Source organism: Pararge aegeria, chromosome 25, assembly GCF_905163445.1.
Source record: "Pararge aegeria chromosome 25, ilParAegt1.1, whole genome shotgun sequence".
Lineage (NCBI taxonomy): Eukaryota > Metazoa > Arthropoda > Insecta > Lepidoptera > Nymphalidae > Pararge > Pararge aegeria.
Genome location: NC_053204.1, coordinates 9,357,724 through 9,646,081, shown reverse-complemented (window position 1 = coordinate 9,646,081; position 288,358 = coordinate 9,357,724). Strand labels below are relative to the sequence as shown.

Below are 288,358 nucleotides of genomic sequence, written 5' to 3'. Positions count from 1 at the left end.
CAGGTTTTTATTTTGTGTCCTTCTTTCTGACTTCACACAGAATAGCGAATGTCAAATTTCTGATATAGAATTTCCTATGTTAAATAAAAGGCTATAATATTAAAAACTATTCAGATAGGAGTTTTTAAAGCCATTGTCTATGAAAAGCAAGTAATGTCCGTCCAACATTTAAACCCTACATAAATGTAGAATGTAGAATGTTAGTCCTTTTGCGTTGGCTGTTAAAAAAATATGGTTACTCAATTTTAAAATACGTTATTTGTACAAATTTCTACTTGGAAAAAAAAACAAACTATGGCCGAAACGGGTTAACGTACTCTTCAGAGCACGGAAGCAAGCTTTTAATTTCCCGTACTTATATTGTTGCTAGTGTTTAAAATGAAGGCATTTTAAATAATTCCGAGCACCGGGAAATAATTAAAAACGGGATAAAACCTGGATAAAAGAGCCTTGATTCGCCTTTGTGCAAACACATTTATGCCCTCAAAAATATCAGGTCAAAAGTTAATCAATGTTTTATATACGAAAATCCATGTTTGTCTGTCGCTACCGAGATTATGTATGGTATAAGGCGTAAGAACTAGCGGATTTTATTTATAGTAAATGTAGCGGTCTCCACATTACTAAACTAGATGGCGCTATAAAGATCCTGCATTGCGCTAACGAAGTGTTCACAAAAATTAACCTCGGTCCCCGAGCACGATCACCCGCTCGGATCCTCTGGTTGCATTATGTGCTTCCCCAAAAGAGTGCTGCGTTTATGCATCAGCGCGGGGCAGGAACAGATCAAATGCAGCGGCCTCTCCGCAGCCTCCTTACAGAGTCTACATAGATCTGTGTCCTGCAGCTGAACATGTGTCTGTTAAGCCCACAGTGCCCCGTAAGCGCTCGCACTAGGAAACAGAGTAATACTTCGTAGGGAATGCAAGGAATACGTCCTACAAATTGCAGACCTCTGTCCGGCAGCCTGAGGAATAGGTTTTAAGACCCTTCAAACCGTAACACAGCATTGCAAAAAAAATGCTGCTTAGCGGCTGAAATAAGCATGGCGGTATTACTTCTTCGGACGAGCCCATAAAAGGCTTTAAAGTAAAAATCAAAGTCAAATTTTTCTATATTCAAACAGGCACATAGATGACACTTATGATGCGTACATTACATGTAAAATATGACATAGAAGTGAGGTGATGGATACTTTTACTGTACTCAACAAATTTTATTGTGACAAACAATGATACCCTACAATGAACAAAAAGTACCGAATCAAGGGAGGGGGCTCTGATTCGGTACTTTTTGTTCATTGTAGGGGGGCTTGATTCGACCCATATATCCGCTAGGTTGCTGGGGCCATGAGAGATGGTGGATTGTGGCTTGTGCCCTCCAATGGTGAATTGAAACTGAATGACTATAGTATTTCAGGGCTGTTCCTTAATATTCTGTATTCATTGCTTTATAAGTTGCACTGCGACTCGCCAATGAGTATACAAACACTGGCACCCGCTTCAGTCTTTAGCTGGTACCACGCGCCATGTCAAACGGCGCATTACTTTAATCTGTGCCCGCCATCCGCCGTCCCGCTCGCACACCTGTAATAATGACGTCACGCAACGCTGGGCAAAGCGTGTTTTGCACGTAAAGCCGCCTTTACTCCGGGATTATTAACATTTCGGTATGAGTTTACCTATCGCACTATAATATCATAGTGAATTGTTAGTGGTTATTTTAAGTGGAAATGCTATCGGTGAACTTCAAAGGTGAAACAAACTCAGTTGCCGTCACGCCGAATGGCATGACGTGCTTTTATACCGTCATGCCCTGTCTGCATTTTCAAGTTATTAATTTTCAATACTTATTTTGTTTTAATCCTTACTAATATAATGAATGTGACTGTGTGTTTGATTGTTTGACCTTAGCCTTACCTTAGTTGAAAGGACGGATCTGAGAAAAACGCGTGCAACAACTAGTATTTAATAATTAATAGTATTATTATTAATTAAATACAACAATTTTTATTACAAAACTGTTATTTATTTTATTTTTCTCAGTTTTTTTTTCATCGCAAGTTCTATCTACTATTAAGTTTACTAATGTTAACGTCCAACTTTATAATTCTATATATTACTAAGTTTAGTTTGCTATAAACAACCGGAGCATCCTCAGGAGATGTTGACTTTACAATTGCGAAGTGATTTTTAAGTCTTTGCGCAGCACACAATTATAAAGTGAATTTTTGAGCAACGTTTTATACTAGGCGAATATAACGCGTAATATTTGCTTAATATACAAAAAATAATAACACAGGAGTATTAAAAACATTCTACTTTTTGGGCCCGCAAAGTTATTTTTAGAGTACTTTGCGTTGAGAAGTCAGCGCACAATTACAAAGTCGTTTTTAGAGCACTTTGCGTTTAGATGTCAACGTACTATTACGAATAATTTCATAGTTATTTTTATAACATCTGTTTACATTCGGCGGATTAAACGCGTAACGTTTACAAACAATAATACAGACGTATTGAGAAAATTCTCCTTCTTGTGTCCGCAAAAAAACAAAGCAATATCAACTAAAAGTTCGGCGAAAGTAATCTTTACAGGTAAGTGGGTCCCCGGCAGGCGGTACCTCATTCGGGGACTCAAATATTTATACGAAATCGCAAGAGACCGTCCCGCGGGACGATAATAAAGGATACCTTCGCGTTGACGACCCTTGACGAATATCGACGTAGTCTGCGAGCCCAACTTACAAAGCTCTATGTAAGAGGTTCCCAATATTTTTTTCTAGTAGACCACTTTTAATTGGTTTCGGTAGATGCTACGTTTCTTTCATATTCCCAAAATCCAAACCTCGTACGCATTGAATTTAATAACAATTTCACAAATCTGTCAAATAAGTGATGTTATGTTAGCCCCAAAATTCAAAGAGACAAATTAACTTTATATTTTAAACTTGGTAGATTTGCGCTTGACTTGCCTTGGCTTTGGCTTATCTATCGGGAGGATAGAGTTCGACCGATATGTGCGTTTTAAGTAATTAAATATTACTTGCTTCAACGGTGAAGGGAAACCTCGAGAGGAAACCTGCATGTTTGAGAGTTTTCCATAATGTTCGCAAGCGGTTGTGAACCAACCCGCACATAGCCAGCTTTGTGGACCTGCGGCCTAAGCTTTTGTATGTAAATAGTTGATGTTGGAAAAGAGCAACAGCTGAGTTTCTTGCCTGCTTCTTCTCAGTAGAATGTGCCTTCCGAACAAGTGGTAGAGTCACTACAAACAGGGAGAGTTGACGTTTTAAAAGTGCTTATATTAAGCCTACTTGAAATAAATGAATTTTGAATTTTTTATGATTATGATTATAAAGGATGTCGATCAACACCGTAAATACAGTTTAGAATTCATTTTGATAGTTCTAAGCGCTCGTACAGTTGTGGCAGTGGTCTCTCGGCCTTCAAAGGGGCCCAGCGCTGACGCGTCCACATTTATACGAGAGTATAAAAGAAAGGCACGTCCCGCCCTGTGATGGCGCATGAAAACTTGATGCTTCCGACCTGCAATAATGGGATATGTATTAAAAGGATCCTGAAACTTACTTAGCTACTTCGTTGGTACACCCTTTGTATGCGTAATCCAAAATTGTTTTTTTTTTAATAATAATTGACGTACCGAGCTGATGGCCCACCTGATTTTAATTTTTTTTTTTTTTTTATATTTATACATATAAACAAGGTTTACTATGATCCACAAATATTTGAATACATTAAGGTATAGAGTCCTCATTAGGCCATGTTTGGGGGTGAATATCTGACTCCTAACTTATGAAAATTAAGCTTAATTTGCTATACTCCGCAAACAGCAGCAGAATCTGGTGTAATTTATAATTACATACTTCAATCCTTATACTCCACACCAAACAGATCTTCGGCGATGTACCCTCTACGCACGTTTCGCTCCGAAACTGGAGCATCCTCAGGAGATGTTGACTTTACAATGAATAATTGTTGACTTAACAATTATTTTCATAATATATTATGGATTTCCGCAAAGTAACGCCTGCTGCTATCCAATGACTCCTACTTAGTTTTTTTTTTTTTTTTTTTTTTTATTTATTTCTCAAATAAAGCAATTACAATAAAATGGTTAGTATAAAAACACCGAAAAAACCGCAGAGGTTTGTCCTCAGTGCCTATCTGCAACGATTACCTAAGGTGTTAATTAGAAGAATAAAACCAGCTGTGGGAAAAACATACTGCTACATTGTAGAACGATAGGAACCAAGTAAGACTGTCAATTTTAATTTTTAATAGTAGTAAGTACCAAAATAATATAAACTATACGAGATACAAAAGAGTCAGCCAACTAACTTCGCTAACTAGTTATAACTGTATTTAAGATATCACATATTCTACTGCGGAATAGTGGCATGAACAGGATTCATATTATGATTGTAATGATTTAGTATCAAGTGATCGTAATTTCGAACTCGGCATCACGCAATGTCTATCCTCCATAGTACAGGCTCGTATTCTCACGTTCTTTGGTCACGTATCCAGAAGAGACAACGACTCCATTGAACGTCTGGTTGTCCAGGGAAGAATCGAGGGCACCAGATCACGTGGAAGATCGCCCATGAGATGGGCTGACCAAATAAAGGTGGCCGTCCCCCAGTGGCGTTTACAGGGTTTTCGACCAGGGTATGCATAAAGCAGGTACATGGCATAAAATGCTATGCATAATTCCCCTCTAATACGAGTTATATAAAATAATTTAGGTATGCAGTGCTTTTGTGCATGTATGAAGTGCACGCCACTGCTGTCCCCTTACATGAGTGTGCTAGAAAGGCAGCTGCCAGAGAGGACTGGCGACGAATAGTCAAGCGTGCCACAACCCTTAAGTAACGACCACGACCGCTCTGACAAGAGCGAACTGATTGAGAAGAAGAAGAATCGTAATTTTGACGTTTTTAACAACTGGATAAATATTTTTTTTAAATCAAATTGTTAAGCACTACTCCACATACGTTTAAGGAAATTATATATATATTTTTTTTAATTGTTTTTATTTTGAGGCGTAGGTGTTAAGTCTAATGTGCCTGTTTTTACACCGGCAACCACGTCCCTTCAGACAGGAACACAGCATTGCAACAATGCTGTTTAGCGGCAAAACAATCATGGCGGCGGAATTTCCCTTAACGAGCTCTGTCACAAAAGCCAGAATTACTCGTCCTTGACCTTTCTTATGAAAGAGAATTTGTAGCAATTCTTATTTAAGTTAAAAAAAAAGAGATTTTCTCTAGACAAGCAATTTCTTTAGACAGCCCGTTGGCGCAGTGGGCAGCGACCCTGCTTTCAGAGTCGTTCAAGGCCGTGGGTTCGAATCCCACTACTGGAAAATGTTTGTGTGATGATCATGAATGTTTTTCTGTATATTATAAGTATTTATGTATTATATTCATAAAAATATTCATCAGTCATCTTAGTACCTATAACACAAGCTTCGCTTACTTTGGGGCAAGATGGCGATGCGTGTATTGTAGTAGTATATTTATTTATTATTTGTTTAATCTAATTCCAGCTTACGAAGCCAGCTTTGTCTGGTGGGAGGCTTTGGCCGGGGCTAGTTACCGACAAAGACGTACCGCTAAGCGATTTAGTGTTCAGGTGCGATGTCGCGTACAAACCGATTAGAGGTATGGCTACCATACTCCCTAACAGGTTAGCCCGCTGCCATCTTAGACTGCATCATCACTTACCACCAGGTGAGATTGCAGTCAAGGGCTTACTTTTAGAAGAACAAAAAAAGAGGACTCTTACAGCATTTAAAGAAGAAATTTACTTACAATTTATTTCGGTAAACAATTTTTTCCCCCATTTTTCCATTAAGAGCGGTTATTTTCCACTAAACCAAAATAAACAAAGTTATTCAAAGTTAGCAAAAGTCTGAGTGGCTGGTTTTAGTGAAATCTCCATGGTTTTAATGTTTTTGGGTATAATTTTTACCACGTCTTTATTTCACTCCCCCACCCCTAAGTGAGATTGGATACGGTGGATTTAGAAAATATGGTTTTGAGGTGAAACACAAACGGAAATTAATATTGAGTATTTATTTTAACGTGTGTTACAGTAATTTTATAAAGTGGCTATATAAGTAAACTTTTGATAACTATAAATTCATATTTTCTATATATTTTGCTAAATTCATTTATAATTAAAATACCCATCGGTACAATGTCATGAACATGGGCTGTGAATCAGATAATTTTAATCATTTCTTCTTTACGGCCGACTGCCGCACTGGGCAGCGACCAGAGACGTGCATAGAGTTTTTGACCAGGTTTTATGCATAAAGCAGGTACGTGACATAAAATGGAAAAATTCCCCTCCAATACGAGTGATATAAAAAAATTTGGGTGTGCAGTGCTTTTGTGCATGTATGAAGTGCACGCCACTTGCAGCTACCCTGCTTTCTGAGTCCATGGCCATAGGTTCGATCCACATAACTGGAAAATGTTTGTGTGATGAAGATAAATGTTTATCAGTGTCAGGGTTTTTATCTGTATATTATAAATATTTATGTAAATTATTCAAAAAAATATTCATCAGTTACCTTAGTACCCATAACACAAGCTACGCTTACTTCGTGGCTAGATGACGATGTGTGTATCGTCGTAGTATATTTATTTATATTTTATTTTATTCTTGAAAAGGTTTCATTCATTCATTCATTCATTAAATAAGGATTCGTTTCATTAATTCATTAATTAAATAAGGATTCGTTTAAATGAAGAATTCATTCCCTTTCAATATAGTGTACATTACTCTACTAGGCAAGGTGGTTGTACCGTTTATAGTACGACTATTAGTAACAAATTACTGCACACATGTTACGAGTCGTTATTTTGCATTTACAGATGTCGTTTCCGTAGTGTAGCGGTTATCACGTGTGCTTCACACGCACAAGGTCCCCGGTTCGATCCCGGGCGGAAACATATATTTCGTTTTGTGTTTTGGGAGCTTTTTTTTAAAACACTTTTATAATTTTTTAATATTTATTTTTAGCCCTATTTCACAATAATTTCAGTCCAGTTTACACAAATGTTACAGTATTTTTTTAAAGTTTTAACTATTAAATTGATATGTGCCAGATATTTTCATCCCCCGACGCAAAAACGAAGGTATTATATGTATGGGTGTGTTTGTGTATGTGTGTGTGAGTGTGTGTGTGTGTGTGTGTGTGTGTGTGTGTGTGTGTGTGTGTGGCATCGTAGCTACCGAACGGCTGAAGCTATTTCGATTTCGTTTTACTGATCTAAAGGTGAATTAGTCGAGAGTGTTCAACATCAAATGAAAGGGAATTATTTTATCCGAGGTTTTTACTAAATTCATTAGACTTTTAATGGAATCGTTAAAAAAACTGTAATTTCGCGGTCGCGGATATGTGACTGAGCAAAAAAAATAGATAAAAACAATCCTTGATGCGGATTATATATCATGCTAAAATTTCAGCTCGATCGGTGCAGAACTTTTTGAGTTTTTGAAGCGTACACAAACCATCATAACATTTTTATATATATATAGATAATTTAGCAAGCTTAGTTGTTTTTTTTTTAAGTTTATAGTTAAGTGTTACTATTTCAAACTATTATATTCCCTATGCTAGAAACATTATTGTTAACAAATAGTTTTTTCAACATAATTCTATAATATTAAGAAGAGTTGGATAGATAGCAGTAGTCTTTTGTTTTTATATTAATAAAAAGCCCAATTGTAAAATAGAAATGCATGAAGAAAATGTTATGGTAACACTGAATCTTTTTTTTTTATATTAATAGCAGGCAAACGAGCAAGTGGGTCACCTGATGTTAAGAAATCACCACCGCCCAAAAGCATGAGCAGCACCAGAGCAGCTACCGATGCGTTGCTGGCGTTCAAGGAATTTCTGAACTGTCATATTGAAGATTGACATTGTCATAGAGTGTCATTTTAAAGTTTGAAAGACGCATAAAATAAAGGTACCTACATGTTATTATCTTAAACTACAAAACTAGTTATAATATGATGTATGGGTTTTCGAAATAGTTCTTTTCTCCTATAGTGTAGGCATCTGGCTTAGTTACTTTGCATGCGATTATTTTGATACCTCCTCCATTTTGCATCTACATCCGCGTAAGTAATAAATTCGTTAAGTTTAAATGGACGGGACTCTGCGATATCTCAATTAGGCACTAACGGGTGGATGTAGGCCTTAATCTAGCCAAGATCTAGGTCTGAATCTAGGTTATTGTGACAAATCGTGGCAGTTTCTAATGTATGTCATTTATCATCAATCTGAAGTATCTGGATTGGAGAACTAGAGTGCCTGAAGACAAAAATGATACAGTATGTAAAAAAACAACCGATTTTTAATATAGTTAACACTAGTTTCTGCCCGCGAGGTCGTTCGCGTGGACTTCAGAATTGGGTCTAAAGCTTAGCTCGTTAACAATTTTTAATCCTACCGCGGGAACTATTTGAGAGATTGGTATAGAAAGTAAATGTCCTTTAACATAGCGTAGGTGACATGCATAACTAATTTCAAAGCTGTCTGCACGCGGTTTAGCTCGTAAACTATTTTCAATTTTCTCTCGGGAACTACTTTTCCTAAGTCTAAAATCAGGATAAAATGTAGCATATGTTCTTTTACGTGTCAAAGGCTACTTGCATGTCAAATTTCATCTAAATCCGTTCAGCCGTTTTTGTGTAATTAAGTAACAAACATCAACACTTTCACATTTTATAAAATTATTAGGATAACTCTACTCTGCATTTTATACGGGTACATCTTGGGTTCTATTCCCGGATCGGATAAAGATTTTTGACGAATTAGATTCCTCATGTTAAAAATTCCGAGCGTCAAAAAATTGGCGATGTCCACCTTTGTGCTTTGTGTAAGCCGTCAGTCCCGATTATTATCACTAGCATATAATAATAATAATCCAAGCCCACCAGCCCGCATTGAAGCAGCGTGGTGGGTCTACGCTCTAAATATCTCTCCTAAGAGAAAGCAAGCAGTGGGACATAAAAGAGGATGTAGATGATCTATTTTCCTGAGCAATGTACTAGGCGTGCATAAAACGTAGTAGATAGTTTTGTTATTTTCGAAACGAAGAAAGAATCAGCTCAAATGTTGCTCATAACCCCGTAAAGTGAAAAAAACAAACGCAACTACCCCTACATTCATTTCTCACCCCTCACTAACCACAAAGTATCACTTACGACGTCCTTAAAACCATCTTAAAACCCTTATCTGTTTTTTTCAAATCGAATTAAATCGCCTTGTCTGGCCGTTCGGACATCGGCGACCGTAATATATTACCGAGCCATTGCTACAGTGAAACCGGATTTTAGAGTTCCGTAGTCGAACATGGTTGCCTTAATTTCGTCGATCAATATAATCTTTTTTCGGGAACATATACCTACAATACCGCTTCAGCTCCAAGAGCAAATTGAAATGTTATTAGAGAATAGGTAATCTATGATATAATATGTTTGGATGTGTTGTTTTTTTTAATGTGAAACACGTATTGGCGGGGGGGGTAAAACTGATTTTTGGCGTGGCGACACAGGCCGTGGCGACGCATCGCCTGATAGAATATATGTACTATACGTTGAAAATATAATTTTTATTAATACATAACTATAACCCAAAATAAACTATTTAAAAAATATACGTTGATGAAAAAAAATTGGTTGTCTGTAAAGTCGGCTTTCTGACGATAGTTGAACGTGACAACGTCGTAAGAAAATACTGATGGAATGGTTGCATTTTTCAAAAGAAAATTTTAATTTTATACGTTTGATTGATATTATCGTTGCTATAAACAATTGACACCAGATTCACTTTTCACTGCCCTTCATCCTTGCCGGAAACATGTAAATGTATTATTGTATAGAAGCTGTCTACGCGGACGCATCGCTCACTCAAGTAGGAGAGAGACAGATGTCGAACGCGGAGGCCGACTGTGCCTCTTTGTCGCTCGTTCCGCGCTCTCGCTTGCACTTCAAGCCTTGAATGGAACGCCTCAGAGCGAGGTAACGCCGCATACGTCATCGCCGGCTCCATCGAATTATAAGACGTTGTCACGTCAATACTTGAGTTGTCACTTTTTAAAAGAAAAGAAAAAAAAAACAAATTAAAACATTTTGTATATCAAGAATACCATTATATATCATTTTCTGGAGAAAATTCGTAATATTGTATTTTTTTATCATGTCATATTTAGTTCCTGTCATAATCTGTACTTTTGTGTCTATTAATTTTACAAAATAATTTCTATTATTATTGAATTTTTGGTTATTGTTATTATTATTTATTAATTCTTAATTTTATATAGCTTATTTTTATTGTTTTAATTTAATTTAATTTTTCGTAATTATTACTTGTTGTTACATTCTTTACAGCCCGGCGAATTGGGCAACTGTAATGTCTTCACGAGGTGCGTAGCTAAATAAATAAATAAATAAATTTCGAAGCAGTAATAGCCCAGTGGGTAGGACGTCGACTTTACTTTGGAAGGGCCGAATTCGTATCCCAGCACGCACTTCTTACTTTTCTAAGTTATGTGTGTTTTAAGCAATTAATATATCGCTTTCTTTAACGGTGACTATTGGAATGTACACACCGTGAGGAAACAAGCATACCTGAGAGTTCTCTATAACGTTCTCAAAAGTGTGTGAAGTCCACCAATCCGCACTGGGCCGGCGTGGTGGACTGCGGCCTTAACCCCTTCTCATCGTGGGAGGAGACCCGTGCCCTGTAACGGGCCGGTATCGCGATTTTAACAAAATTTTAATCTATGTATAAAGAAGACTGACTGACAGACAACCGAGTACAGGCGAATCTTGGCGACCTTCCTGACGCAGTGGTGAGCAGTGCGGTCATATAAGTAAGAGGTCCCGGATTCTATCCGGCCGGGGGAAATTATGTAAATACTTTAGAATTTTCCCTGGTCTGATCTGGTTCGGCCTTGCCTAGTTACCACCCTGCCAACCAAGGCGTGCTGCCAAGCGATGTAGCCTTTGGATACGATGCTAAGTGGATACCCTACTGTCTTAGACTGCATCATCACACATACCAGCAGGTGATATAGTAGTCAAGGGCTATCTTGAAATCATGATGATTTATTATTTTATATTTATTTATCATATTTTTCTTATTTATGCAATTTTGTTTATGTATTTGTATTTAGCTATTTGAATTTAGGTTTATAACAATTTAACACCACCTGTCCGCTCTCGCTCATCTTGTTCTAATCCAAAGATTGCCTGGCAGAGATCGCTACTAAGCGATATGGCCGCCTTTTGTATTCTACTTCTGTCTTTGTATTTCTATTGTTTTTTTATTTTCCAAACTTCTAAGTGCTGTACAAATAAAGAGTTAAATAAATAAATAAATAAATGATTGATTGATCACCATCATCGTCTAATGATGATGATTCAGTCATCTTGAGAATATAACACATCATTGTTTCAAGTACACAAGTCATCGAAATCATTTAAACATCTCGTCTACCCATTCGGACATCGCTGGCCCTAATATATTACCGACCGATCGCTACCGGCTCAGGCCGGATAAAACCGGATTTTTCCGCTATAAAACCAGATTTTAGCGCCTCGTGTGCATTAATCTGTCTACTTAGACCTTACGAGACGTTTTAAAACTGTTATATTTACATTTTAATTCCAATTCAACCTTAATCGCTTGGCGGTTCTTTCCTGGTTATTTAGCTATAACTAAACCGAGGTATTAGGGGTCCAGTTAGGATCATGCACCTCTAACTTTTCTAAGTTATGTGCGTTTTAAGTAATTAAAATATCACTTGCTTCAGCGGTGAAGGAAAACATCGAGAAGAAACCTGGATGCCTGAGAGTTATCCATTATGTTCTCAAAGGCGTGCAAAGTTCACCAATCCGCACAGGGCCAGCATGGTGGACTACGCCCTAAAACCCCTCTCATTGTGGGAGGAGATCCATGCCCTGTAGTGGGCCGGTAATGGGTTAATATGATGATGATGGCGACCGCAGGAAATTCATAAATTATAATTCCAATTTGCCCCTGCCAGGGATCGAAAACGAGACCTCCCATTTAAAATCTCAGCGTTCACCGCCGCGCCACGGAGGTCGTCCAAAATATGTATAAAGTATAAAATAATCCACTTAAATGCTACACGTTTTAGGTGGATTGTCACGAAAAGTCAAGTAGTCAGATTACGGCGTACAAGGCGCTTAGAACTGGTTCAACACCGGATATATTCGGTTACATCCTGTCTGATCCGGTCGGGAAGGAAGATTTATAAAACTTACTAGATTTGCGAGCGGTTTCGCTTAAGTATATCTACTTTTCTCCAGTACTGTATTTCATTTATATTAATAATTTTGCAGACCATATGGATGGCTCAATGAATCATCATCATTCACTGACTTCGTGATTAAAACATCATCATATCAACCGATAGACGTCCACTGCTGGACATAGGTCTATTGTAGGGAGTTCCAAATTCCACGGTTCTGAGCCGCTTGGATCCAGCGGCTAGCTGCGACTCGCTTAATGTCGTCTGTTGGGGGTCGACCAACGCTGCGCTCACCAGTTCGGGGCTGCCATTCCAGCACCTTGGGACCCCAAGGTCCATCTTTTTTCAGAACTATTCGCCCATTGCCACTTCAGCTTCGCTGAGCTATGTCGGTAACTCTGGTTCTGCTACGAATCTCCACATTTCTGATTTGATCGCGTAGAGATACTCCAAGCATAGCTCTCTCTGTGTGACTCTGAGCCTTCTTATCAGGCCCATAGTTAACGACCATGTTTCAGAGCCATAGGTCATCACTGGCAACACGCACTGTTCGGAGACTATCGTCTTCAGACACTGAGGGATTTTTGACGAAAAGATGTCACGAAGTTCCCGAACAAACGTGAAAATTAAAACATACTTTACACTAAAGAGATGGAAAGATTGTCTACATACTAATAAGACAAATTAGAAAATATAAGAGCTACTACCTCAAAGCTGAATAACGAAAAAACAAAGAACCACATTATAAATCGTCGATAAAGGAAATATTCCCAAATTGTTTCCACGTAAATTTAGGATGTTCGGGAAAGGTTACCGTCTTTTCATCTTCCCGGTAAAACGTTACAAAGTCAAAATTCCTTGACTTTACGGTTAGGGTTGGCAAATTTAAGAAAACGTAACTTAACAAAAACATGACTTTGGAAGTTAAACAGCACAAAGCAAACAGTAAAGAGATATAAAATCAAAAAGATATGATGATATCAACCCATTACGTACATACCCAAGTGGTTTTTGCGTGAAAACGTAACAAACAAACTTGCATTGACATGTATAATATTAGTAGGGATATAGATAAATAAAATAATTATTAAAACCCGTTTGAATAGACTGATCCTACGTAAATCTATAAAAACCTAAGCAAACGCGGACGACAAAACTAAAATCTGTAGCGAGCAGTCAGCCCTAGCAAAGGGTAGTTTGAAGGGTGAGGATGGTATTACGTAGGTTTTTACCTAACAGTACATTTTAATCTTTAAAATATACTATCGGATAAAAACCTTTCTGCCACCATCATCATGGTATAAACCCATTTTCGGCCCACTACGAGGCACGGGTCTTCTCCAATAACGAGGATTGGTTAAGGCCGTAGTCTGGCACATTGCGGATTGGTGGACCCCACACACCTTTGAGAACATTTTGAAGACCTCGTAGGCGTGCAGGTTTCCTCACGATGTTTTCCTTCTACGTACGCACGTTTCGCATCGACACCGGAGCACCCACAGGCGATGTAGAACAATTCATTGTAAAGTCATACAATAATTAATTGTTCTGCAATTAATAGTGCGTAGAGTTCGATTCCCGGTAAGGCCAATTTGGGAATCTCTCAATCTCTCTCTCTCTCTCTCTCTCTCTCTGGTCTGGTCTGGTGGCAGGCTTTGGCCGTGGCTAGTTACCACTGTACCACAGTACCCACAAAGACGTAAGCGATTTAGTGTTCCGGTGCGATGTCGCGTAGAAACCGATTAGGGGTATGACTACCACACTCTCTTATAGGTTAGCCCGCTACCATCTTTAACTGTATCAGAACTTACCACCAGGTTAGATAGCAGTTAAGTGTTAACTTTAGTAAAAAAATAATTTAAGAAATTAATTAAATTAAATTAATATACTACGACAATACACACACTGCCATCTAGCCCCAAAGTAAGCGTAGCTTGTATTATGGGTGCTAAGATAACTGATGTTTTTTTTTTATATGAATAATATAGATGAATACTTTTAAAATACATACAAACACCCAGATTAAAAAACATTCCTGTTCATCACAAACATTTTCCAGTCGTGGGAATCAAACCCACAGCCTTTGACCCAGAAAGCGAGTCGCTGCCCACTGCGCCGATCGGTCCTCATATTATAAATTACATAATACAGATTCTCCTGCTTTTAGTGGAGTTATAGTAAATTCACCTTCATTTTCATAATGCTATGTGTGCCTTTTTTTTAATTGGATCATTAACCTGGTAATAATCAGTGACATTTCACCTAAAAGCCAAAAAAAAGCAAAAGAAGAAGACTCAATGACGTCACCATTAGAATAACAAAAATTGAAGATTGGATAGAAGCAGGCGTTACTTTGCGGAAACCCATGATATATTATGAAAATCAAGCTTAATTTGCTATAGTCCGCGAAATTTTCTTTAATCCTTATACTCCACACCAAACAGATTAAAGACTTAACAATTATTAATTGTAAAGCCAACATCTCCTGAGGATGCTCCGATTTCGGAGCGAAACGTTTGTAGAGGGTACATTGCCGAAGATCTGTTTGGTGTGGAGTATAAGGATTGAAGAAATTATAAATTACACCATACAGACTCTCCTGTTTTTCGCATGTTAGCAACTACTATAGCAAACTAAGCTTAATTTTCATAATTCATAATATAAAAATAAAAGAGAAAGACATGAGATTGAAACCTTCTAGAAATTACCACAGCATGCTTCATTAAAATAATCTAAAATTTAATCAACTTACAAAGCAAAACTTAAAATGGAATACCTGCAATAATGTATACTTATATGCAATATTATACCAAGAAAAGGGATGATAAAAAAGTAAAGCGGAAAATAAATAAATAAATTGTCGTAGTCGTATAGTTATTCATTTTTAAGTGAAACTGTGTCTAAATCTGAGCTCATAGTTACGGGGCGTCCACAGCGAGGAAAGGTGATGTATATTATTGACAATAACTGAACGGCACGTAGCCCTTTCGAGTCGACGAACAGCAAATGAGAAGAGTCGACATAACATTGAAACTTTCAAAGTGAAACTGCTAAAGCTATTCGATATTTTAATTGAAATGAAACTTCTTTACAATCATTGTTATATAAAACTCGATAGAACGAAAATGCGTCACGATAAAAAAACGAACACATAAATGCATAGGATTAAGTTGGCGAGAGAATGCGGTGTATTAAACTAGCTGATACTAGGTTTTTTATCCCCGCAGGAGCCAAATCGGTTCAATCGAATCCGACAAACCTCGACCCTTACAAAGAAGGTGGTGCACCGGCTCAAAGTGGCTCAGCGTGCAATAGAAAGAGAAATGTTAGGATTGTCTCTATTAGATAGGGTTCCCAACGTAGATATCAGAAACCGAACTGGAATCACTGACATCGTTCAAAGAGCAGTGGCCCTGAAATCGAGCTGGGCGGGCCACATGTCGAAGGGGGGACGGGCGTTGGAGCCAAGTGATTCTGGATTGGCAACCGCGCACTGGACACAGAAGCATCGGCCGACCACCAGCTCGATGTAGGGATGATAACGTAAAGACAGCAGTAAAGAACTGGATGCAGCTAACCAGCAATAGACCGAGATGGCATGCAAATGAATAGGCCTGAGTCCAGCAGTGGACTGAGATAGGCTGATGATGATGACGGTTCAATCGTTGCTACGTGATTGAGAAACAAACATCCACACTTTCAGATTTATTATTGTAGTAGGATTACACATTTTCATCAATAGCCTATAAAACTCTTTGGACTAAAGGCCTCGTAGTAGACGGTAGTAGTAGCACAAATGACGCTACCATGCGTTCTCCGTTATATTCCCTTAATCAAGGGATGTCTGGAGGATGTCGCAAGACCATTTTTTGTTCTTTATCTTTTAGTTAAATAAATAAATATACTACGACACTACACACATCGCCAGCTAGCCCCAAAGTAAGCGTAGCTTGTGTTATGGGTACTAAGATGACTGATGAATATTTCTATAAATAATATAACATCAATACTAATAATATACAGATAAACACCCAGACACTGATAAACATTCATGTTCATCACATAAATATTTTCCAGTTGTGGGAATCGAACCCACGGCCTTGGACTCAGAAAGCAGGGTCGCTGCCAACTGCGCCAGACGGCCGTCAAAGTTATTTATTAATTCCTTTGTTTACCCTTCGACTTGACTTTATCAATCTATCTATCAAATCGTGCTTCATTCTACATCACTTCAATACGTAACTCATAATATTACGTGATTTAAAACAATAAAAAAACATAGGAAGCGTCTCCACGCATTCCACTGTTCCGCATTCAGCCACGCGCCGGACACCAATACGCCAATAAAATGGACATTAGGCGTACCAGTGTACAGCGCACCGCACGTAAAAAGATCAAACAAAATAGCCCTTGTTGTCTACGCAATAAACAGTACAATGTCACGCACATGTCACCCTCCGTACGGGTAACTCCATTATAAACAAACAAATGCATCATCAGGTACAAATGGTTTTACGTTATAGTCCAAGAGCCGAATGAACTTAGCCACCTGTCTAAAACACCTGTCATATTGAAACGACAAAAGACACCGAACTCAACTGCTATTATAATTGTGGTCGATCAATGTCACAAAATAATTACGAAATACAATAACAATAAAAATATTATGTTCAACAAAATGTTAAATAAGTTAATTTGCAAAAACAAGTTTTGAAATTTCTTTCATTTTTTTATCCCCGTTTTACCTTACGTTTGTTTTTAAAATCATGTTTTGTACACACTTATCAAAAAAACGTTGTCCTAGTTAACGTTGGGCGTTTTATGTCAGTCAATTATGGCAAGTTCTTTTGCTGGAAGTAGACAAGAAGAACTACCATATTATGAAAATTAAGCTTATTCATTGATAAGTGAACATCTCCTGAGGATGCTCCGGTTTCGGAGCGAAACGTGCGTAGAGGGTACATTGCCGAAGATCTATTTGGTGTGGAGTGTAAGTATTGAAGATATTATAAATTACAACATACAGATTCTCATGCTTTTCGTGGAGTATAGCGAATGAAGCTTTATTTTCATAATATAACATGTAATTCCGAATGTATTAATATGACATTTAATTTTACGACTGTCTCTCCGACTAGCGGTTTTACTTTATTTACTGTTATTGTAGGTATAAATAAGACGTACGCACACCCGGACAGTTTATATTGTGTGCAATGAATCTTATTTACCGCGGTGATAAGAAAGTACCGAAACTACCTCGATAACGGCAGGGGCGTATTATTTATATGTTATGATTTATTTTTCCTTCCATTATTATGGGGCTATTAGTCAAACAAGAAAGCTTACTACAGCTTTGTCATGTCTGTCTGGTGGGGGGCTTCGGCTGTGGCTAGTTACCACCCTGTGGACTATGGCGTTGTAGGGGCCAGGGCAAGTGAAAACACAGGGTTTTTTAAGTGACTTGGCTGACAGAACGTGTGTAGCGGTTGGCAAAGTTTAAACGATGCGGCTGCGGTCGGTTGCGGTGAACGTCTTCAATTTGAACCGCCGCGGTTGTCAGAATAACGGTTTTGCCGCCCCCGCCACCTACGTTCCGTTTTGCACACAGTTTATTACAAAACCATAGACAAGCATTTATTGCAGCGAAAATTATATAATATTAATTATTTATATTTTATTAATTAATAATTACAAAAACAATTGCATCGCGGGGTGAGACAAGGAGATATCCTGTCTCCAAAGCTATTTTCAAATGCTTTGGAAGATGTCTTCAAAACGCTAGATAGGAAAGGACATGGCATAAATATAAATGGTGAGCTTATTTCACATCTTCGATTTGCAGATGATATCGTTATCATCGCGGGTTCGCTGCAGGAGCTTCAACAAATGATCGATGGCCTTCATGCTGCCTCGCAAAATGTCGGCCTCCGGATGAACTTGGACAAGACCAAGATTATGCTTAATAATCTGATCGTTCCGGGGCAAGTCACTGTCGATGGGTCTATTCTCGAAACTGTTAAAGAATATACATATCTTGGACAAATCGTTCAGTTGGATAGAAACAGTTTCGAGAAGGAGATCGATAGAAGAATACAGCTGGGCTGGGGAGCGTTCGGCAAACTCCGCCGAGTCTTCTCGTCACCCATACCGCAATGCCTGAAGACAAAAGTTTTCGATCAGTGCGTCCTGCCGGTCATGACTTACGGTGCCGAAACGTGGACACTGACAGCGAGGCTAATTCACAAACTTCAAGTCGCTCAGCGTGCTATGGAAAGAGCTATGCTTGGTATTTCTTTGAGGGATAAGATCCGTAACGAAGTGATTCGCCAAAGAACTAAAGTAACTGACATAGCCTTTCGTGTTAGCGTACTAAAGTGGCAGTGGGCTGGTCACGTTTGTCGGAGGACCGATGGACGTTGGAGTCGAAAGGTTCTCGAGTGGAGACCGCGTGTCGGTAAACGGAGTGTCGGACGCCCCCCTACTAGATGGAGCGACGACCTCCGAAAAGTGGCAGGCATCGACTGGATGAGGAAAGCCGAAAATAGGAAAAGTTGGCGCTGCTTGAAAGAGGCCTATGTTCAGCAGTGGACGCACAATGGCTGATGATGATGATGATGATGAATTAATAATTAACTAGAGGGCTGTTTGCGTCGCTAACAGGCGTGTCCTACGCGATTGAGTTTTACGATGTCACGTAAAACCAATTAGGAAGGAGTATGTGTTTAATATAACTGCCATACCCCTAAAAGTTTAGCCCATTACCATCTTAGACTGCATCATCACTTAAAAGCAGGTGAGATTGCAGTCAAGGTCTAACTTAAAGTGGTGTAAAAAACTTGTACCAGGTACTGATAACTTTGGATACTGAGAATTATTTATTTACAGAAAAAACCTAATTTTTACACCTAACCTAACAACTAGACCAACCAAGTCAGTTTACAAACGTTGTAGATTAACTTAACTACAGCTTTCTGTTTGTTAACTTCAAAACTTGTACCAGGCACTCATAACTATGAAGGTGTACAGTATAATTACAGTGAGTGGGCATATTAAGCGAGTAATTTGGAAGGTATACAGTTTCGATGCGCCACTATAACTCGTTAGGTGTATTTAGCAAGACGCATGGCGCAATAATGTAGCCCGGCCGAGTTATTGTGTTGCGTACTGCTGCTATACAGCTTATATATAGCGGGGGTAATATTGATTGGTTTGGTTTGGGTCAGTTGGCTGAATACTTACAGGATTTAAAACCGACTGAATATTAAAAAAAAACAAAAGAATCGGTCAAGCAGTTTCGGAGAATTGTGTCCCCTCACACTATGACACGATAACTTCATACATTAGATTAACTCTGGATACTGAGAATTATTAATTTACAGAAAAAAACAATTTTTTACACCACCCAAAATTCAAACCTAGTACCTTGAGATCCGTTATCGATTATGCTAACCGTTAGTCCAACCAAGTCAGTTTACAAACGTTGTAGATTAACTTAACTACAGCTTTCAGTTTGTTAACTTCAAAACTTGTACCAGGCTCTCATAACTATGAAGGTGTACAGTACAATTACAGTGAGTGGGCACATTAAGCGAGTAATTTGGAAGGTATACAGTTTCGATGCGCCACTATAACTCGTTAGGTGTATTTAGCAAGACGCATGGCGCAATAATGGAGTCCGGCCGAGTTATTGTGTTGCGTACTGCTGCTATACAGCTTATATATAGCGGGGGTTGTATAGATTGGTTTGGAATGGGTCAGTTGGTTGTTCAAAAAAGTGTGGGCGTGTAACCTTTACGCGCGATTGAAGTAAAACTTTTATTATTATTTATTGATGAAAGAGTAAAATTTTCCTTGGACTCCTTAATTTCATTTTATATTCTATTTAAAATTCATTAATATTACTTTCACATTTTATAAATATTTTCATCTGGTAAATAGAATAATTCAGAGTGGCAAATTGAAGGTTAGATCAGCACATGTCAATATAACCTTGTCATTGAATATTATAGAATGATTTATTAATCGTCAGAAAAATTTATTAATTATTTATTTATTACAAAAATAATAAATACACAAGTCTATTTTTATTACGAGATTTTCAAAAAACTGTTTAATTTTTATTCACTTTGCTATTCACAATTGATCCGTTTGAAAATATTGGAAATAAATAATTCTAATTTTATGGCGTATAAGTCAAGAAGTGTGGAGTATATGACATATACTTACGACCAATCCAAATTATTGTTTTTAAATAGCGGAAACTACACAGACGTCTGACGTAAGCGTTACTTCCGTCAGAAAAAAAAATCTGACTTACTCCCTAGCTGCCCCTCTCGATGCAACCCGTGGTGAATAAGACTGTACACGTATTTTTTAACTTTCAATTCATCATATCAACCCATTACCGGCCCACTACGGGGCACGTGTCTTATCCCACAATAAGAAAAGGGTCCACCACGCTGGCTCAGTGCGGATCGGTCGACAATTACGTGTACAATACGTGTGTAATTTTTTTTTTTAATCAGATAAAACAATTACATTAAAATGGTTAGTATAAAAGCACCGAAAAAACCGCAGAGGTTTGTCCTCGGTATCTGCAACCTTACCTTAACCTTAGGGGTTAATTAGAAGAATAAAACCAGATGTGGGAAAAACATACTGCTACATTGTAGAACGATAGGAACTAAGTAAGCCTGAAAATTTTAATTTTTAATAGTAGTTAGTACCAAAATAAATGAATGTAAACCATACGAGATACCAAAGAGTCAGCCAACTAATTCTAAACGCGTAATTACAATTACGCGTATAGAATTATTCATAACTGGGAACATCGCAGAGAGCAGCTAGTATAAATCTAATTTAGAGGCAGTTGTCTATTTATTTATTATTAAGAGACATGAATATTACACGTTTTTTAATATATACACACAAAAACATAGACTGATATGCAAGTCCGTTACAAGTGCACATAGCATTGACAAAGCGTCATGTAAACAGAATTTGACAAAAAAAATTAACTCACTGATAAGTGCTCGGTGAGTTTTTTCCTAAAAGCTGTAAGTGAGTCATGGCTATGGCTAAAGCCTCATCAGTGCATATATTTTTTACAAATATAAATTGCGATGCGAACCGTTTGGTTTCCTGAAATAAAAAGTAGCCCCCCGTTAACTCCCCGTTAAACTAACACTATTTATTAAAACTCTTTATTTGTACACCACTACACAGTTAGGAAAATAAAGGACGAATTGAGAGAAACACAAAGACTGGAGTAGAATACAAAGGGCGACCTTATCGCTTCAAAGCGATCTCTGCCAGGCAAACTTAGAATTAGGACAACAAAGCGAGAACAAATAGGTGGTTTAAAATTATTATTAACCTACATTCAAATAACTACATGCGAACAACAACAAAAATTACACAATTAAATAAAATATATATCTATATTCAGAAATGTTTTATTGATGTAGACCTTATTACAGGCACTCATGAAGCGTTCATACATTTATCATGTTAACACTAATATTAGTGAAGGTGATAACTGCATTCGTTAACTTAAAACTAAAGCTAGGAGGATTCCAAACGCGCTCTGGTCTAAGAGCCCACAACAAACCTAGCCAGGTTTTTTTTGTTATCATTATTTTACGGTGTAGTTAATGTTGAGCTATCAAGTAAGATCAATTCATACCTAAGCTTTTTTATCATACATGTAATCCTTAATATTATAATAGGATTTTTCTATAAGCTTATGTTTTATATAAACTTTGAACTTATTGAAAGTGCTTATAAAGTAGGCCTACTTGAAATAAATGAGTTTTGAATTTTGAATTAAATGAATTTTGAATTTCAATTTGAGTTAATTTGTAGCTTCGTCAATGAGTTAAGGCCAAACAAACAAATTTATAAGGGAGCTTATCCCCAACTGTCTGGATCGTGAGTTAGAAGCTACCCTTCAAAAAATATTTCTAAAGCCTCGCTAACATCTAAGTATAATTTCCTCAAAGACAGACTTTGTGAGGAATCGCAGATAAAATACAATTTGTTGCAAATACGGCTTGGGGTGTTCGTACGGTTTGCAGAAAAACTGTTTATGAGCAAATTTACAATTTAAAATTTAAAATACCTCATACATTATTTTAATACTCGTATTGACGGTGTTCTGAGAAAAATATATAATTCGCTATTTGGCGGCCATCTAGGATGAAATTTGTCATAGTGTATAGTATTTTACTAGTCTCTTTCCGTTAGATAATTCTACACGATATTGATTCGACGCTATAAACTTAGATTGAACACCACGGAGAAAACTTTACAAAACTGAAAATAGTGTGTTATTTTTAATTTTTATGAGTGTTATTACGTGTACTAGGAGAAAATATCAATTTTATAAATTTTAAAAATGCATATTATATGAATTTCGGAACCGACAGGATTTCAACCTGGAACTCCCTGGCAGTCGCCTAAGCGCTTCGCCACCAAGCTACGCTACAGTCTTATAGCGACTATAGCGCTAACTAGAAGGAAACATTGCAGTTTCAATTCAAAGTCAAAGTCACAGTTTTTTCTTTCCTGCACTTTACCTTTTACTCATTTTCACTTTAATTTTTTGAAATAAAGTCCGTCAGTTTGTCCTTCTATAGCGCAGCAACTGTAACGTATACTAATAACTAATGGAACTGGAATTTAAATATTTTGTTATCTTTGACATTTACACATTCGTCATGTACCTATATTTTTTGCCAACGGTACCTTTGACCTTACTCGTTACCGCTGTATATTGTTGTAAGATTTTCTTTTATGCTTCTTTATCGACCTTCCTTGCACATTAGTGTTGGGCAAAACGATATCGATAAGCCGGTTAAAATTAATAAAGTTAAACTTTATTAATGAAACAAAGTTATTTTAACTTTAAAAGTAGACTTGCCACTTTAGTGATGCTAACTGATTTTTTTAGAAAATAAATTCAACCATTTAACAAATGTTTTTATAAACCCTTAAAAAAAACATAAAATATTTAATTTAAAAATGCATATAAATAATATATTCGCTAGTTCTGAAATTTTTATATGCTATCTCAAAGTTAAGCTTAATTTGCTATACTCCGCGAAAAGAAGGAGAATCTGTGTGGTGTCATTTATAATTTCTTCAATCCTTATACTCCACACCAAACAGATCCTCGGCAATACACCCTCTACGCACGTTTCGCTCCGAAACCGGAGCATCATCAGGAGATGTTTTCTTTACAATGAATAATTGTTAAGTCACTTAACAATTATTCATTGTAAAGTCAACATCTCCTGATTTAACAATTATTCATTGTAAAGTCAATTGCTAGAAAAATGCTTTTCGCGGAGTATAGCAAATTAAGCTTAATTTTGATAATATATCATGGATTTCCGCAAAGTAACGCCTGCTTCTATGCAATATTCTATACAATTTTTATATGCGTTTTAAAATTAAAAATTTTCTTAACATTTTTATTCTAATACAAAGAAAAATGGTGGGTTTAGGCTCTCATGATTATCTCAAACTCGTAACCAGCCCACTACAGGGTATCTACTCTTATCAGAATGAGAAGGACCTGGTAGCCTTTAGAATATTACGGAGAACTCTCAGGAATGCCAGTTTCCTCACGATGTTTTCCTTCACCGTTAAAGAATTTTATTTTAAAATTAAAAAACAAAATGTTAGACATGCGTGCAGCGGATCGAACTTGGTCCCACCTAAAGAGAGACCAAAGCTCTAACCGCGGTTCACCGCTTCCACCAAATTCCACCATAAGAATCGGGTGGAAACGGTGCAACCAATTGTATTTTATCTGCGATTCCTCACAAAGTATGTCTTTGATGAAATGATACTTAGATGTTAGTGAAGTTTTAGAAATATTTTTTGAAGTATAGCTTCTAAACTCACGATCCAGATGGTTGGGGATAAACTCCGTTATAAATTGTAAATCTGAAATGTTAGACATGCGTGCTGGGGATAAAACTCGATCCCACCTAAAGAGAGGCAAAAGCCCTAACCACCCTTCTCAGTTTCCCCCAAATTCCACCATTAAAATGTTTTTTTAGTCAATCAGTACGGTTAACACAATTAAATTATACAAAATGAAAAGAGAACATAAGAAAAATAAAACATAAACCATTGATAATATCGCATACAAAGTCTGAAGACTTGGAGCAAGCCTTAGTAACGCTTTGCATAGTGACAGAAAGAAGTTAACCATATTATTTAGTAGACACAAAGTGCATACACTTGCCACCAAAATAGCAGTTCTTGGCCGGTCCGGGATGTCGAGAGAGGTCGCCTGTAGCAGTGATCATAAAACCACTGCTACAGCATAACGCTGAGGCGATACTCTGTTTGGGAGGAACAACACCACAGATATGTCACTGCCAACAGGGAACTATATTTGTTTATTTTTAGCATATTTATTTGGTAACCTAATTTTAAGATCCTTTCTTTTATTTTTAAAAAGTTTAAGTTGTTAATGATAAGTTTTTTTGTGTAACTCGTACTTTATATATTAATTGCTATGTGTTTTTTTTATCCCAAATAAAAGATTTTATTTATTTATTTATTTATAACTACATTTATTACACTACTACATTTATTAAATTCAGCTAAATACTCAAAACAGAAAACCGGCTACCGGCTAGCGAAAAACACTTCATATATTAGTTGAATTAAAACTCATAAAGAATTATAAAACACAAAAGAATTGCGAGCGAAAAAAAAATTCAACCTTTTGAAATGTATTAAAAAACCGCCATATTTTCATAAATTCCCCGTAGTCCGTACGGCTGTTTACAAACGGGCGTGGGGCGATCAAACCACGCGAAGTGATATTTGTCGTGCAAATAGCCGGTTTAAAATATAACGTGTGAAAATGGTCTAATAATCTTTTGAGGATTTCGGTAAATAGAGCTTTAAAATATAAAAAGCTAGGTTTAATAAAAAAACCTTTATTTCACCTTGTGAAGCCAAAGCCCCGACGGCTTTGGCTTCCGAAAGCCTTCCACCAGAAAAAATATGTGTTATCATTATCAACCGGTCCTCTACAGCGCACAGGTATCCGAATGAGAAGGATTAAGACAGTACATCACGCTGGCCAAGTGCGGATACGTAGACTTGATACTTGAAAACATAAGAAAGAAAGAAAAATTTATTTTTTACAGTGCGCCACACATTACAATATTCACGACACCACGTATGTTATGTGTGGCACAACGTAGAAAAAAGGTGCCAGCTCAGCATTGTGCTGCATGCGCCAGTGGGGTGCATACAGCGCTGATTTTCAATTGGCACCTTGGCATTGGCACCAGATAATACCACGGAAATACGTAGCCATCCACTGACCACATTTTAATATTTTAATTTAATAATTAACAAAAATCAATCGAAAAAAAAAACACAACAATAAAATGAATACAACTAAACTGAAAATTGCAGCGGTCTCCACATTACAGAACTAAATGGCGCCACAAAATCCAGCATCGCGCTAGCGAAGTGTTAACTAAGAGTGCCTATATATACAACTTCCAAAAATGAATGTTCGGACCTCGGTCCCCGAGCACGATCACCCGCTCGGAGGAAGATCTTCCTATTGTTACGGCCGAGCGTATCACCATAGCTGTATCGCGTATCACAAGTGCTTTACCATGGGCCCATTACTGGCCCACTACAGGGTACGGGTCTCCTCCCATAATGAGAAGGGGTTAAGGCCGTAGTCCACAACGCTGGCCCAGTGCGGATTGGTGGAATTCACACACCTTTGAGAACATTCTGGAGAACTCTCAGGTATGCAGGTTTTCCGTCACCGTTGAAGCAAGTGATATTTTAATTGCTTAAAACGCACATAGCTTCGAAACGTTACTGTGGATGCGGGTTGAACTCGCCCCCCCCAAACTTAACCGAGGTCCTTTCACACTGCTATTACCACTTGTCACGATAATTAAGTCGAAACAAAAAAGAACTATCGATAAAAAATCGACTACGTCCCATCACTAACTAGTCATATCGAATACAAAGCAAGTCCATTGTGCTACTTGTTCCATTGAGAAGGCTACGTCGACTAACTAAGTCATAATTACGACTGCGAACAATATAGTCTTTGAGCTGTATCCCACAAATTGTTATTGGAATTTTTTGGGTTAAATTTTAGCAAGTGATAAACGTCTAAGACACCGGGAGGTATCTTGGCATCGTTCGAGTCCATGTAGGACTGAAGTGTATCGATAAAGCGGTCGTATTTATTTCAAAAAAATCACCAACTCAATGTCATGAACATTGGTTATTAATCAAATATAATTTTAATTGTTTCTTGAAAACTATCTATTGACTAATTATTAATTATTAGGATATTTGTAAAATCCTAATCAATTTAATAACATATCTAGCAAATACGAATTTATAGTTATCAAAAGTTTGGTTATTTACCCACTCCATGAAATTACTGTAACACAAGTTAATTCAAGGTAATATATAAGTCGACACAAAACAAACTATCGATAAAAAATCGACTATGTCCCATCACTAACTAGTCATATCGAATACAAAGCAAGTCCATTGTACTACTTGTTCCATTGAGAAGGCTACGTCGACTAACTAAGTCATAATTACGACTGCGAACAATATAGTCTATGAGCTGTTTACCAGAAATTAGATGGATTTTATGGGTTCAATTATAGCAAGTTAATTTAAGGTATAATAGTGCTGAAGCGGTGATAGCCTAGTGGGTAGGACTACGACTTCACTTTCGGGGGTGAGAGTTTGAATCCCAGCACGCACCTCTAACTTTTCTAAGTTACGTGCGCATTTTAGTTTAATTAAAATATCACTTGCTTCAACAATGACGGAAAACATCGTGAGGAAACCTGCATACCTGAGAGTTCACCATAATGTTTTCAAAGGTGTGTGAAGTCCACCAATCAGCACTGGGCCAGCGTGGTGGACTACGGCCTTAACGTGTATGTAATTCACGTGTAAGTTTGAAAGGATGTTTGTTACGCTCTCTGCGTACGTCTGGTGGTAAAGATGTTTGTTACGCTCACACGCAAAAACTACTAAAGGGGTTTTGATAAAACATTAAAGTTATATCTTCTATCTATATTTAAAGTATTTTATTTTATTTTATTTTATTTGTTAAGGCCCAAACAGTATACTTAATACTTAAAATTAGTACAAAGAAAATAACACATACACCAATTAAGTAGCCGCTAATAAATCTAATCAGCCTGGCTTCCGATCAAATTTCTCAACCATAGATCATATCTTTACGATCCGGCAGCTTATAGAAAAGTGTGGGGAATACAACCGTCCTCTCTACCTCGCTTTTATAGACTTCGAGAAGGCATTTGATTCCGTAGAGCACTGGGCAATATTTCATGCCTTACAACGTTGCTTAGTGGACGACAGATATGTCCAAATAATTAGAGAAATTTACAGCGGTGCTACACTACAGGTTAAATTACACGAACTGACAAACCAAATAAAGATCCTTAGGGAGGTTCGCCAAGGCGACACAATTTCACCAAAGCTATTCTCTGCAGCGCTGGAAGATATCTTTCGCCTTTTAGACTGGTCTTCGAAAGGCATTAACGTCAATGGCAAAATACTCTCATCTGAGGTTCGCTAATGACATTGTCCTTACAGCAGAAAGCTTAAAACACCTGCAGGCGATGATGGAAGAGCTACATACAGTGTGCACAGCCGTAGGACTTAAAATGAACATCAACAAAACGAAAGTAATGTGTCGGGATAACATTGCCCATATTACTCTCCACGGCTGCCAGGTACAGTGTGTTTCCGAATATGTCTACCTCGGACAAACAATAACCTTAAGCAAGGAGGGACAGGAAAAAGAGATTAGCCGACGCATCCAACTCGGGTGGGTAGCCTTTAGGAAACTCTCAGACGTCCTTAAGGGAGACATTCCTTTATGTTTAAAGCGCAAAGTGTTCGACCAGTGTGTCCTACCCACTATGACATATGGAGCAGAGACATGGACCCTTACAAAGAAGGTTGTGCACCGGCTCAAAGTGGCTCAGCGGGCAATGGAAAGAGCGATGTTAGGTTTGTCTCTATTAGATAAGATTCCCAACGTAGAGATCAGAAACCGAACTGGAATCACTGACATCGTTCAAAGAGCAGCGGCCCTGAAATGGAACTGGGCGGGTCACATATGTCGAAGGGAGGACGGGCGGTGGAGCCAAGTGATTCTGGATTGGCAACCGCGTACTGGACACAGAAGCATTGGCCGACCACCAGCTCGATGGAGAGATGATATTGTAAAGGCAGTAGGGAAGAACTGGATGCAGCTAACCAGCAATAAACCGAGATGGCGTGCAAATGAAGAGGCCTTAGTCCAGCAGTGGACTGAGATAGGCTGATGATGATAATAAATCTAACGAAATACATTAAAATTGACAGCAAACTTATAACATAATTATGAAACTTTAGAATATGTATAAAACACATATTATTGACAGATAATGTAAATAAGGGAATACCCTTATTAACAATATCCATCCAATCCAAGTGGATATGTGAAAACATAAGTAGAACTTTTACGTAGAACAATTAGAAGTTAGAATTTAGAATAAAGATGTTTTTTTAACTGAGCAAGAGTAAGATTAAATAAATCTAAATCCGAGAAATTATTATTATAGCTTTGAGTAGCTCTATAAATATAACTATTAAGAGCGTATTTTGATCTGACTAAGGGCAAATAAAATGGAGGGGATTTTCGCCTATATATAATATTCTTTGGACAAATAAAACCAATTCTACTAAGTAGTTAGTAGAATTGGTAGTTAAGAGTATCAATTTCATTTCTTAAAATTTTAAACAAAAAAACAATATCACGAACCTGTCGACGAGCCTGGAGGGGTTTCAGACAGTCTGAAGTGAATGGATTCTGCCTGGATCCCGAAAAACGATACCTCAAGTGCTTAGACAATTTGTTTTGCAAGTTATCTAACATATTAATATAAATATTGTATCTCGGATTCCAAACAACAGAGCAATATTCCAATAATGGTCTAACCAAAGAATTGAAAAGAAGTATAAGAGTATTATAGTTTTCAAATTCTCTTCCAACTCTCATGACAAAACCTAATAGACGGTAAGCCTCTGAAACAATATCCTCAATATGGGTTTTAAATGTTAATTTAGAGTCAAGTGTTACCCCTAAATCTCTTATAAAATGTACTCTTTCTACTAATATATTATTAAGATAATAATTCCTTGTGATTAAATTCTTATTTTTACGTGAAAATGAAATAACGTTACATTTTCTTACATTTAGCTGTAAACGATTCAAGTGACAATATGCACACAATTTATCAAGATCATATTGTAGGGCATCACAATCATGTTCGTTGATAATTATTTTAAAAATTTTATTATCATCAGCGTATAGAAGACAACTAGAATTTGAAAAAATTTGGGCAACATCATTTATAAAGATATCAAAGAAGAGAGGACCAAGATGTGACCCTTGCGGGACACCTGATGTTATAGGCATGAATGATGAACAGAAACCTTTAACGGCGACTGCTTGGCTCCTATCACGCAAATAGGACTCAACCCAACGGAGTAGGTCACCATGAATACCAAACTTAAATAATTTGACTAAAAGCAACTCATGACTAATTTTGTCAAATGCTTTTGAATAATCAGTATAAATGCAATCCACTTGGTAACCACTATCCATAGCTAAAATAATTTGATCAATAAACTCACACAAGTTAGATTCAGTTGATTTTTTACTAACAAAGCCATGTTGCTCATCATATCTGGGTATGTTCCGTATAGGCTCCCAAACAGCTGGACCGATTTCAATGAAACTTTCAGGGAATCTCCGGATTGACCTGGCGAGTAATCCTATAAAGTTTGGTGACGATCGGAGCACTCCTATTTTTCAACTGTCAAACTGTCAATGCTTTTATTAAAAATTTAATGATGTAAGTTTATTGTTTAAATAAAATAAAGCAAAATCTAGCCCGGCGAAGCTGGCTGGGTACGCTAGTAGCTTATATAGCTTATATATAAGAATAACACATGTGCTATAATTTATAAAGAAAGTGTTTCATCATTATCATCATCGTCATCATATCGATCCATTACCGGCCAACTACAGAAAACGGGTCTCCTCCCACAATGTGGGCCACTGCCGTTAGAAATATAACAAGGTAATTAAATGTTAAGCGGGCAGTTACCTTGGCCAACCAATTAGTTTGGCCATCCAAAGGGGCAATGCTGCCAGCATCTTAGGAACTGTGCCTCGCTGCGGTGGTTTCGAGGACGTTTTAGATTTTATTTAGTTTATTTTAGGTTATAATTATTTCAAGTAGGTATATAAGCACTTTTGAAACATTAAGTATGTCTGTTTGCAGTGACTCTACCACTGGTTCGGAAGGCAGATTCTACCGAGAAGAAGCCGAGTATTTAGTTTTTAAATAGTTTATTTTAGGTTATATTTAAAGTCCTCTATAATCCTTTAAATATTATAAACGCGAAAGTCTGTGAGGATGTATGGATGTTTTGTTACGCTTTCACGTAGAAATTACTAAACGGATTTGATTCAAATTTGGAATGTAAATAAAAACTAAAAGTTCCAATATTACACTGGTTATTTTACTGATGTTCTCACTGCTTATTTGATCACGTAGAGATACTCTGAGCATAGTATGGAGAGAGCTATGCTCAAAGTATCTCCACTACTCTCAGTATATATTCAATCATCGGAGTGTTAGTGTCTTTGTTATCATGCCTCGCCTGCAGTCTGTTTTCCAGACGTTTTTCAAATCTTGTTCTGTTCTGTTTTTCTTCACTGCTTGAATTAAAAACGCTCATAACTCCGAAAAGCTAAAGCATGCATAGCATGGGCAGGAGACAATTATCTCCCCTTGGAATGGATAAAAATGTATCTTCTCCCAAAGCTTTATCGAATCTCAGAGTGGAAATAATATCCAAATAATATATGTGTAATAACAAAAGGGGGTAAACTTGTCCTATTATATGTTCCCGTGATTTAGCAGGTGGACACGTTAATTATCACATCGGGGGATATAATTTTTGTGCCCTGCAGCACGGCTAGCTTGGGCGGGAGATAAAAATTATATCCCCCGATTATATGCCCTGACGAGGGATATAATTAACGTGCCCACCTGCTGCTATGGATATTATTTCCACGTGTGCGCCAGTCAGGGTTGCCAGATCGATTCTTCCTGTTATCGGGATCAATAATTTTTCGGGATTTTAGGGCTTTGGTCGGTAGAAATAAAAAAATAACTTAATAATATTAATTATACATAATATGTTAAGTGAACAAACATATTTTCGCATTGCACTGTAGATATAAGAAAAAAAACATAGTAGGTATATGTGACATTTATATGTGATTTTTTTTATTTACATTTTTATTTTTTATGTGACATATGTATTTTTACAGAAATAAATTCAGTTTTATTTTATAATTTATTAAAAACCTCTTTCTAATATGTGACACATAAGATAAGAACCGAATGAGCATGTTTATTGTTTTTGTTCTTGCCATAAGTATTTGTAATTTTTTTTGTGCGTTGTTTGCAAGTTTCGTTTGACGAGAATGTGAACTTAAAATTATCGCACTTGTTTTTCGGGAGATTATTTGCTTTGTCGGGAGGACATACAAAAATTCGGGAGAATCCCGCCAATTCCCGACAAAATGGCAACCGTAGCGCCGGTGCTCTGAGAGTGAATAAAGCTGTGGGAGAAGATAAATTTATATCCTTTCCCCGGAGATATAATTGTCTCCTGCCCATGCTAGCCATGGTGGTACGTGCCGGGTTTCGAACTCGCCTCCCGAATAAAGCCAAATATCAAACCACTAAGCTATCGCCGCCTCAAAACCGTGTAAAGCAAAATCTCCCTATCCCTACTAATATTAAAAATGCCAATGTAAGTTTGTTTGTTACGCTTTCACGCAAAAACTACTTAACCGATCCTCATGAAACTTTGTACACATATTCTTGGAAGTGTTAGAAGTAATATAGGATACTTTTTATCCCGACATTAAGCTCAGTTCTATTGGGAGAGGGGATGAGTGTTTGACGATTTTACACCATAACTCCGACAAATTATAACCGATTTAAATAATTATTTTTGTACTATAGAGGTTATAATGTGTTTAATTTTGCCCAAACTGTGATTGGAGATAGAGGATAGAACTCTTCAGCGGACAGCAGCAACCCCCTCATTTAAGTCTTAGCGATACCGAATACTTAATATTTTTTTTAAAACTACAACTAAATTTAATGTCACATCAAAAAACAAACGCAGACGAAGTCGCGGGCAACATCTAATACTTTATAAAAAGAAATGGTACTTTTAAATGTACGCACTAAAATAAAAATTCTCGCCACTACAACCAAAGTTAACTGGAAGAAAATACCTCGAGGCTGAAGTTCTGCTTTGTACAATTTGTGTTAAAGAATTAAAACAGACATCCAGCCCGGAGCGCGTTCTGCGTTCGCCATATTTAACATTCTTTCTGTTCAAGAATATCAGATCATACACATAGGCCCAAAAAACCGGTCAACTTAGACTTTTCGAAATAACAAATCTTTATCTTTACAAAGTATTAAACTGTTTGTACGCTTAGATCTTTTAAACTTCCCAACGGATTTAAATGCAATTTCTGCAATAGATACAATGATTCAATAGAAAGGCTTATATTAAGTTAACAATTATATTATTATATAGAAAAGATAAAAAAGATTTGCTAATGTCATGTTATAACAAATATTTATGCGCTTAAATTGTGAACGCTAACTTAATCTTACGAGATAGATTAAATTAATTTATTTATTTATAAATATAACCTAAAATAAACTATTTAAAACTAAATAAAATCTAAAACGTCCTCGAAACCACCGCAGCGAGGCACAGTTCCTAAGATGCTGGCAGCATTGCCCCTTTGGATGGCCAAACTAATTCGTTGGCCAAGGTAACTGCCCGCTCTAAGATCACCGGTAGACTCGATAACCCTTTTCGATAGTTTTTTGAAAAGATTTATTTAAGATTTTATTTATTATTTATTTATTTATATTCTTATTGTAACATTATAATTACATAATACTTAAACCTAATGCGATAGTGTAAATTAAAAAAAAAAAAAAAAAAATCTTAACATCATAATATTTAATTACCTATAATTCCTGTAACAAATAACCCACATTGCGATCCTTGTGAATTCACTCAGAGCGCAACAATACAAATCACATTGCTCTGATATGACATTGAGGATGCGGTGGGCGCGCGTCATTGGTGCCTCTTTCCGCCCAATCGGTACTTCCATCGGTACCTCCAATGGGTTTAATGTAATATCATCATTATAATCATCTCCATATCAATCCATTACAGGGCACGGGTCTCCTCCCACAATGAGAAAGGGTTAAGGCCGTAGCCCACCACGCTGGCTCAGTGCGGATTGGTAGACTCCACACACACAATTCTGGAGAACTCTTTGGCATGCAGGTTACCTGACGATGTTTTCCTTCACCTTTGAAGCAAGTTCTTAAAACGCACATATCTAAGAAAAGTTTTAGGTGCTGGGATTTGAACTCGGCCCCACCGATAATAAAGTCGAAATCCTACCTACTGGTCTATCGGGTATCACCGTATATATATTAAGTATCCCTATTCCTACTAATATTATAAATGTGATTGTAAGTTAGTTTGTTGCGCTTTCACTCAAAAACTACTTAACCGATCCTCACGAAACTTTGTACACATATTCTTGGAAGTGTTAGAAGTAATATAGGATACTTTTTATCCCGACATTAAGCTCGGTTCATGTGGGAGAGGGGATGACTGTTTGACGATTTTACACCATAACTCCGACAAATTATAACTGATTTAAATAATTATTTTTGTACTATAGAGGTAATAATATGTGTTAAATTTTGCCCAAACTGTGGTTGGAGATAGAGGACAGAACTCCTCAGCGGACAGCAGCAAACCCCTCATTTAAGGCTTAGCGATACTGAATACTTTAGTTTTTTTAGATCTATAACTAAATTTAATGCCACATCAAAAAACAAAATCAAACGCAGCCGAAGTCGCAGGCAACAGCTAGTATTAAATACAAATTTAAAAAAAAATTATGTCATAATTTTTTTTTTAAACTAAGCAGAAGTATGTTAAATGAGCTAAGGAAATAAAACGCGTAGGTGATCGAATTTTCTGCAAATTAGTATACAAATATGGTATATTATATATTTTCTGACGGTGTATGCATAAACGTTAGCTGCAACCTTCGATATGCATAAATAATGTTTAACGATCGACCATTGTACTGCTACTGAAGTTGTTTGAATACAGATGGCGACAGATCAGGTCACTAGCGGGCAGGTTCTGTATCTCAGTTGGCACATCAAGCTTAGCTGTCTAGTGTGGAAAGTTGCCATCAAACAACGCCCAAACATTACGTAATTGTATCTGCTGTAGCGGTCTCCACATTACAAAACTCAATGGTGCCACAAAATCCTGCATCGCGCTAGCGAAGTGTTCACGAAGAATGCCTATATATACAACTTCCAAAAATGAAAGCTCGGACCCCGGTCCCCTAGCACGATCACCCGCTCGGAGGAAGATCTTCCGATTGATACAGTCGAGCGTATCACCATAGCTCCCGTACATCTGCCAAGCGAGTGGAAATTTTTCCCAAACCATTAAGAGTACAATTGACGGGACATGTGCAACGCATAGACTCCTCGAGAGCCTAGGACGATTTAGAGGTCGGTGGAGTGATGGAGTACAGAGGGACATGAGGGTTTTTGGAGTTCGGAGTTGGAAGGAAGCAGCTGACAACCTACGATGAGAAATTAGCTTGACCAAGCCAAAGCCCACCCAAGGCTGTCGAGCTTTAGTGATGTTGAAGCTAACTGATGTGAACTCAGTTGGAAACTTAGGTTTTCGGAGCCAATTATGGATTGAACAGATGAATAGGTGCCAACGTAGTCATAGTTATCATAATATCAAGCCATCACCGGCCCACTACAGGGCACGGGTCTCCCACAATGAGAAGGGGTTAAGGCCGTAGTCCAGCAAGCTGGCGAAGTGCGGATTGGTGGACTCTACACACCTAGGTGAACAAGTAAGGATAACTCTCAGGCATGCAGGTTTCCTCACGATGTTTTCCTTTAGCATTGAAGCAAGTGATATTTTAATTGGGCAGCGACCCTGCTTTCTGAGACCAAGGCCGTGGGTTCGATTCCCACAACTGGAAAAGTTTTGTGTGATGAACATAAATGTTTTTCAGTTGCTGGGTGTTTATATGTACCTATATTATAAGTATCTGTGTCTATCTGGGTCTATCTAGGTATTTATCTGTATTTTATAAATATTTACTCGTATGTGTAGTATTCATAAAAATATTCATCAGTCAACCGAGTTCGAATCCCTGCATATACCTCTAAATTTTCCAGTTATGTTCGTTTTAAGCAATTTTTTTACTTGACATAAATACTACAACAATACACACATCGACATCTAGCCCCGAAGTAAGCGTAGCTTGTGTTATGGGTACTAAGATGACTGAGGAATATTTTTATAAATAAGATACATAAATACTTAGAATATACATATAAACACCCAGACACTGAAAAACATTCATGCTCATCACACAAACATTTTCCAGTTGTGGGAATCGAACCCACGGCCTGTGACTCAGAAAGCAGGGTCACTGCAAACTGCGCCAATCGGCCGTCAGCATTGAATCGGTTCGGTTATCGGTTTAGCATTGAAGCAAGTGATATTTTAATTTGTCGGCCGATTGGCGCAGGAAGAGTTTGAACCCTAGGGCTCGAAGAAGCGAAGGGATCGGCCTGAGGGCGCCTCATGTGAGGCCGAACCTCGGCTCAGGCGACGATTGGAGTGAAAGGGTTACGGATGGTGATTAATCCGCACGCTTCCGAGAACGTGATGCGAGCCCACGTCCGGTTGACGTTAGAAGTCGGGGACCTCGTCTTCGTCGGCGAAGACGCTGTGCAGAGGTTGATTGTGTGTCCTAATAGGAAGCATTGTCAGTAGTAATCTGATCGTCAGGGTCGTGAAGGATATGTTTAGGCCTCCTCGTTTTGAGAGTGGCGCTAAGGTAGGGTGAGTAAAAAGAAGCCGCAACTATGAGAGGGTTGGGATGTCGGATAGACTTCTCAAAGTAAATTTTCGAGAGTTTTTTGAAATATTGAGCAATAGTGGGGATGTCTTTTCATCCTTTCTTCATTTGTTCTAATAATTTAAAACGTAACATGTAAGAGATGAATTAACAGGATCCGACTGCTTTCGTTCGTATAGACGAAAAAAAAAACATCCTTTAGAATCGGAACAGACCTGCGTACATGGATATTGGATTACTGGAAGAGATTTCCAACACTTCGTTGTTATTTGTATTTGACGGCCGATTAACGCAGTGGGCAGCCTGCTTTCTGAGAACAAGGCCATGGGTTCGATTCCCACAACTGGACTATACTTGTGTGATGAAAATGAATTTTTTTCAGTGTCTGGGTGTTTATCAATATATTCATCAGTTATCTTAGTACCCATAAAACAAGCTACGTTTACTTTGGGGCTGGATGGCGATGTGTAAATTGTCGTAGTATATTTATTTATTTATTCATCATCATCTTCATCACCTCAACCAATTGACGTCCACTGCTGGACAATAGGTCTTTTGTAGAGAGTTCCACAATACACGGTCCTGGGCCACTTTCCTCTAGCGGCTCCCAGCTACTCGCCTGATGTCATCTGTCCACCTCGTTGGGGGCCGACCTACGCTGCGTTTACCGGTGCGGGGTCGCCATTCCAGCACCTTAAGACCCCAACGTCCATCGGTTCTCCGAGCTGTGTGCCCCGCCCATTGCCACTTCAGCTTCGCCACTCGCTTAGCTATGCCGGTTTATTTATTAGTATATTTATTTTGTTGTTATTTTTTAACTGCGAAGCTTGAAGGTTATTTTGCTAGTCTATTTAAAAGCAGATTTTTAATGGTAGAGCTTTTTGTGACAGAGGTTATTTCTGCCGCGAAGCAGCATTGCTCAGAGGGCTGGCTGAAAACAAGTGCTGCACTTTTTTGTACACTATCCTGAGCCAGCTCCTTTGTCACACATCTTTATTTCATTTTAAACAAATTTACGAAACAAATGTAACATTTTACACGAATGTGTGATGGTAAAAGCGGTGATAGCGCAATGGTTAGGAGCTATCTTGACTTTCGGGGAGCCGTCGAATCCCAGTAACGCACATGTAACTTTTCTAAGTTATGTGCGTTTTAAGTGATTAAAAATATCACTTGCTTCAACGGTGAAGGAGAACGTCGTGAGGAAGCTTGCATGTATGAGAGTTCTACATAATGTTCTCAAAGGTATGTGGAGTCCACCAATCCGCGAGATAGATTTAATTAATGTACTATGATCATCATCATATCAACACATTACCGGCCAACTACGGCCAACGGGTCTCCTCCCACAATGAGAAAGGCAATACCTTACCTAGGCCGTAGTCCACCACGCTGGCCCAGTGCGGATTGGTGGACTCCACACACCTTTGAGAACATTATGTAGAACTCTCCGGCATGCAGGTATCCTCACAATGTTTTCATTCACCGTTGAAGCAAGTGATAAAAATAAAAATAAATAAAAATAAATATATTACGACAATACACACAACGCCATCTAGCCCCAAAGTAAGCGTAGCTTGTGTTATGGGTACTAAGGTGACTGATGAATATTTTTATGAATAACATACATAAATACTTATAATATACATATAAACACCCAGACACTGAAAAACATTCATGTTCATCACACAAACATTTTCCAGTTGTGGGAATCGAACCCACGGCCTTGGACTCAGATAGCAGGGTCGATATTTTAATATTTTAATTGTCTGTCAATTTCAAAATGGTATGTATCATAGTGACAAATATCTAGGAAAAACGTACTTCAAATTATCTGTTAAGGTAACTTTGATTTATTTTCTGACGAGAAAAAATTTACTTATTTATGTAAAGCGTCAGAGACTCGGTACGGAATAACATATCTTTTTTGTGTTGTAGTGGAGTTATTTTTAATAGTTTGAGTTCTTTCAACCATATTTAACATTTTCAGTGCTGACGCGTGCCAGACGCGTCAGGGCTTTATAAAATGCATCGCACTCTATTCATTATTGACGGAGAGATGTAAACGTAAAATTGATCTATTACCTAGAAATAAATATAGTCATGCAGTAAACGGATCCTCGTATAAAAAAATTGTGTCTTCCAGTTGACCTATTTCCCCGACCTAAACATAAAAAGGTGTCTGTGTCAGAGGTACAGTGCGCAAAAACATCTGCCGAGTTCTAACTGAAGTGAGGGCCAAGTAGGGATACCAAAAAAATTGTGAGAACGTTTTTTCGAACCTTTGCTTGAAGAAATTATATTCAGTTTGATATCTTAAATCGCGTTTCTTGCGCCTTAAAATAAAAACGCCTTTTATCATTCCCTGATTGAAGTACAGAAAAAATAAACAAAAAAAAAGACGGTTTGCACTCCGGGAGTGCCGGCAGAAGTGAAAACTTGATTATTAATTAACGTTGAGCATGTTTGATATTTTGGAATGGTTAGGGAATAATTTTGCACCAATTGCTTTATCAGTATAAAAGTACTATCATTTATGTGGTAGAATACAATATTCATTTATTGCGCTATCGTACACAAACATGACAATTTATATTACATTAAAAATTTAACACTTTAAAACTATTACAATTATTTTACATTAAAAAGTTTCATCATCATCATCACATCAACCGATAGACGTCCACTGCTGGACATAGGTCTTTTGTAGGGAGTTCCAAGTTCCACGATTCTGAGCCGCTTGGATCCAACGGCTACCTGCGACGCGCTTAATGTCGTCTGTCCACCTCGTTGGGGGTCGACCAACGCTGCGCTTACCAGTACGGGGCTGCCATTCCAGCACCTTGTGACCCCAACGTCCATCCTTTCTCCGAACTATGTGCCCGGCCCATTGCCACTTAAGCTTCGCGACTCGTTGAGCTATGTCGGTAACTTTGGTTCTTCTACGAATCTCCACATTTCTGATTCGATCGCGTAGAGATACTCCGAGCATAGCTCTCTCCATCGCCCGCTGAGTGACTCTAAGCCTTCTTATGAGGCCAATAGTTAACGACCATGTTTCAGAGCCATAGGTCATCACTGGCAACACGCACTGTTCGAAGACTTTCGTCTTCAGGCACTGAGGGATTTCTGACGAAAAGATGGCACGGAGTTTCCCGAACGCTGCCCATCCGAGTTGGATTCGGCGGTTCACCTCCTTCTCGAAATTGGACCTACCTAACTGGATCGTGTGTCCTAGGTATACGTATTCGTCAACAATTTCGAGTGCAGTGTTCTCAACGATTACTGGTTGAAGCGGAACATGAGCATTAGACATAATCTTCGTCTTGCTCATGTTCATTCGTAGGCCAACCTGTTGAGAAGCTCTGCTGAGGCCATCGAGCATCGTATTTAGGTCTCCCAGAGTCTCTGCCATTATGACTACATCGTCGGCAAACCGAAGTTGAGTGATGTACTCGCCGTTAATGTTGATGCCAAGTCCGTTCCATTCCAGAAGCTTAAAGACGTCCTCCAACGCAGCGGTAAATAGTTTCGGGGAGATAACATCTCCCTGTCGCACGCCTCGCTGCAATTGGATTGGTCTCGTAGTCTGATCCTGTATACGAACTGACATAGTGGCGTTTTTGTACAAACACTGCAACACTTGGATATACCGGTAGTCAATTCGGCATCTCTGCAGTGACCTAAACACAGCCCAAGTTTCCACCGAATCAAAGGCTTTTTCATAGTCCACAAACGCTAAGCAAAGTGGCCGGTTATACTCTTCAGTCTTCTGTATAACCTGCCGCAGCGTATGAATGTGGTCTATGGTACTAAAGCCCTTACGGAAACCGGCTTGTTCGGGAGGCTGGAAGTCATCAAACCTTCTTTGATGGTTTGATGACTTTTAAAAAGTTTATCTCTCCGAAAAATCAACTTTTATCCATAATTTCAACGACTTTTTCACCATCATCATTACCAGAACTATCATCGCCAATCTCTAAAACTGATAATAAAAATAAAAAATAAAAATAAAAATAAAAAAGCCTTTTAATTCTTGCTTACAACATACTGATAACATCAACAATACAAAATAAACAGAAAAAATAAAAAAAATAAAAATAAAATAACAAGTGATTCAATTAATAAGTGTTATCTGGTGTTATATAACTTCTAGCAGGAACCCCTCTCATGCGAGGGTAAAGGCCTCCTCCAGAGATGACCACCGGTCTCTATCCTTGGCTATTTGCATCCAGTTTATGCCGGCAACTTTAACGATATCGTCATCGGTTTATGGTAGCTGAAGTAAGAAACGAACAGTTTTGATTCGAACCTATTTAAATGTCTAATAAAGACCGCATCAATAGTAGTTTTGACAAATCCGTCTTACGCTTTTTCGATCAGGTCACGTGTCCTGACGCGAGTTTAAGATTTTATACCCATTGCAGAAAAAGTACTCAACGCCGCTAAAGAAGTTTTCACTTCAAAAACATAAAACATGGAAAAAAATAGAGAAAGAGAGAGATAAAATTTGTTAATTTTTTTTTTGTTTTGACAAATTGCGCTATGAAACCAATGACCCCTTGGGGGTAAAGGCCTTCTCATGCCTTTTCATCTGCCCATCGGTCTTTTGGTGGAACCCGTTTTCTAATTCCCTTTGGGCCTTCCCATAGAAATGTGCGTTTTCTGGCTTCTGCTATAGATTAACGCATCTATGAATTTGCTATTATTTATGTCTTACTTGAATCGTTTCTTCGAAGCTTTGCTTAAACCTCCTTGTTTGATTTCGGGAAAGAATTATATTCAGTTCGAAACCTTAAACTGGGTTTCTTGCGGTATGTTAACTAGATGCTACAGTGGGTGAGTATTTGAAAGCTTCCTACCATTTTATTAAGCCAATATTACTTTAAAATTACAGTTTAATAATTTAAAAAAAAATTGAATTAGGCCTACTTTATAAACATTTTATAAACGTCAAGCCTGTCTGTTTCAATAAAGATACCTGTCGTCCCTAAAGAAAGGAATGTAATTCGGTCTAGAGACATTTATTTCTTAGAAAGAACACAATAGTTCACTTACATCGAGAATAGCTACTGAGTTTCTTGCCGGCTCTTCTCGGTAGAATCTGCTTTCCGAACCGGTGGTAGAGTCACACAAACATGCATACTGGACGTTTCAAAAGTGCTTATAAAGTAGGCCTACTTGAAATAAATGAATTTGAATTTGAATTTGAATTTGAATTTGAATTTGAATACAATAATATTTTTAAATAAGTAAATTTAAACAAAAGTTCAAATTGCGTTACAAATGTACAATACAATGTAAAAGTAAACATATTGCTGGGGGTTATTGAAATTGTTAGCGAGCGACAATACAAATATTTTTATAATGGAGAGGTCACATTTACGGTATTTTGTACAGGTTCAGTAACATCTGATATAAAACACAATCTAGGGTTATTCGAGGCGCGGATAAATATCTGATGTTGCAGATGTGATGATTTTTTTATTTATTTATTTTTTAAAGTTTTTTTTTTTTTTTTTTTTTTATTTTTTTTTTTTTTTATTTATGGGCGGCGGTGATCACTCAACATCAGGTGACCCACTTGCTCGTTTCCCCGCTATAAGATTTTTAGTGTTAACTATTATCTCAAGTGCACTATTGTATAACAGCACACCCTCCAAGTGTAAATTCAAATTCAAATTCAAAATTTCTTTATTCATGTAGGCCTATCACAGGCACTTATGAAGCGTTCATACATAATTGTTTACATAATCGTAACGGGATGGTGATAACTTCGTTCGCCAACTTAAATCTAAAGCTACGAGGGTTCCAAACGCGCCCTGGTCTAAGAAGAGCCCACAACAAACTTAGCCGGGTAAATTTTTTTTTTTTTATATCACCATCTTCCAGTAAATTTAAATTAAGCTATGAAGCTAGAGCAATTCACACCCAAGCTTTTTTATCGTTTAAATAATCCTTAATGTTATAATAGGATTTTTCTGTAAGCTTACGTTTTATATAAAATGTATGCTTTTCTTTCTAAATTCTGAAACAAAACATCAAACAATATTAAAATAATATAGCTTAAAGCGATTGCTAATGATTCCCTTTATAAATAAAAAAATGGCACTAAATATGCATTACTCCTTAAAACATAAAAATTATACGTTGATTCGTATACTTCTTCATTTATGAAGACGGGGTGTTTTTTTTTTTTTTGCTATCCTTACGCCTAATAATTTGCGCCAAGCGAAGCGTCACTTTTAATCTCAATATTGAGATGAGCACAATATGAAACTACATTCCTTCGTCCCTTTCTCACATGAGATGACACCGTATTGATGTCTCCCTCTAACTTGATAGATGATAATACCTTCTATGACGGGGAATCCAAAGATACGTATGTAAATCCCTTTAGGGGAAAGGGGAAAATTAGGTTACTTTGCGCTTTAAGACGTAATACCGCGGAGATTTGCGTAAAGAATAGAGCGAGTTTAAGTCTATTACGTTTTTATATATACAAGGTAAGTAGTGGTCAGCTTTTTGTGCCAGAGCTCGTCCGGGGCACCATTGCTGTGTTCTGCTCTAAACGGCGTGGTTAAATTAAAAAATAAATTATACTACGACAATACACACATCGCCATCTAGTCCCAAAGTAAGCGTAGCTTTTGGTATAGGCAACAAACAAATTATAGTCTATGTTACTTTCTGATAATAAATTATCAGAAAGTAACATAGACTATAATTTGTTAATTTGGATTTTCCTTAGTAGTTTTTCTATACCTACTGAGGTATAGAAAAACTACTAAGGAAAATCCAAAAGATCCGCCACACTCATATAAGACAGAAAACTCAAGCCATTGACGCTCTCAATTATTCACAAAAGCTCAAATGGCGAATGGCTGGTCACGTAGCGAGGCTAAGCGATAACAGATGGACAAGAAAGACAACACAATGGACAGGCCTACTAGGACAGAGAAAGAGAGGAAGACCAAATGCACGCTGGGTAGACGATACCATAAAAGTGGCAGGTCCTCATTGGTTACGAGCGGCAGAGAATAGAGAGTACTGGTCTTCTCTGGAGGAGGCCTTTACCTTTCATGGAGAGGGTTCTTGCTAAAAAAACATTAAATTGATTACAGTGAAGATGTTATGCAAATTATAACACTAACTGAAATCGACAACTAATGAATTTACTTATACATTTTTAAATGAAACTACAAAAATAAAATGGATTTGAATATATTATTATTACATTGTAATTATTTGCTAATAATAATCACATTAATTTTAATTTATTTATTTCTAATCTATTCTATATGCACACTGTAAATGAAATTGTACTATGGAGTGCAAGAAATAAAAGGCTTTTTATTTTATTTATTTATTATACCTGAAGCGGTGAAAGCACATTGGGTAGGAGCTCGACTTCACTTTCGGGGGGCCGAGTTCGAATCCCAGCACGCACCTCTAACTTTTCAAAGTTATGTGCGTTATAAGTAATTAAAATATCACTTGCTTCAACGGTGAAGGAAAACATCGTGAGGAAACCTGCATGACTTTCTGTTCATTATGTTCTCCATAATGGTCTCAAAGTTGTGTGTGGAGTCCACCAATCCGCACTAGGCCAGCGTGTTGGACTACGGCTTTAACCCCTTCTCATTGTGGACGGAGACCCGTGCCCTGTAGAGGGCCGGTAATGGATTGATATGATGAAATTGGTTTACTATACTATACTATTGATGAATTTCTTAATGACAAGGTTGCCTGGAAGCAAGCCGATCCGCTTTCATCTCACACAAGATAGAACAAAGATATCTAAATTGTAAAACGATGTTGGAAAAGAGCAACTGCTGAGTTTCTTGCCGGCTTCTTCTGGGTAGAATCTGCCTTCCGAACCGGTGGTACAGTCACTACAAACAGACATACGTTTGACGTTTCCAAACTGCAGGTCTACTTGAAATAAATGAATTTTGAATTTTGAAAAAAAACATAAATGAAATCATGGCTTTATCGACTCTGTGACTAACATAGCATTAAATATCTTCGTTAAGGAGCTTAATATTTGAATATACTATGATCTAATTCAATTAGGTAAAGTGTTTTGGTTGAGAATATGTTGTTTTAATAAGGCCGGCTCACTCAATGGTATTCGTACCCGGCATCGACGTTTCGTGCTGACGAATTTGCTGCTCGAAGTATTCTGTTAGAGTTTTATAGTAATATAGACCAGGGTCGATAATTATTAAAATTGTAAAAAGTGAAAAAAATTATAGTAGGATGAGACCTGTTAAAAAAGGACGAGAATATAACAAAAATTGTTACAGTATCAACTTCAGACTTGGCTAAGTAACGAACTGACAGCAACACATTGGGGCTGGAAGCAACATCAACGTGGGATTATGCCCAAATTTACAACGGACTAATCACCGTCCGATCAGTCCTGCAAATTCCGACGTCCCCCTAAGCCGAGGTCCGAGTCTCGCAGGAGACGCGCCTAGGTAGACGTCACCCCGATATTCCTCGAGCCCTGGGGCTCAAAACCCTTCATCAGGCGACGCTACGCGCTCGCCCCGACCCACCGGTGACGCTGTTGAAACCCGTAAGGTTCACAGCTACTAACATTTCGAATCCACACACCAAATTTACAGAGAAGGATATGCAACGATATTTTTAAAGAATTCATATTTGATCTATTCTTTGCATTTTCTGAGAACATTTACCATAGTATTGTATATATTTTTTTACATTATCAGAAAGAAGAGATTTTAACGAACAAAAAACGCCCCAACTTTTTTTAAAAAGCTGATATTTTGAAACGAGAATTTTCGATTGAAAGTTAGGGTAACTTTTCGATATTAAGTCAAAATAAGGTGAAAAAATAAATATTTTAAATCAAAAAAATTACAGTGTCTTTAGAATTTAAAAAGGAAAGGTTTCACCAAATTTCGTGATTTTTTTTTTTCATAAGATAAAAGTAAAAAACCAAAAACCTGATTATTTGAATTATTTTGACCATGGTCTAATAAATTACGTACCACTTAGCTATTGGATATAACCAGGCTTTACTTGAAATCTATGATATACTATGAAAATTTAGCTTCATCTATATATAATATATATATATATATATATATATATAAGGCAAATGTGACTGACTGACTGACTGATCTATCAACGCACAGCTCTAACCACTTGACGGATCGGGCTGAAGTTTTGCACACAGATAGTTATAACAATGTAATTCCAACACTAAGAGGGTAATGGGGGATAAAAGTTTGTATAAAACCCTTCATTTATCCATTCATTTTTCAAGTTAATTGCATGAAACTTTTAGGTTTTCGATTAAAAATAAAGACATGCATGTTTCACATATTTTCAAAATTCCAACTTCAAAGGCATCCACGATTAGAGGATGAACATTTATATAATAGTTTATGATTTTTTAAGTAACTTAACGTGAGAGAAGCTGCGGGCAAAAGCTAGTTTGCTATAAATTGCGCTGTAATTTATAATTTCTTCAATCGTCATACTCAACTGCTGAGCTTCTTGCCGGCTTTTTCTCGGCGGACCTTCCGAACCGGTGGTAGAGTTACTACAAACAGACAGACTTGGCGTTTCGAAAGTGCTAATAAAAGTAAATAAAATAAATAATTATACTACGACGATACACACATCGCCACCTAGCCCCCAAGTAAGCGTAGCTTGTGTTATGGGTACTAAGATGACTGATGAATATTTTTATGAATAATATACATAAATAAATAGCAATATACATATAAACACACAGACACTGAAAAACATTAATGCTCATCACACATTTTCCAGTAGTGGGAATCGAACCCACGGTCTTGGACTCAGAAAGCAGGGTCGCCGCAAACTGCGCCAATCGGCAAAATAAAGTAGGTTTACTTGAAAAAATTAATTACGAATTTTGTATCTCAAAACATTACCGACCACTATGGTACGTGGTAGCCCAGAAGAGAAGGGTCCACTAGACTATCACGGCTTTACAATCCATGATGCTTATTTCTTGACACACCCACGTCTGGAGGTCACTACGTTCTTCAAGTTGAGAAGGTCAGACGGCGGTTGCTCTGAATCAAAACTACTAGACGCTCGAATACGTGATTTACATTTTTAACCACCAACGCAAAACCGACGACGATAAGTTTGTCGCTTGTTAGTATGTGTGTCTGTCTGTGACATCGTTTCGTTTTTTTTTTGTTTTAAAGGGGAATTCACCGGAATTTTTCCTAGCTATGTTTGATGAAAATCTATCCAAGATGGCCGCCAGTACAAAATGGTGAACTACATTTTTGTTCTCAACTACCTAAATATGGATATTAAAAAAAAGGCTTGGCTAGAAGAATACTACATTAAAAGTAGGGAGCTTTTTTAATTTTTCATATATATATATATATATATATATTATCATACATTTAAAAACGCGGTGAAAGCATATTATCTTGCTCGATAATGGCGACTTTTAGTACCTTGTTTATGTTTACTTTATTATCTATAATATGTTCTTAGGATATATGAGTATATATTAGTTTATTATTTTATATTTATTTAGTATATTTTTCTTGCAATTTTTTTATGTATTTGTATTTAGCTATTTTAATGTAGGTTTATAATAATTTTACACCACCGGTCCGCTCTCGCTCATCTTGTCCTAATACAAAGGTTGCCTGGCAGAGATCGCTACTAAGCGATAAGGCCGCCTTTTTTATTCTACTTCTGTCTTTGTATTTCTATTGTTGTTTTTTTTATTTTCCTCACTTCATAGTGGTGTACAAATAAAGAGTTAAATAATAATAAGTAATATAATAAGAGCGGGCAGTTACCTTGGACAACGAATAAGTTTGGCCATCCAAAGGGGCAATGCTGCCAGCATCTTAGGAACTGTGCCTCGCTGCGGTGGTTTCGAGGACGTTTTAGATTTTATTTAGTTTTAAATAGTTTATATTAGGTTATATTTATAAAACAATTATTTTAAAGAATAAATAATAATATGCACCGTTAGTATAGGATATACTTACATGCTAGTTCAGACGGTACGGCGTCTGGGATACTCGAACCACCCTACGTAAGCGATCTCAAGTGTTTTTCCACATTATGTTCAGTCTCTCATGAACTGGTTCAATATTTGTCTTACTAAGTAAAACGCTTGCTCGCGTACTTAGACCAGGTTCTACTTATTATATTATCGACGTCATCGGGTTACGGTAGGGTTAGCTTTGCAGATTTTTGGATGTTTCTTTTGCTTGGTTTTGATGTTTCTTTTGCTTGGTTTTGGTTCGTTTGCTGGTTCTTTGTTGTTTTCTATATATAGTTTGGTTGTTTTGTTTGTTTGTTGTTGTTCTCTGAGAGTTGACCTGCCAGGTTTCCCCGGCAGGTCAGCTCTTAGAGATGAGTGACGAGTTATCGTCCGAAAAAGGAGCTTCGTCTGCACGCAAAATGGTTCGCCAGTTGTAACCGTGCTGGACCCTGAGGAATGGTTCGAGACTGAAACTTCCAATAATGAGGATCCAGGCAATCTTAATTCAGAGGAGTTGAGAGCTGCTGCGGGACGCAGAGCGGCGGCGATTATTCATGTTGCTACTAAATCTGGTCATTTGAAAGGCACCTTCGTTAAATGCCTCAAAGAGTCGGCTTCGGCGCTGCAAAATTTTGTCGATACGCTTGTTAACAGAACAGAGTCAGAGGAATCCCGTCGGTTGAGGCTTGACAATACTCGCCTCCGCAATGAAGTGGATAGTCTTAAAGCGGAGCTGAAAGCCCATCGGCGGGAATTTGTAGAAATGAAAACTAGCATGGCGGCGGCTAATCGTACAACGGCACCAACTTTAAATGTAGACATAATTGAGGAGTTGAAGGCCTCAATTGTTGCATCGGTGGGTGTCATGCTTGACGCTAGATTCGCTGGTATTGAAGAGAGACTGCTGCCCGAAAGAGTGATTCGTCCGCCGTTAGCATCGGATAATAGAAGGCCGGAAGCCCCGCCGCCACGATCGGCAGCAGCTCCTCCGAAGTCTAAAAAGGTGCCAGAAAACCGAAATGGCGATGCACGATCGGCTTCTCCCGGGAACTCCGAGGCAGTCACGGGTTCAAGTCGCCCTGCTGTGAACGAGGTAGCGGGTTGGTCTACAGTTGTTAGAAGAGGAAAGAAGGGAAAGAAGGCCTCCTCTTCCTCAAATAATGCTTCCCCTGAGGCTACTTCTGCCCACACAAACAGACCTAGGGGCCCTCCGACGTTTATCCTTCCCAAGACTGCCGCGATTATTATTAATCTCGAGCCGGATGCCGTAAAAAAGGGAATCTCATACGCTGAGGTGCTAGAGCGGGCCGAACAAAATATAAACCTACAGGAGCTTGGTATTGGGGAGGGCATAAAAATTCGTAGGGCGGCCACTGGAGCAAGACTTCTTGAGCTTCCTAAGGAACAGACTCCGGAGCAGGTGGAGCTGCTAGTGAATAGACTGCGGGCGGCCCTAACTGGCATGGCCACTGTCGTTCGACCCACCAAGACTGCATCCGTCAGGCTTATGGACCTTGATGATACTGTCACAGGGGAAAAAGTCATTGCCGCTATCGCTAGAGTTGGAAATTGCCCTGTTAGCTGCATTAAGGTAGGAGAAATACAGTCTGGCCCCAGAGGAATGGGCGCGACTACAGTGCACTGTCCTGTCGAGGTTGTCAAAGTGATGTCCGATGCGGGGAAGCTTTTGGTAGGTTGGAGTTCCGCTAGAGTCCAGGTTCTCGATCAGCGCCCATTACGCTGTTATAAGTGTCTCTGTATCGGGCACACAAGGCCGCTGTGTCCTTCAATGGTCGACCGTAGCAACTTGTGCTTTCAATGTGGCGGCATCGGGCACAAGTCCTCAAAGTGCTCGAGCCCTATGCGTTGTGCGGTGTGTGTGGACGCAGGCCTTCCGTCGGGGCACATAATGGGGGGAAGGGACTGCAATCCACCCCCAACGAGGGGTACATTGGACACATCGGCTCAGTCCAGCGAAGGGCTACATCAGGATGAAGGGGAAGCTAACATGTCGTCATGAACCAGGGACGGCATTTTAACTTCCTCCAGACGAATATTAACCACTCCGCGGGTGCTCAAGATCTTCTTATGCAGTCCATAGCGGAGTGGGAGATAGATATAGCGGTAGTGTGTGAACCGTATTTTGTCCCCTCACAGCCTCATTGGGTTGGGGACACGGAAGGTCTGGTGGCGATAGTTTTGGGGGATAGCGCGGGTCCCCCTCTCGAGTCTATAGAGAGAGGGCCTGGATACGCGGTAGCAAAATGGCGGGATTATGTTGTCGTCGGAATATATTTTTCGCCCAACCGCAGTTTGGCAGAGTTCGAGATTTACCTGGACTCTGTCAGAGCGGCTGTTTTCCGATGGGCAGGAAATGTAGTCGTACTTGGCGATTTTAACGCGAAGTCCCAAGCATGGGGAAATCCTAGAACAGACGAACGGGGCAGAGCTGTGCAGGAGTGGGCTCTTACTCAAGACTTATCTCTCCTGAATCGAGGGACTGCCAGCACCTGCGTGCGACAACAAGGGGGGTCGATTGTAGACTTATCGTTTGCCACTGCCTCGGTCGCTGACAGGGTAGTTAATTGGAGAGTGGAGCAAGTGGAGACTCTCGCCGATCATAATTATATCCGTTTTGAGGTCTCCACTTCTTCAGCTATGGCAATGGCCCCCCGGATCGCTAGTCGATTCCCTCGCTGGTGCATAACCCGCCTTGATCGCGAACTGGCTAAAGAAGCTGCCATTCTGCGTCGGTGGACAACAGCTGGGTTCGCCGGCGATACAAGTGTGGACGAGCTTGCTGACTCCATGCATAATGCCCTAACTGTGGTTTGTGACGCATCTATGCCAAGAGCCCGCGGACGGTGGCGGCGGCGTCACGTTTACTGGTGGACTACCGAAATCGCTGACCTTCGCATTGCATGCAATCGTGCCCGGAGAGCCTTTGTTCGCAGTCGCAGAAGAAATGGCTTGAACCCGGCACTGGAAGCCATGCTGCATGAGGGGTATCGCGTTGCTAAAAATAATCTGCGGGTCGCTATTAGCCAGGCGAAAGAGCTTGCACACAAAGAGATGTTAGAGGGACTAAACAAGGACCCCTGGGGACGCCCTTATCGAGTTGCGCGGAATAAGCTGCGAACCCAAGGGGCGGCTGTCACTGAAACCCTGCAGCCAAACTTGTTAATACGGCTAGTGGGGGAGCTGTTCCCTGATACGCGGGGCTTTGCACCACCAATAATGTCCGCACACCGGGATGATGTGGTTGAAGAGGGCGTCCCTCCAATTACAGAGGAGGAATGGGACATAGCCCTTAACCGCCTTCGAAGGAGAAAGACGGCGCCAGGTCCAGATGGCGTTCCGGGAAGGGTGGTTTTTATAGCCCTCGAAAGTCTAGGTGAGCGAATGCGGAAATTGTTCGACAAATGTCTACACACCGGAAGGTTCCCAAAGCTGTGGAAGGAAGGGAAATTGTGCCTTATTAGAAAGGAGGGACGACCGTTGGACTCTGCTCCGGCGTATAGGCCAATAGTCTTACTCAGGGAGACGGGGAAACTCCTGGAAAAGATTATTGTCAACCGTCTCAATGAGCATATCGACTCAGTGGGTCCCGGGCTCTCAGACGCACAGTTTGGGTTTAGGGAAGGTCGATCGACATTGGATGCCTTGGAGACTCTAAAACATCTGTCCACGGAGGAAATAGAGAGAGGAAGGGCAGTTCTTGCTGCTTCGCTCGACGTGCGCAACGCTTTTAACAGCCTTCCCTTCGAGACTCTGTTGGAAGCTCTAAAATACCATCGGGTGCCCCTCTATCTCAGAAGGCTGTTAGAGGCGTATCTCCAGGACAGAGTAGTTGCGTGGGAGGGAAACAATGGTCAAATAACCCGGCATGGTGTTCATAGTGGTGTTCCACAGGGCTCAGTGCTGGGCCCAGTCTTATGGAACATTGGGTTTGACTGGCTTTTGCGTGGCCCGCTGCTTCCAGGGATGAGAGTCATTTGCTATGCGGATGACACCCTCATCACAGCCAGTGGGAATACTTATGAGGACGCAGCGCGTTTGGCGAGAGTTGGTTCTGAGTTGGTAGCAAACCGAATACGGGCATTGGGCCTACAAATATCAGCGTCGAAGACTGAGGCTATCCTCTTTCACGGTCCACGAAAAGGTCCACCTCGAGGTGCTCATATCTCCATCCATGGCGTAGCGGTTGAGGTCAGACGGCACATGAAGTACCTAGGTCTTGTGCTGGATGGACGTTGGAACTTCAATGAGCACTTCGAGCAGTTGGGCGGCAGACTGATCAAGGCTGCTTCTGCTCTTGGTAGATTGTTACCCAATATCAGGGGGCTGGCCTCGGCTTGTAGACGCCTCTATGCGGGTATTGTACGGAGTATGGCACTGTACGGAGCTCCAATCTGGATTCACGCACTTTCGCCGCAAAACAAAAGACTGCTGAGGAGGCCGCAAAGAGTTATAGCGGTGCGTGTTATCCGTGGATACCGTACAGTGTCATGGACTGCAGCGACTTTATTAGCAAGTGATCCACCATGGGAGCTACAAGCTGAAGTGCTGGCCGAGGTTTACCAGCATAAGCTGGACGTAAGGTCAAGAGGCGAGCAGATAACGTCGGAGGGAATCAGTAGAGCGAGATCCATCGCTCATTTGAGCCTGATTCAGAGATGGCATGAGGACCTTGAGTCCTCTACTGTGGGAAGCTGGACGCTACAAGGGATTCGCCCACATCTGGAGCGATGGCTTAGGAGACGTCATGGTCCACTGACATTCTACCTTGTGCAGGTACTTACAGATCATGGTTGCTTTGGCAAGTACCTGAACAAGATAGCGAGACGGGAGCCCACTCCAGGGTGCTGGGAGTGCGATGCACCAGAAGATTCGGCATATCACACATTAGCAGAGTGCGTGGCGTGGGCGCCGCAACGACACTCTCTGCTGGCGACTCTCTCTTTCGACGGCGACATTTCGCTAGTAAATATAATGGACTCGATGATAGGTACTGAGTCCAAATGGCAGGCAATGACGTCATACTGTGAAACAGTAATGAGGCTGAAGGAAGCGGCGGAGCGGGAACGGGAGTTGGCAGCGGACGCCCTGCCACTCCGCAGGAGAAGAACGGGTTGTAGAAGGCGGAGATTTATTTATTTCAAGTAGGCCTAATATAAGCACTTTTGAAAAGTCTGTCTGTCTGTACCAACGGTTCGTAAAGCCGGCAAGGAAATCAGCAGTTGCTCTTTTCCAACATCAACTATTTACATTTAACATTTTAACATTCAATTTTCTATCTTGTGAGAGATGAAACCAAGCAACCATGTCATTAAGAAATTCATCAATTGTACAGTAACCTCGCTGTAATAAATGTGTTTTAATATATTCTTTAAACTTATGCATTGCTAATCGGTTTCTATGCGAAATCGCACCGTAACACTAAATCGCTTAGCGGTACGTGTTCGTCGGTAGGGTGGTAACTAGCTACGGCCAAAGCCTCCCACCGGACCAGACCAGAGGAAATTCATAAATTATAAATTCTCAAATTGCCCCTGCCGGAAACTGAACCCGGGACCTGCTGCTTAAATTCACAGCGCTCACCGTTGCGCCAGGGAGGTCGTCAACATTTACGAATAATAATTACAATTATAATTTATTTAATATGAAAACCTTGATAGCAGTTTAATTTTTATAAATTTAAAATGCATATAAAAATTTTCGGAACCGACAGAATTTGAACCTGCCACTCTCTGGCAATCGCGACCTGAGCACTGTCTCCAATTAAGCTACGGCTCTCCTACCTTCGATGTCAAAATTAGTATATGCCTTTCACATCAGTCTTACAGCGACTGTAGCGTTATCTAGTATTAAACGTTGCAGTTTCGATCTACTTTTTCAAAGGTCCATATTACAATGAGACAAGTTTGAAACAAGAGATGACACATTGCTTTTTTATAAATTTTTATTCCAAGTGTTCTTAGCCACACTTGGAGGAATTATCAATTTTATAAATTTAAAATGCATATAAAAATGTTCGGAACGCACAGGATTTGAACCTGCGACTCTCTGCCAATCGCGGCCTAAGCGCTTTCTCCATTAGCAGTTTCATAATTGTGACTTCTGGTAACTCCAGAAGTCGTCTAACGTCCATTGAAATATTACATGAGATTTGCATTTAATAGAGGACGCATATTTTTTTTATTTATAAAGCTTAACCTCAAGTTTGTGAGGTCACCACCCTTGTCCCCCGGCCGCCATCTTGGAATAAGGGTTGAAAACATTTTTTTCGCGATATCTCGGAAACTATGCGTCCTACAAAAAATATTTAAAGTCATAATTCGTAGTAAATTCGGTCCTAAATTTAAAAATTAAAGAAGTTATAAGCAGAAAAGTGAGAATTTTTTTATGATAATCTTCTTTTTTGCTCTGCAACTGATTTTTATACCTTTTACAAAAAAAAATACCTCTGACCAATCTTGTAGGTGATATTTAGTGGAAAAATTTTCCCTACAATTTTTTAAGTAGACTTAGTGCTCACGCCCTTAATAAAGAAATTGGGTTTGATCACAGCTTTAACGGAGAGGTCGTCAAACTGTGACTTGACCTTTCACAAGTTGGCTCAGCAGGCTACTTTTGAAACGTCTACAACAAATAAAAACCATTTGTATTTAGACTTAATAGCAAGACTGTGTTCAATTAATCATCTGGAAACCTTTTTAGGGTTCCTACCAACCGAAACTTAGTCCGTCCGTCTGGCCGATTATTGTGGGGGGCAATTGTTTCAATGCTGTATTCGGTTGCCGGTAATAATAATAATAAATACACATTATTAAAATTAAGCTTAATTTGTTTGTTTGTTTGTTTTAAGTCTTTATTGCACACACACATTTTATATAAATTAAACACAAGTACAGAAGAAATAAACTAAAGCGATCTCTTCCAGACAACCTTTGACGTTAGGAAAAAAAAAACGAAGACGAACGAATAATTTGCTATACTTAACGTTAAATACTTAACCATTATTCATTGTAAAATCAACATCTCCTGAGGATGCTCCGGTTTCGGAGCGAAACGTGCGTAGAGGGTATATTGCCGAGGATCTGTTTGGTGTGGTGTATACGGATTGAAGTAATTATAAATCACACCATACAGATTCTGCTGCTGTTCGCGTATTATAGCAAATTAAGCTTAATTTCAATAATATAATATGGATTTCCGCAAAGTAACGCCTGCTTTTATCCAATATTTAATAAATACACTACGACAATACACACATCGCCATCTAGCCCCAAAGTAAGCGTAGCTTGTGTTATGGGTACTAAGATGACTGATGAATATTTTTATGAGTAATATACATAAATACTTATAATATACAGATTAACACCCAGGACACTGAAAAACCCTTATGCTCATCACACCCACGACCTTGGACTCAGAAAGCAGGGTCGCTGCCCACTGCGCCAGTCGGCCGTCATAACAATTACTTGATAGCCCAGTAGGTAGGAGCTCGACTTCAGCTTCGGGGGGCCGAGTTCGTATCCCGGCCCGCACCTCCAACTTTCCTTCATTACTTAAAACGCACATAGCGTTTTAAGTAACGCTGTACGCCTAGGGTTAAGGACACAGGGCGCACTTTACCGGACATGTCCCTCGCATACCCTGCGCAATACGCGATGGGTTTTCACAACTTAAAAAAAAATTACATTTACAAAAATTTCGGTTTTTTTTTTTTATTTAATAATCGCGTACTGCTGGACACAACTTCCTTTCTCCATAGGAAAGCGTTGTATACTCGTACTAGGAGTAGGTATAGAAATCGAACGAGAAAAATGATATCCCTATACGATATCAGACGATTACGCCAAAATAAATCGTTTTTGCTAAATCGTGGATTTGCCCGATCTGATCTGTCCCCTACTAATGGAAGCCTTTGATAAAAATAGAGAACGCCGTTTAGATCTAAGTGCCAAGAGTAAGATTTTACTACCTACGTTTACTATTCGATGGCGTGCAAAATTCTAAAATGCAAAACCTCATGAATGAATCAATGAATATTTATTTTGTATATTAAATAGGTTGTAGTTTATACAAACAACTAAATTTCTGTATAACATGCAGCGACGTGCAAAGACGGTATGCACAGGGTATGCAGATGATATAAAATGAAGAAAAACTCGAGTACGAGTTATAAATACTCAACAGTAGGCTTTTTATACCTCTTACAATGCCTATCCTTAAGTTTTTTTTAACCCGTACTGGAGATTTTCTTCATTTTATATCATCTGCATACCCTGTGCATACCCTCTATGCACGCCACTGATAACATGTCTATCCAATTGTAATGGAAGAGCGAAGTTTTCTGGCACAGGGGTAGTACTACTTTTAAAAAAACATTTCAGAAAATAAACTATATTTACATATAAAAAAAAATATATATATATATATGAATTTTACTAATACTTTTACTGCATACATAAAAAAGTAACTCAAAAAAACGTATATAATTTTGGTTATACAATTCAATTCTTTCAAGAAGGCCTAGTGAGCACTTTTGAAACGTCAAGTCAGTCTGTATATAGTGTCTCTACCACCGGTTCGGAAGGCAGTTTCTACCGAGAAGAGCCGGCAAGAACCTCAGATTGCTCTTTTTAAACATCATTTTACAGTTTACAATCTTTAAAATTTGCTATCTTGTGAGACAGTTTACTTTTAATAACTCAAACAATACGTATTTTTTTATTGTTAGTGTCGTTTTTTCTACAAGCGTAGAATACGGCGAAAGATAAAATTCTTGAAAAGATTTTTATCTTGTTACGACACAGCAGTATTACTTCTAACGCGTGTACACACACCCATGTTTTTTTATGTTTATAGACGAGCGCTGGACTGCAATCACACTTGATGGGAAGGTAGAGCGGGCTTGCCCAGAAGATGCCTATTCACTTTTGTGTTGGTACTCAACACAATACAATTAATGAAGGTATACCAGACGGTATGACTATAGTACCGTGGTCGATGGGGCGTGCGCAGAAGTGGGATGCGACTTGCGTTGATACGTTGGCAGCTTCTCATTTGCCGAGTACGTCCCAATAAGCGGCAGCAGCTGCCGAATCTGCTCAAATGCTTAAGCGCCGTAAATACTCCGTTATTTGTAATGACTACGTTTTTGCGGCGCTTGCGTTGGAGACTCTGGCCCCATGGTCTTCGGACACGAAAAGTTTTAGTAACATCGTGTCCCAAAAATTGGTCCTTAGGTCTGGTGACCCAAGAGCTGGCTTATGTAGCTCGACGGCTAAGTCTAGCAATTCAAAGGGGCAATAGCGCCAGCATTTTGTGTACCATGCCCATAAGTGAACAGTTAGACGGCTCATATTTTTTGTAACTATTAATTTTAGTTTGTAATTATTATTTCCCTAGTAAATAAAATAATTTATTTATTCTTTAAAATAATTGTTTTATAAATATAACCTAACCAAAATAAACTAAATAAAAATATAAAATCTAAAACGTCCTCGAAACCACCGCAGCGAGGCACAGTTCCTAATATGCTGGCAGCATTGCCCCTTTGGATGGCCAAACTAATTCGTTGGCCAAGGTAACTGCCCGCTCTAGGATCACCGGTAGACTCGAGAACCCTTTTCGATAATTCTTTGAAAAGAGCTCTTGCCTCCGGACCCCACGGTCCCAAAGTAAATAAATAAAAAAATCATTATCATCATTGATATTTGACATTTCATTGACATTTTCAAACATCTTCAATGTTTGAAAATGTCACTGGAGATAGACTGCGGTGGCCAAAATCGGTCAGGGAAACTGCGCAAGTGGTAGCGGCGGGTGGTAGTAACAATAACTCAACGTAGCGAACGGATAACCGTCCGGGTGATAGAAATGAACGATCGCTCAACTTACGGGGTCCGCCGGTCGCTGCACCGATGTTATATTTCTAACTGGTATTGATCTATCCAGTGGCGTGCATTTCATACATGCACAAAAGCACTGCATACCCAAATTATTTTTATAAGTCGTATTGGAGGGGAATTTTTCCATTTTATGCCATGCTTTAGGCATACCGTGGTCAAAAACTCTGTGCACGCCACTGGATCTATCTAGCTTTTAAATATTGGCGTTACTTTGCGGAATTCCATGATATTAAAAGCTAGATGTATTATGAATTTATATTATATATAATACTAGCTGTTGCCCGCGACTTCGTCTGCGTTTTTTTTTAAAGTATTCAGTATCGCTAAGCCTTAAATGAGTATAGTAGTATATAGATATATATATATATATACATATAACATGTGACTGTCAATTAATTAAAGACAAATAATTTGCAATAAAATAAAATTGCGACTATAATTAAAGATATAAGCTATCCTATCTCTTAAGTTGGACCAGACTGCTGACGGTATGCCAATTTAATTTAAAATCGGTTAAGTAGTTTAGGAGTCCATTGAGGACAAACATCGTGACAGGAGATTTATATATATTAAGATAATATAATAATAATATTACATATTATAATAAATAAATGGCGACCCCGCACCGGTAAGCGCAGCGTAGGTCGGCCCCCAACGCGGTGGACAGATGAAATCAGGCGAGTCGCTGGGAGCCGCTGGAGGCAAGCGGCCCAGAACCGTGTATTGTGGAACTCCCTACAAAAGACCTATGTCCAGCAGTGGACTTCAATTGGTTGAGATGATGTTGATGATTATGATGTATTATGAAAATAAGGCTTTTTTTTGGGGGGACTTTTATCCTCGAGGACATGCCAGCCCCATCGTAACCAGTGAGATCCTTAAGTTTATGCAACAAATATTACAACGAATACTTACATACTATTGTATGATTCAAGGATGAGGCTAAGCAACTAAGTTATAGAAGTCCATCGCAATCGACGATTTAGTACGATTTTTACCGATTTCGAAAATTAAGCTTTCTTTGCTGTACTCCGCGAAAAGCAGGAGAATCTGTATGGTGTAATTTTGGTTTCTTCAATAATAATACTCCACACCAAACAGATCTTCGGCTTCCCTCTACGCACGTTTCGATCCGAAACCGGAGCATCCTCAGGAGATGGTGACTTTACAATTGATAATTGGAAAAAGGGGGGGCGTTCATAAAATACGTGAGATGTTTAAGGGGGCGAGGGGGGCGAGTCAAATCTCATCTAATCTTACGTTGGAGAGAGAGAGAGGATCTCGGCAAATATCACTTAATTTTTTTTCTTATTGAAACAAAAAAAAATACTATTATATTTATTATTTAATTATACTTAGTATTAGAAAATTCAAAAAACACCTTAAGTAATTTATGGACGCCCCCAAATAGGCTTAGCTAAAAATAAAATGGCTCCCACATCATTGTCCACAAATTCCAAAACTTTTGTTGAATAAATAGGGCTAAACAAAATTTAAAAAAAAAAGTGTACAACTTACAAATATGCTTTCAGAACAAAAAGAAACGCGGACGAAGTCCGGACACCAATAATAAGTCTATATTGAATTAAAACTCCCCGTCCTGATAACACATCGAGTGCCTATTATGTATATATGGTTATCTCTGTAAACTCGTTAAAATCCATATTTATTATGATACCTACATTGTAAAACAAGCAACTGCCCGCGACTATCTTTTCTTTCTCTCTAAGTATATTATAAAAGAAAGTGTGTGGGTGGGTATGTTCCGTATAGGCTCCGAAACGGCTGGAGCGATTTCAATGGAAATTTCAGGAAATCTTCGGATTGACCTGGCGAGTAATCCTGTAAAGTTTGATGATGATCGGAGCACTCCTATTTTTGAACTGTCAAACTGTCAAATACAGGTTTTATTTACTATAATGATATTCTATTTTTGGGTGTACATGGGTGTAGATAATGATCTTCACCCGCTCGAGAAGAGAATAGAAGAGAATGAATACGGAGAGAAATAAATGATTTAGTTAAGTTATGAGACTTAAGCAAAATCTAGCACGGCGAAGCGGGCTGGGTACGCTTGTAGTCTACATTCTTGTCTCGGTTTAAGTTAAAATAATCTTTTCAATACATTTTTTTTGTTGCAATATTTATTGACGGAGCAATCAGATGTCCCGCCATCAGAACCCCTAGCATAAAATATGCTCGCTCGCAATCGAGGAGTGATTTTCGCAGCACTATTTCCGCAGGGGACGCATATCCCAGCGTAAAAAAAAACATTTGTTCGCTCGCAATCGAGAGTCGTTTTCGAGGATGGAAATACTCGAACATCGGTGTAAAATTGATCCTATCTGCATTGGACTAAAGCTCAAATTTGCCTTCAATTCTCTTGACAGGACTTTTGACAGACCGTTTGTTAAACAAGAATCAGAAATACAGGTTTTGCGACACTAAAACAAGAAACATTAGGTCCATTTTACCTTGCTAGCTTTAGTATAAGATTTGCTCGCTCGCAATCGAGGACTCGTTTTAGAGTACGGAAATACTTGATCATCGAAGTAAAATTATTCTTATATGCGAGACATTAACGCACAAATTTGCTTACAATTGTTTAACTCGGGCATTGACAGAACGTTTGTAAAACTAAAACCAGAATGACAGGATTGGCCACTCTAAACCGAATGGCAGTAGGTCCATTTTAGCTTGACTATAGACAGTACGATATGTGAAAACGTGACTAAAGTTTCAACGACGCATAAGTTAGGTACCTGTGATTCATAATAAGTACTTCAGTAGGAGTGTTTTGCATCCATATTATAATTATACTAGATACGTCAGCGTACGCCAAAAACTAAATAAGTGGCAAATTTCTTGCGAATGTATAATCTATACTAGACTGTGAGATGGTGATAAGAAAAAAAACCTGACTAAGTTTGTTGTGGTCTCTTCTTAGACCAGGGAGCGTTTGGAACCCTCCTAGCTTTAGTTTTAAGTTAACGAATGCAGTTATCACCATCACTAACATTAGTGTAACATGTTAAATGTATGAACGCTTCATAAGTGCCTGTAATAAGGTCTACATGAATAAAACATTTTTGAATTTGAATATGTTATAAAGAGGAATGGTTTTATTGTTTGTGTTTTTACCGAATAGGCTCAGAAAGTACACCGATTTTACCCATTGCTTTACCAATAGAAAGCTTAACTATCTCGAAGTGAAGAAGTATAATTTATCCTCAAAAACGTTCGAGATCCTTAAGAAAATTACAATAATGTAACCCAAAGTAGCAAAATGTTGCCTTTTAAATTCATTTCAAACATTACATTCTGTTATAGTTAATCACAGAAACAACATTTTTAATTGAAATTTTAATAAAAAAAGTAGGGTTATTTGCGATTCTATTTAAGTAATTGTATTCAGTATGGATCCTTATACAAATGTATATGATATTATTAGCTGTTCCCGCGTTCTTTGTCCGGATATATTACGTTTTTTAGAATTCCCGTTTGTTTTCTTGGTATAAAAGTAGCCCATATTACTCTACGTACCTTCATCTAATTCTATGTCAAAAATCGAGTCGATTGGTCGCTAGGACAAACGAACAAACATTGTGTGTGTGGATTAAATATGCCAAGGAATCCACACAGTAGATTATAATAATTTTTGTCCTTAAATATCTAAAAAATAATTAAGAAAATACCATAGATTAGGTAAATCAACTGAAAGCAAAATAATTCATGGAACCGAATCATGCTTTTTCATTTTGTAAATTGTTTAATTGATATACAATGTTTAATGTTTATGCGTATAGCCTGAAATAAATTAAAATTATTATTATTATTCTATAATTTATTGATTTTCATTTTTTTTTAATTCTTAACAATGCTTAAAAAAATATACAACTCTATTCAAAATTTATAAGAAAAAACATCCACTTTTTAATGCCCAAGCAACCGGCGGTCAGGGCTCCAGAGTGAGGGACCTCCTCACAATACACGCCGTTTCAAGGACTACTGCCTTCTGTATCCGACCCTTGATCCAACAACCAAGCGAAAGCTTCTTAAGATGTTGGTCGAAGCTTTTCGCGAGAACACCATTGACTGAAACGACGATCGGAACAATAACGGTCGCACAAACTTTCCACATGGCGGTAATCTCGTCTCCAAGTATTTATTTTTATTATTAATTCATCACTGGCAACATGCACTGTTTGAAGATAACGGATATATTAAATTCATGCCATCCATGAATTTGCAATTACTTTGTTTTGTCCTACACCGATGGGACAGTACTAGATAACAAATCTTATGTCCTTGTTCACATCCAGGAACTCTTGGTAAGTTGGAAAGGGAGAGCTATGGAGTTGCGGACAGCGGATACTATGAATGATGTCGAAATACCCAGACAGCTTTGACTGAGTGTAGCGGATCACTGTGTTGAACGTCGATTCAGGTAACATAATATCAAACATACAAAAACATACACCAATTTTCTTACTTGTCGTATAACTTAAACAATCTTTTCACCACTTTTTGATGTCATGCGTGGAACTTGTCTTATAATATATATATATATATGTATATAAACTAATGTGTGTTATATATAATGCTCGCTCTATTGAATTCGAGGGCCGATTGGCGCAGTTTGCAGCGACCTTCTGAGTCCAAGGTCGTGGATTGGATTCCCACTACTGGAAAATGTTAGTGTGATGAGCATGCATGTTCAGTGTTTGGGTGATTATATTTATATTTTAAGTAGTTATGTACATTATTCGTAGTGTAGTTCATCATCAGTCATCTTAGTGCCCGCTAAGCTACGCTTAGTTTGGGGCTAGATGGCGAAGTGTGTATTGTCAAAGTATAATTAAATTTATGGGTGTTTATATATATTTTCTAAGTATTTATGTATATCTTTATATATATATTACTTGTGTGCGTGTGTATGTCACTGAACTCCTCCTAAACGGCCGGACCGATTTGAATGAATTTTTCGGTATGCGTTTGGGTGGCACCCTGGATGGTTTAGATTCACAAATCAGCCCGACAGATGGCGCTGGGGTCCGCTAGTAATTTATAAAAATATTCATCAGTCATCTTAGTGCCAATAACACAAGCTACGCTTAGTTTGGGGCTAGGTGGCGATGTGTGTATTGTCATAGTATATTTATATTAGTCTAGGTGTTTATATATATTTTCTAAGTATTTATGTATATAATTCATAAAAATATTCATCAGTCATCTTAGTGCCCATAACACAAGCTACGCTTACTTTGGGGCTAGATGGCGATGTGTCCTTTGTCGTAGTATATAAATTATTAAATTATAAAAACTAACAACTTTTGTTCTACGATTTTTCAAATACACATTTTATACAAAAAAATAATAATAAATCATGTTATTTCTTGCTTCTCGATTGACTCATACGCGGACGAAGTCGCGAGGGTCCACTAGTATTTAATAATTCACAAACTATAGAGTTAAATATTTAAACAAAAGTTGTTAGTTTTATATAAAGTAAACAACTACGACCGAGAGGTTTCTGGTATATGTTTTTGTTTTTAAATATTTATTAGCTACGAGTATATGTAAGATGCATTTGTGTACATTCGTTTGTATATATGTATTTCAAAATTTGTACAACATGTAGTAAGTATGTCAACCTCTTTTTTCCTTAATCGCCTTAAAATTAGGCCTGGCGGAGGCGTACACCGGGCGTCTGACAAAGCCAGCAAGAGGTACATGCCGTGGCGGTTTTCAGTTTGGGTATACCCCTTTAGAGGGGGGAGTCCCACATAACCTTCGTCCTGCTTTATTGCTACCTCACGGGTCGGAGGTAGCAATAAAGTTTTTGCACCACGCCAAAAAAAAAAAGGCCGGGCGGAGATCGCTACTCGCTACATGTTTCTATTTTCTTGTGTATTTATTTTACTTATTGTAGTGTACAAATAAAGCGTAATAATAATTAATTCATTAATTCAAGACACAAAATAAAACAAAATGGCGCAACGGGGCTTATCGAAAAAGCATCGCGACTTTGTCAGCGAGCCAATCGGGGATAAGCACGTGACAGAATTGGCGGGAGTTGGTGCAGTAATTGGGCGCCGTATGGAAAAGGCAGGCGTAAGTAAGGTAAGCAAAATTTTTTTTTTTTCATACGCCTTTTTGTGAGTATGTGCGCTGTGGTTTTAAGTTTAAGGTCCCGGTGGATATGGGAAGTTTCAGCCGTGGCTACCAAGCAATTAAAAGAATTCTTTCTCAGAAGGGTTAAATATAACTTCCATACTCACTAACAACTTAGAAGAAAAAAAGCGCGGGAAACTTCGAATTTGGCGGACGTGGTTTTTAGGTTTTAATTTTTAATTATTGAAAAAAGTGGATCAGATAAGGAATTTAGTGTTTAAGAGTATTTAGGAAATTGTTTCTAGATATCTTTTTTATTATTTTGTGTTATTATTAGTGTATGTATTAATTATTGAGAGTTGGTAAGTTTTTTTTCTTTATATGGGGATCCCCCGGACGACCCCGGAGGTCCGGGGGATCCCGGGGATTGTATGTCCAAGCATGTCAGTGCGAAGACTCTGACGGAAAAATTATTCCAATTGTTTTAGATGATATTAAAGATGAGAACAAAAATATGTTACCTCCTAAAAGCCATGCCCCACCGGTCAATACTGGTGCCAACATGACTCAACCCACTGCCTCGGGTCTCTCACAACCACTACCTAGAAAGTATGTTAGCACAGATTCCGGTCCTTTCACTGTCCACATACAAAGAGTCACCTCATCCCCAAATGATTCAATTACTTTGCATCCAATACAGTTTGGCAAAGATTTGAAAAAATATAAAATAAATAATATTGTTAATGGCAGTTTAAAACGCATAGGCAGAAATAGATTGTCCATGGCTTTTTCCAATTATGAGGATGCCAACTTGTTTACAGAGAGCTCATTAATAGTGGGCCTCTCTTACAAAGTTTTCATTCCTAGCTTTACTGTTACACGAGTGGGTATAGTGAAAGGTGTGCCCCAAGACTGGACGGAAGAAGATATCCAGGAAAATATCAATGTTCCTATAGGATGTGGTAAAATCATAAAGGTAAGACGTATTAAAAGAAAAAATGTTACTGATGGTACAGCTTCATTTTCAAATACAAACATGGTTGTATTGACGTTTGATGGTCAAATTTTACCAAAAAGGGTTTACATGTGTTATACAGCACTCCCTGTTGAATTATATATTTTCCCAACCATCCAGTGCTACAATTGTTGCAAATTTGGCCACACTAAAATTCAATGCAGATCCAAGCCCCGTTGCTTTAAATGTGGGGATGAACACCCCTCAGACACTTGTGCCGTTGTCTCTGATAATGCTCGTTGTCTTCATTGCACAGGTCGCCACTTTACGACTAGTAAGTTGTGTCCAGAATTTTCTAGACAGCAGAAAATCAAAATTTCAATGGCCCAGAGCTGCATATCATATGCAGAGGCGGCTAAAGTCCATCCCCCTTCTACATCAAAGTCTTATGCTGATGTAGCTGCTACCTCTCCTCCACAATCTGAAAATGAAAATCATCCTTCATCAAACTTCAATTCATATGTACCATCAGCACCAAACAGTTCTCATAAAAAAACTGTGTTTGTTCAACGTTGTGTACCTCCAAAACAAACTGGAGGATATGACCGTTCCATGCATCAATCGATTGACAGTGATTACAATAATCCTAATTCTCAGATGCCTGATGGTTATGTCTTAAAACAGAGATCATCAAATACAATCCCACAACAATCCATTGCAGAATTAATTTTGGAACTTATAAAATTACTCTCTAATTCTAGTTTAAATAACACTTCTAATACTATCTCTTCACCGTCCAACGTCGCAAATTCTTTATTGACAGCTCTAAACCAAATCTTTAATTATGGACCACAAAATCCTTCAGTGGAACTGTAGGAGTGCCATAAGCAAAAAAACTGATATTCTTTGCTTGCTAAATAAATATAAGCCTATGGCTATGTGTCTCTCTGAGACATGGTTAAAACCAGAGTTCTCTTTCAGGATCTCTGGTTTTGTTACTGTGAGAAATGATAGGCTTGATGGATATGGTGGAGTGGCCATACTCATTGCCAAAGCTTTCTCCTATAAAAATTTTTCACTCCCTCCCCTCAGTGATGGCATTAATGCCATTGCTGTGATTGTAAATAAAATTTGTATTATTTCTGTTTATATTCCTCACCCTTCTTATTCCTTATAGAATGAGTTTAGTCATTTACTTACTACTTTACCTAGTCCATTTTTAGTACTTGGGGATTTCAATTGTCAAAATCAGTCATGGGGTAGTACTAGTTCTAATTATTATGGTGAATTGATGGCAGATATTTTAGACTCTCAAAATATATGTATTTTGAACAATGGCACTCCAAAACGACGTACTGGTCCTGGTGAATGCCTTAGTGCTCCTGACCTATCTCTTTGCTCTCCAAGTATGGCCTCTCTGATATCCTGGAGTGTACTTGATCATTCTTATGGCAGTGATCACTTACCACTTGTTCTTACTTTACCTATCTCTTGCCCTCCTTCTAACCTACAATACAGTTCTAAATTAAAACATAAGCTGCCAGATGACTGGACTACATTTAAACATTATGTTGATTCAAAAATATCTAGCCTTCCTACGGTTAAAGGTGGTAATGAAACAATATGTGCAGATGCATTTAGTAAAATTCTTATTGATGCTGCTAACACTTTATTCCCACAACGAGGTAATAGACAAGGTAAAATTCCATTTCCCCCTTGGTGGGATCATGAATGCACAATTGCCATTAAGCAACGGAAAGAGGCTGAGAAAAAATATTGTTCCATGATGACTACGGATAATTTTGAAAATTATTCTCAAACAGTTTCTACAACTCGTAAGCTCCTCAAAAAGAAGAAATTTGAGGGTTGGAAACGATTTTGCGAGTCCATAAGTCCTGATATTTGTCCATCGGTAGTTTGGAGAAATATTAGAAGGTTTAAATCAGCTTTCTATGAATCTCCATCTGGTGCATTACCTATTGAGCTAGCCGACCAATTTATGGATAAGTTGGCTCCTCCATCAGTTCCTGACTTTAATAATGTCCAGTGTTGTACTTTTTCCTCTAAAGCTTGTAGTTATACAGACCTCATTGCTCCCTTTTCTTTGTCTGAACTAGAAGGGGTTTTATCTTATGTAAAAGATTCATCCCCAGGCGAAGACGGCATTACTTACTCTTTCTTAATAAACAGCAGTGTCGCTTCCTTGAACTACTATTTGAGTATTATTAATGCCATTGTGTTGTCTGGTAATATTCCTTCTTCTTGGAAAACCCAAGCTATAATTCCCATATTAAAACCAAACAAACCAGCCTCTGATGTTTCTTCTTTTCGCCCAATAGCCCTATCCTCTGTTCTTGCTAAAATAGCTGAGCATCTTGTTAAAAACAGGTTAGAATTTTTCATTGAAAATAATAATATTTTGACAGCTAATCAGCTGGGATTCAGAAAAGGCCGTAGTACCACAGACAATATTAGTATTTTGGTTTCGGATATTCGGCTAGCTTTCTCGAGTAATGAGTCGGTTCTTGCGGCCTTTCTTGATATCAGCTCAGCGTATGATAATGTGCTGATCTCAGTTATGCATAGAAAACTTCATGACCTCCATGTACCACAATTATTAATTACATTTATTATCAATATGCTTTCTGAGAGGTGTATTAAATTAGACCTACATAACGGTACTCAACTTTCAAGGCTGGCATGGAGAGGTTTACCCCAGGGGTCCGTCCTCAGTCCATTACTGTATAATATTTATACATATGATTTAGAAAAATCATTAAACTCTGATGTAAATATTTTGCAATATGCTGATGATCTACTCTTATACAAATCGGATAAGTGTATTGAACATTCTAGTAACTGTTTAACTACAACTCTTAAAAAGCTAAATTACTGGTTAGATGTCCACGGACTGGAATTGTCTGTTAATAAAAGCACTGTTGTTCTATTTTCTAGACGGAGAATCTATCCCGATTTCAACGTCCTTTATAGGGATAATCCTATCCCTGTAAAGTCTGAAGCGAAATTCTTGGGCGTTATTTTAGACTCCAGACTTACTGGAGTTCCTCACTGTAACTATATTGTAGCTAAGTGTGAAAAAAACTTAAATATGATCAGGTGTCTAACCGGTGTCTGGTGGGGTGCTCATTCTTTTTCCTTGCGTCTTATTTATAATGCCCTTATTCGTAGCTTATTAGATTACGCCACTTTTATTCTAGAGCCCTGTAGTGCCGTTGCTCTTAGGAAATTAGATAGCGTGCAGGCAAAAGCGCTAAGGATCATCCTTGGTGCTATGAAATCTACTCCTATCAATGCTATGCAAATAGAGTGCGTTGATCCCCCTCTATGTTTAAGACGACAATTTCTAGCTGATAGAAATCCTATCTTATCCTATTTAAAGCTATGCAATTTTCACAGCATCCTTTACGTGATAAACTTCAACTCCTCTTAGAATTTATAGATACTTGTTCGTACTGGTCCCATAAATCTGCCCCGTGTCTTATCAAAAGCTATCGAATGTTTTGCTCCATAGAAGCGCCGATCTATAGTACATATTGCTATCCTACTTTTTATTCTAAATATAATGCATTAATAATCTCTCCGGATGTTAGAATTAATCCAGGTATTCCAAGAAACCAGTTGGAAGCTCCTCAATATGTAAACATATTAAAAGAAAATAAATTTTCTGATTTACATTATATGTATAGTGATGCTTCTAAGCATTCACCGGATGGCCCGGTTGGAGTTGGAGTTTTTCATGTTCAATATAATATTGTCCAGAAAATAAAACTTCCACCGGAATCATCAGTATTTACTGGAGAATGCTTTGGTTTTTTAAAATCTGTTGAATATATTCTTCTTGCCAAACTTAAGGAATCTATCATATTTACCGACTCTATGAGTGCTCTGCAAGCTTTATCTAGATTTCCATTTAAGTCTGCCCAGATAAGCCATGTTATTTTAAAAATTAGAAACCTCCTGCTTACTTGTAATGAAAAAGGCTATACAGTGGTGCTTTCCTGGGTACCAGGTCACACTGGAATTTCTGGAAATGAACGTGCTGACCAGCTTGCCAATGAGGCTATATCATGCGGAGATATTGCCGACTATTGTAACTATGCCTATGATTTATGTGCACTGCCAAAACATTCCCTTCAGGAATCTTGGAAAATGGCTTGGTCGATTTCTAGCCAGTCAAAGGGTAAATCTTTCGCTAGGATTCAAAACTCTATTCCGTCAAAGCCATGGTTCTCGGGTTTAAAGTTGAGCAGGAGAGTGACATGTATCTTGACGCGTATGCGTTTGGGCCACGTTTGTTCTCCTGTGCAACTGGCGAAATTTGGAATTGTGGATAGTGATTTGTGCGAATGTGGTGAGGTGGGTGACCTGAACCACATATTCTTATCATGCTCAAAATATAACCGGGATTCATTTTACCAGGGTCTTATTAAGTTAAACATCCCACTTCCTACTTCCGTTGACATCCTCTTGTCCATTAATGAACCATGTATATATAAACTTTTTTCCTCATTTATCCTATTGTATGATATTAAGTTGTAAATAAGTAGCTAGTTTAAATATTCCATATTATTAAATTATTTTATTATTAAATCCATATTATTATGCTATTTAATCCTTTCCTGATCCTATTAATTCTTTTCGAAATTCCGTTTCCTTTTTATAAAAAACTTAGTTTTTTTTTCAATGTAAAAAGTTTCCTCGTTTAAAAAAAAAATGTATAAATAAGAACAACACTTGACCACAGAATAAGCAATTGACTATGGTTCAATCGCTCAGCGCGCAGAACCAATAAACCAAAAAGAAGAAGAAGAACAACTTAGAACTATATTGTTAGATTAATATTGTTTTGTTTAAAAAAAAACAGTTATGCAAGTTCTAAAAGCACACCGCCAGATACTTTAAACGCTGTAAACGGATTGGAAAAAAAAAATGTTACTAGGACTGCTCGTTTTAATAGCAAACTGTTTGCAAATCAGACTTTATCTACACCCATAATATGGAGTCATTTTAGTGTCTAGTTTTTGTGTTTTTTTTCATGGTTTTTGATTTTGTTTGTATGTATAACATTTTGGTTTTATTATTATTATTTAAATTTGGTTTTTAATGATGTATTTCATAGGTAATTAACTTTTGTGTTAATTAATAATTTTTAATCTATAACAACTTTCGTTAGTTTATGTTTTTTTTTTCTGACAGCGTAAGCAGCGGAGCATAGTTTATCTGCTAAGTGCTATTGTATCTTATATGGGTACCCCACTGAAGCTTACAGTCCAAGGTCCTGAAAAATTTTGGAATCTTCAATTTTAGTGATTATATTTAGTTAATTCCCATTATAATACAACATTTTATCTGGTTTTAGGCCTCTATGGTTCTTGGACACTACTTGGCAGAGCGCGAGGATCCGCATCGGTTTCAACAGTGGATGAAAGAAAATTATCATGCAAGTTCAAAGCAATCTGAGGACTGTTACAATTGCCTCAAGGATTGGACCGCGTCTCATGTTAAATAACTCCTTATTTAGTACATGTCGTTTACTATCAAGCATCGTACATTTTATACTATGAAAATTAAGATTGATTTGCTATATTTCGCGGAGTAAAGCGCGAGCGACTTTGTTTTATACTATGTAATGATAATAAGAAATAAATCAAATCACCTCTCACTTATGAATTAATAAATATACTACGACAATACACATATCGCCATCTAGCGCCAAAGTAAGCGTACTGCGTAGCTTGTGTTATGGGTACTAAAATGGCTGTCGAATATTTTTATGAATATAATATACATAAATACTTAGAATATACAGATAAATAAACACCCAGACACTGAAAGACATTCATGCTCATCACACGAACATCTTTCCAGTTGAGGGAATCGAACCCACAGCCTTGGACTCAGAAAACAGGGTCGCTGCCCACTGCCCATTCATTACATGGTAAGAACTTTTTCAATTCTTACCATGTAAATTCTTTATTATATTTCTTAAGAAATAGAGAATTTATTTACTTCATAACCTAATATTACATAAATAAAAAAATTAACCTTTGACTTTCAATATGGCGTAGGTACATTATTCTACTAGTCAAGCGCTTTATTGTGATACCCATATACAGTACTCAAAAAAAAATTGCCATTTTGTGATGATGGCCACCTTAGATTTGAAATATGTATAGTATTCTACTATTCAAGCTAATAGATAAGTCATTTGATACTCATATTGAGTGGAAAAAATTGTTGTCCGCCATTTTGTGGCTGCGGCTATCTTGGACCGATTTTCATCACAGCTAAGAACACTCGGACTACCTTTCAACCAAAAAAAATAAAATCGGTTCATCCGTTCGGGAAGTACGACGCCACACACACATGTGCAATGCATCGTAGATAAGATTTCGCTGAAACCGCTAGAAATAGCAAGTGCCGCGACTTGCAAAACAAATTCCCTTTTACCTTTTCATTGTTAAAAAGAAAGCGTAGGCAAGTTCGTAAATGAGCACAGATTATACATGCGTGACGTCAGCTGAGCCACAAGTTTTGGCGGGAAAATCATAGCCCCAAGGGACTTTGAGGGTCCACCACTAGGTAATGCTACTGACTTTTGGTTTAGCAATATATTATGAGAACTCAGACAGTCCTATTTACACCCTTTATATTAGCTTCACTTGTATGTTTGTATGTTTGTAACCGACTTCTTTGGGCGCTATTTTGACCCACTTTAAACGGTCAGATTTCGTTTAAACTTTGTAGACATATCGAGGACCGATGACAATACACTAATTTGAGAAGATTATTCAAATTTTCAATATAAAAAATAAGATTTTTATCTATACTTATAATAAAACTGTAACTGGAAGATTTCTGTACATTTATTATATTTTGAAAAATTTGACCGGGGTATGCTTTATAATCGATACTGAGTCCAAAACAGATTTTTATTTAATTTTTGTCTGTCTGTCTGTCTGTCTGTCCGGGCATCACGTGAAAACTACTGAACGGATTTAATTGCAATTTGGTATAGTGGTAGCTTATATTCCGGGTCAACATATAGGCTACTTTTTATCCCGATAAACTTAAAGTTTCCTCCGGGAAATGGGATGAAAGTTTTTAGCAATTTTACTTCATAGCTCCGTTAAATTTGTACCGATTTTAATAATTATTTTTTTATTTGAAAGTATATACTATCAAGCATGTATTGTCTAACTTTAAGATCTGATAAAAATTCTCGGAGATAAAGGGCATAACTCTTCACTGATAACAGCAAATCGCAAGGCATATGGGATATTAAATTATTTGAGACGGCCGGCCGCGTATTATATAGTTTGGAAATAAAACTGGACCTAATGGAAGGTTCTTGATTTTTTTAGAATATTAAAACAGATAATAATCGATTTGATGCAGACGAATTTGCGCGGGCCAGCTAGTTCATTTATATAATTTTCAGCAATAGTCACTAAGGCAAGTGTGATGTTCATTTTAATTTCCAACCATTATCTTTAACTTCCCTCTTTGATCTCTAATTATCTCATTGATGGCTGATGGGTTACCGATTAATTTTGCTCTAATAAAAATAATAAATCAAGAAAAACTAAAAAAATCGCTTTTATAAATAAACTAAACTAAAAGGTAGAAATTAGTTTAGTTTTTTCTACCAAGCGTGCTTTTTAGTTTGTTTGATCAATTTAATTTATTTAATATCGTCAATAGTCTATAGCAGTGCAGTGTAGGCCTTGAAAAAATTTAAAAAAAAATGGGACAGACAGACGGGCTGGTGGACGCAGTATATGGTAGTAGTAGCACAGGGTACGCTGCCCGTTCTCCGTGATATTCCCTTAGTCGGCTCGTACGACACCCGCGAGGAAAGGAATGATGGCGACAACTCTATACTGATTCGCAGTCACCATACGGCAGATCTTTAATAAAGTACGCTATAATTGCCTGGCAGAGATCGCTACTAAGCGATAAGGCCGCCTTTTGTATTCTACTTCCGTCATTGTTTTTCTATTATTCTTTTATTTCCCTAGCTTAATAGTGGTGTACAAATAAAGAGTTTAATAAATTCAAAATTAGTAGACCCAGTTTATAAGCACTTTTGAAACGTCAAGTCAGTCTGTTTGTAGTGACTCTACCACCGGTTCGGAAGGCAGATTCCACCGAGAAAAGCCGGCAAGAAACTCAGCAGATTGCTCTTTTTCAAAATAATTGAAGGCGGATGTTTATATCCACTTTTCGTTTATAAAGAGAAATGTTTTGTCTTACAAATACTATATTGTTATAAACATATTGTGAGGCTACCGTAAGTATACTACAATTTTTCACGGAGGGATTCAAGTGATTTAAGTTTATATATATGTCGGCAGGGGTTCCGACATGATAAATAAAAGAAGCGGATTAGTCAGGAAAATAGTCTTTGTAATTCGATGAAATGAAGTAAAATTATAATCTCTTCTCTTCAATCAAGATAGTAATTATGCGAGATGGTTATCAACTATAAATTGTGGCTACTAATTCAAATTTATAGTTGAGAATAATAATTAGTTCGTTTTTCACAAATTAATTATCCAAAGTGTCTAGGATAAGCTACTAGCAGGGTACAACATGTGCACCGTGCTACGCCAGAGCCAAGACTCGCCATTTTCATTTTTCGGAAGGACACTTGCCGATAACCACCTGAGGGGTTGCTACGGCGTCACCGTGGGAGTGGGGCGAGCGCGAAAGCTCGCCATGAGAAGAGCCCCAGGGCTCGACGACATCGGGGGGGAAGTGTGAGACGTCGGCCCGTGGGTGCCTCCTGCGAGGACTCGGACCTCGGCTCGGTTCGACGTTAATGTGTCTGTTGGTGGACTTTTGGACTAATCATTGTTTAGTCCGATCGCCCCCGTGACCGTGGTAAGGATCCACGTCCGGATGACGTCAGAAATCGGGTCCCTCGTCTTCGCCGGCGAAGACGCTGTGTATGTTGCTAAGATTCGCCACTGTAGTTTCGGTCCTTATATCAAAACGACTTGAGTAGTAGGTGAGTGGGGATAATGAACAATGCGCCAGGTGGCGAGAACGGTGCACGTGTTGTTTACAGATTTCTTGCCAGCTGCGTACGGGGGCGCAGGTGCCGTCATATATATTGACCGTAAATGAATAATTTGGCGTACCAATCAGATTTTTTTGTATTAAACGAACACAAACAAACTTTCATACAATCACTGTTTTATTAGTAGAGGGTAGAGTCAAGTAAAAACCGCTGTAACGGTGGGAAAATACGCCTAAAACTTTGACGGCTCGTCCGGAATCTTTAAGTGGAGTTTGAAATGTATCCGCACCTGGTTCCTGAACGAATGTTAAAATGTGGAAGCGCGGGAAAATCGGCCGCCATTGCTGTCATCTGTGATGTTATATTTTGTTACTATTTTAATCTTTTTTAAATAAATATACTACGACAATACACACATCGCCACCTAGCCCCAAAGTAAGCGTAGCTTGTGTTATGGGTACTAAGATGACTGATGAATATTTTTATTAATTATATATACATAAATACTTAGAAAATACATAAAAACACCCAGACACTGAAAAACACTTTGCTCATCACACAAACATTTTCCAGTTGTGGGAATCGAACCCACGGCCTTGGACTCAGAAAGCAGGGTCGCTGCCCACTGCGCCAGTCGGCCGTCAAAACCGAAGTTGCTTCAACGGTGAAGGAAAACATCTTGAGGAAATCTGCATGCCTGAGAGTTCCATTATGTTCTAAAAGGCGTGTGGAGTCTACCTCATTGTGGGACAAGACCCGTGCTCTGTACTGGGCCTGTAATGGGTTGATGTGATGATGAAAAGGCACGGGTCAACTCCCACAAAAGGGTTTAGGCCGTGTTCCACCACGCTGGACCATTGCGATTTGGTGGACTCCACATGTGGACCAAAGTCAGAGGTTGGGATTTGACCTCGGGCCCCAGAAAGTGAAGCTGAAGTCCTAACCACTGGGCTATCACCGCTTCTACATACATACCAAACATTAGTTAAATAACACTTACACCAATAAAACAATGGACTGTTGAGTCGATAAACAACCGGGCCGGAAAATAACGGGGACAGTTGGAAACAAAAAATAATGAAAGCAAAAGGAGGCACCAATAAATAAATGGGGGAAGAAATAAAGTAATTTGTCTCTGAAGCTGTGCCGTCGCGCGAAAACTTGGGACATCGGTATATAAAATGTTTCCAAGACGTTTTAAAAGTGTGTTGTGTGCACTAAATTTTTTTGATAAGGTATACTCTTTGTTAGCGATGATAGCCTGGTGGGTAAGGCTTCGGCTTCGTCACGATAGATGGTAATCACCAGACACCAGGAACCAGGCAAACCCGAGCCACAAGACGAAGTAGAAGGCTTCGGCTTCTCTTAGGGGCATCGAGTTCGATCCGAACGGCCGACAGCTTACGGATATGCGCTTGACGGCGCCATTTATGGTCGGCCACGGCCGAAACCCCCAACGGTTCATTAAAGAACAATAGCGAACTCCCATCCATCACATTTCTGAGGTACAAAATATTTGAATGAATCCAGCAACAGATCTCGAATATAATGAGTTTAAGGGCCGATTTAACCAATAAAGTCGCAACAAGGCATCAGCCAACGGGGCATCAAAAACAACAGGGGTGTTAACAAAATTTACGTTTTATGGAATATATTTGACAGTTCGATCAACTCTAACTTAAAGAAGTTATGTGCGCTTTTAATCTCGGCAATTAAATATTACTTGCTTTAATGATGAAGGAAAACATCTGCCCGAGAGTTCTCCATGATGTTCTCAAAGGCGCGTATGTTCTAGGCACTGTGAGCGATTTATGAGACCTCGCTAGCCACACGTTAGCCGTTCGTGAGAACCCCGTGATCTCTAGAGCTACTAAGTCCACAGTTTTCGCAGAACCGAAACCGTAACAAATGATTCGTCGGGGCCAGTTGCGAAAATATTAATTAATTCACGCAAAAACAATGAATGAGCATTCAGAAGCCGCCTCTCATTAAACTCCTTGTTTGCCAAATCAACTCGGAAACTCGAGTTTCAATTACCCAAAATAATAGGGGTATGAAATAGCCGCTGCTTTATTAATAGCTAACTTTGAAATGTGGAACATTCGATTTTCAACTTTCAAGACTGTTCTGAAGAATTGTTTAAGCTGATGGGGTTATCAGCTTAAACAACCCTGTTCTCTGATCGTGCTTACATCATCAATAGCCATCAAGTCAAAGTCAAAAATACTTTATTCAAGTAGACCGACTGGTGTCACTTTTGATGCGTACATTACATGAGAATTACACGGTAGTGAGATGATGGCGATAAACATATTCGTAAACTTAAAACTAAAGCTACGAGGGTTCCAAAAGCGTCCTGGTCTAAGAAGAAGCCCAGATATATATATAACAGAACACCATCTCGTAATCACCACGCTGGGCGCTTTCTGTGTACAGCAGGGCTATTTTATATCTTAGTTGACACCAAATTTGCGGAAAGTTGCCATCAAATACATTACGTAATTAAATACGAGTACATATACTATGACAATGCACACGTCGCCATCTCATCATCATCATCATCATCATCTCAACCAATTGACGTCCACTGCTGGACATAGGTCTTTTGTAGGGAGTTCCACAATGCACGGTCCTGGGCCGCTTGCCTCCAACGGCTCCCAGCTACTCGCCTGATGTCATCTGTCCACCTCGTTTGGGGCCGACCTACGCTGCGTTTACCGGTGCGGGGTCGCCATTCCAGCACCTTAAGACCCCAACGTCCATCGGTTCTCCGAGCTATGTGCCCCGCCCATTGCCACTTCAGCTTCGCAACTCGCTGAGCTATGTCGGTAACTCTAGTTCTTCTACGGATCTCCTCATTTCTGATTAGATCACGTAGAGACACTCCTAACATAGCTCTCTCCATCGCCCGCTGAGTGACTCTGAGCCTTCTTATGAGGCCCATAGTTAGCGACCATGTCTCTGATCCGTAAGTCATCACTGGCAACACGCACTGTTCGAAGACTTTAGTCTTCAGGCATTGAGGGATTTTGGACGAGAAGATGTCACGAAGTTTCCCGAACGCTGCCCATCCGAGTTGGATTCGGCGGTTTACCTCTTTCTTGAAATTGGACCTACCTAACTGGATCGTGTGTCCTAGGTATATATACTCGTCTACAATTTCGAGTGCAGAGCTCCCAACAATTATTGGGTGGAGCGAAATATGAGCGTTAGACATAATTTTCGTCTTGCTCATGTTCATACGAAGGCCCACCTGTTGAGAAACTCTGCTGAGGTCATTGAGCATCGCATTAAGGTCTTCCAGAGTCTCTGCCATTATGACTACATCGTCGGCAAACCGAAGTTGAGTGATGTACTCGCCGTTAATGTTGATGCCAAGCCCGTTCCAATCCAGAAGCTTAAAAACGTCCTCCAACGCAGCGGTAAACAGCTTCGGGGAGATAACATCTCCCTGTCGCACTCCTCGCTGCAGTTGGATCGGTTTCGTAGTCTGGTCCTGTATACGGACTGACATAGTGGCGTTTTTGTACAAACACTTCAAAACTTCGATGTACCGGTAGTCAATTCGGCATCTCTGCAGTGACCTTAACACAGCCCAGGTTTCCACCGAATCAAAGGCTTTCTCATAGTCCACAAACGCTAAGCAAAGTGGCCGGTTATACTCTTGAGTCTTCTGTATAACCTGCCGCAGCGTATGTATGTGGTCTATGGTACTGAAGCCCTTTCGGAAACCGGCTTGTTCAGGAGGCTGGAAGTCGTCCCAAAGTAAGATGGTGATGTGTGTATTGTCGTAGTATTTTTATTGTTATTTTTATTAAATATCTATATAATATTTTTTTATAATATACTTAATAATAATAAGCTTCGACCAACATCTTAAGCTTTCGCTTGGTTGTTGGATCAAGGGTCGTTTACCGAAGGCAGTAGTCCTTGAAACAGCGCGTATTGTGAGGAGGTTCCTAACTCTGGAGCCCTGACCGCCGGTTGCTTGGGTACTCGAAAGCCCCGTAATTTTATAATTTCACTGTTGAAATTTAAAAAAAAAGTATTTAAATAAATAAAAATAATAATAACAAATAAAGTGGTTGGTGGGTGGTTTCGTCATTTTACCAGTTTTTACCAGGCAATAAAAAACGGCTACAATATCATTAGAATACAAAGGTAAATCTCGCCATCATCTAAGGGGTAATAATATCTCGGGTGGGAAATCGTGCGGTCTCAAAACTATTCCAAGTTCGAATCCATTTAAACTGTCACTTTTCAGTCCGAGAGCTTTAAACACCATTTTATAGTACTCGCAGCGATGTCTATCAATCGTAAGAACTGTTCTAATTACCGTAACTCAAATGCAAGTCAACGTGTAGAATTAATCACCGTGCTCCCGCTCCGCATTGTTTGATACACGAAGCACGAAAGCCAATAATGTTTAATTTGCTACGTCAATTCTACCGTATTGGCATTTCATTCTATGTATATCTGTACTAATAGCTTAAAGAGAAGTCCTGTTACAGTATAAAGGACTACGTAATCGATAAAAAAGCTTGGGTGTGAATTATTGCTCTACCTAGGTGGCACTTCTCTCTTCTCTGCTATTATATATCTTCCCGGGACGAGCTACAAGTTTTGGCCACGGAAGGTGCGTTTCTAGGAGATCCCGGAGTCTCCCAATATGTACCGAGGCTGGCAACCGAAGGGATTTTAATGGGAAGAAATTCCACATAACCCAAATTCTCCCGCAGAGAATCGAAGATGATCAACATTTTTGACTTTGAATATTATAAAGATGAAAGATTTTTTTTGTTTTTAGTTTTACCCAAAAGGCTCCGAAAGTACTGGACCTATTTTGACCATTTCTTCGCCAGAAGAAAGCTAAACTACCACAAAGTAACATAGGCTATAATTTTTTTCAAAAAAATTGGAGATCCTTAAGAAAATTGCAATAATGTAACCAAAAGTAGCAAATATTTGCCTATAAAATTCATTACTTGACAAATTTTGGTTCGATATGTAACATACTGGACGATGAAACCGTGAGTAAACATAAACAGTTTGATTGTGCAGAGCAGTGTGATTCGGTAGTGTAACCGCTAACCAGTAACCACAGATAGTGGTCGGCCCGCGTGCACAGGTCAAACGTTAACGTCGTTTTTGATCGAAACAGAACCGCATACTTTGATACAAACGATTCTTTGAATAGATCTTTTAAAAAAAAATACATATTTTACAACGCTAGCTTAAAAACATCTAAAAACGCAAACAAATTAATCAAAATTCTTGCGACGAGGAAAGTGTTTTTAATTTAGAACGCATTATTAACTTCATTGGCTCGTGTTGCGTTCAGAACGGGAACCGAAACTAACATTCTTTTTAATCAAAATATTTCATGGTAATATTTAAAATTATCTTTAAGAAAAACATTCAATATTTGATTTGCATTCATTATAAGCCTGAATAGGATGTATGGGGCATGACCTTTGCCTTTCCTGAAGGGGCCAAATCAAAATGAATCAAAAGAAGAACAATTGAGAATTATTTTTTTTCGTCTGCCAAACATTATGCACCCCGCCGCCAAATCGGTGACGTAATTTAAAATGACGCTGAATGTATTTGGTCATCACATAAGAGATGGTGAAACGTTTTTTTTCTCTGAATCTTTAGGTATCTGATTTATGCGTTAACACCACGCTGGCCCACTGAGGATTGGTGGACTCCACACACCTTTGAGAACATTATGGAGAGCTCTCAGGCATGCAGGTTTCCTCGCGATGTTTTCATAAGATTATAGGTGCGTTGGGGTTCAACCGGTTGGACTAAGAATGAACATGAGCAAAACGAAGTCTAATGCTCATGTCCCGCTTCAACCAGTAATCGTTGAGAGCACTGCACTCGAAATTGTCGACGAATACGTATAAGCACCTAGGACATACGATCCAGTTAGGTAGGTCCAATTTCGAGAAGGAGGAATCGCCGAATCCAACTCGGATGGGCAGCGTTCGGGAAGCTTCGTGACATCTTCGTCTTCATTTCGTCAAAAAACCCTCCGTGCATAGAGACCAAAGTCTTCGAACAGTGCGTGTTGCCAGTGATGACCTATGGCTCCGAAACATGGTCGCTAACTGTAGCCCTCATAAGAAGGCTTAGAGTCACTCAGCGGGCGATGGAGAGAGCTATGCTCGGAGTATCTCTGCGTTACCGACATAGCTCAACGAGTCGCGAAGCTGAAGTGGCAATGGGCGGGGCACATAGTTCGGAGGAGGGATGGACGTTGGGGTCCCAAGGTACTGGAATGGCAGCCCCGTACTGGTAAACGTAGCGTTGGTCGACACCCGACGAGTTGGACGGACGACATTAGGCGCGTCACAGGTAGCCGTTGGATTCAAGCGGCACAAAGCCGTGGAATTTGGAACTCCCTACAAAAGACCTATGTCCAGCAGTGGACGTCTATCGGTTGATATTATAATGATGATGATGATAAGAAGTGCGTGCTGGGATTCGAACTCGGCCCCCCGAAAGTGGAAACAGCCACAAGTAACTATTATATACTTGACCAGCGAGACAGTCCGCATAAACTTTTCTAATAACTCCGTATTTCAAAGTTACTGAATAAAGTAGTCAACAAACGAAGTAAAGACATAGCGGGGATCTTGATTCTCGGTAGGGGACCACGTAAACAACCCTCAGGGGTCGTAGGTTTAATATAGATATTACTCGATACTGGTCTTCGAAGCTAGAAACGTAAAAATGTTGATAAATATAAAAAAAAAATACGGACCTCGCAGATGCTTAAACTGATCATCTTTATCATCAACAATATTATGAAAATTAAGCTTAATTTGCTATACTCCGCGAAAAGCAGGAGATTTGTATGGTGTAATTTATAATTTCTTTAATCTGTATACCGCCAAACACAAAAAAAAGAACAAACACAACAACAGCAACAATTCTTTACATGTGATGTTAGGACTGTATATGATTTCTTTCAGTGGCAGTGGTTTACTCAAAAACAATTCAGAGACAGAAAATAATATACCTCTAAAGCATCTAAAGTAATATTTCGGTTTTCATTTGCACGTATATGTCGCAGATACACCGGAAATACAGACAGAATGTGGTACAGAACAGACAGTCATAGATGGTAAACAGCAGAGTTCAACTTTTTCACCAGCACTGCGTTCTGATCACACAGAAAAAGAGACCAAGGGTGTAACGTCACTTTATACCTTACACCTTAACCTCACTTTATATAAAAGAAATGTTTATTGTATGGCAATAACAATTTAAAAAAATACAATAATTAAAATATTATAATTTTAAAATATTTTTTATTGCACCGACTACCTCTTTTCTATGTTTTTTCCTTTTACGCCATTGGTTGCCTGGAAGAAATCGCTATGTAGCGATAAGGCCACCAAATTGTACTCTCTTGATATGTATTTATATCTCTGTAACTACTTTTTTTCTTTGGTGTACAATAAAACTGTATTCATTCATTCAATTAATAACAAATTACCAAATACTTTAATTGACATACTCGTAGGTAACTCTGCCTAAATTTAAGATTAAAATTATTGAATGGTCAGTTTTATTCAGTAGACGACTATCTAAAACTATAGGTTTAAATAATTGTGTTTCTAGGTTTATATTTTGGTTTACTTCAAATTATTTAATTTTAAGTTGACATTGTTATTTAATTTCACAGTTTTGATACCTTAATTTTGTGACATTTTGTATAAAATGGATAAAAATAATTTTATAATTAAGGTGTTGTTATAATTTGCATGCCATAGAATGGCAGATTGTAGCACGGAACTTGTTATTTTTTATTATAAGATCAAATTTGTGTTAACCTGCAATCACGCAAATAAAGATTTGAATACGAATTTTGAATTTGAATTTGAACGTAATAAACTTACTATTTAATTTTATATATTAATATTGTTAAAAGTTACGCGCGGACAGTCGTTGTATTATATCGCGAAACTGGCATCCCGGGGGAGCGGTGCGCGGGGATTAACCTCGCTCTCGTCTTTCTCACTTTAAAAAAAAAAAAAAAATTTAAACCTGTTTATTATAAATAAAAAATACATCATTGTTTAAATCTCGATTACATTAAGCTAATCTTCATTATGGAAGATTATGATTTTTGATGACTTAGATTAATATTTAATGTAAGGAAAAAACAAAAGAAATATTTATTTATTTAGCGGGCAGTTACCTTGGCCAAAGAATTAGTTTGGGCAAAGGGGCAATGCTGCCAGCATCTTAGGAACTGTGCCTCGCTGCGGTGGTTTCGAAGACGTTTTAGATTTTATTTAGTTATAAATAGTTTATTTAAGTTTATATTTATAAATAAATAAATACAATATTCAGCGTTGTAGTATTCCTTGGCATTTATTGCCATGGTGCTGCGGCACAGAGCTGAGTAGGTGACCCGTTGACCACAACGAAGCAACATACGCCTAAATTTTTTATTTTTTTTATATACAGATAAACACCCAGACACTGAAAAACATTCATGCGCATCACAAAAAAAAAAATCCAGTTGTGGGAATCGAACCCACGGCCTTGGACTCAGAAAGCATAGTCGCTGCAAACTGCGCCAATAAGCCGTCAAATTGATGAAAGTCTTAACAGAAATTGGTTACAAAAATAAACAAAAAACGGAATTAAAATAAAATTTATTACTTTCATTCCACCCTTAACCTATTATAATATACTTAAATTACTATAATTACAACTAATTTCATTCAGTACAATATTTGCTCGCTCGCAATCGAAGAGTCTTTTTCGAGTAACCACATACTTGAACGTCAGAGTAAAATAGATCTTAATTGTATAAAAATAAAGCTCAAATTTGGCTGTCTTCAGACAGGGCGTTTTCCTACAATGAGTGTGTAGTGATCTCTAGAGCTGGAAGGGTTAGGAAGCTCCCGCATAGGTACCGGGACTAAATAAGGACAATCCAAATCTCGCGGCGGACGTAACGCCGTGTTGATTGGCTCAAGGCTTCGATGTGGCATGATTTTGTAACTGCGCCGGGCGGTTTGAAAATACGCCGCCATGTACGAGTTTATTTAGTGCCTATTTAGTTGTAAAACGAGTGACATATTTCTTCCGTCAAGCAGCATCAATGCAATGCTTAGATCCATTTTTATAATATTTATTAGTGTTTTTACCTACACTTGGAGGAATTATCAATTTTATAAATTTAAAATGCATATAAAAATTTTCGGAACGTACAGGATTTGAACCTGCGACTCTCTGGCAATCGCGGCCTGAGCGCTTTCTCCAATTAAACTACGGCGCTCCTACCGTCAGGGTTGCCAGATCGATTCTTCCTGTTACCGGGATCAATAACCGAATTTTCGGGATTTTAGAGCTTTGGTCGGGAGAAATAAAAAAATAAGTTAATAATATTAATTATACATAAAATGTTAAGTGAACAAACATATTTTTGCATTGCACTGTGGATATAAGAAAAAAAAACATAGTAGGTATTTGTGACACATAAGATAAGAACCGAATGAGCATGTTTATTGTTTTTGTTCTTGCCATAAGTATTTGTAATTTTTTTTGTGTGTTGTTTGCAAGTTTTAACGAGAATGTGAACTTAAAATCATCGAACTTGTTTTTCGGGTGATTATTTGCTTTGTCGGGAGTCGGGAGGACATACAAAAATTGGGGAGAATCCCGCCAATTGCCGACCGTCTGGCAACCCTACCCACCGTCGAAGCCATCCATCCGTAGATCCATTTCACTCTGACGATACAGAGTTGGAAATTCGCAAACGACTCCTCGAATCTTGCACTGCGGCTACAGGTAACAGGTAAATCACGGCAGCATATCTAGCTCGGGAGGTAAGGGAATGCTTTTGAGGTGGGCGAACCGTTTGAGCGCGTCGTATTTACTTCTGAGCGCATCGATCTCTTCGCGGATGCGTCCGTTCTCCTCTTGCATTGATTCCATATCGTGCCATTCCTTGAACAATTAATGAATAAGTGAACGATTAAAATAAATATACTAGACAATACACACATCGCCTTCTAGCCCCAAAGTAAGCGTAGCTTGTGTTATGGGTACTAAGATGACTGATGAATATTTTTATGAACTATATAAATAAATACTTAGAAAATACATATAAACACCCAGACACTGAAAAACACTTATGCTCATCGCACAAACATTTTCCAGTTGCGGGAATCGAACCCACGGCCTTGGACTCAGAAAGCAGCGTCGCTGCCCACTGCGCCAGTCGGCGGTCAAATTGTTATCATACTGTTTGGGGGAATCGTCGGGAGACGTCATCGTGGAGGGGACAAAGCGAAGGTGATGTCGAGGATATAAAAGTCGGTGCGCGCTTCATTCGAGGGGGGATCTGCAGGGCTAGCACCTTCAGGAGACAAGAAATATATCCCCTGACAAGGAAAATAATGAACGTGTCCACATGCGAAATCACGGGAACATGGAATAGGAGAAGTTAAACCCCGTTTATTAATACACATATATTCATTGGATAGTATTTCTTGTTCGCCAGTGCTCTGAGAGTTGATAAAGCTGTGGGAGAAGATACATTTTTATTCTTTCCCCGGAGATATAATTGTCTCCTGCCTATGCTAGGCGTGCAGTTACCGAGCCCCCACTACAGAAACTCCGAGGAAGACTTCTAGGGTTTGAGGGAATCTTCGCGTACCGTTAACTAGTTTAAGTTGAACCCCTGTCCGTTTGGAAAGTTAACCTGCTTATTTTGTTTTGTTGTTTGGATTTCTTTAAATAATTAATTTGTTAGAGTATTTTATAAGTGCTGTATTTACTTTGCCTGAATTTCTATTAAAAATATAATTTCTATTTAATATATAGTGTGAGAAGTCGTGATCGTTTTTTTTTATTAAAATAACATCTCTGGTTCATAAAAATACAATATAATTCCGCGATCAAAAACGCCATTGATTAGTTGGCTCTCTATTTACAGTATTATGACGTCACAAGCTAGTAAACAATGCGGTATTGCTATTTTTATAAGGAACTTTATTAATAGGCAATTAAAGATTATAATCGCGTGGGACTACATAGTTATTTCGGATTCTCGGAATTAACTTCAAACCTTTTTAGGAATTGTTTCTCATAAAATATAAGCCCATTTTTCTATCAGTTTCTACATTTTTATAGACTCGTACACGTATCACTTTACACCCGCGGAATGTCGCTAGCCCGCAAATTTTTTCCCATTTTCCCATTTTATGGTGAACGCTTAGAACATTAGAGGTAAAATAATTACCGTCAACGTTTAAAGTGACTAAAAGTTCGTTCGAGAAACAATCCTAAAGTGGAGTGGTTTTTTATGCTTCAATATTAGTCGTGTACACGGTTTCTGGATGTTCTTAATTCTGTGACATATATACCTACAGCGTTCCCTTTTATATCGCTCAAATACTCTACCCACTTGGCTTTTTTCCGTCTCCAGTTCATCTTTCTGTTCTATTCGTTTGATTCGACACGAGGCGGCATAGCCACGATTTTTGAGGGTTCGGCGACGCTGTTTCATTCTGGAACGATAAATTAAATAATTCTATTTTAAATACAATCAAGACTGGCCCTTTTCAAAGAATTATCGAAAAGGGTTATCGAGTCTACCGGTGATCCTAGAGCGGGCAGTTACCTTGGCCAACGAATTAGTTTGGCCATCCAAAGGGGCAATGCTGCCAGCATCTTGGGAACTGTGCCTCGCTGCGGTGGTTTCGAGGGCGTTTTAGATTTTATTTAGTTTTTAAATAGTTTATTTTAGGTTATATTTATAATTTTGTATATTATATAAAATAAAAAATTCTCTGTGAAAAAAAAAAAGAAAAATACAATCTCTATTTAATTTTTTTTATATGAAACTTAGCTTAACTTGCTATACTCCGCGAAAAGCAGGAGAATCTGTATGGTGTAATTAATATTTTCTTCAATCATTATACTTCACATCACGTCCAACGGTCGGTTTTAGGCCAATGGTTAGCCGTGCGGAGACCACCACTCTGGTCCAGTGCGGATTAATCAGCATCTTTTATCGGTAACCATACCATTCAGACGAGAACACAGCAACAGAAATATCATGATGGTAGAGTAGTGCTCCAATGCAATGGAGTAGCTGAACAACGCGCAGAACACCTTGGCTCCTCAGCAACACTCTATGAAGCACTCGGCGAATTGGGCGGCCTGCTAAGCTCCTGGAGTGAGCTCGGCTGGCTGGAGTGATTCAGTGGGGAGTCGCATCAGCGGCCACATGTCCAACGGTCGGTTTTAGGCCAACCGTTATCCATGCGGAGACGGCCCAGAACAGAACAGAAGGAGAAGAGTAAAGCTTTTCGTGACAGAGCTTGTCTGGATAAGTAATAACGCCACGCTTATTTCTGCAGCCAACCAGAATTGCTGTGCTCCATCCTGAAGAGCCTGGTTGCCAGCGTAAATACAGGGATGTGAGGGTTAACTCCGAGCACTCAGAGCTATGGACCAACGCAAAGGTGACCTTTCCAGACCTCAACACACGACTGACAACCAAAATACTAAAACTAAGTTGGAACAAACTAAGGATGGTAGTAAGGATGATAACAGGGCATTGCCAACTACACAAACACCTTTTCATTTTAGGCAAAACCGACAGTCTATCTACCGTCAGTCTAAATTGTATGAAGTGACTAACCGTTTGTTCGAGCAACAATTCTAAAGTGGAGTGGTTTTTGGTGCTTCAATATAAGTCGCGTACACGGTTTCTGGATGTTCTTAATTCTGTGACTTATCCCTACAGCGTTCTCGTTTAAGCCGTTCAAATACTCTACTAATTACCCACTTGGCTTGGCTTTTACTGACTCTTACAGTTCATCTTTCTGTTCTATTTATTCGTTTGATAAGACACTCATCATGCAGAGCATGCATGCATGGATGCAGATGAAACACCGACACAAGTATTGCTCTGATGTAGAGGAGTAGCAGAGCAACGCGCACATACCTTGGCTCCCTAGCATCACTCCCTGAAGCACTTGGCGACCTGGGCGGCCTGCTAAGCTTGAGCTCGGCTGGCTGGAGTGACCCAGCTGGGAGCCGTACCAGTGGTACTCACGAAGGAAGGTTCTGGCCGACCAAGAACGGAGTCTAGCCCAGGAGAAATAAGAAGAACTCCTATGCCTTAGATTGATGGAGCCAGGACAACACTTAGCAGGATGTCTCCCAGCAGACAGCGATACATACTGTTAAGTATCGCTGTTTATAGACTACTAGCGTACCCATCCCGCTTCGCCGGGCTAGATTTTGTTTTATTTTATTTAAGCAATAAACTTACATCATTAATTTTTAAATTAAGTCTCATAATATATTAAATCATTTATTTCTCTCCGTATTCATTCTCTTCTATTCTCTTCTCGAGCGGGTGAAGATCATTATCTACACCCATGTACACCCAACAATAGAATATCATCATAGTAAATAAAAGCTGTATTTGACATTTCATAAATAGGAGTGCTCCAATTGTCACCAAACTTTACAGGATTACTCGCCAGGTCAATCAGGAGATCCCCTGAAAGTTTCATTGAAATCGGTCCAGCCGTTTCGGAGCCTATATGGAACATACCCACACACTTTCTCTTTTATATATATAGATGGCTCTCCACTTAACATCAGGTGAGCCATCTGCTATGTGCAATTATCACTATGAAGAAGACTAACTCTTACATACTTGATAATCTGATCCCGGCTGAGCCCTCTCATCTTAAGCTGTCGATTGAGATCCCGAACAGAAATGGACACCAGCTCATCATCGCTGATCTCTGCACAAGGGGTGGGCGATAAAGGAGCCTGGAAGATAACATAACAATTCAAACTTATTGTCTGGTGGTAAGTATAGTTACCACCCTAGCTACAAAGCAGTGTGAACAAATGACAACCAGTTCTAGCCTACAATTTGTGGTCTCGTAGATATCAATTACAGATATGAGTTTATATAACTGCCTCACCCCATATTCTTTGCCTGTTGGCCTGTTAACATTTTAAAACTCATTATACTCAGTATCATCATTTAACATCAGAGGAGATGCGATAAAAGGGTGAACTTGCAATGGTAAAAACAAAAAATTGCAGTAAAGGGATAACTTGTAGTAGAATAAATAAAATAAGTTAAATGAAATGGATCCATCCAACATTGAGGTTTTTTTGTTTTAAGTTTGAAATGTTTATGGCCTTCATCAATAGTCTATAACAGTCCAATGCTGCCGATGGACCCATGATCAACAAGCTGGTTGTAGTTGGACAGAGGACACTGCATAACCCGTGCTCGGTTATATTCCTTTAGTTGCTTCATACTTGTACTACACCTGGGGGAGAAAGGGGGTAGTGACAACTGTAGTAAACTGATATGCCTCTATCAAATGTCAAAAATACAAAAAACACTGCATAGTTATTCTCGCAATTTGTCTTTCTTATAAATAAAGCTTTAACCATACATACTAATATTATAAATTGTGACCATGTTTGTTTGGTTTTCTGTCCTTGACAACTTGATTAATGGAATAGAGTCAGTTGAAAGGATGGACTGTATTCCAGGAATACTAGGGAACCATGACAACCGGATGAAGAACACAAGCAAGCTAGTCTTAACACTCTTAACCTTTCTTAAATGTGACATAGGCTAATTTTATCCACAGGAAATAAAGGATTTCTTACAAAAAAAAAAAAAGAAACCACCACTTCAAAAAATTAACCTATCGTGCATTACTTCTGTTAGAGAACTTTGTTAAACTAAACTCACCAATAACACCTTAGCAAGCTCTTCTCAATCTTTCTTTTCTTTCAAACGCCTTTTTTTAAATTAAGCATACGTACCATTAAAGCTTTCCTCGCAGCCAGTCCCTTCAAATCATGAGGCATAATAACGTCTTGCGTTCAAGTGTTAACGGGAAGCCCGTTACTCTATTTATTTTGGCTAAGCAACCTAACTGTTTCCGAGACGATCCAAGTGTTATCCACGTATTAGGAAAGTTTCTTGCTTGAAACAATGTAACTATAACTTTTCTTCAAATTAATACTTTAGAATAAAACTGAATCCACTAATGTTGATGAAACAGGCCCTATAATACTAGCATTTGGAAAATCACGGAAAATAAATAACAATACGCGAAAAGTCATTAGTCAATTACGGAAGTTTTCTGACAAACATAGTTCACTGAATAAATCTGTGGTTCCAAATTCAAAAAAGTATAATACATCTTAATTTCAAGAACATAAAGTTTAAAATGGTTGCTGTAATGCTATTGCTATTTATATTTGTAATCTGTATTCAAACATTCAATCCTAATATTACTTGGTATTGATTACTTAATAAATTTCAGACAAAATTTAATGAATAAAATTATAAATTAAAATAATATATTAATAAATAATGTTTTATAGAAAATAATACTGAAATGTATTAGTACCGATATTCGAACGCGCAGACGTAACATTATTGCCAGAAAAAAGATGTTCCCCCGAATTTAGGAATTACAATGGCTAACCAAAAGCCAATATACTCATAAAATTTTATTGAAATTCAACTCAATCTAAATAATAACTTTATTACAATGGTGGGCATTACGCAAATTAATAAAAAAAATTAACGTTTAATTTAACTCTTTTACTAAAAGTAAACTTAAATAAAAATTACCCATCGTATTTAATAATTATATAAAATCCCAAAGTAAGAACAGTTTTTTTTAATTCAATTTTTTTATGATACGCAGCGAGGATCTTCCTAGATATTCTAGGGAATGCGATGACAGATATACTGACAACACTTTTAGTTGCTTGTGCTTGTTGATGGACGAATTTTATAACGAGAGAAAAAACTTGAAACGTTAACGTATTTCATAGATATAACTTAAGTGCAACAAAATGGCCAAAAGGAAAAATAAGCCATTGATAGATTCGGATTCTAGCAGTGAATGTTCGGATTTGGACTCTGTAAGTTAATTTATAAACAGTTGATTCAACTTTAGGTTAGTTTTGTCCCAAAAATCGTTGAAATTCCTTTGGTATTTTGTTTGCGTATTCAGGCCAAGATCAATGTCTGGAGGGTGCAATTACGTCTAATACGCATTTCTGAACGAATCTTGATTTAAAGTATCAAGTTGCACATTCAACTTTGTAATTTTACGTCGAAAAACTCAAATGTTTTCGATCACAGCTAGGCTATGGCCTCTTTAAAACTTACGCATGACTCATGGAAAATAATAAAAAGGAATGTTTATTAACAATTCGATGGCTGTCATTGCTTATCCTTCCAACATTAAATTATGGAGTTTATAATAATGATTCCCATAATCTTCTTAAAAGAAAGTTTGTTAGTGCAGTATGAACAGCTGCATTCGTTCAGAAACCTTATATAATATAACAAAACTGAAACGCAGTTAGTTTGAAGCCAAAAAACCATACATTGATATTTCAAATATACAAACTACATGTTTGTTATAAAAATAACTGTCAAAAATATGCGCTTATAAATCTAGTAAAAAGTCCACATCCAGAATTTATCATATAACATTTACATTATAACTGAACTTTGTGAAGATCTAGTGTTTATTTGTGTTGCTAGAGAGTTAACATTATTATAAGTTAACATATTGTTGTCCTAAAAATTAAGCTATTTATATAAGTTTTATTTTTACAATGTTATGCCAAGTTTATTTCTCTCTTCTTCGATGTGACTGACTGAGGGTGGTGACCATCTATGCCAGCTTTACTTATAAGGGTTGCCAGGTAGTGCAATCTTGAGCCTTTCTGAATGAGTCTTGAATGTTTTTGTTGGTGCATTTACAAATGCTATCAATCAAACAGTTTGGCACTCCCCAAGTTTATTTGCAAGCCTGTTAATATCCCAAAACTAACTCAATGCAGTTTCTTATCATTTATCTATGTTTTAATGCTCTTATTTAATTAAACTAATTTTTTTCTAGCAATTTCTAAACCTAGCAAAGAAGAAGAAGAAACCAGAAAACTCCCCACCACAGTCAAAGCCTAAACCTCAATCCTCGGGCAGCGAATCTGACTGGGACAATGATGACGATAAGAAGAATGGTAATGAGTCTATCAATTCCTACATGTTGCCTGTGACTACATACATTTTGGTTGTAAGAAGAAAGAAATTGTAACTGCAGAGTTACAATTTCTTTTCCCAGCATAAAAATGAAAAATGTCCACATTCTCCAGGATGCAAGCTAGTCACTAGGTATCCAAAATTGGTTAAACAATCATGCCTCACCTTATTGCTTATGTAACAAAGGCTTTTCTAGTTTTCCAAGGAAAAGTATCCTATCTATCTGTCATCAAATGCAAACAAAATCTATGCAAAATTTTGTCAATATCAGGTTATAAACTACTAAGGTCAAAGTAACAAAGTCACATTCATCATCATCATCATCATCATCATCATCATCATCATCATCATCATCATCATAATATCAACCCATTACCGGCCCTTTACAGGGCACAGGTTTTGATCGGTGGACTCAACACACCTTTGAGAACATTATGCCGACCTCTCAGGCATGCGAACTCGTCCCTCACGAAAGAGAAGTCAAAGTCCATCTACTGGGTTATCACCGCTTTAAGCTATAAAATTAAGACAAATTCAAGGCTAAACACACTTTCGCTTTTATGATATTAAAAAAAAAGAAATGATTCTTAAATTCATTACTTCATTCTTTCATTCATGAATGACCAAATAAGACTGACCAATTCTTGTCTGCGCCTTGCAACTTGCCTCAAGTTAAAATAAACATTGTTGCAGACAAATCTTCATCATCGTCCGGTTCAGAATCAAACAGCGATGCAAGAAGTGACACGTCCAAAAAGAAAGAACCGGCAAAAACCAGTAGAAAGAGCTCTTCAGACCACTCTGAAGAGAGGAAGAAACCAGAGCCCAAGCGGAGTGAAGTTAGAAAGAGTACAGACAGTGTTGAATCGGGCAAGAAGAAAGATGTGTACAGTGAACCCGAAGAAGGTAAAAATACATCTGATAAACTTTTTTACTTACTGGCTTTTGATTCATTTTCAACTGTATAACATAAAAGGGGTACATGCTGGGATTGAAGCCAAAGTCTGCTATATTATATTTGTAATTTTTGAATTTTCTGTGTGGTGTACAATGAATGTCTAATCATTCATTCATTAATTCAATCATTCATTGATTTATTCATTCACTCATTCATTCGCTCTTTTATTTATTCATTCCCACTTTTATTAATTCATTCACTTATTTAATCATTCCTTCGCTCATTCATTCATTCAATCTTTCACTAGGCTATCACTGAGTCCTAAGCATTGTTTGTCTGTTAACCTTGTTTGGGAAACAGACAGTAAGATACAGGTAAGATACGCTGTAGTGGCCATAACAGGACGTTTGGGGCACAGGGTCCATGCTATTCAAAATGGGCATTATTGATGACCCTACATGTAGGGCCTGTAACGAGGATGCGGAGTCTATGGAGCATTTGCTTTGTGAATGCGACGGTTTGGCTTGGGAGCGATTCGACCTTTTGACGGCCGATTGGCGCAGTTTGCAGCAATCCTGCTTTCTGAGTCCAAGGCCGTGGGTTAGATTCCCACTACTGGAAAATGTTTGTGTGATAAGCATGAATTTTTTCAGTGTCTGGGTGTTTATATGTATATTGCAATTTATTTATGTGTATTCATAAAAATATTCAGCAGTCACCTTAGTACCCATAACACAAGCTACGGTTATTTTGGGGCTAGGTGGCGATGTGTGTAATGTCGTAGTATATTTATATTATTTATATTTTGGGAGTGACCTGTCCACAACCAAACGATTTCTGTGGATCAAACTCTTAGAGTGGGTATTTGAAACTATTTAGGGTGAGGGGGATACAAAGGGGGCGAGTACAAAAGATCCTTGAGGATCGAAGTGCGTCCGCCAAATCGGGCTCCACTACAAGATAGATAGATAGAACCATCGTTTAAGAGTATGGAGTATATACAGCCTAAACTCTGCTCATTCTGAGAGGATATCCCATGAAATGAGAGCCCCCTTCTTTTTCTTCTTTCCCTGGGCGACAACTCCGTACTTGGTCGGCCGGAATCTTCCGTTATGCCACTGGTACGGCTCCCCGCGGGGTCACTTCAGCCAGCCGAGCTCACAGAAGCCTCCAGAAGCTTAGCAGGCCGCCCAGGTCGCCAAGTGCTTCGGGGAGTGATGCCGGGGAGCCAAGGTGTGCTGTGCGTTGCTGTACTACTCCTCTACATCGGAGTAATACGTGTGTCGGTGTTTTATCTGCCTCCATGCATGCCCTGCACAGAGGACTGTCGGTTGTGCCTAAAATGAAAAGGTGTTTGTTTAGTTGGCAATGCCCTGTTATGATACTTACTACCGTCCTTAGTTTGTTCCGACTTAGTTTTAGTAGTTAGTGGGGTCTGGAAAGGCCTCATTTGTGTGTTCACACTCATTTTCGTTGATCCATAGCTCTGAGTGTGTGGAGTGCGTTTGTTTATGTAGCCATGTTTTATATTCACTGAAAGGTATTGGTGTGATCGGTACCACTTTCAGTGATGTGGCCAGCCGCGCTAGTTCGTCGGCCCCGTTATGACCTCGTATCCATCTCTGAGTTACTCTGATTGTTTGTGTTAGGGTTTTTTGTATCGTGTATTTTGCTAGAGCTTTCAGTACTGCCTGGCCTCTCCCCAAATGAAAACTGCCTAAGGTAATATCTGAATTATTTGCAGGTGAGGTGTCGTCCCATTCATCGGACAATGATTCCATTGATTCAGAGGAAGAATTTGACGATGGGTAAGTTTTTATATATTTTTTTTTTTACTCGCTACCATGCCTTAACATATATAACGTAGCAATAAGAAAAAGATTGACCCTTATACAAATTACAAATACACGATTTATATAACATAATATTAGTGTATAAAGGCAAACCTGGGTAAGTGAGAAAACTCTATAAGTGAGAGAAATAGCCAGGACCCGTCATTTTAAGCTCCCAAAACCTCTATTAGCGAGAAACAGAAACCTTTGTAAGAGAGAGTCGTTTTTCCCTCACGGACCTCCGTAAGTGAGACTGCTACTTATCTATACCTCTATAAGCGACAGTCGAGCAAGCAATATTCGACAAAATTTATGAGTTAGAGAAAAACATTCAAAATACAAAAACAGAAACCCAAACGAAATTGACGGATTTTTTTAAATGTAAATAAATGTGTAATGTATAAATAAAATAAAATTACATAGTGCATGAATATATGTCTTGTTATTGCTGCGTACCTCTATAAGAGAGAAACGCTACCCATGTACCTGCATTAGCGAGAAACTCGGGTTAGTAAGAAACCTCTATAAGCGAGAATGAGATTGTGCTCCCTTGAACTCTCGCTTATCCAGGTTTGACTGTATTTATTATTTATTTATTTAGACTTCGTCAGAGTTTGTTTTTGTTGAAAAGCATATTTAAAGTAGTGTCGGGTGTGTAAATAATCAGTTGTAGTTTTTAAAAATAACTCCTCTCCTTACATATTTTAAACTCGCGCTAAGTCCTACATTAAATGTCAGATGGGAATAAATAAAGAAATATTTTACTTGATGATAAAACTATTTATGCTCTTGGTAAGGGACACTTAAAACACTGTGTGCAATTAAAATCTAAATAAATCTTCAATAGTCGTGTGTATTACTATACAAGATAATTGATGTGATGTTTTCTTTGAAGGTATGACGAGAATCTAATGGGAGATGAAGAGGACAGAGCGCGGCTGGCTGCCATGTCGGAGAAGGAGAGGGAGCAGGAGATATTCAAACGTATCGAGAGGAGGGACTTGATGAAGACCAGGTGAGAGAGAGAGAGAGTGCCGTACTACGGCTCTTGCTTGTTACGCGAGATAAACAAGTCGAGCCGCTATAATAATATCATTGATACCCATAACAGTCCACTGCTGGACTAAAGGCCGAACGGTGGTCTTTGCCCATGTCTTATAGAACACTGATAGATAGGCGATGACGATGGAGGTACTAGGGCGTTATAAGTACATTGGAGGCTATAATTTGGCCTCGTCGAGACAGTTCGGCGGAGGGTCAAAACTCAAGGTCATTAGCCTATAACAGTCCACTGCTGGAATAAAGGCCTCTCCCAACGGTGGACTTGTCCCATGTCTTATAGAACACCGACAGACGGGCGATGACCATGGAGGTACTAGGGCGTTATAAATATATTGGAGGCTATAATGGGCCGTGTCGAGACAGTTCGGCGGAGGGTCAAAACTGAAGGTCATCTTGAGACACGTGGGTGGTGAGGGTGTACTCGTCATTAGCCTATAACAGTCCACTGCTGGACTAAAGGCCTCTCCCAACGGTGGACTTTGCCCATGTCTTATAGAACAACGATAGACAGGCGATGACCATGGAGGTACTAGGGCGTTATAAGTACATTGGAGGCTATAATAGGCCGTGTCGAGACAGTTCGGCGGAGGGTCAAAACTCAAGGTCATTAGCAGCCCACTGCTGCACTAAAGGCCTCTCCCAACGTGAGTGTTTGCATATAATCACCACGCAGGACAGCCGTTGATACATGGTAGTAGTAGCACGTAGTAGAAGCCTTACAACAAAATTTGCTCGCAATCGACGATTCGCTTAAGAGTATCAAACTCTGTATCGGCAAAGTAAAATGGACCTAATGTCGCTAGGTTTCGAGTCGCAAATCCTTCTGATTCTTAAGCCCGAGCATTGTAAGCAAATTTGAGCTTTCATCGTCACATCAACCCATTACCGGCTCACTACATAGCACGGGTCTCTTCTAACAATGAGAAGGGGTTAAGGCCGTTGTCCACCACGCTGGCCCAGTGCGGATTGGTAGACTCCAAACACCTTTGAGAACATTATGTAGAACTCTCCGGCATGCAGGTGGTGATAATTGAATAGTAACACTCAGATAAGTTAGAGGTGCGTGCTGAGATTCGAATTAGGCCCCCCGAAAGTGAGGTCGAGTAACTACCCAATGCGCTATCACCGTTTCATTAATTTGAGCTTTAACACAATGGAAATAAGATCCAATTCACTTCCATATTCAAGTATTTCCATTACTCGGAAGCGACTCTTCGATTGCGAGCGAGCCATTGTACTAAGAGCATTGGTGTTTTACAGATGGGAGATCGAGCGGAAACTCCGCTTAGCGAAACGCTCGGCGGCGGAGCGCGGGGCCTCCCCCGGGGAAGTGGCTCGCCGGCGCTCCGCTCGCAAGCGGCGGCGAGCGTTGCGCGAGCAGCGAGCGAAGCAAGAGCAAGCGAGGCAAGCGCAAGTGGCCCGCGAGCGTGAGGAAGAGAAGGAAAGAAAGGGTGAGTTCGGTCATTCAATGGCCTGTACGTATTGAGAGACGTTTCAGACACTGTCTAAGCGACACTTACATTATATACTTACTTACATTATATACTTAAGTACATTATTTACTTAAGTACATCATATACTTAAGTACATGGTATACTTATTTACATTATATACTTAAATACATTATATACTTAAGTACATTATTTACTTAAGTACATTATATACTTACTTACATTATATACTTACTTACATTATATACTTACTTACATTATATACTTAAGTACATTATTTACTTAAGTACATCATATACTTAAGTACATTGTATACTTATTTACATTATATACTTAAGAACATTATTTACTTAAGTATATTATATACTTACTTAGATTATATACTTTAGTACATTATTTACTTAAGTACACTATTTACAAGCCCATGCGCGAGCGACATTTACGGCCGCAAATATGGCAGTAAAACCCTTCGGCGCAATCTGAAGATCCCTTGGTATGCCTTCGTATCTTTTTTTGAGAAAGAACACCGAGCCAAGCTTTTTCATAGATACGGTATCCCTCATTAATGCCCTACAATTTTGATGAATTTCTTAATGACAAGGTTCCGGCTCCGCGTTCATCTCTCACAAGATAGAAAAATTAATTTTGAAATGTAAAATGTAAATTGTTAATGGCTTCTTCTCGGTAGAATCTGCCTTCCGAACCGGTGGTAGAGTCACTACACACAGACAGACTTGACGTTTCAATAGTGCTTATATTAGGCCTACTTGAAATAAATGAATTTTTAATTTTGAATTTTTTGAATCTTGCGCCATTCAACTCCTTCCGCAAGCATCTCCCAATGTCTACGGTCGATGTTGAATTCGGTCATGTCCCTCTTGGCACAGTCTTTAAAACTTAAGCGCTCTTGGCACAGTCTTTAAAACTTAAGCGAGGTCGGCCCATTGGCCTTTTAGCATGCGCCACGTCACGAAGAAGAACCTGCCGACGCAAACGAGAAGGTTCCATCCGGTGTACATGACCTAGCCATCGCAAGCGTCTTTGCTTCGGTAGAGCATAGAGACTGGGCATCCCTGCTTTCTTGAGGACTTCCTCATTAGTCACTCTGTCCTTCCATGTTATGCCTTCAGTTCGGTCAAATTCCACCGAAAACACCCTCAATGCGCTCTTGGAGAGCAATTTTTCAATGGGATCTATTCCATGACGGGTCACGGGTGGACAGCTTGTGATACTCTGTCTGAATTTTGAATTACCTTCAATACTTCATTATTCGCAGAGTATCACCATAGTACACTATATTCAATATCATGTATTTTATAATGTTTAATGTCATCTTTCATTCATTTTTCTTATAGTTATCCATAATTCAAATATGTTTTATTCATGTAGACCTTATCACGGGCACTTATGAAGCGTTCATACATTTAACATGTTACACTAAAGTTAGTGATGGTGATAACTGCATTGGTTATCTTAAAACTAAAGCTAGGAGGGTTCCAAACGCACCCTGGTCTAAGAAGAGACCACAACAAACTTAGCCAGGCTAGCCATAAATCATGTAGTCCTATCTATTTAGTATAAGTTGTCCTAACAGGATGTAAAATAAATAAATAAATAATGTAGGCCTATCACAGCCACTTATAGCCACTTACTTATATTTTTCTAACAATCAGTTGGTAGGTTATACAATCAGTACATACAAAGGTTATACAATAATAATCAGCTGACAGCGGGGTCAATGAACGGAGAGTGCATAGCAAATACGCAAGGCCAAGATCAGCAATCTATTCCGCTCCAACATAGTGCGAACACGGCTATGCATCCTTATTGCACGCCGCGCGCGTGTAACCTGCGGCCTACCGCGGTTTCGAACAAACCGGTCGGGCTAGATAACAATAGAGTGCAGTCAGTAACGCAAGCGCATCAAGATGTCCCGCTCATACACAGGATGCACTCCGATAGCAGCGATCTTGTTTTAGATAGACACGTGGAGAGGCCCACTGCGGTTTCGACCGTAACATTTGCCGATATCTTAAAGTCGAGCGAAAAACCTAAAGAAGAGGAATGGATTAAGGTAACTTATAAAAGTAAAATTAAAAACAAGTTTAAAGGAAATAAGGGTAAGGGTTCTACCGTGTCAAATGGGAGTTTTAAGGCTGCGGAAGTCAAAATACCTTTTTACATATATAACGTTGACAAGGGCGCTTCAATAAGTGATATTAAAAGGCATATTTATGAAAAGACGAATGTCTCAGTAGAACTCACCAAAATAAAAATGAAACAGGATAAACAGTATGAAGCCTACAAATTTGATATTCCTCACCACAAGCTATCGGTATTTATGGATGAAAACATGTGGCCAGAGGGTATAGCATTTAGGCGGTACATATATTTCAAAGGTAGGAGGGCAGACTCAGCTCAGGCAAATGGAACAGAGGCCAAAGAAACTTCTAATAATGGATAAAAATTTAAATTTAAAATTGATTACTTTTAATTGCAAGGGCCTTAAGAGATCTAGTGAATGTGTGAAGTCACTTTGTCAATCGGCAGATATAATAGCCCTTCAAGAAACCTGGCTTATGCCTTATGAGATACCTTTACTCGGGGAAATACATAACGATTTCATGTACACTGGTAAGTCATCTATAAATCTCTCCACTGGGATACTGAGAGGCAGGCCGTTTGGAGGCGTGGCGGTATTGTGGCGGAAAAGTGTGTTTACCTCAGTGTCTATAGTGCCGTGTCATAGCGATCGCATTACGGCGATAAAGGGCGTAACTGCCAATCGCGAGATGTTGTTTGTTAATGTGTACATGCCTACGGATTCAGCTGAAAATATTATTGAATTTAATGATTGTTTAAGTGAAATTGTAGCTATAATTGATACCTGTGGCATTGAGTCGGTATATATGTTGGGCGATTTTAATGCGCATCTTGGCGAACTCTTCGGTAAGGAACTTTTAAATTTTTGTACCGACCAGAAATGGATATGCGCCGATATTGCTAAGCTCGGGCGAGACAGCGACACATACACATTTATAAGTGACGCACATGGATGTCGTCGCTGGCTCGACCACTGTGTGGCCACGGAGGCAGCGTGGCTGTCGATCAGTGAGGCCAAGGTGCGCTACGATGTATATTGGTCTGATCATTTTCCCCTAGAGATCAATTGTAATCTTTATGTTACAAGAATAAAATCAAGGAATTATGATGTACTAACACAAAACAAAGACAAAATAAGATGGGGAGACAGAACTCAGACCAATATATATCAACAAGTATGTAACAGCTTTTTGAGAAACATTGACTTCCCTCCGGAACTAAGTGCATGTTGTGACGATATATGTACGGATGGAAGTCATAGGCTTGTGATTGATGAGTTGTACCGAAAAGTAGTCCACGCGCTGCAGGAGGCAGCGATCGCGAGCAACCAGCCGGGACGAGTTGGGAGGCGTAGGCGTGTGGTTGGATGGAATAAGTACGTCAAGGACGCACGCAGGGAGGCTCGTGAAAAATTTGAGACGTGGAAAATACATGGCATGCTCTTGTATGGTAAAGAATTTCAAGACATGAAATCTAGCAAGAAGAATTTTAAAAATAAACTTAAATTTTGTCAGAGAAATAAAGAGCAATTGCAGATGGATGTATTAGCAGAGCAGCATAGACAGAAAAAATTCCATAAATTTTGGAAGGAAACAAACAAATTAAACCCTAGAGCGAGCCTCCCTGTTAGTGTCGATGGGGAAACGGATGCAGGACGTATAGCTAACATATTCAAGGAGCATTTTAGAGTCCAATCACCATTAACTCGGAATCAGTATGCGCAGAGGGTTGATTTGCCTGCGTCGGGCTCTTCTCTATCATTTAGCGCTAAAGAGGTAGAGAGTATTATAAAGAGCTTGGCGAGGGGAAAGGCTCCGGGACATGATGAACTGAGTGTAGAGCACCTGTTGAATGCGGGTTCTCATGTTTACCGGATCCTTGCTATGTTTTATACGTTTTGCATCCGACACTCGTACCTTCCTGCAGACCTAATGGATAATGTAGTTGTGCCTGTAGTTAAAAATAAAACGGGTGATATTGCCGATAAAGGTAACTACAGGCCAATTACATTAGCCACAGTATTGGGAAAGGTGTTTGATGGTCTGCTTGACCGCCAGCTCAGTGGATATATAAAATTAAATGATGCACAGTTCGGCTTTAGAAGAAATGTATCCACGGAAAGTGCTATACTGGCGCTCAAGCAGACTGTTAAATACTATACTGACAGGAAGACACCTGTCTATGCCGCCTTTCTCGATCTTTCTAAGGCATTTGACCTTGTTTGTTGCGAACAGCTGTGGACAAAGCTGAGGGACCTTAATGTGCCACCAGAATTGGTTAATATATTAAGGTTTTGGTATAGCTCACAAACGAACAGGGTCAAATGGGCTGGTGCTTTTTCGGATCCATATCACCTTGAATGCGGAGTTCGACAGGGTGGACTAACATCTCCCTCCCTGTTTAACGTCTACATTGATCAGCTGATTGATGGACTCCGCCGAACCGGGATTGGCTGCTCTATTGATGGCACTATGGTGAATAACTTGAGTTATGCAGACGATATGGTTCTGCTGAGTCCATCAATTAGCGCACTGAGAAAGTTACTCAAGATGTGCGAGTCGTATGCTGAGTCACATGGACTCATGTATAATGTAAAAAAAAGTGAGCTATTAGTTTTTAAGAGCAAAGGTAACTCGCCGGATGATATCCCTCCTGTGACTCTTAACGGAGTTCCTCTTAAAAGAGTCACAGAGTTTAAATATCTAGGGCATATTGTTACGGAAGACATGTCTGATATAAAAGATATAGAAAGGGAGCGCAGGGCGTTGGCAGTCCGATGCAATATGGTAGCTCGCAGGTTTGCACGTTGCAACAAACAAGTAAAAATAACTCTCTTTAAGGCATATTGCCAAACTTTCTACACGTGCAGCCTGTGGGTGTCATATACGCAGAGGACCTACAATGACCTGCGCGTCCAATATAATAATGGATTCAGGGTGCTGATGGAGCTGCCGAGATTCTGCAGTGCGTCACTGATGTTTGCTGAGGCTCGTACCGACGATTTTTATGCAATTATGAGAAAAAGAGCAGCATCGGTGATGAGCAGAATCCGTGGTAGCTCCAACGGCATTCTGAAGACTTTGTCTGAAAAACTAGATAATCCATTTATGAGACACTGGATTGGTTTGCATATGCACTCTTAGTGTCTCATGGATGGGTATCTAGTCAAATAAATTTATATTATAATAAATAAACTAACCTAGTTACTAACATAGTCTTAAGCAATTGTTTGTATTACTAACAAAATGGATGTAATATCTGGAATAAAGATTATTATTATTATTATTATTATACATACAGACGTGACTTTGTGTCCTGAAACTCCACTGAGTTTGTATGGGAGTTTGACAATCCTCTAATGTTGAACAGAATTATAAAATTTTTAGCGGGTAGGTGAATAAAAACGTTCATACCATAAATTTAAAAACGTTAAAAAAATATCTTTCTAATATTTTTTTATTATTTCATAGAGTCTGTTGTAGAGGAACCGAAAGAACCGGAAGTTGAAAACGAAAAACCGCCACAGAGTCCGGGAGAAATTGAAGATGAATCTAAGGACGCTGGTAAGTTTTAAATTATATAATACATAAATAAATAAAAAAGGCCCTATATTCCATGCAAAAAAAAAAATTGCAAATATAGTAAAAAAATATATAATGGCCTACAAAGTTTACAATATAATTTATTCATTAATTCATTTATTCAGAATATTGGTAGGGGTACAGAATTGACACAATAAACATGGTGCCACGATAACTGTTGCAGTAGTATAAACTGTGTCGCAACAATTAATACTACTAATTTAGTTTTAACATTATTCTCTTTAAGGTATTTATTTATTACTTTTCATACTTTAACCTGCAATACATAAAGTATTTATGTATATTATTCATAAAAATATTCATGAATTATCTTAGTCCCCATAACACAAGCTACTTTTACTTTGGGACTAGACCAATTCTAAAGATAATCCATACAATCCGCAGAACGTGAATCGGAACGTTCAGCGTCACCCTTATTCGGGGCGAAAACGGAACGTAAACGCAACGTCGACGACCGTCGAGTAAACGCAATGGCCGCGTTACGCGCACAGAGAGACGCGCGCGCAACACGCGTCGAAACCAAGCAAAAGAAACGTGCGCAAGAGCAGGAAAGAAAAGAAGAGGACGACGTGAGTATTGCTATCACTTTCATACATTAGTCTTAGTACAAGTTTTGACGACCTCCCTGGCGCAAATGTGAGCGCTATGTATTTAAGTAGGAGGTCCCGGTTTCAATGGGGACTGGTGGGAGGCTTTGGCCGTGGCTAGTTACCACCCTACCGGCAACGGGCCGCTGAGCGATTAAGTGTTCCGGTGCGATGTCGCGTGGAAACCGATTAGGGGTGTGACTACCATACTCCCTGACAGGTTAGCATGCTACCATCTTAGACTGCATCATCACTTACCACCAGGTGAGATTGCAGTCGAGGGCTAACTTGTAGTGGAATTAAAAAAAAACTGATACTTGACAGATCGAAAAAAATATTAATTCGGTTTTATTATTCATTTTAAATCCATACGAAAAATTATGATAATACAAACACATAATACCACACCTTGTGGCAAGAACCATAGACGAGTTAAGTTATATTGGTTAACTAGGGAAAATCGATTGGTGAAAGGTAAATGTATGCCTAAGTACGATTAGGCGTTACCTAATTAGGAATCGCTTTGTTCGTCGTTAGTGATGAAGATTATAGTGAGAAGAAGCCCACAACACACTTAGCCGGTTGTTTTTTTTTTGTTATCACCATCTCACATTGCAACTTAAAACTACTAAAGAAGCAACCTGGTTAGAGCAATAATTAACACCCAAGCATTTCTATCGTTGACGTAGTCCTTATAATAGGACTTTTCTATAAGCTTATGTTTAACAGAAGCCGGTTGGCGCAGTGGGCAGCTACCCTGCTTTCTGAGTCCAAGGCCGTGGGTTCGATTCCCACAACTGGAAAATGTTTGTGTGATGAACATGAATGTTTTTCAATGTCTGGATGTTTATATGTATATTATAAGTATTTATGTATATTATTCATAAAAAAGAAATATATTATTCATCAGTCATCTTAGTACCCATAACACAAGCTACGCTTACTTTGGGGTTAGATGGCGCTGTGTGTACTGTCGTAGTATATTTATTTATTTATTAATAACCTTGTTTTCAGGATGCAGATGACGAAATTATAGGCGGGACAAGTAAACAGAGTGTCAAGTTAAAGGCATCAGATATTTATTCAGACGACTCCGGATCGGAATCTGAGGACAATAAATCTCAAGGTTCGTCATCAGTATTGCCCTCAGCTTGGATCAATAAATAATGTACAATATACAAACATATGCTACAGTAATTTTTTCTTTCTTGTCATATAGTGGAAAGTATCGTTTTGTGATGTGTGAAGTGTATTTTCAAATTGTTATGCTTAAACAATTTGAACATAGTAGATTGTTCAAATAATGTTGAAGGATACATAATTATATTTCATAAGGAATCACCCTGTGAAAATATGAAATGAAATGAAGCAAATTTATTTTCCCATACAAAAGAATTGAAAATATTTTCAGTGTTTACCGTGTGTGTGACAACCCTATTGAAGATAAAAGACCGCCAAGCGCATAGTACCCAATAAAGTGACAGGAGGCACATTATTTTAATTTTGCATGGTATGTTAGGGCTGTATCTGATTTCTTTCAGTAAAAACTATGGCAGTGGTTTACTCAAAAACTTTTACGTTTTCGGTTTCACAGATAAGTCTCAAAGACAGTACATAATTTACCTCCAAAGCCTTGGAAGTGTTATTACGGTTTTCATTTACACGTTGTATAACAGGACTAACTATGGGCCGCTAACTATGGGCCTCATAAGAAGGCTGAGAGTCACTCAGCGGGCGATGGAGAGAGCTATGTTAGGAGTATCTCTACGTGATCAAATCAGAAATGAGGAGATCCGTAGAAGAACTAGAGTTACCGACATAGCTCAGCGGGTTGCGAAGCTGAAGTGGCAATGGGCGGGGCACATAGCTCGGAGAACCGATGGACGTTGGGGTCTTAAGGTGCTGGAATGGCGACCCCGCACCGGTAAACGCAGCGTAGGTCGGCCCTAAACGAGGTGGACAGATGACATCAGGCGAGTAGCTGGGAGCCGTTGGAGGCAAGCGGCCCAGGACCGTCGTTGTGGAACTCCCTACAAAAGACCTATGTCCAGCAGTGGACGTCAATTGGTTGAGGTGATGAAGATGATGATGATAACAGGACTTTGTTTACCGCAGGTCGCAGAAGTTCATCAAGCTCTTCATCTTCGGACGTAGAAGAAGAAGAGAAGAAGCGAGAGCGAGAAGTTGTCGAAGTCAAATACGCGGACACTAGGGATCAGATCAACAAACTTAGGCTTAGCAGGTATGTACGTTACTTCATATAACCTTAGCATGTTCATCTTCATTAGCATCATATTAACCAATTGCCGGCCCACTACAGGGCACGGGTCTCCCCCCACAATGAGAAGGGGTTTAGGCCGTAGTCCACCAGGTGGGCCTAGTGCGTGGACTCTTCTAGAACTCTCAGGCATGCTGGTTTCTTCACGATGTTTTGCCTTCACCGTTGAAGCAAGTGATATTTTACTTGCTTCAACTTTTACTTAAAACGCTCATAACTTAGAAAAGTTACCAGTGGTGGGATTCGAACTCGGCGCTTCGAAAGTGAAGTCGAGCTCCTTCACTTTCGGAGCGCCGAGCGCGCTCCAACTTTTCCAAGTTAATTGCGTTTAAAGTTATTAAAGTATCACTCGCTTCAATGGTGAAGGAAAACATCGTGAGGTAACCTCCATGCCTGAGAGATCTACATAATGTTCTGAAAGGTGTGTGGAGTCCACTAATCCGCACCGGGCCAGCGTGGTGGACTACAGCCTTAACCCCTTCTCATTGTAGGAGAAGACCCGTGTCCTGTAGTGGGCTGTTAATGGGTTGATATGATGATGATCACAATATTTTTAACCACCAACGCAAAAACGACGGGGTGTTATAGACGTGCCTGTGTGTGCGTATATATTGTTTTGTCTATATTACCCCTAAAATTCATATACAACTCGTGTAGGAGGTGGATTTTGGCTATTATATCCAATTTTCCTGCTGTATGCATATTTATTTCAAGTAGGCCTAATATAAGCACTTTTGAAACGTCAAGTCTGTCTGTTTGTAGTGATTCTACCACCGGTTCGGAAGGCAGATTCTACCGAGAAGAAGCCGGCAAGAAACTCAGCAGTTGCTCTTTTCCAACATCAACAATTTACATTTTGCATTTTAACATTGATTTTTCAATCTTGTGAGAGCTGAAAGCGGAGCCGGATGCTTCCAAGCAACCTTGTCATTAAAAAAATCATCAATTGTATAGTAACCTCGCTGTAATAAATGTGTTTTAACAAATTCTTTAAACTTGTGCATTGGCAGGTCCAAAATCACCTTAGGAATCATATTATACCCTGGTAAGAAACCCAGTGCACGCCACTGCCTGTGAAGTGTTGCCCTGTTTAAATGTGATGATTTTCCACTTACCACCAGGTGGACCGTCTGCTTGGCCCGTCAATTGTAACTATTTAAAAAAAAAAAAAAGATTTTCTAACTATTCGGTATTCTAATTTACTAGCTGACCCTAAATCTGTTATTACCGGAAAACACAAATAAAATGACATTTTCTAAAAATGAATCCAAGCTAGATCGATTTATCGCCCCCGAAACCCCCTGTATACTAAATTTCTTGTAAATCGTTGGAGCCGATTCCGAGATTCCAATTATATATATACAAGAATTGCTCGTTTGAAGTTATAAGATATCGGCATTTTTGTAGTTAATATGTAAATGTTGTGTGTATGTTCATGTAAGTTTATTTTAATTTTTGGAACATCCTATATGCCCTTAAAAGATCACTTTTAGTGATAAGGCTGCCTTTGCACCCTAGCACTAAGTACTATTACTGTTTTCCTTGTATTTTTCCTATTGTGTTGCGTTGTAATAAAGTTTTTCTATTCTATTCTATTCGATTGCGTGAAAATTAACTACGATTGTAGCGAATCGGAATTAAATAAATAAATAAATAAATAAATGTACTACGACAATACACACATCGCCATCTAGCCCCAAAGTAAGCGTAGCTTGTGTTATGGGTACTAAGATAGCTGAATATTTTTATGAATATAATACATAAATACTTATAATATACATATAAACACCCAGACACTGAAAAACATTCATGCTCATCACACAAACATTTTACAGTTGTGGGAATCGAACCCACGGCCTTGGACTCAGAAGCAGGGTCGCTGCAAACTGCGCCAATCGGCCGTCAATTGAGAGCGCCATCTAGTGGCAATACTGTTTCCCAGTATTATAACTAAGTGGCGCTCCTTAGATTCCCTACAAATCTTGTTTAACTTTAACTAACACCAAGAACTCGGGTCAATAAGATTCTCTTTATACCTAGCCCAATGTTTATTAGGTATAATCTGTTATGAGAATATAAATATATATAATTTTTTTCTTGTTTCAGGTTCAAATTGGAAAGGCTAGTGCATTTACCTTTCTTCTCTCGGGTGGTACAAGGATGTTATGTTAGAATCGGCATAGGCAATAACAATGGCAATCCAGTTTATAGGGTGAGTATTAACATATAATCATCGGGAGAGAGTTTTTTGAGTACAACTAGAGCTTTTTTTTTATATACAACTTGTAACGGAATTACGAAATAATAATGAAGGGTGTATAAGTATATTTCATAAGGAATCACCCTGTAACAATATTAAATCAAAAGAAGCCTATTTACTTTTCCATACAAACTAATTCAATACATTCTAAGTGCTTACTTGTGACAACCCTATTGGAAATAAAAGACCGACACGTGCATAGTAACTGCGCTACGTTACGCGTACGTAATAAAGTGGGTTTTCCCGTCGTAATCCGTTTTCCGTCCGTTTCAAAACAAAAAATCCCGTATTACCAGTTTGGTTTTCTGGGACAAAAAGCAGCCTGTTGTTATGTTACTCTTTGTCCTTCCGTCTAACTCTATGCCAATAATCAGGTCGATTGGTTTATTATTTAAGGCGTAAATTAAGGACATATAAACGAACACTTTTGCATTTATAATAATAATAATATAGATGTCAGTGATACGATCGTTAAAGCCAATTAATACACAAACAATGAAACCATCAGAAAAGAACATTCAGGAAATAAATTAATTGTTTGAATAAAACTAAATACACATTTGGTTTAAAAAACCGTACTTATTTCTACCTTTTTGTTTATTTATTAAGGGGGTTTCTTTTAGTTTTTCTTAAACTATGTATTATTTTTGTTACATTCACCATCACATTTGTTAATATTAGAGAAATCTGCTAAAGATAATGGTTAGAAATTATAATGATATAAATCATAAAAAAACGTGTTCTTCAAATTGAATAATCTTATCAAATGAGTGTTTTGTCATTGGTCATTGAAAGAAATCAGAATGTTTGAAGAGGGTCAAAATGCAGGTCAAAAGTTAATAAAATGCGAGTTAAAAAGGGAGTCGGTTACAAACATACAAACCAACAGACGGGTGAAGCTAATTTAAAATAGTTTAATTAAGGTGTATGTAATTTTTATTTTTCCAGGTAGCAGAAATAATAGATGTATATGAAACTGCTAAAGTTTACAATTTAGGTAACACACGGACAAACAAAGGTTTCAAATTAAGACACGGCACGCAGGACCGAGTGTTCCGACTAGAATTTGTCAGCAATCAGGTAACTTTTTTTTTTTAATTGTTAATAGAATACAATCACACCTGATGGAAAGTGTAGAAGTGGCCTAAGATGGGACGCGCTTGCCTAGAAGATATTCACTCTTGTTTTGAAGATGCCCAGGTCGTGAGACTTAGGAAACACAGAACTCGGTAGGGCGAAATTCCCAAACCCCCTGCTTCAATTCACAGCGCTCACCCCATGAAGAATGTGTAATTAACCGGCGATATTTTTTTTATTTTTCTTATTTTTGATTATGACATATATCTAATACACCTTATAATTCTATCATCATGTACATATGACATTCTTATAATATATTTTTTTATTATTTTTAATATATTTGCAATTGAGTGTAGTATGTAAACGTATAGTAAATTAAGATTTGCATGTCGTAGACTGCGACTAAACATTTATAATATTTTGTCATGTTTTAAGCAAATAAATGAATTTGAGTTTGAATTCCAGATCTGTACACTGTTTTTTTTAATACAAATGCTTTCTTTCAGGAGTTCACGGATAACGAATTTCAAAAATGGCACCGCGCCATCAAAGAGGCAAACAAGAAACCACCCACAATGGATTACGTTAGGAACAAAATCACCGAAGTCAAAGATGCACTTATGTATGAATTTAAGGTGAGAGTCTTACCTATATATATATATATTTTCTATCTATATACAACGTGTGATCGAAGTACGTAATACTGTTCAAGGGCATAACTATATTTCATACAACGAATTTAAAAGTTTATAAGTGACAACCCTATTGACTGTAAAAGACCGCCACGCCCATAGTACCTACGCGACGCGACTCGTACCTAATAATTTGATTTTGCTTGTGACGTTAGGGCTGTATCTGATTTATTTTAGTAAGAACTATGGCAGTGGTTTATTTTTAACAATTAGCGTTTTGATTTCACAGATAAGTCTTAGAGACAGTACGTAATGTACCTCTAAAGCCTAAAGGCGTAATGGGAATGCTGCCTTCCGAACCGGTGGTAGAGTCACTACAAACAGACTTACTTAACGTTTCAAAAGTGCTTATAAGTTAGGCCTACTGGAAATAAATGAATTTTGAATTTTGATAATCATTGTTTCTTTTTTAGGAAGAAGACATAGAAAAAATAGTAGCGGAGAAGGAGAGATTCAGACCGCACCCCACCAACTACGCGATGAAAAAGACGCAGCTGATGAAAGAGAGAGATGTCGCACAATTGAGGTGAGTTCGGGTAATTAAAACAACAATTATACAAAGTGTAGCCGAATCACGAAAAAATGTTGAAGGATTCATAAGTATACATCATAAGGAATCACCCTGTGAAAATATAAAATCAAAAGAAGCATATTTAAATTTCCATACAAATGATTTCAAAACATTCTAAGTGTTTACTTGTGACAACCCTATTAATGATAAAAGACCGACACGCGCACAGTACTAACGCTATGCGATGCGCATAAGTCGAAGTCCAGTTAGGTCAAACAAACAAACGCGTTTCATTTACAATAATACTAACTAAAACTAATATACTACGACAATATAATCATCGCCATCTAGCCCCAAAGTAAGCGTAGGTTGTGTTATGGCTACTAAGATGACTGATGAATATTTATATGAATAACATACATAAATACTTATCATCCCATTACCAGCCCACTTCAGAGAAGGGGTTAAGTCCACCACGCTGGCCCAGTGCGGATTGGTGGACTCCACACACCTTTGAGAAGATTATGTAGAACTCTCAGTCATGCAGGTTTCCTCACGATGTTATCCTTCACCGTCGAAGCTAGTGTTATTCTAATTACTAAAAACGCACATAACTTAGAAAAGTTAGAGGTGCGTGCTGGGATTCGAACTCGGCAACCCGAAAGTGAAATCGAGCTCATACTCATAATATACAGATAAACATCCAGACACTGAAAAACATGCAAATATTTTTCAGTAGTCCGAGGCTGTTTTTATGGCGAAATTATATGCTTCTTTTGATACAATATTTTTACAGGGTGATTCCTTATGAAATATACTCTCGACACTCGTCAAAACTCTACCTTCCCAACGTAGTGATAATAAGTCTCCATCATCAGACCAGCTCTGGTGGCGTATCTGAGCGCAGCCAGGAGAGAACCCCCGTCGCAGCCCGAGTTACCGTCCTTGAGGCTGTAATCCAAAATTTGTTGAGGGCTGAAACATGAATACAAAATTTCAAACTAAAGCTTGGCACTAATATCAGAATAGAATAGAATAGAAAAACTTTATTGCAACACAACACAATAGGAAAAATACAAAGAAAACAGTAATAGTACTTAGTGCTAGGTGCAAAGGCGGCCTTTTCACTAAAAGTGATCTTTTAAAAGCAACCTGAGCGTACGAAGCCGATAAAAAAGTGGAAAGTGAATGGTGTTACAAAAAAAAACAAAAACCACACAAATACCGATATTAATTTTATATATACTATAATAGATAAATATATGATATATATTTATGCTATTATAAACTTACATAATACTCAATTACATATTAATATTATTAGACGGCCGAGTGGCGCAGTGGGCAGCGACCCTGCTTTCTGAGTCCAAGGTCGTGGGTTCGATTCCCACACCTGGAAAATGTTTGTGTGATGAACATGAATGTTTTTCAGTGTCTAGGTGTTTATCTGTATATTATAAGTATTTATGTATATTATTCATAAAAAAGAAATATATTATTCAACAGTCATCTTAGTACCCATAACACAAGCTACGCTTACTTCGGGGTTAGATGGCGCTGTGTGTATCGTCGTAGTATATTATATTCAATTCAGTGTTTTTTTTCTTTCTTGATAACCTTTATTCTAATTCATACTTCTATATTATAAACAGGAAACATTTTTTGTTAATTTACTATGACAAGACACACATCGCCATCTAGCCCCAAAGCCTCGCAGGGTCGCTGCCCACTGCGCCAGTCGGCCGTCTGATTAATATTGAGGATGGATTATTTCAGAGGTGACGAAGAATCTGTTGCGGACTTAAATGCGAAATTGCAGGAGCTAGAAGAGAGGGCTAGTGCCTTGGACAAAACTAGGACTTCCTCCATACAGAGCATATCATATATCAACAATAGGAACCGGAAATTGAACGTCGAGACCGCGGAACGGGCGATCATGGAAGAGGTTAGTTGGTTTTTGAAACGAATTTCCTAAATGCCGAGGGTGAGATTCTCTACCTACGTTTACCGATTTATATCAAAACATATATTTACAGTAGCTTCGCAATATATCTGTTATAATGTATTGTAATAAATTTTAAAAAAATCCGACAGGATTTGAACCTGCGGCTCTGGCAATCGCGGCTGAGCGCTTTAACCAATTAAGGTACGGCTCTCGTACCGTCGATGACGAAATTAGTATATGCCTTTTACGTCGTCGGGAGTTTTTTTATTGGAAATTTCCTCCACTTTCAGAATGTTTATTGAAATTACTTAAATATTAATAATCCATTTTTTTTTTCATCTTCAATTGTTTATAACTTTACAATTCTTTATGTATTGGATAGAAGCAGGCGTTACTTTGCGGAAATCCATGATATATTATCAAAATTAAGCTTAATTTGCTATACTCCGCGAAAAGCAGGAGAATCTGTGTGGTGTAATTTATAATTTCTTCAATCCTTATACCCCACACCAAACAGATCTTCGGCAATATACCCTCTACGCACGTTTCGCTCCGAAACCGGAGCATCATCAGGAGATGTTGACTTTACAATTATTCATTGTAAAGTGTGGGGTATAAGGATTGAAGAAATTATAAATTACACCACACAGATTCTCCTGCTTTTCGCGGAGTATAGCAAATTAAGCTTAATTTTGATAAATTCTTTATGTGCTAATATACGCTTTTGGCAGATTTTTCTAGGCGCCATTCCGGATTCGATGAGCTATAGCACATAATTTTAAGAGCAGTAAATCTATTTTGTACCATATTCAACTTGTCCGCTAGACTTATTGGAGCTATCTGTATGTATAGTTTTTTTTTTTTCAGATAAAAGCGAACAAAGGCAAGAAAACAGATGACCCGTTCACGAGAAGACACACAAAACCCGTAATGAACTTCAAGTCGCATACTGGAGCATCCAGGTCACAAGTAAGTTGTTTTATTTTTTAATAATAAAAATTGTAATTTTTTTAATTTAGGTTTTTTGTAACACAACCTGTTTTTACTAGCTCATGATTTCCTTATCCCAATGCATTCTTGCAGGGATTGCTATTCTCCTTTCTTGGAGACCGAGTTTGTTCTCCGGAACGCACCACTGACTTGGGAGATATGTGTGCTTTTAATTTAAACAGTTTAAATATCACTTGCGCCGTTTAACGCCGAAGGAAAACAATTAAAACATACATAACACGTATATTTATTATTCATTTTCGACTAAATTAAGACGAACGAAAAAAAACTAAGACGAATGTATTTTAATTTTTTGCATCGTTTTGCAGGAATTTCTGCTACACGAAGACTCCACCCCCGAAGAGATTAAGTTAAGAGAAGAAGAAGAAAAGACGACCAAAGAACACCAAGAGAAAGAACGACTCACTGTGAGTATGAGTTAGAAGTAGTGAACTTTTTGTAACGGACCTCCTTATAACTGCCGCTAAGCAGCATTGTTCTGTTCCAGTTTTACTGGCTCATGCGGCTTAACAGTCACGCCTCAGGTCTCATGACACACATGGCGGCTCATTGTAGGACACGTTTCTTACATGCCCTCCGGAGTGTAGCCAGTGACGTGCATAGAGGGTATGCAAAGGGTATGCAGATGATATAAAATGAAGATAATCTCCAGTACGAGTTATAAAAAACTTAAAGACAGGCATTGTAAGAGTAATAAAAAGCCTAGCCGTATTTATAACTCGTACTGAAGATTTTCTTTATTTTATATCATCTGTATACCCTGTGCATAACCTCTATGCACGCCACTGAGTGAAGCCACGTGTATATATTTTTATGTTTGTACCTTGTGGCGTTTGTCGCTTGACCATATTTTTTTTACCAATAATAAATAAATAAATATACTACTACAATACACACATCGCCATCTAGTCCCAAAGTAAGCGTAGCTTGTGTTATGGGTACTAAGATAACTGATGAATATTTTTTTTATGAATAATATACATAAATACTCATAATATATAGATAAACACCCCGACACTGAAATAAATTCATGTTCATCACACAAATATTATCCAGTAGTGGGAATCGAACCCACGGCCTTGGACTCAGAAAACAGGATCGCTGCCCACTGCGCCGATCGGCCGTCGAGAAAGCTAAATTATTGCAGAGTAACATAGGCTATGATTTATATATTTTCTTTAATGCGGCCAAAGTCGCGGGCAATAGAAGTTTATTTGTTTTATTACAGTTACAACACCAAGAGAGTGAGTTGGAAAAGCAGAGGGAGAAGAAGAGCCTAGCGACCGACAGCAGTAGTTTATATTCCCTACACGACTTCGATATCAACATCGACATCGACTTACCGATATCGAGTAAGTAACATCTCTACATCTTCTTCCTCTAGTCCCACTCTATCTGCCTATCTGTGGTCCATCAAGGGTGAATAAGGCATTTTGTGCACATAAAAACTCAAAGAACATATTCTGCACACGCCTTCTTAAAACTTAAGGAACATGTGAACACGCCTTCTTCAAACTTGAAGAACATGGAAAATATGTGCACATGCCTTCTTACAATTTGAAGAACACGTGTACTTGCCTTCTTCAAACTTGAAGTGATATTGATTGACATGACAGTTTTATTTTAAGCACAACTTTACTAACTGAAATTAAAATTTTTATATATTGATCCGTTACAAAAAAGGATGTTAGCCGAGCGTGCAGAAAAAACCTTAAAGGGGAAAAGAAATGTGTAACCACAGAGTATGCAAATGGCAAATACAAAAACCAAAGATGCATGACACTTTGTATAATGTATTGTGTCACGGATTGCTGTGTGTATGCATACTCATTGGTAATAGATTTATGCAAACAGTACCTACTCATATCGAATCATATTCATTTTTAAAATGTGCTTGACACTTAAGAGTAATGAAATTTTCTACAATTTACATTGTAGGGCAAGAAAGAAAGAAAATCGTTTTGTTTCATGATACCCAAAGTTGTCTATATACAGACAGAGGGGCCTGTCTGAGCAAAGAATTACATTGGATTAAAAAGATCTTGAATTTAATTTTAGTTATCGAATATTGCACCGTTTAAAATGATATAAGCCCTTATGAATAACATTTTTCTACCTGTGAAAAGCACTTTTGAATAAATAAATAAATATACTACGACAATACGCACACCGCCATCTAGTCCCAAAGTAAACGTAGCTTGTGTTTTGGGTACTAACATGACTGATGAATATTTTTATGAATAAAATACATAAATACTTATAATATACATATATACACCTAGACACTGAAAAACGTTGATGTTCATCACACAAACATTTTTTAGTTGTTGGAATCGAACCCACGGCATTGGACTCAGAAAGCAGGGTCGCTACCCACTGCGCTAATCGGCCGTCGAAAAAAAGTCAATTAATTCAAACAATGTGAATTAAGCCCACCCAATCAGTAAATATTTTTTTTTAATTCACTACAGATTATCCCTTAATAAAAATCTCACGTGATGTTAAGTGATAATGCAGTCTATATTAGCGGGCTAACCGGAATGCTAATTAGTGACGGCAAGTATTTCTCGGTAGAGTGGTAACCAACCATGGTGTTTTAGCCAGAAATGGTCGAGGATCGAACCCGGAATTTCCCTTATAAGACCACTAACCACTGTACTGGGGAGATTGACATTGACAAGTTTTGAGGCCTCTGAACTAAATGAATTATTTATTTATTAGCTTTTCAAGCTAAACAAACAGTACTATACTACACATAAAAGTAATGCCGTATTTTTATATCACATAAACCAATGAAGTTTCCACAACTTAGTTATACATATAATACGATAACATTAACCACAATTGCTTAGGAATAAGTACAAGCGAAAATTATAATTAAAATAATAATACTTATTTATGACGATATTATTTTGTTTTTCAGAATCATCTTCCAAACAACCAACACAGAACACGACGAAAGTCAAAGAAACCGGACCTAAGAGATCCCTCAACTTAGAAGAGTACAAGAAACGCAAAGGGTTCATATGAGTGCGAATGGGACAGATGTATTTAAGTGTTAGTGAGAGAACGAGAAAGCCGCGTAGTTTAAACATGTACTTATGTACTTTTTAGTAGTACATTTTTTTGTAAACATGTCTTTACATTTTGTATATACGCGCTAGTAATATTGAGTCTTAAGTCCAAAGTCTTAACTTTCTTTATGCAAATAGCTATTACCACTTTTGAATTTTCCGTATTTTCTACTGTTGGGAAGTTATGGTATTGTTAGGAATCAGGATGAAAATGTTTTTTATTTTAAATAAAGAAATCTTAGTAATACGAAACTAATTTAAATTTCACAAAAATGTGTGTAACAACTTAATTATAATGAATGGGAAAGAAGCTCCTAACAACGTCCGTGTTCGACGCAAATAATGGTCACTTTCATCGCTTGCGAGACTCTTTATGTGGTTGGCTGACACACATACAAGAACACACTTCTGCTGTGTGTGTTTTAGCCACCCATACATAATTCCCTTATAGTTTCATGGAAAACTAAAGCTGTGAGGGTTCTAAACGCGCCCTGTTCTAAAAAAACCTTGTTTTCGTTATCACCATCTCACAATGTCACTTTAAACTTTTCTTTACTTCTTGATACTATGAATAAAAACTACCGAGTTGATTTTGATTTGTTTACATTTTTTTTATTTCACCGTAAGGTAATGATTTAATAACACGCAACCGTGAAATCGTTATTAAAATTTCGTAAAACACGAACGTCATAGCAAATTGAACCTTTTGTTAATAGTTTTAGAGGCGGATTTTCTGTACAGCTGTTCATCAAAAACGTTTGCTACAGAATCGTGGATGAATTTGAACTCTAAAACTAAGAGTATAAATTCCATTTTCTATCTATATTCAAAGCCGACTTATTAAGTATAGCGCTGTGCCATTAAAGTAAAGTGGATCTCATTTACGACGTTTTAAAGTCGCTTATCCTGTACAGTGACAGCCGTTAGAACCTTATTTCGATTGGACCGAGTTCGACTCCCGGCACGTACCACTAACTTTTCTGAATTAGTTGGAATAGATCGTAATGAAACCTGCATGCCTGAGAGTTCTTTATAATGTTCTCAAACGTGTCAGGATTCTACCAATCCGAACTTGGCCAGCGTGGGTTGACTACGGCGCTTCTCATTCACATAGTAACCTCCAGTAGTGGGCCGCGAGTGGGTTAATATTGATAGCAGTAAAGCCTCTGTCTTCCTCGGTACTTTAACAATGAAATCTCGTTCAATCGAGCTTTATTTAATAAAATTATTTTCGTCTAAAAGAATCCAATTCTCGAGACAAAAATTTTTTTTGAGTATTTAATTTTGACCATCATTTCATTTGCATACAAAATAGTTTGTATTTTTTGATATCAGCTACGCGTATCGCCGGAACTCAGGTTTTAAGACTTAAAAAAAAAAACTATTTAATTTTTTCATTGTATTAAAATAGGTTTATCCTTTTATTTTCAAAACACTGGTCTATTTAATCACCTTGATAAATAAATATCTTTTTCAACAATATTTTTATTAAATATTACTTTGTAATTTTCTAAAGTAAAATCTAAGGAAAACTTTATTTACATTTTATGATGTGTTTTTTTTCTTTATTCCTTATATCTCTTTATCACCGTACGTACAGACATGTCTTCAGTGTTTAATGGCATGTAGTAACAAAATGTTTACAGATTTCCTGCTAGCGATAATTTTAGTTATTTATAGAAAGAAAGTTGTGACAAAATGGCGGATATGTTATTTTTTCACTAACACTGTTATTATTATACTATAGCGGTAGAATTGGTTAGTACATACAATATTGTAGTTAATTATTTCTTTATCATTATGTGACAAACTATTGATACGATTTTTGTAAATGTGTAATTATATACGTTGGAGCCAGACTCAACTTTTTGGACGCGTCTTTTTTTTTACAACGTTTCCGATTCAGTTTTTCCATATGTATGATGCAAATTGCAAATTAATAGTATTTATGTTTTCCTTTCGCTTTAATACTTTGATGGATAGTGGTTATTTCATGATACCAAATTTTCATTTCATTAATAGAATACTTTTGACTAAATATATGATTCTCGTTCTGAGAAGAACCCTGTAGTTGGCCGACGATGGGTTTGATAATGATGATACCCAATTGCTTATAAACATTGCGTCACGACAGTTGAGTCTGTATCTTACCTTTACTTTTGGTATGTTAAGCCTCCTCTACACTTAAAATGTTATATAAATTATATAACAATAATAGTTATTAATATTATTATTATCATAGATAAATAATAGTTATTAATGTGACTACGCCTTTAAATTGACTGCAATAATTTAGAAAATGAAATACAAATTTTTTAGATATGTAAGTATCACTGTAAAGTAGAATATGTGATCGTTGTGAAGATAAACGTTGCGTCGTAGTAGTTGAGTCTGCATCTACCTTTACATTTTATGTTGAGTCTCTTAGAACTGCCTCGTTGGTCTAGTGGTTAAATTGTTTAACTGCGGATCACAAAGTCTTGAGATCGATTCCAGGGCTGGGCCAAAAATCCCATCACCAGCCTGGAATTAGAAAATTGTTTTTTTCATTCCCGTGCTTCGGAGAGAATTTTGAGCTGTCAGTTCCGATTACTATGACTGACATGTGATAGTAATCGTAAAATCCCGCCGACCCACGTCGAAACAGCGAGGTGGGTTCACATTACAGAACTAGATGGCGCCACAAAAATCCTGCATCGCGCTAGCGAAGTGTTCACAAAGAATATATACAACTTCCAAACATGAATGTTCGGACCTCGATCCCCGAGCAAGATCACCCGCTCGAAGGAAGATCTTCCTATTGTTACGGTCGAGCGTATCACCATAGGCTCCCGTACAGCCATTTAAAGTTTTCAATCTCACGAATTATGAGATGATGCAGTCCAGTATGGGAATATTTAAATCATATCCCTAATCGGTTTCTACGCGACATCGTTCCGGAACGCCCAATCGCTTGGCGGTACGTCTGTGTCGTTAGGTTGCCAACGGCCAAAGCCTCTCACCAGACCAGAGTAGAGTAAATTTGGAAGTTATTAGTTTGGGAGATAGAACCCGAGACCAACATACGACTACAGCGCTAACAACTGCGCCAGGTCGTCTAAATATTAACCTAAATGCGCGGTTTTAAAGTCTTATTCTGTATATACTGATTTCTATTTTACAATCATTATGCATATGAGGACACACGAATTTAAACTTTAACGTGAATATTTTAACGTACTTTTTACATTGAACTTATATCACAACCGATTGAGCGTTCAAGTACGATGTCACGTAGTAACCGATTAGTGGTATTGTTTTAATATAAATGTCGTACGACCTAACAGATTAGCCCGATAAACTTGGTCTGCATCATCACTCATTATCAGGTGAGATTGCAGTCAAGGTCTAACTTGTAGTGGAATAAAAAAAAGTACCTAAAGGCTATGATGTCTCACAATATCCTTATTTATCAATATTTGCACGTTTGTTAAGAGTCTTGCCCGTTTACAATAAACCTAGTAGTCGCCTTAATGATTTAGGTGATTCCTAGAGAAAAAAACGTTCCACGAACGTTCGTAACGTTTTAAGCGTCGTTTACGTTCGTAAACCAACACTTACAGATACAGAAAATTGTGTTTTTTTTTAAAACCTTAAATTAAATATATGATAATACAAACACAAAATATCAAACCTTGTGGCAAGAACCATAGACAAGTTAGGTTATAATAAGAGTTGCTTATTGAAAAGCGATTGGTGAAAGTTAAATGCCTATGAATCCTCTACGAATAGGAAACTAAGGCATTGCTTTGTCCGTTGTTGGTGAAAACGGGCATTACAAACTTTAGAGCAAAATTAACCTAGACTAACTTGTTTTAAAGTCGAACATTCTTTTGTATGGATTTTTATTTGATTAACGGGGATTTCTTGTTGAAACGTGTGCACTAAGCACACGTTTCAACTCAACTTAAAAGTTATAAAAATAAGGTATATTTTACTCTGACGTCATAGTCTTACCATAGGCTCAATGTTTCCGAACATGCAAATCTCGTACTTAACGGGTAAGTATCAAAATGAGCTTGACGTCATTTGTATGCTAAATATAAATACTCCCCGTGCGGCTAGATGTGAAATCAGCTTTAGTAAATATAACTATAAATAATTAGTATAATTAATTATTAAAATGTAGGGTAGTTTTTATTTATTTTTCCAATAATGACGAACAATTCATTGCATACCTTATCACCTAATCGATAAGGCGCAAATTGCTTAAAATAAATTTGTAAAGCAATATAATATTCGTTTTTATTTAATTCCCTTTCCTTATATATCCTATCAATGAAGAAGAAAAATAAGACGACAGATTGGCACAGTGGGTGGCGACCCTGCTTTCTGAGTCCAAGGCTGTTGGTTCGATTCCCTCAACTGGAAAATGTTTGTGTGATGAAAATGAATGTTTTTCAATGTCTGGGAGTTTATCTGTATATTATAAGGATTTATGTATATTATTCATAAAAATATTTATCAGTCCTCGTAGTACCCATAACACAAGCTACGCTTACTTTGGGCCTAAATGGTGATGTGAGTACTGCCGTAGTATATTTATTTATTATTTTTATTTTCGAGTGTAATAGAATCGAATCGCTGTTGATTATTCTTTCATTTTTGAAGACTTTCGAACTTCGTCCATCGTCTGTCTCCGAAACGCTTCCTCAGATCTTTATGAAACTTACATGTTAACTTTTTCAGAACAAAAAATAATTATGCAAATCTTCAATCTATAATTGACGGTGTTAGGCCCGAACATATGTATTTACTTATTTATTTATTACACTTTATTTGTACACCAAAAAAAGAAAAAAAACGGACAGACAGTACAAGAGGAAACCTTAAAAGTAGGATACAAAAGGTGGCCTTATCGCCTTCTAGCAATGTCTTCCAGGCAAGTTTGGAATAGGAAAACAAAGAGAAACCGAACATGGGGGCGTATTATATTACTTAATTACATATATACTTATGAATAATTACACCCTACACCTTATACAGATTATACACATACAGGAATAAATAATCTTAATCATTTATTTGCAAAAACATGTCAAATTATAGATGTTACAAAAAATTATACAGAACGATGTTTAGCCCATTTAAAGGCATGCAAATTTTAACTTAAAAATAATTAATAACATTCAGAATTTGATTAATTACAATTAATTTCATTAAGGCTATATAATTACAACAATTAATATTTTATTAGTTATGTTTTAGTAGATTTAGCTTAGTTTATTTTGTTTATGAACTGCAGCAAAATATGACAGATTTTCATATGATAACAAATTCATTATTAAATAAATTAATTAATAAAAATTCAACACAAATCTTAAAAAAAATTATAAAATGCATATTTAATGTAATATTATATATATTCGGTATTAATATGTCAGTAAAATTTTATGTCAAATAGTAAAATCATTATAAAATATTATTTAGTATAAAATTTCATTCAATAAATTATATAAATTCTAATGTAATTCTTTCAATTGATCAGACAAATTGTTGTATATTTCAATAGACATACAATAACAATTTTTGCGATAAGTAGCATTTTTTTAAAACAGGAAGTAAGAGTAATACAAAACTAGATAATAGTAAGAGAGTAATATACAAAACAGATAAAAAATTCAAAACCTCAATTTTGAAGGAATTATTTAATAAATATATGTTCATTTATTTCAGTCAGGTTTCCATATTATAAAAAGTGTACGGCAATCATCGATCACTTTTTATTAGTGATCGATGACGGCAATATACTTTTCATCTCACCATTTATTATTATATTTTTTGGTTTGGTTGGTTAAAATATATACCGAATAGTATATTTTTTTTGTTAATAACCTCTTTAACTGCTATTTTCCTAGTAACCGTCGGAGTGAAAGATATTTAAAACCCCGAAACAAGCAAACGTACAAACGTAAAACCTTGAACCTACGGGGCATTCAAAAATTTCATGTTTGACAACGATGGCTTAATGGCCACAAATATAACACTGCGCGGGGATTCTCGCTCCACACTGGCCAGTGAGTGTTGATAGGATATCCTGTCGGACCCTTTAATGTTTCGGCAAGAGCAAAACGATATCGCGATGCAAAAGAATACAGCGCCATCTTGCGAAGGTCGGGGAAGCTTGTATGCCAATATGCGGAGATTACCTTTCTCAATGTGCAAACTGGTCGCCTTTAAATAGTGAATGACGATATAAAGTGTGACGATAAATAGTGGCTGGCGAGAGAGAGAAATAGATGCAAAAGGATGGAGGAGGCCTATGCTCAAAAATGGGCATTCCAATTGACGTAAAATACCTAACATTGACATACAACGTTTTTTTAAATGACAAATTAACATAACAACAATAATTAAGATTGAATTGATTATAAATTATTGTAAAATTTTGACATACACACACACTGACTGATTTTATAATGAATAAATTTATTAATTATTATTAAAAAAGAAAGAATGAATGAATGAGTGAATAAACTTTTATTGCACACTACATAAAAATGCAGGAAAAATTATAAAAAAAACTAGTTTACACGGTGTATTTATTTGTTTAGGCGACCTGACCCTATCGCAACATAGCGATCTCTTCCAAGCAACCGATGGCGTAAAACACTGCTCAAGAGTAGGTGGTGAATATTAACATCTATAATTCTTAGTAAGGAAAAAAGCTAAGATATTAACATTTGACTTACTAGAAAGGGATATAAGTAAGTGGTAATTACATATGGTCTGCGTAATGTGCAGAAGTCCTTTTTGGGATATAGTATAGGGTTTTATAAAATGATTCCGAAAATAATTCCGGACATGCCTACGCATAAGTTTCAATAATATGTTAAAACACATTATTTTATTATAGTGCACGGGAGATAAGGTGATCGTGCTCGGGGCAGATGTCCGACCAATCGTGTTTGGAAGTTGTGTGGTAAATTTTTGTGAACGTCGCGTTAGCGCGATGAAGGATTTTTGTGACGCCATCTAGTTTGGTAATGTGGAGACCGCCTCAAAGCGAGGTACTGTATAATTGATGAATTTCTTAATGACAAGGTAGTTTGGAAGCACAGCTTTTATCTCCCGCAAGATAGAAAAACGATTGTAAATGTCAATTTTACAAAAGAGCAACTGATGAGTATCTTCGGTGATTCTGCGTTCCGAACCGAGAGTTGACGTTCCAAAAGTGCTACTATTTAAAATAAAATAGATACAATCGTTCGTTCATAAATATTTTACTATTTCATACATGATATTTACTGTTTTTGTAATTAGTATGCATGTATTCTTAGTACATTTACGCACAAAAAACTCATATAAGTTGGCCTATTTCTCAAAATGGTTGCCTAGAATAAATCAGAATGAAGATGGTGGCCTACCTTTGTTATTTTATTTCTATTTTATTAGTGTGTGCTAAAAGCATTTTTTCTAAATGCAATAATACGGAAGAAACAACTAAGCAATTGGTTTTAAAGTTTGGCAAACTGAAAGAGGTAAATAAATAAAGGCACGTATAAAAGTAGCAATTCATATATTTTATTTTCTTATGTACATAACTGCGTCAGTCATAACTTTACGAAGATGCGTTTTGAAAGGTTTCGCCAGTTGAGTGTGCCGTCCATCGAACACATCTGCCGAAGCGGAGTCCGTGGGTTCGATTCCCACTACCTAGTTGTTGAATGTTTTTCAGTGCCTGGGTTTACCTGTATTTTATAAGTATTTATGTATATTATTCATAAAATTATTCATCAGTCATCTTAGTGCCAATAACACAAGCTACGCTTACTTTGGGACTAGATGGTGATGTGTGTCGTAGTATATTTATTTATTTATTTTATCTCCTAAAGTACGAAAGTCCTCGTTCAGTCATTTGAGTGTTTCTCAAGTCTTCCTTTATATTTCCGAACGTAACATTAAAATTTACATTCATTTTTTGATTTTTAACTGTGTGTCGATATCGTTATTAATTTTGATCCATTGAACACTGCTTATTTTTTGCAGTTTTGAGTTATATATTTTGAAATTACTGGAACTTCCGTATATGAAGTACATTCAGATTATTTAATATTCATCACCTGATTGATGGTCACTGCTGGAATTAGGTCTTTTGTAGGGAGTTCCAAAGTCAACACTCCTGGGCCGCTTGTTTTCAGCGGCTCCCAGCTCGCCTCGTTGGGCCGACCAACGCTGCGTTTACCGGGGTCGCCATTCCAGCACCTTGAGATCCCACCGTCCGTCGGTTACCCGAGATATGTGCTCCTTTGCCACTTAAACTTTGCGACTCGCTGACCTATGTCGGTAACTCTAGTTCTTCTACTGGTCTCCTCATTTCTGATATGATCACCACCAATAGCATTTCTTTATATGTGTATTATTTGTTTTCTTTACAGAGTTTGATATGGCCTGTTATTCAGGACAGGTTTTTATCCTGGCTCTTAATTTATTTTCTCTTCTCGGTAGTGCCGCCATGTCTAGCAACGATGGAGGTGTAATCTGGGATATTTGCCATTATCTTTATGTTGATGTATTGGATCTCATGAAATTTCCTTTGCGCAAACTGAAAGTCACATTACTACTTCTTTTAAACCACTTGCATATTTCATCTAAGACTTTTGGAGTATTCTTTTAAGGATAACGCTGGGTCTTTGTTTCTAGTTAGAATATTAGTATCATCGACGAACGCGGCAGTTGTGACACCTTCCACTACGACAAGTTCTACTGTGTATAACGTGTACAAAACAGGTTCTAGTATTGAGCCTTGGGGAACACCAATAATGTTGCATAGAATGTAGATGTTGCATCTATTTTCTCGTTTTGCGTTTTGGCAGAGTAGCTTTGAGTAAGACTTTAATGTAGGCAGTGGATGTGTAGTATGCATCTGTAATTCGTAGACATTTATGCCAAACCCAGTCTAAAGCTTCTTTTATTTCGAGGCAGACTAAGTTGCAGTATTATATGCAGTGTTTTTCATAATCTTTATTCTTTTCAATCTTATTTCGTGATGTACTTTTTTGATAGTGGAATGTAACTGTCGAACACATAACTTATATATAAGTGGGTATTATATTTTTGTCTTCCAAAATTGTTGTATTCGGCCTGGAATGTCCCAAATTTAATTTAATAATCAATGGTACGTTTGTACGAAGTGATTTCATTTGTTGGTTTGCCAGGGTTTAAGTTTCATTTATGATTTGTTACATGTTCACCCTCATATAATTGCAGTACACTTTTAGTTTATATAAGAAGTTCCGTCAACTAAGTTATAGTCGCAATAGTATGAAAATATTGCATTTGTTATTTAATATCTTAGCTGGCAACATTAACGTTGAATTTAGAATCCTGAATTGTTTGCCTTAAATCTTTTTGAATTCTAGCCTTTTTTAAGCAGAGTTTGCTTGCCTCTTCTTTATTTTCGGCTGCCATTTTATTAGACTTTGCTATCTCCAACTCCATTTCCAAGCGAATTTTGCTTGCTTTCTCTACGTTTTCCGCTGTCCTTTTATAAGATTCTGCTGTCTCCAACTCTATCTTTAAGCGAATAATGTTTGCATTTTCTTCGTTTTCAGCTGCCTTTGAATAGGATTGTGCTTTTTGTATCTGTAAACAAAAAAAACTAAGGTCACCAAAAATTTTCATTTACTGAACCCTATTTTAAGCACTTTAACCCGTAAAATCAGTCAAATCTGTATTGTTTAATTTACTCTCTATTTACACTTTTTCCCTCCTCATTGCCAAAGATATGTTTAATCTGTTTGTTTTAAGTCAGAATATTAAGATTTAACAAATAGTAAATAACACTGTACAGATTTTCCTGCTTTTTGCGGATTATACCAGCTTGAGCGTAATATTCATTCTATATCATGGAAATCCGCAAAGTAATACCTGTTTCTATTCAATATAGTAAAATTTGTATAGTAAAACAATAATGGTTTGAAGCTAAGAAGAAGTTCATAATGTAGCTGGCTATTTTAGTTCCATCACGCAAGACTCAATAAGAGCAAGCGAATTACTGCAGTTCGTATTAAACCTGTTTTATCGCTATGTAATCCTTTACATTAAACTAGCTATCGCCGCGAATTTCATTTCGCCTTAATATATTTTACATCTCAATGTCTTTATAAAGTAGAATACGTAAAATCATCTTACTCCGGAACCTCTCTATAGGTCACATCAACAGTTTTACGATTAGGTATAGACAACTTGACGTGCGCTGTCAGTTGTGTTTTGTTAGTAATGAACGGCTAGATAATTGTTTTGATTTTAAATTTAAAAAAATATTGTATTTCAATACTTATTCTCCTATTCCGGATTAACAGGAATCAAAGAAATCAAAAATAATGAAAATCGGTCCATCCGTTCTCAAGTTATAAATGGTGGAACTAACACGACTTTGTTTTATAGATGTAGAATATAGATATATATATAAGGACTGTCGAACGGGATAAACAGTATCCTATGTCCGTCTCCTGGTTCTAAGCTACCCACCCACCAATTTTCAGCCATATCGGTACAGCCGTTCTTGAGTTATAAATAGTGTAACTAACGGGACTTTCTTTTATATATATAGAAGGATTTTAAGTTTAATATAAACTTTGAACTCATTCATTCTGAATATGTCTATATAATTTCGAAGTTTATTATAATATACTATACAATTACCAGGTCTATATTTATTAGGTGTTCTGCGGTCAGTCATATCTTTAAGCAGATCTGTTATCTTAGGTTCCGCCATTAGTAGAGTGTCTCAAACATAAAGAAAAATCTTCTCTTCCAATATCTTAAATAACTCTTTACTTTTAGTCTTTTATTTTAAGTCCATTATTATCAGGCTTGCTGTAATACTTTGGAAGCAAAGTAGCTTGAGTGATTCTCAAACTTTGTTTTGCATTTCCAAGCGTTTCTTTACTTTATTACTTTTCTGTAACATTTATTAATTTTTTGTGGATTTAGTTGTTTTATATTTACGAAACATGGAATACTGTCAATTTTACTTTATCACTGAAACATCCCCAAAGTTGTATTCCGTAAATCCAGATAGGTTTTAGTATTACTCTTTAATTTGATGTCAATACTGTATAACAATAATGTTAGGGCCGGTCCAGTACTGTTTTTATACTGTTGAATTATAATATAAATTATAAATAGCTAAGTTTTGAGGATGCTTAGTATCTTCTACCTGAGGGAAAAGTTTTTTTGTCGCGAAGTAAAAGTGAATTTCGCATTACGCGCCAATTATCTTATACTATTTAGAGTTTTCTGGCCAGTGCTGGGTCTTTCTTGTTAGTCAGATTTGCAGTATATTCAGCGAACGCGGCTGTTTTGACAAATTCTCTACTGTATATCGTGTAAAAGACGGGTCCTTATACCTTGGACGACGCCAGTATTGTTGCGTAGAATTTAGGTGTGACATATATTATCTGGACTTTAGATAGTCGCTCGGATAGGTAAGGCTTTATTTTTATTATAAGCAGTAGATGCGTGGTACGTACGTCTTTATTACGTAGGTATTCATGCCAAACACAGTCAAAGGCTTATTCAAAGCCCAGAAAGACTATGGACTTCTCTTCATGCATTATTCGACTCTTCCACAGGTACACACAGTTATTTACCTGTTTGACAGTGGAAAGTTGTGTATTTATGTTGCTTACATCTCGAAGTGTGTGCACTCTAAGAAATGGAGTTTCTTCAATAATTTTGAAAGAATCGTTAGTTAAATTGTTGGTTAATACGATATTTAAGTAATTTCATTGAATGGTGTGTCAGTATTATTAAGAGTTCACACTTTCTCTTTGGTAAGAGTAGCCTTGCCTTTCTTGGAAATTATTTTGGAACATCTTTTGTTATAAGGTCACGTCCCGCTGCATTTCTCTCTGCATGTCTTTTAATTGATTCCGAGTTTTGTATTGATTGTTTGTTTCAGTCAGTATCTCAGTTTGATTTTTAGATCGCCGATTGTTAAACATCAGTATACCTTGGACGTAGCCTCCTTTAATCTAGACACTTTTTAATCTTCTTTTAACATTACCGTAAATTAGGTGTAGGTATTGATCAAAATGCTCTTCTTTGTTTGCGCAGCTTATTTGTTTCCGACATTATTTATGTTCAATCAATTGTCCACTGAAAGTCCACTGCTGGACATAGGTCTTTTGTAGAGAGTTCCAAAATCCACGGACCTGGGCCGCTTGTTTCCAGCGACTCGTTTGATTATGTCTGTCCACCTCGTTGGGTGCCGACCAACGCTGCGGGGTCACCATTCTAGCACCTTAGAACCCCATCGTCCATCGGTTCTCCGAGCTATGTGCCCATTTCTACTTCAGCTTAGCGTCTCGTTGAGCTATGTCGGTAAATCTGGTTCTTCTACGGATGCATTCCTGATTTCATCACGTAGAGATACTCCCAACATAGCGCTCTCCATCGTCTGCTGAGTGTCTCAGCCTTCTTATGAGGCCCATAGTAAGAAAACATGTATTGTTATTGGTTTGTTATTGCTAACAACAACACTGTTGTGTGCTCAAAATGTTATTGGATTCTGATTCACTAGGGCAAGACGCTTTGATAACTCACTTCATTCATCGTCTTTAGAATTTTCAGGTTTTTAGCTTCTGTTGTCCTTATTGTTATATAAGGCTGGAGCCAGAAATATGTATAGAACAATCTTTCTTTCAAAAAAAATTATATGTGGTTAGAAAAACATTGATAAAACTGCATCAGTGTTTGACACCGTCAACTTTCAATCAATGGCCACGATAGATTTAGAAACCTAGATTTTTTAAACCTAATTTGAATTTGAGCGTTTCTAAATCTAGCTTAGCTTTTTCTAAGCGGATTTTGCTTGCCTCTTCTTCGTTTTCAGCTGCCCTTTTATGACATTGCGCTGACTCCAATTCTATTTCCAAGCGGATTTTGCTCGTCTCTTCTTCATATTCTGCCCGCCTTTTATTAGACTGTGCTGTCTCCAACTGTAAAAAATAAAAAGACCTATCAAAGGCAGTATATGGTAGAGATCGGTTTTAAGCGATAAGGCCGGCTATTGTACCATTTCTCCTTTTTTTTTCTAATGTTGTTTTTTTATTTGGTGTACAATAAAGTGTATTTCATTCATTCATTCATTCATTCAAAAGCACTTAGGCACTGTACTCCTTCTACAATGAGAAGGGTTCAGGCCATAATCCACCACGCTGGCCCAGTGCGGATTGGTGGAGTTCACACGCCTTTGAGAACATTATGAAGAACACTCAGGCATGCAGGTAGATTGCAACCTAGTGTTAACTTGTAGCGGAATAAAAATGAACCAAAAAAAAGAGTATATGCTCATATTCTTGTTCTGTGGGTTAAAAACATATATATCTTGTTTATTTTTATTTGCTGGTGTATTATGTATTTTGACGTGACAACGTCTTATAAATTGGTTTGCCGGGTGACACTTCAAGAAACTGCGTTACGCTCCGCTCACGTTATGCGCTTTCAATGAGAGCGAGTGAGAGGCACGCGCCCGCCTAAGAGCGAGAGAGACAGATATAAAAAGTGAAAGGCACGCGTCCCTTTGTAGTAAACGCTGTTTCATTGTACGCAAATGTATTGCAAGTTATTGTATGTATATTTGTATATAAATACGTATGTATGTGTAAAGGTAAAAATAAAATTTTGTTAATATGAAATTCAGTGCGAGATTCTTTGTATAAATTAATGTTTTAAATATAATTCTTTGTATAAATAAATGTTTTAAATTGTTACTATTATTTCATCCTTCTTCCTACTATACGAATGAATATTCACATTAAAATTATTTTACCACTCAAAGTCGTTGTCACGTAAAACTTTCGCCCGTATACCGACTTTACAGGCAACCAATTTTTTTTTTTGTAAATATTAATTCGACTCTCCAATTTACAAGCTTTATATAACTCTAAACTCCATGTACGGCTGCCTGGAGGCAGAAATTCTAATTTGTAACTTTTTGTATGTTTGATATTAATATCTCATGTATGATTTTTAGATTAAGTTTATTTATAATTAGTCGGTTATATTATAGTGTAGATCATAGTTGCCAAACAAAAAAAAATGTTTGTTTGTAATTATTATTACATGTTTTCTAATTGGAATTATTTGTTTACATAATTATTTTTATTCTGCTACAAGTAAACCGTAGGTTGCAATCTCACCTGGTGGTAAGTGATGATGCCGTCTAAGTAGGTAACGGGCTAACCTGTTAGGGGGGGGTATGGCAGTTTTTTTTTAATTGTATAATTTATATACTACGACAACGCACACATCGCCATCTAGCCCCAAAGTAAGCGTAGCTTGTGTTACGGGTACTAAGATGACTACAATATTTTTATGAATAATATACATAAATACTTATAATATACATATAAACACCCAGACACTGAAAAACATTTAATGGCTCAGAAAGTAGGGTCGCTGAAAACTGCGCGATCGGCTGTCAATATGCATTACCTGTGTTTTCCAAATTTGCATTTTAATTTTTTCTTCACTCTCAATACTCGGCATTAATGCTTCTTGTCTCACAAAGTTCAATGGTTTTTGTGGAAATGAGTTCAGAGAACTCTCCCGATTCTCTTTTTCTGTGTGATCAGAACGCAGTGCTAGTGGAAAAGTTGAACTCTGCTGTTTACCATCTTTGTGTATGTCCGGTGTATCTGAAAAGAAAAATAATTATTTTATTAAGCTGCGACCTATGTGTAAAACCGAAATATTACTTCAGATGTCGAATCAGATGAATTATTCAGTAGACGAATATCTAAAACTAAAGGTGTAACTAATTGTGTTTCTAGGTTTACATGTTGTTTTACTTTATATTATTTGATTTTAAGTTGACATGTTATTTAATTTCACAGTTTGATACCTTATTTTTCTGATATTGTCAGTTTACTGAAGGTGTTATTATAATTGGCATGCCATAGAATGGCAGATTGTAGAACGGAACTTGTTATGTTTTATTATAAGATCAAATTTGTTAACCTTTAATCACGAAAATAAAGGTTTGAATTTGAATTTGATGATTGAGAGGTATATTATTTACTGTCTCTGAGACTTATCTGGGAAACCGAAACGCTATTAATGTCATCATATACAGCCGTAACATCACATGCAAAATTAGTCGCGTAGGTACTATGCGCGTGTCGGTTTTTTATGTTCAATAGGGTTGTCATACAGGTCACAAGTGCCTTTCATCCAAGTATCATATATTTCGTCTCGTATACTCGCACCTCTTTTCTAAGATCTATTTTAGCTACTTTCACAGCATTATGTCATATGGAATTTCACTATGGGGTAATGCTGCTGATATTGGCACTGTTTTCGTGCTGCAGAAGAGGGCTGTTCGTGCAATCTATAAAATGGGTCCGAGATAGTCATTGAGAGATAAATTTAAAGATGACAGTTTTTAGCCAATACATATTTGAAAATTTTATGTACGATCACAAAAATATAACTAAATTTAAGAGAAAATGTGAATGCAATTATTTGAACATTAGAAGAAAAATAAACTTGCAGTGCAATATACTGTTCATAAAATAAGTTATTAGTTCAAAGGAAATTGTATACAATTTTACAATAAACTACCAGTTGATATCTTGGAAATGTCTCTGAAAAAGTTCAAAGGTTGTATTAAACGTAAGCTTATAGAAAAGTCCTATTATAGTATTGAGGAACACGTCAACGATAAAAATGCTTGGGTGTAAATTATTGCTCTAACCAGGTTGCTTCTTTAATAGTTTTAAGTGACAATGAGAGATGGTGATAACAAAAAAAAAACAACCGGCCAAGTTTGTTGTGGGCTTTTTCTTAGACCAGGGCGCGTTTGGAACCCTCGTAGCTTTAGTTTTAAGTTGACGAATTTAGTTATCTCCATGAACTCACTTCTATGTCATTCACATGTAATGTACGCATCAAAAGTGCCATCTATGTGCCTATTTGAATGAAGAAATAGTTGATTTTGACTAAGTTATGTGCGTTTGAAGCCATTTAAATATCACTTGCTCCAACCGTGAAAAAAACCCATGCTGAAGAGTTCTCCATAATGTTCTCAAAAGTGGAGTCCACCAATCCGCTCTTGACCAGCGTGGTGGGCCTAAACCCTTCTCTTTCTTTGAGGATACCCGTTCACTGTAGTGGGCCGGTAATGGGTGATGATGAGTGTAATAAAAAAAAAAAAAAAAACTAACCTTTTACCACCTCTTTATAGCAATATGGTTGGGACACCACGAAGGTAGGTTTTTGGCTTAAACTATGTGAGGAACCATCGCTGTCATACATGTCTTTAATGTCACAGAAAACTGGAGCGACCTTTAAACATAAAGAAAACATATATAAACAAAAATCCAAATTCAATGGTTGGCTGGCAGAGATCGCTATTAAGCGATAAGGCCGCCTTTTGCATCCTACTTCTTTCTATATGTTTCTGTTTTATTATATTTTGTATATGTTAATGTTGTGGTATACAAATAAAGAGTTTAATAATAACGTTGAGTCCTCACTCTTGAGCCCTGACCGCCGGTTACTTGGGCATTCAAAAGCCCCGCAAGCGGACGGTGGATGTTTTTTCTTTTAAATTTTTAATAGTGTTTTATATATATTTTTTAAGCAATGTTAAGAAATTTGAAAAAAAAGAAGACAGATAAACTACTAAAAAAATGGACATCAAATATTTTGACTGAATTATTTGGCGTTTCACCATACTACAAATCACTACAAACAGACAGACTTGACGTTTCAAAAGTTTTCATTTATTTCGAGTATTAGGCCTACTTGAAATAAATGAATTTTGAATTTGAATTACATAAGACACGGCTTGTGACCGTTTATCAAGGCAATGCCTAAGTAAGTTTCACGAGTGAATAGGCATCTTCTAGGCAAACGCATTCCACCTTAGGCTGCATCGTCACTTCGTTCGGGAGGTATACAGTACATCTGCATACCTTGTGCATACGGGGTATGCACAAGGTATGCAGATGATATAAAATGAAGAAAATCTCCAGTAAGAGTTGTCAAAAACTTAGCTGGAGAACTGGAGATTTTCTTCATTTTATATCATCTGCATACCCTGTGCATACCCTGTATGCACGCCACGGGAGGTATTCAATGGGTTCCGCGGGCATCTAACAAAGCCAACAAGAGGGACATGCCGTGGTGGTTTTTAGTTTGGGTATACCCCCTTTAGAGGGAGGGGAGAGCGCTTGTATGTGAAAAAACAAGAAAAAGTTACACCAAATCTATGTATAATCCTTAGATTTGGTGTAACTTTTTTTTATTTGGTGTAATTATTTTTTTAATTTATTATCAGTATTGTTTGTATGTATTAGTATGTAGTTATTCGTATGTATATTTTAATCGTGTACACACCTTTTTCTTTTCTTTTTAGTTTTCCTAATCCTAAGGTTGCCTGGCAGATATCGCTACTTAGCGGTAAGGCAGCCTTTTGTGTCCTACTATGTACTTGAAAGGTCTACTTTCTTTTAATTTCTTAATAATAAAGAGTATAAATAAAAAAATAAAACCATATTAAACCTATTCTTAATTGTTACCTATCATCAATAAAAATAAGCATGATATGGAAAAATAAGCATAACTCTTAGACAGTGGCGTGCACTTCATACATACACAAAAGCACTAGCATCAATAAAAAAGCATTATATTATCATTATATAAAGACAGTGGCGTGCACTTCATAGATACACAAAAGCACTGCTTACCCTAAAATTTATATATAACTCGTATAGGTGGGGGATTTTGGCCATTAGATGCAATCTTCCTGCTGTATGCATACCCTGATAAATAACTAGACCTAACTAGATCGCCTTTATAACTAACTCTATGCCGTAAATAATATAAAAAATAAAGGGCAAACAAATACACTTGTGCATTTTAAATAATAAAGGATTAACCTTGTTTTTTTTTATATGTTTAAAATGCATATAAAAATTTTCGGATTCGGATTTCAATATGGACCTTTGAAAAAGTAGATCGAAACTGCAACGTTTCCTACTAGATGACGCTACAGTTGCTATAAGACTGATGTGAAAGGCATATACTAATTTCGGCATCGAAGGTAGGAGAGCCGTAGCTTAATTGGAGAAAGCGCTCAGTGCCGCGAGTGCCAGAGAGCATCGCAGGTTCAAATCCTGTCCGTTCCGAAAATTTTTATATGCATTAACATACATAAAATAGATAAATGTAGTATACCAAGTGTAGGTAAAAACACTAATAAAAATTATAAAAATTAAGCTTATATGAAACACGACATTTTAAACATATCAACATTATCCACAACTAGTAATAAATATTTGTTACCTCTTCCACCTTGGTTCCAATGTCTGGTGTTGGTGCAGTATTGGAATCCCCTATGTCTGTTCTTGGTAAATTACGACGCGGAGCTCTTGACCTTCTCGACATGTTTTCCCATGCCCGTTTTAAAGCAAGAGTGTCACGCTATAACATAAATTATTGGCATATTCATAAAGGTTTCCTACTAGTTGTCGCTACAGTCGCTTTGGCACTGGTGGAATAAAGCGCGTTTTCACTAACGACCTAAAATTCAAAATTCATTTATTCATTTATTTTTTGAGGGCCGAGTGGTGCAGTGGGCAGCAACCCTGTTTCTGAGTCCAAGGCCGTGGGTTCGATTCCCACAACTGGAAAATGTTTGTGTGATGAACATGAATGTTTTTCAGTGTATGGGTGTTTATCAGTATATTATAAGTATTTCTGTATATTATTCATAAAAATATTCATCAGTCATATTAGTACCCATAACACGAGCTACGCCTTCTTTGGGGCTGGATGTCGATGTGTGTAATGTCGTACTATATTTATTTATTTCAAGTGGGCCCAGTTCAAAAGCACTTTTGAAACATCAAGTCAGTCTGTTTGTAGTGACTCTACCACCGAGAAGAGCCAGCAAGAAACTCAGTGGATTGTAAGTAAATAACACCTAATCTTAAAAGATTTCTACGCCTACGTTTACAATGCACCAATCGATTTTGACTAGGTAACTCATATAACCGAATGTCTATGATTCTTGCAACTAGTTGTCGTTTTTGTGTTTGTATTCTCTCTATTCCGGACTCTATACTTAGACAAATCCATTTGATAAATTCAAATTCAAATTCATTTATTTCAAGTAGGCCTACTTTATAAGCACTTTTGAAACGTCAAGTATGCATGTTTGTGTGACTCTACCACCGGTTCGGTAAGCAGATTCTACCGAGAAGAGCCGGCAAGAAACTCAGTAGTTGCTCTTTTCCAACATCAACATTTACAATCATTTTGCTATCTTGCGGGAGATGAGAGTGAGGCTGGCTGCTTCCATTCTACCTTGTCATTGAGGAATTCATCAAATGTATAGTAACCTCGCTGTACTAGATGCGTTTTTACACATTTTTTAAATGTATGCATTGGTAGGTCAAGAATTTCCTAGTTCTAGACTCCCTAAACTAGCTTTTATTAGTTTTAATGGAAATGTTACATTAAAAATAGTTGTTATTTTTTCTCTGAACAGGTTATTATTATTATTTACAATTACTTTAAGTAAGGGATGTATGTACAAGAGTATTTTAGTAGAACAGTTTTTAGTGACAGAGCGTATCTGGTAAGTTTTACCGCCATGCTTATTTCTACTGCTTTGTTACAATGCTTTACTCCAGTCTGAAGGCTGTTTGCCTGTGTAATTCCAGGCACATTACCTTTCCAACACCTACTCCTCAGGTTTATAGGCATGGGTTGTGCTCGTTCCTGGCATGTCCTGCAAAGTGTTGACCCATTTATATGGATGGTTTTCCATAAACCGTCAGGTGGGCCATCTGCTTGGACCGTAATTCCGTTAATACTAAAAAAAAAGTATTGCCACCACTGCGTTGCCTGAGTCTGATTAGCGCAGGGAACTGGGCGACTTCGGAGTATTACCTGAATACCTTGTAAATGTGCGAGTGACGATTAAATTCCCTGGTTACTATTTCCCACTCCATTTTCTTGCGAGCGATTGATTTTCCATCTGTTAATTTGGACTTGAGAAATGGTCTTTTCTTCATCAATTGTATTAATAATGATTTCTCTTCAGCAGTATAGTTGGCAGTTCTCTTGCGTGGTACTTTAGATACAGGGTCCTGAAAATAAGACATACGACTAGATTACTGAATTGCAGTAAATACTACATACTTTTTTCATGCCTTCCAATTCAGTTCCAACAGTTTTACCATGAAAATATGATTCTTTAAGAAATTTCAATCTTTGGCGCATTATATCAGTTTTTATGCAGTTATATGTAGATATCTAGCTAAGCTTAGTAGCTGTTATCTTAATTTTTTCATGCGAGGTTGTCTAGATATTTTTTTATAGTCATTTTCCTGCAAATTGACGTAAATCTACTTAGGCGCGATATAAGAATCATGCATGATAAAATAACGGTTTTCCAGTTCAGATTATTAGGTTTACGCTTTTATTTAATTGATCTGCGTTTCTTTACAGACTCATATACCTAAGTTTAGATAATTGAGTTCAGTAGTAGAATCTGTAAAGATTCTTTAATTTAATTTCGACTTCAACTCACCATTACTTATTTATCGATTTATAATGTTCACTTTTACACTGAAAGGAAAATGCACAAGCACAAAACTCTACGTTGAAAGTTGAAACAAGTGCTAAACTAAGATCGAATAACAAATAAAAACGAAAATAAATAATGGGATGCAATTCAAAGCTCACAGCCCAAACTCAAAGTGTCGGCTGCCGCCAAGCTTTGGCTTGGCTCACAGCAAAATATAAACAATAAATCGATATTTTTGCGATTTATTATATCGATATCTCGACAGACGAATCAAATACTTAAGTAATATCTCCAACTAATGAAACAGCTGTAATTATTTAAGACTAGTAAAAAAAACAAAACTATATTTTTTAAACTTATTAACACTAATGTTTATTAAAAACGTTTTCGAAAATTTCACCAATGTATCGATATATCGCTACTTCAATTTCAATAAGTTCGATTATTTTTCTCAGTATCCACATCCCTAATGCCGAAGCTTTTTTGACATTACCAGCTCTGAAGTTACCAGCTGTTATTTAGGTATTGCTAAAGTAAAAAATAAATAAAAGGATAAACGTTAAAAACACTGATCACTAATAAAAAGATTAAATGGCAAGCGTTAAATTTATAACAACATAATAAGATATAGGTACAATCAAGTTCGTTTATGGATTAAAAATAAATACAACTGTAAAATAACACTCCTCTCACACTAAATTATTGCCTTCCAATAAAGTGTATATTACTCTACTAGTCAAGGCATTAGATTTGATACCCAGATTTAGGGAGTTGTAAAAATATATATTTAATTCGCCATTACGTTTTGGCGGCCATCTTGGACTGATCTTCGTCACACATAGCTAAGAAGTAGGAACACTCCTGACTCCCGACCGAAACTGACATAAATTAGTGATATCTGCATATCGCCTGCGAAAGGTGCAGAACTCCTTTGTGGGGTTGAGTATACGCTTTTACAACATGATTCCTAAGGAAATTCTGGACCTACCAATACATACATTTAAAAAAATGTGTAAAAACACATCTAATACAGCGAGGTTACTATACATTTGATGAATTTCTTAATGACAAGGTAGGTTGGAAGCAGCCAGCTTCGCTCTCATCTCCCGCAAGATAGAAAAATGATTGTAAATGTTGATGTTGGAAAAGAGCAACTACTGAATTTAGGTAGAATCTGTTTCAGTCAGAAATTTACCTTTTCCCACAGTTTTATCATGTCTCAGAGCATTGGCGTACAAGTGGATATAATATCCAAATAATATGACAACGATACGATAATATGTGATAGGCGGTTGGCGCAGTGGGCAGCGACCCTGTCTGAGTCCAAGGCCGAGGTTCGATTCCCACAACTGGAAAATGTTTGTGTGATGAACATGGATGTTTGTCAGTGTCTGGGTGTTTATCTGTATATTACAAGTATTTATGAATAAGATTCATAAAAATATTCATCAGTCATCTTAGTACCCATAACACAAGCCAGACTTGCTTTGTGGCTAGACGGCGATGTTTGTATTGTCGTAGTATATGTATTTTTTATTTGAATGATTTTATGCACACGACAAAAAGTACATAAAAAGAGAAAAGTATAACAAAATAAGGTATACAATTTGGCAGCCTCATCGCTTCATAGCGATTTCTTCCAGGCAACCAATGGCGAAGAAAACAATTACAGAAAATAGTTATTTATTTATAAAAAAAATTATATAGGTTCCATATGTTCCTTATTCTGTATTTAACACTGTATACTTAGTCTTAATAATCGTATCAACCGTTTTGACAACCCCCCTGGCCTAGTCGGAGGTCCCAATTTGGGAATTTAAAATTACTGAATTGTCTCTGGTCTGGTGGGAGGCTACGGGCGATGCGGAAACCGATTAGGTGTGTTGTTTAAATTTAACTGCCATACGCTGTTACCATCTTATCATCACTTACTCCAAATTCCACCGCTTGTCCGTCCATGCCCATTGCCAATCGTCTCTCTGGGGTCTACTCGTAACAACGCTGCGTTTACCGGTGCGGGGTCGGCACTCCAGCATCCTGGAATCCTTGTGCTCCGCCTATTGACATCTTTGAGATGTCTCTTAAAAAGTTCGCAGTTTGTTTTAAATGTAAGCTTATAGAAAATTCCTATTATAGTATACAGGACTACGTAATGGATAAAAAAGTTTGGGTGTGAATTATTGCTCTAACCAGATTGCTCTTCTAATAATTTTAAATGACATTGTGAGATGGTGATAACAAAAAAAAACACCCGGCTAAGTTTGTTGTGGGCTTCTTCTTAGACCAGGACGCGTTTGGAACCCTCGTAGCTTTAGTTTTAAGTTTACGACTGTGGTTATCGCCATTCGCCATCATCTCACTACCGTGTAATTCTTATCTACGCATCAAAAGTGCCACCTATGGGCCTACTTGAATAAAGATATTTTTGACTTTGACTTTGAGTTCGTGGTTTAGAACTGGGAGGCCCTGGGTTCAAAGGGGACAGTTTGTGAATTAATAGATAATTTCTGAATTTGCTGTAGTCTATGCCGTTTAAAAACTGATCAGATGACCCCCAACAGGGAAGCCCGCTACGTTAATGCATCATCAGGTGAGTTTGTCAAGGGCTAACCGTACTACTAAATAAATAAATACATAAATATACTACGACAATACACACATCGCCATCTAGCCCTAAAGTAAGCTTAGCTTGTGATATGGGTACAAAGATAACTGATGAATATTTTTATGAATAATACACATAAATACTTATAATATACATATAAACACCCAGACACTGAAAAACATTCATGCTCATCACACAAACATTTTCCCATAGTGGGAATCGAACCCACGGCCTTGGACTCAGAAAGCAGGGTTGTTGCAAACTGCGCCAATCGGCCGTCAAAATTAATAATTTCTGAATTTTATGTAGTCTAGGCTGATAAGCGATAGGAGGCTTCGGCGGCGCGCCGCTAAACGATACAACGTTCCGTTACGATGCCTCAATACGTATAAACGTATCTTAAATACACTACGTATTTGCTATCTGCAGGTTACAATTTTGTTATGTACTACGTATGGAGGGTAGAGGTAAGGAGGATCATCTGTGTATATGAAAAAGTGTCTTTAAAATGTATTAAATTAGGATGGCGCCACATTTGCATCAAGGTAACTCTTAAAAGAAGCGCCAAATATAAATATTGTTAGAGTAGGCTTGAAAAATAAACAAGGAAGTAAGGTTATATTTACCACAATATCTTGTACAACGTAAGTTGTTGAAATTCTCAATAATTAACTACTTTAGTCGAAAATAACATTAAATTTTTTAACTCGGCATACTTCAATTCATCTACGATTGCTACATTCATACCATACCCTGTGCATCCACCAGCGCCATTGTGGAGAATTTTTGAACTGTTATTTAGCGCATACAACTGGACACTTGTTCAACTTTTCTCCCATATAAGATGACTCTCCTTACCTCTACCCTCCATAGTACTACGACACTGGACACGACCTGCGTGTTGCAGGACGAGTTCCTTGCATGCCCTGCGTATTGTAGCTCGGCGGTGGTTTTCAATTTACCATTAGGAGAGTCATTCGCTTGGTCTGACAATTTTTACTACTGTTGCTGAGAACCTGGGTTCAACGGGGACAGTTTTTGAATTAATAAAATAAATAAATAAATAAATATATACAACGCACACATCGCCATCTAGCCCCAAATTAAGCGTAGCTTGTGTTATGGGTAGATAACTGATTAATATTTTTATGAATAATATACATTAATACTTATAATAAACATTTAAACACCCAGATACTGAAAAACATTCATGCTCATCACACAAACATTTTCCAGTTGTGGGAATCGAACCCACGGCCATGGACTCAGCCAATCGGCCGTCCAAAAAATAATAGTGTAGTAAAAAACTGTAGGCGATGTCTGTGTGCGTGGGCGTTCGCGTGTGCGTGTGTTTGTGTCGTGTCTGTCAGACGTCAGTCAGTCAGTCAGTCAGGCAGAGATGAGTGATATTAAAAAATACGGGGACCTCTTTCGCGCGGGGCCCTAGCAATTGCTACTCTTGCTACGAGGGTAATCGCCCTGGGTTCATTATGAAGAATCTTATAAAAATAACTTCTTATTAAAAAACTTACTCTGCTATGTACAAATGGATTAACAAACAAACCAACTAAATAATATAACACTTATATTAATAGTAGATAGGTATGAATCCAGCCGACTCAGCTGTATATTGTTTTCTAGGTCGCCATGTACGCTGTGCCAGCGTTAAACATTGTTTTAAAAGCTTGCAGTAATTAAATGCGAAACGTACTCCATTTTATATTAAGTAATGTTATGTCGAAAAGTGATTTTGAGACGACGAGAGGAATTGGGAAGTCTTATATCTTGGAGCAAGCCTTAGTAACGCTTTGCATAGTGACAGAAAGATGTTAACCATATTATTTAGTAGACACAGAGACATACACTTGCCACCAAAATACCAGTTCTTGGCCGGTCCGGGATGTCGACAGGTCGCCTGAAAATCAGCGCTGTAGCAGTTATCACAAAACCACTGCTACAGCATAACGCTGAGGCGATACTCTGTTTGGGAGAAACAACACCACAGATATGTCACTGCCAATATGGAATTATATTTGTTTGTTTTTAGCTTATTTAAGTTTATGTTGTTACCTAATTTTAAGATCCTTTCTTTTTTTTTAATATAGTTTAAGCTGTCATTGATAAGTTTTTGTGGAACGTGTACTTTATATGTTAATTGCTATGTGTTGTTTTTTTTCCCAAATAAAAGATTTTATTATTTTATTATTATTACTATTTATTTATTGAATTTCATTTGGCTTTGGGTGGTGTGGATGGCGGTCTCCATATTACTTAATTAGATCGAGCCACAAAGATCCTGCATCCTAGCCTTTCACAAATAATGACGGTATGTACAACTTCTAAAGATTAATGGCACGACACCCGCTCGAAGGAAGATTTTCCTATTGTTATGGTCGAGCTTACCATAGCTCTCTTGCAGTTGGTCTAATTTAAAGGTTTCATTGTATTATAAATCTTTGGAAAGTAGACCGAAATCATTTTATTATACTACAAGGTAGCCCTTGACTGCAATCTGCACCTGGTGGTCAGTGATGATACAGTGTTGGCATGGCATAGCAGTTATAATAAATTCATACCCCTTATAGATTAAGTAGAGAACGAGAAAGCTAAATTTCTTGGCAGCACTTTTCGGTCTGTAGGGTGGTAGAAAAATTGGTTATTAAATTACGAAATTTCCCCCCCTACTATTGAACTCGGGTTCATTTTGAATTGTATGAAATAATTCGAAAATCTAAATTAATAACGATTGAGCCTGAATTCTCTGATCTGGACTGATGGGAGGTTTCTGCCGTGGCTAGTAACCACCCTATCGCTAAATACGTGCTGCCAAGTGATTTAACGTTCCAAAACAATACGGCGAAGGAACCGAATAAGGGTATGGCTCTATTAGTACCATAAGTTAGCTAGCTACCAACTTTCACTGCAACACTTACCACCAGGTAAGATTGCAGTTAAGTGCTTAAATACTGTGGTAAGAAAAATAGAGTATAAAGTTATTGTTCTATCCAGCACCGGACCTATTCTGGTCTGTCTGCATCCTACACGACATTAGGTACAAGTTCTAAATTAAATTATTAGGTATCACCTTACACTTCTGCGCCGGAGGCTGACAGCGCCAGAAACGCAATGAACAATATACAATTTTTAACCGATTTACGAAATAATGTTGAAGGGTGCATGAGTATATTTCATAAGGAAAAATCAGAGGAAGCATATTTATTTTTCCATAAAAACGAATTCAAAACATTATAAGTGTTTACTTATGACAATCCTATTGAAGATAAAAGACCGCTACGTGCATAGTACCTACGCAACGCGACGCGTACCTTATAAAGTGACAGGAGTCACTAGATTTTAATTTTTCATGTGATGTTAGGGCTGTATCTCATTTATTTCTGTAAAAACTATGGCAGTGATTTACTCAAAAACTATTAGGTTTTTGGTTTCACAGATAAGTCTCAGAGAACATAATTTACTTCTAAGCCTGTAAAGTATTATTTCGGGTTACATTTATACGTTATATAGCTGTCTTTCTCATTTACTCAACGTTACTTTCTTGTGTAAGGAAATTAGTCTGAACTTAAATTCAGAAAAAAAAAAAAATATTACTTAAAAAAAAATTTAAATTTAAATTTAAAAAAAAAAAATTAAAATAAAATTTATTGCCCACGCCGCCGCGCCAACCGTAAAAGTTGCACTTAAATATTTTTATCTTTTGAAGTTTTCTCGTCGACTGTACTTCTATCAAAAATTTGTATATATAAACTAGGCAGTGAAATTATAGACATCATTAGTTCAGTTCTACACATCCCTCCCGGTAAGTCTATCTTATTTTACTATCTTTCTTTTATGTTTTAACCCCCTAAAGGGGTATTAAATTAGGGGCAATTATAATTTTCTATGTTATCTTTTATATTATTATAACCTCGACGTAAGAAGAGGGGTGTTTTAAAATGTACCAATCTGTGTTTGTGTGCGAGTGTAACAATGTGTAACTCTCCAGAGCTCTCAGAGGGGATAGAGCACAGACCCACCACGCAGCTACAATGCGTGTTGGTGTGTTTCAATTATTATTATCATAATAAAAGGCATGTGCCGAAGCACGTTGGTAGACACTGCTAATATCCAAATTCCTGGTGCCGAGCTGGTTTTGATGCGGTTTTTTGTACTACACAGTTATCAGCTTATGAAGAACATTTTCTTAGACTGGTCTTAAGATTGATTTTAATTAGGCTATGTTAGGTTTTGTCCTATGACTTGTCGGTTAGAAAGCGTTGACTTGGCTAGTTTGCGGGTTCGAATCCTGCTCAAGTACCTACCTGTTTTGTTTTAACTACCTTTTGATTACCAAGGGGATGGGAATAAGGGGGCATCCTATGTGAGGGAGTATATTTAAAAGCTAGCTAAATTAGACGGAAAAGCGATATGAAAACTCCTCATATCATAACATGCCTTCAAGAAAATTAATTAATCGATCCCGTATTTTTCCAGGTCACGAATCCCAAAGGGGATAACTTCAAAATGGTTTCCAAACTTCTTGCCGTCCTTTGCATTCTTCCTATCATCTACGCGAAGATAGACATCGATATATCCGCTACAGATGAGAAAGAGAGGGACGTCCGTATATCCGGGAGCTACGTCGATCTAATCAACGACATAGAGAGAAAAACATTCGATTTGACTGACGAGAATCTGAAAAAGTCGATTTCTACCTACTTCGGTTGGACTCCCGACAATGTGTACCTGAGAAACCCTACTCCTTGGGGTGGTTTATACAAATCCCTAAACTGGGAGCCCGTTAAAAGGGTCTTCTTGCCCAAGAAAGCCTCAATTCTGACCGTGGAGACCAAACCAGTTTTGATCGACAGCAAAAACTTGATCAACGAGGACGCAGAGTCGAAAATCTTCAACGAGAAAATCCGTCACTTCGTCGAGACTACTGTTTCGTCAAAATGGGAAAAGACCAACGAACTGGAAGGCGAAGATATCCATTATCATTTCGACATGAAAATGCCCAAAGACTCCAAATACTTTGGCTTCACAGCAACTTTAGGAGAAGACGCTGTAAAGACCATGCCCATGAAAGTTGTCTCAGACATCCAGATCACATTGAAGCCGAAACAGAACGCAAAAGTTGAAGTACTCGCCACAAAGGAAATAATGAAAATTAAGGTAGACTACGAAACCAGTTTAGTTGGAGCCGTAGCTATGAACTACGATAAGGAGTTCAAGGGCCACCGATTCTGGGCGATGGACATCAACACTGTTTTGGAAGCTGGTGGCATGAAGAGACATGTACTCTCTTCGGAGGTGATCGATGTTGTACATTTCAGAGATGTCAAAGTACTCGTCAAGGACGTTGACACCGATGACGTCATCTTCACTGCCCCCTTAGAAATCCACTAAACGTAATTTGAACCTACTGTATTGATTGAATAAATTATTTCCATGTTTGTCTAAATTTATTTTTATTTTCTTCATCTTTTTTAACCCTTAACAGGAAATTATAGAAAAGATTCTCAATATAAATATATTCCCTTATTCTATTCATTAAGAAAATATTATTGCTCTTAGTCTAGAGTAATATTTTTTTTTGTAAAATCATAGTGTGATTTTGTTTCATTTCGCTATCATTTCTATTTCTTGAAAAGCTAATTTAGAATACAAATACACATTTCTTACCGCCACGTTCAGAGGACTCATAGACAAATATGATAAAAAATAAAATGACCGAAAGAGAGAAACCTAGACGTAATCTTTGTTTAAATTTCATGCCAGAAATGATTGAATCGAGAATTTCAGTTACTACTCCACGGCCACTCGCGGATAGGTATGCTTTACATGCCTTTTAGAGCATTATAGTTCACTTAAAAACTCGATCGAACTCCGTCTCACCGAGAAGAAAGTTGGCTGACCACTTGACACTAGGGTTATGATGGTTTTGATAAAAAGGGAAAATCGAAATAAAACAACATTATTAACAACACACTTCCTTTTAAAAATACTAATATCCTAAATAACGACAAGTAAAACTAACATTACAAAGGTATTTACACAAAACACTTGGCCAGTAAATAAATCGACATCCAGCTAAAAACAGGTTCTCAAGTAGGCAAGTAGGATTATTAAATCTATGAAGTTCTCGCCACAAAGGAAATAATGAAAATTCGGGTAGAATACGAAACCAGTTTCGTTGGAGCCGTAGCTATGAACTACGATAAGGAGTTCAAGGGCCAATATGGAATAACTTGAACATCGGAGTAAATTGGATCTCATTTCAATTGTGTTCGGGCTCATATGTGCCTACAATTCTTTAGCTCGGAATTTTGACAGATCGTTTGTGAAACAGAAATCAGAAGTACAGGATTTGTAACTCTAAAACAAACGACTTTAAGTCCATTTTACTTTAGCAATACAGAGTTAGATATGCGAAAAATAGACCGGAATTTAAAAAGCTGACTGGCAACTTTCGCTAGTCGAAGAAGCAACGCAAGAAGATTTAAAAATTGGTAATGTGCACCGAGTTAACACGCAGCATTTTAGGCCGTAAGTTTTAGTTTACGAGAATTAAGAGCAAACCTGAGAACCTGTTCTTAGCTCGATATACTAGCACGTTCTGTTGTCTGGATAGAAGTTAGGTTTTTAACAAAACTGCCCAAGAAATACTTTTTTTAAATATTAGCATATTTAAAAAAAATATTGTAAGTCGAGGTGAGAAGAATTCAACTTTTTTTAATCAATTATTACAAATAATCACGTTTATTCAAATCAAAATTTTGTTTGTTTGTGTCTGCAAAACTTAAAAACTGTGTAATAGATTTACCTGAAATTTGTACACAACGTAGCATTTTTATTTATGAGTGTTTTACTAAACGGGGCCATAAAGCGTGGCCGGCATCGACAGCTGTGCTTACTTAAATAAATAATGTGTACAAAAATGTATTAAAACTATACTTTTATTCCTAAACGTAACGTCCCTTATATGATATTGTATTTATAAGTTAAAGAACATTTTATAAAACATCACTGAGAAGAGCATATTTCTTAATGTTCCAAAAACGATTATTGAGTTTTTTTTTTTACATAAATTACATATTCTAGAAAACATTTAAATATTACATAGTAACTTATTTATTTAATTAGTTATTTACAAATTACATAATAATTGCTAGTACATTATGTATTAATCAATAAACTTTTTATTAATATTACTTAACTTTAATATTAATTAATAATTTAAGTAGATAATTAAGAAAAGAAACTAAAATAAAAAATACTGCACTATTGAATTTTTGTTAGTCATAACCATTGGTCGTAGTTGCGAAATTAGTTGCTAACTAGCTACGCAAATATGCACACAGCAATATTCTTGGCCGGGAATCGAACCTGGGGCTCGACGAGCAGTTATTGCATTTGTCAGACTATTTCAATTATCTACTACAGCTATTGATTATTAACCTTATTTGGATATTATTTCCACCAGTGCTCTGAGAGTTGCTAAAGCTGTGGGAGAAGGTACATTTTTATCCTTTCCCCGGGGGATATAATCGTCTCCTGCCCATTAATTGAATGAATTAACCGCGCAGGGGACATAATGGGGGGATATTATTGACGTGACAACGTCTTATAAATTGGTTTGCCGGGTGACACTTCAAGAAACTGCGTTACGCTCCGCTCACGTTATGCGCTCACAATGAGAGCGAGTGAGAGGCACGCGCCCGCCTAAGAGCGAGAGAGACAGACATAAAAAGAGAAAGGCACGCGTCCCTTTGTAGTAAACGCTGTTTCATTGTACGCAAATGTATTGCAAGTTATTGTATGTATATTTGTATATAAATACGTATGTATGTGTAAAGGTAAAAATAAAATTTTGTTAATATGAAATTCAGTGCGAGATTCTTTGTATAAATTAATGTTTTAAATATAATTCTTTGTATAAATAAATGTTTTAAATTGTTACTATTATTTCATCCTTCTTCCTACTATACGAATGAATATTCACATTAAAATTATTTTACCACTCAAAGTCGTTGTGACGTAAAACTTTCGCCCGTATACCGACTTTACAGGCAACCAATTTTTTTTTTTTTAGTTACTGCGTATGCTGAATAAAATACAAAACACTCTTAGGCTTTACTTATGTAAACTTTGCCTTGAACGTCGGGCATTAAATTATGAATACCTCAATAAACAGGTTTTCGGCACATTCTGAGTATACTAACGGTGATTTATCAAGAATAGGAAAAGGAATATGGCTGCGGAAGATAGCTGGAGCGGGTGGAGGCGTCCACCCGCTTTACCTGTCCGATCATTCCGAATAAGATTGGAGGCGGGCGAGCTACGAGGTCGAAGGTAAACAATGTTTGAAAAATGTCTCGGACACCAAGATTGCGTGGATGTTTCTACTGTCGAATGAGGTCAAAAGATCGGGAAAATAGAGATTTTCCTAAGCTACTTGCACGAGTTGTTGATGCAACTGGAAATAATAGAAGTTTATTTTTAATTTAATTTTTATTTAGTCTTTTAATTTTATATTTATGAGATGCCATTTGAATAAATTGATGCTGTAATTTTAATTTTTAATTCGATATTGTATATTAAGTAATACTAATTGTTGTTTTAAATGAATTAATATGGGCTTTGCCTGAAATATAAAAACAAAAAAAAAAACGACATATGCAATCTCAACCCACGACTGACAATCGAATTACTAAATTTAAACTAAGGACAGTTGTAGGTATCATAACGGGGGACTGTCCACTAAATAAATACCTTTCCATTCCAGGACGGCTAGCATGGGTAGGAGACAAATATCTTCCTGGGGAAAGGATACAAATGAAAATTTCCAAAGCTTTATCAACTCTCAGTGCACTGGCGAACAATTGGGAATAATATCCAAATAATATATGTGTAATTATAAACGGGGAGCATGTTTCTGTGCTTTAGCAGGTTGGACACGTAAATTATATCGTCTGTCACGGGATATAATGGCGGTATATAATATTTGTCTCCTGTCTATGCTAGCCCTGCAGGTATAACCAGTGGCGTGCACTTCATACATGCACAAAAGCACTGCATACCCAAATTATTTTATATAAGTCGTGTTGGAGGGGAATTTCTGCCGTTTTATGCAATTTTCCTACTGTATGCAGTGGCGTGCATAGAGGGTATGCACGGGGTATGCAGATGATATAAAATGAAGAAAATCTCCAGTATGAGTTATAAATCCTTGGGGGTAGGCTTTTTATAAATCTTATAATGCCTACCCTTAAGTTTTTTACTCTTACTAAAGATTTTCTTCATTTTATTTCATCGGCATACCCTGTGCATACCCTCTATGCACGCCTCTGACTGTATGCATACCCTGGAAAGAAACCCAGTGCACGCCACTGGGTATAACTGACAGTCCTCTGTGCAGAGCATGCATGAAGACGGATGGAACACCGATACACATAATGCTCCAATGTAATGGAGCGGTAGAGCAACGCAGACCACCTTGGCTCCTCAGCAACACTTCAAGAAGCACCCGGCGACCTGGGCGGCCTGCTAAGCTTCTGCAGTGAGCTCATCTAGCTGATCCAGGAGTGCTCCAGGCCCAGGAACAGAAGAAGAAGACATGTGCAATCGACGGATTCCCGGGTGCATGGAGACGTTAAGACATGTAAAAGGTGCGAGCTCAGTACGCTCGCGCTGTTCACTGGTACTGTCACGAGTGATGGTACTGTAGGTGCGCCAGTGGGTGCTCGTACAGCGGGTAGAGGGGCGGCGCATGCGCAGTGGCCGCGTGTGGTGCGTCGCTGTCGTCGTCGGTTGAGGAGTCCAACTGTTTGTCACCGGTGCCGCCACTGGAAACAAAATAACACACGTTAACAACAGTTTTTACACGCTTTACATTAGCGTCACCTGTATGTATGTTTGTAACCGACTCCTTTGGACTTCATTTTGACCCTCTTCAAACAGTCTGATTTCGTTCAAACTTTGTAGATATATTTAGAAGCGATGACTCTACTAGAAACTCACGCCAGTGACTCGGGCAAGAAACTTGAGCGAGTAACTAGACCAAGTAACTTGAGCAAGTGACTATAGCAAATAACTTGAGCGAGTAATTCGATTGAGTGACTTGTGCAAGTAACACGAGCAAGTAACTTAAGCGAGTAACTTGAGCAAGTAACTAATGAACGAGTTACTGGCTCAAGGTACTTACAACTAGGCCTCTAGGCCCAGTAGCTCGCACCAGTGACTAGGGCAAGTGATTCAAGCCAGTAACACGAGCAGGTGACTTGAGAAAGTAACTTGAACGAAAAACTTACATGGTAGTGAACCAACTCTGGGAAGTACCTTGAGCAAGTGACTTGGGCAGGTAACTAAAACCAGTGACTCGGTTAAGTTACTCGAGCAAGTTATTTGCGACAGTGACTCGGGCAAGTAACTCGAGCGAGTAACTTGAGAATGAAAAAATAATAATCAAGCTTCTAATAACATTTATCTTATGATAACATTTATCGAGACACTAAAATATTTGGAAGTGGCCCAAGATCCATACTGTGCTGGTCATTCTCCTTTAAAATTTAATAAAAAGCCCCAATTCAAAATAATAAAAATAGTATGGAGATGTCTCTTAAAAAGTTCAAAGTTTGTATTAAACGTAAGCTTATAGAAAACTCCTATTATAGTATAAAGGACTACGTAATCGATAAAAAAGCTTGGGTGTGAATTATTGCTCTAACCAGGTTGCTCTTCTATTAATTTTACATGACATTGTGAGATGGTGATAACAAAAAAAACACCCGGCTAAGTTTGTTGTGGGCTTCTTCTTAGACCAGGACGCGTTTGGAACCCTCGTAGCTTTAGTTTTAAGTTTACGAATGTGGTTATAGCCATCATCTCACTACAGTGTACTTAATTCTTATGTACGCATCAAAAGTGCCACCTATGCGCCTACTTGAATAAAGATATTTTTGACTTTGACTTTGAATTATACGAATTCAGGCCGCTACCACAAAACGGCGCATTTTGTGGTAGCGGCCATCTTGGGTTTGAAATTTGTCATAGTGTAAACTGTAAAGTATTCCACTATTCGAGAAGCCCTTTCATTTGATGAAGTGGTGAAAAATATGTGATCCCCCATTTTCATCAAACATGGCTAAGACCGCTCCCGAAGAATTCATCTTACAAACAAAAAAATTTACTATACCCCATTTACTATACCCCACGAACAGCAGGAGAAACTGTGTGGTGTAATTTATAATTTCTTCAATCCTTATACTCCACAACCAAACAGATCTTCGGCAATATTTACGCACACACAGGCACGTTTATAACACCCCGTCGTTTTTGCGTTGGTGGTTAACAATATTGTCATTATCAGCATCATATCAACCCATTAACGGCCCACTACAGGACACGGGTCTTCTCCTACAATGAGAAGGGGTTAAGACTGTAGTCCACCACGCCGGCCCAGTGCGGATTGGTGGACTCCACACACCTTTCAGAACATTATGTAAAACTCTCAGGCATGCAGGTTGTTTTCCTTCACCATTGAAGCAAGTGATATTTTAATTCCTTAAAACGCACATTACTCAAAAAAGTTGGAGGTGCGTCCTAGGTTTCGAACTCGGCCACCGAAAGTGCAGTCTAGCTCCTACGCACTGGGCTATCACCGCTTCAACAACTACTATAATACATAGCAACTATAAATAAATAAATAATTATACAACGACAATACACACATCGCCATCTAGCCCCAAAGTAAGCGTAGCTTGTGTTATGGGTACTAAGATAGCTGATGAATATTTTTATGTATAATATACGTAAATACTTAAAAATAAACACCCGGACACTGAAAAGCATTCATGTTCATCACACAAAAATTTTTCAGTAGTGGGAATCGAACCCACGGCCTTGACGCATAAAATCAATGGTTTGAACACTACACTACTTTGTCAGTAGACTTGTTTGCTTACGGAACCCTAAAAGGATAACAAAACAAAGATGGCTGCGGCCGGGGTACGGTGGAATATCGGGTTTCACTAGGGTCGGCTGTCTGTGTCGATCCGTCAGTTTGTGCGTTCGCCTGATCGAAGCGGACTACCCATTCCGCTCTACTTTACACCCCACTTTACCCGTATTGCCCGTAACGCGATACCGGGGCTTCTACGATCGTGTTTCCGACAAAGTCATAGGCCTTTTTTTTTTCTCTACAAGTCAGCCCTTGACTGCAATTACACCTGATAAGTAATGTTTTTTTTAATATAGTTAATATATAATAATATAAATATACTACGACAATACACACACCGCCATCTACATCTAGTCCCAAAGTAAACGTAGCTTGTGTTATGGGTACTAAGATAACTGATGAATATTTTTATGAATAGTATACATAAATACTTATAATATACATATAAACACCCAGACATTGAAAAACATTCATGTTCATCACACAAACATTTTCCAGTTGTGGGAATTGAACCCACGGCCTTGGACTCAGAAAGAGGGTCGCTGCCCACTGCGCCAATCAGCCGCCAATACGGGAAGAAAGAAAGAAAAATCCTCTTTATTGTCACACATTTGTGTAAAATGTTACATTTGTGTCATAGATTTGTTAAAGTATAAAAAAAATGTGTGACCACGGAGCTGGCTCAGCATAGCTGCGTACTAAAACGCGCAGAATTGTTTTTCAGCCAGCCCCATAATCTTCGTCGTCACTGAATCCTCGCGACTAAACAATAACAAAATATTCATTAAAAAAGGGCAATAACATTACAAGGCTATAATATATAAACAAACGTAAAATATTTATATCTAAGTAAATGGTAAATAATAAACAAAATCACAAATTATGAAACTAATAAACATGAAAAACTTAAATCTAAAATAATAATTGATGGACCAACCAGAAGGCCCAGCGGCTCGGCTAACATGGGCTGCAGATATTTTTGACGACCCTGGCGCAACGGTGTGTGGGAATTCATAATTTCTGTGTTTTCTCTGGTCCGGTCTGGGAGGCTTAGGCCGTGGCTAGTTACCACCCTTACAACAAAGGCGTGCCGCTAAACGATTTAGCGTTCCGGTACAATGTCGCGTAAATGAATGAATGAATTCACTTTTAATGAAAATACAGGAAAAAATCTAAATAACGAGGGCTTATCGCTACGTAGCGACCAATTCCAGGCAACCAAAGATGATGATGATGGTTATAGTAGTTAAAGCCCACATTGAAGCAGAGTGGTGGGTCTATGCTCTAAAACCGTCTCTCCTATGAGAAACAAGGTCTGTGCCCTGAAGTGAGACGTTCATAGGCAACGAATGATGATAATGATAAACGGGGTAACCTCTTCGTACTCGTCCTGTTAGGCTGTTGCTGTGCGTTGGAAGGTGGGCAAGTTAATTTTATCCCTTATCCCTTATATCCCCCGATTGTATACCCTGACAGGGGATATAATTAACTTGTCTAGCTGCTAAAGCACGGGAACAGGGTAAAAGAGAAGTTTACCTCCGTTGTAGACATCTTAAGAAGCTTTCGCTTGGTTGTTATTATATTAACCCCCGTTTGTTATTACACATATTTTATTTGGATATTATTTCCACTTGTGCGCCAGTGCTCTGTGAGTTGATAAAGCTGTGGGAATAGAACAATTTTTATCCTATCCCCGGGGAGATAATTGGCTCCTGCCCATGCTGGCCGTGCAGGGGATAAAATGGGGGATAAAATTTTTGTCTCTCGCCTATGCTAGCCGTGCTGATGGTTGGTGGAACACCATCGGCTATTTCAAATTCAAATTCAAAATTTCTTTATTCATGTAGGCCTATCACAGGCACTTATGAAGCGTTCAAACATATGTGTTTACATAATTGTAAGGGGATGGTGATAACTTCGTTCGCCAACTTAAACCTAAAGCTACGAGGGTTCCAAACGCGCCCTGGTCTAAGAAGAGCCCACAACAAACTTAGCCGGGTAAATTTTTTTATTTTATGCAGCTAGAGCAATTCACACGCAAGCTTTTTTATCGTTTAAGTAATCCTTAATATTATAATAGGATTTTTCTGTAAGCTTACATTTGATATAAACTTTGAAAGTTTCAACTTATTGAGAGACATCTCAAAGATTTAATTTGGTAATTTGTTATAAAATAATATACAATTGCTGTTGAATGAATTTGCAATTTTGTGTAGCCTAGTAAACTGCACAGCGAGTTTATTTTTGCTTCCAATATTTATATTGTTACAGTCCATTTTCTTTTTAAATAAACATAGCTATAAACTTCGCAACACTTCTCAGGGCATGGAGCACGTCCAGCAACATGTCGCCCTGTGTCCTTCAACCCGAGACGTAGGTGTTAAGCCACAAGAGCCTGTGATTACACCGGCAACCACGCCCTTCAGACCGGAACACATAATTGCGACAATGATGCGGCATAAATGAGACATTTAAATAGCTTTATTTTGACGGCCGACTGGCGCAGTGGGCAGCGACCCTGCTTTCTGAGTACAGGCCGTGGGTTCGATTCCGATTCGACAACTGGAAAATGTTTGTGTGATGAACATGATTGTTTTTCAGTGTCTGGGTGTTTATCTGTATATTATAAGTATTTATGTGTATCATATTCATAAAAATATTCATCAGCTATCTTGGTACCCATAACACAAGCTACGCTTACTTTGGGGCTAGATGGCGATGTGTGTATTGTCGTAGTATATTTATTTATTTTAATTTAAGAATGAGATGGGCTTAGGCCGTATTCCGCCGCGCTGGTCAAAGGCGGATTGGTAGACTTCACACGCCTTTGAGAATGTTCTAGATAGTTTTCAGGCATTCAGGTTTCCTCACGATGTTTTACTCCACCGTTAAAGTAAGTGTCATTTAAATTGCTTTCACAGATTTCTTAAATATAGTTCAACGTTTATGATATAATTCTGTGAAAGCATTTTAAACTAAAATGGTCAATCAACATTTCTTCAAAGTTTTGAAGTTATACTTCTTCTGGCACGTTAGGGAAAACTGATGGAAACAATTTTTTACAATGCGCGCACACCGTCACAAAAAACCGACACCCAGAAGTTTTTTTTTTTTTAATAATATTTGTTTATTGTTCAATAAAACATAGGTACAATTTACATTACATCTGCACAATAGGTATAACTTATATTAATTTTAAAATTAACACGGATATACAGAAATCAACTGTCCCTAAGCTAGGTATAAACCTGTGTTATAGGCGACAGTGCTCTCCTTATAAATATGGCTCGTTTAAAACAAAAAGAAAAAAAATAAAGATATCAATTCGCAGGTAACGCTGGTAATCATATTTGTACTAGGTTACATGTTTTGAACGTTTTATACATATGTGTGTGTGTGTGTGTGTGTGCGTGCGCGTGTGTATGTGTGTATGTGTAAAATATTATATTATAATATATTGTATATTGTATAAGTTAGCTATAACGTTTGACAATGCACACTTTAATTGTCAACGTCTGCGGGCTCATTCCGGTGATTTAATTGATTCAATTGCACAAAAACTCAAAATTTAATGTTTAGTGAAATTTGGTTCACAGATAATGAGATAACAAGATAATGCGTTATAATAAAACTTTCTATGTATTAAATACTTTTTTGCTATTGTTAGTGTCGTTTATTCTACAAACGTAGAATGGCGCTATTGCAATACCATATAAATCTTAGTAAACTATAACGTAATCGAATAAATAAACGTAACGTAAGCTACGAGTCGTTAGGTAGAAAATCTCACACTTGGAACTCTGAACAATTTTGGGATACTTAGGTACAGTTTAAGTTACAACGTACAACTAACGCGGACAAAGCCGCGGGTAGCGCGAGTTCTAGTAAGTAGGTAATGACAGTGCGATTAAAATAGAATTTAGCTGAAGTCTGTCTGCAGAGGTCATAAAGAACTATGTCACCAGCCAGGGCCGTACTTACAATTGTTTTTTGTCGTGCTACATTCACCGGTACCGTTTTAAGTTGATTTAATGTTGGCAACTTAAGCTGTATGCCGTAAAATATATCGGTCGGTTTGAAAACCTCTTACATTTATTGAAGTTGTACTTCTTTAGCGGCGTTAGGAAAAAAAACATGTGAGTGAAATTATACGATTTAATAAAATGCACGCGCACATGGATGGTTACACGATTTTTTTTTAGGATGGTGGTAATTGCGAAACCTGGAACTGGACTGGACTGGAAAACACTGTCTCTTTAGATAGTATCTAATCCGTAGATGATTTATTCCAAAAACAACTGTGACATATGAATTTTATTTTGACATTGAAGACGAATTTTAAATTATCATTTCTGATTTTTTTTAATTTTTTTAAAACTCTTATTATTATTACCGCTATTGTATTACTGTACTGTATTAAAATTACATGTTTTTTTAAATTTATTCTATGTGTTAATTGCAACCAATGGTTTGTATATTTGCACTCCAGCTAATGGCAATACACTGTGACTTCGTAATTGATATTTAAACGACATCTATGTAAACGTGTGTATTATCTAAATAAAGATCTATCGATCTGTCTATCTATCTATGGTGCAGATCCTTACGGTACCGCAAATTTCGATGGTAAAGAGGTGGGGCAGATTCACATACTTGGATCAGATAGTTCCTGAGTATATTGCTATTTGAACGCGAAATCTTTTGAGTTCATCATCTACCACGCGTCTCCCCTCAGAATGACTACGCTGGCGAAATGCAAATTGGTAGACCTCGCACGTCCTTGAGAACACGATTGAGAAGAGAAGGTATCCTCGCTACGTTTCCACCGTTATAGCAAGATCGTTTAGCTGTATTATCCACGGAAGCAGATGGCCCACTTTTAAGTAAGTCTGAAACCACCGCCTGTAAAAAGAGAGAGAATTCGCTGGGCACGCAAGCAATACGTCCAACACAGTGCCGCCATATGTCCTTGAACCTGCGGTGTAGCGTTACAGTAAATTTATAAAGTGGGTAAATAATTAAACTTTTGGCACACCGATAATTGTAGTTACTTATTGATTTATTTGTCTTTAGTTACAAATATTTTATTTTTATATATTATATGTTTGTATTTAAGTAATGAAATATGTATACAGTCAAACCTGGGTAAGTGAGAACTGGATAAGTGAGAAAACTCTATAAGTGAGAGTAATAGCCAGGACCCGTCATTTTAAGCTCCCAAAACCTCTATTAGCTAGAAACAGAAACCTTTGTAAGAGAGAGTCGTTTTTCCCTCACGGACCTCCGTAAGTGAGACTGCTACTTATCTATACCTCTATAAGCGACAGTCGAGCAAGCAATATTCGACAAAATTTATGAGTTAGAGAAAAACATTCAAAATACAAAAACAGAAACCCAAACGAAATTCACGGATTTTTTTAAATGTAAATAAGTTCTAAATAAAATAAAATTACATAGTGCATGAATATGTCTTGTTATTGCTGCGTACCTCTATAAGAGAGAAACGCTACCCATGTACCTGCATTAGCGACAAACTCGGGTTAGTGAGAAACCTCTATAAGCGAGAATGAGATTGTGCTCCCTTGAACTCTCGCTTATCCAGGTTTGACTGTATGTTATATATGCACCACCTAACTTTTTTCTGTAACTGTTTATTATCTTCGCCATTGGTTGCCTGGAATCGCGATAAGGCCGCATTATGCTTCTCTTTTTTTTATTTTTGTACTTTTTTGTGGTGTGCAATAAAAGTATATTCATTCATTCATTCATTTATATTTTATTAAATTGATTAGGATGTTTACAAATTTTATTAAAAACCAATATTCATGACATTGAGTTTGTGGGTATTTTGATATAAATACAAGTGCATTTTCGACACACTTCAGTCCTACATGGACTCGAACGATGCAAAGATACCTCCCGGTGTCTTAGTCGTTTTACAGTCGTTTGTCGGCTTACAAACCTGCGCCTGTAATGAAACCTCTAGTGCCTCCACGAATGAGCTCTCTCACAAAAAGTTCTATTACTTCTAAAATGAGATATTTAACTGCGTAAATTGAAAACGCACGTAACTCAGAATTATTACAGGTGCGTGTCGGTGGTCGATCTTGGCACCTTTGAAAGGAAGACTTATGTGTACCTCAAGATGCTATAACCACTCTTCTATTCTCTAAGTTACTCAAGATCAAAAATTCTATAGGCATATTTACAAACTCCTATTGTAACCAAGATTGCACGAAGTTATTGTTTAAGGGTAATCTATACTTATAATAAAACTGTAACTGGAAGATTTCTGTACATTTCATATATTTTGAATTTTTGTATTGTCTAATTTTTACGAAGATCTGATAAATATTGTCCGAGAAAGGACATAACTCTTTGCAAATAACAGCAAGTCGCAAGGGGACAGCGATCGAATGCATGCGTACCATCCTACTAATATTATAAATGCGAATTTTGTCAGGATGGATGTATGTATGTATCATCTAAAATAATGACAACTTACTAACTCAGTGTACCACGTAAAATAATAGTAGAAGCATAGTTAGCCACGATGATTATGATTTTAGCATCACATCTATTCTAGCTTCTCGATTGACTCGTACGCGAACGAAGTCGCGAGGGTCCGCTAGTTTAATTTATGACAATGTTGTTCGGAAACATCCGGCTCTGCTTTCATCTCTCGCAACATAGAAAAATTAATGTAGAATTGATATTTTGGAAAAAAGCTACTGCTGAGTTTCTTGCCGGCTTCTTGTCAGTAGAATCTGCATTCCAAAACGGTAGTAGACTCACTGCAACCAGCAGTGGCGTGCATAGAGGGTATGCATAGAGTATAAAGATGATATAAAATGAAGAAAATCTCCAGTACGAGTTATAAATACGTGTGGGTAGGCCCTGTCCTTAAGTTTTTTATAAATCTTACCGCAGGTTTTCTTCATTTTATATCATCTGCATACTCTATGCATACCCTCTATGCACGCCACTGACAACCAGAAAGACTTGACGTTTTAAAAGTGCTTATTGCTTACTTTTTTTTTTTATAATTAGGAGGGGAAAATCCTCATGGACATCCCTATGGATAGTGCCGACTCCTACCGACTCAAAACCCCTCCTGTCTTCTAAACGTTAGTGTACCTGCCATTTGGCCCTCCACTAACGTCGTTGTCCTTTTACCTTCCTTCTCTTTCGTCCCTTTCCTTTACTTTTATTATCTCTTCCATGTATTTTTTTATAGATTCCCATTTCTCTGATGCCTCTAGCATTTTGGAGGTTCTGTTTTTATTTCACTTCCTATTTCCCCTATCACATTCTCCCTTTCTTCTTCAAATCGTGGGCAGTGAAACAGGGTGTGTTCTGCATCATCACATGGGTGTTCACAATACATGCAATCACTACTCACTCTTTTCTTTATGCGTGCTATGTATTGCATAAAAACACCATGACCTGTAATTATTGCTTATTTGAAATAAATGAATTTTGAAGGACTCTATGTGTTTAAAGCGTAGGGGCGCATTATCCCCTTATCCTGACCCACTCTAGCATACAGCATCAGGTAGTTGCAGGTATCAAATGACCAAAGGCCGGCGCTATTGTCTCTTTATAATAAAATCTCCTAATTCCTATCTCTGTGCTCGATGGAGTGTGATCTCACGCATGGTTGAGCGCTTTGCCGACTTTGGAGTTTCGGTTGATGGAAAAAAAAGATTGGAACAATGCGACCACCATGGTTTTTTGTTTTCGTAATAAATCTTTACTCTGCTGAGACACGTTGGTGTATTGGTTAACATATACAAAGTACGACTGCAGATCACGAGTTCATGGTTTGTTTTTTTGTTACGAAACGATGATAGCCCAGTTCTCGACTTAACTCTCGGGGGACCGAGTTCGAATCCCAGCACAAACCTCTGACTTTCCTAAGTTATGTGTAGGTAATTAAATATCACTTGCCTCAACGGTGAAGGAAAACATCGTGAGGAAACCTGCATGCTTGAGAGTTAACATAATGTTCTCAAAGGTGTGTGGAGTCCACCAATCCGCACTGGTCCTTAGTGGCCTATGGCCTTAACCCCTTCTCATTGTGGGATGATTATAAGACGCGTGCCCTAAGTAAGAAAATTAAGTCCAACTGATATGGAACCATTATGAAACTAAAACCAAACCAAACCTATAATAAGGATAGGATAAACCTATAATTAAAATGAAAATGCAAAGGCGAAAACCTAACACTCTAATTATTCCTTAAGAATCAATTTTCATATATAAGGCGCCCGGTATGAGAAAAATGTGAGGAGTAAAATCTACTTATGAATGACCTGTTACGTTTTCGCTTTGCGACGTTGCGTGAACGGCAACCGTGATGCTCAAACATGCAACGTCGCTTTCGTTTAATTATCTTATTTTTCCCATTTAAGTTACCAAGGAAACCGATTAATATCTAGATAAAGAAACAAACACATAAATGTATAGGACAGAGTGAGATAGAAAACATAATACATTTTTTTACCTATTCTAGTTACCATGGAAACTAAATAATAAACATTACATTTATCCTAATAGTTCTGATACTCTACATCCACCTCAATCTCTCGTAGGCTACTTTTAAGAAGTTACACTTCCGCCGTGTGTGTATAAATTGCATAGGGTTTTTAATTTACCCTTTCATGTGGTATTCATCTTTATTCAGTTAAATAAACTCGTTTTGTGTATGTTTCGACAATCGTACTTAAGGAGTAAACTCTAGTCGTGCGTCGGAGCGTACACACACTTTTTTTTTTAATCTATAACAACTCGTAATTAACTGCAACATCACCAGGTGGTAAATAATGATGCAGTTTAAGATGGTAGCGCGCTTACGTGTGCAGGGTATTGCAGTTATATTAACCATACACCTTTTAATCGGTTTCTACGCGATATCGTACCGGAACGCTAGATCGCTATGTAGTCTTTGTCGGGCGGTAAATCGCCGCGGCCAAATACTCCCACCAGATCAGACCGGAGGAATTCCAGAAATAAATTATTCCAATATTGCCGCTGCGGGGGATCGAGCCTGGAACCTTCTACTTAAAACCACAGCGCTCAACCGTGGGTCAGGTCGTCAAAATACTATCGTCGTATTGATACTGATGTTATAAACACTAAATGTTACAGAAAATTGTTTTTATTCCGATGCATAAAATTAATAGAAAAGAATAAGTTATTTGCAAATCAATGTTATGTTAGTAAAATCATGAAGTATGTTTGAGAAAAAACTCATAATCTGACATTAGGTGCGCAAATAAACTCGAAATCAATTTCTAACTGACAGAAAATTATTGAATCATATGTAGGTACCTAAATTGTAAGTATGTATACATATTTTTATGTTACAATTAAGTTCTAAAATGTTAGAAATATTGGCTCAAATAAATCTGTTTGGTGTAGAGTATACGGATTGAAGAAATTATAAATTACACCATACAGATTTTCCTGCTGTTCGCGCAGTATAGCAAATTAAGTTTATTTTTCATGATTGCAAAAAACATTTCCATCTTGCTCTGTGAAAAACAAAAGCAAATCCATCCCACGGGTGTTCTTGCAAGCTGCTTATAAGCTATTCCGAACTATAACCTATTTCTGTGCTAAAGGAGATTGGGCGCTTTTGAGTGCGAGCTAAAAATGTTTCTATATTCACCAAATGAACATAAGGACATTGCTTATTTCCAATACTTTTAATAATATTTTATTTCTTTTAATTTCATACTATCTCAGCATAACTATACTCTGATTTTAAAAAGCAACATTTTAAGCATTAATATGCACTGAGACTTGCCCTGTACAGATGTGTAGATTAGTTACGTAACTATAATGATACTATACGAGTATGTGTTTCCCCAGTGAGTGCAAGTGAAGTCGGGAAATTAGTGAGGATGATTGTTGTGAATCGCGCGAAAACGACTGACAATTAACAAGACATACCACGATCGAATAATTACTTTTGCCTTGTTTTTATTATTAAAAAAATATAGATTTAAAATGAATTAGTGTAGTGAATTATTTAGTAGTGAAAATGCGTTTCCGAGCCGGAATGAATAAAATAAAAATAATATACAATAAATATAAATCAATATACTAAGACTATACACACATAGCCACCTAGCCCCAAAGTAAGCGTTAAGTTTACGAATGTGGTTATCGCCATCATCTCACTACCGTGTGGTTCTTATGTACGCATCAAAAGTGCCACCTGTGGGCCTACTTGAATAAAGATATTTTTGACTTTGACTTTGACTTTGAAACTCCCACCGAAAGACAGGCCGAAGTCCTAACTAAGGAATTACCGCTTCATATGTATTAATAGTATTTATTAATTTATATTATTTGAAATTCCTTCATTTCCCGAGGAGTCTTATTAAATACACTTTACAACATTGTATGGAGTCCGACCCTGCTCGCTTTTAGAGCGCAGATGTGGCGGTGTCGGGTTACATACTGCTGTCCCGCTCACCCTTATAACGGCGTCCCGCTCTTGCATCGCAAACACTTTCGTCTTGTTTGTGGGGAAAATAAACTGAATTATTTTCAAACTGTAACCGACTTTGTGGAAAAAGTGGTCTTTCAATACTATTGTTTCAATTCTTAATCGCTGACTAAGGGCACGGGCGTGCACTTTATACATGCACATAAGCACTGCCTACCCTTGTTTCTTTGTATAATACTTGTATAGGAGGGGAATTATTTTATTTTATACTCAGCTAGGCAAAAAACCCTGTGCACGCCACTGATTAAAGGCTTTATTAATAAACGTGGCATACCGTCGGAACAAGCGGCTATAGCTTATCCGAGATCGAGTTAGAACCCCGACACGCACCTCTAACCTTTCCAAGTTATGTGCGTTTTTATAAAAGCTAGTAAAAAATCATTGGAATACATCGTGAGGAAACCTGCATGCCTGAGTGTCCTTCATAACGTTCTCATAGATATGTGAAGTCTACCAATCCATGAATTATGAATGCCGGAACAGTTAACAAGTGTTATGTCAAACTCCTGCTGACAGCACCTTTCAAATGTCAAATCGTAACAAAACGAATCGGTAAGCGCAATTAATTGACCACAGAAAATATATAAACTATCGATATATAAACTTGGATCACGCGAATCCCTTCGTACCAAATTTAAAGAAATAGGTATACTTACAGTAGCCTCGCAATATATTTATAATAATACAATCTTTATAAAACAAAACATAAGTAATTGTAAACAAAAAGTCGATATAAACAGTCGACTAACTAGAAACGGACATAAATTAGTGATATCTGCATATCGTCTGAGAGAAGTACAGAAATCCTTTGTGGGTTTATGCTTTTATAACATGATACCGAAGGTAATAATAGATCTACCTTTACCTAAGTTTAAACAATATATTAAAACACATTTAACAAATCGTGGTTACTACACGATTGATGAATTCCTTAACGAAAAGGCTGCTTGGAAGCAGGCCACTCCGCTCTCATCTCTCACAAAACAGAAAAATTCTAAAGATTGTTAAACTTTAAAATGATGTAGGAAAAGAGCAATCTGCTGAGTTTCTTGCCGGCTCTTCTCAGTGGAATCTGCCTTCCGAACCGGTGGTAGAGTCACTACGAATAGACTGACTTGACGTCGAAAAGTGCTTATTAATCAGGCCTACTTGAAATAAATGTGTTTTGAATTTTGTCCAGTAAAATTTACCATCAGTGTTTTTTTTTCGCAGGATTTGGCGCCCTTAATATCTGACCGCCCTAGGCCCGGGCCTGGGCCTTAGGGCAAATCCGCCACTGTGGACATTTGACTTTAAAAAGGCTGGAAGCGGCTGGATGAGAAAGGCGGAGGACCGTGTGTGGTGGCCAGTGGCGTGCACTTCATATATGCACAAAAGCTCTGCATACCCTAAATTTTTTGTTAAAAAATTCCAAATTCATTTATTTCAAGTAGGCCTAATATAAGCACTTTTGAAACGTCAAGTCTGTCTGTTTGTAGTGGCTCTACCATCGGTTCGGAAGGCAGATTCCATTAAGAAGAGCCGGCAAGAAACTCAGCAGATTGCTCTTTTCCTACATCATTTTAAAGTTTAACAATCTTTAGAATTTTTCTGTTTTGTGAGAGATGAGAGCGGAGTGGCCTGCTTCCAAGCAGCCTTGTCGTTAAGAAATTTATCAATTGTATAATAACCTCGCTGTAATATGTTTTAACACATTCTTTAAACTTATGCATTGGTAGGTCCAAAATTTCCTTAGGAATATTATAAAAGCTTATACTCAGTCCCACAAATGACTTCTGCACCTTTCGCAGACGATATGCAGATGTCACTAATTTATGACCATTTCTTGTAAGTCGACTGTATAACTCATAAAAGCCAAGGATTGTTCCATTTTATGGAATCTTCCTTCTTTATGCATACCCTGGTCAAAAACCCCACGCTGGTGGTGGCGCGGACTTGGAAAGGGATGATGGTGATGATGATGATGAGTGGAAGATGGTGATTATGATGAACAAAACGAAGCGGTGATAGCCCAGTGGGTGACCAACATCTAACTAACAAACTAATCCTACTGGATGGAAGTAATCTTAGGAAGGAAGGAACTAATAATTTTAAATGACATTGTGAGATGGTGATAACAAAAAAAAAACCCGGCTAAGTTTGCTGTGGGCTTCTTCTTAGACCAGGACGCGCTTGGAACCCGTGTAGCTTTAGTTTTAAGTTTACGAATGTGGTTATCGCCATCGTCTCACTACCGTGTAATTCTTATGTACGCATCAAAAGTGCCACCTATGGGCCTACTTGAATAAAGATATTTTTGACTTTGACTTTGACTTTGAAGGTGGTAGGACTCATAGCAGAACATAGCTCTTTAAACAGACATCTTTCCATTAAAGGTGTCACCAACAGCTATAATCGCTAAACAAAAGTGCCATTTTTGTGGGAATAAACAATATATAAGATAGGGGCACTGTGTTAATATAACTGCTATACCCTTAACAGGTTAGCCCGTTAAAATCATCACTGCATCGTCACTTACAAACAGGTGAGGTGGAGCAAAGGGCTAGCTTGTAGTGGAATGAAAAGAATATGACTGATCTATAAAGGTCATATTATAAAGATATAATATCAGCAGCGGCGTGCAATGTTATAAAATGAAGAAAATCTCCAGTACGAGTAACAAATACTTAAAGGGTACGCTTTACGGTACGGTTACGCTCAACTAAATTGAATGCCACATCAAGAAAAAAAATAAACCCAGACGAAGTCGCGGGCAACAGCTAGATTACCATACTATTGATGAATTTCATAATGACAAGGTTGCTTGGAAGCAAGCCGCCAGTGGCGTTCTCTGGGTATCTTACCAGGGTATGCATACAGCAGGAAAATGGCATAAAACGGCAAAAAACCTCCTCTTATACCAGTTATATTTAAATTTTAGGGTAGGCAGTGCTTTTGTGCATCTATGAAGTGCACGCCACTGCAAGCCGCTCCGCTATCATCTCTCATAAGAAAAATTCATGTTAATCGCTTATCCTCTAATTCTACACTAATATATATAGATGAAGAGTTTATTTGTTTGTTTGTTTACTTGGACGCGATGTTCTCAGGAACTACTAGTCCGATTTGAATTTTTTATTTTGTGTTGCATAGCCCATTTATCGATGAGGGCTATAGGGTTTATAACATCACGCTAAGACAAATAGGAGCATAGCACCAATGAAGAATGTTTCAGAATCAGGATTTTTTCGCTACGTACAGGATTTTTTAAAGTTTCGATAAAATCATGTATTACAAAGTTATTCCCCTTTTAAAGTTCCAAAAAAAGGCCGCATATGTCTATCTTTTATGATTGACGTATACGCCGACGAAGTTGCGAGACGAGCTAGTAACCTAATATAAAAATATACCTATACTAAACAAATATACTACGACAATAAAAACATCGCCATCTAGCCTCAAACTAAGCGTAGCTTGTGTTATGAGTACTAAGGCAGCTGAGTTATGTTAACGAAATTTTAACTGCGCACGAACTGTGTATGCTAAGCAAATTTTCACAGTTCTTCATATGACGACTGTAATTTTTATCGTCCCAAATTAAAAATATGCTACACTATTACTGTGCCCATAGATGATGTTAAAAATATTATAAACTAGCTGCTGCCCGCGACTTCGTCTGCGTTTGATTTTGTTCTTTGATGTAGCATTAAATTTAGTTGTAGATCTAAAAAAATTAAGTTTTCAGTATCGCTAAGCCTTAAATGAGGGGTTTGCTGCTGTCCGCTGAGGAGTTCTGTCCTCTATCTCCAACCACAGTTTGGGCAAAATTAAACACATATTAAAACCTCTATAGAACAAAAAAAAATTTAAATCGGTTATAATTTGTCGGAGTTATCGTGTAAAATTGTCAAACACTCATCCCCTCTCCCAAAGGAACCGAGCTTAATGTCGGGATAAAAAGTATCCTATATTACTTCTAACACTTCCAAGAATATGTGTACAAAGTTTCATGAGACGGTTAAGTACTTTTTGCGTGAAAGCGTAACAAACAAACTTACATTGACATTTATAAATAAATAATAAATATACTACGACAATACACACATCGCCACCTAGCCCCAAAGTAAGCGTAGCTTGTGTTATGGGTAATAAGATGACTGATGAATATTTTTATGAATTGTATATACATAAATACATAGAAAATACATATAAACACCCAGACACTGAAAAACACTTAATGCTCATCACACAAACATTTTCCAGTTGTGGGAATCGAACCCACGGCCTTAGACTCAGAAAGCAGGGTCGCTGCCCACTGCGCCGGTCCCCAGTCGGCCGTCAGATTTATAATATTAGTAGGGATAGGGATTCTTCATCATCGTCATTATATCAACCCATTAAAGGCCCGCTTCAGGGCACGGGTCTCCGAACATGTAAAGAGTTTAGGTCGTTACCTACCTATATTACTAATATGTAATTGAAAAGTCCGCCTATCTGCTTTAAAGCAGTGTGGTGGGTTTTATCTTGTTATACCAGTTTACTACAAAAGGTATGATGACATCATAGCAATCTTTATTACATTATTAAAATGTTTATGTGTTATATAATCGCCAAATTAAATACAAAATATCACGGCAAAAAACACAATTGCGAACTGAATCCGGTAAACAGCGCCACTGCGCTAAAGGCGGTGTAGCGTTCACCCAACCATTTACTAGACTTTGTAACTTGATACTGTGTTATACAAACAGACATCCGCAGTTACAATTGAGAGTATGATTTATTGCTATAACTATACAGTTCAATTTGCAATATCGAAGTGCAAATTCTATTTTACCATACGCGATTTCCAATTCCAATCACATTTTAACCGACTTAGTGAAAGCTAAAACAGTTCTACGTCTTTATTTTTCAGCACCCGAGCTTTTTGTGTCTCTCAATAAGTTCAAAGTTTATATAAAACGTACGCTAACGCTTACAGAAAAATCCTATTATAATATTAAGGATTACTTAAACGATAAAAAAAGCTTGGGTGTGAATTGCTCTAACTTCATAGCTTAATATGAGTTTACTGTGAGATGGTGATAACAAGAAAAAATACCCGGCTAAGTTTGTTGTGGGCTAGACCAGGGCGCGTTTGGAACCTTCGTAGCTCTAGGTTTAAGTTGGCGAACGAACTTATCACCATCACTTTACAATTATGTAAAACATATATGACGGCCGACTGGCGCAGAGGGCAGCGACCCTGCTTTCTGAGTCCATGGCCGTGGTTTCGATTCCCACAACTGGAACATGTTTGTGTGATGAACATGAATGTTTTTGTCTGGGTGTTTATTACAAGTATTTATGTGTATTATTCATAAAAATATCAGTCATCTTAGTACCCATAACACAAGTTACGCTTACTTTGGGACTAGATGGCGATGTGTGTATTGTCGTAGTATATTTATATTTATTTATCTATTGTATTTTGAAAAGTTTAGCCGGGGGATGCTTAATATCGATACAAAGTCCAAAACAGATTTTTATTTAATTTTTGTCTGCCTGTCCGTCTGTCCGGGCATCACGTGAAAACTTCTGAACGGATAGTGGTAGCTGATATCCCGGGTCAACATATAGGCTACTTTTTATCCCGATAAACAATAAGTTTCCTCCGGGATGAAAATTTTTATCAATTTTACTTCATATCCTTTTATTAGACAGTGTGTACTACCAATCATGTATTGTCTAATTTTAATGGAGATGTGATGAATATTGTCGGAGTTCAAGGACATAATTTACAGACAACAGCAATGTGCAAGGCATATGGGACAACGATCAAAAGCATGCGTACCATAACACTACTAACATCATAAATGCGAAAGTTTGTGAGAATAGATGTATGGATGGATGGATGTATGTATGGGGGATAGATGGATGGATGTTTGTTACGCCTTTTAGCCACAAAGAATGAATCGATTGGCTAAAATTTGGCAGAGATACCTACAATATAGTCTGGCATAGCACATAGGCTTCTTTTTATCCCGGAAAAGCAAACAGCTTCTACAGGATAGCCTCGCTATATTTTCCGAATCCGCGCAACGGAGTTTTAGGTTGATGTGGTTTTTTGGATACACATAATTGAAATATAATAAAGCTTTAAAATTTTGTTTGGTTGAACACGCTAATCTCAGAAAATGCTGTTTCGATTTATTTTTTTGGGTTGTTAGTAACAATTATGGGTATATAGCATCACGATACGACCAATGGCTACTATCATTAATGAGAAATGTTGCAAAAACTGCAAAAAATACCCTTTATGAGAGATTCTGATGCGTGTGATGCGTGAAGTATGTAGTAAGGTATCAATCAATAAGTATCGAAATTGTCGGCATTGCTGTTTCTTTAAAGTTCTATAAAACAGTTTGCGACAAAATACGACTATTTTTTTAAGTCGACTCATTCACGGACGAAGTCGCGCGGGTCCGCTAGTTTTAAATAACAGCATTTAGTCGCAGTGGTGGATATACTTTTAATATTCTTTGACACCTTAACCAGTGGTCATGATAACCAAAACAATTCTAAAAAACATCAAAGAGGTTATTATGTATAGCAAATTGACGTTCTCTGCTGGACATACCTAAGTCTTTTGTAGGGAGTTCAACAATCAACGGTCCTGGGCTGCTTGCCTCTAGCGGCTCCCAGCGACTCACCTGACGTCATCGGTCCACCTCGTTGGGAGCCGACACTGCGTTTACCAGTGCGGGCTCGCCATTCCAACACCTTATGAGCCCAACGTCTATCAGTTCTCCGTTGCCCTGCCCATTGCCACTTCAGCTTCGCGACTCGCTGAGCTATGTCGGTATCTCTAGTTCTTCTACGGATCTCCTCATTCCTGATATACCCCATAGCTCTCTCTATCGCCTGCTGAGCGACTCTGAGCCTTCTTATAAGGCCCATAGTATTTATTATTATAAATAAATACACATAAAACTGGCATGATATATGTATAGGTTTAACCTTATTCTATAGTACAAGAAAGACACTTGTACCGTGCACGTGAACTTTAACGCCTGCATTATTACTCATAGCAATGAGTACACAAACATATTATATTTAAAATATCTACATACATTTTTGTTATGTCGCTATAATCTATATTTTAATATTGAAGCGAATCTTGCTAATATTTTATTTTTAAATATGCCTATAACCATATTAAATATTTATTTATTCTTTAAAATAATTGTTTTATAAATATAACCTAAAATAAACTTTTTAAAACTTAATAAAATCTAAAACGTTCTCGAAACCACCGCAGCGAGGCACAGTTAGTTCCTAAGATGCTGGCAGCATTGCCCCTTTGGATGGCCAAACTAATTCGTTGGCCAAGGTAACTGCCCGCTCTAGGATCACCGGTAGACTCGATAACCCTTTTCGATAATTCTTTGAAAAGGGCCATCTTATATGGGACCAAATTATTATGTTTTTTTCCGTTCGCTGTCTAAAACATACATGAATTCAATAAAAATAAAAAAAAACAAACTACCATGCATTGATTTAATATGTTACTATCGTATTTGACACATACACATGTATTATACTCTTTTATTAATCATTTTTAGGATTATAATTTGTTTGAAAAATCACGCAAATTGAAATTGTAACCTTGGCGATTGACATCAAACATGGCTAATAACACTCACGACGAACTCACCTTACAATGAAATAAAAAACAAAATCTAAATCGATACCTCCGTTGAAGCGCTACGATGCCACTGACAAATACACACACACTCACAGTCACGACAAACTTGTAGCACCCCCTCGTTTTTGCGTGGGGGGCTAAAACGAAATTAAACGCGGTCGAAGTCGCGGGCAACAGTTTACAAATTATTGTAATTACGTACCTATCTTTGTGTTCTGCTTGTCTGTCTCTTTGTCGCCTGTTTTTGAACCAATTTGACACCTGAAATCAAAATAATAAAAATTTTGCAAACATTTCACAATAATTCTTATTACTTATATCTTAAAGTTTGATTTTGAATAATGCAAAAGAAAAATATCATCTTGAAATAAAATATTAAAAGGAATTAATAAATATGTATATACTAGCGGACCCCAGCGCCATCTGTCGGGCTAATTTGTTAATCTAAACCATCCCGGGTGCCACCCAAACGCATACCAAAAGATTCATTCAAATCGGTCCAGCCGTCTAGGTGGAGTTCAGTGACATACACACGCACACCAGAAATATATATATAAAGATCTATCTATCTATCTATGTATCGATCTTAAATTCATCTTATTCCTTTCTACATGTAAAAATGAATTGCTGTGCGTGATTCATCTTAAAACTAAAAAGTGGCTAAGTTTGTTGTGGGCTCTTCTTAGACCAGGGCGCGTTTGGAACCGTCCTAGCTTTAGTTTTAAGTTAACGAATGCAGTTATCACCATCATTCACATTAGTGTAACATGTTAAATGTATGAACGCTTCATAAGTGGCTGTAATAAGGTCTACATGAAAAAACATTTTTGAATTTTGAATTTTTTGTAACATTTCAATGGACTTATCAAAATTAAGCTTAATTTGCTATACTCCGCGAAAAGACTTTACAATGAATAATTGTTTAACAATTATTCATTGTAAAGTCAACATCTCCTGATGATGCTCCGGTTTCGGAGCGAAACGTGCGTAGAGGGTGTATTGCCGAGGATCTGTTTGGTGTGGAGTATAAGGATTGAAGAAATTATAAATTACACCACACAGATTCGCTTTTCGCGGAGTATAGCAAATTAAGCTTAATTTTGATAATATATCATGGATTTCCGCAAAGTAACGCCTGCCTCTATACAATATTTCAATGGACTGTGCTTGGCGGCACAAATAATCATGTAGGACTTCCTCGGACGAGCTCTGTCACTAAGAATCACTGTGGCGGTCTCCACATTACCACACTAGATGGCATCACAAGATTCTGCATCGCGCTAGCTAAATTGGCGTTGGCTGTATGTGTTGGCTGTGTGTGTTGGCTGTGTGTGTGTGTTGTTGGGATACCCGGTAGTTATTTGATCACCTCGAATACGAAGCTATTGCGAGCGAGCAAATTTGTAGTAAGGCTACTGACATGTACTTTGTTATTGGATACCTATCTATACTTCAAGTAGGCAGTAATCAAAACAGATCTCGATTTCGAAATCAAAACGGTCCCGAGTTGTTTTGGAGCAAACTTTGCTGTAACATAATCTATTGAGTTTTAAGGAAGCGGTAGAGACGTATCGCGTTACATTACCGCAAAATGGAGGCGTAGGTATAAAAAGTTCAAAATAAACCTAGCCGATGACAGCGGTTGCATTCGTTAAGAAATGTATTACACTTTATTAATTAGGTAGATACTAATTACTGTTCCTGTTTATTTTTGGTTTTTTACAATTCCCGTGGGAACATTTTGTTATCCTGGAATCGCAGAATCAAGAACATACAGAATCCGTGTACACGACTTATATTGAAGCATCAAAAACCAATCCACTCTAGTAGTGTTTCATCTTTCTTGAACTAGTAACTTCATTACATTTAGCAGTTGACAGTAAATCTTTTACCTCTAATGTTCTAAGCATCATCATCATCATCACATCAACCGATAGACGCCCACTGCTGGACATAGGTCTATTGTAGAGAGTTCCAAATTTCAGGGTTTTTTGCCGCTTGGTCTGTCCACCTCGTTGGCGGTCGACCAACGCTGCGCTTACCAGTGCGGGGCTGCCATGTTCTAAGCGTTCAAATAGCGAGAATGGGAAAAGTTTTTGAGCTAACCTCATTACGCGAGTGCGAAATGAGACGTTGTGTTTTCACTGTTTTTGGACACAATGCACTGCATGCTGTGCAAATGGCTGAATGAGGGATCTGTAGGTTTTTAATTCTATGCCTGGGATAAAAAAATGTACATGTTACTCTCCGTCCTTTCAACTAATTCTGAATCAAAATTCTGTTGATTGGTCGCTTAGTCAGGTCTTGAAGGAAGGACAAACCAACAAACACACTGTCGCATTAATAATAAAAGCCCGGGACTTAGTCTTAGAATTGTTTAAACCCTGCGGGAACCGTTAGTTATCCCGGGACAAAAAGTAGCCTATTAGAAATTATAATCCGTTTGCCTATTTCCATCCAATCGGCCAGCCCTTCTGGCGTGATTGAGAAACTGTCGCAGTCTCAACATAACCAAACTAGATGGCGCCACTAAGATCCTGCATCGCGCTAACACCCATAAATTTACCATATATACAATTTCCAAAGAGGATCGGTCACCCGCTCGGAAGAATTTTCCTATTGTTACGGTCGAGCACATCACCAAAGCTCCCGTAAAGTAACTAACATCCAAATTAATATAATAGAATTGAATAGATGAATACATCCTCGCAAACTTCCACATTGATAATAGTAGTAGGACCTTTACGATTTCATACTACCATTGTATGGGGGTTCTTCTCTCCAGCTAACCGGAGAATTTTCAAGTGGAAAGATACCTACTTTAAAAAATCAGGTGTATTTTACTCTTGGTTAAATTAAACTTACCTGAACCGTTGTTAAGCCTGTAGTTTCAGCCAACTCTCGTTTCTCACGAGGCGAGGGGTACGGATTATGAAGATACCAGTCACGGAGCACTGAGCGGGATTTTTCCTATTAAACAAAACAAATGTTCATTATTTAATAGCGTATTTGATGTTTTGTATTTAAAGAGTTTTATTTAATTTACTGCTTTTATTATAGACCTACAATCACTTTATCTAAATACGTGTTCATCATTCTAAATAATTCGAACTTACCTCCTAACTTACCTTAAAACAATATGAAGTCTCCTCACCGTCCCATATAGTCCTGGGTAGTGGAAACTTGCGACGCACTCTGTATTTGCCAACCGCACCGAGTGGTCGCCCACGTAACCTTTCTGCTTCCATATAATGTGCTGTTTAACAACATAAATACAGGTAAGTGAGTACTGTAGGTTAGATAGCTCAACTGCAATACAAAAGTAGCAACCGGTGAACGCCGGGTGCCAACTGCAAAGGTTTCTTGAGTCAGAGGATCTCTCAAGGGTCACAATAAGTTGCTGTTACATTACATTGATTGATTTGGTGATCATAACGACTACGGTACAGTCCGATTCTAACTTTATGACTTCTCAAAACTCGTGCGATTCGATGCACAGAATTCAATATTGATTGTCAGCGAAACCCATCACGCCTCTAACTTTTCTTAGTTATGTGAGTGTTAAGTAATTAAATGTATCACTTGATTCGACGGTGAAGGAAATTATCGTGAGGAAACCTGCATGCCTGAGAGTTCTACATAGTATTCTCAAAGGTATATGGAGTCCACCAATCCGCATTGGGCCAGTGTGGTTGACTACGTCCTTAACCCCTTCTCATTGTAGGAGGAAACCTGTGCCCTGTGGTGTTGCTAACGTACTTTAACGGACGACCGTGGCTACAAGAAGCTCTCCTTCACTATTACAAAAGACTACGACAAAACGGCCCGCTTATGATTGTTTTATATGAGTTTTATATTCTTTTTCAGCGGATTTCTTAATTAGTTTAGTTGAGAGTTAAATACATAAATAAGGTCTAATATAAATGCCTGCCTTATTGGTCTAACGTTAAATGTTGAACTGTAGATCAAGAGTTCTTAAATTCGATTCCTGGATCTGGTAATTGTGAGGTACTGAGTTTTTATGTTTATAAATATTCAGTATCAATAACCGTTACCCGTGCTTCAGAGAGTACGCTATGGCTTCAGTAGTGATAATTATTACTTACCGGTAATGATAAAATCGAAGCAACATTAGAGGAGAAGGTGGTTATGGGGGGCCCATTACCTAATTTGTAATTGGTGCTTTGCGGAGAAAATATCATACCTAGATAACGAATAAATACATTGTACTCTTCTTTTGCTATTTGCCTTAGCGTACTTAATCATGAAGTTAATGATAGTGCTACATTTTATTTTTATTATTTTATTCAACTTGAGATCCAGTGAGGGTTGTATGGCACTCTGAGTGCCATCAAAAAACATTAATATTTAGGCTAAGAATGAATTTATAACAGAACTCCATTCCTTATTACAAACATTAAAGTATATAAGTCTATGAAGAGTTTGACTAAGGTAAAACTTACCTTTCAAACATTTAAACGAAACTTACCTTTTAGCCAAAGGTTCTGCAGCTTGGCGTGGTTGTGTGCGCTGAAGTTGTGCGATTCAAGAAGCCGGTATAACTCCTTGAAGTTGCCTCTGTGGAAGGCCACCATGGCCTTGGCTTTGAGTACTGACTCGTGAGCGTGCAGGCGTTCACAAGCGGGCAGTGACCAGAGGAAGCGACCCAGGCGTTCGATGTTACCAGCTTGTTGGAGAACCTGGAGGGATAAAAGCTGTATGAATAAAAGTCAGTGCCTCAAGACGAAAGTCTTCGAACAGGATCTGAAACGTGGTCGCTTACTATGGGCCTCATCACTCAGAGGGCGATGACCTTAAATCAGGGATGAGGAGATAATTAGAAGAACTAGAGTTACCAACATAGCTCGACGAGTCGCGAAGCTAACATGGCAGTCGGGGCACATAGCTCGGAGAACCGATGGACGTTGGGATCCCAAGGTGCTCGCATGGCGTCAGCCCCAAAGTAAGCGTAGATTGTGTTATGGGTCCTTAGATGACTGATGTTTATTTTTATGAATAATATACAGATAAACACCGAGACACTGAAAAACATTCATGTTTATAACACAAACATTATCCAGTCGTGGAAATCGAACCCACAGCCTTTGACTCAGAAATCGGGGTGAGTGCCCAATGAGCCAATCGGCCGCCATCTATACCCCAAACATGTGTGGAACTTTTATAGCTGGTTAGGACTTCAGCTTCTCTTTCGGGGGGCGTTCAATTCCCGACACGCACTTCTTACTTTTCGCAGTTATGTGCGTTTTTAATTTAAATATCACTCGCTTTAACGTTAGGAAACCTGAATGGCTGAGAGTTCGCCGGAAGGTTCTCAAAGACGTGTGAAAACTGCCAATCCGCACTCGGCCGGCGTGGTGGACTATGACCCTTCTCATTCTGAGACGAGAACCGTGCCCTGTACCGGGCCGTTAATGGTTTGATTGTGATGACAGCATTAACAGGTTAGCCCGCTACCGTACTACCAGGTAATATTGTAAGGGCTAACTTGTAGTGGAATAAAATTAAAGTAGAATAAATAATAGAAGAACGTAGAAACCTAGGGGTGGCCACAAACATTTGCAATGCAAACGTTTGCACATGCTTTCTTGAAGGATGTCCGGGAGTTTTTGCTTAGCCTGAATCAACAAACGACTACGATGTGCAAAAAAAGGGTCGGTACGAAAAGTTTGCACATTTTAGAGTCACGTAAAAAGGGTAGTTAGAGACCTTTTTTGCAGCCTTGCTTATTATGAAAATTAAGCTTAATTTGCTATACTCCGCGAAAAGCAGGAGAATCTGTATGGTGTCATTTTACAATTTCTTGAATCTTTATACTCCACACCAAACAGATCTTCGGCAATGTAAGGCACGTTTCGCGCCGAAACCAGAGCATCCTCAGGAGATGTTGAGTTTACAATGTTAAGTCCCTAACATTTAACAAGTCCCTATTTATATTATAAATTACACGAAACCTGCATGCCTGAGAGTTTATCATAATGTTCTCAAAGGTGTGTGGAGTCCACCAATCCGCACTGGGCCAGCGTGGTGGTCTACGGCCTTAAACCCTTCTCATTGTGGGAGGAGACCCGTGCTCTGTAGTGGGCCAGCAATGGGTTGACGATAATAATGATGATAATAATATATGTAGGTATAGTATAGATTTAACCTTATTCTATGCAACAAGAAAGATACGTTTGCTGTGTACGTGACCCTTAACGCCTACATTATTATTCATAGCAATGAGTACACAAACATAATAATTAAATAAATTTAAATAATTTATATACTAAGACAACGCACACATCGCCATCGAGCCCCAAAGTAAGCGTAGCTTGTGTTATGGGTACTGAGATGGCTGATGAATATTTTTATGAATAATATGCATAAATACTTATTATCTACAAATAAACACCCAGACACTGAAAAATATTCATGCTCATCACACAAACATTTTCCAGTTGTGGGAATCGAACCCACGGCCTTGGACTCAGAAAGCAGGGTCGCTGCAAACTGCGCCAATCGGCCGTCAATAATATTTTAAATAACAACATTAATTTTTGTTATGTCGCTATAATCTGTATTTTAATAGTGAAGCAAATTTTTTTTAACCCTTTTTACAAAATGGCGCCGACGGAGAAGTATAAAATTTTCATTTTTTATAAATGAGAAGTTGTGTTAGTGACACCATTTATAACTCAAGAACGGCTGGACCAATTATGATGATATTTAATTTTTTGGATTTCTCTTAGTCCGGAATAGGATATTAAGGAGGTATTGAAATATTACATTCATCCACAAAAAAAAGATTCGCGGTACGAAGTTCGCTGGGACAGCTAGTAGTAATATATACTATAATAAATAAATTGGCGCAGTTTTCCACCACGACAAAAAAAAAAAGGTAAGTAAGGCTTCGGGTTTCCTCCCTTGGGTTTTGGAGGCTATCACTGCATTTTTGCTTGTTTTATTGAAAACATTAGAAATACCAATTTTATTTGATTTATCTTTAACTAGATGTCCCGGCGAATATCGTACCGCTGGTTATTTTTTTTTTTTATGAATGTTATATTTTTATACTTATTATCCTATACCAGTCTAAGAGGAATCCAAAAAATCAAATATCATAAAAATTGGTCCAGCCGTTCTTGAGTTATAAATGGTGTAACTAACACAACTTTATTTTATATATAGATATGGCGGTAGTTATGTTAAAGCCGTACACGTAATCGGTTTCTACGCGACAACGTACCGGAACGCTCAATCACACACACGCACAGACACACACACACGTCAAACTTAACACCCTGTCGCTTTTGCGTCGGGGGTTAGAATACCTAAAACACTGAGTGGGGTATAAAAAGCCATACACAAAAGAGAATTCTCTAGGGTCGGGTATAATGCAACCTGTCTTTAAAAGCATTAATAATATGCGCCCGTCAATCCACATTTAGGATGCATGACGGGTCGGCATTATTTAATCCGTTTAGTGTTTTTTCAACGATGATTGGTTTAGGAACGCCGGGAGGATAGTGGTTTGTAAGTGATCGCAATAACTTAGTGTAAAACTCGAAATGTAATCACATCTTAATAATTAAATCTATATCTATACTTATAATAAAACTGTAACTGGAGGATTTCTGTACATTTAATATATTTTGAAAATTTTGACCGGGGGATGCTTTATAATAATAATAATAATAAAATAATCTCTTTATTAAGACAACTAAGGTCCGGTCCACCTTTGTTAGTAATACAACTTAAACGACTATGTTAGTATTAATTAATTATATTATATTATAGAATTATATTATATTATAGGAAAAATTCAATACAATTTGCTTCACCGTACAAGCACCGACATGAAGTGTTGCAAGATAGGTGAATCTAACTTTCCCGATAACATATTCAGGATACTGTTTGAGCTCGACCGCAACCTTGTCAGGAGGGATGCCGTCTTTTTCCTTATAATCGACACTGAGTCCAAAACAGATATTTATTTCATTTTTGTCTGTCTGTCTGCCCGGGCATCACGTGAAAACTACTGAACGGATTTAAATACAATTTGGTATAGTGGTAGCTAATATCCCGGGTCAACATATAGGCTACTTTTCATCCCCAGAAACAAAAAGCTTCCTCCAAGAAATGTTATGTAAGTTTTTACCAATTTTACTTCATATCTCCGTTAAATTTGCACACATTTTAATAATTCTTTTTTTAATTTGACAGTGTGTACTACCAAACATGTATTGTTTAATTTTAATGAAGCTCTGATGAATATTGTCGGAGATCAAGGACATTATTTACAGACAACAGCAATGTGCAAGGCATATGGGACAACGATCAAAAGCATGCGTACCATCCTACTAACATTATAAATGCGAAAGTTTGTGAGAATAGATGTATGTATGTATGTTTGTTACGCTTTAACGCCAGAAAGAATGAATCGATTGGCTAAAATTTGGCAGAGATACCTACAATATAGTCTGGTATAGCTCATAGGCTTCTTTTTATCCCGGAAAAGCAAACAGCTTCTACAGGATAGCATTGCTATTTTTTCCCTATTTGTCATTCAAAATTCACCCACATTTTTTTTGGATCATTGACGTGGCTTTTTTTAAGTCGACTTATTCGCGGACGAAGTCGCGCGGGTCCGCTAGTAAACAATAAATGAATATACTATACAAACATCGCCTCGTGGCCCGAAGTAAGCGTAGCTTTTTAGATTAGCGTAGATTATTTTTATGAATAATATACATAAATACTTATATTATACAGACAAACACCCAGACACTGAAAAACATTCATGTTCATCACATATACATTTTCCCAGTTGTGGGAATCATACCCACGGCCTTTGACTCAGAAAGCAAGGTGGCTGCCAACTGCACAATGGGCCGTCCTCCTACTTAACTTAGAAAATTTAAAGCTTTTTGCTCCACTTAGTTGGGGATTTTGAGCTGATTATTGACCCCAAAACACATTACCCCAAATTTATAAATTGTTTATTCTCACGAAAATTATCGTCAGATCCACAGAAAATTAAAATATCCTTGAACAACTTAACCCTTGGCAATAAACAAATAAAACCTTTAAATTAAAAAAAGAGTCATTATTGACGGAGAGATGCATTAACGTTCGCGTCTTTTTTCCAATTGTTAGGTGAAATTATTAGGTCCTAGTTAGTACTAACCCGGAGTTAGATATATAGAGTAATAAATAATAAAAAGGTCGAGTCAAATCTCATCTAATCTTACGTTGGAGGGAGGGGGAGTCTCAGCAAATATCACGCAATTTTTTCCTGATTGAAACAAAAAAAATTTTTACTATTTTGGTCCATTAATCTTTTTACAATAACAATCCAACGCGTTAACGTAAGAAACCCAAATTTTGAAAAATCTCACATGAGATTTGGGCATGGGGCATCTGGCATCTCACCAGGCTTGGAGGGAGGGACAGAAAATTTAAAAAAAAGACCTCACGTAATTTATGGCCGCCCCCTTATATAAAAATAAATAATCGCCTTATTTCAATTTATTTTCATGACATACCACAGTAATTTTCAACATAATTTAATGACTAAACAATCGGCTGAGCAATTATTTAATATTACAATAGATTTATTAACTTCACGATCATTAATAGTAACTAATTATTCTCGCATCTGATATCCTACTAACACTAATTGGAATCCTGAAATCGTGTATTTTTAATAATTATAAGTGTCAAACTGTTTCTTATTGCTACGCCCTGACAGGGATACATGACTATGTAAAGGCATGGATGCAAGTAAATATATATATTATACTATATATATAATATATTAAATTAACAAGCATTTGATAAAACCACACCGGCATATTATTATGGGGTAATGCTGCTTATAAAGGCTGGCTGAAAACCTGTGCTGCGCGTTTTAGTTTGCAGCTTTACTGAGCAAGCTCCTTCACACATTTTTTTTTGAATTTTTATACTTTAACAATTATTTTATTTCTCAAATGTAACATTTTACACAAATGTGTGACAATAAATACGATTTTTCTTTCTTTCTTATTGATTCTATTTTTGTACTGCAGAAGAGGCCTGTTCGAGCTTTACGGTTTTATGACGTTGCATAATCAATTGAATTTGAAAATTTAATTTATGTACATAAAAATATAACAAATTTTAAAAAGAAAGTGGACTGTAAATATATTAATATTAGAAGTAAAAATAAACTTGTAGTGCAGTTTGCTAGGCTGCATAAAATTAGAAATTCATTTAAGGGTAATTGTATATCTTTTTATAACAAATTACCAGATGAAATTCTTGAGATGTCTCTCAATAAGTTCAAAGTTTATATAAAACGTAAGATTAAACGTTATATAATATTAGGATAACATGTATGATAAAAAAGCTGAATTACTTCATAGCTCAACATTAACTAGACTTTAAGAAAGAAAGAAAGAAAACTTTATTTGGATATACACACACCGATTTTAGCCGATTTCTCTAATATTAACCGATTAATTCTGCTATAATGAAAATGGCAGTTTAAATAAGCAATCTAAAAGGTAGAAATTCGTTTGGGGTTTTTATACCAAGCGTGTTTTTTAGTTTTTTTGAACTATTAATTTCTTTATAAATGTTTTTAGAGCTACACTTAATTTTTAAAACTTTATTTGGATATACACACACCAGAATTAAAATACAACTTAATAGTCTTCACAACAATTATAGGAACGGTGTGATCCCAAAATGGTCTTCACTCAGCATGTTTGCAGTGCCTGTTAAAGACACAGCGCTGATCTTCCGTGAAGCCAGACGTGACGTTTGATGACGTGAGATGGTGATAACAAAAAAAAATCTGGCTAAGTTTGTTGTGGGCTCTTCTTAGACCAGGGCGCGTTTGGAGCCCTCCTAGCAAAATTTTCAAATAAGCCAAATTTTCACTGGACTGCAAGACACGCGCGAGAGCGGCGCGCACGCGAATTTCGCAAGTTTTAGACGGTCGAAAAGACATAATTCTTGAACCGAGGCTTCATAGCCCTACATATAACTGCCATACTTTGAGTGATTTCATTCCACAATTTGACTGCTAAACACACCTTACGCCGCTCCTGGTCGAGACTTTTTACGAGTCCACTGTCGGGGTGTGATTCCTGGCCTGCTTTGGGTTAACGAATGCAGTCATCATCAGCACTAACTTTAGTGTAACATGTTAAATGTATAAACGCTTCATAAGTGCCTGCCTCCATGAATAAAACATTTTTGATTTTTTAATTACAACAACCCTGATTGTAGTGGCGTGGTGGGTCCAATAATATGACTGACAGCCTTTTTCGTGATCTCATTTAAACAGTTCCGTTTTCCCTTTGACAAGGGGAACCCTAACAATGGGGTGCGCATCACAAACATCACAATAACAATCAGCACACGGGTTTCGTACCTCATTATTTTCACCTCGGTCTTTGCTACCCCGCTGCAAATTACTGGTAACCGATACCACGCGCTTTCAGAGGGTTGTTTAGAACAAGTATTTCGTATTTATGTAAAAAAAAAATACCCGGCTATTTGTTATTTACTAGTAGTAGTCATTGAGATTTTTTGTACAATAATTTGAAGTATTTTTTAACTCTATTTGTAGACGTTTTACGAGTATTCTTCTTCTTCTTTGTCGTAACACTCTTGCCAGAGTGGTCGTGGTCATCACGGTGGGACATTGTTTGTGGCAGTTGTTACTCGCCTCACGATCATTCGCCACTTCTCCCTGTTTGCAGATAGTCTGGTACACTCATGCAAGGGACCTCCCACTGAAGATTTTATTTGATCGGTCCATCGCATGGGTGACCTACCGCGTGCTCTAGTGCCTTCTACCTTGCCCTGCACAACAAGGCGTTCTATGGAGTTGCTGTCTCTCCAGGAGACGTGACCGAAGAATTTTAATATGCGGCTATGCACTAATGTTGAGAGACGTTGCTTGATGTCCAGTTCTCGGATAATGGAAATATTGGTGCGAAATTCATTCCATGACACTCCAAGCATACGTCTCCAACACCACATCTCTAAAGCATCAATTTTCCTCTTCTCAACCTCTCGCAAAGTCCACGTCTCCGCGGCGTATAAAAATATGGGGAAAACAAGTGTTTGTACAAGCCGGATCTTAGTGGCCTTAGTAATGTTACGGTTCCTCCATATTTTTTTCAGCTTTTCCATAGTAGTTCTCGTTATTGCCATACGTCGCTTTACCTCTTCTACGCAACCACCATTGTTAGTTATAAAAGCGCCAAGGTATACGTAGGATTGGACAACCTCGCAGTTCGCGATTTGAATAATTTCCGGCGAAATATTTTTGGCTCTGTCTATAACCATCATTTTGGTCTTACTGCGGTTAATCATTAATCCAAAATCTTGGCTGACGCACTCCATTTTGCGAAGTAACTGCTCCATATGACAGGCAGTGGTTGCGAACAATGTGGTGTCGTCTGCATAGCGTAAATTGGAAATCTTGTACTCGCCAAAAGTAACGCCAAAGTTTACGAGTATACACAACTTTAAAAATGCTTTAAAAAAAAACAAACGCGCAAGAAGTCGCGCGCCACAGCTAGTAAGTAATAAAAGTTAGTGATAATAGTGCAAATAATTAACTAACACGTGTTTATATAATGTAATTAAGTCGTTGACTCAACCCTCTAATGACGTATCAGTTACTAATTTTCCGAGGGGGCGTTGTCGGTGAGAGGCCGACGGGATATAATGAGATTGGATGCCCGTGCGATAATTATGGCGGTATGAATTTTCGGGCTTGAATATAACGAACCAAGCAAATATAAATTACGTGAGGTTTTTTTTATTTACTGGCCCTCCCCCCTTCCCCCCTGGTGAGATGTCGTGTGATTTTATTCAACCCCATACCCCAATCTCCAAGGTTTTTCAAAATGAGGTTCCTTGCGTTAACGCGTTTTATTGTAATTGTAAAAAGACCAATCGACCAAAATAGTATAATTTTTTTTTGTTTCATTAGATGAGATTTGACTCGACCCCCTAAGGGGGGGGCCTTATACATCTTACCTATTTTATGAATGCCCCTAATGATTTTTTATTAATTTAGTTTTCTTACATTATCTTATTTTATATGCTTATAATTAACAGTTTCGTAAGATACAATTTTTGAAAAAGGAAAGTACAGCCCTGCTTCTGCGATTTGATACATCGGCCAGGCTGTTCTTGCTATACACATAGATAAACTAAAACAATAAAATTTACACACTTATAATAATTATTACTAAAAATTTTTAATCTACTAAGTATTGTTGAATTTCTTGAGGTCATTCAGGATGGAGTGATTTAGGTTAGGTTTTCCTAGAGAAGAAAAACGTTTCACGAACTCTAACGTGATGTTTTTATTTTATTTATTTATTTTTATTACACAAACTACTAAAATTAGTTTTCTTCGCATCCTGAAACTCACATGAGTTTATTTAGACGCTGCACATGTCTATCGACGTTAGGCGCCGTCTAAAGTTGCAACACCGATTTGGCGGATGGTAAACTTTAGGGGACTCGTAACTTGGAGAAAACGAAAATATTGATTTGTTTTCTTTCTTACTAACCTTAAATTCAAACGAAAGATGAATAGTATTTTTTTTTAATGTTTATAGACGAGCGCTTGTCTGTAATACCTGAAGGTAAGTAATGATGCAGCACACGGTGGAGCGCGCTTGCCTAGACGATGCATATTCACTCTTGATTTGAAGGTACTCATATTGTAGGTACTGGGGAAAATGGGAGCTGGAAGGGCATTGCAGATCCTTGGGGTGCGAATCAGAAGCAAAGTGCTTCGCACGCGTCCACGGTATATCAACCACGTAGGGATGCAGATCCTTACGGTGCCTCGCGGTTCTATGGTAAAGAGGTGGTGAACTAGATCAAACAGTTCTTGAGCACACTCTCCGAAATATATCTTATAGAATACCGAAAGGCAGGCCACCTTGTGCCGATGCTCAAAACTCTATGATAATACAAACACAAAATACCACACCTTGTGGCATGAACCATAGACAAGCTAGGTTATATGAGTTGCCTAGTGAACATGGATTGGTCAAAGGTACATGTATGCCTAGGAATCTTCTTTCATTAGGCGTTACTTACTTAGGCATTGCCTTGTACGCCGTTTGTGAAAACGGGCATTTAGACTCTAATGTTTTAAATACACCTAGGCATCGCCTAAGTCGAATGCCTTATGATTTAGGAGTTATCTATATATTTTATAGAAAAAAAAATGTGTGTGTGTCTGTGGCATCGTATTTCCCAAACGGATGAATAGATTTTGATTTTGTTTTTTTCTTTTGAAAGTTGAATTAGTCGGGCGTGTTAGCTATCATTGCATTTATTAACACTATGACACATTTAAATCCAAGATGGCCGCCACCAAAAATGGCGATTAACATTTTTCATAACTCAGTCAACACGGCTATCAAATAGCAGGGTTTGACTAGTAAAACAATGTACACTATTTTATAAGCCGGGGGTTTTTATAATTAATATATTATCACAGTTTTAATTTTAATCACCTTTTCTACCGCACCATAAGATGATTCTATTAAAAAAAGTAAAGTCAACTTATCTTAGACATTTATCTTTATTTAACGGAATCTTTATGTAACACAGAAAGCCACCCTCGATGGGAAAACCATGGTTTGGATGTACGGCAAGTGTCTGTCGCCTTGACAACCGAAATATCAAGTTACATGGGCGTCGACTACCACGAAGCTTCAGCAACATATTATAACTCTACGATATTTCTGGTCGCCTGGCACGATAGTAATATAATAAAGCAATGATCCGGTACTTTACCTCAAAGCTTCATTTTACCTTCATTATATCTATGGTACTAAAAAAGTTATAACTGTCTTCGGGAGGATGGTCGTCAAAGATAAATCTATACTTATAATAAAACTGTAACTGGAAGATTTCTGTACATTTAATATATTTTGAACATTTTGACCGGGGGATGTTTTATGATCAATACTGAGTCCAAAACAGATTTTTATTTAATTTTTGTCTGTCTGTCTGTCTGTCTGTCCGGGCATCACGTGAAAACTACTGAACTGATTCAAATTAAACTTGGTATAGTGATAGTTGATATTCCGAGTCAACATATAGGCTACTTTTTATCCCGATAAATAATAAGTTTCCTCCGGGAAATGGGATGAAAACTTTTATCAATTTTACTTAATATCTCTGTTAAATTTGCACCGATTTTAATCATTCTTTTTTTATTTGAAAGTATATACTATCAATATGGTCTTATTTTAATACGGATCTAATAAATATTGTCGGAGATAAAGGACATAACTCTTCACACATAACAGCGAGTCGCAAGGTATATGGGACAACAATCGAATGCATGCGTACCATCCTACTAATATAATAAATGCGAAAGTTTGTGAGGATAGATGGATGTATGTATGTATGTATCAACTAAAATACCACGTAAAATAATAGTAGGCACATAGCTGCCCACGATGATTATGATGTTAGCATTATATATATTCTAGCTTCTCGATTGACTCATACATTGACGACGTTGCGGGGGTCCGCTACTAATAAATATTTTCTTAATAATAATGCCAATTAGTCAAAGTCAAAGTCAAAAATATCTTTATTCAAGTAGGCCCATAGGTGGCACTTTTGATGCGTACATAAGAATTACACGGTAGTGAGATGATGGCGATAACCATATTCGTAAACTTAAAAACTAAAGCTAGGTACTACTTAAAACAAACGCGTCCTGGTCTAGGAAGAAGCCCACAACAAACTTAGCCGGGTGTTTTTTTTTTTGTTATCACCATCTCACAATGTAATTTTAAATTATTAGAAGAGCAACCTGGTTAGAGCAAAAATTTACACCCAAGCTTTTGTATCGTTTACGTAGTCCTTTATACTATAATAGGACTTTTCTATAAGCTTACGTTTAATACAAACTTTGAACTTTTAAAGAGACATCTCCAAGATGTCAATTGGTAGTTTATTGTAGAATTGTATGCAATTTCCCTTAAACGAATTATGAATTTTATGTATCCTAATATATTGCACTGTAAGTTTATTCTTACTTCTAATGTTTAAATTATTGCAGTCACATTTTTTCTTAAATTTAGAAATGTTTTTATGAACGTACATTAAATTTTCAAATATGTACTGACTATACACTGTCATAATTTTAAAATCTTTAAATTTATCTCTCAATGACTCTCTCGGACCCATTTTGTAGATAGAACGAACAGCCCTCTTCTGCAGCACGAAAATAGTGCCAATATCAGCAGCATTACCCCAAAGTAAAATTCCATATGACATAATGCTGTGAAAGTAACTAAAATATACCAGTCTAGCAGTTTCTACGTCGGTCATATGGCGTATCTTCTTTACCGCATAGGCAGCAGATAGGCAGCATTATTTATGTTGTACCACTCTCCAAACTCTCAGATATCATCAAACGATTACTGGCCCATTACAGGGCACGGGTCTCAGAATGAGAAGGGTTAAGGCCGTAGTTTACCACGCTGGCCAAGTGCGGTTATATTGACTTCACACGCCTTTGAGAACATTATGGAGAACTCTCAGGCATGCAGGTTTCCTCACGATGTTTTCCTTCACCGTTAAATCAAGCGGTATTTTTATTGCTTTAATTAAAAACGCACAGCTCCGAAATGCTAAAGGTGTGGGTCGGGAATCGAACTCGGTCTCCTCCTGAACTCCTACCACTAGGCTATCACTGCTTCATACCATAAAATACGACAGGTATTTTTTATTGTTTTTGAGCATACGATACAGCCTCGCTGGCGCAACGGTGAACTCTGTGAATTTAAGTAGGAAGTCCCAGATTCGATTCCCGGCAGGGACAATTTGGTCTGGTCTTGTGGGTGGCTTTGGCTGTGGCTAGTTACAACCTCACCGATAAAGACGTGCTGCTAAGCGATTTAGAGTTCCGGTGCGATGTCGCGTGGAAACCGATTAGGGGTATAACTACCGTACTCCCTAACAGGTAAGCCCGCCACCATTTTAGACTGCATTGTTTCTTACCACAAAGCGAGTTTGCAGTCGAGGGCTAACTTGTATTGGAATATAAAACAAATATCTACGTATAGAGAACGAAAAATTTTAAAATAATAAAAATATTTTAAAAAGAAGGTTAGCTTTCTCTCAGCTTTCCTCAAATAAATAAATATACCTACTACGACAATACGCATATCGCCATCCAGCCCCAAAAAAGCTTAGCTTGTTTGATGGGTACTAAGATGACTGACGACTATATTAAATTTACTACCTATACATAAATATTTATTATATATATCTGTATAATAATACCCAGACACTGAAAAACATTCATGTTCATCACACAAACATTTTCTAGTTGCGGGAATCGAACCCACGGCCTTGGACTCAGAAAGCAGGCTACCCACTGCGCCAGTCGGCCCGTCAAAAGAGTGTGATTATAAAGAAGCTCCGAAAAAACAACCGTATTCTAAAGTTGCCTTAATAAATATGCAAAATCTACATAATAACACTACAATTAAAAGCCATAATCCCCCATTAAATTACAAAGAAGTGGAAAAAAAGACAAAATTGGATCACTCACCTCGCATACGCACGCGACCTGCTCCTGCGTAAACCCGAAGCTCGGTAGGGGGGCGTCTCTAGGGGGGGTGGTCTCCCGCTGACCCCACTCCGGGCCCCCCAACATGTCCAAATGCTCGTCCCCAGCCACTTTGACACCACAATTGAAATTCACACACGAAAGTTTAGCACCTCTTTTGTACACGAATTAGCTAATGCAAGTTCGACTAGCTGATTTTTTTAAATTGCCGGAATCCAAAGCTCAGCTCGATTTTTAAACCATGCACGATGCTCTTATATATTACAAGACTAGTGTTCGTTTTTTAATTATTTCTTTGACTTTTTTTGAAGAAATAATCTCTCACATTTTTTAATTAATCTTAATTTAAAATAATCGCGCACAGATTTATTAAAGTCGCCGTAGTGTTCTGTATTTAAATTAATTTTTAATGGCCGTGTTTACGACATATGGGTATTGAGTTTTGTTTATTCTTTCACCGTTTTGTATTTTATCGTTTAAAAGGCAGCTAAATAAACAATGAGAGGCAGCAATCCCAAAAATGTTTGAACAAAATCACCTTAAATGTCGATTACTTATTTGTATTGGTTTATCCGAAAAGGGCCGGAGCATTTGTTTATGAACGAGTAGATTGTTTTTTATGTACGCACCGGATTTACCTTTTTAATATTTGTTCACTTTGAAGCCACTATAAAGAACCCAGTCCCTGTCTGGTTCAAGTTTGTTTAGATTCTTTATTTTATATTTTATTAGAATTTTAATGCCTTCTTTGGTTTTTAAGATTTATAAATCTGTTCACGATTTAGTTTTTCTCTTCTTTCTCATTTTCATATTTGAAGACTTGTCCATGTTTTACCTGAAATAATAAAAGGTTTCTATTAAATTTAATTTTAAAAAATTGTGCTTGTATTCTCTTTTATGGCACTTGTCGCAATGGGAGGTTTTCATCTCTTTTCATGTTTTCTCCGACACCCCTTTTGTAGTTACGGCCTCCTCTTAGATATACGCCCCATCTTAACGCCCCATTTTCAGAAGTACCTACTGAGTTGGCGATTCAAAATTTTTTTTCGGCTAGAAGTATAAAATTTTTATCATCACGTTTAGGCACATGCGTTACATGAGAGAGAAGAAAGATTAAACCTAAAGAGGAGAAAGAGACCTACATATTATGAGTGTCGCTTATAGCCGCGGTTTGTACAAGTACAACTTGCATATTCATACTAAATATATTATAAATGCGAAAGTATGTCTGTTTGTTATTTTATTAATGGTGGACCTTAACACATCTTTGAAAACATTATCAAGAACACGAAGTCATGGAAATTTCCTCACTTTCCTTTACCGTTAAAGCAAGTGATATAAATTAACTGTTTAAAACGCATACAACTGCGAAAGTTACATGTTCGTGTCGGGGATTGAACTCAGCGCCCTCAAAAGTGAAGTTCAATTCCTAACCACTAGGTTATCGGTTACGGTTTAAAGGCCAATTAGCGTAGTGACCAGCGACCCTGCTTTCTAAGTCTAAGGCCGTGGGTTCGATTCCCGCAACTGGCAAATGTTTGTGTGATCAATATTAATGTTTTCCAGTGTCTAGGTGTATATATGCAGAGTATAAGTATTTATGTATATTATTCATAAAAATATTCATCAGTCATCTTAGTGCCCGTAACACAAGCTACGCTTACATTGGGGCTCGATGGCGATGAGTGTATTTTCGTAGTATAAATGTATATAGACAGCCGATTGGCGCAGCGGGCAGCGACCCTGCTTTCTGAGTCCAAGGCCGTGGGTTCGATTCCCACAACTAGAAAAATGTTTGTGTGATGAACATGAATGTTTTTCAGTGTCTGGGTGTTTATATGTAAATTATAAGTATTTATGTAAATTATGCATTAAAATATTCATCAGTCATTTTAAAACCCGTAACACAAGCTACGCTAACATTGGGGCTAGATGGCGCTGTGTGTATTTTCGTAGTATTTATATATATATGTATTTATTAATCTCCGCTTAATTAGAAAAAGATACATATTAAAATAATAACATTGTATGTGTGAGGTCCCACTTGCAATGTATTTGCAACGTCGGTCGTCTGTTTGCGAGATAAGATAGGTACCTGCTTCAGCAGTGCAGCTTTATCCAAGCTTACAAAGCTCTAGCAATGCATTAAGTGCCTTCCCACCTTTTTTGTTCCACTACAAGATAAACCTGGACTGAAATCTCGCTCTAAGATGGTAGCGGGCAATCTCTGGCAATCGCGGCCTGAGCGCTTTATCCAGTTAAGCTACGGCTCTCCTACCGTCAATGCCGAAAAAAAGTATATATGCCTTTCACATCAGTCTTATAGTAGGAATAATTTAAAGTAAAACTTCTTTAGTCGCGACTAGGGAGTAACTCAGATTTTTTTTCTGACGGAAGTAACGCTTACATCAGACGTCTGTGTAGTTTCTGATATTCAAAAATAATTTGGATTGCTCGTTAGTTTATGTCATATACTCCATGCTTCTTGACTTATACTAGTGGCAAATATCATAATCAATTAGGATTTTTTTTTTTCAATATTATCAAACGGATCAATTGTGAATTGCAAAGTGAATACCAATTCAACATTAAAAAAAAAAAATCAAATTGCAAAGTTTTAAGAAAATCTCTGAATATACTTGTTTTGTAATTATTAATAAATTTTCTGACGATTGTGACATTCTATAATATTCAATGACAAGATAATATTTACACGTGCTGATTAACCTTCAATTTTCTACTCTCAACTTTTCTATTTAATTATTCTATTTAACAAATGAAAATATTTGTTAAATGTGAAAGTGAAACAGAATATTAAATGTAGTAGTGAATTTTAAATGAAATGGAACATTTTACTCTTTCAACAATAAATAATAATAAAAGATTTTTTGTTCATTTTTTGCTGATGGACTCAGGACTCATTGACAGGATGAATTATAGAGAAGCTTAATATACAGTATTAGAGTCGGTCCAGTTGTTTTATTTCACTCCTTGGGAAGTCAGGTTTATAGAGTACAGACCCACAACACTGCTCTAATGCAGGTTGGTGGGCTTTAATGATGTCTTTTATAAAATGAATACTGTAATAGGAAGGAAGAATAATAGTCATGAGAATAAATGATTACTGCTAAGAAACTAGGTATTTAGCTTCAATAATACTGTTAATTAATGAAAGATCTAAGTGCCATCCTGAACATTGTTGGTATAGAAGTGAATAAGTGAAAACCTTGGTCTTCCATCTCCTTATATTTTTTTAGCACATGCAATAAATAGTGTTAAACTAGCTTACTACTTCACAAACGTGATAGAAGTATATCCATTAACTTGGATAAGTAAAAAACAATACTTCTTGGTACATCTAATTTTAATTCCTATTCAGTGATGGTGCCCTGGTACATTTTGACGTGACAACGTCTTATAATTCGATGGAGCCGGCTGCACGCACTAAAAACATGACGTATGCGGCGTTACCTCGCTCTGAGGCGTTCCATTCAAGGCTTGAAGTGCAAGCGAGAGCGCAGAACGAGCGACAAAGAGGCACAGTCGGCCTCCGCGTTCGACATCTGTCTCTTTCCTACTTGAGTATAGCGATGCGTCCGCGTGGACAGCTTCTATACAATAATACATTTACATGTTTTCGGCAAGGATGAAGTGCAGTGAAAAGTGAATGTGGTGTCAATTGTTTATAGCGACGATAATAACTATCAAACAAATAAAATTAAAATTTTCTTTTGAAAAATGCAACCATTCCATCAGTATTTTCTTACGACGTTGTCACGTTCAACTATCGTCAGTAAGCCGACTTTACAGACAACCAATTTTTTTTCTAACTTTGTCGCCTCCGTGACGGAGTGGTGAGCACTGTAGTCTTGCAAGTAGGAGGTACCGAATTCGATAGTAGTAGAGTAGGGTCAATATGCGAAATGAAAATTTCAGAATTTTCTCTCATATTTAACAGTTTTTAATTCTAATGCAGTGTTTAATATAATGATATTATATTGAATAAATTATATTCATTTTAATTATATTTGAAATTGCATTATAATTTTGTACCTACTGTATATTTATATACATTAAGATATGCATGTCATAGACTTTAGTAAACCTATAGAATGCGTTTAGAGTTTTAGGCAAATAAATCATTTCGTAATTGAAATTGAATTATTTATCGAACAATTGAAGTTACAGTATTGAGTTATTATTTTAGTAGATATATCGCTCAGGGAGTTACAGTAAGGTCTTGCTTTTCCGTTGATCTCCACACCGTGGGACTGTATTGCGGCTAAAATGGATTACCGGAGAAACAGTGACTAAAAGACTAGGCAGTAAAAGTAAAATATAAAAGTGTCAGTAATAAAACGCCAGCCAAGTGCGATTCGGATTTGCGCACGAAATGTTCCGTACCATTCTATGAAACGAGCAAAAACGCTTTTCGTATGGAACCCCCCTTAAATGTTTATTTTATTTTAAAGTGAATATATAACTAAATATTCTATGAATATTGCAAGCGTCTAACTTTTCCGTTATCAATATCTATATATATATAGTTTTTGTATTTGTTGTTATAGCGGCAACAGAAATTCATCATCTGTGAAATTTTCAATCGTCTAGATATCACGGTTCATGAGATGCAGCCTGGTGACACACGGACAAACAGACAGAGAGATAGACAGACAGACGGACAGCGAAGTCCTAGTAATTAAGTCCCTATTTACCCTTTTGCATACGGAACCCTAAAAATACTGTGCGCAATTAAAATCTAAACCTTTAAGTTAGAACCTAAACTGAATCAAAACATAAAATTCCCTAATTCTCCATAAATAAATAAATGTCCCAAGATAAAAATACCAAAAACAAGGTAGAGTTAACAAATCATTCCGAATCAAATGTGGAAATCTCGAGAACCCCACAATCAATTATCAATATTTTTATTGCACCTAAATTCACTCACGTACTTTGAAATATTGTGAAGATGCATTGACGAGACAACCTATTTACTATAACACACTAAAACTAAACAATCAAAACTAAGCCTTAAAACCTAGAACAGAAAGTCTAAAATCAAACAAAATCGTATTCATACTACGAATCTTCTAACTCTTTCAAGCAAACGCGGTGATGATGCGAGTGAAAAGGATAGAAGCAGGTCATAAGGGGGCAAAATGTTAAATGTTTGGTGTTTTTAAGTAATTTTTATCATCGACACGATCGCGAGGGAGGCCGTTGAAATATGGAGTTGACGGGTTAATAGGGATGTGTAATGTATCCCAATATTTTTTATCGATATCGATACTTGTAAATTTTTAACTAGTGTGTACAGTTTCTATATTTCTCTACTAGAAAATGGTATAAAGGTGTTGTTGCAAAAAGAACAGTGCGATAAAAAAACTGTCCCATTTATATACTTGCCATACATTACTTAAATTGACTCTCATGAAAGTAAGACCTCGTGTGTTTAGTAAAACAAAAGGCTTCCACGGTATTTGTGATCAATTTACGATTTTTTACGATTGTCGTTTTTGTAACTATTTAGCATTTGTTACTTGTTTAATTTTTGTGGTAGTCTGTCCTGCAAAGAGGTGGACACTGGACAGTAATTAAAAAAATGAAAAAAAAAATGAATTGCTGGGAGCCACTGGAAACAAGAGCAAGGCTATTCTGTACCTCAGTGGACACCAAATTTAGCCAGCCACTTTAGAAGGTTCCCACTAAATAACATCCAAATATAATTGTATCAATATAGTAATTGCTTCCCTCAAATGTACTGTAACTGTATTGCTTTGTAATGGTTAATATATGATATTGTATATATTTAAACTTATGAGATTTTAGAGGAATGTGCAGCGTCCAAATAAACTCATGTGAGTTTCAGGATGCGAAGAATAATAATTTTAGTAGTTTGTGTAATAAAAAAAAAAAAAAAAAAAAAAAAATAGGTACTGACAGAATACCAGCGTTATGGGTACATTAGTATCCGGAACATTAAGCTGAGACTTAAGCTATTAATAATTAAGTACAAATTTTTTAAGTTACTCCGTATGTAAGTCTGTTTGTGTTGTTCTGGTAAATAAACAAATTATATTCTATTCTATTCTATTCTAATTGTATCTGCCAACCGAGTTGAAATGAACTTAGTTGGAAACTTTGGTTTCAGAATGCTATTTACGAATCATCTTTATAACAAGCCCGGTCCACTACAGGGCACGGGTCACCTCGCACAGTGAGAAGGTTTAGACTCATAGCTTGGTGGACTTCACACACCTCTGAGAACATTACGGAGAACTCTCAGGTATGCAGGTTTCCTCACGATGTTATCCATCACCGTTAAAGCAAGTGATATTTTAATTCGACGGCCAATTGGCGCCGTGGGTAGCGACCCTGCTTTCTAAATCCAAGGCCGTGGGTTCGATTCCCACAACTGGAAAATGATTGTTTGATGAACATGAATGTTTTCAGTGTTTATATGTATATTATAAGTATTTATGTATGTTATTCATAAAAATATTCATCAGTCACCTTAGTACCCATAACAGAAGCTACGCTTACTTTGGGGCTAGATGGCGATTTGTGTACTGTCGTAAAAAAAAAAAAATTGCTTACAAAATTTACATAACTTAGAGGTGGCGTGGTGGAAATCGAACTGAATTACCGCCTGAAATTGAAGCCGAAGTCCTAACCTTATCAGTTTATTTGATGGCACCTTTCCACAGTGGCTGGCTAAATTTGATGTCAACTTAGATACAGACTCGACTACATGGTTGACGACCTCCCTGGCACTTCGATTCCCGGCAGGGGCCATTTGGGAATAATTCCAGAATTTTCTCTGGTCTGCTCTTGTGGGAGGCTTCGGCCGTGGCTAGTTACCGTGCCGCTAAGCGATTTAGTGTTCCGGTGCGATGTCGCGTAGAAACCGATTAGGGGTACGACTACCATACTCCCTAACAGGTTAGCCCGCTACTATCTTAGACTGCATCATCACTCACCACCTGTGAGATTGCAATCAAGGGCTAACATGTATTTGATAGAATTACAGCTAGCCTGATAATAGACATTTAAAAATCACAGACAGATTACTATTTATTCAAGTTTAATGGAAATTTTATGTGAAATTAATACCTAACTCAATACAGATCCAATAACTTAGCAGACTTATTGATTTTTTAATTAATTCATTTGAATAATATCGCAATTTGGGACGTGTAACTTTTTTTTATAAGTAAAACATTATGTTAATTTCGGAAACGCTCTTGTTCTATAATACAAGTCTTCTCATACATATAATAGAGATTTAATATACTAGAATATTGGAATAGGTTTTATTGTATTACATCCTTATTAAAAAAAAAAAATTCGCGCGTAAATAATTAACCTAGTAAGAGTCTAAGAACTTGGAGCCAATGAGAATTGGCCAACTTAAAATATAATTAAAAAAAAAAACATTACCGATGGCTTAGCAATGCCCTCATTTTTTATAGAGATGAAAATTGATCGGCCATTTAGATTGTTAAGTGGGAACCGCAATGCAGTGAATTAGTGCCAACCTGATTCCATCAACCTAAAGCGTAGGTGTGAAGTCTACTGAGCTAGTAATTACGCCAGCACCCCACGCCTGCTGGAATACATGCTAAAATAAGCAAAGAAGTCCCCAGACAAGTTTTATACTACTTTTAATATGCTCTACTCCTCTAGGCACCGGTCAGATCGACACCAATTTGGATGGCCGATTGGCGCAGTGGGCAGTGACCCTGCTTTCCGAGTACGCCCTGTTTTCTGAGAGCGTAGGTAAGTTCGCTTCCCACAACTGGAAAATGTTTATGCGATGAACATGAATGTTTTTCAGTGTCTGGGTGTTTATCTGTATCCCTACTATCCCTATCCCTATCCCTACTAATATTATAAATGTCAATGTAAGTTTGATTGTTGAGTTTGACTGGAGGAGGCCTTGACCTTGAAAAAGGGTTCTTCATAACGGAGTTTTTTTATTTAATATTTTTTTTTTTTTCACTTTATATACATAAAATTAAGGATAAATGTACGGAGAATTTCATCTCGCTAATCGTTACCTCTAGTTTAAACTGTTAACTACGAAAAAAAAACAGACAGTCATAAACACTGTCGACTGAACTGAGAACTCAGAACAATGAAATAACTTAGCAGACTTATTGATTTTTTAATTAATTCATTTGAATAATATCGCAATTTGGGACGTGTAACTTTTTTTTATAAGTAAAACATTATGTTAATTTCGGAAACGCTCTTGTTCTATAATACAAGTCTTCTCATACATATAATAGAGATTTAATATACTAGAATATTGGAATAGGTTTTATTGTATTACATCCTTATTAAAAAAAAAAAATTCGCGCGTAAATAATTAACCTAGTAAGAGTCTAAGAACTTGGAGCCAATGAGAATTGGCCAACTTAAAATATAATTAAAAAAAAAAACATTACCGATGGCTTAGCAATGCCCTCATTTTTTATAGAGATGAAAATTGATCGGCCATTTAGATTGTTAAGTGGGAACCGCAATGCAGTGAATTAGTGCCAACCTGATTCCATCAACCTAAAGCGTAGGTGTGAAGTCTACTGAGCTAGTAATTACGCCAGCACCCCACGCCTGCTGGAATACATGCTAAAATAAGCAAAGAAGTCCCCAGACAAGTTTTATACTACTTTTAATATGCTCTACTCCTCTAGGCACCGGTCAGATCGACACCAATTTGGATGGCCGATTGGCGCAGTGGGCAGTGACCCTGCTTTCTGAGTACGCCCTGTTTTCTGAGAGCGTAGGTAAGTTCGCTTCCCACAACTGGAAAATGTTTATGCGATGAACATGAATGTTTTTCAGTGTCTGGGTGTTTATCTGTATCCCTACTATCCCTATCCCTATCCCTACTAATATTATAAATGTCAATGTAAGTTTGATTGTTGAGTTTGACTGGAGGAGGCCTTGACCTTGAAAAAGGGTTCTTCATAACGGAGTTTTTTTATTTAATATTTTTTTTTTTTTCACTTTATATACATAAAATTAAGGATAAATGTACGGAGAATTTCATCTCGCTAATCGTTACCTCTAGTTTAAACTGTTAACTACGAAAAAAAAACAGACAGTCATAAACACTGTCGACTGAACTGAGAACTCAGAACAATGAAATAACTTATTTGCGACAGTGAAAACTTTTTGACATTTTCTTTTACATAAACAAAAAAATCGCTAAGGCGGTTAAAGAAAATTTCATTTCAGTTATGTGAGTACTGAGGAGACAATTTAACGGTGTCGATACTTTAGCAGGTTTACAAATAGTGCTATCATTGTTCACAAATATCATAGTAAAAAGGACAGCACTACGTTTAAACCCTATTAATTTAAATACGGCATCACTGTAGTACAAACTCAATTTTAGCAACAATGTTTGTTCTTGTTTTTAAATAATTATCCCACCAATGCCGGGCACTACAAAATGTCGTTGCTTTGGCAAACCTCCAAACAGGTTTCGTTTGTCAACATCTGTGGAGCAACACGCGTTTAGAGAAGACGTAATTATTTGGTCAGGTTTAAACAGTTCCAGCACATTGTCCGGCGGGAGATGCCTGAACTTTTTAAACATAACACTATTGACTTGACCCAAATCACATGTATACACCCTAAGTCTCATATTCAGAGTAATAATTGTTTCGTGATCATGGTGAAATGGTTTGTTAATTAAGAACGACATGAATGTTAATTTGACATTTGAACGTTTTAATTGACAAGGTCATTGTCATTTTGATTCATTTAAAAATACGGCCGTTAGGTGAATAGCCAGTCGGCTCCATTTATTTCCTTAAGTCTGGCTTTAATTGTGATTCGATTTCAACCAGCAGCTATGAGCTACCTGAGAAAAGTAGCGACGCATAGTCAGACGACGTCAAGCATTTTAAAAAGAAAATGGAGAATATAAATATTAGAAGCAAAAATAAACTCGTTGTGCAGTTTACTAGGCTACACAATATTGCAAATTCATTCAAGGGCAATTGTATATTATTTTATAACAAACCAACTGAAATCAAATGAAAGATGTCTCTCAATAAGTTCAAAGTTTATATAAAACGTAAGCTTACAGAAAAATCCTATTATGGTGTGAATTGCTCTAGCTTCATAGCTGAATATAAATTTACTGTGGGGTAATGATACCAAAAAACAAAATTTACCCGGCTAAGTTTGTTGTGGGCTCTTCTTAGACCAGGGCGCGTTTGGAACCCTCGTAGCTTTAGTTTTAAGTTGTCGAACGAAGTTATCACCATCCCCTTACAATTATGTAAACATTTATGTATGAACGCTTCATAGGTGCCTGTGATAGGCCTACATTAATAAAGAAATTTTGAATTTGAATTTGAATTTGCATATAATGCCAAAATTATCGACCGACCGCTCTGACAAGAGCTAACTGACAGCCGACTGTCAAGAAGTGATTTAATGAAAATATCTATGTCCAGTGGAAGTGCATTGGCTTAAATTATGATGATAAATTGTACCATTAGGCTAGATAACCTTTGACATGACTGTCCCTCTAGACATTGAATGATAGCAGCAGAAACTAACCAATTACCTTACATACGTATTCCACCAGGTTTTATTCTAAGCCCCATTACTCGATTGATTTTTGATAGCATTATCCCTATCCCTATCCCTACTAATCCCTACCCTACTAATATTATAAATGTCAATGTAAGTTTGTTTGTTACGCTTTCACGCAAAAACTACTTAAACGATCCTCATGAAACTTTGTACACATATTTTTGGAAGTGTTAGAAGTAATATAGGATACTTTTTATCCTGACATTAAGCTCGGTTCCTTTGGGAGAGGGGATGAGTGTTTGACGATTTTACACCATAAATCCGACAAATTATAACCTATTTAAACAATTATCTTTGTACTATAGAGGTTATAATATGTGTTTAATTTTGCTCAAACTGTGGTTGGAGATAGAGGACAGAATTCCTCAGCTTAGCGATACTGAATACTTTAATTTTTTTAGATCTACAACTAAATTGAATGGCTTAGCATACACATTTCGTGCGCAGTTAAAATTTCATTATACCTAACTCAGCTATCTTAGTACTCAAACACAAGCTACGCTTAGTTTGAGGCTAGATGGCGATGTTTGTATTGTCGTAGTATATTTTTTTAGTACTAGATGTACACTGCGGCTTCGCCTAAATTAAACCTTCGCGTAAATTACGGTACGCAGTAAATTGCTTCATAGTGTACACCAACATCAAGCAATCTAATAAGAAAATTTCTAACATTTTTTATTCAGTGCTAGCACTAAAGTACTCAGTATCGTTAAACTTGAGGGAAGAGTTTTGCTGCTATCTACTAAGGAGTTCTGTCCTCTATCTCAAATTTCGTTCATCAATTCTAAACGAAATTCAAACACAACTAAACTGATAGTATTACCTAACCAGTATAAAAATAATTATTTAAATCGGTTTTTTTTTCTGGAGTTATAATGTAAAATCTTCAGAATTTCACCCCCTCTTCCAAAGGAACTGAGCTGAGTTTTGGATTAAAACTATCCGATATATATAGCTTGTAGTATGAACTAAAATCGTGCCAAGTTTCATTATAATTACTTCACTAGTTTCAGCGTGATGCGCGAACATGATACAGACAGACATGAATAAAAAATAATAAGTTATAGAATAACCTACAAAAAAAATATTTTAATATCTTCAATTTACAGAATTTGACATTTATTTAGTATATTGATTTCCACAAAGAATTGGGGTCCAGAAATAGCTATATAAGCGGACAAATGCATAATTATGCCCAGTGGCGTGCATAGCCCTTGGACCCAGGGTATGCACAAGGTGTTTTAGCACAAACATAAAGTAAAATTGATATTTTAGGTTAGTATGTCGGTTTTTAATCAAATTGCTTCACGAAAGTGATATTTTTGATTGATTTAATACTATCGTCTATCTAATGAAAAATTGAATAAAAGAACATTGCCCTGACCTAGAAGTGTGGCCGCTCACAACTAGATGGCGCTTTCATATATTTTTTTCTTAGTGTATTTTTTACTACAAAACTTTAATGTTCCTATCTGAAGGCTCTCAAGTCTCTGAGGGTAGGGTATGCACTGCTTATTTGCATGTATGCAATGCACGCCACTGATTATGCCTCATTGTTAGAAAGTACAGTTACAATATTATATCTGTCCCGTTTGCCGTGATGCCGTGAAGTAAATATGTTGGGCCTAGTGGTCCAGTACCCACGGAACACGGACACGGAACGTCTTCTCTGGATTGGGGCAATTATCATCATCATAGTATGGAATTTTTCTATCCTCTTTTTGCGTTGTTTTTTCGTCACCCACGTAACACTATCGACCCACTTTTATTCTATCTGGATACATTATCCACGACAATTTACTTTATTCTTCTTTATAGCCAGTGATAAACTAAATATATTATACTATTACTAACAGATTATTTTTAGAAAAAAAAGAACACCGCATTTACGCTTGTGACCGTGTTGTTAAATCGAGTATTTAAAGAAATAAAAATGCTGGGCAGAATAAATTTAATATCATTCATATTAATTATTGCGTACCTCTTTTTGCGTCATCAAAGCCACCAAATATAAATAGTGATGTATTGGTATTTAATTTTTAACATTACCCAATTGGAACGCGCTTGATAATGAATGAATGAATGAATATACTTTCATTGCACACCACAAAAAGTACATAGCACACAACAAGATAAGTACATATACTTTCATAGCATACCACAAAAAGTACATAGAAAAAAAAGAAAAGCTGGTATTACAATTAATTGTATAGGAATTATTTTCAGGTGCCACTGAGGAAAATATGCAGAATATAGTTGTCACCACTCTGCTTCCAGCGGGTGTCGCCTCGGAGTCATTCAGCGTCCTTTGTGCTTCTACTACTGCGATGTGCTGCGATCACCAGCCCGTCTGCCCAGCGTGATAATCATGGGCAAACCCTCGTGTTTGGAGAGCCTTAACTGGTGGACTGTTATAATTATAGATATTTATAACTATAATGTTTTTACTTTAGATTATTACTGTTTGTGTGCCATACGGTTGTCAAACGAATATCTAAACTTAAGTCATCTGATAACAAAAGTGTTGTTGACTGTGACAGAATGTAGTCAAAAGCACTATATTCAGACTAGTTAATTAGTACCATTGTTTTAGAAATGTGTTAAGTAAAATATTTTTATAATAAACATTTTCTTTTACCTTAACTTGGAGTTTTTCATTGGGTTTACACTACAGCTTTATGTTTCTTAATTTTGTTCGAAAGTTTCAGTGTATCTGTAGGCAATTCTAATAAATAAATAAATAAATAAAATAACACTAAACTTTTGAGCCCCTCCCATTCAGTAAGTTTTCTTGCATTTACCTTCTGGTGTACGACTAATAGAAATGTTGCGATGAATGTACAACTGTCACTTGTATTCTACGAGTCACTTGTATGTGTAAAATCTTGCATTTTAAATGAAGTCGTAATAAGTGGAATAAATAATTCTATACAAAAATTCTTTATTTAGATTTAACTATAAAAGTCTCCACTGAATTGAAATTGGTCGTATTGTTTTTTTGCTATAGTCAACTATCGATATTCTACCTCACATCACTGTCGCCCCACGTGGCGCGATCTTATCGACGGAGCCCAGCTGTAAAACACAAGATTTATCGACAGATTACCGCGTGCGATAGCGGGACAAATCACTGCACTATTACTTGGTGACTGTTATTTTTGATGTTTAAGGCCAAAATTGCAATTGATTCTAATATTTCTTGAAATATAGTTCAAAATACCACGATAATAGTTTGAGATTTTGTCGATATTTCGACCCAGTTGCACGGATCGTGTCCACGGCGAGACTCAATATTTAAACTAATAACTATGTTTAAAAGATGTTGATTAACCACGAAAATGTCAGTTTAAAATCTTTTGTTTTTAATATCTTGATAGAAGAGACATTTTGCGGAAGTTATAATAAAACATCAATGACAACTTCGAGATTTTCCCATTCTCAGAAAATTATAATTTTAGGGTTCCGTACCTCAAAAAGAAAAAACTGAAACCTTATAGGATCACTTTTTTGTGCGTCTGTCTTTCTGTCTATCTGTCCGTCCGTCTATAGCACCGATTATTTCAGTAACTATTAAAGCAAACTATATAAAAATGGAATGCTATTTATATAAAAGTGACGTTGGGTCACTTTTATAACATTGATAAAAGTGACCCAAATAATAGTGGGGTATTTATTATCTGAAATGGCTTATGACTTATTTTTGCATATGCATATTTTTTTTGAGTTTTATTAGAAGTTAGCCCTTAACTGTAATCTCACCTGGTTGTAAGTGATGACGCAGTCTAAGATGGTAGTAGGCTTAGCTGTTCAGGAGTATGGTAGTCATACTCTAATAGCGACATGTCTTTCTCGGTAGGGTGGGTTACCAGCCACGGCCAAAGCCATCAGATCAGAACTGTCCAAACCGGTGGTAGCTACACGCCGACAGACTTGACGTTTCAAAACTGCTTATATTAGGCCTACTTGAAATAAATCTTTTAAGGATCTTTAGAGGATGTAATTTTTGTCTCCACCTTATGCTACCCGTATAATATCATTGCAGACTTCTTGCTTTGGTAGAGCCCAAAAAAGTTGTTAATACTTTTCCCGAATGTTTCCCAAACACAAAGGAATGCCCCTGCCCCGGGTCATAGGATATATTCCGATGTTATCTGCGAAGGGTTCGGTGTTTTACGGCGGCCCACGGGGGGCTAATTAATGGCCTCGCGGGACCACATTATCCACGGAGTTATGGGCACGCCCGATGATAAACATTAAAACATGTGTTTAAGTGACCTATCCGAACCGATTAATGGTTTCGAGTGGTATTTTAACATTACACTCATTTTTTTGTATTAATTAATAATTGATGAACCATAAAATAATTAATAAATAATAAATAATTTATATACTACGAAAACGCACACGTCGCCATCTACCCCTTAAGTAAGCGTAGCTTGTGTTATGGGTACTGAGATGACTGATGAATATTTTTATGAATAATATACATAAAAATATTCATCAGTCATCTCAGTACCCATACCACAAGCTACGCTTACTTTGGGCTAGATGGCGATGCGTGTATTGTCGCAGTATGTATATTGTATATTAATTTGATTATTAAAAAAAATCCAGTTGTGTCACGGAATCAATCGAACTCACGGTCTTGGGCACAGAAAGCAGGGAAAAATTTCAGGATTTTCTCTGGTCTGGTCCGTTGAGAGGCTTCGGCCGTGGCTAGTTACCAGCCTACCGACAAAGGCGTGCCGCTAAGCGATGCAGTGTTCCGGATCGTTCATGCAATCTCAGCAACTTGTTTAGATAATATATTTCATCATCACCATCTAGCCCCAAAGTAAGCGTAGCTTGTGTTATGGGCACTGAGATGACTGATGAATATTTTAATGAATAATATGGATAAATACTTATAATATACATACTAACACCCAGTAGTGGGATACCTTGCAGATAGCCAAACCTTGTCAGGACAAACCTTCGCAGACCATGCAAGAAACACGTCTGTGAGACGTATGTCTTAAGACTCATCATCATATCAACCCATCACCGACCCACCAAAGGCACGGGTCTCCTCCCACAATGAGAAGGGGTCAAGGCCGTCCACCACGCTGGCCCAGTGCAGATTGGTGGACACACACACACACACACCTTTGAGAACTCTGAGGCATGCAGGTTTCCTCGCGTTTTCACCGTTGAAGCAACTAACCGTGCTTACCTACGAGTAATTATTTAATCACAGATTTCGCCTGGCTACACTGTCGAATTGCTTGTATTTTCAAACAAATTATCTATCTTCTATCTATCTAAAAATATAATATATAGATAAAAGAGAAAGTGTATGGGTATGTTCCGTATAGGCTCCGAAACTGCTGGACCGATTTCAATGAAACTTCCAGGGAATCTCCGGATTGACCTGGCGAGTAATCCTGTAAAGTTTGGTGACGATCGGAGCACTCCTATTTTTGAACTGTCAAATACAGCTTTTATTTACTATGATGATATTCTATTGTTGGGTGTACATGGGTGTAGATAATGATCTTCGCCCGCTCGAGAAGAGAATAGAAGAGAATGAATACGGAGAGAAATAAATGATTTAATATATTATGAGACTTAAATTAAAAAAATAATGATGTAAGTTTATTGTTCAAATAAAATAAAGCAAAATCTAGCCCGGCGAAGCGGGCTGGGCACGCTAGTAATCTATAAATTGTTTAAAAAAGTGTATAGGTAGGTTGCACATGCGTGTGTATCAAATGGTAGTACATATTTTTTTTTTTATTTACTACAATGAGCGCATAAAACATACATTATCGAATTATATTCGATAATGTATGTTTTATGCGCAAGTAAAAAAAAACAGCATTCTGCACTCGTTCTTTATTTTGACTACCTCCCTGGCGCAACGGAGAGCGCTGTCAATTTAGGAAGTCCCTGGTTCGAAATTTGGGAATTCATAATTTCTGAATTGTCTCTGGTCTGGTCTGGTGGGAGGCTTTGCCCGTGGCTAGTTACCACCCTACCGACAAAGACATGCCGCTAAGTGATTTAGTGTACCCCATACTCCCAAACAGGTAAGCCCGCTACCCGTTTCTCTTAGACTGCATCATCCACATACCAGGAGAAATTGCAGTCAAGGGCTAACTTGTAGTGGAATAAAAAAAAAAAATAACTATAAGTATAGGAAATTTCATAGGTACGAACTCTGTCCGCGTCCGCGCAATTTTCAAAAGGGGTACAAAGTTTTGCTTCACGTATTAAGATATAGATAACATAATATTATAATGCGGAAGTGTGGATAGATGTTTATATAACTAAATAACGCCGGAACGGCTGTACGGATCTGGATGAAATTTAGCACAGAAATAGATTTTACCTACTCGGAATAGGTTACTTATTATACCGGTAAAAATATCTGTTCCTCGGACAGATTTTGTTTTGTTTTGTTTTTCAGAAAGCGATATATGGTTTTTTGCATAGTGTTAGGATCACAGAATAACATACATATCAACTGGTAACTTCTCAAAATGATTGTAAAACCCGTACCTATTGGGGAAGTATTTTTTTTCCATTGGTATTTTTACCTTCGGTATTTTTTCCTTTGGTATATTTTTTTTTGTAGTACAATATTTTTTTCGAACCTCGTTTTAAAATACAAGCATCGTAGCACTGCCAGTATGTAATTCCGAGAAACGTTCTAACATAAACAAAGAGTTCAAGCGCGTAGGAACTGCTTGAAACAACCTCCTTGGTTGCGCGATGCGTACCGCAATATATATTGTGTAGAAGTTTATTATATATATATAGTATTTATGTATTTATTTATAAATATATTTATATGCAACACCTACCTCTCATCTTGAGCAGTGTTTAACGCCATTGGTTGCTCGGAAGAGATCGCTATGTAGCGATAAGGCCGCCTTATTGTATATATCGTGTAAACTAGTTTTTTTTTTATAATGTTTCCTGTATTTTTATGTAGTGTACAATAAAAGTGTATTCATTCATTGAACCCGCTAGCCTTGCGAAAGTATTCCCGCTTCCAACCACTGTTCATCATCTTACAATGTAGTTAAGAGAAAAAAAATATATAAGGAAGCCAGCCGTGGCATACTCACACATAAATACAACGCTAAATTGAGATCCCGTCACGCACACAACTAAACAAGCCAAACTAAAAATAAAACTCAAGTCAGCCGTCGCACCACAACCTATTTACGCCCGACGCACTAAATTTTCACAAAAAAACAACTCGTTTATACAAATAAAACACATTAACAACGCTAGACACTTTGTCAAAACGCACTAGTTTCGCAATAAATAACGCAAAAGCTCTCAATATTTTAAAAATCGACCGTTATTCTCTACGTCCATACAGTTCGGCTGCTTAAATGGAACTAGTTTGAATCGTTCTATCGTTCTCGTCCGTGATTGGTCGGACGTCGTCGGGGACTTGGAATCGACCAATGTGGTCGGCTTTTGGGTTGCTACGGTCACGCCTTCCATTGGTGGAAGTAGAGGTTCGCCATTTTCCACATTGTGAAACAATTGGGATTATTAAAGTAGGCGTTAATTCTTGTACGGCAGTAGGGGATGTAGGAAAACGAGTATCCTTCGCGGTCAGTTCTGCAAACAGCTGATGGGGAATCATGAGACTTAATAAAGCGTTAACGGATTCGGATAAATATAAGTGAATTGAGAGTGTGAGAATTTTTTTTTTTGTTTCACGTTATCTTCAAGGTATAAGCTTAGGCATAGATAAAAAAAATCTGCTCTTTATAAGCAATCTCAGAGAACGTTATCCTGAGAATTCTTTTGATACGGAATTACCTAGTTTTCCTTCAAATAAAAACAAACGAGTATTTTCAGTATCTGAGCGACTCAATATTAATGAAAATATAAAAAAGGCAACCGGAAATAAAGTAATAAAAAACGGAAATCCTTTTATTTATTCAGTTGTGATTGTTACATCAATTTTGCAATATATAATATTAGGTAGGTATATTAAATTTTTGGGTATTCGCAGTGTATGTAATAAAATCATATTACCCCCCCGTGAAAACGAATAGTTGAATTAAGGTAAACCTTTTATTTATTTCCTTCTAATAGTAACATATTAAATTAATTATTTACTAGCGATCAAAAACATTAACTTTGTTACAAAGGTGAATATATAAAATCTTAAAACAATCGCAGTGTATGTAATAAAATAAAACTTAAAAAACCTTTCGCGTCCGTTAAGAATAAAAAAAAAATACAAACTTTTTACTGGAGATTCACAATTTTTAATTTACCATTTGTATACCCCTGCTTCCTTTACACGGGCAGCTTTGTAACTTTTGCATGTCGTCTGTGGAAGGTGGGTACAGATGCTCAATAAAGGCTGAATGGAATGTCATTGATTGTGGGTTTGGAGTATAAGTAGGTATTCTTTTATAATATGATTCCCAAAGTAATTGTGGACCTACCAAAGCATGTACAGTAGTTATTGCGATGTTACTATACAATTATTGAGTTATTTCCTAATTAGAAGGTTGCGTAGAAGCATCCGGCTCCGAGTTCATGTCTAACAAAATATAGAGAGTGAATTTTAAATTGTAAGTCAAAAGTCAAACTCAAATATTTCTTTATACAAATAGGCACAAAGTCAAAGTCAAAGTCAAAGTCAAAGTCAAAGTCAAAAATATCTTTATTCAAGTAGGCCCACAGGTGGCACTTTTGATGCGTACATAAGAATTACACGGTAGTGAGATGATAGCGATAACCACATTCGTAAACTTAAAACTAAAGCTACGAGGGTTCCAAACGCGTCCCGGTCGAAGAAGAAGCCCACAACAAACTTAGCCGGGTGTTTTTTTTTTTGTTATCACCATCTCACAATGCCATTTTAAATTATTAGAAGAGCAACCTGGTTAGAGCAATAATTTACGCCCTAGCTTTTTTATCGTTTACGTAGTCCTTTATATTGTAATAGGACTTTTCTACACATAGATGGCACTTTTGATGCGTAGGTACATTACACGTAAAATAAGACAAAAAAGTGAATTGATGGCGATAACTAAATTCGTCAACTAAAAACTAAAGCTACGAGGCTTCCAAACGCGCCCTGGTGCAATAAGAAGCCTCCAACAAACTAAGCGGGTTGTTTTATTTGTTATCACCATCTCAGATTGTCATTTAAAACTTTTTAAGAAGCAACCTGGTTATTTTACACCCAAGCATTTTTATCGTTGACATCCTACTAATATTATAAATGTGAAAGTGTGGATGTTCGTTACTCAATCACGCAAAAACGGCTGAACGGATTTGGATGAAATTTGGCATGCATGTAGGGTTCGACATGGAAAAGAACATAGGCTACCTTTTACCGGGAAATAGGAGAGTTCCTGCGGGAATAAAATACTTAATCCACGAGATCGAAGTCGCGGGTGTCAGCTAGTAGTATCATAACTGAATACTATAAACTTTCTATAAGTTAACTGAATACTATAAACTTTCTATAAGTTTACATAATGTACACTTACTTTACAATGTAAATCTTACCAATGTTGGAAAAGAGCAAATGGTAAGTTTCGTACTGGTTTCTTCTTGGTAGAGTCTGCCCTCCGAATCCGCGATGGAAGAGTCAAAGAGACTCGACGTAAAAAAAGTGCTTCTAGCGTAAGCCTACTCGAAATATATTAATTTGGACTTTTGAAGTGAAAACTTCTTATAGCGCGGTATGCATATTTTGATCATAGATCATAGCTGAGATAAAATCTCTGGACTTGCGACACCGTTACGAGACGCGGCTATATAGAATTAGATTTTACTATGTCCAATCAACGCAATATAAGCACAACGAGATATAAAAGAACAATTAATGCGGTGTTCACGAGATAACATTTTTTATTTCCTATTTTATTTGCCATGCCTATAGTTTCTATTTTAGATTGTATGTACAATTTTAATGATAATGATACAAGAGTTGTAGAAATTGTTAACGATGATTCCTAAAAGATAGCGGTTGGCGCAGTGGGCAGCGACCCTGCTTTCTGAGTCCTAGGCTGTGGGTTCGATTCCCACAACTGGAAAATGTTAGTGTGATGAACATGAAAGTATTTCAGTGCATTGTGGTAGTATATTTATTTATTTTATTACAGAAATCTCACCTGGTGTTACGTGATGATGTATCGTAAGATGGGAACGGTCTTACCTGTTAGTAGGTATGGCAATTATAACCCACTGCCACTTGGCGGCACGTCTTAATCGGTAGGGTGGTAACTAGCCACGGCCAAAGCCTCCCACTAGACCAGACCAGAGAAAAATCACAAACTATTAATTTCGAAAGCGCCCCTGCCGAGAATCAAACCCGGGACCTCCTACTTAAATTTACAGCGCTCACCATAGCGCATGTGAGGTCGTCAAAAAAGGTTTTTTATGGGAAACAGGACCACATCGGAATAAACCTCTTTCGAAATAAAAAGAGTTTTGAAAAACCGACTATAAATATCGGAGTTACCCATAACATACATTACTATAGAAGCGGTGATAGTCCAATGGTAGGACTCCGACTTCAAATTCCTTGCGGGCGAGTTCGAATCCCAGCACGCACCTCTAACTTTTCTAAGTTACGTGCGTTTATGAATTTAAAATATCACTTGCTTCGACGGTGAAGGAAAACATCGTGAGGAAACCTGCATGCCTGATAGATCTCTTTAATGTTCTCAAAGGCGTGTGGAGTCCACCAATCCGCACTGGGACAGCGTGGTGGACTACGGCTTTTACCCCTTCTTATTGTGGGAGAAGACCCGTACCCTGTAGTGGGCCAGTAATGGGTGTATGGGGTGGGATGGGAACCCCTGCCTCTGGGCACAAAACTAGCCCGTTGAGTTTTTTTTTTAAACTTAACGCGCTATTTGAAGTTCATCATTCATCAGATATATAAACTTAGATCACGCGAATCCCTTCGTACCAAATTTAAAGAAATAGGTATACTTATATACGAGGATACCCTCGCAATATATTTATAATAATATTATCTTTATTAAACAAAAGATAAGTAATTATAAACAAAAAGTCGATATAAACAGTCGACTAACTAGAAACGGACATAAATTAGTGATATCTGCATATCGTCCGAGTAAAGTACAGAAATCCTTTGTGGGGATGGGAATATGCTTTTATAACATGATACCGAAGGTAATATTAGATCTACCTTTACCTAAGTTTAAACAATATATTAATACACATTTAATAAATCGTGGTAACTAAACGATTGATGAATTCCTAAACGACAAGGCTGCTTGGAAGCAGGCCACTCCGCTCTCATCTCTCACAAAACAGAAAAATTCTAAAGATTGTTAAACTTTAAAATGATGTTGGAAAAGAGCAATCTGCTGAGTTTCTTGCCGGCTCTTCTCAGTGGAATCTGCCTTCCGAACCGGTGGTAGAGTCACTACAAACGGACTTGACGTTTCATAAGTGCTTATTAATTAGGCCTACTTGAAATAAATGAATTTTGAATTTTTTTTTTGAATCACCATCACTTCAACCGATTGAAATCCACTGCTGGATAGAGGTCTATTGTAGGGAGTTCCAAAATCCACGGTCCTGGGCCGCTTGTTTCCAGCTGCTCCCAGCGACTCGTTTAATATCGTCTGTCCACCTCGTTGGTGACCAACGCTGCGTTTACTGTCGCAGGGGTCGCCATTTCAGTACCTTGAAACCCAAACTTCCATCGGTTCTTCGAGCTATGTGCCCCGCCCATTTCCACTTCAGCTTTGCGACTCGCTGAACTATGTCGGTAACTCTGGTTCTTCTACGGATCTCCTCATTTCTGACTTGATCACGTAGAGATAATCCTAACATTGGTCTCTCTCGCCCGCTGAGTGTCTCTGAGCCTTTTTACCAGGCTCATAGTAAGAGACCACGTTTCAGATTCGTAAGTCATAAGTGGCGACACAATTTTAAGTTATAATGTCTATATTAAAGAACGAAAAAAATTGAGACTCTTCATCCGTACGCTAAAACAACAATAGCCATATGTTCAAACAAACGTAAGGAAGTGTACCAGATACATATTCTATTATCAAAGGCGGTACCACATTATAGTACCATCAGTTTGCTCATTTTGTCCTATTCTTTACATTAAAAAGAACCTAAAAAATACCAACTTTATTTACTGCTGTGCATAGTAAAATGAACCTTAACATCCTAATAATAAGGTTGTTTAAGAATGTAAAATGTTGTTGTAAAATAATAATGCTTTGAATGCGGTCATTATACGCTTATTTGCCGCCTTTGTGAAGTTCTGTTGAGAGAAAAAAATAAAGCTTTTGTTCGTTGACGTTTAGGGGCAGACATCTTGTTTTTGCTGTCAAAAATTTGGGGACGTTTTCAGGGATACTTCGGCATAATTTTTTGTTTGTTGTTCATCGTGTTTGCTTAGGAGTTAAGTAAGTTCTAATTAATTGTTGATTTTTAAGTTTTAAACCATTGCGGGCAACTTTTTTTCCATCCATTCTCATTGAATTTACCTTCGTATTAATAAACAGAGCATGCAAGAAACACGTTCTGCAAAGTTTCGCCGTGTGCCATCAACCTGAGCCGTAGGTTGTAAAGGCTCATTGGCCTGTAATTACTCCGACAGCTATACCCTTCAGACTTGACACCCTAACGTGTAATAATAAATAATTCATCGTTAAAGCTCGCTAATCCCTACCTTACTTCGTACGGAACCAAAAAATGTAAGTACGACTCGAACTCACGTTGGGCTCTTAACACCAGCAGTCAAGTACTCTACAACGAGCCTTAACAATAGATTAAAGAGATTTAAAACTACAGATAAAACGCTTGTCTATTGTCGCTCTTATTTTTTTTTAATCAGCTGCGGATTAGACGAAGGATGTATTTAATAAAGCTTAAAGTTCCCGACAGTATATTTAAAATAATATAAAAGTGACTGTTACATTTACAGTGGCACATCCCGGAAAAAAAATTTATAAAATAAATAAATTTTGACTTTGACTTTGACTTTGATTGAAAGCAATGATAAGTTCTAGGTTGGTCCTTACCTTAAAAATACCTACCTACTCAAGTTAAACGTTAAACGTACTTATATCCCAGCACGCACCTCTAACTTTTCTAAGTTATGTGCGTTTTAAGAAATTAAAACATCACTTGCTTCAACGGTGAAGGAAAACATCGTGAGGAAACCTGCATGCCTGAGAGTTCTACATAATGTTCTCAAAGGTGAGTAGAGTCCACCAATCCGCGATGGGCCAGCGTGGTGGACTACGGCCTTCACCCCTTCTCATTGTGGGAGGAGAGTGTCTGAAATTACAGCGAGGTTACTTACTATAGGTACAATTGATGAATTTCTTAATGACAACGTTGCTTGGAAAATTAATTAATGTTAAAAAGTAAAATGTAAATTGTTGATGTTGGAAAAGAGCAACTGCTGAGTTTCTTGCCGGCTTCTTCTCGGTAGAATCTGCCTTCCGGACCGGTGGTAGAGTCACTACAAACAGACAGACAGTCACTACTTTTATTAGGCCTACTTGAAATAAATTAATTTTGAATTTTGAATTGAATTTTGAATGGGTTATTATGATGATGATGATGATGATGAAATAAATTTCCGCCCTGGGTCCATTGACCTGAGGCGTAGGTGTTTAGTCATTACACCGGCAATCACGCCCTTCAGAATGAAAACAGCAATTGTAGCAATGCTGCTCGGCTGCCATAAGTATAGCAGTAGTACTACCTTAACGCTTTATTATAAAGTTCTATTAAAAATACGGCCGACTGGCGCAGTGGGCAGCGACCCTGCTTTCTGAGTCCAAGGCCGTGGGTTCGATTCACACAACTGGGAAATGTTTGTGTGATGAACATAAATGTTATTCAGTGTCTGGGTGTATATCTGTATATTATAAGTATTTATGTATACTATTCATAAAAATATTTATTAGTCATCTTAGTACCCATAACACAAGCTACGCTTACTTTGAGGCTAGATGGCAAGGTGTGTATTGTCGTAGTATATTTATTTATTTAAAAAAAAAATGCTTGGGTGTGAACAATTGCTCTAACCAGGTTACTTCTTAAATATTTTCTAATGACAATGTGAGATGGTGATAACAAAAAGAACACCCGGCTAAGTTTGTTGTGGGCTTCTTCTTAGACCAGGGCGCGTTTGGAACCCTTGTAGCTTTAGTTTTAAGTTTAAGATTGTAGTTATCGCCTTCACTACTCACTGCTATGTACACATTTTGTATATATCTAATCAACGCATCAAAAGTGCCATCTATGTGCCTATTTAAATAAAGAAATATTTGACTTTGACTTTGACTTATATTTGTACTTTGAGAATTATCTGTGTGCACAACACCACACACAGAAAATTAAAAGTGTATTCATTCCTATTCCCCGGCCGAGCTCTGCCACTACTACTGATAAGGAGTGTACTTTCATGGATTACGCTGATTTGATAAAAACCATAAGTTTACGGCTTCCATCAATGCACTCAAAGCGATGGGGGTCGCGCTATAATTTATCACTATAAAGGGCGCATCAATGGGGTGCTAACAACACCACAATATGCTGAGTAATGACTTGAATACCACCATAAAAATATGGTGTAAACTGGTGTTAAGGCAGAAACAGACTGGGATGTAAAAATACAGACGTTCAGTGATTTTAAAACATTCGAGTTTTGTTGGTCCTAGCGACTAGCGGTTTAACTTTGACTTGACTATTCTTTTTGTTGGCGCATATTTTATTTTTTTATTATTTGAATGAGTTGTTGTAGGATAATGTTTCGTCTGGAGTGTGATGTAAAAAAAACATTTTGTTTTGCTGATATAGTTGGCAAAAAACGTTAAATTTCAATTTTTTTAACGACTCACATACAAAATTTTGCAACAAAATTTTAAATTACGCCCAAGTCGCTCTTTGTAACGAAGGTAGGTTTATTTTTAATTCACATTTCGTGAAATAGTTCGATAAATTTAATAGGGAAAGTAAATATGTATTATTATTTTTTTATTTATTTATTTCTTTAATCCTGAGGATGCTCCGGTTTCGGAGCGAAACGTACGTAGAAATGTAAATAAATAAATAAATGTACTACGACAATACACACATCGCCATCTAGCCCCAAAGCAAGCGTAGCTATGATATGTGTGGGTACTATGATGACTGATGAATATTTTATAAATAATATACATACATATTTATAATTTAAATATAAACACCCAGACACTGAAAAACATTCATGTTCATCACACAAACATTTTCTAGTTGTGGGAATCGAACCCACGGCCTTGGACTCAGAAAGCAGGGTCGCTGCCCGCTGCACCAATCGGCTGTCAAATGTACCCACATTGCCGAAGATCTGTTTGCTGTGGAGCATAAGGATTGAAGAAATTATAAATTACACCATTCAGATTCTCCTGCTTTTCGCGGAGTATAGCAAATTTAGCATAATTTTCATAATATATCATGGATTTCCGCAAAGTAACGCCTGTTTCTATCCAATATTTATTTATTTATTAAAAGATAACTCTCCGGCGTGTAAGTTCCCTTACCGCTAGGCCATACGTGTAAAAGAGTGCGGGGAACTGGCTCTGGAACTCTTCACGCATCCATATTGATTAAGTTGCGTAGCGTCTTTAAAACATGCTTCCACCATTATTTATTTCCGTTTTGGGCGTGAATAGGAATTTGAATGGAATTTAATTGGGTAAATTTATTGTATGTTAGTAACTTTGACTTAAAAACTGGCGATAAGAAAAGTTCATTTTCATTTTTATTACAAACAAACATTGGTTTGGACAAAAATTGGATATAAGGATTAAATTGGTTACTAAGTAGAGCACCTAAAACTATGTATAAAAAAAAAATGTATGTGTGTCAGCTCCGACGCACGACTGGAGATTATTATTATATGTATTTATATAACTACATCGATAATTATGCAATATTTAATAAATACAAATCGCACATGCTTATGCATATAATACATGAATTATCACATCTTGCACCCACGTGTTTGTTAGATGTTCCGGCAATATTATCTAAACCTATCCTACCTAGCCTTTCTGCCATAGTTATTGCAAAATACTTTCAGTTCACTTAGCGAAATATAATGATAAAAACTCCTGCGCAATTTATTCACACACGGCGGAAGTGTAACTTCTGAAAAGTAGCCTACGGGAGATTGAGGTGGATGTAGAGTATCAAAACTATTAGGATAAATGTTAGGTTTATTATTTACTTTCCATGGTAACTAGAATAGGTAAAAAAGTGAAAGGTAAGGAAACCGGAGCATCCTCAGGAGATGTTGACTTTACAATGAATACTTAATTGTTACAATGAATTCAGTTCAGTGCGAAACGTACGTAGAGGGTACATTGCTGAGGATCTGTTTGGTGAGGAGTATACGGATTGAAGTAATTATAAATTACACCATACAGATTCTGCTGCTGTTCGCGGAGTATAGCAAATTAAGCTTAATTTTCATAATCCCTCAATATGAGTAGGAAATGAAAGGGCATGACTAGTTGAATAATGTACACTATATTTGCTTATATTTTAGGCTGAAATATGAGTTGCAGTCCAATCTTTCAGACAATTATAACAGTCTGTCGACTGTTTAGAGTTTGCGCCCCACTTTTCTTTCATCCACTTTTGAAACTCTTCGTGATCTTCGCGTACAACCAAGTAGTATCCAAGAACTGTAGAAGCCTACAATAAGGAGAAGAAATTTTAATCAATAATTTACATTTTAAAGGCAGACTCCCACGGGCGGGAGACATTATTCTCTCCGGGGAAAAAATAAAATTCTATCTAATGTCACAGTTTTATTAACGTTTTCTCACAAAAATTCAAAATTCAAAATTCATTTATTTCAAGTAGGCCTAATATAAGCACTTTTGAAAAGTCAAGTCTGTCTGTAGTGACTCTACCATCATGGGTGAAAATAATATCCAAATAATATACGTTTTAAGTTATTAAAATATCACTTGCTTCAACTGTGAAGGAAAAACATCGCGAGGAAACCTGCATACCTGAGAGTTCTCCATAACGTTTTCAAAACGTGTGTGTCTTTTAAACACAATGTAAAGGAGCATTATCTATCGGTGTCATAGTATATTTATCACTGTTTACTTATTATATATTTATATTTATGTTATATAAATATTTATTATATTATTTTTATGTATTTTATATATATAGTATATTCAAATGTTATTGTATTAGTATGTAGAATTTTGTTATTATTTAAATATACTTATGACGTAGTTATGAAGTATATTGTACCTTTATTTGACCTATACCACAATTAAATCATCTTACTCACATCCTGGGGTAGCTGGAAGAGATCTCTTATAGAGATAAGCTTTCCTTTGTACACTTCATGTATCTTATGTTCACAATCACAATTTATGGTACATAAATAATAAAATAAATAAATAAATAAAATGGAGTCCACCAACCCGCACTGGGCCAGCATGGTGGGCTACGGCCTTAACCCCTTCTCATTGTGGGAGGGGACCCGTGCCCTGTAGTAGGCCGGTAATGGGTTCACATAATGATGAGGAATATGATTGTAATCACAGAATTAAGAACCTAATGAATCCGTGTACACGACTTATATTGAAGCATCAAAAACCACTCCATTTTAGAAGTGTTTTTCGAACGGGCAGCTAGTCACTTTAGACGGCCGATTGGCGCAGTTTGAGTCCAAGGCCGTGGGTTCGATTCCCAATACTGGAAAATGTTTGTGTAATGAGCGTGAATATTTTTCAATTTTTCAGTGTCTTGGTGTATGTATGTATATTGCTATTTATTTATGTATATTATTCATAAAAATATTCATCGATCATCTTAGTACCCTTGACACAAGCTACGCTTACTTCGGGGCTAGGTGGCGATGTGTTTACTGTCGGAGTATATTTATTTACTTCATTCCATTTAGTAGCTTACAGTAATTATCGACTCACAAAAAAGGAGGTGGTTCTCAATTCGATTGGTTTTTTTTTATGCTAGCTCCGAACTCGGTACGGTATACTTACTGCTCATGTGGTCCCATTTTTATCCGGTCAAGATCTATTGAAGAGATCCTGGAGAAAATTAGTGTCATATGGACACTCTCATTTTCTCCACGTATACTACTCTTCCAAGTATTGTATGGGCACCTTACTAGCTTTTTTTTTAAAATTAGTAATACAAGTTAGTCCTTGATTGCAATATCACCTGTTGATGATGCAGTCTAAGATGATAACGGGCTAACGTGCTAGCAGTATGGCAGTTATAGTAAATTCATAGCCCTAGTCGGTACGGTAGCGTGATAACTAGCGACGTCCGAATCCTAGCCACGGCAAAAGCTAACCAGATCAAACCGGAGAAAATTGAGAAATTAAAAATTCAAAATTTAAAATTAAAAATTCAAAACTTTAAATTACTCCTGCCGGGAATCGAACCTGGGACCTCGTTTAAAACCACAGCACTCACCACTGCGCAGGGAGGTCGTCAAAAATTTTACTTAAAGTGTAATAAATAAAATAAAATTATATTTTCAGTATCAGCATAAGACTGTACTTGTATTGTCTAAAAAGTCGCTTACGCGCACAATTACACTCAATTTATAAGTCAATTTTTATTAAATAAATACTTAACGAGCTTTAGCTATTCTTTATCTCAGTTGCCCACTGTAGAAAGTTGCCAACAAATAACTCACAGACCTACTTGGTGTCCAATGAGATACAGAATCGGTTGAAGTTAATGATGATTTATTTATAGCCAAAAAATTAAAATTAACATAAAAATGACTGGACCTTGTGCAAACAAGGACTCAGAGTACATTTCTTCCAGAAGCCCTCGAATGTGAAAAGTGTGTGCGTGTAACCTTTTCATGCGATTGAAGTAAAACAATTATTATTATTTATTTATGAAAGAGTAATATGTTCCTGGAACTCCGTCATTTCATTTAATATTCACTATTTAATTTTATATTTATTTAAAACTTATTAATATAACTTTCACGTTTTATAAATATTTTCATTTGTTAAATACAACAATTGAGAGTGGAAAATTGAAGGTCAGATCAACATGTCAATAAAACCTTGTCATTGAATATAACAGAATGTCGCAATCGTCAGAAAATTTGTTTGAAAAAGTAATAAATAAACAAGTATATTTAGAGGTTTTCAAAAAACTTTGCAATTTAAAATATTTTTTTCAAAAACGTTGATTATTTATTCAATTTGCTATTCACAATGGATCCGTTTGAAAATTTTGCAATAAATAATCCTAATTTATTATTATATATACCATTAGCTGGCGTATAAAACAAGGAGCGTGGAGTATATGACATATACGTGCGGCCAATCCAAATTATTATTTTTAAATAGCGGAAACTACACAGACGTCTGACGTAAGCCTTAGTTCCGTCACAAAGAAATGTGAGGTACTCTCTAGTCGCGCCTAAAGAAGTACTTACTACTAAATTTTAGAGATGACCCAAAACCGAGATTGGAAACATACCTTTTTAAAGCCCCCTTTTTCCATCCGTTCCCCAAGAACTTTCCCAATTCCAGATAATTCTGACACATGTTTATCTCCGATAGGCTCGCTGACAAAGTCACGATGTTTCTTTGTTGTATTCTGTTCCATTTTATATTTTTTTTTAATTAGTTACATTATTTTTTGTAATCGAAGTTCAACACTCTGATCAACAACACGCAGTCTATAGGCTGTTTAATCGACATCATGTTATTTAAGGGGCCAATTTATTATAAACATAACGCTGTCTCTGTCCCGCTAACCTGGTCTTTGTTAATATGGATAAGGACAGCGTCCTATCCGTTTAACGTCCAGCGATATCTCGCCGCGGCGGAAGGAAAACTAAATAATTGCAAATTTTGAAATTCCCGGTAAATTAAATGAACTTAGATAAGTAAAAGGCAAAAATATGTTTATTCAAGTAGGTCCATAGGTGGCACTTTTGATGCGTACATTACATGAAAAATGTGTACATTATGGCGTACATATTCGTAAACTTGAAACTAAAGCTACGAGGGTTCCAAACGCGTCCTGATCTAAGAAGAAGCCCACAACGAACTTAGCCGGGTGTTTTTTTTTTTATTATCACTATCTCACATTTTCATTTCAAATTGTTAGAAGAGCAACCTGGTTAGAGCAATAATTCACACCCAATTTTTTTTATTTATCGTAGTCCTTTATACTATAATAGGACTTTTGTATAAATTTACGTTTAATACAAACTTTGAACTTTTTAAGAGACATCTCCGTGATATAAAAGGGTATATAATATCTCTATAATAACTTTTTCTATTGTACAATCATCATAATTATTATGTAATTACCAGGCTAAACCGGTGGTAGAGTCACTACCAACAGACAGACTTGACGTTTCAAAAGAGCTTATATTAGGCCTACTTGAAATAAAAGAATTATGAATTTTGATTTTTTTTTTAATTTTAAAACCACTATCACAAATCTATAGCCAGCTTTTGCCCGCGACATCGTCCGTGATGAAATTTTGATCTGCCCTGAAATAACCTCCTAACAGCAGAATCTCAAAATCGTATTGATTTGATGATGAACTGTTGACTATGCATAATTCAAAATTCAAAATTCATTTATTTCAAGTAGGCCTAATACAAGCACTTTTGAAACGTCAAGTCTGTCCGTGTGTAGTGACTCTACCACCGGTTCGGAAGGCAGATTCTACCGAGAAGAAGCCGGCAAGAAACTCAGCAGCTCTTTTCCAACATCAAAAATTTACATTTTATATTTTAACATTCATTTTTCTATCTTGTGAGAGATGAAAGCGGAGCCGGATGCTCCCAAGCAACCTTGTCATTAAGAAACTCATCAATTGTATAATAACCTCGCTGTAATAAATGTGTTTTAACACATTCTTTAAACTTATGGATTGGTAGGTCCAAAATTACCTTAGGAATCATATTATAAAAGCGTATACTCAATCCCACAAATGACTTCTGCACCTTTCGCAGACGATATGCAGATGTCACTAATTTATGACCATTTCTTGTAAGTCGACTGTTTATATCCACTTTTTGTTTATAAAGACTAATATGTTGTCTTACAAATACTATATTGTTATAAATGTATTGTGAGGCTACCGTAAGTATACCAATTTCTTTAAATTTTTCATGAAGGGATTCACGTGATTTAAGTTTATATATTGACCGTACAGCTCTTTTCTGCAATGCTCTTTTATGCTTTAAAAGAAACCAATAAAATAAATAAATATACTACGACAATACACACATCGCAATCTAGCCCCAAAGTAAGCGTAGCTTGTGTTATGGGGCCTGTGTTATCCCTAGCTATTTTCAAAAGCCGTGTTAGACATCACTATTTGTCATTATAATTTTGTTGTTTGTATATGTGTACTTATGTATCTATAGTAAATATATATAAATATTTGTTATTGTATATATATTATATTTATATATATTTATATATATCTTATTTTGTTTATCTCTTTTAATAATTTATTATATTAGTTATTAGTAGTATGTACTTAAGTGTGTAAATTTATGTATTGTTTATTTGACAGCTGATTGGCGCAGTTTGCAGCGACTCTGCTTTCTGAGCCGGAGGCCGTGGGCTCGATTCCCACTACTGGAAATTGTTTGTGTGATGAGCATGATTGTTTTTCAGTGTCTGGGTGTTTATATGTATATTCTAAGTATTTATGTATATTATTCATAATAAAATTCATCAGTCATCTTAGTACCCATAACACAAGCTACGCTTACTTTGGGGCTAGATGGCGATGTGTGTATTGTCGTAGTACATTTATTTATTATTTATTTATTTTAATTGCGATTTCCCGTCTCTCATGTTTTATTGTGTACTATCGGTAAGGTTACCTGGCAGAGATCAATTTTAGTGATAAGGTCGCCTTTTGCTTTTAATTTTTTGTTTAACCTTATTTGTAATTCCTCCTTTATTACACAATAAAGATGTTTAAATAAATAATAAATAAGATGACATTCATGTTCATCACACAATCATTTTTCCAGATGTGGGAATCGAACCCACGGCCGGAGACAGAAAGCAGAGTCGCTGCCCACTGCGCCAACCGGCTGTCCTATCAATGTTCTAAATTTCTGGTTTTCAGACTTAACAATAAAGAAAACCAGAACTTTCACCCCTATTTGCCACTCTTAAGAAGTTTTTCCCAATTTCCATGGAATTTCTGATAACTTAAATGTTGACTTCCACGTATGTAACTTAAAAAATATGTCTCACCTTTTTACCATCGAACCGCGTAAGGATCTGCATCCCTACGTGGTTGATATACCGTGGACGCGTGCAAAGCGCTTTGCATCTTCGTTTCTGATTCGCACCGCAAGGATTTGCAATGCCCCGCCAACTTCCATTTTCCCCAGCACCTACTTTATGAGTACCTTCAAATCAAGAGTGAATAGGCATCTTCTAGGCAAGCGCGTTCCACCTTAGGCAGTGAGTAGGTGAGATTACAGTCAAGCTAACTTATAACGGAATAATATTAAACCCCCTATAATCGGTTTCTACGCGACATCGTACCGGTACGCTAAATCGCTTAGCGGCACGTCTTTGTCGGTAGGGTGGTAACCAATCTACCAGAATATTTAGAAGTTATTCATTAACAAGTCGCCCCAGCCGGGGATTGAAGTGGAGACCTCCAACTTAAAACTACAGCGTTCACCGCTGCGTCAGGGAGTTTGTCAAAAATCAGTTTTCCTTGTACGCCGACGCATAATAATCGTTTAGTCACGTACTATATCTATTACTATTTATTATACATATACTATGGAGTATATACATATAATTTTATCTAATTAATGGTTCGGTTTCCCATGTATATCTACTTTGTATACGTTAGTTAAATTTTTATGAATTATAATCGTGCATAAAATTCCGATCATCAACTAAGCTTGGAGTGGTGATACCGCACCGCACCCGAAAATAGCGTTCGTGGACCCCCCACTATATAAAATAAATCTTATACTAATATATAAAGCTGAAGAGTTTGTTTGTTTGTTTACTTGAACGCGACGATCTCAGAAACTACTGGTCCGATTTGAAAAAATATTTCAGAGTTAGATAGCCTATTTATCGAGGAAGGCTATATATTGTCATTGTATTGTATAGGCTAAGACAAATAGGAGTTACGTAAACGGTTAATGTTCTATAAAATCATGTATTACAATGTTTTTCGCCTTTAAAAGTTCTGAAAAATTTCACGACAGCGTCTACCTTTAAGGGTTTATCATCATCATATCAACCCATTACCGGCCCAGAACAGGGCACGGGTCCCCCATAATGAGAAGGGGGTTAAGGCCGTAGTCCCCCACACTTGCGGATTGGTGGACTCCACACGCCTTTGAGAACATTATGTAGAACTCTCAGGCATGCTGGTTTTCTCACGATGGTTTTTTTTCCTTCACCGTTGAAGCAAGTTATATTTTAATTACTCAAATCTATTATTATATATTACGATATACTATCTAGTATCCAGTACGACAATACAGACACATCGCCATCTAGCCCCAAAGTAAGCGTAGCTTTTGTTATGGGTACTAGGAAAACTGATCAATAATTAATATGAATAATATACATATATACTTATAATATACAGATAAACACACAGACACTGAAAAACATTCATGTTCATCACACATAATTTTTTTTCAGTTGTGGGAATCGAACCCACAGCCTTGGAACCAGAAAGCAGAGTCGTTGCCCACTGCGCCAATCGGCCGTGTATATGAAATCAGCGGAGATATAGGCAGCAGGAAGTCGCTGGACAATGGCATCACAAAACCGTGATATTATGCGCGAATCACTTCCAAAGACCAGTAGCCGTAGTACTAGATTTGCTCGTTCGCAATCGAGTATGGAACACTAGAACATCGGAGTAAATTGGATCTTATTTACATGTCTATAAAGCTTCAATTTGCTTACAAATATTTAGCATATATTTTTTACAGGGCCCCGATTTCTGACGTCATCCAGACGTGTTCGTTCGGCGACGTTTCAGTTCGACGTTCGGACCAAACAATAATTAGTCCAAAAGTTCACCAACACTCCGATTAACGTCGAACGGAGCCGCGGTCCGAGTCCTCGCAGGAGGCACCCTCGGGTTTATGTCTCCTACTTCCCCCCAATGTCGTCGAGCCCTGGGGCTCTTCTCATGGCGAGCTTTCGCGCTCGCCTACCTCCCCCGATGACGTCATAGCAACCCCTCAGGTGGTTATCGGCAAGTGTCCATCCGAAAATCGAATCACAGTTTTTTTTTATTGAAAATCAATATCAATCCAACTTTAAATATAAATACGTTTTACATCAATCATATATCATTAAATAAATACAATATTTCAGCGATTCTTTTTTTTTTTAATTCAGATTGTGTAGCGCGGGCTTGTTGGCGTGCCTCGGAATGGGGCTCTGCCAGGAAGAGTTTGAACCCTAGGGCTCGAAGAAGCAAAGGGATCGTCAGCCTGAGACGCCAGGTTAGGCCGAACCTCGGCTCAGGCGACGATTGGAGTGAAAGGATTACAGACGGTGATTAGTTCGCACGCTTCCGAGAACGTGCGAGCACTCGTCCGGATGACGTCAGAAGTCGGGGACCTCGTCTTCGCCGGCGAAGACGCTGTGCAGAGGTTGATTGTGTGTCCTGATAGGAAGCATTGTCAGTAGTAATCTGATCGTCAGGGTCGTGAAGGATATGTTTAGGTGTAGGGTGAGTGAAAAGAAGCCGAAACTTTGAGAGGGTTGGGATGTCGGATAGAAGCGATTCTTTGTTACTGTCATCAGCCCTATACCTCTTTCATTGTATGTGAAGTCTCTCAGAATGATTTTTATAGTTTTTCAGTCCATCCATTCGTTATGAAAAGTTGTATGTTCATCTCCGGAACACACTCTGGACTATATGTCGCGGGTAAGAGTATCCCGTAACGTTTACCATTTTTATATTCAGTCGCGAATTTCTGTGTGCTAGACTATTTTTTTTTTAATATGTATTAGCTGGCCTGTTCGGATAAAAATTAAAACGGTCCGATGAATTTGATGCATGAAAAATTACTATGCGCAACAAATTAATTAAAAATCGTTAAAATGAAATAAATTGGAGATCATATTACAGTTTACGGATAAAAAGCCGCCCCGGGTCGAATGTTGCCCACTTTGTAGCCAATAAAATACCCGTGTTGATGATTTTCCCGCGTCGCATTGACGTTTGCGAGGCATTCCTGGAATACCACCATCTTGTATTCCCGTCACAGATTATTACGACCACCGGGTAAGGTGTCTGTGGGAGCTTTGCTTTTTTTTATTTATTTTTTTTATCATAAAAGATGCACAAATGTTACATAAAATTATTTTTCTTGTTTTCCAGATTGTTGGTGAGTCAGCGCTCATCTAATATACATCTAAAGCTAAAATATATTAGAACCATACCTATGTCTTAATCCTATAATTATGAATGAATGAATGAATGAATGAATGAATATACTTTTATTGCACACCACAAAAAGTACATAAAAAAAGAAAAGTATAACAACAAAACGTATACAATTTGGCGGCCTTATCGCTTCATAGCGATTTCTTCCAGGCAACCAATGACGAAGAAAACAAATAGAGGTAGAGACAACTCTGACGATGTAAGCCGTGCTATGTCGCATGTGTCGCACTGGTTTACTGTCAATAATTTACTTTTAAATGCAAAAAAAACTAAGTGTGTGGAATTTATTTTACCAAATGTAAAGAAAGTTAATAAAAATATAATAATAAATGGAGAATCACTAAAAATGGAAGATTCCACAGTTTTTCTGGGCATGACCTTGGATTGTAAGCTTCAGTGGGGTACCCATATAGATACACTAGCAGGTAAACTAAGCTCGGCTGCCTACGCCGTCAGGAAAATTAGACAGATTACTGACGTAGAAACAGCAAGACTTGTTTACTTCGCGTACTTTCATAGTGTGATGTCTTACGGGATCTTATTATGGGGCAAAGCTGCTGATATTGAAACTATATTCATATTGCAGAAAAGAGCTGTACGGTCAATATATAAACTTAAATCACGTGAATCCCTCCGTGAAAAATTTAAAGAAATTGGTATACTTACGGTAGCCTCACAATACATTTATAACAATATAGTATTTGTAAGACAACATATTAGTCTTTATAAACAAAAAGTGGATATAAACAGTCGACTTACAAGAAATGGTCATAAATTAGTGACATCTGCATATCGTCTGCGAAAGGTGCAGAAGTCATTTGTGGGATTGAGTATACGCTTTTATAATATGATTCCTAAGGTAATTTTGGACCTACCAATCCATAAGTTTAAAGAATGTGTTAAAACACATTTATTACAGCGAGGTTATTATACAATTGATGAGTTTCTTAATGACAAGGTTGCTTGGAAGCATCCGGCTCCGCTTTCATCTCTCACAAGATAGAAAAATGAATGTTAAAATATAAAATGTAAATTTTTGATGTTGGAAAAGAGCAACTGCTGAGTTTCTTGCCGGCTTCTTCTCGGTAGAATCTGCCTTCCGAACCGGTGGTAGAGTCACTACACACGGACAGACTTGACGTTTCAAAAGTGCTTGTATTAGGCCTACTTGAAATAAATGAATTTTGAATTTTGAATTTGAATTTTGAATTTTTTTGAAAAATACAGAAAATAGTTTGGTGGTGCACATATACATATACCCATAAATTAAATATATAGAATATAAATAAAACAATATTTGTTCATTATTATTCACAATATTAATTATTTAATAGGAGCGGTGATAGCCCAGTGGGTAGGACTTCGACTTCACTATCGGGGAGGCGAGTTCGAATCCCAGCAGGTACCTCTAACTTTTCTAAGTAATGTGCGTTTTAAGCAATTAAAAAATCGCTTGGAGGAAAACACTGTGAGGAAACCTGCATGCCTGAGAGTTATCCATAATGTTCTCAAAGGTGCGTGAAGTCCACTAATGGACCAGTGTGCGATTATTAGCATAACTTTGTATGATGTTGGGAGTATTAAATAAAGATATCTTATATATCTTACTCTTTATATTATTAGTATAGATGAAGCCTTAATCATAGTGATTCTCATTGTTGAAGGACCGACCCGAGGAAACTACAGATAATAAATTAAAAATTATATTACCGATTTTAACACGGAGGTTGTATATTCTATGGCAGAGCAAGAAAGTGTAACTGAAAGAGATCAACATATGACGGAGGCTTTCAAGGTGGGCGGAGTTTAAACGGTAACAGCCTACAGAGTACACCCAGTTTAACTTTTTTTTTTACTTTCGCTAATGACTACAAACACGGTGAATTTTGATTCATTGTGGTTTAGTATCCCCGAGAGAGAGGTGACTTATTTCTCTATTAAAATAGAGTCATAGCCACTTTGGATTTGTACTGTACCACATATATATTACGACAGTAAATATATATAGTTTATATTATAAGTATTTATGTGTATCATATTCATGAAAATATTCATCAGCTATCTTAGTACCCATAACACGAACTAATTCATGTATATCGCAGTGAGATGATGGCGATAACTACAATCGTTATTGACAATCACCCTGGCGCATCGGTGAGAGCTGTGGTTTTACGTTGAAGGTCCGGGTTCGATTCCCGGCAGTGGCCATTTGGGAATTTTTAACTTCTGAATTATTTAGTGTTAAGTACAATGTCGCGTAGAAACCGATTGATTAATATAATCATTTGTTAGAAGCAGGCGTTACTTTGCGGAATTCCATGATATAATAAAATTCGAAAAAATCAAAATTCATTTATCTCAAGTAGGCCTGATTAATAAGCACTTTTAAAAAGTCAAGTCAGTCTATTTGTAGTGACTCTACCACCGGTTCGGAAGGCAGATTCCACTGAGAACAGCCGGCAAGAAACTCAGCAGTTTGCCCTTTTCCAACATCATTTTAAAGTATAACAATATTTAGAATTTTCCTGTTTTGTGAGAGATGAGAGCGGAGTGGCCTGCTTCCAAGCAGCCTTGTCGTTAAGGAATTCATCAATTGTGTAGTAACCACGATTTGTTAAATGTGTTTTAATATCACATCAACCGATAGACGTCCACTGCTGGACATAGGTCTTTTATAGGGAGTTCCAAGTTCCATGATTCTGAGCCGCTTGGATCCAGCGGCTACCTGCGACGCGCTTAATGTCGTCTGTCCACCTCGTTGGGGTCGACCAACGCTGCGCTTACCAGTACGGGGCTGCCATTCCAGCACCTTGGGACCCCAACGTCCATCCTTTCTCCGAACTATGTGCCCGGCCCATTGCCACTTAAGCTTCGCGACTCGTTGAGTTATGTCGGTAACTTTGGTTCTTCTACGAATCTCCACATTTCTGATTCGATTCCGTAGAGATACTCCGAGCATAGCTCTCTCCATCGCCCGCTGAGTGACTCTAAGCCTTCTTATGAGGCCCATAATGTGTTTTAATATATTGTTTAAACTTAGGTAAAGGTAGATCTACTATTACCTTCGGTATCATGTTATTATATGAAAATTACGCTTAATTTATGTTTTTTAAAAATAGTACCTAGTAGTAATCTTTTCGCGGAGTATAGCAAATTAAACTTATTTTCCATAATATATCATTTAATACATATAATCGTCGTACTTCCAAAGTAAGCCCACCATCAGCTTAGATCTCATCACTTTCCACCTATGAATAGTGTGATTATGTGAACATGACAGATGTTGTGATTATGTCATCTGACATCTGTGGATGTCGGACAGAACAATGGTGATTGCAATGAATTGTTGACCTGTGTTGTAACAAAAAAGAATCACTACTCCCTACTAATATTATAAATGTCAATGTAAGTTTTTTAGTTACGCTTTCACGCAAAAACTACTTAGCCGATCCTCACGAAACTTTGTACACATATTTTTGGAAGTGTTAGAAGTAATATAGGATACTTTTTAACTCGATATTAAGCTCGGTTACTTTGGGAAAGGGGATGAGTGTTTGACGATTTTACACCATAACTCCGACAAGTTATAACCGATTTAAATAATTATTTTTGTACTATAGAGGTTATATGGGTTTAATTCTGCCCAAACTGTGGTTGGAGATAGAGGACAGACCTCCTCAGCGGACAGCAGCAAACCCCTCATTTAAGGCGTTACTGAATATTTTAATTTTTTTTAGAAATTTAATGCCACATAACCGATTTAAATAATTATTTTTGTACTATAGAGGTTATAATATGTGTTTAATTTTGCCCCAACTTTGTATAGATCTGATGAATGTGGTTGGAGATAGAGGACAGAACTCATCAGCGGACAGCAGCAACCCCCTCATTTAAGTCTGAGTGATACTGAATAATTTAAAAACAAAATCAAACGCAGACGAAGTCGCGGGCAACAGCTAGTTACAAATAAAACAGTGCCTAATTAAATAACAAGTTTTATTATATTAAGCACCAACAGCACAGTTAGCATGGGCAGGAGACATCTCCCCGGGAAAGGATACAAATTAATCTTCTCCCACAGATTTAACAACTCTCAGAGCACTGGCGCACAAGGGGAAATAATATTTGCCTAATAATGAACGGGGGTAAACTTCTCCTATTCCATATTCTCGTCCTTTAGCAGATACAGACACGTTAATTGTATCTGGGGGTATTTTGTCTGGGGATTTAATCGGGAGACATAATCTTTGTCTCCTGCCTGTCTAGCCCTGCAGTATTATGGAGGGTAGAGGTAAGGAGAGTCATCTTATATGGGAGAAAAGTTGAAAAAGTGTCCAGTTGTATGCGCTGAATAACAGTTCAAAAATCCTCCACAATGGCGCTGGTGGATCAGCTTTTATATGCAAAGAAATCTATAATTAAATGTATACATTAAAACATACATCTAACTGAAATAGTTAATAAACTTATTTCAGATGTCATAGGTTCTTATTTTATTTTTTGTTCCAGTCTCGATGAACAGACAGCCAATAGTCTGAAATAGGACTCGGGATACTCTCACAAACGACCCTAAGTATTCTATTGTTAGAGTTCCTAATTCTTTCCCAAAAGGAGAATAAAGTATGCTACGTTTGTAGAAAAAACGACGCTAACAATAGAAAAATGGTATTTAATACATTGAAAGTTTTATTATAACGCATTATCTAGTTAAATAAAGTAGATTTAAATATCAAACAATAATTATTTCTACAAAGTTAAAGAAATGGACAGTTAATATTTTAGCATGCAACTTATACATTTTAATACTGACTTTTTTTGCAAAACTAAAATGTTGACTATAGCTAATTTCAGGGTAAAAGAAGTATAACTTCAAAAATTTATTTATGAAGGTAACATATTGAAAGCAAGGTACGCTCTGGTACCAATTATGAGAACCGCGCAAAATTCCCAAACCCGAATTACCATATAGACGGGAAAATTTAGCATAATAACGTAACGATTTGATGAATCATAGACAACATGGAATCTAAATTCTATAGTGTAGAGGTAAGGAGAGTCATCTGTGTATATGAAAAAGTGTCGTCAAAATGTATTAAATTAGGATGGCGCCACATTTGCATCAGGGAAACTCTTAAAAGAAGCGCCAAATATAAATATTGTTAGAGTAGACTTGAAAAATAAACAAGGAAGTATGGAGATACAAGGAAGTAAGGTTATATTTACCACAATATTTTGTACAACGTAAGTTGTTGAAATTCTCAATAATTAACTACTTTAGTCGATAATGACATTAAATTTTTTAACTCGGCATACTTCAATTCATCTACGATTGCTACATTCATACCATACCCTCTGCATCCACCAGCGCGATTGTGGAGGATTTTTGAACTGTTATTTAGCGCAACAACTGGACACTTTTTCAACTTTTCTCCCATAGAAGATGACTCTCCGTACCTCTACCCTCCATATTCTATAGTGTATAATAGATACCTACTCTATATTTAAATAACATCTATACCTACTTTTTATAAAACTGTAGGTAACAGGACAAATGGGCACGATGGCAGTAACAAAGAATCGCTAAAATATGGTATTTCTCTAATGATTCATGTATTATGAAAAACTTATTTTTATTTATAAGTATTCGAAGTGAGATTATTTTCAATAAATAAAACTGCAAACCTACTGATCCGCCATGACAGGTGAAAAGCCGTTTTCTAAATTATTAAGTCGTCACATCATTGACATTTAAATTGTTTTTGTACCGCTTGAATTGCGAAAAGCTCTAACTTGCATATGGCGTCACGAGTACGGCCGGTCATGACACCCAGCGGGCGTTTCGTGTCAAATATATTTTTTTAAATACCATTTTCAATTTATATAAACTTCCGAACATCTTGTAAATTGTTTATATTTAAAAAATAAATTGTTCAACATATACTGAACTCAAACACAGTATATTTTTTTTGTCTGTCTGTCTGTATCTTGGCCGCTTACCACGCCGAAACTACTGAATCAACTCAAATGAAACCTTGTATGATTTGATTTCTTTGCTGCGAGGTAGCACATAGGGTACTTTTTGTACCGAAATTTATAAGGCCCTTCATTTTAAATCATTGTAAACGAGGGAGACTGTTAGAATTTAAGTTAGGCCACTTGGTCTACTCTTTGTGTATCTACTCAGAGATGCTCTATACGCATAACGCAATGGGATTTAAGCGGGCTTTCTATTACTAGCTGTTGTCTGCGTTCCTCGTCCGCGTTTGTTGCGGCTTTGTACAAATCCCGTAGGAACTTTTTGTTTCCGTGGGATAAAATGTAGACTTTGTTACTCTCCGTTTACTCTCTTCATCTAACATTACTCTGTTATAACAAGTTGCTTGGTAGCTTATTTAGGGCGTAAAGGAAGGACAAACAAACAAATATACTTTCGAATTTTTAATATTAGTATATATTATGGTAGATACCTAAGTTGTAACGATTATCGAATGTTATAAAGAAATAACCCGGTTACTTCAATATAACATGTAAAAACTTAATGGGCTCTCGAAAAATGCGTGTGCTCACCAAATTTCTAAATTCAGCCTGGTACTGAGAATTTTTAAAATAAAATTTCAGTACCTAACGACCCGAGAATCGAACCCAGAACCTCATGAACATGGCAATCACAATAGAATTAAATATTGTATTTATCTAATGACAAACGTATTTTTATTTATATTCGAAGTACGATTAATAGGTATTGATTTTCAAAAAATAAAACTGCAGAATATGACAGGTGAAACGCCGTGTTCAAAACATTGATTTAGAGAGAGAGGAATAAATAAAACGTCTTGTGTGGTAGCGTGTCTACGCACATGGTCTACAAATTATGCATTAGAACTGCACACCAACTGCAAAATTGAAGTTTTTGTTCGGTTTCCATAACTGCATCGAAACCGATTGCCGCTAGCTGAATTCAACTGCATTAGGACTGTGCCACAGATCACTACATTCAAAGAACTCTGGCGTAGTTTGCAGCGACCCTGATTTCTAAGCCCAAGGCCGTGTGATAAGCATGAATGTTTTTCAGAGTCTGGGAGTCTGGGTGGTGTGTATACAAAGTGTTTATGTATTTTACTCATAAAAATATTCATCAGTACCCATAACACAAGCTACGTTTTCTTTGGGGCTAGACGGCGATGTGTATTTTGTAGTAGTATACTAATTTATTTATTATTTATATTTATTTATAATACTCATCGTGCAATAATCATGCAGCTAGTGTGGCAAAATACATTGCTGCTTTGGCACTAAGCCATAAATCAAAAAAAGAAGAAGAAGATGCGGTTGGTGTGCAGTGTTAATGCCAACCGCGTGAATGAAATTACGGGGTCCAGCGACCCATGAGTATACAAACCCCACCCAGCATAATATAAAGCCAACATAGTTTAGCTTAGAGATTTGAGTACAACATGCCATGACTTTTTCGTCTTACTACAGTGACCCAGTCAATCTGTCCATAGTTTGTATTAAATATTAAAAATAATAGTAACAAAATTAAATTAATAGTTTGGTATTTAAGAAGCATCCTGCATGTAAGGTAGGCAGCGCGGCGGCATGGCAGTATCAATTAAATAAATTGCCGTTGATGAAACAACAGAAAAAATAACAATTATTTACTTATTTTATCAGCTGCGCCCAAACTTGTAAATACAGAAATTAAAGCTCAAATTTTTTATCGTTTGTGTCGTCATCATCATTATCAAACGATTTTTATAATCATCGTATATCGTCCATAAAAAAATCAATTTGTATTGGGAATTTGTTAGCATTGAAAACCATCATTTAATGATCGCCCCGAATAATGTGAAAGGAGTACTATACGGAATAAAATAGAATTTACAAACTTAGCGAAAGCATTTTTATTAAACTCATTTTAAGCTGATGCAGATGCCGCAACAATTGCCATTATGCGCAAGCTTGTCGAATACCCCCACGAGGCCTCCAACTGAGTAAAATCTTTCGCGAGCTATTAATAGGTTTATTGTTAAATTATAAATTTATCGACAATTTGTTAATCAAATAAACTAAACATTCAAAAAATAAATATTATTATTCTAAAACAGGTAAAACACAAATACATATTTAAACTCTGTTGCTATTTATAATCTGTATCGCCGATGACATCACAAGACATTTTGGTCTTTAAAAAAAATATTGTTTATGGTGCGTTAGCCAAGCGAAGCGAGTGGAGCTGGAGATGTACGGCAGTTGCACTCTATTGAAATAATACGTCATCTCATATTCTTTAGTAATTTCATATACATTTTGAGTAATTTGAATTACTATTCTATTACGTAATAAAACAGTAAGTAAATTATTCCGCTATTGGACAACGTTTGCTCTTGTGTTTCGGATGCGTTGTTTGTCCCCAGTGTAGTGCCTATACAAACGCATAATATAACCTATCTGCGCTTCGCCTAAACCTTTGAAACCGTGGCCTTGTTATTAGTGTAGGACAATGATTTGTGTTAAAATTACGCTAATGTAATTAATAAAAGCTGTGAAAACGTCATCGGTGCAAAGCCCTCGACGACTCAACGTTTGCCGCGCTCCCCAGGCCTTCGTGTTTACTGACGCGTCCTTTGCAATATTGCAGGCAAAATGCCGGCGGCGCGAGGCACGAAACGGACAGCATCCAAAACTTCTGCTGTCACTGCATCATCGGCACCCAAAAACAAGAAAAAACGCGGAGGTCAGTCCCTATAAAACGATATTTCATTTGTTTTCTTTGCATTTCTATGCGACGTCAATGACCTGTCAAACCATGATGGCGGGAAATAATGCGCCTACACTTTCGATGTTATTGGCGCCTTTTCGGCTTTATCCTCACATGGAGGCATGTTATTTATGTTGCGACTACCATTTCGATCACGCAACGAGGGTAATTGTTGCCGCGATTTAGATATATGCCGCTAATATTACGTAAGCGTGTTCTAAGTGGAATGTTTTGAGGTTACAGGAATGATCGCGGCATAGCAAAGTACATGGAACTGGCATTATATTTTCACATAATATTAGTTCTGTTTGTATTAATGACCTTGATTACGAATGATATAAAATTAAATATCGCAGCTATAGGTGCATTTTTGATATTGATAACACTAGTTTAAGTACATTTTTTTATGCAATATTAACAATCAGTCTTGAGATAAATCATGGAAAATAAACTACCTACCCTATTAACGCGCCAACGTCATAAATAATCATACAATTCAATGCATATTAGTAATGTATTTATGTTCGTTAGCAACAAGGTGATAATGTAACTACATAATAAGTTAATTTGCTATTATTTATACATTAACAAATCATAGAATTATGCGAATAAATGAGCAACAGATGTAATTTTTTAATACTTCTAAATGGCCTCATACTCAATACAATATTGTATGTACATATTGTGCTGAGATTTGGTTCTTGCGTTAAATAATATAAATATATTAATTTTTCCCCATAACATACCACATAGTGCATATTACTTTACTAAAATTGCATTCTTGCCTTAAATAGTAATTAGTTACAAAGAATTAGCTACAATGACTTATCACAAAGAAATGCCATGCAGTTCCATGTTTCTTCATGTGTGGTTTTAGTTGTGCAATTTGTATGCAGGGTACGAATTGAACAACTAAATTGTAACCTGCCAGAAGTCCATATGTTTTTAATTTTTTTATTTATATAATTTATTTGTACACGACAAATAGATAAAAAAAACAATGGATACAAAAGGTGGCCTTATCGCTTAGTAGCGATCTCTTCTAGGCAGCCTTAGGGTCTTCTATTAAGTCCATATTGTCCACAAAGAAAACAGGCCTTCATAATATAGGAGACACTGAAATAAGGAGAATGATCTTATTTATTCTAATTTAATTTAGAAGTTTTTCATCATTCACATTAGTTATTGTTTAATTATTATACAAATTATCCTTTAATAATTAGTAGGCTATCTAATAAAAATTTTACCATATATGGGGTCAATTATGTGATAACCGCTGAGCCCCAATTTGTGATGTCACCTGGTGGGTTTTATCATGTACATCATGAGATCTTTGGTCAATACAGCATGTCCACCTGGTGTTGTTGAGACCTGGGCTCAACTTCTGATGTTTATCCTTCACCGTTAAAGTATGTGATATTTAAAGTCTATTGAATTTAATTTAAAAATATAACTCTGATAAGTCAGTGGTGCTTTCCAGGGATCAAACTCAGCATCCAAGAGACGCTTTACCAACTATACCAACTATCACAGATTATATACTAGTCGGAAAGGTATCAGTTGCTATATTAATTCCTGATAATGATAAGATTCATTTCTTTTTCAAGGGATAATTATTTTAAAAAGTTCAGTACTTTAAAATAATGGGTGATGACAACCATAATGTCAGCTGTGCATCCATTATCAAGGTTTATTGAGGTCACTGATTATTGTGACAAGGATACAAAAGTTCTTAGATAAAATGAAAACAATAATTCAGACAAGTGCACAATACTTGTTACAAACACTCGCTAATAAAAGTCACTAAAATTATTAGCATACCAATTTTGTAATTTTGTTGTTTAGTGCTTCTTATGGTAATTCTGGACCAAATAATGTGTAAATTAAAAACATTAAATTGTTGAATTTCTTTATAACAAGGTTTACATAGAGACGGCAGACATGTATTGCTAAATTTATGTTATTAACAAATTCTGTTATCCTTCAGCAGCAATCCTGCTGGAGATACCGACTGCCCCAAAGAAGAGGGGTTCTGTGTTGACATGCGGACAAGGAGACGTTGGTCAGCTGGGACTTGGAGAAGATGTCATGGAGACTACCAAGTGAGTGTTCAGAGTTCAGAATTTCATGGTTTTGTGCTGTTAAGTCCAGTAGCTCCCTGCAACACACTTGATGTCGCCTGTCCACCTTGTTGTGGACTACCAGTGCAGGGTAGCCATTCTCTCATCTTTTCATTTATTATTTGATCATGTAGAGATGCTCCAAGCATAGCCTTTACTATGCTGACTTGAGCATGACTAACTAAACACAGAGGTTTATTATTTTTACAGATAAATGTATGTAATTGATATTTAATTATCATTTTTTTTATTTTAATATGTGCAATCAGTCGAGAGTCTATAACCAGATGTGCTGGGTCAAATTTGGTTTTCCGTTGGTCTTCATACTAGATGTTCTGTATAAGTATATTAAATCGTACAACACGAGATATCAATCATGTGTTGTACGATTTATCATCCTGTAAAAAAATAGAACACAAAAAAAGCTAAACAACTTGTTAGCCATTAGGCAACTAAAAATAAACGTCACCCCAACCTGAGTAACCAGATGTTTTACTACTCACTTGCAGGTTTCGTCACGTGGCCGCCCTGGGGAACAAGATCGTTGACGCGTACGCGGGGGGCATGCATACCATCGCGTTGGATAGCGACGGAAAGGTACACTTAACGTTCAGTATTCCAAAATTAGGTTCATACAATTATCATTAAAATATATAATTTTATATATTGATATTTTTTCGAGTAGGTTTGCTAGTCATAGCTCATGGATGTGAAAATCACTCATGCGGGAACCACCATGGGTTTCATCATATTGTTACCGGCCCAATACACGGGAATCCTACAATGAGAGGGGGTTAAGGCCGTAGTCCACCAAGCTGGACCAGTCCTAAGAAAAGGTGAAGGTCCAGCTAGTGGGATTAGAAACCAGCCCCCCCCGAAAGTGAAGTTGAGCCACTACCCAATGTGCTATCATTGCTTTAACGTTCGGTATTCCAAAATTAGGTTCATACAACATATATTATTACTAGCTAGTTTTGCTAGTCATAGCTCATAGTGACTACGGTTTGGACGCCAGATTCTACCATGAAGAAGGTGACTAGAAACTGCTCTTTTCCAACATTTAAATTCAAATGCATTCATGTCAAGCTCTTAAGACATAATCAACATAATAATATATATATATGAAGATTCATCTTCCATATTGTTTATAGCACAAAATAGTTGACAGATTGGTATGTTGTAGATATTGTTTTTACCTGTTTTTTATACCTATCATCAATATCAATCATCAAATTTTCCTCCCGTTACCCCTCCCCTCCCTTGTTTACAGGGTTTTAAGAAATAACCTTGAATTTCCCAGATCTGGACCTTTGGCTGCAACGATGAAGGTGCATTAGGACGAACAACAACTAATGAAAAGGACGAGGGGACACCCAAAGCTGTATCGCTGCCTAAGCCAGCTGTGGCTATCGCAGCAGGAGATTCACATTCAGCAGCTCTGCTTGATAATGGGGATGTTTATGCTTGGGGAGCCTTTAGGGTATGTATTCAATTTTTTTTTATAAATAAATAAATAAATATACTACGACATTACACACATCGCCACCTAGCCCCAAAGTAAGCGTAGCTTGTGTTATGGGTACTAAGATAGCTGATGAAAATTTCCATGAATATTAAACACAGAATTACTTATAATATACGGATAAACACCCAGACACTGAAAAACATTCATGTTCATCACACAAACATTTTCCAGTTGTGGGAATCGAACCCACGGCCACGACTCAGAAAGCAGGTTCGCTGCCCACTGCGCCAGTCGGCCGTCAAATAAGTAATTCAATTTAATAAGTAATTCTTTTGAAGGAAATTGTTCACTATTTTAAAATAAACTACTATTGATATCTTTGAGACCTCTCCTAAAAGGTTTAAAATCAAAAGTAAGCTCATGGAAAAGTCGAAATATAAATGTTTAAACGATATATACTTTCTCTTCTTTCTTTTCTCTAACTGAGCTAACTACTGATGACATAAAAAAGGCTTTCTTCTTAGACATTAACCCTTGTAGCTTTAGTTTAAAGTTAACGAATGTAGTGGATGCTTTATATGAAATAATAATTATTTAAATTCATTTATATATTTCAAGCAGGCTTACTCTATAACCAAGTCTGTCTGTTTGTAGAGACTCACAATGTTTTGGAAGGCAGATTCTAACAAAAAGAAGCTGACAAAAACGAAGCAGTTGCTCTTTTCCGACAAAATTTTTCTGGCTCTGGCTGTGGCTAGTTACCAAACTTTTTTTTTTGGCGTGATGGAAAAGCTTTATTGCTACCTCCGGCCTTCGGGCAGGACGGAGATTATGTGGGACTCCCCTCTGAAAAGGGGTTACCACCCTACCGACAAAGACATGCTGCTAAGCGATTTAGTGTTCAGGTGCGATGTCGCGTTGAAACCGATTGGGGTATGACTACCATACTAACAGGTTAGCCCGCTAGCATCTTAGACTGCATCATCACTTACCACCCGGTGAGATTGCAGTCAAGGGCTAACTTCTAATAGAATAAAAAAAACATCAACAACCTTTCTGTCTAAGATGTTAATGAAGATGGTATCCTATTTAATAAATGACTCATTTGACTGTTTTCAGGATTCACACGGAAGCATGGGTCTGGTAGTCCGTGGCAGGGAAGGTAAAGCGTGCAAAGAGCCAGTGAAAGTGGATATTGGTGAACCAGCCGTGGCCCTAGCTTCTGGTGGTGATCACCTAGTAATGTTATCAGTGAGTATGAAATCCTTTATCCATAAATATATCTCTCACAAGCTGAAGAGTTTTCCTTCATTGTTGAAGCGAGTTATATTTTATTGCCTTAAAAAAAGCTTTTCTTTGCATTCCTCTAAACCACTTATTATTTCATCTATACTCTTAAACATGTGTTCAAATAATAAGCAAATGGGAAAAATTACGACTTTACGTTACAGGTTTCGGGTTCAGTGTACACAATGGGTTGCGGTGAGCAAGGACAACTAGGCAGGCTGTCACAAAGGTCTGCGTCCAGAGATGCTAGACAAGGATTCAGTAAGTATTCACATCCTATTGTGTGAATCATAAAAACTTTCATCATCATCATATCAACCCATTACCGGCCCACTATAGGGCACGGGTCTCCTCCCACAATTAGAAAGGGGTAAGCATGTAGTCCACCTTAAAACTTTTATTTTACAGATAAATTAATAAACCATATTAGATTTATGAATTTTTTGATGAAATTAAATTAATACAGAATTTCGAAAAATCGTATAACATAAGTTGTTAGTTTTAATGGTAGAAACTACGAGGCCGACAGCTTTGTTATTTTTTTATTTAACCCTGTATTGTAATGCGTTCCAGGTGCGCTCTTGGTTCCGTCTAAAGTAACTCTAAAGGCGGGCGCGTCCCGCATCTGGGCCGGATACCACGCCACCTTCGTGCTGGACGCGAACAAAGACAAAATGTTCGCGTGGGGGCTCAACAACTATGGACAACTTGGTCAGTCTTTAATAATCTTTTACAGTGAAACCTCAATATAAGATACCTCTATACAATGTGTGACCAAATTACGAAATACTGCTGGAGGGTGCATAAGTATTTTTCCATACAAACTAATTCAAAACATACAAGAATTTACTCATGACAACCCTATTGAAGATAAAAGACCGACACGTGCATAGTACCTACGCTATATACCTGATAAAGTGACAGGAGTCACTTGATTTTAATTTTTCAAAAAAATTTGGGATTCGAAAGGCCCCCCCGAAAGGGAATTCGAGCTTCTGCCCAATGCGCTATCATCGCTTTACCATACCAAGAGCTACTTTAATTTGTAACGTAACAATAAAAATACTGTTAATAATGCATTATGCATGCGTTTTCCGTTATTATATCCCTGACTCGTACGACTGAGTTTTTGACAGTATTCCGATATGCTGATATATTTATTCTTTTGCACGCAGGTATAACGGGCGAGAAGCGCAAAACGGCGCTATATTCCCCCGCGGAGTGCGACGCGTTCGCCGGCAACTCTTGGAACGGCGTCGCGGCCGGCCAGCACCACTCGCTAGCCGTGGACGAGTCGGGCAAAGCGCACGCTATTGGACGATGCGAGTATGGACGGTGAGTTTTTTTTTCATTATCGACATGAAGGCCGTGAGTTCGATTCCCAGAACTGGAAAATGTTTGTGTGATGAACAGGAATGTTTTTCAGTGTGGTTGATTTTATAAACAACTTTATTGCATAATAAAGGAAAACTTATTTTAACATAAATTATGTGCAAAAGGCGGTCTGATTAATTAAAATGATCTCTTCCAGGCTACCTTAACTAATGGAATAAGGCAATGAAAGACGGAAAATTGCAATTCTAAAAAAATTTATAAATAATGAAATAAAATAATTAATGTAATAATATTATATATATATGCATAAATACACACATATAGTATTAACATGTTTATAGTAACAATGTCGCAATCGCAATGGATTTAGAGCTTCGAATGTCATCAGGGAGTGCATTCCACAGCGTTGCCGCTTTTACAGTAAAGGACTCCGAATAACTGCGGGAGTTACACTTTACCATTCTTAGCACATTTTCTCTGGTGGATCGCTGAGGGCCAAGAAATGTAAAGCGACTGTTATGTATATGATTTATAAAAAAAAATATTATTTAGTCATCTTAGCACTCATTACACAAGCTTTCTTTGGGGCTTGATGGCGATGTGTGTATTGTTGTTAGTATATTTATTTATTATTTATGCTTTGTCTAATTTAACATGATCATTTTTTGACAGCTCACAGTCATCATCATCATATCAACCGATAGATGTCCTCTGCTAGTATTTAAAAAAAAAAAATCCTTGATATACAATTGCAAGGAGCCTTAATATTTACATACAATAGTAATATTTTATTGTAACATAATTAGAAAAGTTCGAGGTGCGTGGGATTCGAACTTTCAACATCGTGAGGAAACCTGCATGCCTGAGAGTTCTACATAATGCTGTCAAATTTGTGTGGATTCCAGCAATCCGCACTGGGCCGGCGTGGTGGACTACGGCCTTAACCCTTTCTCATTGTGGGAGGTGACCCCTGCCCTGTGGTGGGCCGGTTATGGGTTTAAATGATGATGTGAGATAATTGCGTCGATTGAATGTCCGATTTATTTTATTTCGAAACCGATTTTGATAGTTTCTAGTTGTAAGTAATGCGTGGCATTCACTAAGTGGGCGGGTCAAGTCCTTTAATACAATACACACATCGCCATCTAGCCCCAAAGTAAGCGTAGCTTGTGTTGTGTTATGGATACTAAGATAGCTGATGAATATTTTTATGAATATGATACACTTAAATACTTATAATATACAGAGAAAAACCCAGACACTGAAAAACATACATATTCATACAAGCATTTTCCAGTTGTGGGAATCGAACCCACGGCCTTGAACTCAGAAAGCAGGGTCGCTGCCCACTGCGCCAATCGGCTTTAAAAGTTACCTTATAAAGATTTAACAGGTTCTGGTGCACTGATACAATTAATTAATTTTTTTTCAGGTTAGGGTTAGGTGACAGGGCGGGGGACGCGGAGATTTTGGAGCCAATACCAAAATTACAAAACAAAACTTGCATCAGCATAGCTGCTGGCACCAGTAATTCCTTCGCCGTTATGAGTAGTGGTGAGTAATGCTTATGAGTAAAATGACGTCTTGACAACCGCCCTGGCGCAGATGTGAGCGCAGTGGTTTTAAGTGTGAGGTTTGGGTTCGATCCCAGACAAGGGCAATTTGGGAATTTATATATTCTGAATTTTCTCTGGTCAGGTCTTGGTGGGAGGTTTTGTCTGTGGCCAGTTACCACCTTTCCGACGTAATCCTAAACAATTTAACGTTCCGGTACGATGTCTCGTGGAAACCGATTAGAGGTATAGGTTAATGTAACTGCAATTATAGGTTAGCCCGCTTCCATATTAGACTGCAATCATTAGTTAACACCAGATGAGATTGCACTCAAGGGCTAAAAAAATACCACACAGAGATATGACTTAAATCATTATAATTAATTTTTTAAATTTAAAATGCATATAAAAACCTTTCGAAACCGACAGGATTTAAACTTGCTTTTTTTAATTTAATTTAAAAAAAATTAATTTAATTTAATTTAATTTTAATTGCATTTATTTGACATTCAAACTTAGAATTGTGATTAAATAACTAATACAATGATTTAATATGACACTATAAATCTCAGAACATTATTTTATATAATTGAAAACAAATAAGATTAATATTAAGATGACTTAATGTCTAAACCAAATCTTAATGTCTAAATTTTGCATGTTAATGTATTAACAGAATATGTTGGAACTTTATATCCTAAACACCAATAATTAACCCATATTTAGCAAAATAAATATTTCATTTCATTTGCGACTCTCTTTCTCCAATTAAGCTACGGCTCTCCTTTCTAACTAATTTCCCGAAATTAGTGTATGCCTTTCACATCATTTATTTATTTATAGTTAATTGAAAAAAAAAATTATATGCTTTTTAAATTTATAAAATTGATAATTCCTCCAAGTTTAAGTAAAACACTAATAAAAATTATAAAAATCATTATTATTCTCGATCTATTAATTTTAGACGAGAGATAATTAAGTCTCCGAATTAGGGATTCTGGAATCCGTGTCCTGTAGCGGGTCGGTAATGAGTTGACGATAATAATGAATGATAGATACAATGTAAATACACACAAATTAGTTAGTTATTTTTAAATTGCTTTTTTCCAGGTGAGGTAGAGAATTTAGTCTCGGAATTAGGGATTCTGGAACCCGTGTCCTGTAGCGGGTCGGTAATGAGTTGACGATAATAATGAATAATAGACAAAACGTACAAATACACACATTAGTTAGTTATTTTTAAATTGCCTTTTTTCAGGTGAGGTGTTATCTTGGGGCATGGGCAGCGAAGGGCAGCTGGGTACAGGCAGTAGTCAAGACGCGGCCGAACCCACCAGTGCAGTTTGCGTCACCCACCAGGATCACACACCCCTGCACGTGTCGGCGGGGGGTCAACACACAGTCCTGCTCGTTGTGAGTTTATTATCATATTTTATTGTTCCCTCAGTACTTAATCACCAAGTAGTGATTACTTAGTGATAATCTCAACTTAAGAACCGAATCGATGCGAATAAAAAATGAATATCTATCCATATATTTTTAGGCGGATCCAAACCCCCAAAAGGAGCGGACACCGACGCCGGAGAAAGAGACCCAAGAGGAGAAAGTGGAGCCCGTAGAGGAGGAGAAGAAGAAGAGACCGACCAAGCGGCAGAAGAAACAGGAGCAGGACGAGGAAATATCCTCCACCTCCAGCGCGCAGCCCGCCGATGCTGCGGAGGACACGCCCGAGGTGAGAACACCATCATCAGTTTACCGTTAATAAATTAGAAAACAACTCTACTTTCAGTATATAGTATACATTATTAGTAGTCACGATCTTGCATTAAAAAAAAAATTGCCGTTTTGTAGCCATGGCCATCTTTGACCGATTTCCATCAAACAGCTAAGAACACTCGCGACTGATCCACCTTCAAACAATAAAAACATCATCAAAATCGGTACATTCGTTCGGTAGCTACGATACCACAGACAGACACGCACAGACAAGTCAAACTTATAACACAACGTCGTTTTTGCCTCGCGTTTTAAACATTATGAATGAAATAATAGAATCACTTTTATTGCACCCCAACAAAAGTATAGAAAAACATGGTAGATTTTTTTAGTTAAATATACCTTCTAAGTAAAAAGTAAATAAAGTTTGTACAAGTTTACAAAAATATGCAACTACTAAATAAATGAACTGAATATGACTTTGATAGAAAATATGGAAAATTCCGAAAAGCGACCTTTTAAAAAAACATTATCCTTTTGCCGTGTGGAGACGGCAGATCGGAGTACAGTTGTCACCAACTCTCTGTTACTACTAACATCTGCTAAAACTCTCCCGTTGGGTGAGGCCTTTTGTCCAATAATGGATTGTTATAGGCTGTTAATGATAAATGAATACACTTTCATACCAAACAAGAGACAAAAAAAAAATGTGTGAGACGTCACGGGACGCCTGGCAGATGTGAAACATCGCAATTGTTTTCTGTAAGTTATTGCAGAATTTGTTCTACAAATAAAATTAAATACAACAAAATGGATAACCACTCCTTTTTGTAAGTCGGTTAATAGTGACTGTTTTATAAACAAAATTAATATTCATTTTTATTGTTACATACGAAATACAAAAATTCAATCATTTAGCGTGGCGAAGCATCGCCACGCCAAAAATCAGGTTTACCTAGAGATGTTACACACCAAAAAAAAAAGAAACGCAACGTATACAATTTAGCGCCTATATACAACTTACAACAGAATGATGAAATAATATGCATAAGTATATTTCATAAGGAATCACCCTTAAATAATATTAAATAGAAAGAAGCATGTTCATTTTTCCATGCAAATGAATTCAAAAAGTTCTAAAAGGGCGAAAATTATGTACCTGAGCGATAGCTCGGGCGAATTGATATTAAAGGCGTTAAATATTATAACTATTTGTTTTTTTTTTCTCGTAAATTTTCTGTAATTTATTGTACAGATAAACTTAAGAGGCTAGACCTTATCTAAATGCAAAATTTGAGTAATAATTAAAAAAAAAAGTGTTATTATAATAATGACAATATTATAAAACTGAAGAATTTTGTTGGTTGAACGTGCTGATTTACGCTACGATTAAAAATTGCTAAACATCTGCTAAAACTGGAAAAAATATTCCTCTTGACAGCCGATTGGCGCTGTGGGCAGCGACCCTGCTTTCTAAGCCCAAGGCCGTGGGTTCGATTCCCGCAACTGGAAAATGCTTGTGTGATGAACATGAATGTTTTTCAGTGTCTGGGTGTTTATCTGTATATTATAAGTATTTGTGTATTATATTCATAAAAATATTCATCAGCTATGTTAGTACCCATAACACAAGCTACGCTTACTTTGGGGCTAGATGGCGATGTGTGTATTGTCGTAGTATATTTATTTATTTTATTTATTCTTGAGACCCTCCGATAAGCTTGACGCGTATAAAACACACAATATGAACACTAAAATAATGTATTACTGTTACTCTACTAAAAAAAAAAAAAAAAACCACGACCTCTCGTTGGGCATCGCTAGTATCGTGTCAAAACTCGTTTTGATGCAAGTTGATAAACATTTAATAAGCCTCGTAAAAAGTACGAACGGCTCTCAAAAATTTTTGCAATACTTATTAAATGGGCCTGATTTAACTGACACTTTCTTATTTAGAGCAGTTGTATAACGAGCGGTTATACCTGCGACCTTATATAGTTTGGCGTGAGCAAAACGCTACCGCGATGTAAAACACTACGAGAGCCATCTGGTGAAAGAGTGGGAAACTTTTTCTGTACGGGGAGAGTTCTGACATATACGTTTCCCTTTATATTTTTATATAATAACAATTGATGGACCAAGGCGAAGATTTTTGGTTTCCAGTATCGGTATTTTCGGTATCGCCACGCTTTATGATAAAATATATGTTCTATACGTAGTTGAGTTGTTGCGATTTAAAATACATTATTAAATTTAAAATATTTTTTTTTTAATTCTTTTTGTTTTAATGAAACTGTAATAAAAAGTCATTATTTTGCAGAACAAATTTGTAATGCTTTATCTTTTCAGTACGCTATATCTGACTCCGGTCGTAAACTGTTCTTTTATGCATAAAACTTACTAGTCTTAAAATAAGACTTCAGCGATATAATGATACCTTTTTTTTTCTCTTACCGAAATAAAACAACGTTTCACATCTGCCTGGCTTTCTGTGACAGCTCACATTTTTTTTTTGAATGAGCCTCGTGTGACATTCGGGTTAAGCGGAGGGTGGTGACAACTATATTCTTATATCCTTTATATCTGCCGTCGCCACATGGCACAAGGATATTTTTTTAAAAACAGAATTCCACAGACAATATCCTACGCAAGGAAATCTTCATTTCACGTCCGCTGTCCGCATTTCCGCCAAATTGTATATGCTGTGTAGTGTTGTTTTTCTTTTTTTAAACTAGCTTCCATCAAAAAAGAGAAGGTTTATCTATTGGGAAGGTTTTTTTTTGTAAGTTCGGATTTAACTCCATTCCTGTCATTTATAGACGGATGTTAAAAGTTCTTTATTTTTTTTTTTCTAAGAAATTTAAATTTAATATGACTTTGATGAAGCGTTCTAGAGACAATGAAACTGTAAATGACAGCAAGTCCACCGCGATTGCTGCTTTCATATAATGTATTGTTTACAGTAGTGATGATGCATTCTAAGACGGTAGCGGGCTAACCCGTTATTAGCCATACTGCTTAGGCTGTATCATCACCTACCACCGCGTGAAAGTGCAGTCAGCGCTAACTTTTAGTGAAATAAAAAATATATCTCTGGTAGTTGTGTGAAAACTTCGTTAGCGCGATGTCATTATCTCGGATCATATTGTGGCGCCATCTAGTTTGGTAACGTGGAGACAGACGCAATCGTGTTTTTGTTGAACTATATTGATGAGTAAGGCGATTGAGTCGAAGGGCCTAATTCATGAACGTGGCATAACGGCGGAATAGTACAGTGTGGTTTTACTGGTGAGAACTTTTGTGAGAGATGAGAGCGGAGTGGCCTGCTTCCAAGCAGCCTTGTCGTTAAGGAATTCATCAATCGTGTAGTAACCACGATTTGTTAAATGTGTTTTAATATATTGTTTAAACTCAGCTTCCACTTCAGCTTCGCGACTCGTTGAGCTATGTCGGTAACTCTGGTTCTTCTACGGATCTCCACATTTCTAATTTGATCACGTAGAGATACTCCGAGCGTAGCTCTCTCCATCGCGCGCTGAGTGACTCTGAGCCTTCTTACGAAGTCCATAGTTAACGATGTTTCCTAATAATACCCCGAAAGTATTTAATGTCATATGAATTTAAAGTTTTTATTTTTATATCATTACGCTTTTATACACCACTCGCTTTATTTATATAATTTGTTTTCTCCATATATGTATCTAGGCGAAAAAGAGAAAACCCACCAAGTCAAATTCGCAACTGTCAACGACTGGGAAAAAGGGACGCCGACGTTAGGTTCCAAGCATTACTATAATTTATGTATAGTTTGGTGAAGGTTAGAGATGTGTGAATTGGGCTTTTTTCACACGCTGGTGCTAATGTATCGGTCAGAGAAGAAGAAGTTACACAGAAGATCTGTAGGCGTCGAGAAAATTGGTCTGCATTATGTTATATCGAAAAAGTTATGAACGCAATACGATTCTAGGCACGTTAATCTAGGTAATCGGCCAAAATATATTGCTCTAAGGTTGCTTCTTTAATAATTTTAAATGACAATGTGAGATGGTGATAACAAAAAAAACCGGCTAAGTTTGTTGTGGGCTTCTTCTTAGACCAGGGCGCGTTTGGAACTTAAAACTAAAGCTACGAAGCTTTAGTTTTAAGTTTACGAATTTATTTATCGCCATCAACTCACTTCTAACCATATTTTACGTGTAATGTACACATCAAAAGTGTCATCTATGTGCCTATTTTAATAAAGAAATATTTGACTTTGAATATGGAGTTCAAAAACCACTCTCAGACCAATGTTGGTAGAATAACTAGTTTTAATTGAATCAATTAAAGCATTATTTGCTTTAGTCGTGAAGGAGGTTGCATGCTTGAGAGTTCTGCGTAATGTTCTCGAAGTGTGAAGTTCACCATTCCGCCCTTAGCCAGCGTGGTGGACTACGGCCGAGACACTTCTCACTCGGAGAGATCCTATAGTGACCCGACTCGAATGGGTTGATAATGATGACCTAGTTAACAATATTGGGTAAATAGTAGTAATTCGATATAATATAACGCATTCCAATTATCTCTACCCGTTATATGTTTTTTTTCTAAATCGATAGACGAGATAACGTGTAGACATAATTTACTCGTGGTGCGCGCTAGCACCTTAAGAATGTGGAAAAACCGACTAAATGGCATTGAATTGGCAATCGAATGGTTCTGTACGGATTAGCTCCAGTGTTTGGTAAAGGCGATATGGAATTTAGTTCGATTAAAGTTGTCCTATACTAAATATTATTAAAGTAATATTATTATATAGAAATAGTATATACGTTTATTCTATTTTTCTAACTTGTCTTATTATGTATACAATGTTTTAGTGTAAAGTATGTTTTAAAATAGAAGGAAAACAAAAGTATTAACTTAAACGAAATAAATAAAGGCAAATGAAATAACATGAACAGTACGCTTGAAAGACGATCGCAAAATCGATGCACCCGAAATTTGATGCTGGCGGCGACCAGTGGCGTGCATAGAGGGTATGCAGATGGTATAAAATTAATAAAATCTCCAGTAAAGTTAATAAATACTTAATAAATAAAATAAATAATGCTGATTTATCAAAACACTACGTTATTAAATTGGAAAAACGGTTATTTTTAGTATCGGAAACTTATAATAGTATCGGTTTAGTTTGTCTAAAGTTCGCTTTAACCTGTTAATGAATGGTCACCTTGTGTGAGCGTTGACTGGGTTGATTGACCGCTCGTATTCGATCTCGCACTTATAAGCAAGGCGGAGAGAGGGCACACGAGCGTGTTTTCTAAGTTCATTTTTCCCCGTGCACACTGTCAAGAAACCGGTAAAAGAGAACCAAGAAACAATTTGTTCGAACTAAACCGAAGTAACAAAATCGATTTAATCTAAATAAATAATGTTTTGCGCGGCTCATCGATCGCAAAGCGCACGTGCATGGTTTTTGCGGATTACATTGAACTAAACTTTGTATTCCTGCGTGCCTAGTGGGAAATGTTCAACCTATTTCTGTAATCGCCAGTGACTATTTCCCAGTATCGTAACTAGATTGCATACAAATCGCTGTTAACTTATACGCGATCCAATAGTAGGTAGAAAATCTGTCTAGACACCCAACTTTTAATTTAACGTTTGCACGGTGACATTAGAGAAAAAATTACTGAAATATATATGAAACCTAAATTCCTCTACAGTTTTCGGCCAGCGCTCCTATTGGAATCTATTTGAAACAGTTTCGATGGTGATGTAACATATAAATGTAAAAAGTCTCTATAGATATTAAAAGTAGTTGGTGGTCGGTATATACAATAGTTTATGTTTGTGATGTCCTTTTAGTTTAAAGCTGTTTGGTTTAGAATAATTCTTAATGTATTTTAGTTGTTATTGAACTAATAAATGTATTAACAATTAAATGGCATTGTATATAAAGCACAAATTTTTAATAATAATAATAAATTTAATTGTGTTTGATTTCAGAAGGTGAATGGTAATGAGAAGAAAGAACCAGAGACGCCTATGGAGATTGACGAAACAGGTTAGTTGTACAGAACACTACAGTACAGTTTTTTTGCACTAGTGGTAGTTCCCTTAATTTCCGCGTTGAATCTTTAGTATCCCGTCGGTCCCGGGAACGATTCCCTCCATGGGCAATTCAAGAATTTATAATTTCTGAATTTTCTATAGTCTGATCTGGTGGCAGGCTCTGGCCGAGACTAGATACCAAGCTACGGACAAAGACGTGCCGCTAAGCGATTTAGTGTTCCGGTGCGATGTCGCGTGGAAACCGATAAGGGGTATGACTACCATACTCCTTAACAGGTTAGCCCGCTACTATCTTAGACTGCATCATCTTTTACCACCAGGTGAGATTGCTGTCAAAGGTTAACTTGTAGTGGAATTTAAAAAAATAACATATATCTCGATACATTATTAGCCAACGGTAATTGTTTCGCAAGCCTTCGTTTGTTACACTTGCAAGATTATAATTTTCATTGAAATGACATACTTTTCGCACTAACTATTATAATGTTCATTAATATTTAATTTTTTAAACCATTCAACAGTGCCCATTACATACATAAACTAGTCTGCTGTGCTAAGGCGAATAAAAGTCCGATTCAAAGAGAAAGTCTTTTTTTTTTTTTTTGCGTTATTTGATTTAACTCGCATATTGCTAACTCAGTTATTAACACTTTAATAAACTTCTTACAGGCGTCCTGATCTAATCGATTAAAATTTGAGATTACGATAGCTGAGCTAGAAGTCAGAAAGAAATCTGTTGACTAGCCGCAAACACCAGATATCCTTGTCTAGATTTTCGTGGTTAATCAACATTTCTTAAATATTGTTCAACGGGTACATACCACGATAACGTTTAATATTTGAGTCCCGTCCTGACCACGATCCATGCAGTGGCGTGCACACGGTTTTTGACCAGGGTATGCATAAAGAAGGAAAATGGCATAAAATGGAAAAGTCCTGCCCCTTAATAAGTTATACATCAATTTTAGGGTAGGCAGTGCTTTTGTGTATGTATGAAATGCACGCCACTGGATCCATGCAACTGCGTCGAAATATCGACAAATCTAAAAATATTATCGTGGTATGTACCCGTTGAACTATATTTAAGAAATAACTTTTCTAATATATTTATGTAATATGGATTATTATTAAAGATTGTTTTTTTCTTCAGATAAACCAAAAGAAAACACAACAGACAAACTAACAGACGAAACAAAAGACACAGAACAAACAGAGTCCGAAAAAGAGTCACAAGAGAACATGGACACGTCGAGTCAAGACACCGAGGACTCTAAAGACTCCAAGGATTCCAAAGAGGAGAAAGACACAGATATGAAGCCTGAGGGGGCGGAGAAGGAGAGTGAAGTTGCAGAAGTGAACGGAACTCAGGAGTCTGAAGTTAAAGAAAGCAAAACCGTAGAGGCTTTCCCTGCGACGACTATGTCCACGGCGTGATGGTAGGGCAAACTTTTTGTTTAATTTATCAATTAGCACAGTTTAGCTATCTTACAGTAGGCAAGTCGACATATAATCGTTGATCATCCGACCAACCAAATTCAAATTCATTTATTTAAAGTAGGCCTACTTTATAAGCACTTTTGAAACGTCAAGTATGCATGTTTGTGAGACTCTACCACCGGTTCGGAAAGCAGATTCTACCGAGAAGAGCCGGCAAGAAACTCAGTAGTTGCTCTTTTCCAACATCAACATTTACAATCATTTTGCTATCTTGCGGGAGATGAGAGCGAGGCTGGCTGCTTCCATTCTACCTTGTCATCAACCCTGGCAGGTATTATGTTAAAGATAACGTTTTCAAAATTATGAATGTGAAACAAAATACGATCATATATTGGTGCTAATTCTGTTGTGCAATCATTAAACTAATCTAAATTTACTGTTCTATAAGCTATTTTATCCTTGTTACAATGTGCCCAATGAAAAAAGATAGCTTTATTCTAAGACAAGACAATTTAGTTTAGTTTAAGAATTTAAAAAAACAACAGAAAGAGCACCATTCTTTTAATCTGGTCTTTGTCATTATATGTGGCACAAGTTTTGATCCTTCGCATTCTGCGTGTAACTGTGTTCAAATATACGATGATCGCCCGCGACTATTTTGTTTTTCCGCGATATAAAATATCCAATCACATGCAAAAAAAAATATTTTTATATTGGTTTTATACCTGACATAAAAGCGGACGGAAAAGCCCTAATTGAATTGCAACAATTATTAACTATTTATTTTTCTACTAAATATTAGCAATTAGTAGAAAAATAAATAGTATTTAAACTGAAATTCAAAAATTATTTATTGTTATGTCAAGTTGGCACTTATGAAGCGTTAATACATTACAGTATACATTATTGTGAGTTATTGTGCATTGAAACTTTTCCACAGAACTACACCAAATTTAGCTTGGTTGAGAGTAACTGAACTGTAAGATAGCTAAACCGCGATTTTACTTTTTAATTTTAGTTAGCACCTTGGCCGCGGGGTCGTGTTGGATGGTTTTTCGTTTTCTTGGAAATAAGTTCGTGGAAAAGTAATCTATAATAATAATTAACTGGTCATTAATTTTGTATAAAATTTTGGACACTGAAAGTATGTTTGATTTTCAAAAAATATTTCATCGCAAATCGTTTGAAAATCAACATATACTACTACTAAAACAAATTAGGTAAATATATTTTTTTAACTAGCTTTTTATCTGACATTTGTATATTTTATTAATAAAAGGCCTTTAGTGGACTGGTTAAACTCTCTGATTTCTTTTCACAGTTTCTGAACTAGGCGTCTGTAATTATTGATTAAACACTAACATATATTAGCAATGTGAAAAATTAATATTTTAACGTGATGTTAATTCTTAATAATGTAATTGTAAATGTTAATATTAGGTCAATGCTAATATCAAAAAGACCACATGTTCTTACAATGATCACACGATGCCCAGCACGTCAGTTTGACAGGTGTCAAAGATATCAAAATTTGGACAGCAATGTACCATGGCCACCAGGCGTAGTCACGATATGTATGTAAAGTATTTTGCTGGCAATTCAATGAAAATATTTGGCTTTGAATTACCAAAAAATATATACACTTGTCAACAGCGATTTGACCTTTTTAGTGGACATTGACCGGTTATTATATAAGAGTGTATGATTTGCCCGTATTATAATTTAATATAATGGCGATATTCTATTTCTATTCGTGACTTTCATCATTAATACACAGTGGCTTTAATACAAGTTTTTCTCCCTCGCAATCGAGAAGTAGTTTTCAAGTATTCAACTCTGTATCGTCCAAAGTAAAATGGACCGAATGTCCCTAGCGTTATAGTCGCAAATCCTGTACTTCTGATTTTTGTATTAAAAACGTTATGTCAAGCTCGCTGAGCCTAAGAATTGTGTTCTCAGGCAATAAGGGGAAAAGGATTGACCCACCACGCTGCTCGAATGCGGGATTGAGTGTATGTAATAATACACTCCAATATTACTTACATGTCTTACTATGTAAACAATCTCTCAGTTACTTTTTAGTGTATATAAAGAAAAAGAAAACAATACATTCATAAAGATTAACTTTTTAGTTTAATTGGTTTTATTTATTTCAACATATTTGTTTTTCTTCTGTTTTAAAACCATACTTTACACTACAAAGTAAAGAGATGAATATGTTTTTTTACATAATAAGACAAGTTGGAAAAAATGGTGTACACACCAGACATTCTTACAATAACTTTTAAATACATCACCCTTCATTTGCTTCGCCCTAATCGAGTAAACAAACATGGGAAACGCCTGTGTTATTTAAAATAATGGCATGATTGTATTGATTTCAATTGACTTAGTTTGTATTGAAAATTAAGACTCTTTGTTTTTAATAAAGTGTGTGTATATCAGTAGAATTATTCGCGTATTATTAAATTATTTTTATTTTATATAATAACAATGATAATATTTTATTTTGATTTTATTTAGAAGTTGTTCTTAATAATGCATGGATTGTTTATTTTAATGTCAAGTTTCCAATCTGGAAAAGCTAATAACTCTGTTAGTACACCCGGGAATAGTAAACAGGTTAAAATTAAGTACTAGTAAAATCAACCGGGGGGCCCAGCATGCAAAAATGAAATCCTAGAGTCGTTATTTCATATGTTATAGAAGCTGGAACTACTTTGCAGAATTCCCTGATATACCATGAAAATCAAGCTTAATTGGCTATACTCCTAATGTTTTTACGCACCTAAAGGTGATTGCTAAACGAACAAATTAATAAACTCGATCTTTACTAAAGGGGCTTAGATAAATAAGGTCAGGGCACGGTATAAAAGGCTTATAAATTATTCACTGTCGAGTTTACGTCTCATACGTATCTTGCGACAGGCGTAAATCTTGCAATCACTGCTGTCAAACGTCACGTTTGTTTATTAATTTTATGAAAAAGTTACGTTTGACGACGAGATACATAATCTACCTGCCGGTTTTAACAGTTGAATGCCTAAGATTTGTTTGGTGTGGAGTATAAAGATTGATATACATTTATATTAGGTGTAATTTATAATAAAGAAGATATTATAAATTACACCGTACAGACACTGCTGCTTTTCGCGGAGTATAGCAAATTAAACTTAATATTTCTACAGAAAATAGCCATGCATTTTTAAGGCAACTTTTAAAAAACACGCACATTTTGACTAAGTTGTTACAAATCGCATGTTAAGTATGCTAACGCTTAAATCAAGTGACTACGTCATGTAATATAGCGGATTACTATGGTAATCGAGTAGTCTAAGAGCTGGCGCACGAATTGTGCGAAGTATTACACCGGTACGGGAACGGCACTTATCGGAAAACGAATGAAAGAATATCTTTTCGTTGCTCGTATCAACGCTATTCGAAACAGCAATGAATATACTGTTTTTGTGAAACAACCAATCAAATGGTATTCAAATTCAAATTCAAAATTTCTTTGTTCATGTAGGCCTATCACAGGCACTTATGAAGCGTTCATACATAAATGTTTACATAATCGTAAGAGGATGGTGATAACTTCGTTCGCCGACTTAAACCTAAAGCTACGAGGGTTCGTTCCAAACGCGCCCTGGGTAATTTTTTTTTTGTTATATTAATCTCACAGTAAATTTATATTATGCTATGAAGTTAGAGCAATTCACACGCAAGCTTTTTTATCGTGAAAGAAATCCTTAACATTATAATAGGATTTTTCTGTAAGCTTACGTTTTATATAAACTTTTAACTTATTGAGATTTTGAACTTGTGTAACCAAACTGAATTGTGGGTATGATGAAAAACTTGTTAAAAATTGCATTAACATATTTTAATGATGTAATGGCCCCTTGAACCAGTTTAAAAGCTTTTGACGAAACGTTCTCCAGCTCTTGGTCTAATGAATTTATTATTTAGTATGGAAGGATGTGCTAGCTTGTACGAACTATACATAATTATAAATAAATATAATTTTAAATAATAAAAAAAGGTTAATTTTAATTAATAATTAATTAGAGTTTAAGATAGATGATAAAATAGAATCCCGGTATGTTAGTTTGTTGTAACTTTATTTTTTATTTTATATAGATTTTTTTTCGTGCATCTTTCCAAGTACAAAATGTACGTTTATAATATCGGGAAGCTCTTTGTTACAAAAAAATATGAACTATGTATTGTGTTTTCCTAATAAAAGTGTAGTGTAAATATTAGAGTTTTATTTTCCTAAAAGTTACCCTTTTATTATATTGTTATTAATTTAGGGTAACCCATGAAAATCTCAATTGTACCCGGCGCTGATCTCAGTCTCTCAGTATAGCGCCGTTTTTTCTGGGCTAGACGACATTTGCGCGATCCGCTAGTATCGGTAAGAAATAGAACGAGAAAATGGTAGACACAATTAATGTAGTTCAATTTCTTAATTTTCCGGAGTGTGGTCCTTTAGCCCTAACAAATATTTGTCCCCTTAAATTTAATTAATGAAATTTACTATAGCCGTAAAAATGTAATAGGCCCGTTTTGACATTTGTCATCGCGACGTAACTAGTTATGGAACCATAAGACTCGGGACTCGATACTCACGATAAATCAATTCAAGTTTGTATCAGTACTTGATTGATATTATTATGTATTGTAAAGTGTTCGTTAGTTCAAAGTATTCCTTTAACTTCACAACCAATACGCGTGACTGGCTGTTGATTATACGTCCACTTTTCAACATGTTGAAACAGAGTTAGTACAACAAACACAAAAATCGAGTCAAATCACTATGTTTAAATTAATTTCCAAAATAGAAGAGCTATAATAGTAAACGTAATAGTAAACAATATATGTATATCAAACTTAAACGAGCGCCCAGTCAACTTGAGGAACGAAAAACTGCGCAGTGCGCGCGGGACGCTTTAGTCATGTGCCGCTTGGTCAGATACATCAACTCAGACTCATTATTTAGAACCCATTTTGAGAACCAAGCTCATTCACTGCAGTAAAGATAACTACACAATATTTAATTTCGATATTCTGTAAAAAAAATGGTTACAGCTCTAGTATAAAAAAAAAAATAGACTGAGAACGTAACTGTTTTCGGAACGTTTCGCAACAATTATAAATTTCATGCTACTATAAAGTAAGCGCAAAAAGAATATTAGCGATATATTCTTTCATATTATTTAACGTCTCAAAAAAATTTACGTATTTTTTAAAACACTATGTAATTGATTTTTATTTTATTGTTTCTTTCAGTTTCGTTCCAAGTTACATTCTATGGTCTTGCACAAATGTCAAAACGGGCCTATTACATTTTTACGACTATAACAACTGCAAAATTATTAAAAAATGATATCTTGTGGCTCGCATCGTTCCTATCACCTAATGATTGTCGCAACAATGTTGCATATAATAAAATAAATATACTACGACAATACACACGCAATCTAGTCCCAAAGTATGCGTAGCTTGTGTTATAGGTACTAAGATAACTGATGAATTATATAAATACTTATTATAAACTTAAAGTTACGAGGGTTCCAAACGCGTCCTGCAGGGCTATACAGTAAGAAATTTTTGTAACTCTACAGCAAAATCCGCGATGAGTTTGCAAATTCGTATTCTCTATAACTCGATAGTCAGGTGGCGCCGCACTGCCGGATGCGGCGGAGAGATAAACTGCATTTTCGAGCTTATTTGACATATTCGGTAAGATAATTATGTGCCTCGATCGTCTAAGTAATCTCCTTTCGAAGCTCGTGTTAACTTGTCAATCAAGTGCAATCGAGTTCTCTAGTGAATTAAAATATTTACAGTGTATTAGATTACACTTAAGTTACTTATAATTTTTGTTACATTTTAGTTAATAGTTCTTATTTTTTAAACCATGGCTCGTTCATTCATGTTAAATTATTTATTAGAAGAAGCGTACTCATTAGATTGTATTGAAAGTCGAGACAAGCAGCGAACGAAAAAAGCATAGAAGACGCGTTTCTAAGAAATTGTCTTTCGAAATTAGTACCAATTAGTCAATAAACGCACGCCCTTTAAAAGAAGGAACTTGAGTCGCAAAGAGCTCTTAATAGGTTCTCATATTCGTACGACACGGGACCAAGCGTGATTGGCCGGTAGTTACGTAGTGCCGCGGCTGCGCAGGATCATTCAGCAGTCTCTGGAATCGTTGGATGATTTTATGCAATAAGGAAAGCAAAATAAATTAGATTAAAATAGCGTCATAATAAACGCCGATTTACTTTACGGAAGGAATTTCTTTCCTTTGTTCATCATTTTCTTTGTTACATGAGTTTTTATCATTTTGCAATTTATTACATGGAGCCATTGTAATGATATTATGTTTCGATGTTATATTGGACAGTGGAAGTGGTGTCTCGAGCTGTGGGGATGAAGTCGTTAAAACCGGAATTTCGTTTCAAAACACCATCTGAAATTGTTTAATAATTTTTTTTAATTAATTTAACAAGAAAAAATAATTTATCTAAATGCCACAAACACTTAACACTATAAAAACAAAAAATAATTATCTCGACCATACCAAATTAAATGCATCATCTCAGACTAAATTTTTAATACATACTTCAATATATAAATATATTTTTAAATACTTACAGTACAACTAGGTGTAGCGACTTTTTTAATCATTCTGAATCCCTTCTTTGACAGATAAAAATCATCATCTCTAAAATGAATGGAACATATTCTCGAGCTTTTGCTAAGCATCCAATCATTTTCTTGTCTCTCTAACTGAACAGCTTTTACCCATTCTCTTCGACAAGGGTTTTGTGGGAATCGAAATTTAAAAAAAAAGAAAATCAAATAAGAAAATCATATTATTTGTCACTAATAATTTTGAAAAACGATATAATTACAAAAGTTAAAAAAAAATACTATATTTTCAAAAAATAATTACATCTGAGCATTGTAAATTAAATGCAGTTAGTTTTGTTTAACGCTATCCCATTAAAAGCAAAAATTAAAAGTATGAAATAAATACTATCTGAGTCGAAATAATTGTATTATAATTACTTAACTACATATGGCATAACACCATCCATAAGGATAATACGTAATTGTAATTATTTAGATTTTAGTATAGTTATCGGTGTACTTACACGTGAAAAGTTATTCCACTATCCTTGTGGTGATGATCCGTATGATTTCGATACCATTTCACAACACATGAAGGCATTTTGAATTATTAAAATCTAGATAACCACCTAAGGGATTGCTACGGCGTCACCGGGGAGTGGGGCGAGCGCGAAAGCTCGCCATGAGAAGAGCCCCAGGGCTCGACGACATCGGGGGGAGTATGGGAGACGTCGACCCGAGGGTGCCTCCTGCGAGGACTCGGACCTCGGCTCGGTTCGACGTTAATCTGACTGTTGGTGGACTTTTGGACTAATCATTGTTTAGTCCGAACGCCCCCGTGACCGTGGTAAGGATCCACGTCCGGATGACGTCAGAAATCGGGTCCCTCGTCTTCGCCGGCGAAGACGCTGTGTATGTTGCGTGTGTGTGTGTTGTTAGGACACGTTGTCGGTTGTTACTTGCAATGTTGCTCTTTTTGGGATCGGTCGCAAAGAGAGCGGTATCGTCGGCGAATTGGGCCAGTTTGACCGTCGCCGGTAGGTCGCGGGGAATGTCGCTCGTGAAGAGCGCGTATAGAAGTGGGGAGAGCGCGGAGCCCTGAGGGACTCCCGCTCGTATAGGTCTAGGGGAAGAGAGCGTACCGTCGAGACGATAGCGAAATGTGCGATCGGTGAGAAACGCTCGCAGCAAACGAACGAGACTAGCTGGCACGCCCAGATGGTGCAGCTTGTACAACAAGCCGGCGTGCCAGACCCTATCGAAGGCCTTGGCAATGTCTAAGAACACGGCCCCAGTGGGGCCCATGTGTCTGTATCGATTGAATCCTGCCAGTATGTGCTCCGTGAGGCGGTGCGCTTGGTGGACGCAAGAGTGCTTGGCTCGAAAGCCGAATTGCTCGTCGTTAAGGAGGTTTTTCTCCTCTACGACTGCCTTCAGTCTGTGTAATATTACCCTCTCATACACCTTTGCTAAGGTGTTGAGGAGGCTTATAGGGCGATAACTGGAGGGAAGGTCGCGGGGTTTGCCCGACTTGTGGATACCTATGACTATTGCTTCCTTCCACTGGTTGGGGAAGTAGCAATTTGCCAAGAATACATTAAAAATTACCACTAGTAGGTTGATAATTGGTCCTGGGAGTAACTTTAGGGTTTTATTGGTAATGCCGTCGGGGCCTGGGGCTTTCTTAGAGTGAAAACCCTTGATAATAGTATGAACTTCATCGTAGGTCGTCGGCGCGAGAGGTTCACCATCGGGAGGGCTCATCAACTAGATTCGTTTGCGGTACAGTTTATAAGCCCCTCCCACCACGGGATAGTTTCCGTTACGCTATTTTTGAGTACGAGAAATGCTTCTATGCTTTTTTCGTTCGCTGGAGACAAGAAAATGAGATTCGTAAATTTCAATTATTACATATGAATAGAGACTTTGTTTCTAATTACCGGTTGTCGAAAGAGTTGATCGATAATATATTAGAAGATATTAAATATCTTATGATAGTACCTCGGCGTCACCGAAGTGCATTATCAGCCAAGGTAAAGGTTAGTAAGTAAATCGTATTTATTTCTATTCACCTAACTTTTCCTACTTTCTAATAAATGTGATTTTAAATTAGGTAGGCACCACCTTTTTATTTTGATTGATTAACAATTTTTTTTTTTAGTTATTATGTGCACTCTCTTTTTTTGCCCAAGGAAGTGATCAAAGAATATGTGGGAAGAATATTAATTCTTATATGTCGCAGCCTTCGGCTTCCCATTGTATACATGCAGTTGTTGAAGCACTTAGCAATCCAAATATAGTAAGAAAATACATTCGGTTTCCTCAAAACTTTCAAGAAAGGCTTAAGCTAAAAGAAAAGTAAGCAAGCAGATTCTTATATTACCTAGGTATTTCTGTAAGTATAAATGCAGGTATTAAAAGTGTAATTGAAACATTGAATTTCATGAAATTTCAGGTTCTTCAAAAAGTATAAAATCCCTGGAGTTATCGGATGTATTGATGGATCCTATGTCACTATGGTTAGACCTTCAGAAAATGAAGAAAGGTATTACTGTCGCTAAGGAAAACATGCAAGAAATGTCCTATTGGTAAAATGTATATGCTAAAACATTTAGTATGTAGGTACAAATGCCATCCCAAACAAAATACATATTTACTTAGGTACATAAGAAAAATATTTTATGGGAGGAGACCCATACCCTATAGTAACCAGTAAGTGCAATAAACTAGGTTGCATAAAATTCGTTTAAAAGAAATTGCATACAATTCTACAATAAACTACCAATTGACATCTTTGAGATGTCTCTTAAAAAGTTCAAAGTTTGTATTAAACGTAAGCTTATAGAAAAGTCCTATTATAGTATAAAGGACTACGTAATCGATAAAAAAGCTTGGGTTTAAATTATTGCTCTAACCAGGTTGCTCTTCTAATAATTTAAAATGACATTTTGAGATGGTGATAACAAAAAAAAAAACACCCGACTAAGTTTGTTGCGGGCTTCTTCTTAGACCAGGACGCGTTTGGAACCCTCGTAGCTTTAGTTTTAAGTTTACGAATGTGGTTATCGCCATCATCTCACTACCGTGTAATTCTTATGTACGCATCAAAAGTGCCACCTATGGGCCTACTTGAATAAAGATATTTTTGACTTTGACTTAACCCGGTAATGGGTTTATATGATGATTATGACCTACCTACTACATTTTTTTTTTTTTTTTTTATTTATTTATCAAATAAAGCAATTACAATAAAATGGTTAGTATAAAAACACCGAAAAAACCGCAGAGGTTTGTCCTCGGTGCCTATCTGCAACGATTACCTAAGGTGTTAATTAAAAGAATAAAACCAGCTGTGGGAAAAACATACTGCTACATTGTAGAACGATAGGAACCAAGTAAGACTGTCAATTTTAATTTCTAATAGTAGTAAGTACCAAAATAATATAAACTATACGAGATACAAAAGAGTCAGCCAACTAACTTCGCTAAAAAGTATTCTTTGAGTTTACGCTTAATGTTTTTAATATTTACATTTTGGATCAACGTTGAAGGTAGTTCGTTCATGAATCGCGGAACCAAAAAGGCGGTCGTACGCTCACCTTATGTATTGTTAGCGCGCGTAATGAGCATGCGGTTGGCAGTCATCGTCCGCGTATGTACAGGATGTTCATTTTTCCGGAGTATCTTCTTATTAAAGAACTCATTTTTCAATAAAGTATATTTAAACTGTTCCTGAACAGGTAATGTTTTACAATGATTAAAAAGCCCTAGATCATTACCGTCGTATTTAGATTTAATGGAATGTGAGACAATAGCTTTTAATATTCTTAACTGTAAGCTATATATGTTATTGAGATAAGTTTTATAAGTACGACCGTAGCTACTGAGACCATATTGTACGTAAGTAAGAGCGAACGAGTTATATAGCATTAATTTGATTTTAAATGGAATCCGTCGATTTAAAATAGTTATATTTGCGAGAAATTGCCTCAGTTTATTACATACGTAGTCTATGTGGAAACTCCAGTTGAATTTGCAGTCAATAGTAAGACCAAGATAGGTATATCGGTCGACTAGCTCAATCGAAGGGCACTTACATGAATTATAATTTACACTGTGTAGACAAGCATGATCGTGAGCTATAATATTTTTAAAGGGAATGAATTTTAGATATGGTGATCTAATATGAATCAGTTTGTTTTTTTTCACATTAAGAACTAAGCCCGCATCGTGACACCACATGGTCAGGGTGTTAAAATCCATCTGCAATGCTTCACAGATCTTGTCAGGGTCCCGACCAGCAAAGATGATGCAAGTATCGTCCGCGAATTGGTAACATGAACAATGCTTTATACAGTTGCTCATGTCATTCACATACGTCAAGAAGTGCAACATGAAATACTAACTCTTAAATCAGTGATTATGTTTCATTTTAGATCACTGATGCTGACCTTAATATCTTACATGTGGATGCCACATATGGAGGAGCTACACATAATAGCTTAGTTTTTAATAATAGTGTTATTAAAGACCACCTGGAAGAACTGGTGAACACTGGTGAAACTGTACATTTACTTGGCAAGTTACTTTAATTAATATATTAATATTAGATCCTAAATCCTGTATGATTCATTTGTAATGACTCATTGCCTTATTGTCATTTCAGGGGATTCTGGATATGCACAGCGGGCATATTTGATGGTACCAGTTTCTAATGCAGAACAAGGGTCACCTGGGGAGCATTATAATAAATTGCATGCCATAGCACGAAATACAGTTGAGAGAGCTATAGGCAGATTAAAAGGCCGATTCAGGTGCCTACTTGTACACAGAGTGCTGCACTACCATCCTGATATGGTAGCAAAAATTGTGATAGCATGTTGTGTGCTTCACAATATTTGCAATCGTGCAGGGCTGCCTGCTCCAACCATTGACCAACGTGAACGGCAACTTGAGGCACAGTTTCGCACTACAGCGAGAGGACATGGCTGTAGCAATGAAACTGTGTCTAGAGAAAGTGCCATAGGTTTGTCTAGAAGACAAGGAATAATAAACGCCTTATGGCGTGCACATTCTATAAATTAAAAGATTTTTTTGCCAATCATATTTTAATAATAATACTAATATACATGTTAATAAATTTAAGTTCGTAAAAATATTTCTAAATTTAAGACAAAAGGTGACTGCAACAATTTGAACATTGGAAGTAAGAATAAACATGCAGTGCAACATACTATGTTACACAAAATTCATAATTCGTTTAATTAAAGGAAATTGCATACGATTTTACAATAAACTTTTTGATATAGAAAAGTCCTAATATACTATAAAGGACGACATAATCAGGTTGTTCTTCTAATATTTTTAAGTGACAATGTGAGATGGTGATAACAAAAAAGAACACTTTGCTAAGACTGTTGTGGGCTTTTTCTTAGACCGTTTGGAACCCTTGTAACTTTAGTTTTAAGTTTACGATTATGGTTATCGGCATCATCGCACTACCGTGTAAACATGTCTCATGATGTACTGATTATAAGTGCCATATATGGGATTACTAAATAAATATATTTTTATCTTTGACCTTGCATTTGTTTATTTCTTTAATCATTATTATTATAAGTTGATGATCTGGCTATCCTAGCTAGATTTTATCTGTTCTGTTTATCTGGAAATTAAAATGTTTGAGATTATTAGGAAGTTATTATTATTATTATATCTGACTATATTTTAATATAATATGGACTAACATTTGGAATAAATATAAATAAATAAAACATCCAAACAAACAAATTGTAATAAACAGCACTAAGAATCAGTTAGGATTCCCGATTACTGAACGAAAACTGTAAGTCTTGGTAGGCGGAATGCCAATGTCAGTGGGAAAAAAAGGGGGAATTAACCGGTGATGGTGGAAAAACAAGAATGGTTAAAACTAAAAAGTACAGTTGATAGAAGTTTAAAAGGTCATTCTGTTCTCTTACACCTAATTGAGAAGAAGTAATTGTTAAAAAAGGAAAGTAAAATGAACAACCACTTTAATTGCGAGTCATTGAAATGTACTTTCTTACAAACCACAAGTTGCTGACGAGATTGGAGACAATTAACACATTTACATTAAACCTAGTTGCTAGAAGCCGTTATAAGCACCATTGTGACAAAATAATAATCGGTTATAGTTCAGGCATGATAATTAAACTTTATAAAACTATTCAAACCTATTAAGTCGGCAGGTACGATGATAAATTTTTATAAGTACCTGCTTTAAATAAAGCGAAAGCAAAGTATTAGTAGGTATGAAAAATGTTTACCTAGTAGGTAAGTAACTAAAATAAATCTCGAAGTACAAAGTAAATAAATAACTTAAATATGTGCACTGTATTTTATTTATGAGAGCCTAACCCAATATTTCTAACAATTTATAACCTTCTGTTTCCGTGCAACTTTGTTTGCACGAGAACGGTTATTACCGATTTTAATATCTTAAAAAAACCGAACCTATTTACAGTGCCACCTTCCAGGTTCAGTTTTATTTCCAAACTATATTAGTGACACACGGATAAACATAGCCTCGCGGACTATTTTGCAGACAATAATGATAACTTTAAAATGTAGTAAATTATTTTTATGCACCATCAATCATTATCGCGGCGTACGCCAGTAAAGCTACAAGTCGGTGTGTCATGTTTAACAAACTTCGTTATATTTCAGCCAATTAACAGAAAACCATAACAAAATATACATTAACACCTTCCGCATGAGTCACTGTTTATTAGTGTTAACCCTATGAAAATCCGGTCGGTAGTTTTTCAGTTTTTCGCGTCAGTCAGTTATTTTAAAACGTCTAAAGATTTTATTTTTATACAGCATCCGCCAATAATTTGAGGCCCTCTCCAATGGCGAGCAGCGCCTGAGATGAAGCGGAATCCATTTGGTTTGCGCTATTCAGCAAGGCTTCGTAAAGGCCAGTATTGCGGCGGTCAACCTCAAATGCTAGGAAACGCTCTGCCATTCGTGTGAATTGAGATCGGCGTTGAGACGGAGGATAAGGTCTTTGGCGCCTTCGGTCTAGCCGGCTGGATGGCACTATGAAAATTAAATACACAATTTAACTTCAAAATAAAAATTACTAGTATTTATTAAGCTAAAGTTAAAATTAAAAGCTTAAATCCGCAGCAATTTCTTAATTCAAATCTCTTCTGGCCTCTTTAAAGACACTGGAAAAGATTTATTACTTTAAATAAAAATTATTTGGTGAATATCTTTATAAAAGTAGACAACGCGTTAATCTAAGTTAAAAGTTATCTGCCTGCTAAAATCTATTCAGAAAAAAACATCCATATATCCTGGATGGATTGAATTTATAATACTAGTAATTACATTTAATTGGAGAAGGTCGGAGATCTAGACAGGTTAAGTGTTAGTCGTGGGGGGTGAACACCAGGGCCAGAGGGTGTTGAGGGGGGACTTGCAGGCCTACCACTTATTCCTGTTCTAAGAAGAAGCCCACAACAAACTTAGCCGGGTGGTTTTTTTTTTGTTATCACCAGAAAAACATTAACCCATTTACGCCCGCTGCCCCCATTTGGGGCCGTTTATCTAAGTACCCACATATTATAATTTTTCTAAACTATCTTGGATTTTGTATACTTAATTGTAGTGTCAAAGAGTGTGGCTTCGTAATAATAAATATAGTTTTGTGAATAACTGAATAAAGTTGTTATAATTGACGGTTTTATCTTCATCATTAAGCTACTGAGTGTCAGACTCGAGGTAAGTCATAATTTTTTATATTTATAGTGATATTATTTAGTTTTTTCCAGAATTATTCACTTGCCTATAGTTGTCACTAGAAAATAATGCTATTGTATTAGGTATTTTGTAAGATTTGACTATAAGGGAAGATACTTTAGTGTGGTGTCCCCAATTGGGTCCAATGGGCTTATTGCTTATATTTTTTTATTTATTTTTTACAGTTTTAGTTTCACCGTTAACAATGAAGAAGCGATCATTTGATTTTGCAAATGACTATCGGGGCCTCGAGGAAGCAATAGAAGATATTTTTCATGAAGAGTTCTTTCTGAACACGAAGTTATATGCTGCACAACACTACAACCATGCCTTTCAGATAACCGTTGATGACCACAACATTTTTATTGGCATTCTACTACTGACTGGATATCACTAACTTCCACAATAGCGATTGTACTGGTAGAGAATGTAGATGAAGACTGTTATGTTTCCATTGTTTGAAAAGCAATATCAAAAGAAATTCCTGCATTTCTGCGACAGTGAAGCTTCTGCGGGGTCTACCGATAAGATGTTCAAAGTACTTGCTGATGTGCTGATCAAGAAATTCTTTTAGTGGGGTGTAGTCCATGAGCATCTATTGATAGACGAGTCAATGGTCAAGTATTTTGGACGTCACCCAGCCAAGCAGTTCATACGAGCAAGCCAGTTTGATTTGGATATAAGACTGAATGATTGCAAGTGCAGATGGTTATTGCTATGCTTTCTATTTATTGCGTGGTAAATCAGTAGGAGAGATCAGTAGGAGCCTTTGGGAACAAAAGTCGAGAAAGTGAATGAAAAAGTAACTCCAAGCCGAATTTGAGTACCGATTCGTTACAGCAAATCGAATTTTATTTTTGCGATGGCCTGCCAACAGTATTGTTACAAACTACGACTTAGTTTACCCTCTGGGCAAGGCAAAAAGGCGGAAGTAGGGCTCGGCATACCCTATCCGTGGAAGACAAAATGAACGAGCTCCAGTTTCGTCGAAATATGGCCCGCTATTATTGACCCGATAGAAGAAGGCGTAAGTCTTCAGTGGTGCCAGGCATGAATCTGGATGGAGCTGGACACTTCCCTCAGAAGCAACCAAGCCAGCTTCGTTGCGTAGTATGCCACACGAAAGCACATTGGCACTGTAAAAAATGCATCAAGAAATTGTGCATCGAAAAAGGTTGCTTCGAAAAATATCATGCATAAGCCCATTGGCCCCACTTGAGGACGGTGTTTTTTTTAATATATAGAAGATATTTTTTTTTAGGTTTTTTGGTGTAAAATGTCTAACTAGCCTCTAATAGTTCGTTTAGTAAAGTTTTTTTCAAAAAATTACTGCTGGTTTGTATTTGGGTCCAAATGGGTTAATGTTCATTAGGTACATAGTATTTATCTTGTTTGTTTACACTGGCCATATTTCTTCGATCGTGGTCCCCTGAATGGATGGAAGGTTGTTTAGAAGATGAAATAAAAATCAATTAACTATTAATTATTACGCTTTTAATATACATATAAATGTCTATATCTAGGCAATCATAAACATCGAACCAAAAAACAAATTTGAGCTACTACAGTTTACAAAGGTAATGCGGTCACGACTTTAGTGGCTTTTATTGCAAATTTCTTAAAATTATTACTCGCAGCGTCTCCTTTTACAGTCCAGAGGGCTAAGTGTGAGATTTCCTACCTACGTTAACTTTACTTATTCGATAGCGTGAAAGTACTGGTTTTTTTACCTGTTGGTAAGCGATGAAGCAGTCTTTAGGAGTATGGCAGTTATATTAAACTCATCCCCCTTAGCGGTTACTACGCGATATCGTACCGGAACGCTAATTCGCCTAGTGGGTACGTCTTTGTCGGTAGGGTGGTAACTAGTCACGGCAGAATCCTAGCACCAGACCACATAAGAGAAAAATAAGAAATTATAAATTCCTGAATTTCCCCTACCGGGAAATCGAACTTGGGACCACCCGCTTAGATTAACAGCGCTCACCGCTGCGCTAGGAAGGTATTTAAAATTTCTATTGTTTCGAAAGACCGTCATCTAGTATCAAGACGGTTTTCCAGTATTGTAACTAGATTGAGCACCTTCGATAAAGATCGTAATAAACTTTCACGCTGTCGAATTGTCTACAAACGCTGCGTTTTCCGGTAGCACCATTCCAGCATCTTGGAATCCCAACGTCCGTCGATCTTCGGAGCCTATGTGCGTTCGTGCGTAGTTATCAATTACAAATGAAAACGCGAAAAATCTTTTACATAATAATACAACCAAAAACAGCATTGAATCTGTATACAACTGAAAATCTGTAACGTCAAATTTGACACAGTCATACAGTTAGTCTGTCATTCACGTAACACACTGAGAGAGTTTGACTTTAATATCGTAGAAGACTTCCGCAATCAAAGCGTGCGTGTTCATATTATTACACTGTTATGGAACTATTCAATCAACATTTATTTAACAAAAACAATACGTTCCTTACATTTTTTTTATTCATACGTATGTGTATTTTGGCGATATTTTTTTTTAGTTTGCCTCCGAGTATACATTTAAGTTTGGGATTACACATATAACCATAATTAATGTGAAATTTTAGAAACACTGCGACTATTAGTAATTAATTGTACGACCCTTGCAATTTCGATATTGTTCCGAACTTTGCTTAAGTTGTAGAACTGGTAAAGCATATTGTATCTTATATTTACTCTACGTTTGTAATAGATCGTAGAGTACAAATATTAGTCCGTCTTTTTAGAGTATAAAAACTAAACGTCAGAGTAAAATGGAACTTATCTTTTAAAATTGAACTTAAAAACGCCAACCGTAAGATCCATTTTACAATGACGTAAATGGTATAATAAAATTGGATAGTTCAAATTTAGAATCTAAAAATGTAATACATTTATAAACTATTCGAGGGGAGTTCTTTACATCAAATTTTATATGTATAGTGTCATATCAAAAGACCTACGTTTGATATATTATAATCATACGATATTGTTTTTTTTTGCCGCTTTACATTCATCCATACACTAGGCAATCCAGCGCTGCACTGGGTGGGAGGGTTTTGAAGTGTATTTGTCCCTTACTTAGTTTTTCAAACAATTCCTACAGTGGAATCATGTATGTAAACCGACCTGAAAAAAAATCTTCTTTCAAAGATTTTTGACCTATTGCCGAAGCCTATTCGAATAATCAAAATTTTAAACATTTATTTATTTGCAAAAAATTTATACAAAATCACTATTTTATTTTTTGAAATACGTATTACCTATACGTATCAAAGGAAGTTTATTAAAACTTCATACAGTAAAAAGAAACTTAAATTATTCACAATAATGTTGTCAACTCATTCCTAGCAAGTTTGAGACCATAGAAAACAGTAAAAAGGCTTAATTCAACCAAAGGTTATAAATTCTGTAGCATTTGTACCAGATTTGCTCGATCGCAGCCGAGGAGTCGCTTTGAAGGTTTTATAGGTTTGAAGTCGCAAATCCTGTACTTATAATTTTTGTTTTACGACTATTATGTAAAGAGTAAAAAGCCGAGCTAAAGAATTGTAGGAAAATTCCAGCTTTAACAAACTGACAATAAGATGCATTTTACTTCGATCATTTTGACTAAGACATAACTTGACAGGGACCATGTATTTTCATACATCATTAATTCCATTAGTCTTTTCGATTGTGTGCACATAATATTCATACAAATAACGTGCATTGCGTTGTTGTAGAGTAAATATTTTGAGTAGACATTGAGTACCACTTCATTTATCAGAAAAGGATAAAAATATTACAAAATTCATCTTCTTCTTCATCATCATATCAACCCACACAATGAGGAGGGGTTAGGGCCGTAGTCCACCACGCTGCCCCAGTGCAGATTGGTGGACTCCACACACCTTGGAGAACAGTACGGAGAACTCTCAGGCATGTAGGTTACCTCACGATGTTTTCCCTCGCTGTTGAAGCAGGTTCTATTTTAATTTCCTAATATCAAATAATTAATTAACAGCTCTGCAGAATCTATGGTATTATTACCTATTAGATTTTATCATAATAAGGTAAAGTAAGAAGTGCGATTTTCTACCTACGTATACTTATGTTACTGTAGTCGAATAAGTTACCGAAGGAAAGGTTGAAAATCTCACACTCTTGAGTGTCTAATACTGGTGATTTCAATACGCGGTTTCGTTATCACAATAAAATCTACAAACGTGGCATTATTAGTGATAGATCAGAATATACGGTTACCGTCGAATTATGTCTTAACATGACGCCTGCAAGGGTTCACGGGTGATAGACTTCTTCGTACAAAAGCCGTATGTTTTTTTTTTTCTGTTTTCTATGATTACAACGATATACACTGTCTGATGTATACCATGCATTTAATAACCTAAAATTAAATTCAGTACGAAATTATGGCTACCGGGTTTTAATTTACCACCAGGCGGCGCCACTCGAGGTTACAGAAGGCATGAAAAAATATAAAACAAAGTTAGAGAGAAGCTGGCGTTGCTTTGGCCAAGGTGTTTCAAAAGTACTTCAATCGTGAGTGGCGCCATCTACTAGCGCAGTAAAAAGTTACGAAAGTTATCTTACTCGTGATTGGTGCAATTTTCATAGCCAAAAACAAGTTACGGAAGTTACCAGTCGCAAACGGCGCCAATTTTAAAACGACTTACGAAAGCTACCACTCGCTAGTGGCGCCAATTTGGAGTAAAGAAAAAAAACAACTACTATGTTGTCTGTGAAAAGTCGCAAGTGGCGCTGTGTCGAAGGCCTGGAACTATTTCGACACGTCAGTGGCGTCATCTGTTAGCAAACAACCGGTAGCCGGCATGCAAATAACACAATAAACGGAATCCCCAGAGGGAAGTGAGAATATAACGCTTGCTTCGAGCGGCCAAATGAATTACAGCGAAAAACTTATAATTTACACAGAACGCTATCACTCCGCAGCCTCTGCGTCTTCACAATCTGAAAAATTAATAAAACAAATTGTCATCAATAGCTCTAGTCTCTCATATCTAATTCTATGGAATGAGCTGTCAAATAAAAGACAGTCCAAATTATTAAATATCTTTAAATCGCGGTTAAAAGACTATTTCCTGTCTAGTATGTAGTAAAATATCTATGTAATTTTATGTGTATGTTTAAATGGATTACCATTTAAACATACACCTAAAATTACAGAAGTTAAATACATATTAATGTATTTAAGTACTAATGTATTTTTATTTATATATTCTTATATATATTATAGGATATTTATACACATACAGTATAAAAGAAAGAGAGGAAAAGGTGGTCCAATGGCTTTAAAAAGGTAACAAGGCTTTTGTGTTTCGGAACTGCAAAAGAAGAGTGCATTTAAACATTGCACCTGTTTTTGAAAATTCTCAAACATATGTGAAGTCTTCCAATGCATGGCCTTAACCAAGTTTAAGGAGAGATCCTATCGTTGGACATTAAATGTATGTTTTTTTTTATTACACTACAAGTTAGCCCTTGACTGCAATCTCACCTGGTGGTAAGTGATGATGCAGTCTAAGATTATAGTGGGCTAACCTGTTGGGTTGATTGATGAAAATTATAACTACCCAAATTGCCCCTGCCGGAAAGCGAACCCGGGACCTCCAACTTAAGTTCATAGCGCTCACGGTTGTGCCAGGGTGGTCAATGGACGGTAAACAGTATATAATGATGATGGAGATTTACCTTCATAGTGAGGTCCATTGCTGTTCTCCAGTCGGAGCTGTCTTAGCCTGGCAGCCGCTTCATCAGGAGCACCGTTGCTTTCCTCCGCGTCCTCAAACTCTTCATCGCCTACAAATCAATTCAAATCAAGTCATTTGTGGGGCAGAGTAAATTTTTTTATAGCATGACTCGTAATGTAATTGTATGACCTCAAGTCATACAAGCAAGGCTGTTTAGAATCACACTGCTCTTCTTCATCTCTCACAAGACAGCATAATAATTGTAAAAATTCTCATGTTGGAAAAAAGCAATTGCTGAGTTTTGTGCCAAATTCTGATAGAGTTTCTACAAACAGACAGAATTGACGTGACAAAAATGCTTAGACACATGTAAATGAAAACCAAAATATTACTTCACATGAACTATATACTTATGAACTGTGTCTGAGACTTATCAGTGAAAGTGAAAACCTAATAGTTTTTGAGTAAACCACTGCCATAGTTTTTACTGAAAGAAATCAGATACAGCCCTAAATGCAAAACTCTAATGCAAGTTAAAATAAAATGACTCAAGTCACTTTATTAGGAACACGTCACACAACGTAGGTACTATGCGCGTGTCGGTCTTTAATATTTAATTTTTTTATTATTGAATATTTTTACAGAGTGATTCGTTTTGAAATATACTTAGCATAAGTATATTTTGTTTATTCCTTTAATATTATTTCTTAATTCTGTTACACGCTGTATTAGGCCTACTTAAAATATAAGTTAGCAATAGTTTTCATTATCTTACTGAGAACACATACCATCGTCAAACTCTTCACCGTCCATGTAAGAGTCCTCATCATCAACCTCGTCAATGGGGTCGGGATGCAATGCCTGACCCTGGCTCATTGCTGAGTACATGGGGTTCAGGTCTGCCTCATTTTGTGGAATGAACCTGTGGATATAATAATATTAATAGTCTAGCAATGAACTCGACTTTTTAAGATCTGATAGGCGGAGATAGCTTTGTTGTTAGGACTTTGGCCTCTCTTTTATAGAGACCATGTTTGGTCTCCACATATCACATGCTGATAGGGGAAAGTTAAATAGCAAAATTGTTTGATTTAATTATAATTAATTTTCGCAAAATCGGTGGATTATTGCCAATACAGGCCAAAATGACTTAATAATCAGAATATATTGTTAAAGGTTGGTAAGTAATTTTTTGAATTCTTTCATTTGCCCCATTCTGATAGGCAAACTAGCAAATCGGTTGCTTCCAGGCCAATTTTTAAACATCATTGGTTCAAATAAACTAACCGCAGTTGTGTGATTGGTTGGTGGTCTGCATCAAAATCATCATCGTCATCATCCTCTTCATTCTGCGCATCACCATCTTGCTGAGCCAACTCTGGTAACCTGTAAATTAATATTAAAACATAAAAAGAAGAAGAGAATACAGATTTGCGAAGTGGTGAAATCTGTATTCTACATCTACACAAGCAAATAACGGAATACAACGGAGAACGGGCAGCGTCCTAGTCTGTGCTACTCCTACTGTCTACTGAGTTCACCAGCCTGTCTGATGATCATGAGCATGATGATTATGGGCAAACCCTCCTATTTGGGGAGGCATTTGGTCCAGTAGTGTCATAGGCTATTGATGATCACGTCAGATGTCAGGTAAAGTTAAATGGAATGGTAATATCATTTGTTCTTGAGGTATTTTAAAAAATAAAACAAAATTTTGACAAAGTAGCATTAAACAGCTAGTAATAAAATGCTTTCTTTACCTAAGTTCATAATTCAAGACCATGTACAAGGCCGACATTGGTTCTCTCTGCACTGCATGTAGGGATATGGTTGGGTACAGCAGAGATATTGTTGGGGAGGCACCACCCGATGCACTGACCCCACCACCCCAAACCACATTGCTGAAAACAAAAAAGTGCCAACATATAAAACCACTTTGTACTTTGTCTGTCTTTTTTTTAAGGATTTTAAATTCCAAAATTTTGCCTGCCGAGAATCAAACCCATCCCGGGCTCTTACTTAAATTCTCAGCACTCACTGTTGCACCAGGGAGGTTGTTGGGTCTTTCATTATGTTATTCAATGTATACATATATGCTTTAAACTGTGTTTTTTAAAGTCTACATCTACAAATGCTGCAGTATCCTAAAATTGGGGCCACATTTGAACAAAATAATACATACTTTAATGTACTCAGTACCAGCCCAGATTTAGTAAATTGTCAATATTTGGAATACAAAAATTCTTTATTCAACTAAAATAATAGAACACGTTTATTGTATGTTTTTTTATAAATCTAAACATGGCATTTTCCCTAGGATAATTTTTTGTACTTTGGAACAAGAAAAACCTGTTGTTTAAAAAACAAAGCATACTGTATTAGAATTTCTTTCGTTTTTAGATGTTAACTAATGAGCGAAGGAGACAAAAAATTTAGATAGTTGTGTTGATATAAACTAATATTATAAATTCGAAAGTGGGCCGGGTTTTTTGATTGCAACCTTTAACTGGCTCAAATTTTAAAATCTTCTTCGTGAAATTTAGCATAGATGTAGCTTGCAATCTGGAGATGGACATAAGGTTCTTGGAAAATAAAAGTTTTCTTATGGGAACAAAAAATAACCGCAGACGAAGTCGCGGGCATCAGCTAGTATGTAATCAATAATTTAAAGTTTGAGCAGCATAATTTATGGAATACAAAGTTGCACCTGCTTTTATCCAATATCCGTAGTTGAAGCACTTAAAATTTGCTAAACTGAATTGTGAATACCACAAAGGAATTACTGTGATTATTTAGTTTCAAGAACTATATTTTTCTATAGTTTCTAGTGAAAGTAGATAGTTGAACTTACTGTTCAGTTATATACAAAGTGGCTGTACCCAATTCCTGGTCGTTAACAAGTAATTTTGTCAACGGAGTTTCATGTAACACACCCTCGACAGGGGCCGCAAACGAAGAAGACAGAACAACCATTTTTAACGGTTGATAATATTTAATCGACTTCGCTAATTGCACAAATTCTTATAGTAATTAGGCGGCTTTCAAGATAATTTTACAAACAAACAGATTTCGCTAAACACGTTTTAAGTTGTGAAAAAATGCGAAAAGAAAACATTTAACTCGCTTTTTAATTAAGCAGGCTTTCAATTTCGCAAATTCGGGTTCTAGGCATTTCGTACTAGTCGTAAGTCACTGAAAGTATATGTTTTTGAGTAGCTACTAACTACAGATCTAATCCCACTTTAGCATTCTGTTCATAGAATTATAAAGTAAATGTGACACAATGATTAAGAAATCGTTTATTCAGCGTGAACTAAAAGTTTTAATATTAATTGTTTCTATTAATGTACCACTTCTTCCACATCCAAATCATTACGCGAGAACGATTGGTTTTGCTAAATACTGCAAATTCTTGCAGTTTAGTACCTGAGTAGCATTTCCTAATTTAATGTTTACTTATATGTTTACTGTGTCTGAGATCAAAGTAATAAAGTTTGAAGAGTTTCTTCAGTTCTTGAACCTCCTTGAACCCACAGCCGTAAAAATCATTGGTAAAACATAGACTATGGTCTATGGAGTAACGTAAACAAGAACTATTTCTGCGATTTCCTATTTCCTAACTTCTCATATTTTCTTCTGCGAATGTTAACTTAAAAGTGAACACAAATTTTTAGTTAAGTTATTATAAGATTGTTCAATAATTGAGGTCTTACAGTAGTTTTGATTTCTTGAATAATATAGAAAGCGCTAACAATGCTTCCAGTTGTAAACATGGTGTACTGTGAAATAAACACAAACCAACATTTTGAACCGGAATCTCAAATTATTGACCAAGACGTAAGTTTTTTCGAAGATTTCAAACATCAGATCCCTAAATAGTCTATAATAAATTAATTTAAATCCATATGATAACTGAAATCGGTACTTTTCTTTCAGAATTTTAACAAATTAGAACTTCATCTTTTTAATTTGTCCCTTTAGGATCCATATATTTCTCTTTTGAAAAAAGTAATCAAAATATTTTACCACCAAATAGACCTTAAATGTTAGCAATAGAATTTATATTTATGGTCGCACATTTATAATATTTAATTAAGTAATAATGTAAAAAAGAAATTGTTTTTTTAGCCATTAGATGGTTTTGGTGATGTGAATGAAGAGAAATTTTATAAATTAGAACAATCTGTCTTTGCTGAGTCCATTCAGTTTACAAAAATTGACTTTGAGAGGGAAAATGGTAAGCCAATCATTCAATCAAATCAACCCATTACTGGCCCACTGCAGGACACGGGTCACCTCCCACAATGAGGTGTCCACCACACTGGCCCAGTGCACATTGGTGGACTCCACACACCTTTGAGAACATTACGGAGGACTCTTAGGCATGCAATTTCCTCACAATGTTTTCCTTCACTGTTATTTAATTACATAAAACGCGCACAACTTAGCAAAGTTAGAGGTGCATGCTGGGATTCAAACTCGGCCCCCTAAATGTAAGTCCAGCTCCTACCCACTGGGCTAATGGATTCTATTCAAAATTAAATTAAGTATTTTAAGTACAACAAATAGAGCCATAAACAAGGATTGAATTGAACTAAATATTTCAAGAAGGTCTACTTTGTAAGAACTTTTGTAACACAAAGTCTGTCTGTTTGTAGGGACTTACACAGGTCAACAAGTTTATATTATTAGAGATAATAGCAGAGCAGCTTGTTTTCAAGCAAAATTAACATATACCCAAACCCTCAAAGGAAATCTGCACTTTTCTTTGACATTATGAAGATATTAGAAATGCCCAAACCTGCGACATCCTTTTCAGAGAATTTCTGCTTTCTCTAATAGATATTTTTTCTGTAAATTAAGTGTCTACGTGTTTATGTATACCGCACCAACCTGTTCCTTACAAAAACTACTATTGCCAAAGGTTGTCTGCGAGAGATCACTTTAGCGATAAGACCGCCTTTGCACACCTAAACTACTTTATTTTATTATTTTTGTAAATGTGTTTCTTTGTATTTTGTTTTTGTGTGTGCAATAAATAATTTAATAATAATAATAATAATATTTTGTCATAGATTTGAAAATGGTTTTTGGGCATATAAAAACCCACCTGGATAGATCTGTAATGCCTTGCTGGCTTTGGTTCAAGGAATTGATCTTCAAAGCAACTGTGTTATTAGATGATAGATCCATAAATTAAGTAAAAGCCTCTTAATGCCCTTAAATGAAAATACACATATGGCCTTAAGTGCCGTATGTGACACACACCAAAATACCACTAAAAGGTTTTTTATTTTAGGTGATAACGCAGACAATGAATTTACATTTCTTGATAAGGTGACAGTAGAAAAGAAAATTGGTAAACGAAATAAATATCATATTGAATTGGAAGATGACTCTAAACCAGTCTGCCCAGAGGTAAATTTTTAGATTTATTTTAATACTAGCTGCTGTTAATGTTAAGTTTCAGTTTTGTTCTTCTTAACGACACCCGCATAGTAGCCACGCTACGCCACCATGATTTTAATTTTGCATGTGATGTTAGGGTTGTATCTGATTTCTTTCAGTAAAAACTATTGCAGTGGTTTACTCAAAAACTATTAGGTTTTCAGTTTAACAAATAAGTCTTAGAGACAGTAATATTGTACCTCTGAAGCCTGTGAAGTATTGTGTCGGTTACACACTGTATATATAAGATCAGTTTAGATATGCTCGATTATTAATAATAACCGCCCGTTTTAGGCTAACTGCAACAAAAAGTTCACGTCCTTGACTCTCTTGAAAGCACACATACGTAAAGTGCACTGTGCTGTGCAGAGTCACACTTGCGAGCTCTGTGGGGCGCGCTTTAAGGCGAAGTACCTGCTGGCGAGACACATGTCCGTGCATACGAGGAGCACGATACAATGCCCTGTGTGTAGCGCACAGCTAAGCAAGAGGACCAGGTAACAACATTCCCCAAACTATATTACAGGTTTGACCCAACTCTCCTCACAGCATTCATACGTAAATACACTGCTGTTGAGAGTCACATCAAGCACGATACAGTGCCCTGTGTGTAGCGCACAGCTTAGCAAGAGGACCAGGTAAAATGCCCCAAACTATATTACAGGATTGACCCAACTCTCTTACTAGTGCACATTATTTTTTTCTTGTTCGAGGAGGGTAAAACCAAGACTGCCTGCTGCGTACTGACATGGTCTGGTCAACTCGCACGGTCTAAAATAAACTAACCTTGATTTTCAGGCTGCCATTACTTGTGGTGACTGTTCCCGCATACTAATGAAATGTTTTGTCCTCAGTCTGTCGGTGCATATGCGGTTCGTACACAGGCAGGGGGCCCTCAACTGTGATAGGTGTGATAAGAGGTAATGTACCCTGTGATCATCATTGACGGCCGATTGGCGCAGTTTGGAGCGACCCTGCTTTCTGAGCCCAAGGCCGTGGGTTCGATTCCCACTACTGGAAAATGTTTGTGTGTGGTGGGCGTCAAACTTAGTCCGCCGGGAAGGAAGACTGAACTCTTAACCTGTAGTAGCTTCGCAATATATTTATAATAATATAGTCTTTGTGAGACAAAATATTACTCTTTATAAACAAAAAGCTGAAATTAACAATCGACTTGTCAGAAACGGACATAAATTAGTGATATCTGCATATCGTCTGCGAAAGGTGCAGAACTCCTTTGTGGGGTTGAGTATACGCTTTTACAACATGATTCCTAAGGAAATTCTGGACCTACCAATGCATACATTTAAAAAAGGTGTAAAAACGCATCTAGTACAGCGAGGTTACTATACATTTGATGAATGCCTCAATGACAAGGTAGATTGCAAGCAGCCAGCCTCGCTTTCATCTCCCGCAAGATAGCAAAACGATTGTAAATGTTGATGTTGGAAAAGAGCAACTACTGAGTTTCTTGCCGGCAGTTCTTGGTAGAGTCTGCTTTCCGAACCGGTGGTAGAGTCACTACAAACATACATACTTGGCGTTTCAAAAGTGCTTTTAAAGTAGGCCTACTTGAAATAAATGAATTTATTTAGGTTATCAACGCTTTTCTGATGACGATGATTTCTATTATACAATATACTTAATTCTTGTTGATCAGGTTTGAGAGGCGCATTGATTACGTCCGCCACAAATCTTCGCATAAGACTCAGCTGTTTTAGAAGATGAAGGTAAGTTTTTTACTATCCACCATCAAAAAAGAAAAGAAAATATTACCTTAACCCACATTCGAACAGCCCAATGTCTCAAGACTGATTGCCGAGTTACAGCAATTAAAGAAATGAGGAGAAAAAAAAACTGTCCACCATCATCCTATTAAACTGCTGAAGTCACACTGCGGGGCAACTCCTCGTTTCTCATAGTAGAGACGGTTAGATCGTAAACCCACCACGCTGCTCCAATGCGGGTTGGTGGGCTTTAACGACAGATCGATTTAAGTGCTCTAGGAGGCGCGGGGGCCGACACCGACAACTTCCTCCGGAATGGTACGGAAAATTCTTGACTAGATAATACACAATATCTTATAAGTATATTTTGGCCTGAGTCGGGATTTGTGTACATATATATTTATGTGTGCATGCAACGTGTAAATTAAAACCGAAATAATACTTCGCAGGCTTTAGAGTTACATTATGTACTGTCTCTTAGACTTATTTGTAAAACCGGAAACCTATTAGTTTATTAATTTTAAGCCACTGTGCCATAGTTTTTACTGAAACAAATCAGATACAGCCCTAACATCACATTCGAAATTAAAATCATGTGAGTCCTGTCACTTTTGTAGTGTAGGTACTATGCACGTGTTGGTCCTTTGTTTTCAATAGGGTTGTCATAAGTAAACATTTAATATGTTTTGATTTCGTTTGTATATTGTTTGTTTGTTGCTTTCTGAGTCAAAGGCCGTGGGTTCGATTCCCGCAACTGGAAAATGTTTGTGTGATGAACAGGAATATATTTCAGTGTCCGGGTGTTTATATGTATTTTATAAATAAATCCAGTGGCGTGCACATCATAGATTCGCAGAAGCACTGCATACCCTTATTTTTTTAATATAACTCGTATTGGAGGGGAATTTTACCATTTTATGCCAAGCACCTGATTTATGCTTACCCTGTCAAAAACCCAGTGCACGCCACTGGTATTTATGTACCTATATTATTCATTAAAAAAAATATTCATCAGTCATCTTAGTACCCATAATACAAGCTACGCTTACTTAAGGGTATGGAGGGTAGAGGTAAGGAGAGTCATCTGTGTATATGAAATAGTGTCGTCAAAATGTATTAAATTAGGATGGCGCCACATTTGCATCAGGGTAACTCTTAAAAGAAGCGCCAAATATAAATATTGTTAGAGTAGGCTTGAAAAATAAACAAGGAAGTATGGAGATACAAGGAAGTAAGGTTATATTTACCACAATATTTTGTACAACGTAAGTTGTTGTAATTCTCAATAATTAACTACTTTAGTCGATAATGACATTAAATTTTTTAACTCGGCATACTTCAATTCATCTACGATTGCTACATTCATACCATACCCTGTGCATCCACCAGCGCCATTGTGGAGGATTTTTGAACTGTTATTTAGCGCAACAACTGGACACTTTTTCAACTTTTCTTCCATATAAGATGACTCTCCTCACCTCTACCCTCCATACTTAAGGGATAGATGGCGATGTGTGTATTGTCGTAGTATATTTATTTATGTAAAAATAAGTAAGCATTTAATATTTTTACAGGATGCTTCCTTATGAAATATACTAATGCAACCTTCACCATTATTTCGTAATCGTTATGTGGTTTTCTGTTGCTAACATTTCTTTTTCTTGAAAAGCTTATAACTTTAGAAAATCAAAAATTAAACTTTTTGATATTCAGAGGGCTAAAACAAAAAAAAAAATTATATCATAAGAACTAAACATGAAAAACAACGTATACAACTTGTTGTTTTTCATGTTTAGTTCTAATGATATTTTTTTTTTTGTTTTAGCCCTCTGAATATCAAAAAGTTTAATTTTTGATAAGAACTAAACATGAAAAACAACAAGTTGTATACGTTGTTTTGTTATACTTTTCTTTTTTTATGTACTTTTTGTGGTGTGCAATACAAGTATATTCATTCATTCATTCATTTATGAAAGAAAGTAAGAAAAACCGTAGACCTAAAATTTTCATGGCATACGTAATGGAATCAGCTCAGCAGGGCTAGCACAGGCGGAAGACAAAAATCATATCCCCCGATTATATCTCCTGACAAGGGATAAAATTAAATTGTCATCCTGCCTGCCTGTGCCATTATATACTTTGATACATTATATCAAGTAAATAATGTATTTAAGTATATAATGTAAATAAGTAAATAATGAACTTAAGTATATAATGTACGTAAAGCTTGAAAATATTTCAACTATGCCTATCTAAAAAAATACATGTCAATCTAAAACTCCGTTGCGCGGATTTTGAAGGACAAATGCGGAAAAAATAGCGATGTTATCCTGTAGGAGCTGATGGCTTTTCCGGGATAAAAATAAGCCTATGAGCTATTCCAGGATACGCATGCATTCGATCGTTGTCCCATATGCCTAGCGACGTGCTGTTATCTGTGAAGAGTTTTGTTCTTTATCTGCGACAATATTCATCAGATCTTCATTATATAATGTAAGTAAGTATATAATGTAAATAAGTAACTAATGAACTTAAGTATATAATGTATCAAAGTATATAATGTTAATAAGTATATAATGTACTTAAGTAAATAATGTACTTAAGTATATAATGTAAGTAGGTATATAATGTAAATAAGTAAATACTGAACTTAAGTAAATAATGTACTTAAGTATATAATATACGTAAGTATATAATGTATTTCAGTATATAATGTAAATAAGTAAATAATGTATTTAAGTATATAATGTATTAAAGTAAATAATTTATTTCAGTATATAATATACTTAAGAACATAATATACTTAAATACATTATTTAATTACATACATTATTTACTTATGTACATTATATCCTTAAGTATATAATTTATTTAAGTATATAATGTACATAAGTACATAATGTACTAAAGTATATAATGTACTAAAGTATATAATGTACTAAAGTAAATAATGGACTTAAGTATATAATATACCTAAGTATATAATGTATTTAAGTACATAATGTACTAAAGTATATAATGTACTAAAGTAAATAATGTACTTCTGTATATAATGTATTAAAGGATATAATTAAATAATGTACTTAAGTATATAATGTATTTAAGTATATAATGTACGTAAGTATATAATGTATTCAAGTAAATAATGTAAATAAATATATAATATAAATAAGTATATAATGTACTTAAGTAAATTATGCACATAAGTACATAATGTATGTAATTAAATAATGTATTTAAGTATATAATGTTCTTAAGTATATTATATACTTAAATAAATTATTTACTTTAATCCATCATATACTTTAATACATTATATACTTAAGAACATTATATACTTAAATACATTATATACTTAAGTACATTATTTACTTAAGTACACTATATACTTATTAACATTATATACTGAAGTTCATTATTTACTTATTTACATTATATACTGAAATACATTATATACTTACGTATATTATATACTTAAGTACATTATTTACTTAAGTTCATTATTTTCTTATTTACATTATTTACTTATTTACATTATATACTTTAATATATTATATACTTTGATACATTATATCAAGTAAATAATGTATTTAAGTATATAATGCACATAAGTGTATAATGTATGTAATTAAATAATGTATTTAAGTATATAATGTTCTTAAGTATATTATATACTTAAATATATTATATACTTAAGATCATTATATACTTAAGTACATTATTTAATAACATACATTATTTACTTATGTACATTATATACTTAAGTACATTATATACTTACGTACGTACATAATGTACATATGTAAATAATGTATGTAATTAAATAATGGTTTTAAGTATATTAAGTAAATAAGTAAATAATGTATGTAAATAAATAATGTATATAATGTACATAAGTACATAATGTACTTAAGTATATAATGCAGATAAGTAAATAATGTATGTAATTAAATAATGTATTTAAGTATATAATGTATTAAAGTAAATAATTTATTAAGGTATTACTATGTACTTTATATACTTAAAAACATTATATACTTAAAACATTATTTACTTAAATACATTATTTACTTGATATAATGTATCAAAGTATATAATGTTAGTAAGTATATAATGTATTAAAGTATATAATGTTTTTAAGTATATAATGTACTTAAGTATATACTGTACATAAGTATATAATGTACTTCAGTAAATAATGCACATAATTACATAATGTATGTAATTAAATAATGTATTTAAGTATATAATGTTTTTAAGTATATTATATACTTAAATACATTATATACTTATTAACACTATATACTTATTTTCATTATTTACTTAAATACATTATATACTTTGATACATTATATACTTAAGTTCATTATTTACTTATTTACATTATATACTGAAATACATTATATACTTACGTATATTATATACTTAAGTACATTATTTACTTAAGTTCAATATTTTCTTATTTACATTATTTACATTATATACTTACATTATATACTGAAGTACATTATTTAATAACATACATTATTTACTTATGTACATTATATACTTAAGTACATCAATAACTAAAATACATTATTTACTTACGTATTATGTACTTAAGTACATTATATACTTAAATATATTATATACTTAAATATATTATATACTTTAATATATTATATACTTAAGAACATTATATTCTTAAATACATTATATACTTAAGTTATATACTTAAGTTAAGCGTTGGTGGTCGCTGTCAAGCTGACATGTCGTGAAATCAGCTGCTCGTATTATTATTTTAATTTTTATTATAATATTTGTATAAATTGTGTTAAAATCACTGTGATTTAATGTATTTTCTATGTGTTAATCAAAGAAAAAAGTGTAACCTACACAGTGACCATATAAACCACGTAAATCGAAAATCCGTCTGACAGGAGGTTTCGTCCAACGGGAATTCAAAATCCAACGACTGTTATAAGCAAACGACGTACATTTTACGTCCATGGGATGTACCTGGGGAGTATTGCTTTCATTTTTCTTATGTTAATAACACTGCCATAACAATATCCTAGTTGATAACCAATTCCCTACTTCAAATTTTTGTTTTATTTTGTTATTCTCGTAACACTCACGAGAGACGTCCCTCCACACACTTAGACAGACTCATTCTCGCTTTACTTGGCGGATTTGTGGAAGTATAGTTGAAGAATTAATTAAACTGTCTCAGACAAAAATACACAACCAAATAAACCTTATTTTACAAGTTGTGATTTAAAGTTTTCTTTGCTCAAATTGCTATTTCTATCACTTAAAGATATCCCTAATTAGTATGTTATTGTATTTCCTAGTATACTATCTGTAATATTCCTTAGTATTTATCTCTATTTCCTATAACTTTTTCATAATATATATACATATATTTTTGATCCTTTTCTCTTTCTTCTGTAGGTTATCTAATTTCCTTCACTCACATATATTGTTTGCTGTGTTTCAGGGCGAAGTGCTATAAAATGGTGCCAACAATGCTAACCAGAAGAGCGGCTGCATTGCAAGAGCAATTAAAACTTAAAAATGCCCTCAGTGAACTAAAGTCACTGAAACAACTAAATGCTGATTTAATGAGGGAACAAGATGACAGTGAAGTGGAACTGAGATCAATTATTGCCAAGAACTCCCAGCTAAAGGGTGAACTAGCTGAGCTACATAGCGCTCACACTCTGGTCTTAGAGGAGCGCAACCAACTCCAGGAGGCAGTGCATTCTTTTAACCAATGCATATCTACTTATGATGAAGCTTTAGGAAGAATTACTATGTTGGAGGGTGAATTATGTAGCGCACATAAAACTATTGATGACCTTCAGTCACAATTACAAAATGTTGAAATGCAATCAACAAATAACTTGTATGATGAACTACTTACTTCATCCTCAACAATGCCAGTGTGCATCGATCTGACTTGTGATAGCCCTTGTGTTAAAAAAAACCAAGCCTCAAATAGATCTCCCCTTTTTAAATAGCCACAATAAAATAAAAAAATACATTAGAATTAGTAAAATAATAAAAAAAACTCAAAAATTAGTAAAAAACCAGAAGAAAAGCAGTGAAAACCTGATACAAAGAAAAGAACGTTCAGTTTTGTTAAATAAGTTAAATACCTTTTCTCTTTCTTTTCAAAGTAGCAGGGAAAAATATGAGAGTGAAATCCAAACCTTAAATGATGTTATTCAACAGCTGGAAGACTCACTTAAAACTATGACTATTAAATATGAGCTGTCAAAAAAGCAGATTGATGAACAAATTCTGGCAGCTGATGAGTTGTTAGCTCTAGGTACCTACAATATGGCTCGTTTTGAGTCATTGGCAAATAAATGTCAATGTTCTCAAGATATACCTACGGCTAACCTAGACTTAAGTAGTAGTATTTTGTCCTCTAATAAGCTAGAGACCTGCCAAGAGCAGTGTGAAAGTATTATTCCTGTCACTACATCCTTAGATTATAATTTATCAAGTAAGCATAAAAAACGCACTTTAGTAATTTCAGACAAGCTAGGTAAAGGTTTTGGTCCTATTATGAACTGTTACCTAGATCACTCAGTGACTAATAGATGTTCACCGGGGGCTAATTTAGACTATCTTATTGATAGTTTGAACATAGACAGTTTAGATGTAAATAAAAATGTTATATTTTTGTTAGGAGACAGCTTAAATGTAAAAAAGACACAAATTATAAGATGTGTAGAAAAATTGCTGGCTTTGCATGAAAAATCTAAATGTAGATTTGTTATGTGTGCCTTTCCGTACTGTGGCACACTTAGTTCTAAGCGAAATAAGCAAATTTATAATTTAAATTTATTAATTTATAACTTGACATGCCGTCATAGTGAGGCAGTTTTTTATTTTGATGTGAATAAATTTATTTCACCACTGTTATTGACTAGGGATACTTTTTATCTGTCAAAAAAATGTAAGCAACATATAGCCTCATTATTAGCTTACAATTTAAATGATACAGTTACAAGTGTTGTAACTAAGTCTATTGACAACTTTACAAATTGTACTTTAGGTACCAATATTTCTGATAATGACCCAAGTACTTGTTCAAGTACTAAGAAAATTTCTTATAATTATTTAAACTAGATAGCCAGACAACGGAGAAGCTCTCCAATATGAACATTGTACATCAAAATATACAGAGCTTAACCGGCAAAGAAATTGAAATAGAACTGTTTGTGGAAAAACTCAATATACACATTCTGTGTATTACTGAGCATTGGCTCACTGGTGCACATCCAGCAGTTATCTTAAGGAATTTCAAAATGTCAAGTGTGTTCTTCAGAAGGACTGCAATTCATGGTGGGTCCTTAATTTTTGTACACAATAATATAACTTGTAAGGAGCGAAAAGACATAGTTAGTAGTTAGTAGTAGTTAGTTAGTAGTTACTGCAGCTCAGAGTTTATTGAGGAACAACGTTAATGAGTGCAACGTTTTATTTAATTTTAAACATATATCTGCATATGATATAATAAAGAATTTTAAGTTGTTGAAACTGAAAAAAACCGGTGATTTATGGGGTATGTCTGTAATGGTAATATCTAACATTATAGACGTTATTGCCCCTTACTTAGCCATACTTTTTAATGAATGTGTTGATAGAGGTACTTTTCCAAATTTAATGAAACATAGTAAACTTATACCTCTATTTAAATCTGGCAATAAAACGACATTAACAATTACAGACCCATTTCAATCTTACCAGCTCTTAGTAAGGTCTTTGAAAAAATTATATTAAATCAACTTTTGAATCACTTCAATGTAAATAACTTACTACATCCGGAGCAGTACGGTTTTACTAAAGGTCGTAGCACCACGGATGCAGGCGCTAAACTTTTAAAACATGTGTACGATGCCTGGGAACGTTCGCAGAATGCCATTGGTGTTTTTTGTGATCTATCCAAAGCATTCGATTGTGTCGATCATAAAACCTTGCTTCTTAAACTAGCCCATTATGGTATCAAAAACGTTGCACTAAATTTGGTTGCCTCTTATCTCAGTGACAGAACCCAAAGGGTTTGCATAAAAGACATTAAGTCGCAGGGGTCGGCTACGTCAATGGGTGTCCCACAGGGTTCAATCTTGGGTCCCTTTCTATTTTTGGTGTATATAAATGATCTACCACACCATGTCAGTGAAACCTGTGACATTGTACTGTTTGCTGATGATACATCTCTAATTTTTAAAACTGATAGAGGTAGAGACAACTCTGACGATGTAAGCCGTGCTATGTCGCATGTGTCGCACTGGTTTACTGTCAATAATTTACTTTTAAATGCAAAAAAAACTAAGTGTGTGGAATTTATTTTACCAAATGTAAAGAAAGTTAATAAAAATATAATAATAAATGGAGAATCACTAAAAATGGAAGATTCCACAGTTTTTCTGGGCATGACCTTGGATTGTAAGCTTCAGTGGGGTACCCATATAGATACACTAGCAGGTAAACTAAGCTCGGCTGCCTACGCCGTCAGGAAAATTAGACAGATTACTGACGTAGAAACAGCAAGACTTGTTTACTTCGCGTACTTTCATAGTGTGATGTCTTACGGGATCTTATTATGGGGCAAAGCTGCTGATATTGAAACTATATTCATATTGCAGAAAAGAGCTGTACGGTCAATATATAAACTTAAATCACGTGAATCCCTCCGTGAAAAATTTAAAGAAATTGGTATACTTACGGTAGCCTCACAATACATTTATAACAATATAGTATTTGTAAGACAACATATTAGTCTTTATAAACAAAAAGTGGATATAAACAGTCGACTTACAAGAAATGGTCATAAATTAGTGACATCTGCATATCGTCTGCGAAAGGTGCAGAAGTCATTTGTGGGATTGAGTATACGCTTTTATAATATGATTCCTAAGGTAATTTTGGACCTACCCATCCATAAGTTTAAAGAATGTGTTAAAACACATTTATTACAGCGAGGTTATTATACAATTGATGAGTTTCTTAATGACAAGGTTGCTTGGAAGCATCCGGCTCCGCTTTCATCTCTCACAAGATAGAAAAATGAATGTTAAAATATAAAATGTAAATTTTTGATGTTGGAAAAGAGCAACTGCTGAGTTTCTTGCCGGCTTCTTCTCGGTAGAATCTGCCTTCCGAACCGGTGGTAGAGTCACTACACACGGACAGACTTGACGTTTCAAAAGTGCTTGTAATAGGCCTACTTGAAATAAATGAATTTTGAATTTTGAATTTTTTGAATTTTTAAGTACATTATTTACTTAAGTACATTATATACTTATTTACATTATATACTTATTTACTTAAATACATTATAAACTTAAATACATTATATACTCAAGTACATTATTTACCTTAGTACATTATATACTTAAGTACATTATGTATTTATGTACATTATATACTTAAATACATTATATACTTATTTACATTATTTACTTAAATACATTATATACTTATTTACATTAAATACTTACTTACATTATATACTTTAATACATTATGTACTTTAGAATATTATTTACTTAAGAACATTATATATTTATATACATCATGTACTTATGTACATTATATACTTAAGTAATTTTTTTAATAACATACATTATTTACTTATGTACATTATATACTTAAATATATTATATACTTATTTACATTATTTACTTAAATACATTATATACTTATTTACATTATATACTTTAATACATTATGTACTTTAGAATATTATTTACTTAAGTACATTATACACTTATATACATTATATAATTAAGTACATTATATACTTAGGTACATTATTTTGTTAATACATTATTTACTTATATACATTATATATTTATGTACATTATATACTTATTTACATTATATACTTATTTACATTATTTACTTAAATACGTTATATACTTAAATACATTATATACTTAAGTACATTATATACTTAAGTACATTATGTACTTATGTACATTATATACTTAAGTTCATTATTTACTTATTTACATTATATACTTACTTACATTATATACTTAAATACATTATTTAATAACATACATTATAAACTTATTTACATTATTTACTTACGTATATTATATACTTTCATACATTATATACTTAAGTTCATTATTTACTTATTTACATTATTTACTTATTTACATTATATACTTACTTACATTATATACTTCAGTGCATTATTTAATAACATATATTATTTACTTATGTACATTATATACGTAAACACACTATATATTTCAGTATATAATGTAAATAAGTAAATAATGAACTTAAGTATATAATGTACTTAAGTATATAATGTATTAGAGTATATTATATACTTAAATTAATTATTTACTTTAAAACATAATATACTTTAATACATTATATACTATATTAAATTACATACATTATTTACTTATGTACATTATATACTTAAGTACCTTATGTACTTATGTACATTATATACTTAAATACATTATATACTTAAGAACATTATTTACTTAAGTACATTATATACTTAAGTTCATTTTTTACTTATTTACATTATATACTGAAATACATTATTTACTTAAATACATTATATACTTTGATACATTATATACTTAAGTTCATTATTTACTTAAGTTCATTATTTACTTATTTACATTATTTACTTATTTACATTATATACTTAAGTACATCCTTAACTATAATACATTATTTACTTACGTATTATGTACTTATGTACATTATATACGTAAACACACTATATACTTACTTACATGATATACTTAAGTACACTATTTAATAACATATATTATTTACTTATGTACATTATATACTTTGATACATTATATCAAGTAAATAATGTATTTAAGTATATGTTCTTAAGTATATTATATACAAAAATAAATTATTTACTTTAATACATTATATACTTAAATACATTATATACTTAAATATATTATATACTTATTTACCTTATTTACTTAAATACATTATATACTTAAGTACATTATTTACTGCAGTACATTATATCCTTACTTATATTATATACTTTAATTCATTATATACTAAGGTACATTATTTACTTAAATACATTATGTACTTTCTAATATTATATACTTTGAACCATTATATACTTAAGTACATCATTTATTAAATACATTATTTAATTACATACATTATTTACTTATGTACATTATATACTTTAATACATTGTAAACTTATGTACATTTTATATTTAAAAACATTATATATTTTAATACATTATATACAGAAGTACATTATTTACTTTAGTACGTTATGTACTTATTTACATTATATACTTAAATACATTATATACTTAAGTACATTATGCACTTATTTACATTATAAATTTACTAACATTATATACATTATTTAATACCATACATTATTTACATATGTACATTATGTACATACGTAAGTATATAATGTAAATAAGTTTATAATGTACTTAAGTATATAATGTATTTAAGTATATGATGTACATAAGTACATAATGTAATTAAGTATATAATGTACATAAGTATATAATGTTCTAAAGTATATAATATATTTAAGTATATAATGTATTTAAGTATACAATGTATTATAGTAAATAATTTATTTCAGTATATAATATACTTAAGAACATTATATACTTAAATACATTATTTAATTACATACATTATTTACTTATGTACATGATATACTTAAGTTCATTATTTACTTATTTACATTATGTACTTAAATACATTATTTACTTGATATAATGTATAAAAGTATATAATGTTTTTAAGTACATAATGTACTTAAGTATATACTGTACATAAGTATATATTGTATTAAAGTATATAATGTTTTTAAGTATATAATGTATTAAAGTATATAATGTTTTTAAGGATATAATGTACATAAGTAAATAATGTATGTTATTGAATAGTGTACTTAAGTATATAATGTTAGTAAATATATAATGCACATAAGTACATAATATATGTAATTAAATATAGAATTTAAGTATATAATGTTCTTAAGTATATTATATACTTAAATAAATTATTTACTTTAATACATAATATACTTTAATACATTATATACTTAAATATATTATATACTTAAGAACATTATATACTTAAACACATTATTAAATTACATACATTATTTACTTATGTACATTATATACTTAAGAACATTATTTACTTAAGTACATTATATACTTATTAACATTATTTACTTAAATACATTATATACTTTGATACATTATATACTTAAGTACATTATTTAATAACATACATTATTTACTTATGTACATAATATACTTAAGTACATCATTTACTAAAATACATTATTTAATTAGATACATTATGTACTTATATGCATTATATACTTAAAAACATTATTTAATTACATACATTATGTTCTTATGTACATTATATACTTAAATACATTATATACTTAAGTACATTATTTACTTAAGAACATTATATACTTATTTACATTATATACTTAAGTACATTATTTACTTAAGTACATTATATACTTAAATACATTATATACTTAAGTACATTATTTACTTAATAACATTATATACTTATTTACATTATATATTTATAAATATAGTAAATAATGAACTTAAGTATATAATGTACTTAAGTATATTATGTATTAAAGTAAATAATTTATTTAAGTATATAATATACTTAAGAACATTATATACTTAAATACATTATTTAATTACATATATTATGTACTTATGTACATTATATCCTTTCTTATATTATATACTTTAATTCATTATATTCTAACGTACATTATTTACTTAAATACATTATATACTTAAATACATTATGTACTTTCTAATATTATATACTTTGAATTTGAACCATTATATACTTAAGTACATCATTTATTAAATACATTATTTATTACATGCATTATTTACTTCTGTACATTATATACTTTAATACATTATATATAGAAGTACATTATACACAGAAGAACATTATTTACTTTAGTACATTATGTACTTATCTACATTATATACTTAAATACATTATATACTTAAGTACATTATGTACTTATGTACATTATATACTTAAATACATTATATACTTAAGTACATTATAAACTTATTTACATTATATACTTAAATATATTATATACTTAAGAACATTATATACTTAAATACATTATTAAATTACATACATTATTTACTT

General features: G+C 36.6%; 11 protein-coding genes, 1 long non-coding RNA gene, 1 other non-coding gene and 1 pseudogene across 17 annotated transcripts; 8 read left to right on the top strand and 6 right to left on the bottom strand.

Annotated features, from left to right (window-relative positions):
• Positions 1-6,909: 6,909 nt before the first annotated feature.
• On the top strand, positions 6,910-6,982 carry Trnav-cac. Its single transcript has one exon. It is a non-coding gene; the product is annotated as a tRNA-Val (tRNA).
• Positions 6,983-46,425: 39,443 nt separating this feature from the next.
• On the top strand, positions 46,426-49,528 carry LOC120634766. The gene is made up of 2 exons (XM_039905543.1): positions 46,426-46,544; positions 47,908-49,528. Exons 1-2 carry the CDS (start codon positions 46,426-46,428, stop codon positions 49,526-49,528), a joined length of 1,740 nt encoding a protein of 579 aa, XP_039761477.1.
• Positions 49,529-61,809: 12,281 nt separating this feature from the next.
• LOC120634924 (barrier-to-autointegration factor-like) lies at positions 61,810-70,041 on the top strand. 2 transcript variants are annotated; one of them, XM_039905816.1, is made up of 3 exons: positions 61,810-61,875; positions 63,403-63,542; positions 69,878-70,041. In XM_039905816.1, the coding sequence occupies exons 2-3, from the start codon at positions 63,420-63,422 to the stop codon at positions 70,025-70,027; spliced, it is 273 nt and encodes a 90-aa protein (XP_039761750.1). In that variant the 5' UTR covers positions 61,810-61,875; positions 63,403-63,419; the 3' UTR covers positions 70,028-70,041. The 2 variants fall into 2 exon arrangements, with proteins under 2 accessions (XP_039761750.1, XP_039761749.1); XM_039905815.1 differs by having other exon boundaries at positions 61,811-61,875; positions 63,403-63,551.
• LOC120634925 lies at positions 64,544-66,939 on the bottom strand. Its single transcript, XR_005659264.1, has 2 exons — positions 66,671-66,939; positions 64,544-64,978 (listed from the first exon to the last, which is right to left on the bottom strand). It is a non-coding gene; the product is annotated as an uncharacterized LOC120634925 (long non-coding RNA).
• A 13,112-nt stretch (positions 70,042-83,153) lies between the features above and the next one.
• LOC120634942 (transcription factor MafK) lies at positions 83,154-88,713 on the bottom strand. The gene is made up of 4 exons (XM_039905839.1): positions 88,397-88,713; positions 87,255-87,373; positions 84,984-85,086; positions 83,154-83,521 (listed from the first exon to the last, which is right to left on the bottom strand). Exons 1-4 carry the CDS (start codon positions 88,439-88,441, stop codon positions 83,375-83,377), a joined length of 414 nt encoding a protein of 137 aa, XP_039761773.1. The 5' UTR covers positions 88,442-88,713; the 3' UTR covers positions 83,154-83,374.
• Positions 88,714-89,354: 641 nt separating this feature from the next.
• Positions 89,355-115,998, top strand: LOC120634788 (RNA polymerase-associated protein Rtf1). Its single transcript, XM_039905587.1, has 19 exons — positions 89,355-89,512; positions 90,505-90,625; positions 91,338-91,550; positions 93,287-93,350; positions 94,270-94,389; positions 95,697-95,887; positions 101,461-101,553; positions 101,977-102,161; positions 103,194-103,305; positions 104,295-104,421; positions 106,564-106,669; positions 107,666-107,797; positions 108,304-108,432; positions 108,903-109,015; positions 110,777-110,945; positions 111,813-111,914; positions 112,265-112,363; positions 113,185-113,308; positions 114,880-115,998. Exons 1-19 carry the CDS (start codon positions 89,444-89,446, stop codon positions 114,984-114,986), a joined length of 2,376 nt encoding a protein of 791 aa, XP_039761521.1. The 5' UTR covers positions 89,355-89,443; the 3' UTR covers positions 114,987-115,998.
• A 15,241-nt stretch (positions 115,999-131,239) lies between these two features.
• LOC120634765 lies at positions 131,240-135,783 on the bottom strand. Its single transcript, XM_039905541.1, has 4 exons — positions 135,624-135,783; positions 134,989-135,180; positions 133,370-133,507; positions 131,240-131,365 (listed from the first exon to the last, which is right to left on the bottom strand). Exons 1-4 carry the CDS (start codon positions 135,624-135,626, stop codon positions 131,240-131,242), a joined length of 459 nt encoding a protein of 152 aa, XP_039761475.1. The 5' UTR covers positions 135,627-135,783.
• Positions 135,784-141,984: 6,201 nt separating this feature from the next.
• LOC120634895 (spherulin-2A-like) lies at positions 141,985-143,686 on the top strand. The gene is made up of 2 exons (XM_039905767.1): positions 141,985-142,042; positions 142,717-143,686. The coding sequence occupies exon 2, from the start codon at positions 142,747-142,749 to the stop codon at positions 143,629-143,631; it is 885 nt and encodes a 294-aa protein (XP_039761701.1). The 5' UTR covers positions 141,985-142,042; positions 142,717-142,746; the 3' UTR covers positions 143,632-143,686.
• Positions 143,687-147,599: 3,913 nt separating this feature from the next.
• Positions 147,600-203,990, bottom strand: LOC120634941 (homeobox protein SIX2-like). The gene is made up of 7 exons (XM_039905838.1): positions 203,731-203,990; positions 185,981-186,833; positions 172,859-173,069; positions 171,498-171,625; positions 171,235-171,339; positions 168,572-168,630; positions 147,600-148,070 (listed from the first exon to the last, which is right to left on the bottom strand). The coding sequence occupies exons 2-7, from the start codon at positions 186,083-186,085 to the stop codon at positions 147,932-147,934; spliced, it is 747 nt and encodes a 248-aa protein (XP_039761772.1). The 5' UTR covers positions 186,086-186,833; positions 203,731-203,990; the 3' UTR covers positions 147,600-147,931.
• Positions 203,991-213,153: 9,163 nt separating this feature from the next.
• LOC120634934 (barrier-to-autointegration factor-like) lies at positions 213,154-216,308 on the bottom strand. The gene is made up of 2 exons (XM_039905827.1): positions 216,143-216,308; positions 213,154-213,340 (listed from the first exon to the last, which is right to left on the bottom strand). The coding sequence occupies exons 1-2, from the start codon at positions 216,269-216,271 to the stop codon at positions 213,188-213,190; spliced, it is 282 nt and encodes a 93-aa protein (XP_039761761.1). The 5' UTR covers positions 216,272-216,308; the 3' UTR covers positions 213,154-213,187.
• A 14,005-nt stretch (positions 216,309-230,313) lies between these two features.
• LOC120634913 (regulator of chromosome condensation) lies at positions 230,314-248,014 on the top strand. Of its 4 annotated transcripts, none has more exons than XR_005659263.1 (15): positions 230,314-230,451; positions 230,743-230,838; positions 232,850-232,964; positions 233,492-233,579; positions 234,283-234,462; positions 235,567-235,698; positions 235,899-235,995; positions 236,308-236,445; positions 236,910-237,069; positions 238,502-238,623; positions 239,881-240,035; positions 240,166-240,354; positions 244,044-244,115; positions 246,330-246,387; positions 247,546-247,603. XR_005659263.1 is itself a non-coding variant. In XM_039905802.1 (15 exons), exons 2-14 carry the CDS (start codon positions 230,748-230,750, stop codon positions 246,341-246,343), a joined length of 1,548 nt encoding a protein of 515 aa, XP_039761736.1. In that variant the 5' UTR covers positions 230,314-230,451; positions 230,743-230,747; the 3' UTR covers positions 246,344-246,387; positions 247,546-247,677. The 4 variants fall into 4 exon arrangements, 3 of the variants coding, with proteins under 3 accessions (XP_039761736.1, XP_039761735.1, XP_039761734.1); XM_039905802.1 differs by having other exon boundaries at positions 244,044-244,110; positions 247,546-247,677; XM_039905801.1 differs by lacking the exon at positions 244,044-244,115 and having other exon boundaries at positions 232,853-232,964; positions 247,546-248,014.
• Positions 248,015-256,387: 8,373 nt separating this feature from the next.
• On the top strand, positions 256,388-262,659 carry LOC120634764 (annotated as a pseudogene).
• Positions 262,660-266,150: 3,491 nt separating this feature from the next.
• On the bottom strand, positions 266,151-271,090 carry LOC120634828 (methylosome subunit pICln). The gene is made up of 6 exons (XM_039905654.1): positions 270,831-271,090; positions 269,740-269,880; positions 269,267-269,365; positions 268,768-268,901; positions 267,981-268,088; positions 266,151-267,239 (listed from the first exon to the last, which is right to left on the bottom strand). Exons 1-6 carry the CDS (start codon positions 270,950-270,952, stop codon positions 267,211-267,213), a joined length of 633 nt encoding a protein of 210 aa, XP_039761588.1. The 5' UTR covers positions 270,953-271,090; the 3' UTR covers positions 266,151-267,210.
• A 660-nt stretch (positions 271,091-271,750) lies between these two features.
• LOC120634763 (PR domain zinc finger protein 5-like) lies at positions 271,751-274,351 on the top strand. Its single transcript, XM_039905540.1, has 5 exons — positions 271,751-271,816; positions 272,108-272,216; positions 273,279-273,397; positions 273,722-273,924; positions 274,282-274,351. Exons 1-5 carry the CDS (start codon positions 271,751-271,753, stop codon positions 274,349-274,351), a joined length of 567 nt encoding a protein of 188 aa, XP_039761474.1.
• Positions 274,352-288,358: the final 14,007 nt, after the last annotated feature.

Excerpts from the sequence above, each read along its gene's own strand:
- LOC120634766 (XM_039905543.1), top strand. The coding sequence starts at position 46,426 with ATGGTACGTGGTAGCCCAGAAGAGAAGGGTCCACTAGACTATCACGGC. Across the intron at positions 46,545-47,907 it reads ACGTTCTTCAAGTTGAGAAG|GAGCTTCGTCTGCACGCAAA; the intron begins GTCAGACGGCGG and ends CGTCCGAAAAAG.
- LOC120634924 (XM_039905815.1), top strand. The coding sequence starts at position 63,420 with ATGGCGCAACGGGGCTTATCGAAAAAGCATCGCGACTTTGTCAGCGAG. Across the intron at positions 63,552-69,877 it reads AAAAGGCAGGCGTAAGTAAG|GCCTCTATGGTTCTTGGACA; the intron begins GTAAGCAAAATT and ends ATCTGGTTTTAG.
- LOC120634942 (XM_039905839.1), bottom strand. The coding sequence starts at position 88,441 with ATGCCTCATGATTTGAAGGGACTGGCTGCGAGGAAAGCTTTAATG. Across the intron at positions 87,374-88,396 it reads CTGCGAGGAAAGCTTTAATG|GCTCCTTTATCGCCCACCCC; the intron begins GTACGTATGCTT and ends GTTATCTTCCAG. Across the intron at positions 85,087-87,254 it reads AGCCGGGATCAGATTATCAA|AATGAAACAGCGTCGCCGAA; the intron begins GTATGTAAGAGT and ends TTATCGTTCCAG.
- LOC120634788 (XM_039905587.1), top strand. The coding sequence starts at position 89,444 with ATGGCCAAAAGGAAAAATAAGCCATTGATAGATTCGGATTCTAGCAGT. Across the intron at positions 103,306-104,294 it reads TGAGGACAATAAATCTCAAG|GTCGCAGAAGTTCATCAAGC; the intron begins GTTCGTCATCAG and ends TGTTTACCGCAG. Across the intron at positions 113,309-114,879 it reads CATCGACTTACCGATATCGA|AATCATCTTCCAAACAACCA; the intron begins GTAAGTAACATC and ends TTTGTTTTTCAG.
- LOC120634765 (XM_039905541.1), bottom strand. Across the intron at positions 133,508-134,988 it reads GTCACTCGCACATTTACAAG|CGTGACACTCTTGCTTTAAA; the intron begins GTATTCAGGTAA and ends TTTATGTTATAG. Across the intron at positions 131,366-133,369 it reads TTGGAACCAAGGTGGAAGAG|GTCGCTCCAGTTTTCTGTGA; the intron begins GTAACAAATATT and ends TTATGTTTAAAG.
- LOC120634895 (XM_039905767.1), top strand. The coding sequence starts at position 142,747 with ATGGTTTCCAAACTTCTTGCCGTCCTTTGCATTCTTCCTATCATCTAC.
- LOC120634941 (XM_039905838.1), bottom strand. The coding sequence starts at position 186,085 with ATGTTGGGGGGCCCGGAGTGGGGTCAGCGGGAGACCACCCCCCCTAGA. Across the intron at positions 173,070-185,980 it reads AGGTCGCGTGCGTATGCGAG|GTTCTCCAACAAGCTGGTAA; the intron begins GTGAGTGATCCA and ends TTATCCCTCCAG. Across the intron at positions 171,340-171,497 it reads AGACTTCATATTGTTTTAAG|GAAAAATCCCGCTCAGTGCT; the intron begins GTAAGTTAGGAG and ends TTTGTTTAATAG.
- LOC120634934 (XM_039905827.1), bottom strand. The coding sequence starts at position 216,271 with ATGGAACAGAATACAACAAAGAAACATCGTGACTTTGTCAGCGAGCCT. Across the intron at positions 213,341-216,142 it reads AAAAAGGGGGCTTTAAAAAG|GCTTCTACAGTTCTTGGATA; the intron begins GTATGTTTCCAA and ends TCCTTATTGTAG.
- LOC120634913 (XM_039905800.1), top strand. The coding sequence starts at position 230,748 with ATGCCGGCGGCGCGAGGCACGAAACGGACAGCATCCAAAACTTCTGCT. Across the intron at positions 234,463-235,566 it reads ATGCTTGGGGAGCCTTTAGG|GATTCACACGGAAGCATGGG; the intron begins GTATGTATTCAA and ends GACTGTTTTCAG. Across the intron at positions 235,996-236,307 it reads AGATGCTAGACAAGGATTCA|GTGCGCTCTTGGTTCCGTCT; the intron begins GTAAGTATTCAC and ends AATGCGTTCCAG.
- LOC120634828 (XM_039905654.1), bottom strand. The coding sequence starts at position 270,952 with ATGGTTGTTCTGTCTTCTTCGTTTGCGGCCCCTGTCGAGGGTGTGTTA. Across the intron at positions 269,881-270,830 it reads ACTTTGTATATAACTGAACA|CAATGTGGTTTGGGGTGGTG; the intron begins GTAAGTTCAACT and ends TTTTGTTTTCAG. Across the intron at positions 267,240-267,980 it reads CAATGGACCTCACTATGAAG|ATTGTGAAGACGCAGAGGCT; the intron begins GTAAATCTCCAT and ends TTAATTTTTCAG.
- LOC120634763 (XM_039905540.1), top strand. The coding sequence starts at position 271,751 with ATGGTGTACTGTGAAATAAACACAAACCAACATTTTGAACCGGAATCT. Across the intron at positions 272,217-273,278 it reads TGACTTTGAGAGGGAAAATG|GTGATAACGCAGACAATGAA; the intron begins GTAAGCCAATCA and ends TTTTTATTTTAG. Across the intron at positions 273,925-274,281 it reads CAGCTAAGCAAGAGGACCAG|TCTGTCGGTGCATATGCGGT; the intron begins GTAACAACATTC and ends TTTTGTCCTCAG.